Source organism: Carcharodon carcharias, chromosome 8 (assembly GCF_017639515.1).
Source record: "Carcharodon carcharias isolate sCarCar2 chromosome 8, sCarCar2.pri, whole genome shotgun sequence".
NCBI lineage: Eukaryota > Metazoa > Chordata > Chondrichthyes > Lamniformes > Lamnidae > Carcharodon > Carcharodon carcharias.
The window spans coordinates 93,492,768-93,744,483 of record NC_054474.1 but is presented as its reverse complement, the minus strand read 5'-3'; the positions used below and the strand labels follow the sequence as shown (position 1 = coordinate 93,744,483).

Here is a 251,716-nt window from a genome sequence, read left to right as displayed (position 1 = left end):
CAGATGCTGCCTGACCTGTTGGGTATTTCCTTCAGAATCTTGTATGTTTCAACACAATCACCTCTCATTTTTCTCAACTCCAGAGAGTCTCTCAGCATGGGACAATGCGCTCATCCCAGGAAACAATCTAATGCATCAGCAGGCACTGCATGCCACCAGATATGGACAAGATCATGGAAGAGAGGCAGCCAGCTAGAGTGACCACACTCACAGCTCTGCCCAATCTCTAACTGTAAAACTGCCAGGATTGAGTATGTGGAAATGTGCAATATCTTGGGGTTGCTCCCACCTATCGAGCATATCCAAAATTCATCAAGCTTTCCTCAGTTTCATTTTAAAATATGTATTGCTCTTCTTGTTCAGATCAGGCGAGTGCAGAAGGAAGAAGAAATGTATATCTTTAATGTTGTAAGTTGCTTGACAAATGGACACTGATGGTAGTAGGCCATGAAAGGTTTCCAGCACTCCCAGAAGGTCTCAGAGTCTGCTGGAATTGAAAGTTGATCTCCTGCTGTGAGCAACCCAGGAAATAAATCTATGTAAACAACAAAGTTTGTCTGCTGACTCTCGCTTTGTCTCAAACTTTATTTCACAACAGCTTGCATTTATATTACACCTTTAACTTAGTAAAACTTTCCAAGGCACTTCACAGGAATGTAATTAGAGAAAAAAAATTATACTGAACCAGAGAACGAGATCTTCGGACAGGTGACTAATGGTTTGGTTAGAATTAAGTTTTCAAAAACATCTTGAGAGAGAGAGTGAGATGGATAATTTCAGGGAGTAAGGGAATTCAAGATTTTAGGGTGCAGAATCTTGAGGGCATAGCTGCCAATAGTGGATTGAAGGAGCCATGGAATCGTTTCAGAAACAATTGGGGGCCATAATGCACAGTGGGACAGGCCATAGGTTTCTCAAGATGGATGAACCAAGATGGGCCAAGCTGCATTCCCCATCCATGATGATCTTGTGGGTCAGAGACTCTTGTTTCCCATGCCCTCCTGATTTTTAGGCTTTGGAGCCAGAACTCTTTGATGATATGAGCTACCAAATAATTTTGAGATAAAGTTTTTCATATTCTCCAAGGGACCACTGGTTATCTTTTTAGTATAATGGGGAGAATTAGAGACCGGGGAGAGATTAAGTATAAAATGGTAATTCTAAGTGTGTGATGTGCCAGTGAGACACAGTATACACCAACACAGGAAGTGGTGTGTTGTCTCATGATCTTGCTCTCTCTTGTACAACCTCATGGTGAGATGTAGCTCACAGTAAGATGTGTTCCAATAAAGGTAACATTTTCCTTATCTCAGTAGGCTCTGTAAATATTCTGTGTTAGCACAATGAGACCAAAAATGTTATAGGCAGCAAGTGGAAGAACAAGCATGGAAAAGTTTCTGTCATGACTTTAAAGCTTTGAGAAGGTCACATATCCCCGCTAATCAGAAGCTTGGTTGAATTGGCGCCAAAGATTTAACAGATATTGCACCACATCGGGCCTCCAAGCAAAGCCAAGCAACGAGCAGGTCATTATGCTGTTATATGCAATCGGTGGCTGTGCAGACAATATCTGAGTCAGGCAAGGGAGCAACGAAGAAAAAGCTATGTATAATGAAGTAATAAAAGCACTCGATCCTACTTCAATTTGTGGAAGAATACCATTGTTAAGCGGGCTAAATTTAACAAGTTCACCCAATGACAAGGGGAAAGTATTGATACATTTATCAATGATCTGCATAGACTTGCAGAGAAATGTCAATACAGCAGCTTAAAGATGAACTAACCAGGGACAGAATTGTTGTCAGAGTCTTGGATGAACCATGGTCTCACCACTTGTAGTCGAGAGATGATTTAACCTTAACAAAGGCAAGTCAACTGAGCAGACAAGCTGAGGTCAGGAAGCAAAATCGATCAGTGATTCAGGGTGACAGGGAGAACCATATCCTAAAATATTCCCAGTGGAGTATGTTAATTTTAAAAGCAGTGAGGTGGCTGTAAAAAAGCAAGAGAGGTAGGAAGAGAGCCTTTAAACTGCTCCAGTAAATGTAATCAGGGTCGCAGAAAAAACTTGGCACAAAAATTGTTCTGCCAAAGAGGCCGAATGCCATTTTTGCAGTGTCACAGTAAGAAGAAAAGCAAAAAGAGGAGTCTTTGAAAGGTGTTAAGATCCATGAAATAGAAGATATCAATGATCTTGAGATGCCTTTCCTTGGAGAGATCCAGGAACCAAGCGGAAGTTACAGGTATGCTGATATCCTAGTAGAGGGAAACAAGACACGCTTTAAGTTCGACATTGGTATAGCAGTTTCAGTTCTTTCCGATGCTGAACTGTGGTTGGAGAAAAGTTCTCTTCAGCCATCGTGCAAAAATACTGCATGAGTCAGGAGGTATTGAACTCATGGTCATAGGACAACTGAATGCAATCACTCAATATAGAGAGAGAAAAATCGCTGAAACCTTATATGTGATCCTGAACCAGAGCTATTCACTTGTAAGCAGGAAAGCCTCTACCAACTTACATCGGATTTGCAGAGCAGAGGAACTGGAAAGCCAAGAAGATCAGCCTATAAACTTCAGAGCTGAATTTCCACAGCTGTTTAAAGAACCAAGACAGCGTATCACATCATCCTAAGTCCTGAAACTAAGTCTGTGTGTCTGTTTGCACCCAGAAAAGTTCTCATCCACTCTTGCCAAAAGTAAAGAAGGAAATTGACTCCGTGTTGAAGCAATACCTACAGGAAGCAGGACCTACACTTCACATCAAATGTGAATTCGCGCAGCCAGCTGTCAAGTTCATTGGACATATTGTGGATGTGTCCGGTGTCAGTGTTGATCCACAGAAGACAAGAGCAATCCAGGAGTTTTGAGTTCCTCATAACGTGACAGCTTCAGAGATTCATGGGTATGGTAAACCGAGATAGAAAGTTCATGCCCAATCTAGCTGTCGTCAAGGAGCCACCACGTCAGCTGTTCCGACAAGACAAGACTTGGTGCTGGGCAGAAGCAAGACAGAGGCCTTTTGAGAAAATCACAGAGATACTGATATCACTTGATATTGTAGCTCACTATGGCCCAGAGCCCCCCACAATCATTGCTGCAGGTGCACCTTCTACAGGGTTCAGAACTGTTGGATTATTGTCAAAATATAACCTGTTCACTAATGTCCTGAATTAAAAGCTGAAAGATTTCTGAGCATTGAGTTGATGTCATCATTCATGGACTGTACCAAGCAGGGGCTAAAGATAGCAGATTGGTAGGACAAGCCTATAGCTTCATCTGCACAGCTTTACATTATGCCATGGAGTGTGTAGAAACTCCAGGTCTCCCATACCAGAGGGCAATTGGTGCTTCTCCCAAGAATGCTTACAGTCGATGATTGACTTTTGCCCAATTTCATTAAGTATTGTTAACTTTAGTCGGGCACATACAAAGTGAAATCTCACTGAAACTCATGCAGAACAAGATGTCCTAAGGGCAATCCGCACTCTGTGCTGAATTAGCTGATCTCCTTTGGGATGTGAGTTGTAACACTGGAATTCCCATTTGCACTCCTGGAATAAGGAATCGTAAAATCAGCATGAGTTTCCATTCTATTTGCGGTTTTACAACTCCTGCAGAAAAGTATGCGTATATAGAGGGGATCAGGTAGGAACAGAATCAGACGTTGCTGTGATTACAAAGCATATATGGCACAGAAACAGGCCATTCAGCCCAACTGATCCATGCTACTAGACTATAAGAAGTAGGAGCAGAAGTAGGCCATTCAGCCCATTGAGTCTGCTCCACCATTCAATGAGATCATGGCTGATCTGATAAACCTCAATTCCACCTTCCTGCCTTTTCCCCGTAACCCTTGATTCCCATACTGATCAAAAATCTATTGATCTCAGCCTTGAATATATTTAACAACCCAGTCTCTACAGCCCTTTGCAGTAAAGAATTCCACAGACTGACTACCCTCTGAGAGAAGAAATTCCCCCTCATCTCTGTTTTAAATGGGCACCCCCTTACTCTGAGATTATGCCTTCTGGTCCCAGACTCTACCACAAGGGGAAAACTTTCAGCATCTGCCCTGTCAAGCCCCCTAAGAATCTTATATGTTTCAATAAGGTCGCCTCTCATTCTTCTAAATTCCAATGAGTACAGGCCCAACTGGCTCAATCTCGACTCATAAGAAAATCCCTCCATCCCCAGGATCAACCTAGTGAACCTTCTCTGGACTGCCACCAATGCCAGTATATCTTTCCTTAGATAAGGGGACCAAAACTGTTCACAGTATTCTAGGTGTGGTCTAACTCGAGCCTTGTATAGGTTTAGCAAGATTTCCCTTTCTTTTAATTCATTCCATTTGAAATAAAGACCAACATTCCATTTGCCTTTCCTAATACCTACTGAACTTGTATGCTAGCTTTTTGGGATTCAAGCACAAGGACCCCCAAATCCCTCTGTGCTGCAGCTTTCTTCAGTCTTTCTCCATTTAAATAATAGTCAGCTCCTCTATTCTTCCTGCCAAAGTGCATAACCTCACACTTTCCCACATTATATTCCACCTGCCACATTTTTGCTCACTCACTTAACTTGTCTATATCCCTCTGTATACTGTTTGTGTCAGCCTCATTACTTGCCTTCCCACCTATTTTTGTGTCATCTGCAAACTTGGTGATAGTACATTCACTTCCCTCATCCAAGTCATTAATATATATTGTAAATAATTGTGGTCCCAGCACTGATTCCTGTGGTATTCCAATGGTTACAGGTTGCCATCTTGAAAATGCCCCCCCTGTATCCCAACTCTCTGTTGTCTATTAGTTGGCCAGTCCTCTACCCATGCTAATATAAACCCCCAATACCATGGACTCTTATCTTATTAAGTAGCCTTATGTGTGGCACCTTATCAAACGCCTTTTGTAATTCCAAATATATTATGTCTACTGGTTCCCCTTTATCTATCCTGCCTATTACCTCCACAAAGAATTCTAATAAATTTGTCAGGCATAATTTCCCCTTCATGAAGCCATGCTGACTCTGCTTGATTAGATTATACATTTCTAAATGCTCAGCTATTACATCCTTTATAATAAACTCCAACATTTTCCCAATGACAGATGTTAAGCTAACTGGCCTATAGTTACCTGTTTTTTTGTTTCCCTCCCTTTTTGAATAAGGGTGTTACATTGGCAGTTTTCCAATCTCTGGGACTTTTCCAGAATTCAAGGACTCTTGGAAGATTACTACCAGTGCATCCACTATCTCTGCAGTTATTTCCTTTAAAATCCTAGGATGTAGCCCATCAGGTCCAGGTGACTTATCGGCCTTTACCCCATTAGTTTCCCTAGTACTTTTTCCCTAGTGATTGTTATTGTATTTATTTCCTCCTCCACTTCTGTCCCTTGATTATTTAGTATTTTTGGTATGCTATTAGTGTCTCCTTCCGTGGAGACTGATGCAAAGTATTTATTCAACTCCTCTGACATTTCCTAGTTCCATATTATTATTTCCCCAGCCTCATTCTCTAAGGGGCCTTTGTTCACTTTGGCCTCTTTCTTCCTTTTTATATATTTAAAGAAGCTCTTACTGTCCATTTTTATATTACTTGCTAGTTTACCCTCAAAGTCATGAACTATTTTCTTAAATGTCTGCCATTGTTCATCAACCGTCTTTTCTGCTAAACTCCTTTCCCAGTCCACACAAGACAACTCTGCTCTCATTTCTTTGTAATTACCCTTATTTAAGTTTAGCACAGTTTTTTCCAAAGTAAGTTTCTCACTCTCAAACTGAATGCTAAACTCCACCATGTTATGGTCAATGTTTCCTAGGGGATCTTTTACTCTGAGATCATTTATTAAACCTGCCTCATTACACATTACCAGATCCAAAATAGCCTGATCCCTGGTTGGATCCACAACATATTGTTCTAGGAAACTGTCCCGAATACACTCTATAAATTCTTGCTCATGGCTACCTGTGCCAATTGGATTTTCCCAATATACATGGAGATTAAAGTCACCCATGATTAATATACTGCCTTTTTTACATGCCCTCATTATTTCCTGATTTATTCTCTGTCCGACAGCACAGCTAGTGTTAGGGGGGCCTATAGACTACTCCCACCAATGTCTTCTTCTCCTTGGCATTTCTTACTTCCATCCATATGGATTCCACATCTTCCAATCCAAGATCATTTCTTGCTATCGTTCTTATTCCATCTTGGACTAACAAAGTTACCCCACCACCCTTTCCTTCTTGCCTGTCCTTTTGAAAAGTCACATACCCCTGAATATTTAGTTCCCAGCTTTGACCTCCATGTCTCTGTAATGGCTATAAGATCATATCTGTTAATCTCTATTTGTGCCATTAATTCATTTATTTTGTTCCAAGTACTACACGCATTTAAGTAAAGAGCCATTAATTTTACCTTTTTACCAGTTTTTTCCCCTTTGACCCTATTTGCTGCTGTTTTTTTATGTTTGTACACTCTATCCCTTCCTGTTACACTCTGGGTATCATTACCTAAATAGCTGCCCTCCAAGGCTGCCATATCCTTTTGCTTTGTAATCCTATGTATCCCCTTTCCAGAACCCTTCCCCCCTCTATTTAGTTTAAAGCCCTCTCTACAGCCCTAGTTATTTGAGTCACCAGGACACTGGTCCCAGCATGGTTCAAGTGAAGCCTGTGCCACCGGAACAGCTCCCTTCTACCCCAGTACTGGTGCCAATGCCTCATGAACTGAAATCCATTTCTCCCACACCAATTTTTGAGCCACACACTTAACTCCTTGACTTTATTTACCCTATGCCAGATGGCCCGTGGTTTAGGTAGTAATCCCAAGATTATTACGTTGGAATTCTTTCAACAGAACCTTCTTTCTAGTCCTATCAATGCCGTTGGAACCAAAATGGATGACGACAACTGGATCCTCCCCTCCCATTCCAAGTTCCCCTCCAGCCCTGAGGAGATGTCCTTAACCCTGGCACCGGGCAGGCAACACAGCCTTCGGGACTCATGCTCACGGCTGCAGAGAACAGTATCTATACCCCTAATTATACTGTCCCCTACCACTAGCACGTTTCCATTTCCTCCCCCAACTTGAATGGCTCCCTGTACCATGGTGCCATGGTCAGCTCGCTCATCCTCCCTGCAGTCCCCGCTCTCGTCCACACAGCTTGCAAGAACCTCAAAACTGTTGGACAATTTCAGGGGCTGAGGCTCCTCGAATGCTACCTCCTGGGTCCCCATACCTGCCTCACCTGCAGTCACACCCTCCTGTCCCTGATCACAGACCAAATTTGAATTACCTAATCTGAGGGGTGTGACCACCTCCTGGAGCAAAGTGTCCAGGTAACTTTCCCCCTCCCTGATGTGGCGCAATGTCTGCAGCTTGGACTCCAGCTCCTTAACTCAGATCCAAAGTTCTTTGAGCTGCAAACACTTGGTACAGATGTGTTCACTCTGGATCATTTTGGTGTCCGGCAGTTCCCACATGCTGCAGCAGCAACACATCGCCTATCCTGCTATTGCTATCCTATTTTATTTAATGTATTAATTAATTACTCTCATATCCCTGCTCTTTACACTTTATTGAATTTATTTATTTACACCAGTATCTACCTTATACTTAACAGGCTATTTTTAAGAATGAGAAAATAAAAACTAGAGACCTAAACAATAAAAATAGGCCTTAATTTTAACCTAAAGACTAGAAATACTCACCAATCCAACTCACCAATCAGTTGCTCTCTGCGCTTTGCGCTCTTTTTAAATGAATTCTCCCCGCTCTTTGTTTAAATAAAGTCCACGCTCACTTGCTCTTTGTTTCCATGAAGTCACAAACGCTCTCTCTGAAAATGGTCCCACTGCTTTTCACAAGCGCTCTGGCTGTAAATAGTGGTATTTATGGTCCACTCAAGCATTTTCCCTCATCTGAATCTATCATTGGAAGCCATATTCCCTTCTCCCTTATATGCTTATCTAGCTCCCCCTTATATGCATGTAGATTATTTGCTTCAATCACAAACTGAAATGACCTCAAACTTATCCTGATCAGAAAATATGTGGAGTTTTCAAGAGAGGAATATGAGGAGAAAATTAGTCAAAATACAAGGTTAACAATGTTGCCAGAGAACTTTTTGACGCTCACTTTCACAAGACAATTACAGCTGAGGAAAGGCATTTTGTTCATCTTAGTTTAGTTATCCAGAAAAACTCTGCTAACCTTCTCCCATTATACTACAGTTGGTGTGAAGTGAAGTGGACGGAGGTAGTCTCACATTGATTCTCAGAATACCGCACCATCAACAGTAGTTCCAAATTAAACAAGATATTTTACGTTGAAGCCAAAATCACTTTGCTTTTGCATTAAAAAATGCAGTATAACTGGACTATAGAATAGCCCATCTATTGTATAGCTGACCTATTGCTACTGGCTTTATATTTTGTGTGGATTTTGCAAGAGTTCTGTTTTCCCATAAATGTGCCAGCACTGTTATTGTTGCCTTTTTTCAGTTTACACTTGGAATTAATAACCAGAAAACAACTGATTGTGAGATTTATGAAATGCTGGTTAATTTTGTAATGAATGAATAGAATAGCATTGAAACCCCAAAAGCTACAATCCTGAATGACAAATGTCTTTGTGGAATAGGATCATAGAATGATTACAGCACCAACGGAGTCCATGCCAGCTCTCTGCAGAGCAATTTAGCCAGTCCCATTCCCCAGCCCATTCCCCGTCAGCCTGCAATTCTTTTCTCTTCAGGCATTTATCCAACTCCCTATTGAAAGCCACAGTTGAATCTACCTCCACCACATTGTCAGGCATGCATTCTAGATCCTAACCACTCACTAAATAAACAGGCTTTTCCACATGTCACTTTTGATTGTCTTATCAATTATCTTAAATCTGTGTCCTCCAGTTCTCTACCCTTCTGTCAATGGAATCAGTTTCTCTCTATCTACTCTGTCTAGACCCCTCATGATTTTGAACATCTCCAACAAATTTCCTCTCAAGCTTCTCTTCTCCAAGAAGCCCCAGCTTCTCCATTCTATCCACATGGCTGAAGTCCCTCATCCGTGGGACCATTGTCGTGAATATTTTCTGCACCTTCCTAAAATGTGGTGCCCATAGTTGGACACCATACTCTTGTTCAGGCTGAAACAGAGTTTCTAAATGTTCATCTTAAGGTCCTTGCTTTTATATTTATAAATCCCAGGATCCCATATGCGTTTTTAACCAATTTTTCAACCTGGTCTACCATCTTCTGCGACTTGTGTACATGTATCCTCAGGTCCCTCTGTTCGTACACCCCCTTTAGAATTGTATCCTTTAGTTTATAATGTCTCTCCTCATTCTTCCAATCAAAATAGATCATTTCGCACTTCTGTATTAAATTTCATCTGTCACGGGTGCACCCATTCCGCCAGGCTGATTATGTCCTTTTGAAGTCTATCATTTGTTACGATTCCAGCTAATGTTAATACAGGACAAGTCAGATCCCAGAGTGAAATGTGGCTTGATAGATCCTAACTTTTCTTTTTAAAAACCATGGAGGAAAGTTACTGAACAAATTCACAGGAGTCTGCTGATGAACTTTTAACCCAAAGAATAAAATATTTATTAAAACAAGAAAAATTAACTACACCAGACAAAAGGGTTGGAAAGATCTCAATACAAACATATGAAGACGATTGAATTTCTCAACATTTCTTTACCCAGCAATATCTTTACAGGCATATTAACCAATGAGGAGTTACCACAAGCTTGACATATAGGCTCCTTGCTTGAGACTGGCACACATGTAAATGGTTTTCTTTGGTGAATTCTTGAGCATTCACTTGATGGTACTCACCCAACTCGTATCACTCCTGGAGACACTTAAAACTGCACTTCAAACTCGCTATTGCTTCAACTGCACAGCCAACACACGAATTCTCTCAACTTAGTCTCCCAGTAGCCTTGTAGTATTTCTTATCTCAGAGAGCTGAAAATCCCTGTCTTCACTCTATGACACACACGTACTGAACTCTTCCCTGTCTATCCGTATGTCTTTGTGTTACTTGACCACTGTCAGTAGACAACAGCTCAGTTTTTCTGCTTCGGGTTTTTTTCCAAAAGCGCTAAACTTCTAACTCCTTTTTAACCCATCTCTTTAACTTCAAGGGTTGTAAAGCCTCATTAAAAATGTGTTTGTATGTTTATATATATCTATGTATAGGAACAAACCCAAAAGACTGACCTTTCAGCCACAGGTCCACCTAGACCTATAGGCACCAAGGCTTATAAAAACCTAAGTGAAACTGGAATCACGCTATCTTCCTTAAAACAAAAATACCATATATATCAATATTCAACTTTAAAATTATACATTGTTCATCACATAACATTGTGATCTCCTCACAATTCACAATACTTTCAAGCTTTGTGTTATCCGCAAATTTTGACAGGGCAAATTGTGCCCTGTACACCCAAGCATAATATATATATCATTAATATATATCAAAAAAAGCAGCAGTCCAAGTGCCAACCCTGGGGAACCTCACTGGTCTACAGAGACTGGTGGTGAAAGGTTGTTTTTTGGACTGGTGGAAGGTATACTTCTTCCAGTCCAAAAAACAACCTTTCACCACCAGTCTCTGTTTCCTGTCACTCAACTAATTTCAGTTCCATGTTGAAACCCTTGTTCCATGGGTTTCAACTTTGCTAACAAACCTATTTTGTGACGCCTTATCAAAGCCCTTTTGGAAGTCCATGTCGACCACCTCAACAACATCTGGACAGAATATTCTCCTCCAGCCTGCAGCGGGTTTCACGATGGGCAAGATCAGAAAATTTGGTAAGAGGCCAAAAATCAGAAACCCACCAGCAGGAAAAGTGTTTGGAATTTTCCCTTCACCACTTTCATGGCAGACTGATCCATGGTGGTTGATCCATGGTTTCCCGCTGATCCATGGCGGCAACCCCATTTGCACGCATTACCATTTCATGAACGCTCATTAAAAACGTTTCTCACTGGAATCATGTAGCTCCTCCCAATCAAGCACTACATCAGTGAGAAATTGGACTGATCTGAATCACGTTAGGATGGAAATGGCATGCAGCTGGTGGCACTCACTTCTCTCATGACTTCAAGGTGAGCGCAACACTGAAAGCCTACCTGTAGCAGTGCTGCTCTGGGTTTTCACCAAAGCCAGTGAGATGCCACACAGGTGGGGCGTGGGTTTGCGTTCTTCACTGCCTTCCTCCATTATTTGGGAGGGTGTAATTTCGGGTCTCACTGTCACTGGCATGGTCATGCCTGTCTTGGTACTGCACTGCAGGTGGGATAGTCAGGGTTAGGGGAGGCATCTGCAGTCTGTAAAGGAGAAAAACATAATGAAGAGGTGGGTATATCAAACTTTCCTGTGGTGGGGGGGGGGGGGGGGGGGGGTGGGGGTGGGTGCGGTCTCCTCTATACATGACCATGCACACAGTCTTAAGATGGAGATGGTTGAAGTCCACAGTGGGCATTGGGACATCAACTGTTATGGGTTCAGGTGGGAAGATTAGAATATCAAAAACAATAACTATTGGATCCAGGGTTATTGGGGAGACTGGAGGATAAAAGGAGGGATCTCTACCTGCACACCATGGGGTTCCAGGAAGATTGGAGGGGCAGTGACAGTAACAGAGGGAGCATCGAAGAGCTGGTGGAGGGTGCAGGTGAACACAGTGATGGATCTTCCTCTGATGGCTCCTCAGCTTTGTTCTCTGAGGTGGGCTGGGGCTTATGTTTGCCTTCCTCCTCTGCCTGGACCCGCTGATGCCTGTAAGAGAGAGAAGACAAATTTAGCTCATGAGCAGGAAGAATGCTAGATTGCGTGTCATTCACTGTGAATGAAGGAAGTGATCAACTCAGGGCGGTGTCATCTATTCTAGGTTGCTGGGAGAAGCCAATCTCGCCTTCCCCACAGGAGCGATCTCTGTCCTCCCCAGCCAGTTCAGTGGCATCCTCCTCAAATTTGGACAGCTCTGATGTTGGCCGTCCCTCCTCCCGGTCTGGGATTCTCCCTTCTGTTGTGGGCAAGCTTGGACTGCATGAAGACAAAAGGAAGGAATTTGATGGAGCAGAGGTTGGGAAACATGCAAACCTTCTGTGTGTGGTGAGCCCTCTCCAGAAAGGCCTGAGGATGGAGTTTGTGCAGCATGATATCCGTGAGACATTCAGTGGTAACATATGACCCCGTTAAAGTTGTGTGAGATCCCTGAAGAGTGTAATCCTTTGAGTGCATAATGTCATGATGAGAGTGTGAGATTGGAGTGAACTGAAGGTTAACTTACCCTGGTGGAGTGGATGAGAACATTCATCCTCTTCCTGCACTGAATGGCATTGCCAGCTGCATTGACTGGCTTGCCATGGCCTCCCAGGCCAGAGGTGAGGCTGGTGTGCTTCCTGGAAGTATCCCATGGGTACAGCACATTCTGGTGTTCGCATACTCCTCTTATCAATGCCTCAAGGGAGTTGTGGCTAAACCTCAGGGCAACCTTCTTCTGCTGCACAGATATCTGTACAGGTCTCCTGAAAGACAGCTGGGCTGGAGAGAATGAAATGTGTACACTCGGGTGGCATTTAAAGACGGCGCCTGGACCTTTGAACCCATTAGGTTACGGCAGGGCAGACAAATCAGTCCCAACCCACCATGTGGTTCAGGGAGCCACTTGCCTATGCCTAATTAATTAGCTTCTGAGCACAAAATCGGGCATGATTTCCTGCCATTCAGACCTGTGGGAAATGCACTACAGAACCCGCCCACACCATGCATTTAGTTTCAAAAAAGGACAATTTTTACCTCATCAAAAAGGTTAGTTAAACACAAATTGCCTTTTACAAATCCAGGCTGGCTTTCATTAATTAACCTATGGACAGAATTTTACGGCCTTGTTGCAGCGAGGGTGGGGTTGGAAAATGTGGCGGGCCGTTCAAAAGTCCATTGATTTCAGTAGGAATTGAAGATCACAACGGCAGGAGGGGCTGTAAAATTCTGCTCTCCATGTCCAAATAACAGTTAATTTTGTCCCACATTATCATTTCTAAAAGGTTTCTCATCACCGAAGCTAAACAGATTGATAGCATTTAGTCCAACCAGCCTGAATACAATACAGGGCTTTTTACATTACAGGACCACAAAACCATTTTCAAAGCGTTGACCTGAAATTAAATATATTCCTTTGCTGATAAATCGATCCTATTTATATTGCAGGTTGGATTGAACAGCAGGGCAATACAAATTAACAAATGCTTGAGCATGAGGGAAAATGTTATGCTTGTAACTTTTCAAATCTGAATGGCAAACAAAAGAAATTAAGGGTAGTATTAGATCCAAAGAGTTGCTAGAAAAAGTAGCAAGCCTGAGGATTGGGAGCAGTTTAGAATTCAACAAAGGAGGACCAAGAGGGTAAAAATAGAGTATGAGAGTAAACTTGCAAGGAACACTAAAGAACTGTAAAAGCTTCTATAAGTACGTAAGAAGAAAATGATTGGTGAAGACAAGTGTAGGTCCCTTACAGTCTGAAACAGGAGAATTTATAATAAAGAACAAGGAAATGGCAGAACAATTAACCAACTACTTTAGTTCTGTCTTCATGGAGGAAGACACAAATAACTTCCCAGAAATACTAGGGAATTGAGTGTCTAGTGAGATGGAGGAATTGAAGGAAATTAGTATAACTAAAAAAATGGTGCTGGTGAAATTAATGGCACTGAAAGTTGATAAATCCCCAGGGTCTGACAATCTATGTCCCACATCTAAAGGAAGTAGCCATGGAAATAGTGGATGCGTTGGCTGTCATCTTCCAAAATTCTGTAGATTCTGGAACAGTCCCGGCAGATTGGAGGGTAGCAAATGTAATCTCCCCATTTAAAAAAAGAGGGAAGGGAAAAAAAGGGAATTGCAGATTGGTTAGCCTAACATCAATGGTAGGAAAGATGCTAGTATCTATTATAAAGAATGTGATAACAGGACACTTAGAAAATATCAACAGAATTAGACAAAGTCAGCATGGATTTATGAAAGGGAAATCATGTTTGACAAACCTACTGGAATATTTTGAGGATGTAGCCAGCAGGTTAGGTAAGGGAGAACCAGTGGATGTGGTGTATTTGGATTTTCAGAAAGCTTTTGATTAAGTCCCATGTAAGAGATGAGTGTGCAAAATTAAAGCACATGGGATTGGAGGTAATATATTGGCATTGATTGAGAATTGGTGAGCAGACAGGAAGCAAAGAGTAGAAATAAATGGTCTTTTTCAGAATGGCAGGCAGTCACTAGTAGGGTACCGCAGGGATCAGTGCTTGGACCCTAGCTATTCACAATATATATCAATCATTTGGATGAGGGAACCAAATATAATATTTCCAAGCTTGCTGGTGACACAAAGCTAGGTGGGAATGTGAGTGATGAGGAGGATATTAAAGGCTTCAAGGCGATTTAGACAAGTTGACTAAGTGGGCAAATATATGGCAGATGCAGTATAACATGAATAAGTGTGAAGTTATCCACTTCAGTAGGAAAAACAGAATGAGAGAGTATTATTTAAATGGTGGTAGATTGGGAAATTTTGATGTACAAAGGGATCTGGGTGTCCTTTTACACCAATCACTGAAAGCAAGCATGCAGGTGCAGCAAGCAGTTAAGAAGTCAAATGGTATGTTGGCCTTCATTGTGAGAGGACTTGAGTACAGGAGCAAGGATGTCTTACTGCAGCTATGCAGGACCTTGGTGAGACCTCATTTAGAGCATTGTGTGCAGTTTTGGTCTCTTTACCTAAGAAAGGTACATAGAGGAAGTGCAGCGAAAGTTCACCAGTCAGATTCCTGGGATGGCAGGATTGTCATATGAGGAGAGATTGGGCTGACCAGGCCTGTATTTACTGGAGTTTAGAGGGATAAGAGGGGATCTCATTGAAATGTATAAAATTCTGACAGGGATGGACAGACTGGATGCAGGGATGATGCTTCCTCTGGCTGGGGGTTCTAGAACAAGGGGTCACAATCTCAGGATACAGGGTAGGCCATTTAGGACTGAGATGAGGAGAGACTTCTTCACTCAGAGAGTGGTGAACCTGTGGAATTCTCTAGCACAAAAGGCTTTAGAGGCCAGGTCACTGAATATATTTATGAAGGAAATAGATTTTTGGACTCTAAAGGCATCAAAGGGTATGGAGAGGGATTGGGAGCATGGCATTGAGTTAGAGGGCCAGCCATGATCATATTGTATGGTACAGCAAGTTTGAAGGGCCGAATGACCTACTCCTGCTTCTATTTTCTATGTGTCCTTTGGATGTCAAGGGAGGTCGATATGGGGTGGCAACAGCAGAATCACAAATGAACAGTTTGGGAGCTCAGTCAGAAAATGGCCAGAACCAAGTGCTCAAAATCTAACCACCTTCCTCGACAGGCATGACCATCGCTGAATCCTCCAAAATCAACATCCTGGGGATTATCATTAACCAGAAACTTAACTGGACCACGCTTATAAATACTGTGGCTTAGGAGGTCTTGTGGCGCAGTGGGTTGCGTCCCGGCTTCTGAGCCAAAGCTCCAGGTTCAAGTCCCACTCCAGGATTTGATGGCCAAGAAGGTGTGTTCATAATGCGGTCAATATCAACTTGTAGATCCTTCCAACATATGCCTGTGACAGATGGTAAGAGCAGGAGAGATTGCTGGTCAACGATGTGCTGGAAAGAAAATTGGAGTCTCTACCATCAATATCATAACTCTGGACTACATCAAGTATATAAAAGTGCATGTTGCCACAGCAATTTTGACTCCTTAGGGTGTCAGTTGGCTGGCGTGGATCGGATTGGTGCCAACAGCCTGGGTTCGATCCCTGTCCTGGCTGCAGTGGATTTGGGACCTGCTTCCTTGCCCTACCTGTGGAGGGAATTGTGGTGCTATGGATTGGACCTGCTTTCAGGCAGAGAACTAAAGTAAATACTGTGGTGACATGAGCAGGTTGCAGGCTTGGAAATCTGTGGAAATAACTAACATTCAGAGTCCCCGACAGCCTGTCCACCATCCACAAGGCACACCAAGGCACAAGTACGGATGTAGATTGATTACTCCCCACTTGTCTGGATGAGTGCACCTCCATCAACACTCAAGAAGCTTGACACCATCCAGGATGAAGCAGCCTGCTTGATTAGCACCCCGTCCACTTCCTTAAACACTCGCTCGCTCCACTGCTGGCGCAAAATCACAGCAGTGTACTATCTACAAGACACACTGCAGGAATTCACCAAGGCTCCTTAGACAGCGCCTTCCAAATCCATGGTCTCCACTGCCTGGAAGGATAAGAGTATCACCTGCGAGTTCCCCTCCAAGCCACACACCATCCTGACCTGGACCTGGATAGCTGTTTCTTCACTGTTACTGGGTCAAAATCCCAGAACTTCCTCCCTAACAGGACTGTGGGTCCACATGGACTGCAGTGGTTCAAGGTGGCTCGCAACCACCTTCTCAAGGGCAATTTGAGATGGACAATAAATGCTAGCCTAGCCAGTGTCATACAGTCATAGAAGTCTACAGCACAGAAAAAGGCCCTTCGGCCCATCGAGTCTGCGCCAGTCAAATAAGTACCTAACTATTCTAATCCCATTTTCCAGCTCTAGGCCCATAGCCTTGTATGCCATGGCATCGCAAGTGCACATCCAAATACTTCTTAAATGTTATGAGGGTTTCTGCCTCTACCACCCTTTCAGGCAGTGAGTTCCAGATTCCCATCACCCTCTGGGTGAAAAAAATTCTTCCTCACATCCCCTCTAAACCTCCTGCCCCTTAACTTAAATCTATGCCCCCTGGTTATTGATCCCTCCACCAAGGGGAAAAGTTCCTTCCTGACTACTCTATCTATGCTCCTCATAATTTTATACACCTCAATCATGTCCCCCCTCAATCTCCTCTGCTCCAGGGAAAATAACCCCAGTCTATCCAATCTCTCCTCATAACTAAAACTCTCCAGCCCATGCAACATCCTGGTAAATCTTCTCTGCACTCTCTCTAGTGCAATCACATCCTTCCTATAATGCAGATTCCAGAACTGCACGCAATACTCTAGCTGTGGCCTAACCAGCATTTTATACAGTTCCAGCATAACCTCCCTACTCTTATATTCTATGCCTCAGCTAATAAAGGCAAGTATCCCATATGCCTTCTTAACCACCTTATCTACCTGTCCCGCTACCTTAAGGGATTGGTGGACATGCACACCATGGTCCATCTGATCCTCGGTACTTCCCAGGGTCCTACCATTCATCGTGTATTCTTGTGCCTCATTTGTCCTGCCCAAGTGCATCACCTCACACTTATCCGGATTAAATTCCATTTGCCACTGATCAGCTCATCTGACCAGCCCGTCTATATCCTCCTGTAATCTAAGGCTATTCTCCTCACTATTTACCACCCCACCAATTTTCGTGTCATCCGCGAACTTACTGATCAACCCTCCTACATTCAAGTCTAAATTGTTTATATATACCACAAACAGCAAGAGACCCAACACCGATCCCTGTGGAACCCCACTGGACACAGCCATTCAGTCACAAGAACACCTCTCGACCATCACCCTCTGCTTCCTGCCACTCAGCCACTTCTGGATCCAATTTGCCAAATTGCCTTGGATCCCATGGGCTCTTACCTTCGTTATCAGTCTCCCGTGTGGGACCTTATCAAAAGCCATGCTGAAGTCCAAGTAAACTATGTCAAATGCATTGCCCTCATCTACACACCTGGTCGCCTCTTCAAAAAATTCAATCAAATTGGTCAGACATGACCTCCCCTTAACAAAGCCATGCTTACTGTCCTTGATTAATCCCTGCCTGATGTTCACATTCAATAAAAGATTACCAATAAATGGTGTGTTTATCAAACTGTATGAAGAAGGTTGGATGGAAAGGAATGCCTTGTGATAGCTGAATTAGTTATTAATTATTAGCTATTCACAACTGTTTTTTTTCAATGCCCATATCCATGGGTATGTTTCATGTGCATTATACAATTTCCACATCCAGAGATAGCTGGATATTCCTGGCATCCGGAAGTCTAAGAGTAACGTGGCACTGATCCTTGACAACTGCAGAGTCCTTCTGTCTCATTTGCAGGTCACAACAGAGGTTCCTGTTGATTCCCCTGTTGATATTCTGACAACTTTAAGATTTCAAAATGGGGAAGGTTGAGCTCCTGGTTCATGATCCCAGTGGGAAACTCGCCTACCAGCCATCTGTATGGGGCAATTTCAGGAGCACTCTTCTCAATTTTCCATCTATTCAGCTTAATGGACTGGAAATCATGGGCATCCCATCTGCAATTTGCCAATATGCATGGCCACGTGGGTGAGGCTGCCCATTGAGTTCACAGTTTCAGGAAGTCTATCCTAGATCCTAATCCTGCCCCTCAGGAAATGGCAGTATTACATATATGTCAGCCCCTATCCATCAGGCTTGCAAGCGTGATCTGAAGCGTGAAGGCTCACAGCACAGAACACCACAAAAATTAAAGAAAGTCAGAGAGAAGACAAGTCAATTAGAATTTGATGCCAAGCTTGGTTTTGAAGATCTGAAGATTGGGAGGACGTATGGGCACAATGAGGAAGACAAGGAGTTCAACAGTTTCAAAGTCTTGGAGAAGAATGAGTTAGAGTGTATAGAGTTTCCATTTCAACATTGAGAAGATGCAGGAAGGGAGAATGGTACTTAGGATAGAACATTGAGAACTTGGGGATAAAAGAGAAAAAGTGCAGAATAGCACTGACCGCAAAAATATCCATCAAATAGAGAGCGGATAAAGGACGTGATGAGGAGATAGTAGTCAGGCAATAGAGTTTTTCTTGCCACATGGACTCAAATGAACATGAGTGATTTACTGTGAACTCTACAGACTGCCGGGAACTTTAAAATAAGCATATATTTTCCAAAGCTCTATTTTCTACCCCTTCTTCATGCATACGCCATAAACTCCAACTTTCCCACAGCTCGGGTCCTGTCTCTCACTAAATTCTGTTCGCCCATCATCCCACCATCCCTGACCTACACCCTGTCCCTTCAGACTTCTCCCCAGTACACCATCACCCGTTTCTCTTTACCTCCCTTTAATGATTTTCCAAATCCATTTTTGCTGCCAAACCTTGAATCCCACCATCTAAGCTTTCGCTCCCATTTCAAAGTTCTATTCCTCTAGGTATTAATCAGTAAAATACCTCAAGACATATTGTACATTAAGGATGCTCTATGAATACAAATCATTATTCTACATTCCATTTAAGTTGACAGACTTATTGTACTCTTTAACAGACAGTGCTTTCTTTTTCCTCCAAAACCTTCCCACCAAAGTAATCATTTCTCATGCTCAAGCCCAAGCAATGTGACAAAATTTGGTAGAAGGAGATAGGGATGTTGTGGAGGTGACATGACTGAGTTGAATCCTGCCCTCATCTTATGTCCACATAACAGCTCATTGAGACCAGCGCTGCTCCCTAGTATAGATTCATTTCCAGGCACCTCTTACTGCCTTGGCTAACTCCATGGAGAGATACCAGCAGTGCATTTTAAAAAATGTTTAAAAATTCATTCTTGGAATGTGGGCATCACCAGGAAAGCCAGCACTTATCATCCATTCTCAGTTGCCCATTTGATGCAAATAAGGCCATTTCAGTAATTAATATTGGTATGATACTGGAGTCACAAATGGACCAGACTGGGCAAAGATGGTAGATTTTCTCTCCTAAAGGACATTAATGAATCAATGGGGCTTTGCAACAGTCCAACTGCTTCATGTTCACTTTTTATGATACCAGCTTTTACTTGAGGATTTTTTTGAGCTCAATTCAAAATTTCACACTTCTTCTTCTCCAAGTTCCAACAAAATAGTTTTTCCACACAGCAGCTTCACATTGAAATAACATTCTTGTGGTTATCAAATTATCAAAGAATAGAGGAAGCAGGACGGTATGAAAACAGATAGCGTTTGATATCACTCAACACTGGCAATATCTCCCATCAATGGCTGCAACAGTGTCCAAATGAGATCATGTTTGTACTTATCACTGTTCAACGTGATATATGGGATGAATCAGACATGACCTGGCCAATAGCAACTTATTTTAAAATGCATGAAGACAACAAAAGATTTATTTAATGGAGGATGAGTAAAAGATACGTCCCAGCCAAAAACCGGAATTAGCAGTATTGTTAAGGACCTACATTGCTTGATAAATAGGGTGACAAACATAAAGCAAAATATTTGGTATTCACTGATGCTGTGTGAGAGCTTGGCTTAGTTGGTAGTGCTCTCACCTCTGAATCACAAAGGTTATATGTTCAAGCTTTATACTGGGAATTTAAGCTCATAGACTTAAACTGATATTGCATTGTCACAGAGGCTATACTTTAGAATAGATTGAACTGAAGAACTGTCTGCCCATGATGCTATTCACAGAAAAGGAGGGAGTTCTCCCTGTGTCCTGGCCAACAAGCCTCCTTCAACAACAAGCAACAGCAGCTTAATTGATCAGTTGCCTCATAGGGGGTGTCGGCAGGATCTTCCTGTGTGTCACATAGCAATGTTTGTTTACATAACAACTTCACTCCAAAATAATTCAGTGCTCCATCAAGGTGTTATATGAATGTAAATCTTTATTTCTTTCTGCTAGTCAGTGGTTCCACCTAAAATCAAAGCTATTCAAACTAAGTGCAGCACTTTATCTATTTTGTTTGTAGTTACAATGCTATTGACATGGATATAGAAGTTTAGCAATAAAGGAGGATGGCTACTTCTGTCACATAAGATCATCACCTGATATCTGCAGAATTGTACCATGTGTGACAGCACCTTCAGGAGTGGCAGAGAAAAAATGGAAAGCTAATGGAGGCACTCTTACCTTAGTGTACTTTGAAAACAAATCTATATTAGTAAAACAAAATTTTCTTTATATTAATAAGACATCCCAAAGCACTTTACCATATGTACTGTCCAGCTGTTACTGAAAAAGAGAAAGGCTTACATTTATATAGCACTTTTCCAGATGTCTCAAAGCACTTTACAGCCAGGGAAATACTTTTTGCAGTGTGGTCACTGTTGGAATGTAGGAAACACAGCAGCCAATTTTTACACAGCAAGCTCCAAGAAGCAGCAACGTGAGAATGACCAGATAATCTGTTTCTAGTGATGTTGATTGAGGGATAAATTTTGATCAGGAATCAAGTGATAACTTCCGTTATCTTCTTCAAAAGAGCCCCATGAAATCTCTCCGGAGAAAGACAAAGTTAACGTTTCGAGTCCGTATGATTCTTCTTCAGCTCCGAAGAGTCATACAGACTCAAAATGTTAACTCTGTCTTTCTCTCCACAGATGCTGTCATACCTGCTGAATTTTTCCAGCATTTTTTGTTTTTATTTCAGATTTCCAGCATCCGCAGTATTTTGCTTTTACCCATGGAATCTTTTACAGCCACCTAAGATAGCAACTAATATAAAAACAAAAAACTGCGGATGCTGGAAATCCAAAACAAAAACAGAATTACCTGGAAAAACTCAGCAGGTCTGGCAGCATAAGATAGCAAATAACCTTACATCATTGGAATGCCAGCCAAGGTGAAGTTTCTGGGGTGGGGTTTGAATTCCGCATTACCTGCTGAATCAGAGGTGAGAGTGCTATCAACTGAGCTGCAGCTGACACCAGACTTGTGTCAGATGCAATTTAATGCAAATACTTGTGAAGTGATGCACTTTCAGGGAAACAACATCAAGAGGCAGTATAATCTAAGTGATATTGCTTTTGGGGTGGAGTGTGACAAGTACAGAAGGATCTGGGAGTGCATATTCACAAAGCTTTGGAGGTGGGTGAGCAAGCTGCTGAAGTAGTTAAGAAAGCTTATGGAATACTTTGTGTTGTAAATGAGGTATTGACTACAAAAACAAGAAGCAATGCTAAACTTTTAAAAACATTGGTGAGGCCTCAGCCAGAGTATTGTGTCCAAGGTCCTGGAGAGGGTACAGAGAAAGTTAATCAGGGTGTTACAAGGAATGAGGGACATCAATTCAGCAGAGAGATTGGAGAACTGGGATCATACTCATTAAAACAAAGAAGCAACTAGGAAGGCAAATGGTATATTGGCCTTTAATGCAAGAGGATTTAAGTACAGGAGTAAAGAAGTCTTGCTGCAATTGTGTAGAGCTTTGTTGAGACCACATCTGGAGTATTGCGTACAGGTTTGATCTCCTTACCTAAGAAAGGATATGCTTGCCATCGAGGGAGAGCAACGAAGGTTCACCAGACTGATCCCTGGGATTGCAGGATTGTCCCATGAGGAGAAATTAAGACTGGGCCTGTATTCTCCAGAGTGTAGAAGAATGAGAGGTAATCTCACTGAAACATACAAAATTCTTATTCGACATGGTGGATGCAGGAAGGATGTTGCCCCTGGTTGGGTTGGGGCATCTAGAGCCAGGGGGCACAGTCTCAGAAGAGATAGGCCATTTATGACTGAGATAAGGAGGGATTTCTTCACTCAGAGGGTGGTGAATCTTTGGAATTCTCTACACTAGAGGGCTGTGGAGGCTCAGTCATTGAGTATGTTGAAGACAGGGATCGATAGGATTCTAGATGTCAAGGGATATGGGGATAACGCAGAAAAATGTTAAGGTAGAAGATCAGCCATGATCTAGTCGAACGGCAGGGCAGGCTTGAGGAGCCGAATGGCCTACTCCTGCTCCTATTTCCTATGTTCCCCTGTTTGTTGACATCACCTTGTTTCATCCACAATAATTGGCATTAAATTGATAGCTTGGTTAAAAGGGTAGGATGCCTAATCAAGGGAGTGTTTCACAACAACAGCAACAAGAATGTGCATTTATATAGGACCTTTAACACAATAAAAAATCTCAAACTGTTTTGTAGGGGTGTTATCATGCAAAATATGACACCAAGCCACATAATATAACATTAGGTCAGATGATAGGTTTTAAGATGTGTCTTAAAGGGAGAAAGAGAGGTTTAGGGAGGGAATTCTAGAGCTTACAGCCGGGCTTCCAGAACTGCACATCGTGACCCCCAGTGATTTTTCAGCAAGACATGATTTTGGGGTCATGAGCTTTGAGGCAGCAATGGCTGATTTCTCTCAGCTGCAAGGCCCCTTAAAATCCATACATTTCTTTCAGTTGGTAGGCGTGGCCTCATGGCTGTTTTCTAAGGCCCATTTGCGGCTGAAACCTCATCTTATTCATCAGGTCCGCTAACACCTGTTCCTCCGCACCCAAATCAAATCTCCCCGCTCAGCAATTGAAGCTTCCTCCCTGTGCTACCCTCCTGCTCAACAGCTCTCGCATCTCCCAAATTTTCACTCTAAGGTCACATGAAGTCTAAGGCATTAAAGTAGGTCGTACTTTAGGAACATAGGACCTCGGAGCAGGTGTAGGCCATTTGGCTGTTCAAACTTACCCTGCCATTTGATGTGATCATGGCTGATCTGGCTGTGATCTCAACTCCAGTTCCTGTCTGCTCCCCATAATCCTTGACTCCCTTGTCAATCAGAAATCTAACTCGACCTTGAATAAATTCAGTGGCCCAGCTTCCAACGCTTTCCGGGGGAGAGAATTCCACATCTAATGACCCTCTAAGAGAAAATGTTTTTCTTCATCTCGGGGAGACCTCTTATTTTTAAACTGTGTCCGCTAGTTCTAGTCTCCCCCACAACAAGAAACATCCTCCCGGTGTCCACCCTATTAAGTTCCCTCAGGATCTTATATGTTTCAATGAGATCGCTCCTCATTCTTCGAAACTCCATTGGGCAAGGGCCAATGAAAATTTTAAAATTGAGGCATTGCTTAACTGGAATCCAATGTCAATCAATGAGCACAATGATGATGGGTGAATGGGACTTGATGCAAAAATGACATGAGCAACAGAGTTTAGATGATCTCAAACTTATGGTGGATAGAATGTGGGAGGCTGGCTAGGAGTTGGATTGGAATTATCAAGCCAAGAGGCAAGGCTTTTAGCAGCAAATGAGCTGAGGATTGGGCCATGTCAGCGATGTAATGGACATGGAAATAGGCAGTTTTAGTGACGGCACAGATATGTGGTCAGAAGCTGATATGACATCAAGGTTGTGAACAGTCTAGTTCAGACGGTTGCCAGAGAGAGGGGTGAAGTTGGTAGCTAGGGAACAGTGTTTGTACCAGTGATGGGTGTTGGGGGGGTTGGAGGGGTGTTGGGGAGTGCAGGGGAGATGGGGGGTGTTCAGGACTTCGGTGTACCCTGTATTTAACTGGAGAAAATTTCTGTTCATCCAGTTCTGGATGCCAGAGAAGCAATCTGACAATTTAGTGACAGTGCAACAAAGGAGGAATTAAGAGAGGTAGCAGTGAGGAAGAGAAGGGTGGCATTAGTGTACAGGTGGAAATTAATGCTGTGTTCTGATGATGTCACTGAGGGGCAGCATATAGACGACAAATATGAGAGGACCAAGAATAGATTCTTGAGGGACACTGCTAACGGTGCGTGAGCAGGAAGAGAAGTCTTTACAAGTGATACTCTGGCTATGATTAGATAGATAAAAATGGAACGAAGTGAGAGCAGTCCCACCCAGCTGGAAGTGAGTGGACAGTCAATGGAAGAGAATGGTGTGGTCAATTGTGTCACAGGCTGCAGACAGATTGAGAAGGATGAGGAGGGATAGCCTATCTTTGCTACAGTCGCAGAAGAAGATATTTGTGACTTTGATAAGAGTCATTTTGTGGCAGCGGTGGAAACCTGATTGGAAGGATTCAAACATGAAGTTTGGGCAAGGATTTGGGAGGTGAAAATACTTGCAAGGCCTTTGGAGAAGAAAGGGAGCTTGATAGAAAATTGGCATCAAGGACATAATAACCATGGCACATTTTGGGGCACATGAGCACAGTAGTGACTTGATCAATAAATCTGCTGCCCTGTCTATGACCAGGAATGTCCCCTGTTTAATATTCAATCTAGGCTGGGGTAGCTAGTCTCTGCCAGGTCGAGTGGAATAGCATCACGATTGTGTTCAGCATTATTTGCCTAGAGAAGGGAAAAACTTGCCAGGGTTCCCACTCCGTCCAGTGATTCCCATTGGAAAGCAAGCATATGTGGATGTCAATTGAGGACAGGGTCAGAATTATCTGTGATGTTAACCTTGCTCAAATAGTCTGGGAATACACATTAGCTGTATGTGATTGTTCTCCTTATAGCAAAGAGGGTTAATAGGAGAGTTAATCGGAGGTTAATTGAGCAAAGATGTTCAAATGCTGAAGGGTTTTGATAGAATGGTTAGGGAAAAGCTATTTATACTGGCAGGAGGGTTGGTAACCAAGGCGCACAGGTTTAAGATAATTTGAAAAAAAGCACAGGGGGAAAATGAGGAGAAAATCTTTTACTTGGCAGGTTAAATGCATTGTCTAAAAGGGTGGTGAAAGCAGATTCAACGATAACTTTCAAAATTAAGTACTTGAAATGGGAAAATTTGCAGGTCTTTGGGGAGAGAGGGGTTATAGGACTAATTTGTAGCTTCTTCAGAAAGCCAGCTGAATGGTCATTTCCTGTGCTGCATGATTCTATAATTTAGTGCTACATGTGAAGAATGGGCATTTCGGAGTGGCAATGTCAATGAGTCAGCTGCAAGTGAAAGATTTCAGAAAAGTGAAGGACAGCACATTTGAAGAATAGGAATTTTGCCTTGTTACTAACTTATCCCAGCAATGTTTGAGACTGACAAGAAGTGAAAGAACTGAAAAATTGCTGCACCGCCTACGTTGCTGTGCCTCCTCCTGATGAGTACAAAAGTTCAGATCCCATGATGGCTCTGCTGTGTTGAATCAGACATATCAGCATCTCCCAGGTGCAATGGCCAGTCTATGTTGAGGAAGTTGATTAAAGCCAGTGAGACCATGGAATTGTTACAGTTGTCTTGAGCGACCCTGAGCTGGGGGTGTGGGGTAAAAATATCTGCCTAGGTTCTTGCTGTTTCTGGAAATTATGGACATTGAAGGTAGGGTGGGGGTGAATGGCATTATGGGCTTTTGCTGTGATGCCATGTGGAGTGGAATAGCTCTTTGACACTGCTGCCTTGGTTTACACATAGAAACCATAGAAATATTACAGCGCAGCAAGAGGCCATTCAGCCCATCATGTCTGTGCCGGCCAGGAAAGATGAGAAAGAAGCAAGCCGCTCATTTAAATCCCACTTTCCAGCACCTGGTCCATTGCCTTGCAGATTACAGCACTTCAGGTTCAGATCCAAGTACATTTTAAATGAGTTGAGCATTTCAGCCTCAACCCCCAATTTAGGCAGCAAATTCCAGACACCCACCACCCTCTGGGTGAAAAGGATTTTCCTCATGCCCCCTCTAATCCTTCTACCAATCACCTTGAGTCTATGCCCCTTGGTAATCGACCCCTCAGCTAGGGGAAACAAGTCTTTCCTGTCTACCCCATCTAGGCCCCTCATAATTTTGTACACCTCAATTAGGTCACCCCTTCTCTGTTCTAAGGAAAACAACCTCAGCCTAACCAATCTCTCCTCATTATTGCAATTTTCAAGCCCTGGCAGCATTCTTGTAAATTTTTTCTGTACTCTCTCCAGAGCAATTGTGTCCTTCCTGTAATATGGTGACCAGAACTGTACTCAAAATTCCAGCTGTGGCCTAACCAGTGTTTTATACAGTTCCAGCATTACATCCCAGCTTTTGTGTTCTATACCTCATCCAATAAAGTAAAGCATTCCATATGCTTTCTTGACCAACTTATCCACCTGTCCTGCCACATTCAGGGACCTGTGGACATACACTCCAAGGTCTCTCACTTCCTCAACCCTTTTCAATATCCTCCTGTTTATAGTGTATTCCCTAGTTTTGTTTTTGCCGTCCCCAAATACATTACCTCCCACTTTTCCAGATTGAATTCCATTTGCCCCTTTTCTGCCCATTCAGCCAAACCATTGATGTAATTCTGGAGAGAACAGCTATCCTCTTCAATATCAACTATATGGCCAATTTTTGTGTCATCTGCAAAATTCACAATATACCTCCCACATTTATGTCCAAATCATTAATATATACAACAAACAATAAGGTTCCCAACACTGAACCCTGTGGAACAACACTGGAAACCGTTTTCCATTCGCAAAAACGCCCATTGACCATTACCCTTTGTTTCCTGTTGCTGAGCCAATTTTGGATCCAACTTGCCACCTTCCTCGGTATCCCATAGGATCTCACTTTTCTGATCAGTTTGCCATGTGGGACCTTGTCAAATGCCTTTATTGAAATCCATGTAGACAACATCCACTGCACTACCCTCATCAATCCTCATTGTTACTTGCTCAAAAAATTCTATTAAGTTAGCAAGACATGATCTTCCTCTAACAAAATCATGTTGACTGTCCTTGATCAGCCCGTGCCTTTCTAAGTGACAGTTTATCCTGTCTCTCAGAATTGATTCCAATAATTTGCCCACCATTGAAGTTAGACTGACTGGCCCATAATTTTCTGGCCTATCCCTCACACCCTTTTTAAATAATGGTACAACATTTACAGACCTCCAATCCTCTGGTATTTCACCTGTATCTAGTGAGGATTGGAAAATGATACTCAGAGCATCTGCTATTTCCTCCCTGGCTTCTTTCAACAGCCTGGGATACAATACATCCAGCCCTGGTGATTTTTCCACCTTTAAGGATGTCAATCGCTCCAGTACTCCCTCTCTCACTATGCTTATTGTATCAAATGTTTCATGCTCCTCCTCATTAATTAGAATGTCTGCATTATCCTTCTCCTTTGTGTAGACAGAGACAAAGTACTCATTGAGAACACTGCCCACATCTTCAGCATCAACCCACAAGTTACCATGTACATCTCTGATAGGCCTTAACCTTTCCTTAGTTATTCTCTTGCTCTTAATGTACTGGTAAAACATCTTTGGGTTTTCTTTGATTCTACCTGCCAATATTTTTTGTATCCTCTCTTTGCTTTCTTACTTTGCATTTTTACTTCATCCCTGTACTTTCGATACTCTTTTCGGCTTTCTACAGTTGTAAGTCTTTTGTGATTGTCATAAGCTTTCTTTTTCTGCTTTATCTTGGCTTGCATGCTTCTGGTTAACCAGGATTTTGCAGTACCACCCTTTTTCTTTGCAGGGACATGCCCGTAAAATCTCACTTTTGAATGCCTCCCACTGATTTGACACTTTTCCCTTATAATAGCTGCATCTAGTCCACTCTCGCAAGCTCACCTCTGAGCTTCATAAAAATTGTCTTCCCCCAATTTAGAACTTTCACTCATGTTCTATCTTTGTCCTTTTCCATAATAATGATAAATCTAACTGTATTATGGTTACAATCTCTAAAATGGTCTCCCACTGCTATTTCATCCACTTGCCCAGCTTCATTTCCTAAGACTAAATCTAGAATTGCAGACCCTCTTGTTGGGCTTGTTACGTGCTGGCTAAAAAAGTTCTCTTGAATGCAGTTCAACAATTTTGCACCCACTGTGTCCTTCACACTGTTTGTGTCCCAATTGACATTCAGGTCCCTAACTAATTGAAGTCCCTAACTAATACTGCCCTATTGTTTTTGCACTCAGAAATCTGTCTACGTATTTGTTCTTCTAACTCTCTTCCACTATTTGGGAGTCTATAGTACACTCCTAGCAGTGTGGCTGCCCCTTTTTTATTTCTGAGCTCAACCCATATGGTCTCATTTGATGCCTCAGTTAGTAATTGATTACTTAACCAATAAAACTACACCCCCACCTTTTTTATCTCCCTCCTTATCTTGTCTGAAAACTCTATACCCAGGGATGTTGAGCTGCCACTTTTGCCCCTCCTTAAGCCAAGTTTCTGTTATAGCAACGATATCATGTTGCCATATGTGCCCTCAGCTCATCGGCTTTACTTGCAATACTCCTTGCTTTAAATATATACCTTTTAACACTTCCCGTACTGTACACTTTTTAACTTGTGCTTCTTCTGTCTTTTAGAGTCACTCACTAATTCTCCATCTCCCACTCCCTGCTTTGACTTTGCCCTCAGGTGCCCACCTACTGCCAATCTAGTTTAAACCACCCCCAACAGCACTAGCAAATCTCCCTGCGAGGATATTCATCCCAGTCTTGTTCAGGTGTAGACCATCCAGTTTGTATAGGTCCCACCTTCCCCAGAACCAGTCCCAATGCCCCAGAAATCTGATGCCCTCTCTCCTACTTCAGCTTTCCAGCCACACGTTTAGTCACTCAATTCTCCTATTTCTATACATAGGACTGGGAGTAATCCTGAGATTACTGCTTTAGAGGTCCTGTTTTTGAATCTCCTTCCTAGCTCCCAAAAGCCTGCTTTCAGGACCTGATCCCCTTTCCTACCTAAGTCATTGGTAGTCAATGTGGACCACCACCTCTGGCTGATCACCCTCCCCCAGAGGAATGTCCTGAGGCCATTCCGTGACATCCTTGACCCTAGCACCAAGGAGGCAAAATATCATCCTCGAGTCATGATACGGCCACAGAAACGCCTGTCTGTTCCCCTAGCTAACATATCCTCTATCATTATAGCTCTTCCTTCCTTCTTCCTCCCCTCCTGTACTGCTGGACTGCACTTGGTGCCGCAAACCTGGCTCTGACTGCATTCCTCTGAGGAACCAGTGCCCTCACCAGCTTCCAGAATAGAAAACCGATTTGTGAGTGGGACCCCAGGGGACTCCTGCACTACCTGTCTAGTTTTCTTGGATTGCCTGGTGGTCACCCATTCCCTTTCTACTCCTAGGCTGCTAAGTGTGGTATGACCACCTAAACGTGCTGTCCACGTAGCTTTCAGCCTCGCAGATGCGTCACAGTGACTCCAGCCGCCGCTCAAGCTCTGAAACCCGAAGCTCAAGGTTCTGCAGCTGATGACACTTTCTGCATGTGGTCATCTAGGACATCGGGACCATTTGCGACTTCCCACATATTACAGGACACAAATGATCGAGCTGCCCTGCCATGACTTCAATTTACTTCTTCTACATTTATTTAACTTTGGTTTACTTCTATTCACTTAATATTACTTGGCCCTACGTAATAAACCTTACCAAAAGTACAGTTCCTAATTTATTCTAAACCTTAGGAATAAAATAAACCTTAAACACTTACTAGATACCCACCAAACAGCTAGCTTCTTCTTCAACCAATCACAGAGTCACAGAATCACAGTGCAGAAGAGGCCCTTCGGCCCATCGAGTCTGCACCGACACGAGAAACACCTGACCTACCTACCTAATCCCACTTACCAGCATTTGGCCCATAGCCTTGAATGTTATGATGTGCCAAGTGCTCATCCAGGATGTGAAGCAACCTGCCTCTATCACCCTCCCAGGCAGTGCATTCCATACCGTCACCACCCTCTGGGTAAAAAAGTTCTTCCTCACATCCCCCATAAGCCTCCTTGCCCCTCACCTTGAAATTATGTCCCCTCGTGACTGACCCTTCAACTAAGGGGAACAGCTGCTCCTTATCCACCCTGTCCATGCCCCTCATAATCTTGTACACCTCGATCAGGTCGCCTCTCAGTCTTCTCTGCTTCAATGAAAACAACCCAAGTCTATCCAAGCTCTCTTCATAACTTAAATGTTTCATCCCAGGCAACATCCTGCTTCCTTCCTGTGATATCACAATTTGTTTTTTATCACTCTCCTTTCGAACTCAGCGCGGGCTGGTTCTGAGCAGCTGACAGGTCTGCCTCTCCAACTGCTCTTCCCAAAGGTGAGTGATGTCAGCTGCACTCCTCGGGCTGTACTTATTCTCTCCCCTCTCCATGTATCTCCCACAGGTCCGCCTCTCCAGCTGCTCTTCCTGAATGGCCAGTTGGATGAGATAAATGTCGGAATTTCCCAGCCCTGTTGGCGTCAGGTGTCATGGTGGGTGGGGCGGAGACAATATGGCAAGGCAGCCAAAAATCGGTTTCACACCATCGTGAAACCAATTTACGATGGTCCGCTCCACCCATCAATGGCGGGCCGCGTTTCTGTTGCTCCACATCGGGAACTTAATTTCAATATTTTAGCATCTCTTAAAGCCCTGTTTGCCAGAATCATCTTCCCAAGCTGGACCATCTGGGCAATCACGCCGACGTGTTTCATAACTGAACATAAGTTGTGATAGCTGTGCGCGCAGTTAAAGTTCAAATATGGTGCCTGACATGGGGGAGTGACAAGGTAACAGTGTGGTGGGCAAATCGGAGGAAGCCTGTTAGCAAAACGGCATGTTTCCCGTGACTGCATAAATAATGAGGCGGGAAGGGGACAATACGGTGCGAAAACCCGCCATTGTGGCCGGTGGGTAAAATGTTGTTTTAAGCGCCTGCTACTGCATGTCATGCAATTCTGGGACAATTCCACCCAAAGAGTGGGGAAGGTAATGCTGGCTGCAGAATTGCTTCTCAGCAAAAATCACTGCCTTCAGGAGAGAAGAGAAAATTGAAAAAGGAATTTAGCTACATTATAAGGTAATAAGATCAGAGCTAATTACATAGATATGAGGGGAGACCTGGCTAAGGTTGATTGGCTGATTAAAAGATATGGCAGCAAGTAAACAGTGCAAAAAATTTATAGAAGCAATTCCAAATGTTCAACAAAACATACCATTAAAAAGCAAAAACTCGGCAACAAGTATCCATTCATGACTTACCAGGGAAGTTCAAGATGGTCTTAGATTAAAAGAAGAATCCTATGAGGTTGCAAAGAATCGTAATAAACCAGAGGATTTGGGGAAGTTTTAGAAGCCAGCAGAGGGCAACCAAAGACTTGATTAAAAGAGGAAAAATTAGAGTATAAGAGTAAATGAGGCAGAAAAATAAAAACAGATTGCAAGAGCTTTTACAAATGTATAAGAAGGAGGAGAGTAACTAAGTAAACGTTAGCCCATTGGAGGCTGAGACATGAAAAATTATCATGGGGAATAATGAAATGGCAGAGACGTTGCACACACATTGTTTGTGTGTGTGTGTGTATTCGCATTGGAAGACACAAGTTACATACCAGAAATAGGGGGTAACCAAGGGTTCAAGAAGGTGGCTCACCATCACCTTCTCAAGGGCAATTAGGGATTAGCATTAAATGCTAGCCGAGCCAGCAATGCCCAAGTCCCATGAAATAATTTTAAAAAGGGGTTAATAAGAATGAGGAATGTACAGTAATTAATATTAACAGAGAAGTGTATTAGAGAAACTTGGAGTGAAAGCTGGCAAATCTGCAGGACCTGAAGACCTACATACCCTAGGATGTAAAAGAGGTAGCTATAGAGATAATGGATGCATTGGCTATAATTTTCCAAAATTCCCTTGAATCTAGAACAGACCCAGTGGAATGGAAGTTAGTAAATGTAACTCCACCATTCAAGTAAAGAGGGAAACAGAAAGCAAGGAACTGTAGGTCAGTTTGCCTGATAACTGTCATCAGGAAAATGCTGAAATCAATTCTTAAGGAAGTCTTAACAGTGCACTTAGAAAATTATAGTATGATTAGACAGAGTCAACATGGTTTTATGAAAGGGAAACCATGTTTGACAAATTTTTATTGGAGTGTTTTGAGAATGTAACTCATAGGGTAGATAAGAAGGAGCAAGTAGAGGTAGTATATTTGGATTTCCAAAAGGCATTCAATAAAATGTCACACAAAAGATTAAAATCCAAGATAAGGGCGCATGGATTTGGGGGTAATATATTAACATGTTGGAGGATTTGTTACTGGGCAGGAAGAAGAGGGCAGAGATAAATGGGCATTTTCAAGTTGGCAGGCTGTAACTAGTGGAGTGCCGCAAGGATCAGTGATGGGGCCTCAACTATTTATGATCTATACTAATGACTTCAATGAAGAGAATGAGAGTAATGTATCCAAGTTTACTGATGATACAAAGCTAAGTGGGAATATAAGCTGTGAGGGGGACACAAGAGGCTACAAAGAGAATAAGACAGTTCAGATGAGTTGGCAACAAGGTGACAGATGGAGTATAATGTGGGTAAGTGTGAGGTTATTCGCTCTTGGTAGCAAAATTAGAAGAGGGATGTCTTGTGGTGAGGTGGGTAGCACACCTGCCTCTGGACCAGTAGTTCTGGGTTCAAATACCCCCTCTAGGACGTGATAGCCAAGGAAGGTGTGTTAATAATGTGGCCAAACAGGTTGAGTATCAACTTATAAATCCTTTGACATACAATGGTAAGAGTGAGAGAGATTCCAGGTAAACTATGTGATGGCCTCTATCATCACTATCCATAGCTCTGGACTACAACATGCATGTAAAAGTGTAGAAATTCAAGCTGCTTGCAGGGCCTGGATGGCTGGTGTGGATCACATTGGTATCAACAGTATGGTGTTTAATCCCCATTTTGGCTGGGGTGGTTTTGGGACCGGTCTCCTCGTCCTACCTGTGGTGAAGATCAGAGTGCTGTGGGTCGAACCTGCCTTCATTCAGAAAACTGAAAAAGTAAGAAGAGGAAAAAAAACTTGAAACTTTTAAATGTTGATGCTCACTGGCAAAGGTGCAATGTACTAGGAACACAAATGGTTGACCTGAAAGGCAAAAGGCATGTTGGCCTTTAGTGCAAGGGGACTGGAGTACCAAGAATAAGGACGTCTTGCTATAATTCTATAGGAATTCTGTGAGACCACACCCGCAATATTGTTTGGAGCTTTTATCTCCATATTTAAGGAAGGATCTACTTGCATTTGAGACGGTACAGCAAAGATTCACTCAATTGGATGAGAGGGTTGTCCTGTGATGAAAGGCTGAGTAAATTGGGCTAATATTCCCTGAAGTTTAGAAGAATGAGAGGTGGTCTTATTGAAACATACAAGATTGTGAAGGGGTTGAATAGGGTACACACTGAGGCATTGTTTCCACTGGCTGGCTAATTGAGAACATGGGGACAAGTCTCAGGATAAGGGGTCGATAATTTAGGACTAAGAAGAGGAGATATCTCTTCACTCAGAGGATTGTGAATCTGTAGAATTCTCTACCCCTGAGGATTGTGGATACTCCATCACTGAATCTATTTAAGGGCTGAGATCGATAGGTTTCTCATCACTCAGAGAGTCAATGGGTATGGGGAGTTGGTAAAATGGAGTTGAGGTTGAAGATCAGTCTTAATCATATTTAATTGCGGAGTAGACTTGAGGGGCCACGTGGTCTATTCCTACCCAAACTCCTTATGATCTGAGACCATTGATGCTCTTCCACCTGGGAGAGATTTGCTATAATTTGCAGGGCTTTCTCAGATGTGAAATAAACTGTGCAATGGACTGCCACTAGTTGCAATATTCTGGCTGCTAAAAATGTACACATTTAAAATTTCATTCACATCCACAAAAATATTAGGCTAAGATGGTTAAAAAAGGTTATATTTCATTCAAACCAAAGGGTAACTTTGTAGCCTCTTCTCTTGCCGTTCTGAAGTCTTATCCACCAAGAGCATTTATTGGGAAACTGCATACCCTGATTTTCTGTCCAATCATCTTAATGATGCTTCCATATGATTCTTTGATATTCACTCCCTGTGAGTGCGACTTTGCAACGCAAATAAGAAGTAGAAAATTTACCCTCATATTTGAGATAAAAATGTTCTTCTCCTTTCTGGAAGATGGTGAACCATGTTGAGGAGCAGTGGTGTGATTGCCTGCAACCTTATCATGCTTCAACACTGGACGTCGGCATTAACCAGATATTTCGGTAGTTATATTCCTGTATGAGTAAATCAGAAGTCTGGATTAAGTCAGAGAACATGACGCTTGATTTTAATTCTGTGTAAGAGAATGGATTTTGATTGTTAAAATTTTGTTCAACAATTATCCCACTGTGGCAGTTCAAGAATTTGAGTTCAGCCTTTTAAAAAAAATCTGGAGATAAAAAGCTGGTATTAGTAAATGTTGTTCATGAATGTCCTTTATGGAAGGAAACTTGCTGCTCTTACTCAATCTGGCCTATCTGTGACTCCAGTCAAATTGCAACATTGCTAACTTAAGTGTTCTCTAAACTGGCCTAGTATACCTGGTAATTCTATAAAAGCACTAGAAAGAATTGCAACATTTGAAGAAGAAGGCCCATCATATATTCTCTGGGCAACATGGGATGGGCAATAAATGCCAGCCTTGCCAGTGACATACCGAGAATGAACTTAAAGGAGCAAGTGTTCCAACAAGAACTGCTAAGTGATCCCACTGCTGCACTTTAGGGGCCCTGAAACCAACAGTAATGTTCAACCAGTTGGCTTAGGCCAGCTGACGCAACAGAGACTAGGAGATCAAACTGGAAGGTGGAGCCTTCCTGATGTGTGGTTCAATGGCACTTAATCATGTATTTAACCACTGAGCAATCAAGGGAGCCTATAAAATGGAAAGTCAATAGAACTTCCCTCTTTAATTCTGCAATTAGGTTGCTACACAATTGCAGGTTATTATATCCACTCAACCACTGCAAAGGCTACATTAGAGTTGGACAAGATCATCTTTGTTCTTTGAACAATACATTGTGGTCGGGATTTTCTGGTCCCACCCATGGTGGGAATTGTCTCAGGTGAGATGGAAAATTTGATGGACCAGCCAAAAATCCATTGACTTTGGGCTGGAATTTCCGGTCCCATGGCGGCTGGGAAATCCTGGCCTGTGGAACAGTTTTATATAGATTTGTGGGTGGCATTCAGTTTTGACTCCCCTGCACACACCGCAAAATAAAATTACCCTAGAACAGGGATATCACGAACTCCTACATGGAACATTTTCCGGGCCTTTTATAAATTTATTCTTTCATGGGATGTGGGTGTCACTAGCTAGGCCAGTATTTATTGCCCATCCCGAATTGCCTTTGAGAAGGTTGTGGTGAGCCACCTTCTTGAACTGCTGCAGTCCATTTGGTATAGCTATACTTAGTTCTGTTACAAAGGGAAAATCTGTACGGCTCCATGTTACACAAGGCAATGCTTATAGCAATATGAGGCAGTGGGGTAGAATTTTGTGACATCTCTCTCAATTAGATTAGGACCAGCTCCTAAAAAATTATGTTTTTAGAATAACTCAACCTTGGGATTTTAGATGAAGGCATTCTACTGTTACAAACTGCAAATATCTCTTTGCTTGATAATGAAATATTACAATTTTAACCTTTGGTGTACTATAGAAGTAGATCATAATGTCCTGAATTCTGCTGAATATCTTCCTTCAAGAATGCGCAGTCCAATGGACCAACACAACCAAAGTTTCATTTAAATAGTCATTAACCTCATTCATGTCCCTGGGATCCTGATGTGTGTAAATTTACTGTCACATACATCAGTGTAAACGTAGCAATTGATCTTCAAAAGGGGAGATGGTGGTGTAGTGGTAATATAAATAAACTAGTAACCCGCAGGCCCAGGATAATCCTCTGGAGACATGGGATCAAATACCACTGGTGGAATTTATTCAATTAATAAATCTGGAATTAAAAGCTTGTCTTAGAAATTGTAACCATGAAACCATAGTTAAAAACAGAAAATACTGGAAAAACTCAGCAGGTCTGGCAACATCTGTGAGTTTTTGAGTCTTTTTCGGAGTGGCAGGTGGTGATAAATGGAGTACCGCAGGGATCAGTGCTTGGACCCCAGCTATTCACAATATGTATCAATGATTTGGATGAGGGGACCAAACGTAATATTTCCAAGTTTGCTGATGATGCAAAGCTAGGTGGGAATGTGAGCAGTGAGGAGGATGTTAAGAAGAGGCTTCAAGGTGATTTAGACAGGTTGAATAAGTGGGCAAATACATTGCAGATGCAGTATAACATGGATAAGTGTGAAGTTGTCCTCTTCAGTAGGAAAAACAGAATGGGAGAGTATTATTTAAATGGTGATAGATTGGGAAGTGTTGATGTACAAAGGGACCTGACTGTCCTTGCACACCAATCACTGAAAACAAGCATGCGGGTACAGCAAGCAGTTAAGAAGGTAAATGGTATGTTGGCCTTCATTGTGAGAGGACTTGAGTACAGGAGCAAGAATGTCTTACTGCAGCTGTACAGGGCCTTGATGAGACCACACCTAGAATATTATGTGCAGTTTTGGTCTCCTAACCTAAGAAAGGATATACCTGCCATAGAGGGAGTGCAGCAAATATTCACCAGACTGATTCCTGGGATAGCAGGATTGGCGTATGAGGAGAGATTGGGCCGACCAGGCCTACATTCACTGGAGTTTAGAGGGATGAGTGGGGATCTCATTGAAATGTATAAAATTCTGACAGGACTGGATAGACTGGATGCAGGGATGATGTTTCCTCTGGCTGGGGGCTCTAGAACAACGGGTCACAATCTCAGGATAGCGGGTAGGCCATTTAGGACTGAGATGAGGAGAACCTTCTTCACTCAGAGGGTGGTGAACCTGTAGAATTCTCCATCACAGAGGGCTGTGGAGACTAAGTCACTGAACATGTTTAAGAAGGAAATAGATTTCTGGACTCTAAAGGCATCGAGGGGTATGGGGAGAGCGTGGGAGTACAGTGTTGAGATAGAGGATCAGCCATGATCGTATTGATTGGCAGAGCAGGCTTGAAGGGCTGAATGACCTACTCCTGCTCCTATTTTCTATGTTTCTATGTAAAATAATCCATCTGAAGCTTTGGGACATTTCTTAGAAACATTGTAACATTGTGATATAAATGCAAGTTTTTTTTCTTAATTTCTGCAGTGAATATGAATTGTGGTTTAGCCAATTGCTAGCTTATTTGGAGAAAACATGAAAGACGTGGTCTGTTGACTCTACCTCAACATATATGTTTATCTAGTCTTTAGATCCAAACTTTCTACTGCTATTTTCTTTGCCTCGTATTTACTTTTTATCGTGTTTTCTCCTGCAGGCTCTAACTCATATAGGGCTATGGTTCCATGGTTGCCAGCCTGCCTTTGGAACTTGACCCAAATTACCATATCTTCAGCATGAACCTTGTCTGCAAGTGTCACCCCAAGGATGACTGCTTGGAACAAAACACTGACTGAGTTTCTCATTCCTTCTCTCATCTAGAGGTAATAAAGCCAATTGCATGACCCCCAATGCTGTACTGATTGTGATCAACCTACTAAACACAGACTGGGTATAAAACCTAACTCCTCTTTGGCTTAGTTACACACATAGCTTTGCTTTGAGTCACTTGGCCACTATGGGATTTGTCCCAACTTTTCAATACATATTTTTCTTATAATCCTTAAGGCTGCCACGACTCCCCACCCCCTACCCCACCCCCTACTCCACCCCCACCCAATCCCAACCTCCCATCCACTGTATGCACCATTCCAGGTTAGGACTGAAGCTGACAAGCTGTTTCCAGCTCTCTGACTGGTATCCTGGGACCAGAATCTCAGGGAATGGGAGGGAATCACATAACTGTTGGTATTGACCTATCCACCAGTTCCCACTCTTTCCCCATGCAGAAGATCTTTGAATCCTCATTCGTTTGGAATTCTCTCATTTTGAAAATGTAATCTGTTTTGGGATTTCCTACTTTATAAAGCGGCAACATTTGACCTGCTTAACTGAGTTTGTGATCAGTTTCATTTTTTTTTTACAATAAATCTCACATGTTCTCTGATGCTTTGTGAAGTGCCCCATTTTACTTGATGTCTCCTGATGGAGCAGCTGAGTTGAAAGCTATCATAAGGAGAACAGGATATCCAGGTCCTGGTTCACAGTACAGTGGATTACTGCAGCATCATTGCACTGGAATACTAGACATCTGTTTTGGTAGAAATACACTTCAGCATCTACACTCACAGAGTGTTTAATCATCTGAACAAATACCATGTCTGCCATAAATAATGTCACCTGGTGGTTGGAGCACAGTGTCATATCAGGCCTATTTCTGTTGACCCTGTGGGTTACACATCCTAACCACTCTCCAGCTAAAGACATTTGTCCTGATATCCTGTTGAATTTATTAGCGACAATCTTATACTTATAGCCCCGAGTTTGATCTCCGCCACAAGTGGAAACACCTTCTCTACTTCTACTCTATCAAACTATTTAATAACCTTTTGTTTCTTCAGAATCCAGACCTTGTAGATCAGGAATCAAGCCTGAGGCTCTTCCGTGCTTCCAGGAGTTGAACATCTCCATTGTGTCTCGATGACCAGACTGACACCATACTGCACTGTTTGGCCATGATTATTGAAACTTGTGTTTGACTGTTTGGATCCAGCTAGTTCAAAACAATATTGACTTTCTTGAGTAATGGTCTCCGTGTTAAGCATGTTGGGGATTGAATTCATTAAACCACTGGGATTTCTTCCAGCTTCAATGGGTGAACACGGAACATGTGAGCTATACAGAGTGGGAAAATTCTAGTCTGTGTAAAGTTAGCTCAGGCCAGTGGTAAAGAGCACCATAATTGGCCTCAGCTCAATGTTTGAAGATAGGGAGCATCAGGGTAACCACATCTGAATGCCATTTCATAGGCTTAATGGAAGTAGATATTGGCTGAGAAGAGTTTCAAGCTTGGCTATGGTACCCTTTACAGTTGAAAGCGAACAGATGAATAATGGCTACTCAGCTAAGATCTTCTCGAGTCCCCAATATTGATTAAACTATATCCCAACAAGAAGCCAATGTTTTGAAACAGGTGATAAAACTATACTCAGCAGGAGGTGAGGGGTGAAAATTGGTGAGAGAGAACATAAGAATAGCTGCACAAAAATGATCACTGTGACCATGAAAGTGCTTATTAATACCTAAAAGTTCAGGTCAAGTTATGTAACATGGTGCCCATGGAGGCCTGTGCATTTTTCAAAATAATTTTATTTCATTATTTCAAAGATTAAGAACATAGAAACAGGGGAAGGCCATTCAGCCCATTAAGCCTGCTCTGCCATTCAATACGATCATGGTTGATCAAATATTTCAATGCCTTTTACCCAAACTATCCCCATAACCCTTTACATTATTGTTAATCAGAAATCTATCAAATTCTACCTTAAACATACTCAATGATTGAGCTTCCACAACCCTCTGGGGTAGAGAATTCTAAAAATTCACAACTTTCTGAGTAAAGAAATTTCTCCTCATCTTGGTCCTAAGTGGCTTCCCCCTTATTTTGAAATTGTGTCCCCTGGTCCTAGACTCCCCAACCAGGGGAAACATCTTACCTGCATCCATCCTGTCCAATCGTTTAAGTATTTTGTAGGTTTCAATGAGATCACCTCTCATTCACAGAATCACAGTGCAGAAGAGGCCCTTCGGCCCATCGAGTCTGCACCGACACGTTCTTCGAAACTCTAGAGAATACAAGCCCAATTTCCCCAATCTCTCTTCATAAGACAGTCCAACCATCCCTAGAACAAGTCTGGTGAATCTTTGTTGCATTCCCTCTATGGCAGTAATATCCTTTCTGAGGTAAGGGGACCAAAACTGCATGCAGTACTCCAGGTGCAGTCTAACCAAGCTTCTACACAACTGAAGCAAAACTTCTCTATCCCTGGACTCAAACCCTCTTGCAATAACTTTCCATTAGCCTTCCTAATTGCCTGCTGCACCAGCATGTTAGCCTTCAGTGAGTTATGGGCAAGGACACCAGGTCCCTTTGTACATCTACACTTTCTAATAGATTTGTTGTAAAGTTTTGGGCCCAATTTTAACATTGTGTGGATGAATGGGTTTTGAGTGAGTTAAAAACGTCAGAAGGCAGGGCTAAATTTTGTCGTCGGCGAGCAGGTGGCAGGGCCCACTTGCCGACGTACAAAATGATGTGGGGTGACCTTGACGTCATTCCGCCCCATTTAAATTGTCAGGAAGGCAGGGGCACAGCAAAATCAGCTGCAGGCCCACCGACCTCTCAATGGCCAATAGAGGTCGTTGACAGGATCATTAAAACAATTAAAGGACCTGCCTGTCCAAACGTAAGGTTGATGGGCAGGCCAGGAGCCCCAGCGGGGAATAGAAAAAACATGAAACCTCATCCACCGGTGGGATAAGGTTTCATGTAGGGATTTAAAAAGTTCAATAAAGTTTTAGTGAAATTTATGAACATGTCCCATCTCATGTGACATTGCCACATGAGGGGGACATGTTAAGGATGTTTATTTTTCTATTTTTTCTGTTTTTACAACTGTCAGCGAAACAGCGCACTCTCGCATTTGGAGGATCCCCCTCATCTGCACAGGAAGCACATAGCGCTGGGCGGGCCTTCATTGGCCCACCCACTTAAAATGGCAGCAGGGCCCGCTCCTCCGGCGGGGATCGGCTCCCCGCCTGCCGGAGATTGGGTTGGGCCCGCCCACCCAGTAGGCAGAAAATTCTGCCCATAATCTTAACCAGCATCCGGTCCTGTTCACGCATCAACCTTGAGCTTCTTGAGCTACATTGGCTTCTGGACTGGCATAATTTCTCTTAAAATTCTCATCCTTGTTGTCGATTCCCTTCGAAGCCTCACTCTTCCCTCTTCGTGTCACGTTCTCCAGCTCTACAATCCTCTGAAATCTGTGTAGTCCCCCAATTCTAATCTCTTGTGGATCCCAGATTATCTTCCCAGAACTGGTGGTCATGTCTTCAAATGTCTGGGCCCTAAGCTCTGGACTTTCCTCCCTAAATTTCCGTGTCTTTTTCTCATCCTTTGGAAGCTTCCTTAAAACTATCTTTTCGATCAAGCATTTTGTTATACGTCCTAACATATCCTCATGTAGCTTGGTGTCAATTTTTGTCTGGTAACACAACTGTGAAGCGCCTTGGAATATTTATATTATGCTAAAGATACAGTACAAAGCAACTGTTGTTGTGGTACATGCTGCAGTGTTGGATGACATTAATTTGTCACTATGGCATCTTGGAAAGCAGTTTTGCAGGATGACATAGGCCCTTTTTAAGAATAAACTGAGTTTTGTCTTTCTTAATCATGTTTTAGCTCAATTTTCTCTTGTGATTATTCATTCTTCAAAAATTATCCTGAACACGTTAAACTGCTCATTGGAGACTTTTGTAACTTTTTCAAGTACAAACACATTTCCATCTGTTTCTATTCGGATGAAATTACATTGTTTCATAAATTGCCATGGTGAGATTTGAACTCTTGATCTTGGGGTTACAAGCCCAGTACCATAACCACTTGGCTATCATACCAGAACTGAGACTTTTGTAACTCCTTCGAGTACAAACACGTTTCCATCTGTTCCTATTCAGATGAAGTTACATTGTTCCATAGTTTGCCATTGTGAGATCTGAACTCTTGATCTTGGGGTTATAAGCCCAGTACCATAACCACTCGGCTATCATACCAGAACTGAGACTTTTGTATCTTGACTAACTTTTTGGCATTACTTTAATTGCAAGACATTGATTTCACATGTCATGATTTGTTAATCCATCTGAGTTTTGTTTCTGCGTATCCCAAACAAATAATTAACAAAAGAAGCCTGCAAAATCAACTTCATTATTGGTCACCAGGCAACGACTTATGGGGGTTCAGTTGGTAAGCATTGTGGTACTGATGCTTCCGGACTCAGAATGCCCCATGTTCAATCCCCAGTGTGGGCAGAGTTCACTTACCTTAGTTCAGAATGAGAGACACTACAATTAGCCTCAACACCCTTTGGTAACTAGTGCAAACTAGATCACATCATAGGCTTTGGAGAGAATGCAGAGGATTGGTACCAGGGATCAAAGGTGTCAGTTACTTAGAGATTCTTGAAAGCTGGAATTCTTCTGCTCAGGGGAGATTAACCAGAGATGTTCAAGATTATGAGAGGTTTTGGTAGAGCAGATAGGGAGAGACTGTTTCTATTGTTAGGAGGATGAGTAAACAATGGTCACAAATTTAAAACAATTGGCAAAAAAGGGTATCAAGGAGGTGAGGGAAAGCTTTATTTTAACTCAGTGAGTTGTAAAGATCAGTAATGCACTTCCTGAAAAGGCGGCAAAAGAAAATTCAGTTATAAATTTCAAAAGGCAATTGGATCTCTAAGTTTTTTCTTTATTCTTTCATGGGATGTGGGCATCGCTGGCAAGGGCAACATTTATTGTCTATCCCTAATTGCCACACAATTTCAGAGGGCAGTTAAGAGTCAACTACATTGCTGTGGGTCTGGAGTCACACGTAGGCCAGACCAGGTAAGGACGGCAGATTTCCTTCCATTAAAGAACATTAGTGAACCCGATGAGTTTTTAAAACAGTTGATGTTAGTTGCCATGGTCACTGATCGCAGGCTAGCTTTCAATTCCAGATTTTATTAATTGAATGTAAATCCTATCACTGTCAAAGTGGGATTTGAACCCGTGCCCCTAAAACATTAGCATGAGTCGCAGGACTATTAGTTTAATGATGTTACCATTGCACCATTGTCTCTCCCACTTGAAAAAAAGAAAGATTTGCAGGGCTATAAGCAAGTAACAGGAGGGTGAGGATAATTGAACAGTTCTTTCAAAGAGCTGGTACAGGCACAATGGAGCAAATGGCCTCCTTCTGCACTCTCTGATTCCATGATTGTGTGTGGATGATGAATGAGGACAGGAACAGGCTCAGGTAAGATACACCCAATGGGAAATAGCCTGCTGATGCTCGATACCAACCTTACATTTGAAGAATGTGGCTAATGTACTGGAACACCACTGTGGAACTGTACCACAATGTGAGTCAGTACCTGCAGGAGATGAAGTGACAACTGGGTAGGGAGAGAACATAAATTGCAGAACAATCTTTACAAAGTTGGATGAAGAGAGTATTTGCTAAAGCTGTCTAAGTAGTGGTATTGCTTTTTCATTCAATGAAATGCTGAGGAAGTAATTGTGCACCAAACCCTGTCAAAGGATTCTCTGAAGGTGAAAAATCTTGAGCATTAAAATTTTGTGACTTCACAGTATTCTTCAGTGTGTGTGACACTTAAGGCCTAAAGTAAAAAAAGTTTCAACTACTCAAAAACATACTGCAGTTACCTTTCACCAGATTCCATGCAACTCATAGGACAGGATGCAACTAAGCACAGAAACCAGAGACAGGGAATTTTAATTCCCAAAAATGGGTGGGCTTTGGTCGGGTGGGATGCAAAAATATTAATGGTCTCAAAACCGGAACCTGACCCAAAAGCATTTATGGAGTTGGGCAACCAGTCTGCTCGCAAGAGTTAGGTTGGTCATTTAAATATTATAGGAAAGCTGCATGCCTCAAATTTAACCCCTATTTTAAATTTTGCCCAGCAGTGAAAAGGAGGCGCAGATTGCTGGATCCATTAGGTAAGTGACTTTCTAGTATGTTTCCACTTTTATCTGGATTCAGCTGGATTCACAATTCTTGCTTCCCCCACTAACCCTGCAACTAAACACACCTACAAACCATGATGGCCTACCAACCTGACCCTTCATATCTCCCCAAAAATAAGTCCAATCACCACCTTCCATGCCTCCAATTCTCCCTTTGGCCTCCGATCTCCACACCACCACTTTGGCCAGTCCAATTCCTCCCTGTTTCTGGTCTCCCCACTACGCCTCTGATCACTCTTCCGTACGTGTCTCTGTTGTTCTGATATGCATCTGGTCCCTTTCCCCGGTGTATCTCCTCAATGAGGCTCTGCTTTCCCTGATTTGTCTCTATTCTCTCTCCCCAGTGTGTCTCCGGTCTGCAATGATTATAGGCAACTTTACTTTCCATAGAGACTGGACAAAACAAATTGGCAAAGATAGTCTTAAGGATAAGATCATAGAGTGCATTTGGGACAGTTTTTGTCTTTAGAACAACTCATTTTGGAACTAACCAGGGAACAGGCCATTTCAGATGTGGTCATGTGTAATGAGTCAATCAGAATTAATTAATTTAGAAGAAGCAATAGCGTAGTGGTATTATCACTGCACTAGTAACCTAGAGACTCAGGGTAATAGGTGCTAACCCTGCCACCGCAGATAGTGAAATTTGGATTCAATAATAATTTGGAATTAGAAGTCTAATGATGACCGTGAAACTTATGTCGATTGTAAAAATCCATTTGGTTCACTCATGCCCCTTTGGAAATCTGCTGGCCTACATGTGACTCCAGACCCACAGCAATGTGGTTGATTTTTAAACGCCAAGCAAGCCACTCAGTTGTACCAAACTGCGACAAAGCCTCAAAAAAAAAGGAATGAAATCGGATGGACCACGCAGCACTGGAAATGACAGTGGCAAACTTAGCTCTGTCGACCCTGCAAAGTTCTCCTTATTAACATCTGGGGGATTAGTGCCAAAATTGGGAGAGCTGTCTCACAGACTGGTTAAGCAACAGCCTGCCATAGTCATCCTCACGGAATCATGTCTTACAGATAATGTAACACCGCTATCACCATCCCTGGGTATGTACTGTCCCATTAGTAGGACAATGGTATATAGTTGGGAGGGAGTTGCCCTGAGAGTCTCCAACATTGACTCTGGACTCCATGAAGTCTCATGGCATCAGGCCAACCTGGGCAAGAAAACCTACTGCTGATTACCATGTACTGCCTTCCCTCAGCTGACGAATCAGTGTTTCTCCATGTTGAACACCACTTGGAGGTGGCAAGGGCATAGAATGTACTCTGGGTTAGGGACTTCAATGTCCATCCAAGAGTGGCTCAGTAGCACCACGACTGACCGACCTGGCAGAGTCCTAAAGGGACTGCTGCTAGACTGGTCTGTGGCAGGCGGTGAGGGAACCAACAAGAGGGAAAAGCATATTTTACCTCATCCTCACCAATCTGTCTGCTGCAGATGTATCTGTCCATGACAGTGTCAGTAGGAGTGACCACTGCACAGTCATTGTGGAGATGAAGTCCCGGCTTCACATTGAGGATACCCTCCATCATGTTGTAGCACCACCTCTGTGATAAATGGGATAGATTTCAAACACATCTAGTAACTCAAGGCTAGACATCCATGAGGCTATCAGCAGCAGCAGAATTGTATTCGAACATAATCTGTAACCACATGGCCTGACATATCCCCCACTCTAGCATTACCATCAAGCCAGGGGATCAACCCTAGTTCAATGAAGAGCATAGGAGGGCATGCCAGGAGCAGCACCAGGCATACCTAAAAATGAGGTGTCAACCTGGTGAAGCTACAACACAGGACAACTTGCATGCCAAACAGCATAAGCAGCAAGTGATAGACAAGCTAAGTGATCCTACAACCAATGGATCAGATCTAAGCTCTGCAGTCTTGCCACGTCCAGTTGTGAGTGGTGGTGGACAATTGAACAACTCACTGGAGGAGGAGTCTCCACAAATATCTCCATCCTCAATAACAGGGAAGCCCAGCACATCGGTGCAAAAGATAAGGCTGAAGCATTTGCTACAGTCTTCAGCTAGAAGTGCTGAGTGGGCGATCCATCTCGGCCTCCTCCGGAGGTCCCCAGCATCATGGATGCCAGTCTTTAGCCAATTCGATTTACTCCATGTGATATCAAGAAACGGCTGAAGGCACTGGATACTGCAAAGGCTATGGGTGCTGACAATATTCCAGCAATAGCACTGAAGACTTGTGCTCCAGAACTTGTCACGCCCTTAGCCAAGCTGTTGCAATACAGCTACAACCACTGGCATCTACCAGGCTATGTGGAAAATTGTCCTCAAATGTCCTGTACACAAAAAGCAGGGCAAATGCAACCTGGCCAATTACCACCCCATCAGTTTACTCACGATCATCAGTAGAGTAATGGAAGGGGTCATCAGCAGTGCTATCAAGCGGCACTTGCTTAGCAATAAGCTGCTCAATGACACTCAGTTTGGGTTCCACTAGATCCGCTCAGCTCCTGACCTCATTACAGCCTTGGTTCAAACATGGACAAAAGGGCTGAACTCCTAAAGTGAGGTGAGAGTGGCTGCCCTTGACATCAAGGTTGCATTTGACCGAGTGTGGCATTAAGGAACCATAGCAAAATTGGAGTCAATGGGAATCAGGGGGTAAACTTTCTGCTGGTTGGAGTTATACCTAGCACAAAGGAAGATGGTTGTGGTTGTTGGAGGTCAGTCATCTCAGTTCCAGGACATCACTGCAGGAGTTCCTCAGGGTAGTGTCCTCAGCCCAACCATCTTCAGCTGCTTCATCAATGACCTTCCTACCATCATACAGTCAGAAGTGAGGATGTTCACTGATGATTGCACTATGTTCAGCACCATTCGTGACCCCTCAGGTACTGAAGCAGTCCAAGTCCAAATGCAGCAAGACCTGGACAATATTCAGGCTTGGGGTGACAAATAACAGGAAAGAGAGGGGTCAGGGTAAATGGGTAATTTTCAGGTTAGAAAACTCTAACTGGGGATTGGTGCTGGGGCCTCAACTATTTATGATCTACATTAGTCAATTGGATGATAATAGACTTTAATGCAGCCAAATTTGCTGATGATAAGCAAGAAAGTAAGTTGTGAGGAGGACACAAAAAGAGTCTGCAAAGGGATCTACATAGGTTAAGTGAGTGAGCAAAAATCTGGCAGATCAAGTATAATATTGGAAAAATGTAGGATAGGAATATTTGATAGGAAGAATAAAGAAGCAAAATATTAGTTAAATGGAGTGTCATGAAGCTATTAATGTATATAATATTTCAGAGGTTTGGTCTGCGGGTATATCTTAATTGGATTAAAGCCAGCTTGTCTGGGTGCTTTGATGTACTAGTTTGAGATTGTATTTTTTGAATAGAGCATTCAAGAAGTGGGGTTGAAAATTGACGCTTTTCTAACAGCTACCAAGCAATATGTTTATATTACTAATAAAATTGGTACTATGAAAGCGGTTTCATTGTTAATAGGTGAAGTTCAAAGAGGTAATTGATACAATGAGAACTAACATTCAATGGGGCTTGTAGGTATAACGTCAGTAGTTTTCAGGTGTGCAGGCAGAGGCAATGTAAGATCGAAAGGCAGCTGTAAGCTTCCAATTGGCTCCAGAGTGAAAAGAACCTCATTTTGAATTTGTAAGGTGAAAATGCTTTGCCTGATGTTTGGTTTAAGTCTATGGGCTGCTGTTGACTTACTGGAGATTAGTTTGGGAATTTGTTAAAAGTTATGATAGTAGTAATTTTTAGCCATGTGTACATATATTTTAACCTGTGTAAATTAATAAAATGTTTAATTTAGTTTAATGTAAAACCTCGAGAACTAGTGGTCTGATTCCTGAGTTTAGAGTCGCATCTCAAACATGACACTTAAAATTATTGATTATGACAGTTGTTTAAAGATTCCCTCTGGGATTTTAAAATAACTTCGCTTTACCAACTGCATTGGTCATAACATGGAGAGAGACTAAAGAATGCTGCAGTACAGAGAATCTGGATGCCCTCGTACATGAAACACAAAAAGTAAGCATGCAGCCACAACAAGCAATTAGAAGGGCAAATAGAATGTTAGCCTATATTGCAAGGAGAATGGAGTATAAAAGTAGGGAAAACTTGTTATAACGCACATGACGCGGTGAGACCGCAACAGGAGTACTGCGTATTGTTTTGGACTCCTTACTTAGGAGGGATTTACTTGAATTGGAGACAGTTCAAAGGAGGTTCACTAGGTTGTTTCCTCGGATGATCGGGTTGTCTGGCGAGGAAAGGTGGAGAGGGCAAGGGGAGGACCCCAGGACAGGCAGCCAGCAGCACCTAGAGGAAAGTGTGAAAGGAGGACCCCAGGATAGGTAGTCAGCAACACCTGGAGGAAAGTGCGAGAGGAGGACCCTGGAACAGGTGGTCAGCAGCACCTAGAGGATCTAGTCTATCGAGAAGATCTAGCATCTAGTCTATACTCAAGTAGGAGTAAGGATAAAATAAAAACATATCCTATTTAGTTAAGATATGTCTGGGGAGCTCAGTTCCATGATTTGCACATCCTGCGCTTTGTGGGAAATCCTAGACGCTTCTGGCGGTCTGGATGACCATGTGTGCAGGAGGTGCCTATGACTGGAGCAACTCGAGCTCCAGGTTTTGGAGCTTGAGCAGCACCTGGGGGCACTACAGTGCATTCAAGAGGTTGGGAGGTTCATGGATAACACCTTTCAGGATATGGTCGCCCCGCAGCTTAAGGAAGTGCAAGCAGAGAGGGAATGGGTGACTGCCAGACGGAAGAAGAGGACCAGGCAGGTAGTGAAGGAATCCCCCGAGTGCATCCTGCTTTCAAACCATTTCTCAGCCTTGGAAAATATTGAGAGTGACGGTTCCCCTGTGGAGGCCAACCAGAGCAAAGGCACTGTGAGTGGTCCAGCTGCTCAGGGCGGGAGGAAGAAGTGTAGAAGGGCAATAGTGGTAGGGGATTCATTAGTGAGGTGAGTAGACAAGCATTTCTGCTCCCAGGTGCCAAGGTCAAGGATGTCACGGAAAGGCTGCAAGACATTCTGAAGGGGGAGGGTGACCAGCCAGAGGTCATGGTCCATGTTTGGGACTAATGATATAGGAAGAGACTTTAGGGAGTTAGGTAAGAAATTGAAAAGCAGGACTTCAAAAGGTAGTAATCTCTGGATTACTCCTGGTGCCATGCAGTACTGAGTAAAGGAACAGAAGGATAGAGCAGATGAATACATGGCTGGAGAGATGGTGCAGGAGGGAGGGCTTTAGGTTCCTGGGGCATTGGGACAGTTTCCAGGGGAGGTGGGAGCTGTACAAGCTGGATGGGTTACATTTGTACAGGAACGGGACCAAAATCCTCGCGGTGAGACTTGCTAATGCTGTTGGGGCAGATTTAAACTAAATTGGCAGGGGGGTGGGATCCTGAAAAGTAGTTTAGTGGGGAGAGAAGCTGAGACAGAATTAGAAGTTAAAACGCTGGTGAGAGAGTCTGGAAGGCAGAGGAAACATAGGCTAGATAAGAGAGAAGTGAGTTTAGCAAGGCTAAATATAATATATTTTATTGCATGGAGCCTGAGGAATCAGACAGATGAGCTGAGGGCACAGATAGGCATGTGGGAGCATGATATCATAGCTATGACCGAGACTGGTCTAAAAGAAAGGCAGGATTGGCAGGTCAACACTCTTGGTTATAGGGTTTTCAGACGAGATAGAGAGGGGGATAGAAGAGGAGCTGGGTTCGCAATATTGATCAAGGAATAGCAGTGAGGAGGGATGATATCTTGGAAGGATCATCAAATGAGGCCATATGGATACAAGTCAAAAACACAAAAGGGGCAAACGTGCTGTTGGGTGTGTACTATAGGCCCCCAAACAGTCAGGGAGAGATACAGGATCAAATATGCAATCAAAATTCAGAGAAGTGTAAGAATAATAAGGTAGTAATAGTGGGGGATTTTAACTACCCAAATATTAACTGGGATAGTTTTAGTGTGTGAGGTAGGGAAGGAGCAAATTTCTAAAGTTGCATCCAGGAGAACTTTTTTCGCCAGTACATAGAAAGCCCAACAAGGGAGGGGGCAGCTCTGGACCTAATATTCAGAAATGAGCCCACTCAGACGAAAGACTTATCGGTAGAGGAGCATTTTGGAGATAGTGACTATAACTCAATTAGATTTATGTTTGTTATGGAAAAGGATAAGGTTGAGCCAGTAATAAAAACTAAACTGGGGAAAGGTTAATTTTACTAAGATGAGATACGATTAGGCTCAAGTAGACTGGGGGCAGCTACTTGCAGGTAAAACTGTGTCAGTGCAGTGGGAGGCATCCAAGGAAGAAATAGCAAGAGTACGGGGCAAATATGTTCCCATAAAGACCAAGTCCGAAGAACCTGGATGTCAAGGGACATAAAGATTAGGATTAAGGAAAAGAAAGAAGCTTATGGCAGATACTGAGGGCTCAATACAGCAGAGTCCCTAAAAGAGTATAAAAAGTGCAGGGGGAACTTAAAAAGGAAATTAGGAAAGCTAAGAGAGTGCATGAGAAAGCATTAGTGGGTAGAATAAAGGGAAATCCAAAGGGTTTTTAAAAATATATAAAGAACAAGAGAATAACTAAGGAAAGACTAGGGCCAATTAGGGACCATAGAGGTAATGCATGTGTGGACCCGGAAGATATGGGTACAGTCCTCAGTGAATACTTTGCATCGGTCTTCACAATGGAAAAGGATGACGCAGGTATAGATATCATGGTGAGGACCATGAAAATTTACAACAAATTAACATAGAGAGAGAGAGGAGCTACCAGTGGGTTCAGCAGACCTAAAAAGTAAATAAATCCACAAGCCCAGATGAGATGTATCCCAGGCTGTTGCGGGAGGCAAGGGAAGAGAAATCAGGGGCCCTCTCAGTAATTTTCAAATCCTCTCTGGCCACGGGTGAGGTGCCAGAGGACTGGAGGACTGCTAACATTATCCCGTTACTAAAAAAGGGAGAAAGGGATAGACCAGGAAATTACAGGCCAGTCTGTCTAAGCTTGGTAGTGGTGAAGTTACTAGAAAGAATTCTGAGGTACAGAATATATCTGCACTGGAGAGACATGGATTATTCAGGGAAAGTCAGCATGGATTTGTTAAGGAAAGGTCACGTTTGACAAATTTGATCGAATTTTTTGAGGGAGTAATCAGGAGTGTTGATGAGGGTAATGCGTTTGATGTGGTCCATTTGGACTTTACCAAGGCTTTTGATAAGGTCCCTCAGGGCAGAACGATAAAGAAAGTAAGAGTCCATGGGATCCAAGGCAAAGTGGCACGTTGGACCCAAAATTGGCTGAGAAGCAGAAAGCAGAGGGTGATGAGAGAGGGATGTTTCTGTGATTGGAATTCTGTTTCCAGTGGGGTTCTGCAGGAATTGGTGATGGGGCCCTTGCTGTTTGTGATGTACATAAATGATTTGGACTTAAATGTAGGGGGTATGATCAAGAAGTTCGCAGATGACATGAAAATTGGTAGGGTGGTAAATAGTGAGGAGGATAGCCATAAACTGGAGGACATCAATGGACTGGTCAGGTGGGCAGAGCAGTGGCAAATGGAATTCAATCCAGAAAAGTGTGAGGTAATGCTCTTGGGGAGGGCTAACAAGGCAAGGGATTACACTATGAATGGTAGAACTGAAGATCAGAGGGACCTTGGTATGCATATCCACAGATCCCCGAAGGTAGCAGGGCAGGTAGATAAGGTGGTTAAGACGACATATTGGGATAGTTGTATTCTATGCCTCAGCTAATAAAGGCAAGAGCAGGGAGGTTATGCTGGAACTATATAAAATGCTGGTTAGGCCACAACTGGAGTACTGCATGCAGTTCTGGTCACTACATTATAGGATGTGACTGCACTGGAGAGGGTGCAGAGATTTACAAGGATGCTGCCTGGGCTGGAGAGTCTGAGCTATGAGGAAAGATTGGATAAGCTGGGGTTACTTTCCTTGGAGCAGCGAAGTTTGAGAGGGGACCTGATAGAGGTGTATAAGATTATGAGGGGCATAGATAGGGTGGATAGGAAGGCACTTTCTCCATTTGTAGAAGGGTCATTAACAAGTGGTTACAGATTGAAGCTGAGAAGTAGAAGGCTAAGAGGGGAGTGAGGAGAAATTTTTTCACCCAGGGGTGGTGGGAGTCTGGAACCCACTGCCTGAAAGGGTGGTTGAGTCAGAAACTCTTAAAATATTTAAGAAGTATTTAGGTATTCACTTGCATTGATATAGCCATCAGGGCTGTGGGCCAAGAGCTGGAAATGGGATTTGTGTAGTCAAATCTTTGTAGACCGGCGCGGACACAACAGGCCAAATGGCCTCCTTCTTTACTTGTAAACGTCTATGAGTCTAAGTTGGACCTGTACTCATTTGAGTTTAGAAGGATGAAAGGTGATCTTATTGAAATATTTAAGATCCTTAAGGTGCTGGACAGAGTGGATGGTGAGGGGATGTTTTGCCTCATGGGGGAAAATCGAGCACTTGGGGGACATGGTTTCAAAATAAAAGGTCGCCCATTTAAGATGGAGATGAGGAGGAATTTCTTCTCTCAAAAGGTCATGAATCTTTGGAATTCTCTACCCTAGGGAAGTCTGAAGGATAGGTCATTGAATATATTCAAAGTTGAGGTAGATGTATTTTTGAACTATAGGGGAGTCAAGGGTTATGGGGAGAATGGAGTTGAGGTCAAGATCAGAACAGCCAGGATCTTGCTGAATGTCCGAGCAGGCTTGAGGAGCTGAATGGCCTACGCTTGCTCCTATTAGGTTCTTATGTTCCCTCTCCCTGATATGTCTTCAGCATTTTTTTTATTTATTCATGCAACGTGAGCATCACTGGCAAGGCCAGTGTTTGTTGCCCATCCTTAATTTCCCTTGAGAGCATTTAAGAGTCAACCACATTGCTATGGGTCTGGAATCACTTGTAGACCAGACCAGGTACAGACAACAGACTTCCTTCCCTAAAGGACATTAGTAAACATAGGAGCAAGAGTAGGCCATTCAGCCCGTTGAGCCTTCTCCATCATTCAATTAGATCATGGTTGATCATCTACCTCAACGCCATCCCCTTGGTGTCATTCGTATCCAGAAATCTGTCAATTTCTGTCTTGAATATGCTCAGTGATTGAGCTTCCACAGCCCTCTGCGGTAGAGAATTCCAAAGATTCACTAGCCTTTGAGTGAAGAGATTCATCCTCTTCTCAGTCCTAAATGGCCTGCCCCTCACTCTGAGACTGTGCCCTCTGGTTCTAGATTCACCAGCCAGGAGAAACGTATCTACATCTACCCTATCATGCTCCATAAGGATTTTGTAACTTTCAGAGCTAGATGGGTTTGTATGACAAATCAGTCATGGTTCCATTACTGAGATTACGTTTCAATTCCACATTTTTTTTTTAAAGTTGAATTTAAATTTCATCAGTTTCCATGGTGGGATTTGAACTCATGTCCTCAAGGCATTAACATGCACCTTTGGATTATCACAATGCCACCACCTCCCCTAGTATCTATCCAATGCGTCCCCGGTCTCTCTGACGTGTCACTTATGTTACCTACAATAAGTACATGTCATGGAAGAATGAGTCCAAAGCTGGTACTTTACCTCAAGCTGGTTTATTCTCAAGACAGCTCTTCAGTACGGCAGATTTTTCCAGTCCCGTCCGTACTTTTCCAGTCCCTTCCGCACCAGAGTTTTACAGCTGTACCCATTTATTATATTTTGATGGGTAAACCAATGTCCATCACCTGTTTTAACAAGCAGTTGTCTTTAACAATCTAATTGCCAATCAACAAGAAGATCGTCAAGGTCCAAAATGGTTTGCTGGTTCCGTTACCATGGCGGCCAGGCTTGTGAGTCTGGTTCAGGCCAGATTCCAGAGAATTTTCTGGAACCTGGTTCCTGGCTGTCATGTCTTAGCATCACACTAGATTTGAGGGATCTGTTTCTGAGGCTTGACGTAGTGTCCGACCAAGGAATGAACTACAGCACAACCAGCTCCCTGCATTTGGTGAATATGTTGCTGAAATTCTTCTCAGATACATCCAACTGGTGCAGGTGACATGTTTCAATGAATTGGAGATTTTTATCCATCCTGAGGACATAATACCAGTGTTGATATTCCTGTGGGATCACACCAATGCCCAGTTCAAATCTCTTGCAGATGAGACTGCAGAGGATATCCCTTCTCATCCATTTAGATTTGAGATTGTATATAACCTTCTTTCACTGCAGTTTAATTCGCATATCCGTGTGAAGACTTACACTGACGCCACTGGATTCAAGTCTGCAAACTGGTACAAGAGAAAGATTTAGGATATGTTTGGTGTATTTTTTTACTGACCATCCAGGTCTAACACTAATCCTCACAGGCTATGGATTTGAAGGCCATCCTTTTCGCAAAGACTTCCCACCAATGAGGAAAACCGTATTATAGCTGAGCCTGTTGAACTTGCCCAGGAATTCTGCAAATTTGACTTCAACAGTCCATGGGGAGCATCATGAGCCAATTGAACTACCCAAACTTGAGGCAGGAGAGAAAATATCTGAGACTAAATGAAGAGACAGCTGAATCTTTTGGGAAAATCTTGACTTAACGTCAATTTTAATGTGGACCTAAGATAGCTGTTTTCTGTACAACCTAATGGCTTGTGTGAAATTTATGAAAATAAATTACTGTTATAAGGTTTAAAAAAATGTAATTACTGATACATTGACAACTAATCCCTTCCCCCAATGTGTCTCCAACCTTCCGATATCGCCCAGCTGAACCATGACCTCAACCCACGAACACTTGCTTCCTCTTCTCCACTCTTGAGCTGCAGGCTTGTGGTGCAGGCTTTCTGCCTGACAGCTAATTTCTCTATCTTGCTGGTTGTAGCCAAGAAATGCAGAAAAAAAATGTTAAGCAGCTCTGCTGTTAAATTCAGCAGACCCTGAGGGAAATGCATTCCTCCAGATTTCCTGATCATGGAGCAGCGTTCCCCAACCTACACCCCTGCTCCTTCATGCCTCCAATTTAATAGTGAGTGAGAGGAGCTGAACTCCATTGAACTGTGCAGCATCTCTCTGTGGCTCTGCATATGACTGATTACAAGCAAATAAAGAAAAACAAGGTTTAATCAAGCCTTTCATGATGTTCTGATTATTAAATCTTCTGTAGGCAGGATTCTCGGCAAAAAAGAGGGTTCAAGTGACCGGTAGCGATAAGCAAATAATTAACTTGCGAAATTTAACACACAAACATACCAGACACTGGAGGTGAGCACACGCGTTGTGTAAAAAAAGCCTTTGGGAGTAAAATCCCAATGGATGACAGTGAGACAAAATATAACGCAAGGAATTTTATCTCTCCCACGACAGGTAGGTAAGGGTCAGGGAGTAAACATCGTCTCATGTTCAACAAAAACAGAAAATGCTGGAGAAACTCAGCTTCAACTTCTCTGAAGGGTCATCTGAGCTCGAAACGTTAACTCTTTCTCTCTCCACAGATGCTGCTAGACCTGCTGAGCTTTTCCAGCATTTTCTGCTTTTGTTTCAGATTTCCAGCATCCAGCTTATATGTTATATTGTCTCATGTTCTATATTCTGCTGTGAAAAAGTAGAACAGTTCATAATCGTATTTAAATAAGGATCCCACTGTACTGGGAACCTGGTTCATAACGCTGGCTGCAATTCAGGAAGCCCGGCAGCTGAATGAAGATGGGTCCAGCTGGATCCAGCATGTAAGTGCGTCTCCAATGCTGTTTGTGAACCAGGTGGACCCGCATGGTCCTTCAATCTGCTGACAATCCACTGACCTTTCCCCCATCAAATCAGTGATCATAAGGCTTATGCTCCATTCTCTCCCTCCTGATTGCCTCTCCAACAAGCCCTTACAACCTGGGATCATGGCTGTCCTCTCCCATTATGACCCAGGATCTCTGCTAATTGGAGGGACCAGGCCTAATGGTTTCTGTCTGCAGCTTTCTATCCTAGGCTTTCCCACATGTCAGCCGGCTGCTGCGCAGGAAATAGAATTTTAAAAATGTTAACAAGGTCCTGCTGAATCTACCTACCTGGAATTCCTAACATCCCATAAGACCATAAGAAATAGGAGCAGAAATTAGGCCATTTGGCCCATCGAGTCTGCTCCACCATTCAATCATGGCTGATAAGTTTCTCAACCCCATTCTCCCGCCTTCTTCCCGTAACCTTTGATCCCCTTACCAATCAAGAACCTATCTATCTCGGTCTTAAATACACTCAATGACCTGGCCTCCAGCCTTCTGTGGCAATGAATTCCATAGATTCACCACTCTCTGGCTAAAGAAGTTTCTCCTCATCTCTATTCTAAAAGGTCTTCCTTTCACTCTGAGGTTGTGCCCTCGGTTCCTAGTCTCTCCTACTAATGGAAACATCTATCCAGGCCTTTCAGTATTCTGTAAGTTTCAATCCGATCTCCCCTCATCCTTCTAAACTCCACTGAGTATAGACCCAGAGCCCTCAAACGTTCCTCATATGTTAAACCTTTCATTCCTGGGATCGTTCTCCTGAACCTCCTCTGGACCCTCTCCAGGGCCAGCACATCCTTCCTGAGATATGGGGCCCAAAATTGCTCACAATATTCTAAATGTGGTCTGACCAGAGCCTTATAAAGCCTCAGCAGCACATCCCTGCTTTTATGTTCGAGTCCTCTCAAAATAAATGCCAATACTGCATTTGCCATCCTAACTACCAACTCAACCTGCAAGTTAACCTTAAGAGAATCCTGGATTAGGACTCCCAAGTCCCTTTGCACTCCAGATTTCTGAATTCTCTCCCCATTTAGAAAATAGTCCATGCCTCTATTCTTCCTACCAAAGTGCATGACCTCACATTTCCCCACGTTGTATTCCATCTGCCACTTCTTTGCCCATTCTCCTAACCTGTCCAAATCCTTCTGCAGCCTCCCTGCCTCCTCAATACTACCTGTCCCTCCACCTATCTTTGTATTATCTGCAAACCTAGCCAGGATGCCCTAAGTTCCTTCATCTAGATCATTAATGTATAAAGTGAAAAGTTGTGGTCCCAACACTGACCACTGCGGAACTCCACTAGTCACCAGCTGCCATCCTGAGAAAGACCCCCTTATCCCCACTCTCTGTTTCCTGCCAGACAGCCAATCTTTTTTCCATGCTAGTACCTTGCCTCTAATACCATGGGCTCTTATCTTACTGAACAGCCACCTGTGCCGCTCCTTGTCAAAGGCCTTCTGGAAGTCCGAGTAGATAACATCCATTGTCTCTCCTTTGTCGAAACTACTCATTACCTCCTCAAAGAATTCTAACAGATTTGTCAGGCATGACCTCCCCTTGATGAAACCATGCTGACTTTGCCCTATTTTATCATGCACTTCAAAGTATTCTGAAATCTCATCCTTAATAATGGACTCTAAAAACTTACCAATGACCGAGGTCAGGCTAATCGGCCTGTAATTTCCTGTCTTTTGCCTCACTCCCTTCTTAAACAGAGGGGTGACATTAGTGATTTTCCAGTCCTCTGGGGCCCCTCCCTGACTCCAGTGATAGTGCCTCCACTATCTCTTCAGCTATCTCCTTCAGAACTCTGGGGTGTAATCCATCTGGCCCAGGTGATTTATCCACCTTCAGACCTTTCAGTTTTCCTAGCACATTCTCCTTGGTAATGGCTGCCATACTCACCTCTGCCCTCCGACTCTCTTGAAGTTTGGGGATGTTACTCGTGTCTTCCACTGTGAAGACTGACGCAAAGTACCTATTCAGTTCCTCTGCCATTTCTTTGTTCCCCACTACTACTTCTCTAGTGTCATTTTCCAGCAGCCCAATGTCCACTTTTGCCTCTCTCTTACCCTTTATATATCTAAAAAAACTCTTGCAATCTTCTTTTATATTACTGGCTAGTTTACCCTCATATTTAATCTTCTCCCTCTTTATTTCTTTTTTAGTTGTCCTCTGTTGGTCTTTGTAGGCTTCCCAATCCCCTGGTTTCCCACTGCTCTTCGCCGTATTGTATGCTTTCTTTTTAGCTTTTATGCTGTCCCTGACTTCCCTTGTCAGCCATGGTTGCCTCGTCCTCCCTTTAGTATGCTTCTTCTTCCTAGGGATGAATTTTTGCTGTGTCTCCCAAATTACTCCCAGAAACTCCTGCTATTGCTGTTCCACTGTTTTTCCTGCTAGGCTCATCTCCCAGTCAATTCTGGCCAGTTCCTCCCTCATGCCTCTGTAGTTGCCTTTATTCAACTGTAATACCGTTACATCTGATTCCAGCTCTTTCTTCTCAAATTGCAGGGTAAATTCTATCACATTATGGTCACTTCCTCCTAAGGGTTCTTTCACTTTAAGCTCCCTCATCAAATCTGCCTCATTACACATCACTAAATCTAGAATTGCCTGTTCCCTAGTGGGCTCCACCACAAGCTGCTCCAAAAAGCCATCTCGTAGACATTCTACAAATTCCTTTTCTTGGGATCCACTACCAACCTGATTTTCCCAGTCTACCTGCATATTGAAATCCCCCATGATCACTGTAACCTTGCCTTTCTTACACGCCTTTTCTATCTCCTGGTGTATCTTGTGCCCCACATCCTGACTACTGTTCGGAGGCCTGTACATAAATTCCATTATGGTTTTTTTTTACCTTTGCGGTTCCTCAACTCTACCCACACAGATTCTACATCATCTGACTCTACGTCATTTCTTGCTATCGATTTAATTTCATTTCTTAATAACAAAGCAACGCCACCCCCTCTGCCAACCTGCCTATCTTTTCGATAGGATGTACATCCTTGGATATTTAGCTCCCAGTCCTGATCCCTTTGCATCCATGTCTTGGTGATGCTCACCACATCATACCTGCCAATTTCAATCTGCGCCACAAGCTCATTTACCTTATTTCGTATACTGTGTGCATTCAGTTCTGTATTTCCCGTCCGCTTTCTCATTGTCATCCCTTTATCTGATGTGCTTGAAGTTAGATTCCTAGCCCTTTCCAAACACTCTGTCCTATTTTTTGTTCTGGGGACTTTAACAGCCTCTCCTGGGCTCTCCTTTCTTTTCAGTTTTTCATAATTTTCCATGAAGTTGAATCCATCCCCCCACACGCTAACCTGCTGCTTCATTTCCCATTAGTCATACTTCTTGGAGTTTTACCCCACCCCCCCCACCACCACCACTTTCTAGTTTAAAGTCCTGTTGACCACCCTATTTACCCTTTTCACTGGAACATTGGTCCCAGATCGGTTCAGGTGGAGACCATCCCAATGGTACAGATCCCTCCTGTTCCAATACTGATGTCAGTGCCCCATGAAATCTAACCCCTCTTTCCCGCACCACTCCTTTAGCCACGTGTTTACTTCCCTTATTCTCACGTCCCTATGCCAATTTGCACGTGGCTCGGGTAGTAATCCGGAGATTATAACCCTTGAGGACCTGTTCTTTAATTTAGTTCCTAGTTCCTGATAATCCCCAAACAGGTCCTCTTTCATAGTCTTACCTATGCTTTTTGTCCCAACGTGGATCACAACAACTGGATCCTCCCCCTCCCTCTGCAATATCTTTTCAAGCCGGTCAGAGATGTCCCTCACCCTGGCACTGGGCAGGCAACATACCATGCGGGACTCTCGACCCTGCTTACAAAGGATGCTATCAATTCCCCTAATTATAGAATCCCCTACAACTACCACTTGTCTTTTTGCTCCCCCCTCTTGAATGGCCTCCTGTGCCACGGTGCCGTGGTCAGCTGGCTCATCCTCCCTACAGCCCTGTTCCTCATCCACACAGGGAGCAAGTACGTTGTACCTGTTGGACAAGGTCAAGAGCTGAGGCTCCTCTGTTCCTGAACACAGGATCCCTCTACCTGCCTCATTTACAATCACACCCTGCTGACCCTGACCACTGACCGAACTTAATCTACCGGGTGTGACCACCTCCTGAAACAAAGCGCCCAGGTTACTCTCCCCCTCTCGGATGTGCCACAGCGTCCGGAGCTCAGACTCCAGCTCATCAATTCTGAGCCGGAGTTCCTCCAGCAACCAACACTTGCTGCAGATGTGGTCACTACAGCTCGCAATGGGATCTGCCAGCTCCCATGTCATACAGTTACAGCACATCACCTGTCCAGCCATCCTGAATTAGATAATTAATTTATTAATTAGCTTTGCAGTGTTTTTTTTTCAAATTTGGTGCAGATTTCCTACCAACCAATCAGGTCATAGCTTTCCTGTGATGTCACTTTTTCAGTTTTGGCTTCAGTTACTCTGTGCCCCGAGGTCACCGCTCCAGTGCTCTTCCCTCCGAGTCTGCTCCCTGGAGACAAGGCCGCGAATCTCCAAGGTAAGCTAGATTTATACTCACCGCTCCTGTGCTCCTCCCTCTGAGTCTGTGCCCAGGATTTACTCACCAATCAGCTGCTTTTTCTTTAAAATCCACTTTCAGAGGAGTGTCCCTCGTAGGTCTGGTGCACTCCTGAAGGCACTGCTCTCTCTCTCTTTTTCTTAGGTTTGAGGAGGAGGGAGGGATGGAAACACTACAGCAATGTAACATTTGGGGCTATTCCGTTCTTTGTCAGTGGGTCCGCCTCAATTCCCTCCTGAGTCGCGGTGCCTGCAGTGGCTCAGGATCCCCACCACCTTTCAAAACATGCTCCCCAGCTTCCCTCCACATCTCCCCATAAATATCGGAGTCAATATCTTCCCTTCCTCCTCTAAATTTTTGCACCTTCTCTCCTGGAAGTGTGACCCACCTTTGGTCATTATTTCAGTTCCCCTTTCAAATGACTATTCATCATACGTGAGCCCTGATATAAGTATCTGAGGGTTAATCAACTATGGATAGGCAGACGATATCACAGTGAAGCTTAATCTTATGCCACCTGATATCCACACAAAGATTCACTGCATTGGTCTATATTTTACAAGGGGGTGGGGGAGAACACGTATGGGTGGACTGCTCAGCTCCCCTGGAAGGAAAGTTGGCCAGCAGCCGACGCGCCACAAAGAAGCCCACCCCGCACCTATAACATGCTTGGGTGGGCTAAACAAGCTAAGAGTCAGGCTTCAGATCGGCAGTGGTGCTGGCATAGTGGTATTGTCACTGGACTGGTAATCCAGAGACCCAGAGTAATGCTCTGGAGACCCAGGTTCAAATCCTGGGAGTGGGATGGTGGAATTTGAATTCAACAAATATCTGGAATAAAAGTCTGATGATGACTATGAATCAGATGTTGGAAACGCATCTGGTTCACTAATGTAATGCCCTCAGGAAATCTGCTGTCCTGCATGTGACTCCAGATCCCCAGTAATGTGGTTGACTCTTAAATTGTCCCATCTCATCTCCATTCAGTTAGATCAAACTGCAAAAATGAATGAAACCGTGTAGACCACTCAGCATTGACCTAGGCACTGGAGATGACAATGGCAAACTCAGCCCTGCAACTTCCTCCTGATGAACAGCTTGGGGCTGGTGCCAAAATTGGGCGAGGTGTCCGACAGACTAGTCAAACAACACCCTTACATGATCGTGCTTATGGAATCATACCTTAAAGATCATGTCCTAGACACCAACGTCACCATTTCTGAGGTGGAAGCACAGCGGTACATATCTGAAGGAAGTTGTCTTGTGAGTCCCCAACATTGACTCCAGACCCCATGAAGTGTCATGGCATCAGGCCAAACATGGGGCAAGGACACCTCCTGCTGATTACCACCTTCACCTCCCTTCTCAGCTGATGAATCATTACTCCTCCATGTTGAACACTACCTGAAGGAAGAACTGAGGGTTGCAAGGGCGCAGAATGTACTCTGAGTGGGGACTTTAATGTCCATCATCAAGAGTAGCTCAATAGCAACAGTGCAGGCCGAGTACTAAGGACATAGCTGCTAGACTGGGTCTGCAGCAGTGGTAAGGGAACCAATAAGAGGGAAAAACATACTTGACCTCATCCTCACCAACCTGCCTGCCGCAGATGCATCTGTCCATGGCAGTACTGGCAGGAGTGACAACCGCATAGACCTTGTGGAGATGAAGTCCCATCTTCACATTGAGGATACCATCCTTCGTGTAGTGTGGCACTGCCACTGTGCTAAGTGGGACTCTTTTCAAACAGATCTAGCAACTCAAGACTGGACATCCATGAGATGCTGTGGGCAATAGCAGAATTGTACTTGAACACAATCTGTAACCTCAAGGCCCGGCATATCCCCCACTCTACCATGACCACCAAGCCAGGGGATCAAGCCTGGTTCATTGAAGAGTGCAGGAGGGCATGCCAGGAGCAGCACCAGGCATACCTAAAAATGAGGTGTCAACTTGGTGAAGCTATAACACAGGACTACTTGCATGCCAAACAGCATAAGCAAAAAGTGATAGAGAGAGCTAAGCAATTCCACAACCAACAGATCAGATCTAAGCTCTGCAGTCCTGCCACATCCAGTCACGAAAGGTGATGGACAATTAAACAACTCACAAAGATTCCCATCCTCAATTATGGAGGAGCCCAGCACATCAGTACAAAAGATAAGGCTGAAGCATTTGCTACAATCTTCAGCCAGAAGTGCCAGGTGGATGATCCATCTTGGCCTCCTCAGGAGGTCTCCAGCATCACAGATGCCAGTCTTCTGCCAATTCGAGTCACTCCATGTGATATCAACGAATGACTGAAGGCACTGGATACTGCAAAAGCTACGGGCCCTGACAATATTCCAGCAATAGCACTGAAGACTTGTGGTCCAGAACTTGCGCACCCCTAGCCAAGCTGTTCCAGTACAGCTACAACACTCGCATTTACCCGCCAAGTGGAAAATTTCCCAGGTATGCTCTGCACACAAAAAGCAGGGCAACTGCAACCTGGCCAATTGCTGCCCCTTCAGTCTACTCTCGATCATCAGTAAAGTGATGGAAGAGATCATCAATTGTGCTATCAAGCAGCACTTGCTTACCAATAACCTGTCACTGACGCAGTTTGAGTTCCGCCAAGGCCACTCAGCTTCTGACCTCATGACAGCCTTGGTTCAAACTCAGACATAAGTGTTGAACTCCAAGGTGAGAGGAGAATGAGCAAGGCAGCATTTGACCGAGTATGACATCAAGGAGCCCTTGCAAAACTGGAGTCAATGGGAATCAGGGGGAAAATCCTAGTTGGAATCATGCCCAGCACAAAGGAAGATGGCTGTGGTTGTTGGGGGCCAATCATCTCAGTTCCAGGGTATCACTGCAGGAGTTCCTCAGGGTAGTGTCCTTGGCCCAACCATCTTCAGCTGCTTCATCAATGGCCTTCCTTCCATCATAAGGTCAGAAGTGGGGAGGTTCACTGATGTTCAGCACCATTTGCGACTCCTCAGGTATTGAAGCAGTCCATGTCCAATTGCAACAAGACCTGGACAATATCCAGGATTGGGCTGACAAGTGGTAACATTCGCACCACACAAGTGCCAGGCAATGACCACCTCCAACAAGAGAGAATCTAACTATCGCCTCTTGATATTCAGTGGCATTACCGTTATGAATTCCCCAATATCAACATCCTGGGGGTTACCATTGACTAGAAACTGAATTGGACTAGCCATATAAACAGTGTGGCTACAAGAGCGGGTTATGCAACTTCTGACTACCAAAGCCTGACCACCATCTACAAGGCACAAGTCAGAAATGTGATGGAATATGCTCCACTTGCCTGGATGAGTGCAGTTCCAACAGCACTCAAGAAGTTTGACACTGTCCAGGACAAAGCAGCACGCTTGATTGTTGCCACATTCACAAACATTCACTCCCTCCACCACTGACGAACAATGGAAGCAGTGTACACCAACTACAAGATGCATTACAGGAACTCACCAAGGCTCCTTCGGCAGCACCTTCCAAACCCACGACCACTACTGTCTAGTAGGACAAGGGCAGCAGATAGATGGTAATGCCACCACCTGGAAGTTCACCTCCATGTCACTCACCATCCTGACTTGGAAATATATCGCCGTTCCTTCACTGTTGCTGGATCAAAATCCTGGAACTCCCTCCCTAACAGCATTGTGCGTGTACCTACACCACAGGGACTACAGTAATTCAAGACGGCAGCTGGAGATGGATGATAAATGTTGGCTTAGCCTGCAATGCTCACATCCCATAAATTAATTAAAAAAGCTGACTGGCCAAGTATGGACCAGCCAGCGTGAAACATGCCCCCACATTGGGGACAGGCTGCTGGCCGGGGCGGGAGAAAGCCAATAGAAACTTGGGCTCACAATTCAGATTGTGATGAAGAAAATAGACTTACTACAAGCTCTACAGCCATCCAGAATAAGAACACACACTGACAGAAAGGATAGTACGGAATATCCCTGAATTCAAAAGGAGACAAGAACCAGGCTAGGTAGATTAGTCAAGGTACCTCAGAGACTAACCCGGTGAAGTCTGAGACTTTGTGGAGAGATGTAGGAGGATGTAATTATGGTAGGGATAAAGACTTGGGGTGAGAGGTAAAGGGTTAACACCAGTAGCATACATGACAATGTAATAATGGTGTCAGGTCACATGACTGAGAAATAAGTGAGATCTGGAAGGAGGAAAAGCTCGAACCTCATCTCGAGGTCCAAATGTGTAAATACTTGCTGTAAATAAAGAGTAATAGTTTTAAGAAACTACAGACTCAAACAGCATACTTTGGGAGAATAGACAATCCCCAAATCCCCTGTCTCGACCCCGATCATACAATTAAACAGTTATTAGGCATGTTTCGCATGGAGCCTGGAGGGAGTGCCTGATAGGAAATTGCATACACATGGTTTTAAATGAGATAACTCATGGGACAGTGAGCATGGAAATTCCCCTTATACACTGCTGGTGGGTGAGATACCACACTGGGAGCAGGGTCCAAACATGTTTCACTTAAGCATGAATAAAAAAAAAAGCACTGCTTGCTGTGGTCGGATTTGCTTTATTATCAATACGGTATGTAAATATGTTGAAGGCCTATTTGTCTACACACTTCTTTTGTTCTTTCATGGGACTTTACCAGAATTTTTATTGCCCATCCCTAATTGCCTGTATGGTGGTGGTGAGCCACCTTCTTGAACTGCTACAGTCCATGTGGTGTAGATACACCCACAATGCTGTTAGGGAGGGAGTTCCAGGATTTTGACCCAGTGACAGCGAAGGAACAGTGATATATTTCCAAGTCAGGATGGTGTGTGGCTTGGAGGAGAACTTCCAAATGGTGGTGTTCCCATCTATCTGCTGCCCTTGTCCTTCTAGGTTGTAGAGGTTGCAGGTTTGGAACATTTAACTTCATGTGAGTGTTTTAATGGATTGGTGTGGGACCCCAAATGTTCATGGTCCTCAGGGATTCTTTTTTTTTCCTATATTCTTTCATGGGATTTGGGAGTCGCTGGCAAGGCCAGCATTAGCAGCCCATCCCTAATTGCCATGGAACTGAGTGGCTTGTTAGGCCATTTCAGAAAGCCACTCAGTCAACCACATTGCTGTGGACCTGGAGTCACATGTAGGTCAGGCCAGAGAAGGATGGCAAAATTACGTCCGTAAAGGACCTTCGTTAAGCAGGTGGCTTTTTACGACGATCGATCATTTCATTGTTTATCATTACTGAGATTAGCTTTCAATTCAATTCCACCAGCTGCTATGGGAGGGTTTGAACCCATGTTCCCAGTGCATCAGACTGGACTTCTGCCTTACTAGTCCAGTGACTTTACCACTATGCTACCATCTCCCCCTAAATCTGACTCTGCCTGGGTGAGTTCATTCCTAAAATTTATTCTTATATCTCAGCTTAGGGATTTTTTTTTTGCTAATTTCATTTTCATATTCACCTCTTAACTCCTGAATTAAAAATTAATTTTTATTAATATTGTCTCTCTTCATTGCCCAGATATTAATACCCACCATTTTGCCCAGGACTCTTTGAGTCTCCTGGCTCTAACCCAATTCAACTGATTTTGTATTTATTTTGCACAGCATTATGTCCAATGCCTGACACTGTAGTAGTCAGCATTGAACTTCCCCTGCACCCTTTTGCAAGAAATATTCAAATACTTCTGCAACTGTTCAGCTGCAACTTTGGTTTCACTGCTCTTCCTGTTTCAGTTTATTTATAATTTGCTTTGGTCAGGTCAGGTCTTACTGCAGCAGATTGATCATCCAGCTTAATGCTGTAAAAATTATGCAAGACAAAAACCAGAAAAGGACACTGCTGAAGTGATCTAGAAAATTCTAGCGCAATCTATTTGCTTGGTGGCTGTTGCTGGGTAATTGGTGATGGCATTATAACATGAAACAATAAAAAAATAGGGCTAGGACCATATGACCACTTGAGCCTGCTTGGCCATTCAATAAGATCATGTCCGATCTTCAATTAACCCCACAGTCCTGCCTGATTTCCTCGATTCCCCGAGAGTCCAAAAGTGTATCGATCTCAGCTTTGCATAAACTCAACAACTGAGCACTCAAAGGTCCCTGGGATTGAGAATTCCAGATTTACAACCCTCAGCTGAATTGAAGAAAATTCCCCTTTTTTCAGTCCTAAACATCTGACTCCCTAATCCTGAGACCATGGAGGAAATTTTGACGGGCAAAGGGAGGTGGGTTTGGGTGCATGCAAGGAGTTAAATCCCCTAAAGGTGACATCGGGTCAGATCACATTACCGAGCCCACTTCTGTATTTCACCTGTGAATGTTTGAGGGCCAGTGTTGAAAACCCCCCAGTGCAGTCACTGGGTAAGTCATTTAAACATTCTAATAGGGAATTAAGTATTGTTTTAACCAAGGATTCTAGCTTTCATATCCAGTGGACCTATTTCCTGAGTTGTCAGCAACTCACCAGTGTCACTGAGATGAATGCACAGTGGGGAGTGCTGTCAGTATGGGAGCAACTTTTGCGCTCTAGCTTGGACCTCTGATGAAAATCAAGAGGAACAGTAACACCAGCATCAGCACCAGCTGCCTTCTCCTCACCCATATGCCACTCCACAAGGCAGAGGGGATGGACACCAAGATCCAGCACCAAGAAGGCAGGACCCGCAGCACAGGTTCTATATGCAGAGGATCAGCTCCCTCTAGAACTAGGGGTCACTGTTTAAAAATAAGGGTCGCCCATTTAAAACAGAGTTGAGGTGAACTTTTTTCACTCAGAGGATCGTGAAGCTTTGGAGCTCTCTTCCTGAAAAGATGGTGGAAGCAGAGTCTTGGAATATTTTTAAGGCAGAGGTGAATAGATTCTTGGTAAGTAAGGGGGTAATAGGCTATTGGCGGTAGGTGGAATGCAGATTTCAGGTTACTTCAGCTCTGAAGTGTCATGCAGACTCGAAACATTAACTATGTTTCTCTCTACACAGATGCTGCCAGACCTGCTGAGTTTTATCAGCATTTTTTATTTTTATTTCAGATTGCCAGCATCTGTAGTGTTTTGCTTTTATCTCAGTGGGAGATAGGTTACCTGGGAGGTTTAAAACATGAAAAGGATAGAAGCGTTAGGTTTGAGGTACAAGTAAATAGGTTAGATCTAACATTTGCATTTTTAGAGAAGTTGAGAGCTTGTTTGAATATCAAAGGAAAGTCAGAGGTGACAAAAAACAATTTTGCATCTTGCAGGAGTTCCATAGGTAAATAGAAACGGGGATATTATATTAATTGACCAGAAAGCAAAGACAGAATAGAGACATGAAATATTTTATAGTTAGAAGGATTTGAATTTGAAAGAGGTGTGAGAATAATGGAATCTGAGATGAAAGGGGGAAAGGGTATCTTAGAGTTACTGTAGCTGGGAGCTATAGCTGTTGTTGAGCTGGAGCTGAGTTGGGAGCTGTGGTTCTGGGCTGGGAAAAGATGCAGGTTTGAATCAGCCATAGAGTCAAGCCAGAAAGGTCTTGGGCTGTAAAAAGAAACTTTATTCTGAAGCTTGGATTTTCACAACAGAGTTGGGGAGAGGTAAGACGTCATGTGATATGCCTTGATGAAAACAGTTTGCCTTGGGTTATATTACTGGATTTTTACAGTTAAATATCTATAAGGGAGTGTTGCCTGGAAGATGTTTACTTCCCAAGTCTCCTCTCTATTCTGTGGTTGTTGTAGCCTCAGGAATCAATGTCCTGGTGAGCCATTGCAGATCTTTTTAATTAAAAATACTTCCATCCGCCCTCCTTGGTTGATCAAGGAACTTGGAAGCAGGATGCTAATACTCAGTTAACAAGCCACAGTATTAGCATCCTGCTTCCAAGCCTGCTGAAGCTGTTAAAGGGTTGCCAACACTCTCCAGGTCCCACCATTTCACCAGGGACTCAAGGTTCAATTTTTAACCTCTGATGGGGCCAGGCATGGAATTTTGCACCACTGACCAATGTGTCAGCTCCATGGCTCTGTCCCTCGCACACACCACACACCCCCCCACCGCCGCACTATTTTCCAGAGGTGGGATGGGGTGTGTGTGTGTGTGTGTGTGTCTGTGTGTGTGTTACGGGGGGGGGGGGGGGGGGGGGGGGGGTGCTGGGCGGTGGCAGGGCCACCCACCCACAAGCGGCAGGGAGTTAATTAGGTGAGTTTATTAAACTAATTAGAGCCCAATTAAGGCCTATTGTTGGATGTCAACCAGGACAAGTAACATTCGCGCCACACGAGTGTCAGGCAATGACCATTTCCAAAAGGAGAGAATCTAACCATCGCCCCTGAACATTCAATGACTTTACCATCACTGAATCCCCCACTATCAACACCCTGGGGATTACTATTGACCAGAAACTGAACTGGACTAGCCATATAAATACTGTGGCTACAAGAGCAGATCAGAGGCTAGGAATCCTGTGTCGAATAACTCACCTAACTCCCCAAAGCCTCTCCAACATCTACAATTCAAGTCAGGAGTGTGATAGAATACTCCCCACTTGCCTGCAACAACACTCAAAGATGTTTGACATCCAAGAAAAAGCTGTCCAGGTGACTGACACTGCTTTACAAACATTCACTCCCTCCACCATCAACACACAGTGGCAGCAGTGTGTACCATCAACAAGATGCACTGCAGGAACTCACCAAGGCTCCTTAGGCAGCATCTTCCAAACACATGACCACTACCATCTAGAAGGACAAGGGCCGCAGACACATGGGAACACCATCACTTTGAAGTTCCCCTCCAAGCTACTCACCATCCTGACTTGGAAATATATTGCCGTTCCTTCATTGTCACTGGGTCAAGATCCTGGAACTCCCTTCCAAACATCACTGTGGGTGTACCGACACCATATGGACCGCAGCAGTTCAAGAAGGCAGCTCACCACCACCTTCTTAAGGGCATTTAGGGATGGCAATAAACACTGGCCCAGCCAGTGATGCCTACATCCCATAATTGAATAATTAAAAAAATTTCCAGTGAGCCTTTTGGTTTTTGCATGTGACAAGGGACATTGCCTGGAAGTGGTTACCTGGCTGCAGATTGGGGGAGGGGTACCAGCACTCCAGCTAAATTTAAATTTAGAGGCCCTTCCTCTCTACTTGGCTGTAGCTGAAGTTCACCCCTGGCACAAGGATGCCAGGCCTTGAAGACCTTTTCTTTATGTTAAATTTAAAAAAGTTGGAAAGAGAGCACTTCCATCTTGGTGTGACCTCTCCCCCATTTACCTGCCATGGCATCAAGCGACTTCCAAGCTGCAGGACCTCCTACTGGCCCTCTAGCTTTGAGAGCCCACACACAATCCTTAATTGGATGCCGAGCCTGCCCTTGTGGCCAATAATTAACCAATTTGTGGAAAATCACAGTCAGGTGACTTTTCCCCACATCGTGCGGGCTTCTGACCCCCATTTGGCCATCCTGAAACCTGCAAGGAAATCCTGCACTAAGTTTTGAAAATTCTGTCCTCAGCTTCTAGTTCTGGACTCTCCAGCCAGGAAACAATCTCTTCATAGCTGCCTGGTCAAGCCCTCTCAGAACCTTATATGTTTCAATGAGATTACTTTTCATTCTTTTGAACTCCAGAGAATGTAGGCCCATTCTCAATGTCTTCGGCACAACCATCTTCAGCTGCTTTATCAATGACCTTCCTTCCAACATATGGTCAGAAGTGGGGGTGTTTGCTGATGATTGCACTATGTTCAGCACCATTCGTGACTCCTCAGATACTGAAGCAGTCCGTGACCAAATGCGGCAAGACCTGGACAATACCTAGGCTTGGGCTGACAAGTGGCAAGTAACATTCATGCCACACAAGTGTCAGGCAATGACCATCTCCAACAAGAGAGAATCCAATCATCGCCCTTGATGTTCAATGGCATTACCATCACTGAATCCCTCACTATCAACATCCTGGGGGTTACCATTGGCCAGAAACTGAACTGGAGTAACCATATAAATACTGTGGCTACAAGAGCAGGTCAGATGCTAGGAACTGTGCAACGAGTAACTCACCTCCTGACTCCCCACAGCCTGTCCACCATCTACAAGACACAAGTCAGGAGTATGATGGAATACTCTTGACTTGCCTGGATGAGTGCAGCTTCCACAACACTGAAGAAGCTGGACACTGTCTCGGACAAAGCAGACCGCCTGATTGGCACCACATCCACAAACATTCACTCACTCCACCACCGATGCACAGTGGCAACAGTGTGTACCATTTACAAGATGCGTTGCAGGAATTCACCAAGGCCCCTTTGACAAAGCCTTCTAAACCCACAGCCACTACCATCTAGAAGGACAAGAGCAGCAGATGGATGGAAACACCACCACTTGGAAGTTCATAAGAACATAAGAAATAGGAGCAGGGGCAGGCCATTTGGTCCCTCAAGCCTGCCCTGCCATTCAATAAGATCATGGCTGATCTGCCCCAGGCCTCAACTCTTCTTTCCTCCTCATAACCCTCAACTCCCTGATATTTCAAAAATCTATCTACCTCCTCTTTAGGCACTGTCAGTAATCTAGACTCCACAACTCTTTGGGGTAGAGAATTCCAGACATTCACTACTCTCAGAGAGAAGAAATTCCTTTGCATCTCAGTTTTAAATGAGTGTCCCCCTTATTCTGTAACTATTTCCCCTAGTTTGAGATTCCCCCACTCGAGATTCCCCCATAGATGTTGAGAAACATCTCCTCAACATCTACCCTGTCAAGCCCCCTCAGAATCTTGTATGCTTCAATCAGATCACACCTCATTCTCCTAAACTCTAATGAATAAAGACCTAACCTTTTGAGCCATTCTTGATAAGTGAACCCCTTCATCCCAGGAATCAGCCTACTGAATCTATTTTCAACTGCCTCCAATGCCAGAATACCATCTCTTAAATACGGGGACCAAAACTATACACAGTACTCCAGATGCAGCCACACCAACATGCTGTACAGTTGTAACAAGACTTCCTTATTTTTAAACTCCAAACCCATAGCAATACAGGCCAAAGTACCATTTGCTTTCTTAATTACTTGCTGCACCTGAATGCTAATTTTTTTGTGTTTCATGCACAAGAACACCCAGATCCCTCTGTGCTGCACTTTTTTGGAGTCTCTCTCCATTTAAATAATAATCTGCCTTTTGATTTTTACTACCAAATTGCATGGCTTCACACTTTCTTATATTAAACTCCATCTGCCAAGTTTTTGCCCACTCAATCAACCTGTCTATATCCCCTTGCAGATTCTTTATGTCCTCATCACAACATACCCTCCCACCTACTTTTGTATGGTCAGTAAATTTGGATACATTACACTCTGCCCCCTCTTCCAAGTCATTTGAGGCCCTAGGACTGATCCTTGTGGCACTCCATTAGTTACGTCTTTTCAACCTGAAAAAACTCAATCCCGACATCTGTCTTCTGTGTGTTAACCAATCCTCAATCCATACTAATACATTACCCCCAATACAGTGAGTTCCTATCTTGTGCAATAACCTTTTATGTGGCACCTTATCAAATGCCTTCTGGAAATCCAAATACCGGTTCCCATTTATCAACTCTGCTTGTTATATCCTCAAAGAACTCTAGCAAATTTGTCACACATGATTTCCCTTTCACAAAACCATGCTATTTGATTGCATTAAACTTTTCTAAATGTCCTGCTATTTCTTCCTTAATAACAGACTCCAGCATTTTCCCAACAACAGATGTAAGGCTAACTGGCATCTAGTTTCCTGCTTTTTGTCTCCCTCCCTTCTGGAACAGGGGTGTCACTTTAGCGGTTTTCCAATCTGCTGGGACCTTCCCGGAATCCAGTGAGTTCTGGAATATTTTGACCAATGCCTCCGCTGTCTACAGCCATTTCCTTTAAAACCTTTGGATGCAGGCCATCAGGTCCTGGCGACTTGTCTGCCTTTAGTCCCATTAGTTTGCCAAATACTTTGTCCCACGTGATAGAGACTGTTATAAAATCTTTCTTCCCATTAGCTCCTTGCTTATCTGATATCTTTACATTGTTTATAGTGTCCTCCACCATGAAGGCTGATGCAAAATATTGGTTGAAATTATCTGTCATTTCCCTGTTTCCCATTATCAATTCTCCAGTCGCATCATCCAAGGGTCCCATGCTCACTTTAGCTACGTTCTTTCTTTTTATATACCCCTCGAAGCTCTTGCTGTTTGTTTTTATATTTCTTGCTAATTTACTTCCATAATCAATTTTCTCCCTCTTTATTTGCTTTTTAGTCATCCGCTGCTGGTTCCTAAAAAAATCCCAATCCTCTGGCCTACCACTAGTTTTCATTTCACCACTTTTTATGCCTTAGTTTTTGATTGGATACTCTACTTGACCACCTTTGTTAACCACGGGTGGTTCATCCTTCTCATTGAGTCCTTCTTTTTGACTGGGATATCTTTTTGCTGAGAGTTATGAAATATCTGCTTAAATGTCTGCCACTGCTCAACCACTGGCTTTCTGCTTAGTCTATTTTCCCAGCCCGCTTTAGACAACTCTTTCTTCATACCTCTGTAATTGCCCTTAAGTTGACGAAACTGGTTTGAGACCCGAGTTTCATGCCCTCCAACTGAATTTGAAATTCTATCATGTTGTGATCGTTACCCCCTAGAAGATCCTTAACTACGAGATCTCGTATTAATCCCACCTCATTACACATTACTAGATCTAAAATAGCCTGTTTCCAGGTAGGTTCTGCTCTAAGAAACAATCCCTGATGCACTCTACAAATTCGTCTTCCATGTTATCCCTGACAATCTGATTTGTCCAGTCAATATGCAGATTTAAATCACTCCTGACGGTTGTAGCACCCTTCCTACACGCCTCCATTATTTCCCGATTTATACTTTGTCCAGCGAGGCAACTCTTTGGGGGCTTATGGACGACTCACACTTCTTCCCCTTGATATTTCTTATTCCCACCCCAACTGGTTCCACATCATGATCTAGTGTACCTTTATCACTACTCACCACCGTGCTGATACCTTCTTTTATCAATTAAGCTATGCCACCTCCTTTTCCTTTTTGCCTATTTTTCCAGATCGTCGAATACCCTTGAATATTGAGTTCCCAGTCTAGGTCACCCTGCAACCATGTGTCTGTAATAGCTATTAAGTCATATCCATTTATTTCTATTTGTGCCGTGAACTCATCTATCGTTACAAATGCTGCGTGCATTCAGATAAAGAGCCTTAAGCTTTGACTTTTTATCATTCTTACTCATTCAGGTTCTAATTTCTGCTGCACTCTTCTGCCCCTTCCTTTGATTATCTTTGATTGTCATTTGCCTCTTCATTACCCTGCACCTCTGCTGTCTCATTTCTTTTTGATTTTTTAAACTTCCCTTCAACTGAATCCTCCACACCCCCGCACTAATTAGTTTAAAGTCCTACCTACAACCCGTGTTATACGATTTGTCAGGACACTGGGTCCCATCATGGTTCAAATGAAGCCCGTCCCAACAGAACAGCTCTTTCCTTCCCCAGTACTGGTGCCAGTGTCCCATGAATCGGAACCCATTTTTCCCACACCAATCTTCGAGCCATGCATTTACCTCTCTAATCTTATCCTACGCCAATTTACATATGGCTCAGGTAGTAATCGGAGATTATTACCTTAGTGTTTCTGCTTTTTAATTTAGCCCCGAGCTGCTCATAGTCCCTCAACAAAACCTCTTTCCTAGTCCTAGCTATGTCATTGGTGCCTATGTGGACCACAACAACTGGATCTTTCCCCTCCCACTCCAAGTTCCTCTCTAGCCCAGAAGAATTGTCCTTAACCTTGGCACCAGGTAGGCAACACAACCTTTACTCTGTCTTTGCTGCAGAGAACAGTATCCATTCCCCGAACTATGCTATCTCCTAGTACTACTACATTTCTCTTCTCCTAACTATGCTATCCCCTATTACTACAACATTTCTCTTCCCCCCCCTCCAATTTGAATGGTACTCTGTACCACGGTGCTGTGGTCAGTTCACTCATCCTCCCTGCAGTCTGTGCCCTTGACCACACCAGGAGAAAGAACCTCGTACCTATTGGACAAGGGCACCTGCTGAGGCTCCTCCAAAGCCAAATTCTGGATTCCCATACCTACCTCACTCACAGTCACACCCTCCTGCCCCTGACCATGGACCAAATTTGGTGTAACTAATCCAAGTGTGACTGCCTCCTGAAACACAGTTCCAGGTAACTCTCTTCCTTCCTGATGTGTCGCAGTGTCCCCAGCTCAGACTCCAGCTCATCAATTCTGAGCCAAAGTTCCTCGAGCAACCAGCACTTGCTGCAGATGTGGTCACCATGGATCGCACCGGCGTCCACCAGCTCCCACATGCTACAGCTGCAACACAATGCCTGCAGTCGTCTCTATTCTATGTAATTAATTAATTTGGATGTTAAATATTTTAAAAGTGAATTTCTTAACTGTACTCTTCAGCTGTAATAATGTCTCCTGATTTAAATCACTTGGCCAATCAAAAGAGACACGGAAAAGATACCCACCAATCACCTCCCTGTTTTCCTGTGACGTTACACTTCAACTCTGACAGTTGGAAACAGGTTGAAGGGGCTCTCTGCCGCTGGTTTTTATCTCCTGCCGCCACTGCCCTTCTCACGCAGGTCCGCTTCCCCTCCAAGTCACTCACCATCCAGACTTGGAAATATATTGCCGTTCCTTCACCGTCGCTGGGTCAAAATCCTGGAACTGCCTTCCTAACAGCACTGTGGGTGTACCTACACCACATGGACTGCAGCTGTTCAAGTAGGCAGCTCACCACCACCTTCTCAAGGGATGGGCAGTAAATGCTAGTCCAGTCAGTGAAGCCCACATCCTGTGAATAAAAAAAAAACTCTCCTCAGTGGAAAACCCTCTCAGCACAGGGAATTAAATCTAATTAACCTTTGTTGCACCACCCACCCCCCCTCCGCCGCTGAGGTAAGTATACCCTTTCTTAGGTACAGACACCTAAGCTGTATTCAGAACTCCAGATGTGGGCTCATCAAAGGCCTGTAGCACGACTCTTGCACTCCAACCCTCTTGCAATAAAGGCCATCATACTACTTGTCTTCCTAATTGCTTGCTGTACATGCATGCTAATTTCCTGTGTTTCACATACGACACTCAAATTCCTCTGAGCATTAACAGTTAATAGCTTTTCAGCATTTAAATACATTCAGTTTTTGTATCATTCCTACCAAAGTGAATAACTTTCCTCATTTTACTCCATCTATAACTTTCTTGCCCACTCACTTACGCCATCCATATCACTTTTCAAACTCTTTGGGCTGGATTTTTCTGCCCCCAACTAGGTCCAAATGGAAGCTGACCAGTAAAGAAAAGGCTGTGACATCACATGGCCTCAAGTCCCCCCCTTCCATTTCTGTCTTCCTCGATTTTCCCCAAGGGTGGGACAGATTGAGACATCCTGAACCTGCCCACTCCAATTATGAGGCCAATTAAAAACACTGTGGGCTTATTAAAAGCCTGTCTCCAACAACTTTGGCAATTTTCCTGGAGGGGGCCGGAGTTCAGCAGCTGTATGAATCAGACCAGCTGAGTGGAGGTGAGAGCCATGTCTGAGGCAAGTCATGAAGGCACTCAGGTAAGTAAAACAGTTCTTTAAAGTTTCAAGGGCTTAAGGGTTTGTAGTTAAAGTTGCTGGAGCCCATCACTGGTCAAGGAAGAAGCCAATATTAAGAACCTTGCTAGGTCGGGGTTCATCACCCTGCTGGCACCCTGTGGGCATCAGAACAGCGCGCACAGCTGTTTGGACTCCATCTGTGCATCAGGAAGGGTGCAGATAGAAATGAGAACTGCACTTCAGAAACTAAGGCTACTGGAGATAAGGAGCAGCAGCCTGCACAGGAAAGGCAGAGTGCCGGGCATCAGGGGGCCAGCGGAGAGGCACAAGGGGCACAAAGGAGAAGGATCCCTGAGCACAGGATCTACAGGCAGAGATGAAGGGCCTGTAAATTACTGAGAACCAATGGTGAAGGAAACTATAAATCTCTAGGAAGATGGTCACAGACAACTGTCTGTTCCTCACATTTGACCCTTTAGCAATTAGTATCCATGCAGATTCTCATAAGAGATTGCACACGGGTGCATCACACAGCTGACAGATTCACCCTTCACTGATATTGGACAACGCATCAGGATCACAACTGATTGGGCATCATTGGCTCAGAGGGTACTGGGTCTGGCACCTGAACCGATCGGTTGGTGCCCTGCAATACCCTTCTGCAAGGGTATTATTGTGGTGGTCTGCTATGGTCTCCATAAAATAGCCCTCCTGAGACTGAGGAGCTTAAGGATGTTGAGACCCTGAAAGGGGACAGCTCATCAGGGAAGAAGCAGGATGCGAGAGTGGAGGAGGAATAGGGGGCAGACGGAGAAAATTCTGAACTGAAAGGTGCTCCTGCTGCATGATGTGGTGGCTTCTTCCGGCCACCCTCCGGGAAGAGGACCTCCCTTCTCTCTCACAGCTCCGCAATGATGTCTCCCTGTGGTGCTGTAGCTGGCTTGGGCACAAACTCAAGACAACTAGCAGCCTCAGTGACAGCTGCCTTGGGTGTCTGAAACCTGTCTCCATTCATGCCCCCACCAGTTTCCATTGGACAGAACACTCCTCTCCATATCAATTAAGAGCTCACCCCTGGGATAACACGACACAGTCAGTTTGTCACCGGACTTCCAACACAATAACAGATCCAGCTCTTGCTTCTCATCTCCAAAGGAGAAATCAGGCTATTTGTATCCTCTTATGGCTTACTTTCCTGCCTAACTTAGTATCGTCAGCAAACTCAGATACATTATATTCTTCCTTTCACCCAAGTCACTAACATAGATTCTAAGTAGCTGAGGCTCGAGCACTGATTCTTGCATAATCCTGCTAGTTCCAACCCACCATCCTGAAAATTACCCTTTTATTCCTATTCTTTGTTTTCTTTCTGTTAACTGATCCTCTATCCATGTTAATATATTACACTCAAACACATGAGCCCTAATCTTATGTAACATTTTCTGCGGCACCTTATCGAATGCCTTTTAAAAATCCAATTATACTTTATCTAAACGTTCCCTTTATCTATCCTGATAGTTACATTCTCAAAAAGCTATTAGATTTGGCAAACATGATTTCCTTCTAATAAAACAATATTGACTTTTGTGCAGTAGCCATTTGATGATTCTATAATCATATCATGATTTCCTAAGTGCCATGTTACCACATCCTTAATACTGGATTGAAGAATTTTCCTGCCGACTGCTGCCAGGCTAACTGGCCTGTAATTTCCTGTTTTCTTTCTCCCTCCTTTCTTGAATAGCAGTGCTGCATTTGCTGCCTTCAGATCCACTGGGATCTTTCCAGAAACTAAGGAATTTTGGCAGATCAAAACCATTGTAAGCCATCAGGTCAAAGGAATGTGTTGGCTTTTAGCCCCATTAATTTCTCCAGTACTTTTTTCTTTACTATTATTAATTACTTTAATTACATTTGACCCTTGGTTCCCCACTATTTCTGGAATGCTTTTTGTGTGACGACAAGAGCAAAATATTTACTTAATGTCTCTGTCACTTCCTTATCCTCTGTTATCCTTTCTCCTCTCTCAGCCATTAAGAGACACATGTTTACTTTTGCTAATCTTTCTTTTTACATATTTATGGAAGCTCTTGCAATCTGTTTTTCTATTTCTTTCTGGTTTACTCTCATTCTCTTTTCACCCTCTTTAGCAATTTTTGGTGGTATCTAAAACTCTCCTAATCCTTAAGTTTACTATTCTCCTTGGAAATATTGAAAGCCTTTTCTTTTAATCTAATCTATCCTTCACCTCTTTGATTAGCTACCAATGGATCACTTTTTTTCCTGTGGAAAATTGATTTCTCAATGGAATGTATATTTATTGAGAATTATGAAATATTTCCTTAAATGCTCAACATTGCTTATCGACCATCATATCTTTAATCTAATTTCCCCATCTACCTTAACCAACTCACCCCTTACACCTCTATAATTGTCTTCATTTAAGTTTAATGCTCAGTTTCAGACTTAACTACATCACTCTTGAACTTGATATGAAATTCTAACAATTATGGTCACTCTTGCGCAGAAGATCCCATATTGAGATGACTAACTAAACTTCTCATGACGCAAGACAAGATCTAAAATAGCCTCTTCCCTTGTTGGTTCCACAATGCATTCTTTTAGAAAACTGGCTCAAATGCTTTCCTTGAACTTGTCCCCTAAACTATTTTTGGTGATTTGGTTTGTCAAGGCTATATAAAGATTTAAGTTCTCCAAGATTATTGCATTAGTTACAAACTCCTCTTGCCAGAGGTTCTGTCTTTTTGAAACATGAAATACCCTGGGATATTTAGTTCCCAACCTTGGTCCCAAAGCAACCATATTGCTGCAATGACCATGAGATCAAACCTATTTAACTGTATTTATGCTGTTGGTTTGTCTAATTTGTTTTAAATGTTTGTGCGTTCAGATAAAACACCTCCAATTATTACTTTTTAAAACCATTTTTCTCTGGTGACTTTATTCACTAATGCGCAATTAGCATTAAATTCTCTGTTCCTTCCTGACACACACTGCTTCATTTTTCCCAAATCACTATACTGCTCAATGGCCTTAACTTTCCCTTTCAAGTTTAAAGATTTTCCCTTACCTGAATACTTACCCCCAGCTCCCCCGCACTTTTCAGTTTAAAGCTCTATCTGCAGCCCTAGTTATTCGATTCACCAGGATACAGGTTCCAGTTTGACTTAAGTAGAGCTCATCACAATGAAACACCGTCCTCTTCTCCCAGTCCAGGTGCCAGTGTCCCATGAATTGAAACCCATGACTCCCATAACACTTTTTAACCAACACATTTAATTGATCTGTTTGACCCTTTGCCTATTTGCATGTGGCTCAGGTAGTAATCCAGAGATTATTACTCTTAAGGGTTCTGTTTGTTAACTTGGACCCTAGCTCCTCAAGCTCCTTCAGGTTTTTCTCAGCTGCAAGAAAATGGCCTTAATCCTGGCACTGGGCAGGCAATTTCTGGTTGCTGCTGTAAAGAATAGTAACTATCCCTCTGACAATACTGTCCCCTTCCACTATCGTATGCCCTTTCACTACCCCCAGTTGAATGGCTTCCTTTACTACAGTGTCACAGTCAGTTTGCTCATCCAACCTGCAGACTTTGCTCTCATCTACAGGCAGCAAGAGCCTCGTAACTGTTGAGTAAGGGCAAAGGTTGAGACTCCTCCAGCACTGCACAGGAGGGTCTCCTTACATGCCTGACTCAGTCATACCCTCCTGTCATTGACCACTGGTCAGACCTGTAATCACCACCTTACCTAAGGGGTCACTAGCTCCTGGATCAAAGTATCCAGGCAACTCTCCCCCTCATCGAAGACCTGCACTGTCTGCACCTTAGACTCCAGTTCAACATCACTGAACCATAGTTCCTCGAGATGCAGACACTTACTGCTTATGTGTAATCATGATGCTCTTCACAAATCCCACATGCTGAGGTGCAGTACACAGCTTTCATGACCAACTATATATCCTTGTTCTGTTTACTGACTTAATTAAAGTTTGTGTATTTAATCAACTTAGCAATTTAATTTTTTTTCACTAATTCCTTGATCTAATTTAGTAAAAGGCTAATTGAATTTAAATTTATGCCTACAAATTAACATTGGGAGAGACTGTGATGTAGTGGTAATGTCACTGGGCTGGTAATCCACAGGACTATCCTAATGCTCTGGGTCATGGATTCAAATCCCAGCCCACGACAGTTAATAAATCTGGAATACAAAGCTAGTCTCAATAATGCTGACCGTGAAACTAGTGTTGATTGTCAAAAATACCCATCTGGTTAACTAATGTCCTTTAGAATAGGAAATCTGTTGTCCTTACTGGTCTACCTTACATGTGACTCCAGAACCACTGCAATGTGGTTGACTCTTAACTGCCCTCTGAAATGGTCCAGCAAGCCACTGAGTTCAAAGGCAATTAGGGATGGACAACAAATGCTGGCCTTGCCAGTGATGCCCACATCCCAGGAAAGAATAAAAAAAATCACCATCCCATCTTGTGTTACAACATCACTTTGCTGTCCTCAGCCTTGTCTTCTTCTATTTGTTAATCTGAAGGACTCTATGCTCTTAATAAAGATAAATGATAAATTGAACACTTGGTTCAGATTTCTCAACTCCTGACACTCCGCGCTCTAATCTGGCTATGACATCACTTTTTGAGTTTTTTCCTCTGATTGTCAAGTATTCGGCTTTTATTAAATCCATTCAGAGGATGGGGATATCAATGGTGAGGCCAGTACTTATTGCCTCTCCCTAATTGTCCTTGAGGGTGGTGAGCTGCCTTCTTGAATAGAGGGCAGTTAAGAGACACTGGCATTGCTGCGGATTTGTAGTCATGTATAGGCCAGAGTGGGTAAGAATGGCAGATTTCCTTCCCTGAAGGACATCAGTGAACCAGGTGGAGTTTTACAACAAACTAGTAGCTTCATTGTCACCATTACTGAGACTACTTTTTTATTCTAGCTTTATTTAATTGAATTTAAATTCTACATCTACCTTGGTGGAATTTGAATCCACGTCTCTTGTTGGCCCAGGCTCTAGATTACTCGTCCAGTAACATAATCACTATGCTGCCTTACCTGTTGGATTGCTATTACTTTGTGTTCAGGACTCCTGCTCTCTTTAATCAGCTGCAGGTTACTGCCTTTTTTTTAAAGATTAGATAATTAGCATTTCAATTCTTCTTCCATCTGGCTTCAAGTGTGAGTCAGCCTAAAGTTTGTGGCCAATAAGGGTCTTGCATGAAATGGATTTGGGCAGACTCAACCCAGTTCCTGCACAAAAATCTAATTAACAGACTCCCTTAGGAAGTCTGGGTGGGAAATGGCTAAGTTTAGAAGCATGAAAGGTGATTTAAACAGAAAGAATTCTGGAAGGGCTTGACAATGTAGATACTGAAAGTTTGTTTCCCCTGGCTGGGGAATCCAGAACACAGGGAAACAGTTTCAGGATAAGGGACAAATCATTTAGGACTGAGGTAAGGAACAATTTCTTCGCTCAAAGGATTGTGAATCTTTGGAATTCTCTACCCCAGAGATTCATGGATGCTCCATCATTGAATATGTTTAAGGTTGAGATAGACAGATTTTTGGTCTCTCAGGCAATTAAGGGATATGGGAAGCAGGCAGGAAGGTGAAGTTAAGGCCAATGATCAGCATTGAAAGGTGGGGCAAGTTGTTGGGCTGTCTGGTCTACACCTACTCTATTTCTTGTTTTTAAAATGCCATTTTGAGGCAGTAGTAGGTGCTCTTCTGTGTTTGGAGCTGAAGCATGTTTCTGGGGAAGAGTTGAAAGAGATTTTATATGGTTCCTTAAAACAAATAAAAATATAAACAGGAATACTGGAAATAATCAGCAGGTCTGGCAATATTTGTGGAGAGAAAAACAAAGTTAAACTTTTGAGTCAATGACCTTTCATCAGAGTTCTACTGAAAGGTCATCAACCTGAAACATTAATCCTTTCTCTCTCCACAAATGCTGATGCATTGCTGAGATTGTACAGTATGCAGTTTTGGTCTTCTTATTTAAGGAGGGATATATTTGCATTGGAGATGGTTCAGAGTAGGTTCACTAGGCTGATTCCTAGGATGAAGGGGTTGGCTTATGAGAAAAGGTTGAACATTGGAATTCAGAAGAATGAGAAGTGATCTTATTGAAACATATAATATTCTGAGGGGGCTTGACAGAGTGGATGCTGAAAGGATGTTGGCTGAGGCCGAGAGGGAGGAATCTAGAGCTGGGGGCACAATTTCAAAAGACAGAATCTAACACTTAAGACAGAGATGAGGAGAAATTTCTTTTCTCAGAGGGTTGTTAATCTTTGGAATTCTCTACACCATAGAGCAGTGGAGGCTGGGTCACTGAACATATTCAAGGCTGAGTTTGACATATTTTGAACTACAAGGGAGTCATAGGTTATTGGGGGGGGTGTTAAATGTGGAATTAAGGCTACAATTAGATCAGCCATGATCTTATTAAGCAGGCTTGAGGGGCTGAATGGCCTATTCCTGTTTCTATGTTCTTATGTTAAGAGTGCATGCACTCGAACCCCACGTGGTGCCTGGTACTTTCCAGATAACATATATTTTGGCCTTGATCTTTCCAGTGATGCTTTTCAGGTATTTATAGTATATGAGGTTGTGGTCCAGGGTGATTCCAAGGTACCTGGGGTATGGCTTGTTCTTGATCGGTTCGCAGCAAAAGGAGACCTGGAGTTCACAGTTAGTCAGTTGATTGCTGAGGTGGAAAGCAGTGACTATTGGGTTTGGGAGGATGTATCATTAGTTGAAATATTGGTCCATCACTTCTAGGTCCTGGGACAAGGTGCTGTTGAGATTCTCAAGGTTGGTCGTCTAGGTAGCAAGGGCCAGATTATCAGCATAGGCGAGCTTCATAGAAATGGTGGGTATCATGTCGATCTTGAAGGGGACTGGAGCTAAAACAGAACTGAGGGGAAGTCCATCATTCAGAGCCATTGTGCAGCTTGTTTAGTCTCCCAGTGAAACCATGTTATCTTTGATTGTTGAGCATTTAAGAAAGGACACGCATTGTAGCCTGACACTGGAAAAGTCTGGCAGCTTTCAACAGAAGACAATAGCATCACACAATGTTATATGCTGGTGAAAGTCGCAACAAGCTGTCTTGAGCATGCATTGGTAGCCAGTCTTGATATGGGTGGTGTGTGTGAGTACTTGGCCAAGATGCCTCCTCCCAGATCTGAAACCGGCTTGTTCTTTAGGGAGGTTGGGCTTTACCAGTGGAGAAAGTCTAGCGAGGGGGAGATGCTCAGTTTTTAAGAGCTATATAGTAGAGATATGGGCTGATGACTAGCTGAATCAGGAGCAGGTTTCCCCATCTTGAGAATGGTAATGACTTTAGCCGCTCTCCAGATTGATGCAATTACACCATTCACATGGATGTTCGTAAAGAAAGAAGCCAACAAGCCATGTTGATTAGGTCTCAAATTCTTCAGAATTTCAGGCGCTGTGGGCCATCAGCTACAGCAGAATTGTACTCAACCACAGTCTGTAACCTTATGTAACCGCATAACCCCCACTCTACCATTACCACCAAGCCAGGGGATCAACCCTGGTCCAATGAAGAGTGCAGGAGGGCATGCCAGGAGCAGCACCAGGCATACCTAAAAATGAGGTGTCAACCTTGTGAAGCTACAACGCAGGAATACTTGCATGTCAAGCAGCATAAGCAGCAAGTGATAGACAGGGCTAAGTAATCCCACGACCAATGGATCAGATCTAAGCTCTGCAATCCTGCCACATTCAGTTGTGAGTGATGGTGGACAATTAAACAACTCACTGGAGGAGGAGACTCCATAAATATCCTCATCCTCAAAGGTCGGGGAGCCCAGCACATCAGTGCAAAAGACAAGGCTGAAGCATTTGCAACAATCTTCAACCAGAAGTGCTGGGTGGATGTTCTATCAACGACAATTGCTTAGCAATAACCTCTCACTGATGCTCAGTTTGGGTTCTGCCAGGGTCACTTAGCTCCTGACCTCATCACAACCTTGGTTTAAACATGAACAAAAGAGCTGAGCTCCAGGAGTGAGGTGAGAGTAACTGGCCTTGACATCAAGGCAGCATTTGACCAAGTGTGGCATCAGGGAGCCCTAGCAAAACTGGAGTCAATGGGAATCAGGAGGAAAACTTTCCACTGGTTGGAATCATTCCCAGCACAAAGGAAGGTGGTTGTGGCTGTTGGAGATCAATCATCTCAGTTCAAGGATATCACTGCAGGAGTTCCTCAGGGTAGTATCCTAGGCCCAATCATCTCCAGCTGCTTCATCAATGACCTTCCTTCTATCAGAAAGTCAGAAGTGGGGATGTTCGCTGAAGATTGCACAATGTTTAGCACCATTTGCGACTCCTCAGATACTGAAGCAGTCCATGTCCAAATGCAGCAAGACCTGGACAATATCCAGGCTTGGGCTGACAAATGGCAAGTAACATTCATGCCACACTAGTGCCAGGCAATGACCATCTCCAACAAGAGAGAATCTAACCCCTTGACGTTCAATGGCATTACCATCACTGAATCCCCCACTATCAACATCCTGGGGATTACCATTGACCAGAAACTGAACTGGAGTAGCCATAGGAATACTTTGGCTACAAGAACAGGTCAGAAGCTAGGAATTCTGTGGCGAGTAACTCACCTCCTGACTTCCCAAAGGATGTCCACCGTACACCAAGGCACAAGCCAGGAGTGTGGTGGAAAACTCTCCACTTGCTTGACTAAGTACAGTTCCAACAACTCAAGAAGCTTGACACCATCCAAGACAAAGCAGCCTACATGATTTGCACCCCATCCACAAACATTCACTCCCTCCATCACTGATGCACAGTGGCAGCAGTGCGTACCATCTACAAGATGTGCTGCAGAAATTCACCAAGGCTCCTTCGACAGCACCTTCCAAACCCATGACCACTACCACTGCCATCTAGAAGGGGATGGGCAGCAGATAGATGGGACCACCACCACCTGGAAATTCCCCTCCAATCCACTCACCATCCTGACTAGGAAATATATCGCTATTCCTTAACTGTCACTGGGTCAAAATCCTGAAACTCCCTCCCTAACAGCACTGCGGGTGTACCTCATGGACCTGAGCAGTTCAAGAAGGCAGCTCACCACCACCTTCTAAAGGGCATTTAGGGATGGACAATAAATACTGGCCAAGCCATCCCATGAATGAAAAAAAAAACTCAGCTCTGGTGTAGAGAGAAGAAAGCAGCGATGTGGGAGGAGATAATGAAATGGTCTTGGATAGTTCCACTAAAACTTCATGTTAAGCTTCCTTAGTTGGGGTGACCTTAGAGTTAAGGAGCAACTGCCACCTTTGTTGTCCTTTGGGGTGGGAGATGGCCACCTTTACATGACCCACCCTGTTTTAACTGATCTCATCACTTCGACATATGGAGCCCTCATCTTGTAGTATTGGGAGAACGCTTCGCATTTATCAGTTAAATGTGGAAGATATGTTGTGAGCAAAGTTTGGCTGCTTTCAGGAACTGCCAAAGACCATGATGTTGATGTTCTTATTCTCCAAGAGGCACACATTGATGATGAATTAGTGCCTCCAAGCACTGCACCTATGATTTTTAAATTAATTGCAGCAGGCACCATGCGAAGTATGGCAATGCAACCTATTAACAATACAAGCTGAATTATTTTTTCCATCATTAGGGAATCAAGCTCCAATAAGGGCTTCATAGCCACTATGAAGGTAGGGATACAGCAATCACTAACATGAACCAATCACCTAAGAATAGGTGGTCCCTTTTAGGATGACCCATTATCACTTATTCTGAATCCAAGCTAGTATTTGAGCCAACAGTACTATAAAATATATTATCTGATCATCCTCACATTGTTGTTTGGGGGAAGCTATTTGTGAGCAAATTCTTCCAACTGTGGCTAAACTTTAAAAGCAATCAATTGCTTATAAAGTACTTTGGGACATACTAAGGTTATAAACGGCACTATAGAAATGCAAGTTCTTTCTGTATTTCAAATACATTAACAAAATATTTCATCTTTGCAGCTTAATATGGATGCCCTGCAGCCTTACTGTTTTGCCCAGCTGCAGTCTTTTCTTTGTCATCAATGTTTTCTATTATTTTTTTCTCCTCTCCCACTTTCCTAAAGGCATTGACTCCATGCTTGGTTAGAAATAGTCACAGGTAACAGTGACAGAATATATCAAACTCTGTTTTATTATATTAAATTGCAAGATTTTCCAGCATATTTTCACTTGTTTATGGGGTTTTTGAGATTCCGACTACCCTTGCATGAAAGCTGGAAATTAATGGTCTTGGTTACTGACCATATGTTCTGTCCAACTTCCATTATTGCATCCAAGTGACCATTGTTCATGGATAGAGCCCTGACACCGAGTGGCAGCTATTTGAGTGTGGAGGGTTCAAATCCAAGCTCAATCTTCTGTTCACATGAAGTGCACACACATGCATTGCCAGCAGGATGTGATGACTGATTTATCCCTTGCCTAAACACATGGTGCTGAGACATTGATACTCTGCTTGAGATTAGATGACTCAGCAGAGGGTTAAATTTGGAATTTTCATGTTCTCACTGAATAAACTCACCAAATCACTGGTGGAGCAACAGTACAGCCTTATCTATCAGGCCCAATTGCATGTTATCCTGCAATACACTCATCATCAAATTAAGCAGTGGATAAGAGAATCTTCTCTCATCAATGGAGCACATGGTGTTTCCTGTTGGAACACAATGAACCTAGATATTTTAAGGGAAAATAACATGTTCTACTGCTTTGCTCCATAATCCTGCATGTCATTAACAGAGATGCGATATTTTGCTACATTAACATAACCATCTACATGCACGTTATTGTTGTTGTATCTGATTTACTACCCTGGTTGACAGTCTAACTCAGCACGAATTTGGAACAAATTGGAACCAGTTAATTCCTATGGGTTAATGCTTTTAACCACTGGGGAGCTGTTTAAATGTTATTACTCTGTTCCCATATCATGTATATTTCATTGTCAGAAATCTATTGTACCCAATTTTTAACTTAATCAGATAAACACTTTTAAAATATTTACACATTACAAATTACTCACAAATTAATGATTATATTAGTTGCACCCATCCACTAATCTGACCAATGAAAAAAATGTGGTTTCTTTAAAAAATAATTTCTCCTCATCCTGACTAAATCAGATTGAAAAGCATACTAGCCTTATTTGTTTCTTGTGTCACTATGATGAATGCAGTACATGAATATTCTCTGTCCAAATAAATACATGTTTGTTCAATACTTTCCCATGTAGATTGTCTCTAAGTAGCAAAACCAGCCATTTGTTTGAAACACCATAATTTGATAATATAGCATTAAACACCATGCTAAATACTGACTGAAGCTTCTGTCTTTCTTTGCAGTTTGCAAAGCTGCCTCCATCAAGGAAATATTCTAGGGTGATATTTATGTCAAACAGGAGTCAGAAAGGTTAACAGCAGAATACTGTGGATGCTGGAAATTCCCTCCTGGGTTAAAGAGTCAATGCACTGTATGATCTGGTGCTGAGCCACACAAAAGTAGGTTTAAAAACGTTGCAGCTGTTTTATGGTGCCAAAAGAACAAAAGACTTGTATAGGTCTTTTCAGAAGCACGGGACGTCCTAAAGTCCTTTACAACAAAGTACTTGTGAATTGTGGTCCCTGTTGTAATGTCAGCAACATGATAGCCAATTTGTGCACATCAAGCCCCCCTCAAACAGACATGTAATAGTGACCAGACCACCTGTTTTTGTGATGTTAGTTGAGGGATATATGTTGGTCAAGATACCGGAGTGATTTCCCCTGCTGTTCTTTGAAAGAGCGCAATGAGCTTTCATGCCCACCTGGAATGGCCGATGGGGGGGCCCCAGTTTAGATCTCATGCGAAAGACGGTAATCCTACCGTGCAGCACTCCCTCGGTCCTGCGCTGGAGCGACAACCCGGAATTTTGTGCTCAAGCCTCTGGTGCGGGACCTCACGTTGTAGTTCCAGAGGCAAAAATTGCTACCTGCCGAGGCCCAGCTTATAGATGAAATAAAAAGAAACACCCATTTGCAAGAGCAACAACCTGGAAAGGAATATAAAAGAACGATCCTCCCCCTCCAAAGCTGACTGGCGAATAATTGCTGCCTGTTCCCTGTTCGTGGATGCTCCCTGGCTCTATGCAGCCGCCTCTCCCTCAAGGCTGGCCGACGCCAATGTGGAGGGGATGCGCCCCAAACGCGCGCCACCCGCTCCCTCCTCCCTCCGTACGGGGGCGCTCCGGCAGTTCGCAACCGCCCCCCCCACCTTCCCCTTCCCCTCAATGCGCCTGCGCACTGCACCGGACTTAGAGCTGGAATAATGGCGGCGGTTTGATGGTTTTTTTGTGCGTTGTTTCCTTTCACCTCAGGAGAAGCCGAACGAGAGAGAGACAAAAACCGAGGGGTAGAGACGCTTCCGACTCGGCGGATTGAAGAAAAGAGCGGGGGTTTGCGGAGTATGGTGTTTTTGTGAACAACTGGCTTGGTTCTTATCTTAGAATAACAGAACAATAATCAATAGTAATAGATAGGAAATATCGGAGCCCGCCCGCATCGCTTTTTAAAAAAATTAAATTTTCTCTGCCGCCCGCCCGCTACTCACCTCAATGGCCGGCCTGAGGGTGATCATGAGTGGAGTGAGGGAGAAGCTGGAGGCGGTGCTGAACGTGGCCCTGCGGGTGCCCAGCATCATGGTGCTGGAGATGCTGTACCGGTGGGACGTGAGCTCCTTCTTCCAGCAGATCCAGGCCCGGAATAACAACAACCTGCTCTTCCAGTACAAATACCTGGCTCTCAATCTGCATTATGTCGGTGAGTGAGGGCACAGACAATCCCGGGAGGACTGAGGAATTTATTTGACGTGTGTGTATTTATTATGCGTGTATGGGTGTGTATACAAGCTTTTATAATCTCATCCCCCCCCCCCCCCCCCCCCCCCCCTTCGCTAGTGAACACCTCTCCACTGATATTCCGGTGACCCTACTCTTTCAGCAGGAGACGAGGCTTTTAGTTTTTATTTTACTCTTGAAAGAGGGACAGGTGATTGCTTTGCATCAAATGTCTTTCCTCAGGCTATCTCCCATGCACAATTAACTCTTCACTTCTGGCGACAAAGAAAGCAAGCGTCAGAGTGTCTATTTTTTGCCCCCCCGCCCCTCGTCAAAGTCTCCAAGAAGTACAAGTTCGGTGTTGTCAAAAATGTTCATGTTTTGTTTCGGCAGGGTGATTTATTTTTGTGGCACCCCTCTTAACATGTGGTGTGCAATTCTGGGCATCACACTTCAGGAATGATGTGAAGGCTTTGGGTAGGGTGAAGAAAAGATTTATGGGAATTGTTCCAGGGATGAGGGACTTCAGTTACGTGGATAGATTGGAGAAGCTGAGTTCTCCTTGGAGGAGAGATGGTAGAGTGGAGACTTGACAGAAGTGCTCAAAATCATGAAGGGTCTCGATGGAGTAGATGGGGGAAATGGTTCTCAATGGCGAAAGGTCGAGAATCAGAGGACATCAATTTGGGGTGATTGACAAAAGAGGTAATGGTGACGTGAGAAATGTTTTTACACAGCCGGTGGTTAGGAATGCATCACCTGAAAGCATGGTAGAGGCAGGTTCAGTATTGGCTTTTAAAGGAAAATTGGATTCAGCACCTGAAGAGAGAAAAGTTACAGGGTTATGGAGCAAAGGTGGGGGAGTGGGATTATCAGAGTTGCTCTTACAGAGAGCAGCATGGTCATGGCAGCTCAAATGGCCTCTTCCTGTGTTGTGATTAGTTTTTGTTTCTTTGGTGTAATTCTGGATTCATCCATGAAATATGATATCAGGAGTGAAAATTTTGAAATATTTCCTGAGAGGATGAAATACTGGTGATTACCTCAGGCTAGAAATAGGAGCAATGTGAGGTGACAAATTCAGGGTAACATCCTTGCTGAATGCCTAAGCAAATTTCTCTAGTAATTAATTGAGTTATGCAGATTAGGAAAGTCCCAGGATCAGTTTTTGAGCTGTGCTTAGCTGAACTGAACAGGAACTTGCCTTTATATACCTTTATCATGGAGAAAGTATCCCATGATAATTCACAAAAGCATAATCAAAGAAAAAGCAACACAGAACCAAAGGAGGAGTTGCTGAAGAGGGTGAATAAAGGAGATAAGCTGAAAAGGGGTTTTAAAGAAGGAGAAGGAGGTGATAAGTAGAAGGCTTAGGAAGAGAATTCTAGAGCACAGTGCTGAAGTAGGTGAAAGTCTGGTGAATCAGTGTTTTTAGGATGCACCATAGGCCAAAGTTGGAGGAATGTAGGATTTCCAGTGGATTGTTGTAGAAAGTTGCAGTGATAGGGAAGGTGAGATCATGGAGGGATTTGAACATGGTAATGATGTGAACTGTAAATTTCAACTGTTGATAAACTTTGAGCTACTGTATGTCAGTCAGTACAGTTAGTAGCTTTTGGGTTTCTTTAGACTTGTGTTTCACATCACAGAGCCTTGTTGGGAGGTATGAGGGGACGTTGGGAGTGAGGGGGTTAGCAGCCAGTGGTTTCCATTCTTGATCATTGTCCAGGAGGGCATCAGGTTATAATGGCCTGCAAGGCTAGATATCCAGCCAAGACTTTCCCATCAGAACAGCCATTTGGGCAAGTTGCCAGAAGGTGCCTGACATCTCTGGAACTGTACCCTCAGAAGTAGTCAAGGCTTTTAAGTGAGATGGGGAGTTAATGGTGAAAAGGAGGTGGGTTTTTTTTTATTCACCCTGTGTTCGCCATTACATTTTTACTATTTTTGCTCTTTCCCTTATGTACTTTGCTTTGTTGTCACTTATTGGCACCAACATGTTATAGGACAGAATGCAAAATGCTGCAAGTCTGAAATAGTAAAACAGAAAATGCTGGAAACATTGAATTGGACAGGGAGCATCTGTAGAGAGAGAAATAGTTCATGTTTCAGGTCAATGATACTGAAAAGGCCACAGACCTGGAACAGGAACTGTTTCTCTCTCCCACACATGCTGCCTGACCCCTGAGTATTGCCTGCATTTTCTGTTTATGTTACAGAATGGATTTCACTTAAACCATGAGACTTTTTGTACAATACTTTTAATTCCTCCTCTTTGATACTTTTAATGCTTCCTCAGTTCATCCCACCACAACTGCTACCAGTGACAGACCTGTATCCATCATTACCTAAGTGATGTACAATTCCAAGCTTTCTATTTGGACAAAATCCATAGGGAAGGACAGAATGGTATTTTCTGAATATTTCTCGCAGTTCAAGTGACTTGTATATAAATATTGGATACACTTAACATTATATACCCATGTAATTCCAGTGATGGTACTGATTTGTCAGGGGCTGTATTAATTAGCTGCTTGTAATTCCTTTTTTGGTATATATAAACCAACTTAACTGCATGAATGTTGTTATGCCTTGTAGTAATTTACTACTGTTCCTTTCCAGAACCTTGGCATTAAATATGCAATTTAAAATTGCTGTGTAATTAGGGTTTTAAATTTATCATAAATGTTTGAAATGTTGGTGTGTAGACAGGCCATGGTTAAATGTAACTCCAGCTGATTACTGTATCTGTCATGTACACCACTTATCAGCACTTGAAAGAATCTGAGATGTTCACAATTTGTAAATGTCACATGTCTCGTGTTCTCTAATTACAAGATCAGGCAGTTGGACAAACCAGCACAATATTTAATTTCTTGATCTTGACATGAAATTTACACCAATTATTTCGTTTGATCGGATAATTTACAATCCATTACAATTTGAGGACTTTCCAAACCTTTGGACAAAGTTATTTTCCTCCAATACAATTTCAGGGTTCTGTTAATGTTGTTTAGGTTTGCAGTGATGCCATTGAAAATTCTGTATTGAGTTCAAATCTTGAAACCTGCTGCCAACTATCTGGGTTATATGCTGTCATTGTTAATAATATTGCTCTGTAAACTAGTACAGTGATGGGATACTTTATGTAACGTTCATATGAAGTGTATAAATATTGTTCAGGTGTGTGTCTGAATGACATTTTAGTTGCTAATATACTTTTCATTGCACTTTGCCTCAGAAGCAGGGTACAGTTTGAAGTGCTCTGTTTTGACTGTGTTGATGCTTGCATTAATGGTGTGATACTGCCCTATTTACAAGTGCGGTTTGTACATAAAGTAGTGGACTTGCATGCTTTTGATACAGTCTCTGATTTTTGCTTGTATTTGTACATTTTTCATCCATTTGTAACTTATTATTTACCTTAGGTAAAAGCAAAATACTGCGGATGCTGGAAATCTGAAACAAAAACAGAAAATGCTGGAAAAGCTAAGCAGGTCTAGCAGCATCTGTGGAGAGACAAACAGAGTTAACGTTTCAAGTCCGAATGACCTTTCTTCACTCTGAAGTTTCTCTCTCCGCAGTTGCTGCTAGACCTGAGTTTTTCCAGCATTTTCTGTTATTATTTGCCTTGTTGTTTGCATAAAGAAATTTAACTTCTTAAGCAAAGCTCTTACTTTAAAGAGTATAGTAATTGTTTTGGCTGAGTATACTGCTGTCATATTTTCTTGTTTCCATACCATGGCAGAAATCATCTAAGAAAAAATGGTTACGCTCAGAATTGGCTGTCTAAAAACCAGAGCTGTTGAAAACCAGACATTTTAGAATGTGCCATGCATCTTTTTTTTTATTTTACTCGATTAAAAGTAACTTACCTGGACAAGTGAGCTAGGAACTGCTTGGTGCCAGACTTGTTATCCCCTTTGCAGCTTGTGCGCCGGTCTTTTCCTTCTCTCCTAGCCACCTTTGACCCCACTCAACGTGGATTGGCTCGAACTGCCCACTGCCTAAAGTGCTGGACCCTAAATCTGACATAATCCAAAAACTGGCACAGCCGCAGTCCCAAGATTGCCAGTTTTGTGAGAGTGTAACTGCAGAAAGCAAAGAACAAGTTGCTGTTTGAATTCTGGTTTCTAATTTAGTTTTTAATTTTATGTATCATTGTTCAGGAACTACACACACGATGAACTCATTCTAAAAAAAAAATGGAGATGAAACTTCATGCTCATCATAAATCTGCTTCCAGCCTTAAAAAAAAATTTTGAAAAAGTGCAAAACCAGGCCTGTCATCTCATTTGATTGTTTAACATGTTGATATCAGCATGCTTTAGGGAATATTGGACTTGAATTAGAATGCTTTAAGATGCAATAACTCTCAACTCATCATTTCAAATTGCCTCAATGACAAGCCTGAAATCAGCACCCTGACCTTGTGTTGCCTTCTTCAGTCACCACCCAATGCAATAACTACTGTTGAGATCTTGCAGTTCTTCTGGCCTTAGTATGCATCCACTGTGTTGCTTTAAGAAGGCCCTAGTGACAGTGTTGCACTCCATATCTAAAATCAGTAAGATTGTGATTTGCATGTTGTAATGAGTTTTGTAGTCATTCCTAGCTTGGGACATGGCTTCTGAAGTTACTGGTCAGATTTCAATAAAACCCTATGCATAATTCTTATTTCTACATGGTACACAATCTCTTTGCTCATCTGACCAATTCTGTTCCAATGAATTATTTTAGGCAACTCAAATTGGAATTTATTTAATATTGTGGAAAATGTTTCTGAGGGTTGATTTATTCTGGATGTTAACCTTTTCACTATTCAGATCAGATTTTCTCTCTCCCCTGTTAATTGATAGTAATTAAACAATTATAGTCAGAGGCACATCTCTATGTGGACAAAAGCTTTTATTTGTATACTTAAATACTGTGGATTTAGCTTTTTGCTGTTGAACCCTTCAAACACGCTATAATGTTTTTTGGCCATTGTGAGGAAACCAGGCCAAAATATGAATATAAATCACACTGGAGTAACTTCCTTTTTAGGTTTACATGGTCAGGGGATTCATGCATAAACTTGAGGGAAAGAAAGCCATGATTTTTCCATTCGCAAAATATTCCTTGGACTTGGATTTTCATTCTTTCTGGATACATGAATTAGATATAACAAAGAGTCGGATGATAATGTGCTTAGTTTAAATAATCAAATCTGTATTTACGGAGTAATATTTGTACATGTGACTGTGTGTGTGCATCTACAGTAGGCATCTGTCGATGCATTTCTGACATGGAAATCTACAGTTTGATGATATCCAAAACTTATTGAACTCAGGGATCATAAACTATTTCTGGATTGCTGGTCCAGGACATAATGGTAACTAAATGTACCTGCTATTAACTTCAGTAATTGGTTCCCATGTAATTATTAACCCTTATTGCTTGACGCATTAAAGCTATGAACTTTGTGATGCATTTAAAATCAAGAGTACATTTGGGCTAATTGAATATTATAAGGCACCATATCATTTTGAGGCAATGGTAAGTGGAGGTATGAAAGACAGGGCCTTAGAGTTTAAGGGAAAGTGAACTGGAATATGATCCTGCTGCATCTGATGAAGCCTTGCTTACCACTGTTGTGGTGCTGAAGGAGAAAAAACTGGGGGCTACATCAGCTTTCTAAGAACAAAATTATGCCTGCAGGGCATGGAAAGTACAGAAGGATACAAAAGAGCTGAAGAAATTGAGCATTGATATTGAAATTGGAGCAGTGGACAAGTTCCTGTACTTGAGATACCCTAACTTTCCAAATGATGTGAGAAAGAGGGGAAGATATCCCTAACTCGGGCTGGACATGTGTCAGACAGTGGAGCAAGACGAGACTTACTATGGGATGTGAGAGTGAGTCTTTAAGGTTAGTATCCAATAAACACTTCTGGATGGTGCTGAGAGCTGAACGTTCAGGAAGGCGCTGAAGCAAAATCTGAATGCTTTTGGAATGCAGTATGTATTAATTGGGAGGATTTAATGATCAACATTCAAGTAATGAGTGAGTGTGTACTGTAACAAGATGATTATTTAAGTTTGAAGGTTGATTTTGATAATTGATGTTGGATTGGACTACATTTGGGGAAGGACTGCTTAGAAGATGGGAAAGTTAAGATTGCAGGATGAATAAGATTGAATGGGAATTGTTGATGGGCAGAGAACTGTTGTAACATGCAGAAAGTGGAGCACAATTTGGTGGTTATAACTACAGACAAACAATTTTCAACTATTATAATGTTAGTGCACGGACAGGGTAAGCTAAAACCTGACCTCTAAGTAAGATCACTGTAGAAGCATTTTTGCTTTGGAAAAGCATTCTACATAGCAGGTGGGCAGTTAACTGCATGATCTGCTTCACTACTAACTTCTATGTGCTAGGTTATCTATTTTCACCTGGGGCAGCAATTAGGGTGCTGCAATTTTTAAAATTCCTTGATGTGACCTGAGCATTGCTGGCAAGGCCTGCATTTATTCCCCATCCCTAATTGCCTTTGAGAAAGTCGTGGTGAGTCGCTGCCTTGAACTGCTACAGTCTATGTGGTGCAGATGCACCCACAGTGCTGTCAGGAAGAGGGGTTCCAGGATTTTAACCCAGGTTTGACATACCAGGGTGAGGAAAGCAAAATTGACTCCAGTTGTGCTCCAGGATGCTGTGAAGTAACTTAGGCTGAAAAGGCTGAAAAGTGCACATAGGTAGACTTCTGAGTACAAGATTGTGCTGAGCTGTTACAAACTGCAATCTAATATGTCACAGTGCTTTGTCTAGATTCATGCAGGTAGAAACACTACTTGAATGAGGTGACTGGGGTCTGTTAGCGCCAGTTGAACTGTTCTCTAAGTGCCAGCAACCTTGGGAGAGGGAAGAAAATAAAACAACTTGGGTTCGTATTGTGCCTTGAACATCGTAAAACTTTCCAAGGTGCTTCATAAGAGCATTATGAAACAAAGTTTGACGTTGAGACACGCAATGAGATATTAGGACAGATGACCTAAAGCTTGTTGAATAGTTAAATTTTAAGGAGAAGAGAGGGAGACTGTTCCAGAGCTCTTGGCAGCTGAAGGCACAGCTGCCATTAGTGGAGCAGTTAAAAGTGGGGATGCGCAGGAGATCAGAATTTAAGGAGTGGAGATATCTCGAATGGTTGTAGGGTCTGGAGGAGGTTCCAGAGATAGGGAGGGGAGAATACATGGAGGAACTTGAAGACTGAGAAAGATGGGGCTTTTCTATGCCAGGAGCCAGTCTAGGTCAGCAAGCTCAGGGTAATGGGTGAATGGTACTTAGTGCAAGAGAGAATAAGGGCAGCAGAGTTTAGAAAGAACTCAAGTTTATGTAGGATGGAAGATGGGAGACTGGCTTGGAATAACCAAATTTAAAAGTGACCATAGCCTAGCTGAGGGTTTCAGCAGGTGATGAGTGAGGTGGGGCAGAGCCCAGCCATGTTATGGAAGTAGGTGGTTTTGGTTAAGACAAAAATATATGGTCAGCAGCTCATCTTGGTGTTAAATAAGATGGTGACTTCAGTCTTGAGAATGCTGGAGCAATTTCTGCTCATTCATTGCTGGATGTTGGACAGACAGTGGGCTCACTGAAGATCTGAGTGCCGTCATTGTACTTGTGGAAGCTGGTATTGTTTTTTTGCATTATGGAGGGGCAGCATGAAGTTGAGAATTAGGAGAGGGTCAAGGATATACCCTTAGAGTATATCCAGAGTGAAAGTGTGGGATTGAGAAGAGAAGCCATTGCAAGTGGCTGTGACTGTTGAGTATGGAATCAGGTTAAGGGCAGTCCCTTGACAGGTTTGGAAAGGAAGAACATAATTGAGAACAGAAGATAGTGATGTGGAGACGAATGGCATATATGAGACAAGTGAGACACAGTATGGACATAAATTTAAAAAAAGATTTTATTGCTGACCCATTGAGCTCTCAATTAATTACATTAAGAAACCTGCCCTCGAAAAGTGTTTGTCTTAGAGAAGCAGAATTTCTGCTGACCTGTGACCTTGACCAATCTATATCCAATTATATGGTTGGATGGTGGTTGCAAAAGCATTCGAATAAGCAGCAGTGGAATATTGTATTACAAGATCAGTTCAATTCAAAAATTAGAACTTCACATTTTAAGTATGAATGATGATGCTTTATAAAATTCAGTAATTTATCGGGCAAGTGTGCAAGCTGCAGCTAATGGCATTGTATGTATGATTGTTAAGCAGCATGTCTGTCAGTCTTTACATTAGATGTAATCTTCATTCTGCTGAATAGAGAAAATGCACCTCTTCTTCTGATGGGCTCGAGGGTAAAGGTGAAGCCTGGAGTACCAGGACCATTCAGTCCAGAAGCTTGAGGCTGTTTCAAGTTGGTGCTGAGCTAGCTGTTAAGATTGTTTTTGGAGTGCTCCCTTTGACTTGAGATCCTTGGCTAGAAAAGGAAAGCAAGCCTTTTCTTTGCTGTATTGGAAGACAAGTTTCTGGTTAGGTTTAGACTGGCTATGGAAAAGGCCAAGGAGCAATCCAGAATAATAATACTTAATTGGAGGAGGGTCAATTTCAGAGGGTTGAGAATCGATTAAATTGGAATGAAAGATTGGCAGGCAAATTGTAATGGAATAATGGGCTGCCTTCAAAGAGATGGTGGTTCAGGTACGGTCGAGGTGCATTTCCAGAAGGAGGAGCTATGGGGCAAACAAAGCCAGAGCTCCCTGAGTGATGAAAGAGATATAGAAGAAGAAGGGTGAGATATAGAGATACCGGGTTGATGATATAACTTGAGATCCAGGCTCAATGCAGAAAGTTCAGTGGGGCATTGACAAATGAAATGAGACAAGCAAAGGGAAATTATGAGAAGAGAATGGCAACTAACATAACAAAACCCATAAGTCTTCTCTGACACTTAAGTAGTAAAAAAAAAGAGGTAGGGCTGATGAATGACCAAAAAGGAGGCTGAGGTGCTGAATGAGGGCTTTGCATTTGTATTTACGGAGAGGTGCTGCCAGAGTCATTGTGAATGAAGAGGTGGTTAGATACTGGGTGGGCTAAATTGATCCAGTGGAGGTTACTGGCTGTCGTTAAAGCTGATATGTCACCAAGACCATGCATCTGAGAATGATGAGAGAATTGAGGAATTGTGGAGGTACAAACCCTATTATTCCAATTCTTGAGTATTGCTGAAAAGAGAGACATGTCTAAGCTTTTCATCTTGCGCTCATCAAGTCACTCACAAGATTACCAATACAAGGGGGAAAACAACAATTTATACTGTTTGTGAAGAGAGTGCTGATGGGTTGGCAAGTGGCGTTGCCATGGAAAATGCACCATTGACAGTGACTGACAGTTAACTGCCAATCATTGTTTGAAATTTAAACCAGGTAGCTTGACCCTGATTGGTCAAGATATTACTCTGAGGAATGAGTTAGCGACAGACACAGTACATGAACTTTCTGCCTGCAGTGTGACACATTTGTGTAAACTGGAAGCTACATATATTAATACACAGGGCCCTGTTCTTTGCAAACAGAACATGTACATACATTGTGTCTGTTTCAGCTAAACAAAATAAGTGTCAGCCATTCGCTGACTCATTTCTCAGGGCAATGCCTTGACCAATCAGGTTCAAGTTGCCAGGTTTAAATTTCAAACAATGCTTGGCAGTTAACCATCCGTCACCATCAATGGTGCATTTTCCATGACAATGGCACTTGCCAACCAATCAGCACACGAATCACATACAGCATAAATTGTTCTTTTCCCCCATATATTGGTATTATTGCGAGTGTCCTGATGAGTGCAAGACAAAAAGCTTAGATGTGTCTCTTAGTTCAGGAATATTCAAGTTCTGTGCTACCAAATGACTATTCCAATTCTTGTTGGATACTGGGGGTGCTGCCAGAGGACTGGAGATTTGCAAATGTTGCGCTCATGTTTAAAAAAAAAACGTAAGGATAAACCCAGCAACTACAAGCCAGTTAGTTTAACCTTGCTGGTGAGAAAACTTGTCGAGTTGATAATTTGAGACAAATTTCAATCACTTGGACACGTGTAGACTGATTAAGGCAAGCAAGTACAGGTTTCTTGAAGGCATATTGTGTTTCACCAACTTGATTTGAGTTTCTGGATGAGGTGCAGAGAGGGTTGAAGTGGGTGATGTAGTAGATGTGGTCTATATGGACTTGCGGAAGGTGTTTGATGAAGTGCCATATAATTAGCTTGCCAGCAAGGTTGAAGCCGTGGAAAAAAAGGGGCAGCGAGAGCATGGACAGGAAGTTAGCTGAGTGACCAGAAATATAGAGTCGTGGTGAATGGTTGTTTTTGGACTGGGTGAAGGTATATAGCGGGATTCCACAGAGCTCAGTATCAAGACCATGCTTCTTTTGATGTATGTTAATGACTTAAATGTGGGTGAACAGAGCACAGTTTCAAACTTCGCATATGACTTGAAATTTGGAAGTATTTTGAGCTGTGAGGAGGGTAATGATAGGCTTCAAAAGGACCATAGACAAGTTTGTTGAATAGGCGGACAAACAGGAAATGAGTTTAGTGTAGAGAAGTGTGAAGTGATATTTTGGTAGGAAGAATGAGGAAAGGCAATGTAAAGGGTACAATTCTAAAGCAGATGCAGCAACAGAGAGACTTGAGGGTATATGTGCACAAATAGTTCAAGGTGGCAGGGCAGGTTGAGAGAGTGCGGTTAAGAAGACAAACGGTATCCTGGACTTTCTAAGCAGGGGCATAGTGTACGAAACCAAGGAGGCTATGACGAACCTTTAAAAAATATTGGTTTGGTCTCACATGGAGTTATGTGTCCAAGAGAGGTTGCAGAAATGACTCACGAGAATGTTTCCAGGCATGAGAGACTTTGATTGTGTGAATAGATGGAAGATGATGAGGTTGTTCTCCTTGTCGAGGAAATGGTTGGGAGGATATTTGATAAAGGTCTTCAGAACCATGAGGGTTCTAGACAGGGTAGATGGAGAGAAATAGTTCCCGTTGGCAAAAGGATTGAGTACCAAAGGACACAGATTTTAAGTGAATGGGAAAAGAACCAAAAGTGACATGAGAATCTTTTTTGCTCAGCAAGTGGTTAAAATCTAGAATGTGCTGTCATTGAAGGTGCTGGAGGCAGATTCAATCCTGGCTTTAAATAAGGAGTTGGATAAGCACCTGAAGAGAGAAGGTTTGCCAGGCTATGGGGAAAGGACAGGGCTCTGGGCTTGGCTAAACTGCTCCTATAATCAGCATGGACTTGATGGTCTGAATAACCTCATTTTGTGCTGAAACCATTCCATGATCCTATATTTAAACCACTGAAGTTGAGGTGCAGTTTTAAGCTACACCTTTGAGCAACTACATGCGGTTTGGAGCTCAAACTGTTTATTGATGAACTCGTCGGCCCTGATCTGATTTTGCAGCTCATTAACCTGCGATTTTGTCATAAGTGGTGCTTTCATTTTGGTAAATGGTGAAGCTGGGACATTGAGATTTTTTTGAGATCCTGTGAACAGAATTTTCTCGGCAATGTTAGTGCTTTCATTATAAATCACTGTGGTTGGTTGCCAGGCTGTAAGAAGTAAAAAGCAATTTCACAAACATCCATCAACCTGTGAAGTGAATATTAGGTTCATGCAGCAAGATTACCTTTTCTTTTCCTTCAAACGTGTCTTGTTTGTAAGTAGAGATATGTCATTTTCTGTTGCATAACTGTGGCAAATGGATTTCAATATTGACACGTGAGGTCATCCACTTGGCTCCGAAAAAGGTACTTTTGTTCTGATCCCATCAGGACCGATCATTTTAAGAAGAGATTTGAATTTGAGTGACTGACTTAAAGGAATTGCATGACAAGATTTCAAGTTCTAAGACTTATACTGCAACAGGTCTGGCAGCATCGGCGGAGAAGAAAAGAGTTGACGTTTCGAGTCCTCATGACCGTTCAACAGAACTAGGTGAATCCAAGGAGAGGGGTGAAATATAAGGTGGGGGGGGGGAAGTGGAGGAGGGGTGTGGTTGTAGGGACAAGCAAGCAGTGATAGGAGCAGATAATCAAAAGATGTCACAGACAAAAGAACACAGGTGTTGAAGTTGGTGATATTATCTAAATGAATGTGCTAATTAAGAATGGATGGTAGGGCACTCAAGGTATAGCTCTAGTGGGGGTGGGGGGGCATAAAAGATTTAAAAATAATGGAAATAGGTGGGAAAAGAAAAATCTATATAAATTATTGGAAAAAACAAAAGGAAGGGGGGAAGAAGCAGAAAGGGGGTGGGGATGGAGGAGGGAGTTCAAGATCTAAAGTTGTTGAATTCAATATTCAGTCCGGAAGGCTGTAAAGTGCCTAGTCAGAAGATGAGGTGCTGTTCCTCCAGTTTGCGTTGGGCTTCACTGGAACAATGCAGCAAGCCAAGGACAGACATGTGGGCAAGAGAGCAGAGTGGAGTGTTAAAATGGCAAGCGACAGGGAGGTCTGAGTCATTCTTGTGGACCGACCAAAGGTGTTCTGCAAAGCGGTTACCCAGTTTACGTTTGGTCTCTCCAATGTAGAGGAGACCGCATTGGGAGCAAATGAATGCAGTAGACTAAGTTGGGGGAAATGCAAGTGAAATGCGTCTTCACTTGAAAGGAGTGTTTGGGCCCTTGGACGGTGAGGAGAGAGGAAGTGAAGGGACAGGTGTTGCATCTTTTGCGTGGGCATGGGGAGGTGCCGTAGGTGGGGGTTGATGAGTAGGGGGTGATGGAGGAGTGGACCAGGGTGTCCCGGAGGGAACGATCCCTACGGAATGCCGCTGGGGGGGGGTGAAGGGAGGATGCGTTTGGTGGTGGCATCATGCTGGAGTTGGCGGAAATGGCGGAGGATGAGGCTTTGAATGCGGAGGCTGGTGGGGTGATAAGTGAGGACAAGGGGGACCCTATCATGTTTCTGGGAGGGAGGAGAAGGCGTGAGGGCAGATGCGCGGGAGATGGGCCGGACAATGTTAGTTGCATTGATTGATCTAAGGAAAATGTGTCTCTAATAGTCTAGTACTAAAAGACACCGTTCATTATGGCATTCAAGAAAATGGACAGGGAGCACATGAGTTCAGTGCAGTCTATGCTCAGTGCAGTCTATGCTTAGCAATTTGGGCATTAAGGTTAACTTGAGCATTCTGGGATAGGGAAGATTAAAACCATTCGGAATTCTGATTGCCGTTCAGTGATGTTTGTTGAAAGTGAGCTTGTGAGGGCAGACTTAGCTGTGGTATACTACCACTTGTGGTTTCATTTACATGTGCCTGACATGATACCAGCAGGATTCAATGCCTTCAGGAGAGGAACAGATTGGTAACGAAAATATGACCACAATTTTTACTCTCTCTTTGTTTTTCTACCTTTATCCCTTCCTTTAATATGACCCACTGAAAAGGTTTTTCAACAATTCGACCAAATGAAGTACAGTAGTTTCAGAATTTGGTCAGAGCACACACTGTCTTTTATCGGTTAAATTTAAAATGTGGAAGAAAGAGAAATAGTCAATTAAGAACAATGTTTGCAGCCACTAATATCCACTTTTATTAGTATTTGAGATAAATCTAAAGAAAGGTTGTGGGCACAGAAGGTCAGCTGCTTTTATGTTCATTTTAGAGGGTTGTTTTGTGCTGGTGATTTCCGTTATGTGATTCTTGTGCACCTTGTGGGAACTCTGATGTAAGCTTCTCAGACCCATCACTAAAAGAATCTTGGGAGGTTACTTTGAAGCATAAATTAATTTTAAGCAAATGTATTGGTGGTAAAAACAATAGACCCATCAAGGCATTTTTTTAGGTAAAATGATGAATTATGCATGTATAGAACCACACACTATTTTACACAATGCAGAAACAAAATACTACAAATGTTAGAAATCTGAAATTAAAACAGAAAATGCTGGAAATAATCAGCGGGCCTGTGGAGAGAGAAACAGGGTGAGTGTTTCAGGTTGATGACCTGATGAAAGGAGTCAACATTAATTTACATTTCAAAGAGTTGTATAATTGTGCAGACAGGGTACTGTGTCATGGCCTGGGATAATTTTGAGCTACGTTACTTAATCAGGGTCACAGAATTGTTACAGCAGAGAAGAAGGCCATTCAGCCTGTTGTGTGTACAGCAGCTCTCTGAATAATTAATCTAGTGCCATTCCCTTCTCCCCATAGCCCTGCACATTCTTCCTTTACAGAAAACAGTCTAGTTCCTTTTTGAATGCTTTGATTGTACCTGCCTCCACCCCACACACAGGCAGTGATTTCCAGATCTATCCTACTAGCCGCATGAAAAGATACTTTCCTCATGTTGCAATTGCTTCTTTTGCTAATTTCTTCAAATCTGCTCTACTCTAAAGAATATGTTGTGGAAGCTGTGGTTGCAACTAATTAGCAGAGCTAGAAGGTAGTATTTGATAGAATTCAGGTTAATTAGGATGAAATAATTACAGCTTATTTTTTATTTTTTTCCATTTTGCAATTATTGGGACAAGTCCATCATTACCAAAAGGCCATTTTGGTAAGGTAATAAATAACATTGCATTTGTGATAAAATAATAACTTTCTTCTGTTTGTAGAATATATTAATGTAGCTTAAATATTCCATTTTGTGCTGGGCCATCTTTTACATAGTGGACTTTGACAGTAAAATTTTTCGTAGTGTGGAAGAGGTTACCACAATCACAGTTAAAAATTTATGCTTGGCTACTTTTTTGTATATTGTATTGCTACTATTAGCTCCTGCACAGTGTGTGAGGTTAAGATAGCATGATATATTTAATTGTGCAAAGCACCTGCTGTTTATATCTATATATAATCATTTATGTATTTACATTTACAAGTAAAGTCAAAATTAAGTAGTTTCACCTTCAGGTTTCTATCCATTGACATGTTAATATTTACTTCATAATTCCTCAATCAGAAAGTGCATCCTCCATAGATTGGGTAAAGAATGGGGCAAATTGCAAGAATGCAGGGATTAAAATCTTAAGGCTTATAAAGCCAGTGTTTGGTAGAACCAAATGCATGTTCGTTAGAGTTAAACTCTAAAATGCAGGATATAGACAGTGGTTCCATCAGCATTTTGGGGGGAAAAAAAGGCAAATGAAAACACTGTAAACATGATTTATCGTTTCAAGGACAGTTTTTAAGAAGACTTCAGGAAATGTCATACCCACTCGAGCAGTGTGGATGAAAATTTTTTTAGCCCATTGGATCAAGTTACATTTTATAGTCAGTTAACTGTTGCAAACTTTTTTCTAATGCCTTATCCAGCAGGTAAATACTAACTTCAAGCCCATAGCTGACCCAAAACACATTATGAAAGATGCTGCAATATCAGCAGTTGCATTGAACATCAGTGAACGGAGCTAGTTGCACCCTGGGATTTGAAATTTGCAATGTGTGAACTGTACAATATGAAAAGGTCGTCACTTCAGCCTGAAAAACAGTAACCAGTTCTCTAAATAAATTATCGTGCGCTTAAGCAAATGAAACGCTTAAGAATTTTGCACAATGAAAGGTGTTTAAAGTTGAAATAAAAACATAATAATAGCCAGGTATCTGAAATAAGAGGGAAATCATGTTTAACCAATATATTGGAGTTCCTTGAAGGAATCATGTGCTGTAGATAAAGGGGAACTGGTACTGTACTTAGATTTCCAGAAGGCATTTGATAAGTTGCCACATCAAAGGTTATTGTGGAAAATAAAAGCTCATTGTGTAGGGGGTAACATTGTGGTATGGATAGAAGATTGGCCAGCTAACAGGAAGCAGAAAGTTGACATAAATGGGTCATTTTCTGGTTGGGAGGATGTGACGACTGGTGTACCACAGGGATCAGTACTGGGGCCTCAACTTTTTACAATTTATATCAATGACTTGAATGAAGGGACCCGAAGGTATGGTTGCTAAATTTGCTGACGACAAAAAGATATGTAGGAAAGTAAATTGTGAAGAGAACATGAGGCTACTAAGGGACATGGATAGATTGGACAAAGCTCTGGCAAATGGAGTATAATTTGGGCAAATGTGAAATTGTCCATTTTGAAAGGAAGAATAGAAAAGAAGCTTATTATCTAAATAGTGAGAGACTGCAGAGCTCTGAGATTCAGAGGGATCTAGATGCCCTGGTACATGAATCACAAAAGGCTAGCATGTAGTTACATCAAAAAATTAGGAAAGCTAATATAATGTTAGGGGAATTGATTACAAAAAGAGGGAGGTTATGCTTCAGATAAAAGCAAAAAACTGTGGATGCTGGAAATCCAAATCAAAAACAAAAATACCTGGAAAAACTCAGCAGGTCTAGCAGCATCTGTGGAGAGGAGCACAGTTAACGTTTCGAGTACGAATGACCCTTCATCAGAACTAAGTAAAAATAGAATAGGGGTGAAATATAAGCTAGTTTAAAGGGGGGGGGGGGTGGGACAAGTAGAACTGGATAGACGGCCAGTGATAGGTGGAGATAACCAAAAACCAAAAGATGTCAGACAAAAGTACAAAGAGGTGTTGAAGGTGATGATATTATCTGAGGAATGTGCTAATTAAGGGTAGAAAGCAAGACAAGCAAGGTACAGATAGCCCTATTTGGGGTGGGGTGAAGGAATCAAAAAAGGCTAAAAGGTAGAGATAAAACAATGGATGGAGATACATTTTAAAATAATGGAAGTAGGTGGGTAAAGAAAAATCTATATAAATTATTAGAAAAAAAGGGGGGGAAATCAGAAAGGGGCTGGGGATGGAGGAGAGAGTTCATGATCTAAAATTGTTGAACTCAATGTTAAGTCCGGAAGGCTGTAAAGTGCCTAGTCGGAAGGTGAGGTGTTATTCCTCCAATTTGCGTTGAGCTTCACTGGAACAATGCAGCAAGCCAAGGACGGACATGTGGGCATGAGAGCGGGGTGGAGTATTGAAAGGACAAACGACAGGAAGGTCTAGGTAATGCTTGCGGACAGACCGAAGGTGTTCTGCAAAGCGGTCACCCAGTCTGCGTTTGGTCTCTCCAATGTAGAGGCAACTGCATAGCGAGCAACGAATGCAGTAGACTAAATTGAGGGAAGTGCAAGTGAAATGCTGCTTCACTTGAAAGGAGTGTTTGGGCCCTTGGGCGGTGAGGAGAGGGGAAGTAAAGGGGCAGATGTTGCACCTTCTGCGGTTGCATGGGAAGGTGCCGTGAGAGAGGATTGAGGTGTAGGGGGTGATGGAGGAGTGGACCAGGGTGTCCCAGAGGGAACGATCCCTGCGGAATGCCGCCAGGGGGTGAAGGGAAAATGTGTTTGGTGGTGGCATCATGCTGGAGTTGGCGGAAACGGCGGAGGATGATCCTTTGAATGCGGAGGCTGGTGGAGTGATAAGTGAGGACAAGGGGGACCCTATCATGTTTCTGGGAGGGAGGAGAAGGTGTAAGGGCAGATGGGCCAGACACGGTTAAGGGCCCTGTCAATGACCGTGGGTGGAAAACCTCGGTTAAGGAAGAAGGAGACATTTCAGAGGAACTGTTTTTGAAAGTGGCATCATCAGAACAGATGTGACGGAGACGAAGGAACTCAGAGAATTGGATGGAGTCCTTACAGGAAGCGGGCTGTGAGGAACTGTAGTGGAGGTAGCTGTGGGAGTCGGTAGGCCTGTAATGGATATTGGTGGACAGTCTATCACCAGAAATTGAGATAGAGAGGTCAAGGAAGGGAAGGGAAGTGTCAGAAATGGACCATGTGAAAATGAGGGAGGGGTGTAAATTGGAAACAAAATTAATAAATTTTTCCAGGTCCAGATGGGAGCATGAAGCAGCACCAAAGTAATCATCGCTGTACCGGAGAAAGATTTGTGGGAGGGCGCCGGAGTAGGACTGAAACAAGGAATGTTCCACATACCCCATGAAGAGACAGGCATAGTTGGGGCCCATGCGGGTACCCATAGCCACACCTTTTATTTGGAGTAAGTGAGAGGAGTTAAAGGAGAAATTATTCAGTGTGAGAACAAGTTCAGCCAGACAGAGGAGAGTAGTGGTGGATGGGGATTGTTCGGGCCTCTGTTCGAGGAAGAAGCGGAGAGCCATCAGACCATCACAATGGGGGATGGAGGTGTAGAGGGAATGGACGTCCATGGTGAAGTGGAGGCGGTTGGGGCCAGGGAACTGGAAATTGTTGAAATGATGTAGGATGTCAGAGGAATCATGGCTGTAGGTGGGAAGGGACTGGACAAGGGGAGAGAGAATGGAGTCAAGATAACAAGAAATGAGTTCCGTGAGGCAGTTACAGGCTGACACGATCGGTCTGCTGGGACAGTCCTGTTTGTGGATTTTGGTTAGGAGGTAGAAGCGGGCCGTCCGATGTTGGGAGAGTATGAGGTTGGAAGCTGTGGAAGGAAGATCTGCAGAGGAGATGAGGTCATTAACAGTCCTGGAAACAATGGCTTGATATTCAGTGGTGGAGTCATGGTCCAGGGGGATGTAGGAGGAAGTGTCTGCGAGTTGACGCTCAGCCTCTGCGAGGAAGAGGTCAGTGTGCCAGACAACAACAGCGGGTTTGATGACAATGTCGGGGTTGGACCTGAGGGAACGGAGTGCAGCAAGTTCAGGGAGAGACAGGTTAGAGCAGGTGAGAGGAGCAGAGAAATTGAGACGACTGATGTCATGCTGACAGTTCTCAATGAAAAGATCAAGAGAAGGTAAGAATTCATAGGGAAGGGTCCAGGTGGAGGGAGAATATGGAGGTGGGTAAAAGGATCCGTTGAACGTGGAGCGGACTCCTGCCCAAAGAAGTGAGCACGGAGACGAAGGCGGCGGAAGAAGAGTTCAGCATCATGTCAAGCCCGAAATTCATTGAGATGAGGGCATAAGGGTATGAAACTAAGTCCTTTGCTGAGCACTGAACGTTCAGCATCAGAGAGGGGAAGGTCAGGGGGTATGGTGAATACACGGCTGGGGCTGTGATTGGAAGATGGGATGGGGACAGAGGGACAGGCAGGGGTGGAGGGTCATGGATGGGTGTTGGTGTCGATGAGTTGTTGGGAGCTTGCGTTTCTTAGCACTTGAGAGAAAGAGAAAAAGTTTCTTGTTGAGGCGTCGGATGAGACGAAGAATAAAATGAAATTGGGGGCACGCGCAGCTTTGAAAAAGGGTGCGGCGGTGTTGCTGGAGGGAGAGGTCGAGTGTGTTCATATGGCAGCGAATGGCACTGAGTACGGATCTCAGAATGTGACGGGGACAGTAGTCCGAGGAGCGTTGTATGTCCTGGAGATACCTGTAACCCTGGCTGGGTTTGAAACATGAGGGATGGAACTTCAGATTATGCTTCAGTTGTGGATGGCCCTGGATGAGGGCACATCGCAAATACTGTGTACAGTACTGGTAGTCTTATTTATGGAAAGATGTAAATACATTTGAAGCAGTTCAGAGAAGGTTTACTTAGACTAATACCGGGAATGGCCGGGTTGTCTTTTGAGGAAAGGTTGGACAAGTTGGGCTCATGTCCACTGGAATTTAGAAGAGTAAGAGGCGACTTCATTGAAACCTTTAAGATCCTGAAGGGTCTTGACAGGGTGGATTTGGAGAGGATGTTTCCTCCTGTTGGAGAATCTAGAACGAGGAGTCACTGTTTAAAAATAAGGGGTCGCTCATTTAAGACAGAGATGAGACATTTTTTCTCAGAGGGTCGTGAGTTTTTGGAAGTCTGCTTCCACTGCTTTTTGAGGAAGACAGTCTGAGTATTTTTAAGGCACAGCTAGTTAGATTCTTGATTAACAAGGGGGTGAAAGGTTATCGGGTGTAGAGATACTGCGGGGTTGAGGTTACAATCATATCAGCCGTGATCTTATTGAATGGCGGAGCAGGCTGGAGGGGCCAAGTGCCCGACTGCTCCTAATTTGTATATTCGTATGTAAAAATGGACAGCAATGTCAGCATATAGGGAAAGACAAGTTAATATTTCACTTGGGAGCCTGAATTCAAAATGTTTTGAGGAAGGATTTCCACACACAAAAAAAACTTTATTTTTGCAAATAAGTAATCTATTGTGGATGTTAAATATTTTCTGTTTTTTGTTCAGCTGGAGAATGAGAGGTACATAGCACTGAAACATAGCCTTGACAGTTAAAGGAACTTTGAAGATTATCACAAGTGGCAGAATACAAAATGATAATCCTGAGTTCATGCTTTATCTGGTGAAATAGCTTGCCAGCACCATTGGTTAGTTAAGATATTGAAGATTTGCAGTCTGAGGAACCTTTGCCCAGCATGCGTCAGCACCTTCTGAAATGAAGGACAATTAGTTTCAGTGCAGATGAAACTGGATTCTTATCCTCCCCCCTGGCCCCCACCAGCCCCGTCTCTCTCTCTCACATGCACGCATGCGCACACACACACAAACCCCCACCCCCACCCTTCCCTCTGAAAAAGGCTTAAAATGCAAAGTATCAATGAGTGGTAACTTCAATTGATTTTTCTCCCAGTTAACTTTTTATACATGCCTCTACATTATATACTCTTTCCTGTATGAGACACAAAGAAATTATGAGGTGCCTCTCAATGCCAGTCTGACTGCTGGAACTTCTCAGAGCAATTGTGGATTCACTCACATTTCTTGCTTCCTCTGCTGGTGGAATGCATGAAATTGGGAGCTGCTATATGAAGAAATCCTGATATGGAATGTGGTTTGAGCTTGGACTGCTTTGTTAACATCAATTTTCTCAATTCGCACCATTGCATTTATTTTAATACATAGATTATCCTTGGCTGCAGATAGCTGTAGAACTATTGTGCTTCAGAACATTGTCATATCATCAGCTATTTTCAGAAAAATGAATATATTCTTAAATGTAAATACTTGGAGAAATACTGGATGAGTCATGGGTAAAACATGCTGGGTTAACACAATTCCTATCTATGGAGGAAGGGAATCAGCTTCTTGCTGTCCATTATTGTGTTAGTGATTAAAGAGTTCTTATTTTCTAGCAGCATATAATTGTGATAGGAAATCTCATAGCCTTTAAGACTGTAACAAAAATTAGGCAATTTTTGGATTTCATGGAATATGATTTGTCATTGGCTTAATTCCTTGATCTGTTGAGTGTTAACCTACTCGGTGAAATTCTTGTTTCTTTCAGCACTTTTTTTTGTAAAATAATCCAGTGTTTGAACAAATCTTATGACAACTCCAGACTCAAGATCAGAATGCATTAGAAGGCTAAAAATAATAGATGTGAATTATTTTCTTCTCCCCTTGTACCTTTGTCAATCCCCACCCCCACTGTTTCATTGACTACAAAAGCAATTTAGAAATAGTATAGAAATATTGTGAGCCTTGCACAACATGCAAACAAATTCATTGGTAGGTTTAAATTCAGCTTTAATTTAATTCAGCATACTCTCAATTTAGTTTTAATCTAACAAAATTGGTCTTAATTTGCTGATTTTAAAGGTACATTTATTGAAGATATGAATTTTGGGAAACTTGTTCGTGTTTGGCTCCTATTATCAGCAATATTTAGCAATCTGAGGTCAGGTTAGTTTAATTTGTCCAAAGATTGCAGTTTAGCCTCGCGAGGAGTGGTGTTTCGTTGGAGGGTTAGAGTCTCTGTTCAATCTTTACTCCAAGGCCCATGCCTTCAAAAGAGAAGAGGAAAATTTAAGTCTGTAGCTTATCAAACAAGATTCTGAGAGGACTTAACAGGGTAGATGCTGGGAGAATGTGTCCTCTCTTGGGGGAGTCTAGAACTGAGCGGCACAGTTTCCAAATAAGGGTTCTCCCATTCTCTGAAGTTCGTTAATGACATAAGCAGGTATGGGGATAGTGCGGGAAAGTGACATTGAAGTAAACGATCAACCATGATCTAATTGAATGGCAGAGCAGACTTAATGGGCTGAATAGTCTACTCCTGTTCCTATGTTCCTAAACTTTGGAATTCTCTTCCACAGAGAGCTGTGGAGACTGGGTCATTGAATATAATGAAGGTTGAGTTAGACAGATTTTTTGATATACAAGGGAGCTGAGGGTTATGGGAGCAGGTAGGAAAGGAGAGCTGAGGCCACAGTCAGATCAACCGTGATCTTATTGAATGGTGGAGTAAGTTCAAGGTGCCGAATGACCCATTCCTGTTGCTATTTCTTATGCTCTTGTGTTAAGTTTGGAACTGTAATTACAAAGACTTTAATGAGCGTCTTTGCCTTCATTAAAGGAGGAAAACCAGCATTTTTAATATACTGAAAGCATGCCAGTTTAATACTTAAACATGCTTCAGGTTTCTGCTTGTTTAATGATGAAATGGTACATTTCCACAATTGTTTAAACCTCCAATAACTACATATTCAAACTTTTGAGGTGGAAAAGAGAAGAGCAGAAGTTAGGTTATCAAACAAACACAAAATGAATGGCACTTGATTCCATATGGAAGTGTGACAGTGCCATGTTCCATAATGCGTAATGAAAAGCTTGCTTGTGTGCTCAGAAGTCCAACTTGTACCATTTGCTGTACCAGTGCTTTGAGTCTAGATGATTGAACTTTGTGAAAATGATGATGAAGAGATTCTTTTGTTCCTGACTTATCGTGAAAGCAGCCGCTTTTTTTAAGTTGCTGACAGCTATTCATTGCTGAGTAACGTCACTGTATCTGTGTCTGTGTGTGCATAGTGAATAATCCATTCATTTTCATTAGGTCTGGCAAGGCTTGGTTTAATTACAGTTTTAGTCAGCAGTGTACTTGAAATTTCACATTGCTTCTTATTTTTTTTGTCAAACCGTCAAAACTTTTCCAAAACTTCCTAGTTAACCTGACAGCAATGTTTTTATGAATTTGGCCATTAGTTTAGAAGCTGTCAGGTGCGAATCAGGTACATTGTAATGATTGATGGTAGAAATTTAGGAATTGAAGACAAATATTTATGCAGTGTTGAGCAGCATTATTAGTCTGGAAAAGTGGTTTAGCTACTAAAATTTTATCTGTGTTGTGGAACCAATATTTAGAGCTTATTCTTATGCAAAGTGAAGCTTTTAAGCTCTGCAAGAATATTTTCTAGGTCTAAAGTGTTGTTAGCCTCTCAAATATTGGCACAGTTTGCTTAATTGCAATTCCACAGCCTGTAATTTAACATATTATGTGTGTCTTATTTCCTAATTGCATAATGACCAATTTATTGGTGGATTACGGTTCCCATGAATGATGAACTGCCACTTTACAATTAACCATCTACGTCTTGATAGTGGAGATCACCGAGAGTGCTGCACTGCAATTAACAAAACATGGTTAACAAGGGTTTTCGGTTTAGAGGCCCAGAATAACTTGGAATGGCTTCACTTGTGGATTTGTTCCAAGAATAATTAAAACTAGAAAGTAAAACTGTCAGCTTAGATCCCTTTTGGTGCTTATTCTTGGTAACTACGGTGTTTTTCCTTTATAACTGTGCTTCACCCACAGCTGGGTAAAACTCCAAATTAGAAACCACATCACAGCTTCCTGACATGCACACATTTCAAACATAAATGAGTGAACCAACAGGATGTTTATTCAGATTGATTGCCATGTGGCTGTCAGGAATAAGTGTCATCTGCATGGTACTGAAAAGCCACATTGCAGCATTTGCATTTTAGTCAAAACCCTGACATCTTCATGTTGGCTGCAAATATGTCCAAGCATGACTTGTGTCAACTTGTAAATACCTCATGCTCCTTCTATGCATTGTGTTGTTGATACTCTCTGATTACGACAGGGCAGCTCAACAGCATTAACAAAAGATGGGTGGAGGGTTGGGGGTGGGGTGGGTGGTGGTGGGGTATGGTGACCAATGGGAGGAAAATGGTGGGAGACTCTGATCGGCATTCTGTCCAGGAGCCTTTTAAAAATAGTTGGAAGTGTGTTATGACACAGCAGTTAGTAAAGGCTGTTATTTAAAGTCCCAGAGGGAAACTTTAAACAACTGTCATAACCTATATTTTCAATTGGTATGTTTTGAGTTGCAGCTCTAAATTCAGGAAGAAGACCACCAGTTCTTGAGGTTTTTATATCAAACTACATGAGACATTTATTAATTTACACAGATTAAACATATACACATGGCTATAAATTACTACTGTCATAACTCTTTTAACAAATTCCCAAATTAATCTCCGCTAAGGCAACGACAACCCATAGACTTTAAGCAGACATCAAGCAAAGCATTTTCACCTTACAAATTCAACATGAGGCTTCTTTCACTTTGGTTCCTTTGCAGATAGCTGTAGGCTTACAGCTGCTTTGATGTTACATTGCTCTGCTCTGCACACAAAACTGATTTCTGTTATACCCAGCACTTCTCTTTGAATATAAATTTTCCTTGTATCACTGGGCCCTTTGAACTCCACCTCTTCTAACAGTAAAACCCCTTTCATAGTACCAATTTTATTAGTAATATAAATATCTTGTTGGTATCTCCTAGCTAGGTGCAAGATTTCACTCCCCTCCTTGAATGCTCTATTTGACAAAATGCAAATGTATCTCTACCCCTGTTTCCATCTCAAAACTGCTATGCATCAAAGCACTTAGACTAGCTGGCTCTAATCCAATTAACACACACACAGACACACCCACAGATGAAATCTCTATTTTTTAAAAAAATTCCAATAACATATACATGAATAGCTTCACGTCAAAGAGGCCGGAGTCTGATTGCAGTGGACAATACTACCACTATGGAGGTTGATGATATAATTCCAACTGATAGTCAAAACACAAGCCCAGTTTGTTACCATTATGATGGCAACATTTCTCTCTGCTGGCTTCTACTGTACAGCCAATTGAGTGAGAAAAGGTGTTTTCCTTTGGGTTTTACTTTTGATAATTTTTAAATGGAAATCTTATTTCCTTTTCTCATTTTACTCCTTCTTCCACTCCTCCCTCATGTGCACGCGCCCCTAGCACCCTGATGCTCATGCGCCCCCATCCTACTTGGCCGTTGTGAACTCTATCTATCTGTCTGTCAGTCTTTTCTCTCTCTCCCTTCCCCAAGCATCTTCTAGGAAATATGATTTTGCACAGCGGAAGTGTGTGCACAGATGTAAAACTTTTTCTGTGTTATAAATGACTATCCTTTTGGCTTTTTTTGTCTACTTTAGTTCTGGTCGCACTTCTGTGGCTTTATTGGTTAGACAAGATCAGTGAACAAAACTTCCTCCCACTCCTGCACACCCCCAAATGTGCTGTGTGCAAATTTTATCCCTCCTTCCCATATTTCTCACGTCAGGATATTATTATAGTTGCCTTTTCGTCTCCCACTTCCCTGCTCCCAAACTGTTGCTCCAATGCTAATGTTATGAACTTAGTTGAAACCAACCACAGAACAATGGCCATTTTTCACTTGAGGCAGGACATTGAATGTTAGTAGGGTACTAAATTATAGACACCAGAGGTAAGGCAGGTTAAGGCAGTCTCAGTCAACTGGACCGCAGAAGACATGTTGGAGGAGGCTGGTGTGGTCAACTGTGAGAAAGGCTGCGGACAGGTTGACAAGTATGAGGAAGGACAGTGTGCTAGAGTTTCATAGGATGTCATTTGTGCCCTTAATTGTGACTTTCATTGTGGTAGGAGTGGAAACCTTATTAGAGAACCATAGAAAAGTTACAGCACAGAAAGGCCATTCAGCCCATCGTGTCTGTGCTGGCCGAAAAAGAAAAAAAATTGTAAAACGAGCTGCCCATTTTAATCCCATCTTCCAGCACCTGGTCTATACCCTTGCAGGTTATAGCACTTTAGGTGCAGATCCAGGTACCTTTTAAATGATTTGAGGATTGGGGAGGTTCAAACCTGCAGGAAAGATGGATTTGGGAGATGTCAGTATGGTCAAGGACTTCAGATTGCAAAGAGAGGTAGGGAGGTAGCTGGTATGGACAGTACTTTGAAGAGGTGGTTATGACGATAGAGTTGAAAGGGAGGGGAGCTGTACCTGTGAAGAGGGAACTGTTGGCAATATCAGCTTGCATAGGGACCTGGTAGGTAAGTTGATTGGCCAGCAGTTAACTTTGATAGGATTGAGGGAGCATGAAGTGGATGTTATGGATAAGTTGCTCTGAAAGGGTATGAGAGATGGTGAGAGTGTAATGAGAAACTTATGGTATAATGCTTGAACAGGGGAGAATCGACGGAAAAGTTTGGCTTAGCAGGCCAGTGAAAGGGCGTATGCGGCAGTTGGATAGGTGGTCCTCATCTTTCTGACAAAGAAACCCACCATTAAATGATTGAGATGTCCTAAAGCTTAGTTGAGGACTCAAACTCAGTGTTCAGTTGTTAAATATGCATATTTGCAGACACTGCCAAACTGGGCGAGAGCAGCACCAGGCATGCCTAAAAGTGAGGAGTTAACTTGGTGCAGCTACGATACAGAACTACATGCATGCTAAATAGTGGAAAAAGCAAGCTATAGACTAAGCTCAATGATCGGACAACTAACTGACCAGATCAAAGCTCTGCAGTTGCCACATCAAGTTGTGAATGCTGGTTGGCAGTTAAACAACTAACCGGAAGAGGAGGTTCCACAAACATCCCTATCCTCAATATTAGGGGAGCCCAGCAAGTTAGTGCGAAAGGCAAGGCTGAAACATTTGCAACCATCTTCATCCAGAAGTGACGAATAGATGAACTATCTTGGCCTCCTCCTGAGGCCCTGGCATCACAGGTGCCAGTCTTCAGCCTATACGATTTGTTCCACGTGATATCAAGAGATGACTAAAGGCACCGTGCCCTCCCGGTGCACAGTAGAACTCGAGGCTTGTGCTCTGGAACTAGGCTCACCTTAGCCAAGCTGTTTAAGTGCAGCTGCAAAACTGATCAGCCAGACCATATGGAAAATTGCTCAGGTATGTCCTGTCCACAAAAATCAGGACAAACCCAATCCAGCCAATTACCGCTCCCTCTTTCTACTCTCAATCATCAGTGAAATGATGGAAGATGTTGTTGACAGTGGTATCTGATGGCGCAGGGCGCACAGTCTCTGAATAAGGGCAGGTCATTTAGGACTGAGATGAGGAGGAATTTCTGCACTGGGGGTGGTAAATTTTGGAATTCTCTGTCCCAGGGCTATGGAGGCTTAGTTGTTGAGTATGCTCAAGACTGAGATTGTTAAATAAACTGAATAGATTGGGGGAGGGTTCTTGAGAGGGGATACGTAGGCTTACAAAGCAAAAGGATATGGCAGCATTGCAGGGCAGCTATTTAGGTAACAATACCCAGAGTGTGACAGGAAGGGTCAGAGTGTACAAACATAAAAAACAACAGTAAATAGGACAAAAGGGGGAAAAAATGGTAAAAAAGCAAAATTAATGGCTCTTTACTGCTCTTTACTTAAATGCATGTAGCATTCAGAACAAAATAAGTGAATTAACGGCACAAATATATATTAATGGGTATGATCTTAAAGCTATCACGGAGACATGGTTACAAGGAGTTCAAAGCTGGGAACTAAATATTCAAGGGTATGTGACTTTTCGAAAGGACAGGCAGGAAAAAGGGTGGTGGGGTAGCTGTGTTAGTATGAGATGGAATAAGAATGACAGCAAGAAATGATCTTGGATGGCAAGATGTGGAATCCATATGGGTGGAGGTAAGAAATAACAAGAGAAAGAAGACACTGGTGGGAGCAGTTTATAGGCCCCCTTACAGCTATACTGTAGGACAGAGAATAAGTCAGGAGATAATGAGGGCATATAAAAAAGCAATGCATTAATCATGGGTGACTTTAATCTTCATGTAGATTGGGAAAATCAAATTGACAGAGGTAGCCGTGAGCAAGAGAATTGAGAGTGCATTTGGGACAGTTTCCTAGAACAATATGTTGTGGATCCAACCCGGGACCAGGCTGTTTTGGATCTGGTAATGTGTAATGAGGCAGGTTTAATAAATGATCTCAGAGTAAAGGACCCCCTAGGAAACAGTAACCATAACATGGTGGAATTTAGCATTCAGTTTGAGAGTGAGAAACTTGGGTCGGAAACGACTGTGCTAAACTTAAATAAGGGTAATTACCAAGGAATGAGGGCAGAGTTGGCTGGAGTGGACTGGGAAAGGAGTTTAGCAGAAAAGGTGGTTGATGGCAGACATTTAAGAAAACAGTTCATGACTCAAAAGCAGGTTATATCCCGGTAAGGAAGAAGGATTGTAGGAAAGGGCTAACCCAACCATGTTTAACCAAGGAAGTTAAGGATAATATCAAATTGAAAGAAAAAGCATAGAATTTGGTGAAGATTAGTGGTAAGCCAGAGGATTTGGAAAGTTTTAAAAACTAACAAAAGATGACCAAAAAAATAATAAAGAGGGAGAAAATAAACTTTGAGGGTAAACTAGCAAGTAATATAAAAACAGACAGCAAGAGCTTACTTTTTATACATTTAAAGGACAGAGGCCAAAGTGAACTTGGGTCCCTTAGAGAATGAGGCTGGAGAAATAATAATGGGGAACCAGGAAATGGCAGAAGAGTTGAATAAATACTTTGCATCAGTCTTCACGGTAGAAGGGGGAAGAAATAAATACAATAGCTATCACTAGGGAAAATGTACTAGGGAAACTAATGGGGCTAAAGGCCGATAAGTCCCCTGGTCCTGATGGGTTTCATCCTAGGATACTGAAGGAAGTAGCTACAGAGACAGTGGATGCACTGGTGGCAATCTTCAAAGAAGCCTTAGATTCTGGAAAAGCCCCAGAGGATTGGAAAACTGCCAATGTAACATCCTTATTCAAAAAGGGAGGGAGACAAAAAACAAGTAACTATAGGCCAATGAGCTTAACACCTGTCATTGGGAAAATGTTGGCGTCTATTATAAAGGATGTAATAGCAGAGCATTTAGAAATGCATAATCTAATCAAGCAGAGTCAGCATGGCTTCATGAAGCGGAAATCAAGCCTGACAAATTTGTTAGAATTCTTTCAGGAAGTAACAAGCAGGATAGATAAAGAGGAACCAGTAGATGTAATACATTTGGATTTCCAAAAGGCGATCAATAAGGTACCACACACAAGGCTACGTAATATGATAAGAGCCCATGGTGTTGGGGGTGGTATACTAGCATGGATGGAGGATTGGTTAACTAAGAAAAGACAGAGTAGGGATAAAGGGGCCATTTTCAGGCTGGCAACCTGTAGCTAGTGGAGTGCCACGGGGATCAGTGTTGGGGCCACAATTATTTGCAATATATATTAATGACTTGGATGAGGGGAGTGAATGTACTATCGCCAAGTTTGCGGATGACACCAAAATAGTTGGGAAGGCAAGTGGTGAGGAAGACACAGTCTACAGTGGGATATAGACAGGTTAAATGAGTGGGCAAAAACTTGGCAGATGGAATGTGAGAAAATGTGAGGTTATGCACTTTGGCAGGAAGAATAGAGGAGCTGAATATTATTCATTCATAAAGCTGCAGCGCACAGGGGTTTGGGGGCCCTCGTGCATGAATCCCAAAAAGCTAGCATACAAGTTCAGCAGGTAATAGGGAGGGCAAATGGGATGTTGACCTTTAATTCAAAGGGAATGAGTATAAAAATAGGGAAGCCTTGCTAAAACTATACAAGGGCACTCGTTAGACCACACCGAGAATACTGTGGACAGTTTTGATTCCCCTTATCCGAGGAAAGATATAGTGGTATAGGAGGCAGTCCAGAGAAGGTTCACTAGGTTGATCATGGGTATGGAGGGATTTTCTTGTGAGGAGAGGTTGAGTAGGTTGTGCCTGTACTCATTGGAGTTTAGAAGAATGGGAGGTGACCTTATTGAAACATATAAGATTCGTAGGGGGCTTGACAGGGTAGATGCTGAGAGGCAGTTTCCCGTTGTGGGAAAGTCTAGGGCCAGAGGGCATAATCTTAGATTAAGGGGTCACCCATTTAAGACCAAGATGAGGAGGAATTTTGTCTCTGAGTGTAGTGAATCTGTGGAATTCTTTACCTCAGAGGGCTGTAGAGGCTGGGTTGTTAAGGATGTTCAAGGCCGAGATAGATTTTTAACCAGCAAGGGAATCGAGGGTTATGGGGTTGAGGATTATTGGATCAGTCATGATCTCATTGAATGGTGGAGCAGGTTTGAGGGTGGAATAGCCTAATCCTCCTGTTTCTTAGGTTGTCCCAGTGGCTTGTGTTTGTGTGATACCATGTAATATTCTGGCTAGAATTGAACCTGAGGTCTTCCACACAATAGTTCCCACCCTACCCCATATTATGGAGCTATCTAAAAATTCTTTAAATTCTTTCCTGACCTTATGATGCACCTTTAATAAATGAACTGAGTATGTACCCATGTTGTGGAAGGGCGGTTTGCTTTGCTGCATTCCACTCCTCTTTCATTGGTTACTGCACACCAATGATTTTTCAAAGAAAAGACAAGTTTTTGTCACTTGCACGATATTCTTTGTAGCAAGCTTGTGCTGCAAATGATTGGCTTTCGATGATTTTCCACTGTGTGCTGCTCATGTAACATTAATTTTTTTTTACAGAGGAACTGGTCATAAGCCCCATCAAGTCCTTGCTTTTTCACAAATCACCCAGAACTTCTCAATCACTCATCATATCTTCAGTAATGCAGCCCTTTTGTGGTCTTTGGTTACTTAAGATAGAATATCATTACCCCGGTATGGAAATATTTTCTGTTTTTAACTTTGGTTGACTAACAGTTTGCCTGGATCAATATTGTTGATTTTCTTCATAAAGTTCCAATTAATGCCAGCGAGCAATTCAAATGACCATTTTCACCATTGTCACAAGCTATAAGTTGGACAAAGTCAGTGAAAGGGGGCACAGATGAGGAACACCTTAACATGGGTTGAGCATGATACCCTTGTTGTGAAGGTGACTGAACTCCAATTTTGGAACACTCCTGTAATAGATTGGAGTAGTGTCAGGAAGATATAATAATTTTCATAATGTTATCTAGAATTTATTGCAAATGGAGTAATAGTGGGGTCTATGTCTTTTTATGTGTATGTGCCTGACTTAATTGAATTAAAGTCAACTGGTCTGAAGGCTTTGATGTAAGAAGAGAAGCTAGGTTTGAAATGCCAAATAGGTAAACATTGGTGCATTTGTAGAATGTGAGGTGTATAGGGAACATTTGCATTTTTAAATAAACCAGAGTAGCTTGAATTCAAAAGAGGGGGTGAAATGTTTCACCTAGCCAGGAGAAGTTAAGAAAGTGTGCGTATTTTTCGCAAAGATTACTGGTAAAATTGGTACTGAGATAGAATTTTATTATTAGAGAGGTAAAGCCCAAAGTCATAATGAAACAATGGTACTTGCATTCAAAGAGGAAAATATGTATAAAGGAGAGAAGGCTGTTCCAGGGGAAGGCATTCTAAGATCTAACAAGTGTGAAAAGCTTCCAGCCTCTAAGCTTTAAGTTGCTGTCTACACGAACTGAAGTGAAGAAACCTCAAATTGAATTCGACTGTTCAGGCTATTGTGTTACTTTCCCTGGGTCTTTTAGAATCTATGTGTTTTACTGTTGCCTTAATGAAGGTGTAACTGAGAGTTAAATTAACTAGGGGAGCTAGGAGTTACCGTAGCAATTTGTAAACCTATATATGTGCTTAAAATCTTTTTTATTTATTAATAAAGGTTTAATTTAGTTTTGTAAGAAACCTCAGCCTCAGTGGCCTATTTCCTGAATTCCAAGCCTGCATCTTGAAATAAGTACAAATTGCAAATAGTTGTGGCAGCTGCTTCAAGTTTCCCTCTGGGATTTGAGCAGCTTGGCATTTACCATCTGCTTGCCGTACCAAAATTGGGGGCTTGTCTGAGAATATTTGAGATTCCTTGATTGGTTTGGAGTTGGTGAATCTTATGAGTACGAGAAGCACTTTGAATTCAGGAGTTGGTGTGATGGATTTTTAAAGTGGTGCGACTGCAAAAATGGCTGTACCCATGGCTAAAACTTCTTTGGAAGTAGAAGATAACTTACCTGTAGGTGCTTTTTGTAACCCAATTGGAGTTATCAGATTTGGGGATAAGTTGCAGTTGAGGTTATCTGTAGGGACAATGAAAGCAGACAGAGTTGAGGTGATAACACAGCACTTAAAGTTGGAAGTGATACCTGACACTAGTGAGTCACAGCTGGAGGTAATGAGATTTCAGTTACAAATGAAGAAGCTTGAACTTGAACAAGCAAAGGAACTGAAAAACTTGAATTAGAGGCAAAGGAGAAAGAAATGGAAAGAGAAAGGGCATTTCAAATGGAGCAAGTGGAAAGGCAGGAGGAAGAAAGGAAGCTGTAACTGGAATTCCAGGCAAGAGAGGAGGATAAAGAAAGAGAGGCAAGGGAAAAAGAGAAGGAACGAGAAAGGGAGTACCAGCTTAAAAGGCTGCAAGTTAAAAAAGAGATCGCGGATTCTGAGGAAAGTTCTGATGATGAAAAAATCTTTAACCTACAAACCAGTGGGGAAATGTTTAAATTTGTACAAGCTCTTCCAAAGTTTGAGAAAAGTGATGTTGAAGCAATCTTTATTCATTTGAGAAGATAGTTAAATGGATGAAATGGCCACAGGAAAACTGGACATTGTTGTTACAATCCAGGTTGGTGGATAGAGCAAATGAGGTTTTTACTTCACTGTCAGAAGAAATGTCGGTGAACTGTGATGTGGTTAAGAAAGGCTATTTTGAGTGCATATGAGTTGGTTCCTGAGGCATGCAGGCAGAAATTTAGGAATATGAGGAAATAGCCTGGGCAAACTTGTATTGAGTTTGAGGTAGTAAAACAAAGTAATTTTGACCGGTGGATATGAGCATTAAAGATAGAAACAACATATGCAGCTCTTAGAGAAGTAATTCCATTGGAAGAATTTAAAGATTCAATTCCTTCGGTAGTGAGAACTCATATGGAGGAACAGAGGGTAAGTAAGAAAGCTCTTTACGGTAAGACAGCTAGCAGAGATAGCTGATGACTATGAGTTAGTTCATAGAGCTAAACCCTTTTTTCATCACCCTTCTAAATCAGAAAAGGATAGAAAGTGGGAAGGTGACAGGAAGGTGCGTAGTCACGGAAGAGGAGTAGGTGGAAATTTGCAGCAAGTTTTTTCTCTGAATAAAAAGGCAGGTGCTGAGGGTAGAAGTGACACTTGGAAATTGAGGTATTTTCATTGTAATGAAGTTGGACATTGAAATCTGTGTTGGAAGCTGCAGGGAAAATCTATTGAGAAGTTCTGGAAGTAAAAGTACTGTGGGTTCTGAGGTTCAGGCACAGGAAAAAAAACATTGGTTTATGTACAGGTTAAACAGCAAGAATCCGTGATGGGCAAACAAATGGGAATCTGTTCATAATTTACCCGAGAATTCTTCGGAGCAGGTTGCAGAAATGCTTAAAGATTTTCTATGCGAAAGGGAAGTCTTTCTATTTGTACAGGGTGGAGTAGGTAAAGATCTTAAAATTTTAAGAGACATAGAAGCTAGTCAATCCTTAATGTTGTGGGATAGTGACATTTGTTGTTCAGAGGGAGTATTGCAGGAACAGGTAATAATAAGTGGAGTTCATGACGATGCTAAACCTATTCCATTGTGGAAGGTAAATTTAAAGAGTAAGTGGAAAACAGGTGAGATGATTGTTGGAATAGTGGAAAAATTGCCCATTGTAGGGGTTCATTTTATGCTGTGTAATGATATAGCTGGGTCCCAGATGTGGGTGATGCCATTGGTAGTTGAGCAGCCTAAAGAAGTGTTTTCAACAGAAGTGTTGCAAAGAGAGCATCCTGGATTGATTCCAGATTGTGTGATAACAAGATCACAGTCTCATAGGTTCAAACAAGAAGAACAGGATGTTCAGAGGCAGAGGGAAGGTGTGGAAGTCCAGTTAGCTGGCACTGTGTTTGATAACTTTGTTCAGGAAGAAAGCCTGGAAGACAATGCAGATGAGGTGTTTAACTCAAGGCAGTTGGTAAAGTTACAGAAAAAGGATTTGCAAATAAAACAATTATATCAAACAACTTACTCAGAAGTAGAGGCAGAATGTATTCCAGAGTGTTTTACCTTAAGGGTAATGTTTTAATGAGAAAATGGCAGCCATATCATGTTCCAGCAAATGAGAGCTGGAAGGAGGTGCATCAGATTGTTATACCATTTGGGTATAGAAATGAAATTTTGAGAATTGCTCATGAAATTCCAATGGGGGGACATATAGGAATTAACAAGACACGGGTGAAAATACAGAAAAATTTTAATTGGCTTGGATTGCATAGGGATGTAGTCAAATTCTGTAGAACATGTCACATATCAGATGATGGGGAAACCACAAGCAGTGATTAAGCCAGCACCTTTAGTTCCAATTCCAGCACTTGAAGAACCTTTTACTGGGGTCATGATTCATTATGTAAGACCCCTCCCTAAGACTAAAAGTGGAAATCAGTATTTATTGACAATAATGGATGTGCCTACAACACATCCTGAAACGATATCTTTCAGAAATATACTACAACAGAAAATTATGGAAGAGTTAACTAAATTTTTAATAAGATATGTTTTACCTAAAGAAATACAGTCAGATCAGGTTTCAAATTTCATGTCATGGCTGTTTAAGGAAATAATGAACAGTTTGGGGATAAAACAATTTAAGTCAACAGCTTACCATCCTGAGTCACAAGGGGCTTTGGAAAGATGGCATTAAACTTTAAAAACTATGATGAGGGTGTTTAGTCAGGATTATCCACAGGATTGGAATGGTGGAATTCCATTCTTGTTATTTGCTATTATTTGACCCTAATGCATCGACTGGTTTTAATCTTTTTGAACTAGTTTATGGTCATGAGGTAAGGGGACCACTGAAATTGATTCATGAGGAATTGACGGGTCAAAATTCAGAAACTACTCTCCTGGATTATGTATCAAATTTCAGAGAGATTAGACAGTGCATTGAGTTAGCTAGGGAATGTTTAAAGATATCACAGCAAGTGATGAAAGTGAAGGCAGATAGGAAAGCTACAGCTCGTTGTTTTGTTGCTGGGGAGAAAATGTTGGTTCTGTTACCAACTGGGTTACTGGGTGACTCGTTAAAAGCAAAGTTTAGTGGGCCTTACAGGATTGAAAAGAAACTGAGTGAGGTAAATTATTTAATAAATGCTCCAGATCTAAGAAAAAAGCAGTGGGTGTGTCATGTAAATATGCTTAAAAAGTACTTTGACAGGAGGAGGACTAAAAGGAGGTATTAGTGGTGGTAGATAATGAGAAAGAGGTAGAAATGCAGCATTTTGAAATTGATCTTCCTCTAATCAAATTGGATAATAAGGGGGCACTTGAAAATTTTGATGTAATATTGAATTACCTTCGAGGCGAGTATCAGTGATTTGGATAAGCTATTTGTGGGAATAAGCTGGGGAGGATGAATTTAGCTATACGTGATGTATGTGTCGAAGTTTCATCTTTGATAATACAACATCCTTATAGATTAAATCTGGCAAAGTTATCACAAATACAGAAATAAATTGAATTTATGCTTCAAAATGGCATCATTAAGTCTAGTTGCAGTAGCTGGAGTTTGCCAGTACCAAAACCAGATGGAACACACAGACTGCGCGTGGACTATCGAAAGGTGAATGCGGTGATAAAAGCGGATTCATATCTTATATCACGGTTGGAAGATTGCATTGAGAAAATGGGAGAATTAAAATTTCTCACAAAGATTGACTTGTTAAAAGGATATTGGCAAGTACCTTTATCAGAGAGAGCAAAGGAGATATCGGCTTTTGTGACGCCAGATGGACTGTATCAGTTTAAAGTCATGCCTTTTGGTATTAACAATGCACCTCCAACATTTGAAAGACTGACAAACAAAGTAATTGCAGGTCTGAGCAATTGTGCTGTTTATATTGACGACTTGATAGCTTTTAGTCAGACGTGGGAGAAGCATTTATAGCGTCTGGAAGAATTGTTTTTTCAATCACAAGAAGCTAATTTGATGATGAACTTGGCTAAAAGTGAATTTGCAAAAGCACAAGTTACATATCTAGGCTATACCATTAGACATGGTAAGGTGGCTGCGAGAGATGTGAAAGTCAAGGCTATCATGGATTTCCCCGTGCCTACAACAAAGCAAGAAGTTTTGGGATTTCTGGGCACGAGTGGATTTTACTGGAAATTTGTACCAAATTTTAGCAGTGTGGCTGCTCCATTGACTGAACTGTTAAAAAAAGAACAAGACGTTTCAATGAACACAGTGTCAGAAGGCATTTGGCAGTTTGTAAACAGTATTAACTACAATACAAAAACAGAAATACCTGGAAAAATCAGCAGGTCTGGCAGCATCGGCGGAGAAGAACAAAGTTGACGTTTCAAGTCCTCATGACTCTTCCACAGAACTAAGTAAAATAGGAGAGGGGTGAAATATAAGTTGGTTTAAGGTTGGGGGGGTGGGGGAGAGAAGTGGGGGTTGGTTATAGGGACAAGCAAGCAGTGAAAGGAGCAGATAATCAAAAGATGTCACAGACAAAAGAACAAAGAGGTATTGAAGGTGGTGATATTATCTAAAAGAATGTGCTAATTAAGAATGGGTGGCAGGACACGCAAGATACAGATAGCTCTAGTGGGGGTGGGGTGAAATAAGACTAAAAGGGCATAAAAGGTATAGATTTTAAAATAATGGAAATAGGTGGGAAAAGAAAAATCTATATAAATTATTGGAAAAAACAAAAGGGAGGAGGAAGAAATGGAAATGGGGTGGGGATGGAGGAGGGAGTTCAAGATCTAAAGTTGTTGAACTCAATATTCAGTCCGGAAGGCTGTAAAGTGCCTAGTCGGAAGATGAGGTGCTGTTCCTCCAGTTTGCGTTGAGCTTCACTGGAACAATGCAGCAAGCCAAGGACAGACATGTGGGCAAGAGAGCAGGGTGGAGAATTAAAATGGCAAGTGACAGGGAGGTCTGAGTCATTCTTGTGGACAGACTGCAGGTGTTCTGCAAAGCGGTCACCCCGTCTGCGTTTGGTCTCTCCAATGTAGAGAAGATCGCATTGGGAGCAACGAATGCAGTAGACTAAGTTGGGAGAAATGCAAGTGAAATGCTGCTTCACTTGAAAGGAGTGTTTGGGCCCTTGGATGATGAGGAGAGAGGAAGTGAAGGGGCAGGTGTTGCATATTTTGCGTATGCATGGGGAGGTGCCGTAGGTGGGGGTTGATGAGTAGGGGGTGATGGAGGAGTGGACCAGGTTGTCACGGAGGGAACGATCCCTACAGAATGCCGCCGGGGGGTGGTGAAGGGAAGATGTGTTTGGTGCTGGCATCATGCTGGAGTTGGAAGAAATGGCGGAGGATGATCCTTCGAATGCGGAGGCTGGTGGGGTGATAAGGGGGACCCTATCATGTTTCTGGGAGGGAGGAGAAGGCGTGAGGGCGGATGCGCAGGAAATGGGCCAGACACGGTTGAGGGCCCTGTCAACGACCCTGGGTGCAAACCTCGGTTAAGGAAGAAGGAGGACATATCAGAGGAACTGTTTTTGAAGGTAGCATCATCAGAACAGATGCGACAGAGGCGAAGGAACTGAGAGAATGGGATGGAGTCCTTACAGGAAGTGGAGTGTGAGGAGCTGTAGTCGAGGTAGCTGTGGGAGTCAGTAGGCTTGTAATGGATATTGGTGGATAGTCTATCACCAGAAATTGAGACAGAGAGGTCAAGGAAGGGAAGGGAAGTGTCATAGATGGACCATGTGAAAATGGAGGGGTGGAGATTGGAAGCAAAATTAATAAATTTTTCCAGGTCCCGACGAGAGCATGAAGCAGCACCAAAGTAATCATCGCCGTACCAGAGAAAGAGTTGTGGGAGGAGGCCGGATTAGGACTGGAACAAGGAATGTTCCACATGTCCCATAATGAGACAGGCATAGCTGGGGCTCAGGCGGCTACCCATAGCCACACCTTTTATTTGGAGGAAGTGAGAGGAGTTGAAGGAGAAATTGTTCAGTGTGAGAACAAGTTCAGCCAGACGGAGGAGATTGTTCCGGCCTCCGGTCAAGGAAGAAGCTGAGAGCCCTCAGACCATCCTGGTGGGGGATGGAGGTGTAGAGGGATTGGATGTCCATGGTGAAGAGGAGATGGTTGGGGCCAGGGAACTGGAAATTGTTGATGTGACGTAAGTTTTCAGAAGAATCACAGATGTGAGTGGGAAGGGACTGGACAAGGGGAGAGAGAAGGGAGTCAAGATAACAAGAAATGAGTTCCGCGGGGCAGGAACAGGCTGACATGATCGGTCTGCCGGGACAGTCCTGTTTGTGGATTTTGGGTAGGAGGTAGAAGTGGGCCGTCCGAGGTTGGGCGACTATCAGGTTGGAAGCTGTGGGAGGAAGATCTCCAGAGGAGATGAGGTCGGTGACAGTCCTGGAAACAATGGCTTGATGTTCAGTGGTGGGGTCATGGTCCAGGGAGAGGTAGGACGAAGTGTCTGCGAGTTGACGCTGATCCTCTGTGAGGTAGAGGTCAGTGCGCCAGACAACAACAGCACCACCCTTGTCAGCGGGTTTGATGACAATGTTGGGGTTGGACCTGAGAGAATGGAGTGCAGTAAGTTCAGAGAGAGACAAGTTAGAATGGGTGAGAGGAGCAGAGAAATTGAGATGACTAATGTCACGCCGACAGTTCTCAATGATAAGATCAAGAGAAGGTAAGAATCCAAAGGGAGGGGTCCAGGTGGAGGGAGAATATTGGAGGTGGGTAAAAGGATTCGTTGAATGGGGAGAGGACTCCTGCCCTAAGGAGTGACCCCGGAGACGAAGGCGGCAGAAGAAGAGTTCAACATCATGCCGAGCCTGAAATTCATTGAGATGATGGCGTAAGGGTATGAAACTAAGTCCTTTGCTGAGCACTGAACGTTCAGCGTTGGAGAGGGGAAGGTCAGGGGGTATGGTGAATATACGGCCGGGGTTGGGATTGGAAGATGGGGTGGGGTCGGAGGGACAGGCAGGGGTGGAGGGTCCTAGATGGAGTTGTTGGAGCTTGCGTTCCTTAACACTTGAGAAAAAGAGAAAAAGTTTCTTGTTTATATAACTACAACATCAGTTTTGGCAGTACCCAAGTACACCAAGCAATTTAAGTTGGCCGTTGATGCAAGTGGTATAGGCATTGGAGCCGTATTGTTTCAAGAAGATGGCATGGAATTGAGAAACCGATAGGGTATTTTTCACGAAAGTTGAATGTACAACAGAGAAGATATTCAATGATCGGAAAGGAAACTTTGGGTTTGGTGTTTGTGTTGCAGCATCTTGAGATTTAGGTTGTAAACAATTGGTCAGAAACAATTGTTCGAGACAGAAATGCAAGGTTTTTCAGATGGAGTTTATTACTGCAACCATTTAATTTACAGATTATTTTTTGTGGCTGGACAAGAAAATCTGATTGCAGATGCATTGTCAAGAGTTTGAAGCTTAAAGGGAAAATTGGACATTTGAAACATTTGAATTAGACTGATTTCTGTTGGTACAAAGGGTTTAAAAATATATTATGTTAATATGCATCTGGAAATGTATAAGTATTTGGATAAGTATAGGAGGTAGTGTAAGATAGGTTAATAAAATTAAGCTGCCTTTTAAAATTATGATGGTTCATTTTTCAACAAGGAGGGGGATGTCAGGAGCCGTATTGTTTCATAATGTTGTTTGGAATTTATTGTGAAGTAGAGTAATAGTGGGGCCTGTGTCTATGTATATATGTGTCTGTGTGTGTGGAACTTAATTGAATTAAAGACAACTGGTCTGAAAGCTTGATGTAAGAAGAGAAGCTAGGTTTGAAATGTGAAATTTGTAAACATGGTTGAAATTTTAGAATATGAGGTATAAAGGGAACATTTTCATTTTTAAATAAACCAGAGTAGCTTGACTTCAAAAGAGGGGGTGATATGTTTCACCTATCCAGGAGAAGTTAAGAAACAAGTGTGTTTACTTTTCCCAAAGATTACTGGTAAACTTGGAGGTAGTATAAGTTGGGATAGATTTTTATTATTAGAGAGATAAAGTCCAAAGACATAATGAAACAATGGTATTCGCATTCAAAGGGGAAATTTTGTACAAGGCCGAGAAGGCTGTGTACAAGGGAAGGGATTCTAAGATCTAACAAGTGTGAAAAGCCTCCAGCCTCTAAGCCTCAAGTTGCTGTCTACACGAACTGAAGTGAAGAAACCTCTTTATGAATTTGACTGTTCAGGCTATTGTTACTTTGCCTGTGTCTTTTAAATTCTGTGTTTTACTGTTGTCTTCACGAAGGTGTAACCGGGAGTTAGATTAGCTAGGGGAGCTAGGAGGTACCATAGTAGTAATTTGTAAACCTAAGTATGCGCTTAAAATCATTTTATAAAATTCATAAATGTTTAGTTTTGTGAAAAAATCCTCTGAGCTTTGGTGCCCTTTTTACTGAATCCCAAGCCCGCATCTTGAAATAAATACGAATTGCAAATAGTTGTGGCAGCTGCTTCAAGTTTCCCTCTGGGATTTGAGTAGCTTGGCATTTACCATCTGCCTGCCATAACATGAAGCATCAAACATAAAGCTGTGTTTGTACGCCTGTGATCTCCTTTTCAGTTCTGGTTGCCTGATGCCAAAGCCAAGGAGAATACCCTAAGAATTGCAGTGCTTTGCTGATCCATCACACGCTCACAATGAGGTTTGACTTGATATCTGTATCTATTTACAGTGCATTCTCTGAAGATTTCCATATGAGCAGCAGTCTGAATTCCAGGTGTCCGTTCTGTTTCCAAACCCTTTTTTGCATTCTTCTTACCACCTGAGTGATCTATTCCGAAATTTTGACATGGCCTTGAGTTCAGCACCAACAGCAGTCATACCACCCACAGCGTCACAAGCCTCTGTTTGAAAAAACAAGTCTATATTGCCATATCTCTAAATCTTACATACATATGCCTTTTTATGCATCCCTCAACCATGGAGACCAGTTTGTTTTTGTCTGCTCTGCTGCATTTCTTCATAGTGCAAAACAATTGTTAAATCATGTCAAATTTTTCATATTTGTATTTCCTCCTGCGAAGATTTTGTAAGATACATTCACTAACATCTTGACTTTTAAATTCTAGCCACTTTGGACAAAATCCTGTATTTGCTTAGTTATGGCCTTATCTACTTGCATTACTTTTGTAATGTTGTGAACCTGATCTCTCCCCACCACCACCCCCACCAAATTGCACTGCTCTTCTACATCATTTCAAATATAATTACTTTATGATAAAAAATATACAGCACTATATATTTACTGTGGTTGAATTTCCTCAACCACTGTTTAGTTAATTCCACCATTTTGCCATTATCCCTTTGCATCTTCCATTTGCCTTTAGAATTATTTCTTTTGCTTCCTTGTTTAGTATTGTTTGCAAACAACCTGGATATCACTCTCACTAGCATTATATCCAGATCATTCCAGTGTATGAAAAAGAGAAGTTGCTCCAGACCAGAACCCTCTGAGACAGTGCTGCCTACTTATAACATCATGTCTAACTTAAGAGCAGGTTGTCAAACTGGATCTGAGTTTTGCATGGAAAGACTTGTTGAGTATGGTCAGTACTCCATGTACTGTTGTCTAAAGTTAGATGTGATTCCTTGTTTGGACAGCACTTACGGAACAATCCAGAGTGTGCTAAGAATTACACTAACTGTTCTAAGATTATCAGTCGGGCTTGCAAATGTGGCTTCCTATGCTTGCAAGAAGCGACATATTGATCCACAGAGACCTGTCCTTTGCAGGCAAAAGGAACAGGCAATGTGTATTTTTTTTAATTAAACAAAAGATATGGAGGACAGTGGCTCTCTGGTGGATTCTCCATGGCAATGTCTTGACTGATCAGTTGACCTGCCAACCAATTAGCACCTTTTCTCATGCAGTCCACAAGATAGTGATGGTTTGGGATCGCATTTTCTGCAGGAGTTTCAGCTCCGCATGGTAGCTGTTGGCCGCGGCCAGTGGCGAGGAACACCAAGGGGCATGTATGTGGAAGATCCTGAGCATTGTCGGCCAGTTGAGCATTGTCGTTGCTATTCCTGGCGTAACTGTCTGTATGTTGAACTGCTACTTTAAGACGCAGCAGCACAGCCATGAGAGGTCAGAGTTTGTTCCTTTTGAGCACCTCCGTATCAGGAACAAACCATTCCCTTGGGGTGATGGAAAGCGCACACTCCTCCACAATTCCCATACTAATCTTCTGCCCACTGGGTGGGAAGATACAGAGGAACACTGACATTTTGGAGCAGGGAAGACTGGCCCTGAGTTGATGGGCCATTCCTTCAAGCCTAAGAATTATGTAAATGTGTGCATTATTTTAAAAAATAAAGACAGAAGAATTATGAAACAAGTGTTCATCTTTGATAAGGTAACAGCCTAATAAATATACTGTGGGGAAAAAATTGTCGCTTCCTTTGAAATTTGCTATTCTTGCAACTGTCCTGATGAGTGCAAGATGAAAAGCTTCAACAGCATGTCTCTTTTTTCTTCAGCAATACCTAAGTTCTGTCCTACCAAGCAACAAAATTAAGTTTTTTTTCAGAATTTGACATTTAAGTACAAACCATTATAATAATTTGAATGTGGACTTCCAATGTAAGTAGACACTCACATTGTCACTGTGCAAACTGCTGTGTTTATTGTAACATTTAAATTAAAAGTAAAGGCTTTTAAAGTTGGATCATAAAACGCATATGGCACTATTCTTTGGGCAGTTGAATCTTGATTGAAAACCACTGATTGCAGACATGCTGTTCTCCCAGCATGATGGCCCTGACTTTATTACCTCAATCTCCAGAAAACCAGTGGCACCGTTGACTCAGTTTTTCATTGACCTTCTGATCTGTCTTCTATTTGATGACCATTCCTGAATGTGCTGTGGGAATTCCTGTACACTTGTTGTGATATAATGTTATTAGGGTTGTCCCACTCCTGTGTGTAAACTATGTCTAGTCAAAGTAGCACCAAAACATTGCTTTAGACAACAGCATGTGAAGGTAGCATTACCTCCCAGAGCTTAGTTAATGAGGTAGAAGAACCTGTTGTTACATGGAATGGTTTAGGATAACTGTCACCATCCTTTCCACTTCCTAAGCTGCTTAAGAATTTGATTGAGAATTTTACTACGCATAGAATTATAGACACAAGTTTATATTTTACTATGGTTTAGCACTTGCATATACCAACTGCCTATAACAGTATCCAACAGGATTGTTGAACATTACTTTTGGCATATTGATATTGCTCTTGCTTTGATCAGTAACACCCAAATGTTGTGTTAGGTAATTAGTTGCTTCGGTTTTGAACGTTAGGAAGAGGAGGAACAAGAAAGAGTTAAAAAAAAATTAAAAATTGGTATCTGGTAGAGCATTACAGTAAATATTTTTCTTAAATGAAAAAACTGAAGCCCTCCTTTTAGAGTGCTTTTTAGATTGTGATGAGTTAAAGATACCGTGCAGAATTTAATTTTATGTTTATTTGAAGTTAGATACAGACAAGAATTACTCAATTCAGATTTCTTGGCTTATGTTCTCTATGTCGGCCAGTTTTCAGAACTTGATTTGAGTGTTTAGTGACCTCAGTAATTTGTAGATTCACAGTGGCATAGTCGTGCGTATTAAAGCTGCATTATTCCATTTGAAAGGATTCCTTGTCAAATTCATGGTGCCTGAGTAAATCAATCACTGATGTCTATGTACTGAGGGGGTGTTAGAAATGGAATGTCCTTAGTACTGATAAATAAGATATTCCCAGAGCAAAATGGAGCTGAATCTTTTAAGAAAACTGATTCTTTTTTAAGAAAAACTAATTCACATAAATATAAAAAGGTGAACTCTGTCTTGGGTATCTAAATAACTCAATTTATGGAAGTCCTGAAACTTGCCACCAAAGGCTATCATGATTTCCCATTCTAGGTCTGTTGGTACACTACAAATGGAACAATGTTTCTATGTTGTAGATATCTAGTTCAGAGTTTTTGTTGCTACACCAGGCATTGAAAGTGCCCTTATGTCAACCTGTGCTGTATGGCGTCAGAGTAAAAGAACCCTTTTCTAAATGACTACTTAGCTGAAACCTCTTTCGAGTACAACCACGTTTCCATCTGTTTGAGATGAAGTTACATTGTTTCATAGTTTGCCATTGTGAGATTTGAACTCTTGATACTCTTTTTTGAGTAAACCTGTTTCCATCTGTTTCAGATGAAGTTACATTGTTTCATAGTTTGCCATTGTGAGATTTGAACTCTTGATCTTGGGGTTACAAACCCAGTACCATAACCACTTGGCTATTTAGGCCAAGCACTACTTAGCTGAACTTGCACATCATTGATACCCCCTAAACCAGCAATTCTCAAGCTTGTTCAACTGTAGACCACTCAGTGGAGCACAAGACCCTGTTGATCAGCTCCCTGTCTAACACCACCTGCTTTCACTTGCCACCGAAAAAAAAAACTCATTAGGATTACTGGGAATTTATGAGAATTATGGATATAAGATTTAATAAATTTATGTGCATTAACTTTTTAAATTAAATATCATTAGTAAATTAATTCATGCAAATGTATTGACATTTTGCTATAAACATTAATACTACAAGAGATCACATTTATTTGAAACATTCTAGCATGTTATAAAATCATCTCAATCTTCTGAGAAATTAATAATACTTATATCTCCATTAATCAAAATCAACAGGAATGTAAACCTTGCTGATAAAACAAAATTGTTATTAATTGCACTTATGACAACTCATGCTGTGCATGTGGGAGCCTGTCTGCTTGTGTAACATGGGTAGCTAGCACAGATGAGAGTTCTAGCCTGTTCTCTCATATGGTTTCAACTGTAGGGTTACGCGTCAGTGACTTGTATTTTGGACCAGCACGTTGATCAAACCTAAGCAAGACTCGGAAATATCAGGACCCAATGAAGACATATCTACAAAAGAGGATCGTAATTGCTTTGGGATTTACAAAGCCTGGTCTGACGTCACTTGGTGCTCAGGTGCTGTAAACAATAGATCCTACTTAGTTGATCATTCAAAATTTGAAATTAATTGTTACCATTTCTTGTCTTTTTTCAAGAAGGAGTTAGATTTCGCTCTTGGGGCGAAAGGGATAAAAGGATATGAGGAGAAAGCGGGAGCAGACAATTGAGTTGGATGATCAGCCATGATAATGAATGGCAGAGCAGGCTTGAAGGGCCGAATGGCCTATTCCTGCTCCTAATTTCTATGTTTGTCATGAATTTGAGGCCCACGAGCAAGATTTTTTTTTGTTTCACATTTGGAGACTTTGTTCCATTTGTCGTGGAGAATTTCCAAAAAGTCAGCTATTTTGTGTGTTTATAACTTAATTTTGACTTGCCAAAATTAATGACTTGTAGAATGCACATTGGCCAAAGTCCACTTGGATAGGTTCACCCTGGGCCTTGAGAGAGATTTGTGTTAGCTTTGGCAAGGTTATAAATTTCACTTTCAGTTCCAATACAATTTTATTAAATCCATAAACTTTCATTAGTGAGTAAATTTACCTACAAATTTCAGAACCGAACCATCTAGACCTAATGGCTCCAGGCTCAATCCCTGACTTAAACTAAATTGGTTGCTTATTCCAGGAGCAGGACTTGGGAAGGAAAGTCAGCCAGGATGATGAATATTCCTCCTCTAAATTGCTAGCTGTTTTGGAAAGTGTTCCTGTTCAATTGGGCAAGGAAAGATTCAGATTCTCCAATGATGCCCTTTGTGATTGAATACTCGACGGTCTGTCGAGGCTTGTACCCAATGGGCACTTGGGCAAGGTGCTGGGGGGATAGATAGGCTTTAATGGACCAATGATTTAGTAGGAATCAGAGGTTTGGGAGGGAGACATTGTAGGAGGAACCATTGAATGGGGATGACTATATCAAATCAGATTATGAAGAAGACAGAGCTGTACTGTGTTTTGAAATATAATCTTTCTGTATTTTTATCAATTTTAGGCCATTCACTATGAATGTTTTTGTTTGCACGATACTGAAAAGAATATTGAGGGAAAAAAGCATGCTCTTGAAGCTTTGTCTTGCAGTCATCAGGACAGATGCAAGAATGCCAAATTTCAAAGTCTAATGTTAAATGTGATTCTATGATTAGACCACACCTATTAAACTATCCTGAGTGTGCTACACGAACAGCAAATTTAAGATTATCATTCCGGCTCGTAATGTGGCTCACTTACACTTGCTAGAAGCTATGTACATTCACGTGCCAGGGGCCTGTCCTCTGCAGGCAAAAGGAATATGTCCAGGCTTTGCAATTTTTTTTGAATAAACAAAACCATGGGGAACAATAGCACCCTGGTGCATATGCCATGGCAACATCTTGACCAATCAGAGCCAACTTGCCATTCAGTTAGCACCCCTTTTCTCAAGCGGTATAAATTGTTATTTCTTTTGAAATTTGGCATTCTGCGCCTGCACTGATGAGTACAAGATGAAAAGCTTCAGCAGCATATATCTTATTTTTTCAGCAATACCCAAGCTCTGTACCACCAAGTGACTATAAAAAAGACAGTATAAAAGAATTGTACCCTTTGTGTGGGGAGAAGTGAGACAGCTATTTTCTAGAACTTAATTTCACTGGGAGTTTACCTGCCCCCACTTGCCTTGCTTGGAAAATTGTCAGCTTGTTACTGAGCAAACAGTTCAGCTTGTTTAATTGATAATGTAGGGAAGCTTGTCACTCTGAGGGTAAGATCAAAACTAATTGTCTATAATTGTCACAGACATTAAAGATAGTGTTACACCAAGCCTTCATTCCAGTAGATTTTATTTCAGACCTGGCCTAGTAAACACCCGGACTGACAGGAACAATGACACACCCTAACCATTGTAGTGATAGAAATTGAGAGAACGTATTGGGTGCTTTGGAAAAGACTCTGGTCTCCTTTAATCTGGAATTATTGCTTGAATCTTGAGTGTTGCTAACTCTTGATGTTCTGCAGTCCATTTTTGGGTGTTTGAGAACATTTGGACACAATGCAAAAGGCTAACTATTCACTTGATTCTTATATCAACATGATCCAGGAAATCATTCAATTTATTGAACTACTTGTGTTTCATGATTTCTGTTTACATGGTGATAGAAGAAGCCTTATCATATAATCGTAGAATGAATGCAGCACAGAAGGAGCTCATTGAGCCCGTCATGCCATGCTCGCTCTCTGCAAGAGCAATTCACCTTGTGCTATGTCAGGAAGAGCAGGGTTCTAACACTGACCCCTTGGAAGCTCCACTATAAACCTTCCTCCAGTCTGGAAAAACAACCAAACACCACTGCTCTGTTTCCTGTCACTCAGCCAATGTCATATCTGTGTTGCTACTGCCCCTTTTATTTCGTGAGCTCTACCGTTGCTTACAAATCTGTTATACTGCATTACATTAATTCACAAAACTACAGGTCTTGTTGATTTTTATTTGGTTTCAGGTGGGACAGAAGAACCAGAATACTGGAGACCATGTAACATAACTTGACATTCACATTAATTGTTGTTGCAACACTTGACTCATTTGAACTCCTCAGGATCCGTTGTCAGTTTAGACCGGTGGATTCTGCTCTGGCTTCATAGTGAAGGGGTGGGGGATCAGTTTTAACTAAAAGTTGACATTGGAGTCTATTTTTTAAACCAAGACTTTAGGAGAATGAAATAGGTTGCAATGGCATCTGTGAGACCCTTTGTTGAGATGAAAGGGTTAGAAGTACTGGACGTTAGGGGATCCCTTTGCTTCGTCAAGTAAGACATGGGGCAGCATAATGTAATAAGTTATGTTAATAAGTTATGTTAATTGAACTAGTACATTTAATCACTATTTTGTACGTTGACCTTTGAGTAAAACCTTGCAATTAAGCTGCTTAACTGTTCGAACCAAGACTCACCTTGTTTGGTGTTAACCTAATCTATCTTTGGAGAGATTGAAGAAATAAACCTGCGAAAGACATAGAATCCTCTTGTGTCAAGGGTAGTCTTGATACATCCCTGGGTTGTGATATCATAAGTAGATTGAGAGCTCCCAAAAAAGTAAGACGCTTAGGTCTCTTGAAGGAAGCTTACTGTTGTGTTGCTGTGATTGAATGTGTTTCTTTTTTTTATTGTCTTTCAGGTTATATAATAAGCCTCGTTCTCCTCACATTGCCTCGTCAACACTTGGTCCAGCTATATCTGTATGTTTTGACTGCGCTACTTTTGTATGCTGGGCACCAAATTTCTAGGTAAGAATCATTGGAGTGTTCAGTTCTGACATTGATTTAAAAATTGCTTGTTTTGTGTAGAATTAAAATAGGAAGAATTAGATGTTAGACAATGACCTGTCGTCTCTGGAACCCAGTTTAAATCCTGGTTGGATAGATGGGATCATGATTGTCTTTGCTTGCCGCTATTCTTAAATGACACGAGTTGGATAATCTGAGCTACAGCACAAAATTGCCCCTTTTTGAGTATGAAATGACAAAAAATTAGCAGTCTCTCTCAGACCAGGATTGAGAGTGGTAAATGAAAAATCTATCATTCAGCGTATTGGTACAGGGGGAACTATTTTTTTCTGTGATTGGAGCTGAGGCATATTGGGTCATGTGGAGGCAGCTTTGCTCCGTAACTAACCACACTTCAGCTGATCTGAGTATGTAATGTTGTCACTGGGTTCTTAAAATAAAAGCTGCTCCCCAGTATTCTGTCATCTTAAGTATGGACAAAATGATGAAAAAAAAATGTTAAAATACCAACTCTTAAGCTCTTGAAAATTAACAATGTTACCATTATCTATTAAAGGGGCCGCAGCTTCCTAATGTGGCTTAACCCTGAATTTCAGGTACATTGAATGCACAAAACACTCAAAGAATGATGTAAGATCAGGGGTATTACTTTTGTTCCATTTTTTGTGTGCACCATCACTGATTTTTATATGGGATTCCTGTTGTGCTTTATTGTCAATTGTTTCTGTTTGAGTTTCTGCCTTTTGTCGTATTTCTGTTTCCATGTTCCTGCTCTCCTCCTCCCATCACCGTTTCTGTTTTCATGGTAGATACAGTTGAATGAAAACTGGAAGATAAGCTGAATATGTTTTCAGAGTTGCCTCACTGTACTACAGATGCCCAAAGACGGACTCTAAATCTATGCAGCTTGTTTGTCGGGGAAATAGAAAGATTTAATAGAAGCTGCTCCTTTCTCTTAAATTTTTAACTATTTCTTATCGGACGTTGGTGCATAACATATGCTTACTGCAATTTTCTCATTAAACATCATTGTGAACAGGGTAAAAATTGGAACATTCTTGAGGCTGTGTTTGCATGAAGATCCAAAGTGTAATGTGAAACTCTGGCAGTTTTGCCAGTTCAGCAAAAGTGGCTCACATCAGGTTGCAGAAATAGTCATCCAAGTCTCCGGCTTCCAGTTTAATGGAAGAAGTTGTGTAACTTAAGGGAATGTTTAATGCACATGTTGCATCACTGCTGTACTAATGTCTTAACATTTTTTCCAGCTCTTGTGGCAATATTTGACCAATATTGCTCTACTATTATTTGTGGAATTTGCATGTTATGACTTGTACATTTGCAACACTGCTCTATGTATATTGATACAAAGGCATGCTGTGATCTTTATTGATGAATTATTATTCTGTTTGAGCATTTCTCAATCTTTAGAAGCTACTGACAAATAATGTAATTTGTGTTTCAGGTTGCTTTGTCATTATACTTGATTGCATCTGCAGGATGCATTGATCCTATTGTTAGTGTATCTTCAGCTCTTGAATCATTAATCCAATGACAAATGCAGCAGTGTTTTAACATCAAAATGTGTCCCAAGTTACAGTTAGGATTGAGGAATATTGCAAGCTTAAAACAGATACTAGGAGGAGACATAAACTTGTAGATTAATCATGGACAAATTATTGTAGACGATAGTGGAGACACAAAACATTTAAGGTAGCTCAGAATGAGAGTGAGTGGAGTAGTGGCAGAGAAAGAAAGCCAGACCCAGGAGTGAACCTAATACAAACATAGGAACATGTGCATTAGAAGCAGGAGTAGGCCATTCAGTCCCTCGTGCCTCTTCTGCTATTCAATAAGACCGTGGCTGACTGGTTACTGCTTCTACTCCACATTCCCACCTAACCTCAATAGCCTTTGACCCCCTTGTTAGTCAAAGAATCTCATTCTGTAGAAGAGTGAGAGGAGCATCAGGTGATAAAAGCTACGCCCAGGAGTGGAGTTGTTGGTGAGTAAGAGGAGAAGTGGGGGAGAAAAGCTAGGCTCAGGAATGGAGCTGGTGAGAGTTAAGCCCAGCCAGGAGCAGAGCTGCAGAGATTGAGAGGGACAGTGTGAGGTAAAGTCAGGCCCAGGAACAGAGATGGGAGATGAAGCCAGACCTAGGAGCAGAGCTGAGACAGAGTTCGGAGCTGGAGCTACAAAATAAAGAAAAACCGAAAATCAAGGAGTGGCATCTCAGGACAGTAGTGAGTGGGTGATGAGCATTGAAGTTTTGTTTTTGCTCTTAAAACTAGGTAGGTGCATCAAACTGAGCTAAAGAATCTGTAACTTACTGTGACTTACCAGTGAACTAGATCAACTTCTTTATGGAGGAATCTAATTTTCAGATTTCTAACCTGCCTGTTTTCTAACCTGCCTTACTATCATACTCAAAAGGGTCAACTACTTGAGCTGTATAAATGTTTTGGACTGCAGAAGTCAATGTAGTGGATGTTCTATATGAGATTTTTGCAGGGATTTTACAAATAGCTATTGAAAGGTGTTATAAAAATTTAGGAAATGCGGCAGTCTGATTCAAGGAACACAAAGTGGAGGAAAAACTTTTTTTATTGATTAGATATGGGTAATAAATGGGCCTCATGGGTGCTGCTTGATTGGCATCCCATTCATCAGTTTAAACATTCACTCCCTCCACCACTGATGCACAGTGGCAGAAAACTGTATCATTTACAAGATGCACTACAGCAATGCAGTAAGGCTCTTTTGACAGCACCCTCCACACACGACCACTGCCACCTAGAAGGACAGGGCAGCAGATGCATGGTAGCATCACCACCTGCAAGTTCCCATCAAAGCAATGCACCATCCCGACTTGGAATTACATCTCTGTTCCTTCACTGTTGCTGGGTCAAAATCTTGAAACTTCCTCCCTAACAACACTGTGAGTGTACCTACATTACATGGACTGCAGTGGTTCAAGAAGATGGCGCACCAGCACTTTGTCAAGGGAATTAGGATGGGCTATAAATGCTGGCCTAGCCAGCAACACCCAAATCCCATGAACAAATAAATAACTTCTTAAAAGCATCCATATTGGAAACTCATATTTATTCACTTTGGAGATGGGCAAAAGAGGAATGGTATTGAATTTTCCTCCTGATGCCAAGTTCTGGCACGTGGCAAATTGTGCTAAGATTCTGGGAAGCCCTGGAAAGGTTATGGGTTGGTGATATATGCAGTTTAATCTAAAAAATTTTGACATCTCTTTTCAGTCTGGTATGCAAATATTCATTTCAAAGATTTTGTTATAAAAGTGTTGTTTGCTCTGGTTGCTCTTCATCTTGCAGTTCACATAAGGAGTTTGAAATAAGCTAATCTGTTCTCACTTCTCAGGGGAGGTGATGGTGCAGTGGTCATGCTCTGGGGACACAGGTTCGAATCCCACTACAGCAGATGGTGGAACTTGAATTCAGTTAAAAAAAACCTGGAATTAAAAGTCCAATGATGACCATGAAACCATTGCTGACTGTTGTAAGAACCCATCTGGTTCACTAATGCCCTTATGGGAAAGAAATCTGCTGTCCTTACCTGGTCTGGCTCTGTGGTTGACTCTTAAATGCCCTGGCAATAAATGCTGGCCTAGCCAGCGACACACACATCCCATGAGTGAATTTTTTAAAAAAGGGTAAAGTGCCAGCCATTTGGTACAAACAACTTTTGGTTCTTAGGTTCAAATTTGATATGTAAATATATTTGAATTTTGGAAATAATTGTGTTTTTATTTCCCATTTGAACGGATTTAGATTGCGCATGTCTAACATGTCCAAATTTAATGGTCCCTCAGAGAGACAGGCAACTCTTTGGAAGGTTAACATAAACTTTTTATTTAATTATATACCCATATTATATCATAAAACAGGGCTCTCAACCTCTTTGCTTCTGAGGCCCTCCTCCCATGTTATGAAAAGTCTCTGAACCCCCAGTAACACAATGTATAAAAAACAAGTAAATATTTATTGTTTTTTGTTTTACTTCATTAATGTGAAATCTGTTGCTGGTGCTGAGCAACACTTCTGTCAAGTCATGGCAGTGTCTTTTACAAAGATGAGTAAAAAAGAAATGATAACCATAAGTCAAAAAACCTGGAAGAGAAGATGAAAAACACAGAGGAATGGTGAACCAAAATGTTCAGAAATTAAAACTGAAATGGGAAATGGGTAACTGAAAAGCAGGCAAGTGATGAATCAAAACGTGCGAGTATTAATAAATGGTGGAAAATCATTTATCTGTAAATGGAAAAATACCTGCAAAGACAGGTCAGAAATGGGTAACCAAAAAGAGGGAAAATGATATACCAAGAAGTGCAAAAATGAATGAAAGGGAGGAAATGTTAACCAGAAGCCAAAAATAATTTTCAGAGAACACTTTCGAAGTGGAAAATGGTTAACCTGGTATCTGCCTGAAAGAGTGCTGTCCTCTGGAAAAGTGGGCCTGGAATCCCCTTGGTTAATTATTCCCCATTGTGCATTTTTCCTGATTTGTCTGGACATGGTTGGATGTGTTTTTCTCAGGGATTCCAAACCTAGTTTCTCTGGGACTGACTGGTTTGTAAATGTTGGTGCTACCACATGCTATTTGGCTGCACTTGGTCCAGTAGAGGATGGCAAGATGATGAAACAGCGGCTTCGATGTTAGGCTTGGCGTGCCAACTCAATTTACCAGTAATTTCAGACTGGAAAATGGATCTCCTTCTGGTCATGGCTGGTGAAAGGCCATGTTGAGCTGGGGAGGGAAGTCCCAAGCATGTGTGGCTGTGCCTATGCCAGGTGAAATGGCAGCAGGAAAGTATAATTCCAATTTCCTGCTGATAAATCTGTGGGCCCACGTCTTTTAGGCTAGCCAGGGTCAAGGAAAATCTCATGATACTGGAGCAAACCCAGTCAGGAATTGGGAAGCCAGGTGATAGCTATCTATTGAGGTGGCTGTGTTAAAATAGCCATGATCAAGGTTGCCATCTCTGGGTGCACTTGTTGTCTTGTTGATGATTGATTTTCAGCTCACTAGTCAGCAATTCTGGAGTTCTCTAATCTGATGCATTTCACTCCAGAGTTCAGAGTCCGATTTGGCAGACACCTTAAAGTGCCTGCTTAAGAATCCTTGTATGAAAGCTTGTAACTTCTCCAAATCTATTTTTGCTGTGTGTAACTGTTTTATTCTTTGTCGTTGCTGCTATTGAATTGTCCAGCTGAAAATCTTCTGTGGTCTTTTACTTTTGGTCTATTTATTGTTCATAGGCTCAAGTGGAGCACTTAGACCAGCATGTTGGCCTGTTCCTGTACTGTGTATTAATGTAATTTTAAATAATTAACATTTGTTCATTCGTGGCCTGAATCACAGTCTGATCATGTTTATTCTACCGCTTTGAAAGTCAAATGTGTCACATAGAGACAAATGATACATCCAATAAGCTCAAGCATAAGGGCAAGAGTTTATTTTTGACAGTGGCTTGCTATAGTTATGAAAACATTAAGCAGGTAAAGGGGTAATCGTGCTTTCAGGGAATAAAGGCTGATTTACTGGTGACCTTGTTGTACTAAATCCAAGAAAAAATATTTTTTATGTTCTTTATTTGCCCAGAAACTTAACTGAACCATCCACATAAATATTGTATCTAAGTAAGCAGGTCAGAAGCCGTGTGTTCTGCATGGGTGACTCAGTGCCTGACTGCAAAAAGTCTTTGTACCATCCAAAAGGCAGAAATTGGGAGTGTGGTAGAATATCGTCCACTTGCCTGGACGAGTGCAGCTCTGACCACATTCAAGAAGCTTGACACCATCCAGTCAACTTGATTGGTACCCCATCCAGCATCTTAAACATGCACTTTGACTGCCTTATTCATCATCTGTGAGATGCACTGCAGTAACTTGCCAAGCCTTCTTTGACAGCACTTCCCAAACCTTGAACTCTACCAACTAGAAGGGCAAGGGCGCAGACACATGGCAACACTAGCACCTCCAAGTCTCTTCCCCCGACCCATCTGCCCTTTCAAGTAACACACCATCCTGACTTGGAAGTATATCATCATCCCTTCACTACTACCAGGCCAATACCTTAGAACTTGGTAGTGCAGAACTTGTGCATTGCTGAAAGAGGAGACATGCTGTCGAACCACTTGCCAACCAATCAGCACCCTCTTCTCATGTAGTATAAATTCTCGTTCCCTTTGAGATTTGGTATTGTTGGGATATGTCCTGATGAGTGCAGATGAAAAGCTTCAGCTGCATGTCTCTGTTCAGCAAAATCCTTGGAACTTCCTATCTAATAACACTGTGGGGAAACCTAAATCACATAAGCTGCAGTGTTTCAAGAGGGTAGCTCACCACCTCTTTCTCAAGCAATTAGGCATGGGCAGTGAATGCTAGCTTTGCCAGCGAGGCTCACATAGAATCGTAGAATGGCTACAGCACAGAAGGAGGCCATTCGGCTCATTGTGCCCATGTCGGCTGTCTGTAAGAGCTACTCAGGACTACTCCTCTGCCTTTTCCTTGTATCCCTGCAAATTCTTTCCTTCTAGAAAATTGGGCAATTCCTGTTTGAAGGCCACAATTGAATCCGCACCACAATCCGAGCATTCCAGACGCTAACCGCTCAATGAGTAAATACATTTTTCCTCATGCCTCTATTGCTTCTTTGGCCAATTACCTTAAATCTGTGCCCTCTGATTCTCAACCCTTCTGCCAATGGGAACAGTTTCTCCCTATATGTCCTGTTGAGACCACTCATGATTTTGAACAGTTCTGTCAAATCTCCTGTCAATCATCTCTTTCCTCAAGAAAATAACTCATAACTGCAGTCATTTATCCCTGGTACCATTTTGATCAAGCTTCACTGCATCTTCTCCAATGCCTTCACATCCTTCCAAAAGTGTGTTGCCCACAATTGGGCACACTTAGCTAGTTGTGGCCGAACCAGATTTATATAAGGGTTTACGATAACTTCCTTGCTTTTATACTCTCTGCCCCTGTTTATAAAGCCCAGGATCCTTTAGGTGCTGTTATGGCATAGTGGTATTGTCACTGGACTAGCATTCCAGAAGACCCAGGGTTATTACTCTGGGGACCTGGGTTTGAATCCCATCTTGGCAGATGGTGAAATTTAAATTCAATAGAAACCTGGAATTAAAAGTCTGATGATCACGAAACCATTGATGATTGTAGTAAAACCCATCTGGTTCACTAATGTTCTTTAGGGAAGGAAATTTGCCGTCCTTACTTGGTGTGGCCTACATGTGACTCCAGACGCACAGCAATGTGGTTGACTCTTAAATGTCCTCTAAACAAGGGCAAATAGGGATGGGCAATAAATGCTGGCTGAGCCAGTGAGGCCCACATCCCATGAACGAGTAAAAAAAATCTTTGCTAGCCTGTCCTGTCCTTCAATAATTTGTTGACAATATGTCCCCAGGTGCCTCACTCCTGCATCCACTTTAGAGCTGTATCCCTTTATGTTATGTTTCCTTTCCATGTTCTTCATACCAGAGCATATCACTTGGGACTTACTAACATTCAATTTTATCTGCCATGTTTCTGCCCATTCCACCAACGTGTATGTTTTCTTGAAGTCTATCAGTATCCTCCTCGTAGTTGGGAAGGAGTTGCCCTGGGAGTCCTCAACATCGACCCCGGACCCCATGAAGTCTCATGGCATCAGGTCAAACATGGGCAAGGAAACCTTCTGCTGATTACCACAAACCACGCTCCCTCAGCTGGAGAATCAGTGCTCCTCCATGTTGAACGCCACTGGGAGGAAGCACTGAGGGTGGCAAAGGAGCAGAATGTACTCTCGGTGGGGAACGTCCATGTCCATCATCAAGAGTGGCTCAGTAGCATCACCACTGACCGGGTTGGCCAAGTCCTAAATGACATTGTTGCTACACTGGGTCTGAGGCAGGTGGTGAGGGAACCAACAAGAGGGAAAAACATACTTGACTTCATTCTCACCAAGCTGCCTGCCGAAGTGCATCTGTCCATAATAGTGCAGTAGGAGTGACCACTGCACTGTCCTTGTGGAGACGAAGACCTGCCTTCACATTGAGGATACCTTCCATCGTATTGTATGGCCCTACCACCATGCTCACTGGGGTAGATTTCGAACATACCTGGCAACTCAAGACTGGGCGTCCATGAGACGCTGTGGGCCATCAGCAGCAGCAGTATTGTACTCGAACACAATCTGTAACCTCATGTCTTGGCATACCCCCCAGTCTACCATAACCATTAAGCCATGGGATCAACCCTGGTTCAATGAAGAGTGCAGGAGAGCATGCCAGGAGCAGCACCAGGCATACATAAAAATGAAGTGTCAACCTGATAAAGCTATGACACAGGACTACTTGCGTGCCAAACAGCATAAGCAGCAAGTGATAGAGCTGTGACCCCACAACCAATGGATCAGATCTAAGCTCTACAGCCTTGCCACATTCAGTCGTGAATGGTGGTGGACAATTAAATAACTCACTGGAGGAGGAGTCTCCACAAATATCCCTCCTCGATGATGGAGGAGCCCAGCACATCAGTGCAAAAGATAAGGCTGAAGCATTCGCAACAATCTTCAGCCAGAAGTGCTGAGTGGATGATCCGTCTCTGCCTCCTCCGGAGGTCCCCAGCATCACAAATGCCAGTTTTCAGCCAATTCAATTCACTCCACGTGATATCAGTAAACAGCTGAAGGCACTGGATAGTGCAAAGGCTATGGGCCCTGACAATTTTCCAACAATAGTGCTGAAGACTTGTGCTCCAGAACTTGCCACATCCCTCGCCAAGCTGTTCCAGTACAGCTACAACAGTGGCATCTGCCTGGCTATGTGGAAAATTGCCCAGGTATGTCCTGTACACAAAAAGCAGGACAAATCTAACCTGGCCAATTATTGCCCCATCAAACTACTCTTGGTCATCAGTAAAGTAATGGAAGGGATCATCAACAGTGCTATCAAATGGCACTTGCTTAGCAATAACCTGCTCACTGATGCCCAGTTTGGGTTCCGCCAGGGCCACTCAGCTTCTGACCTCATTATAGCCCTTGTTCAAGCATGGACAAAAGATCTGAACTCCAGAGGTCAAGTGAGCGTGACTGCCCTTGACATCAAGGCAGCATTTGACAGAGTGTGGCATCAAGGAGCTCTAGCAAAACTGGAGTCAATGGGAATCAGGGGGAAAACTCTCCGCTGGTTGGAGTCATACCTAGCACAAAGGAAGATGGTTTTGGTTGTTGGAGGTCAGTCATCTCAGCTCCAGGACAATCACAGCAGGAGTTCCTTAGGGTAGTGTCATCTGCCCAACCATCTTCAGCTGCTTAATCAATGATCTTCCTTCCATCATAAGGTCAGAAGTGGAGATGTTCGCTGATGATTGCACAATGTGCAGCACCATTTGTGACTCCTCAGATACTGAAGCAGTCCATGCCCTGGCCATGACGTGGACAATCTACAGGCTTGGGCTGACAAGTGACAAGTAACATTCATGCCACACAAGTGTCAGGCAATGACCATCTCCAACAAGAGAGAATACAGTTGATTCTCCCTTGATGTTCAATGGCATTACCACCACTGAATCCCCCACTGTCAACATCCTAGGGGTTACCATTGACCTGAAGCTGAACTGGAGTAGCCATATAAATACTATGGCTACAAGAGATGGTCAGAGGCTAGGAATCGTGTGACGAGTAACTCCCCTCGTGACTCCCCAAAGCCTGTCCATCATCTACAAGGCACAAGTCAGTAGTTGTGATGGAATACTCCCTGCTTGCCTGGGTTGTGCAGCTCCCATAACACTCAAGCTTGACACTGTCCAGGACAAAGCAGCCTGCTTGATTGGCACTACATTCACAAAAATTCACTCCCCCCACCATCGATGCAAAGTAGCAGTAGTGTGTACCATCTACAAGCTGCACTGCAGGAACTCACCATGGTTCCTTAGATAGCACCTTTCAAACCCATGACCACTACCACCCAGAAGGACAAGGACAGCAAACACATGGGACTACCGCCACCTGGAAGTTCCCCTCCATGTCACTCACCATCCTGACTTGGAAATATGTCACCATTCCTTCACTGTCACTGGGTCAAAGCCCTGGAACTCCCTTCCTACACCACATGGACTGCAGCGGTTCAAGAAGGCAGCTCACCACCAGCTTCTCAAGAGTAACTAAGGATGGGCAATAAATGCTGCCCCAACCAGCGAAGCCCACGTCCTGTGAATGAACATAAAAAACACCCCAAAGTATAGTGGGTACGTGGCTTGAAACTAACTAGATTTGCAAGGTGAAAATCAGCCAGAATGACTGTTACTGACCAAAAGACTGCAACATGCAGGAGTCTTTCAGCATTGAGAAAGAAAAAGATTATGTTCAGCTGTGACACCCTTCACTAATCTATAGCCTACTGACAAGTTTCGCATTCTAACCACCAGGTCAATATATTTCTCCTGAATTCCATTTCTTTGGATTTTTTTGTGCCTGCCTTACTTTTCTGGCCCCTAGTTTTGGCCACCCTACAAGGCGAAATATCTTTCTACCTTATCAAGCCTCTTTATGATCTAGAAGACATCTGTTGAGTGACCCCGCAGCCTCCATTTAAATAGCAAAACTTATTGGTATTAAATATAATATTTATATGCTAAGGAATTAAATGTGTTGATTTTCCTCCTATGTGTAAAAAGGGGCAGGAATGCATAACATACTAAAAATTTAATTGCTCTATTTTGCACGGCAAATTATGGAGGTACCAAATGAAGAGACAGTTTGATCGAAATATCAATATCCTGTTTGTTTCCTTTACTTTTCAGGGACTTTGTGAGGAGTGAGATAGAATTCGGCCACGATGGACCTGTGTATGAGGAACCTTTATCTTTGAACCGCTTCACTACAGCTTTGATCGGTATGGTGGGAACTTTGAAATTCACCCAATAATTAATAGTTGCTAGTAAAGTTCATGTGAGATTGGTGAAATTTAGTGCTATACATTGACACACAAAATTACATCTTCAAGTTAGTGTAAGTAACTGAGTTAACTGGAAAATTTGTTGGAAGTTCTCTTATTATAACAGAATGGAAATGGTTTCCAAATTTCAGCTTTTTATAAATCACTATTTTCTTTGCTGCACCTCAGAAGGTAATTCATGCCAGGGATTGTATGGACTCGTGCTTTCTTTTTTGGTCAGTTAATGCTGGTTGGTTTTGAGCATGGAGGTTTATTGAAGTTGATCCACCAGCCACTGCATTTGCATTCCAGCAGGGATCACTGTATATGTCTCACAAATGGCAGCTTTTCTTGACGCATTTTTCCTTTCTCTCCCTTTCCCCTATTCTGGAGGCACAGAAGCCAGTTGCAGAGTCTCAGTTTCTGGCCTTGCTTAGATCAGTTCATAAATCATGAAGAGACTACTACAGGAGCTGAGTGTTATGATCAAACTTAAAACGGTATATAATATATTAAAAATAAATCACAAGTCTGTTGGTTCTAGTTCTGTGTGAAAATTGCTTAAATGCGATATCAAATAGGAGTCTAGAGGCTAGTCTCTTGTTATGGATGACTATTTTTAGTTCATCTTGTTTATTGAAATGAAGAAAAAAATTGCAGCGTGTCTCATAATCTGATCTTGGATCCATGCCTGTCTTTCCTATGCTTGCCTGTTTGAACCTGATTTGTTTCCAGTCCTACAACATCACTGCAATGGCCCTAACCACAGAGTTGCAATTAATGTGGTCTGTGATAATGATCATAGAACACTATCCTTGTCCTCACTGCAAATCTTCGGCTTGTTTGACCAAACCATTCTCTCCAGCAACACCTTTTCTCCATTGTCCAGCTCAATGGGATTACCTTTGTTTAATTTCTACTTTTTTTTTATTTATTTGTAGCCAGAACATCTGAACAATGCCTCTTGTCTGGAATCGAGTTTCTGAGCTGTAATTTCCTCTTAAAATTCAGGAAAGCCAAAACTATTGTTTCCAACTGCCGTGCCACTAACACAACCTCCTTGGCGATTTTTTCAGGCTGAACTAAATTTTTGCAGCCTTGGCTTCAGCACCCATATCTTCTCCACCACAAAGACTGCCGACTGCATGCCTGTAGAAGTTTTTTTTAATCCATTCATAGGAAGTGGGCTTTGCTGGCTGGGCCAGCATTTATTGCCCATCCCTTGTTGCTCTTGAGAAGGTTGTGGTGAGCTGCCTTGAACCGCTGAAGTCCAGGGCTGTTGGGAAGGGAGTTCCAGGATTTTGACCCAGTGACAGTGAAGGAACGTTGATATATTTCCAAGTCAGGATGGTGAGTGACTTGGAGGGGAACTTCCAGGTGGTGGTGTTCCCATCTATTTGCTGCCCTTGTCCTTCTAGATGGTAGTGGTCATAGGTTTGGAAGGCGCTGTCGAAGGAGCCATGATGAGTCCCTACAGTGCATCTTGTAGGTGGTACACACTGCTGCCACTGTGTGTCAGTGGTGGAGAGAGTGGATTTTTGTGGATGTGGTGCCAATCAAGCAGGCTGCTTTAGTCCTGGATAGTGTCAAGCTTCTTGAGTGTTGTTGGAGCTGCATTCATCAAGGCAAGTGGAGAATGTTCCATCACACTTCTGACTTGTGCCTTGTAGATAGTAGATACCCTTTGGGGAGTCAGGAGGTGAGTTACTCGCCACAGGATTCCTAGCTTCTGACCTGTTCTTATAGCCAAAGTATTTCTTTGTCTAGTCCAGTTCAGTTTCTGGTCAATGGTAACCCCCATGATGTTGGTGGTGGGTGATTCAGTGATGGTACTGCCATTGAATGTTATGGGGCGATGGTTAGATTCTCTCTTGTTGGAGATGGTCATTGCCTGGCACTTGTGCAGCATGAATGTTACTTGCCTCTTGTCAACCCAAGCCTGGATATTGTCCAGGTCTTGCTACATTTGGACATGGACTGATTCAGCATCTGAGGAATTGCAAATGGTACTGAACATTGCCTTTATCGTAGCCTGTCTGCTGCTGAAACCCTCATCTATTTGTTTGTTATATCCAGACTTGATTACTCGAGTCTCTCCTGGCCAACCAACCATGCTACTGCTTTTTAAATTTTAGGCAAAGGAGCTTGGATCTGTTTAACATATTGAGCATTGCTTTCCCCTTGTGCCAGAGTTCAATAAACTACATTGACTTGTGATTTCCCATTGCCTTGCATTTAAAAGTTGTTGTATGTAAATCCTCTATGCCTGCAGCCCTGTGTTTGTCTGTAACCCCTCTGCCCTTTACACTACCATTGGCAGATGTGCCTTCAGTTGCCAAGGCCCCACATGCTAGATTTCCATTCACTTTCTTTCTTCCCTTAAAACTTTGAACACAGTTTTGGTCATTTTTCTAATGTCACTCCCTTTGCCTCAATGATTTATTTTTCCTTATGCCTTTGTTAACTGTCTTGGGATGTTTTTAACTTTTAAAGATGTTACATGTTAAGTCAAGTTGTTCTGATGTCTGCCATTGTGCAGGGTTGCTCTAGTTGTGTGTAATGCTTCGGTTGTTTTGTTGACTGTGACTTCTGTTACAAGGGCTTGGAAAAGCTGAGGAGGAGCAGCCTTTTGTTTGGTCGTGGCATTGTGATATCCTGTGGCATGACATTTTTTAATGATTAATCGCTTTTTTTTTCTGAAGCCCGCTGACACACACTGTGCCCCTAAGCTTCATCCATTGTATAGTAAAAAGAAACTTTTTGTTCAAGGACAAGGATACATAACGAAAAATGCTTGGAGTGCAGACCTTTTCTTATTCCATCTACAGCTCTGTCATATCATTTATGCACATAATCCCCTATCTGTTAGAATCATTTCCGCCCTGAACTGCAACACACATTTGAATAGGTGGCTCAGTGTTAGTGTTCAACTGTCTTTCAACTTAAGTATGTTAAAAGTATATATGTGTTTTGCAAATGCAAGTCTCTATCCTGGTGTTATGACGTGGCAGATGATCTGTGCCAGGTGAATCAAGTTCATGAGGGAAACTTGATGACGCAGTCACGACAGTTTTGCAATTTGTATTTTATTTCGGGATGCATGCCCTGAATTCAGAGGTAATATGTCTACCAAGACTTCGAGATTTTTAGAAAACTAAATTAAACATTTATTAACAAAAGAAAAGATTTCAGGCACATAAGTAGGTCTACAAATTACTACCATAATAACTCCTAAAGTCTCCTTTTATACATGTTTCTCCCTTTTAGTGTAAATCCCATTGTTCCCATATGTCCTTGGAATTTTACCTTTCTCATAACATAAATCATTTCATGGTGCTAATATTATCAGTAACCCTTTGGAAAAATAAACACACTGCTTGGCGTAGCATCCCTGGCTAGGTGTAATATCCTACCATCTCTTTGAAATTCAAACTACCCTGATTTATCTAAAAATGCAAATTTCGTCACCTCACATTCTGAGACTTCAGCCATGTTTACGTATTTAGCATTTCAAACCTAGCTTCTTTTGATGAGTCAAAGCCTCCGGACCAGCTGCCTCCAATTCGATTAAATCCCACGCACGCACACACACACAAACTATCCAAACCCCATTATTAACCTACTTTTACGATAAATCACAATAATATTATGAGAATTATTACACTTTTGTGCTACTAATGAGGTCTGTGATTAAATTATTTTATTTTTAATACACAGCTCCTTCAATAGCTCTAGGTACCAGCTGTTGTAACACTTTGTATATAGGTTTTAAGATCCCAAGTTCAATGCTCAGTCTTTGGTTAATTTGACCTGTGCTGGAGTGCCAGCAGAACTACAGTTAACATTAGGCACCTTGTGCTGAGGAAAGAAAGAATTTTACAATATCTGCTGTCCGATGTCCACGGATGTGAAGTATGCATGTGTAGACATTGGTTGAGAGCAGGATTCAACTTGACTTGGAAACGGATGGAAATAACCACGTTTTTTCTCATTCATTTGAGCTGGTCGTTATTTCTTTGAATCAAAATGCAGAACATGAAGCTACACTTGCATCAGAATGTATGATTGTGTGATAAAAATTGCAACAGATCGAGTTTTCTCTCTTCCGTGAACATCTTCATAAATAACCCTGTTTAGGAAAAAAAGCTGGAAATTCAATTCAGATCAATACTTCTAAGATGTGATGTAGAAGTGAGAGAAAATTGCCAACACATAACTGGAAAGTAGGACAGGTTAAGATGAAAGAGTGAGGTGTGGATAGTATTTAATGTAAGAAAATCACAGTTAAAAGACTACCAACCCAAGAATCCATCGAATGGTTCAGTGTCAACTTTATGCACATTCTTAGATTACCTTTGATGTTAGTTTGCTGACTAACTAATCAAGTAAAAATGGTATGTTTAAAAAAAGCTGAAATGCATTGAAATTAGTTGGAGATAATTTGAAAAATGTTGCTATGTTATGCATTGATGCTCAAACTTAATGCCTTTTCTTTTTCCTGGAGGCTGTATGATTCCAAGTTTCCTGCTTTTTTTAATGGAGACCAGCATAGCTGAACTGAGCTGAATCTTGTCCAGTTTTCAAATGAGTCTGCTTCATAGCAGATGCCAAGATTGTCAACCCCAGACACAGTCAAGTACCTTGCTCAGGTGGCTGTTGTTTTTCTGAGCCCTGCCAGTCGATGCCAGAAAGCTATTTGAGTTTGCTCCAATCTCCACCAGTCATCTAGACATAAATGTTTTACAGTCGAGGTCAGTGGCATGATCAGGAACAGGATTCCCGTTGGATTTGTTTTTCTTTGTTCCCTAACCTGGTGCTGTTATCTTACCTACGGCTCTAAAACCAACTGATATCAATCAATTTAACTATTCAGTGGTAGAACATTTGACCAAACTTTGTGTAAAATGTTGCTATCTATCCTTAAAATGGTAGGGTTTATGATAAAACCTTGGAATTGAGGAACTCACTAACGCGACGCAATGGGCACATTTTAGAGAAGTCATGCCAAGATGGTGAGAAGTACTGAGTGAAGTACCCAGGAGATCAGCACAGGGACTTCTGTGTTTCTACTTTAGACTAATTACAGATTCAGAAGCTCAAGGTGAACAGCTTAAGTTCATGGATATTCCAAACTTCTTGGGAGAGTGGGGCAGTTCAGCTGATCTACAAAATGAATTAGTTAAATAATGCAAGCAGGCAGAATGGGAGCAGATGATATTTAATGTAGGCAAATACAAAATGTTGCATATAGGAAAAAAAATGGCCAACATTAATAGCCCACTCATGGTGTTGAAATAGCTGAAGTTGGAAAAAAAATATGATAGAGTTTTGTGGACAGTGCATAACAACCCACCATGTAGTGATAATCACTAAGGCACATTTAATTGCTGAGCCAAAACACTAAAGCACAAGTTCTCGTCATAATATTGCAATGGCGATATTCGAACATTGAAGTAACATTAGGAGGCACAATAATAGTCCTTCGGACCAGAGGACTAATTTTTGATGAAGGACTGGAGATATTCAGGCAAGAGAGCAGATCATTCTGACTTCAGGAAGTTCTTGACAAAGAAAGGACTTTGAGATCGTGTACTGGAGGCAAAAATTGTGGATTCATTGAAATATGCTGTGATACTGAGACAGCAGTTTTCTTGATGTGTGAACTAAGTATGGCTGAAAGGCCTTCTACATCCTATCTGGTGATCAGCGATCAAAAATGAAACAGTTCTGATTTACGTGGTTCAGATGCATTGATTGAGTAATAAAGAATCAAGCCAAATGTTTTCTTAAGTTGTGTCACATGGTGCTGTGATCTTGCACTTATGACCAAACTAACTTATTTAACTTTGAGAGCTACCATTAGTTGGGGTTGTATTTAACCCCGGGCTTCAGATTTGAATATGTACTTAACCAACAGTACCACTCAGTTCCCCTGTTTCTTCCAATTTTCTACCATTCAATATGTTTACTTTAAACACAGTTTCAGAAAAATAGAACATTCACTGCCCACCACATGAACTCAATGTTCCCATTGTAATATTCTTGGCACTCCACGCTATGCTGCTCTGAACTTAAAACTGCTGAATTAAGCTCCGCTGTCCAAAGTCTTTCTGTGATCATGTGGTTGACTGTGATGTGGACGGAAACTAGGAGAACTTTCTGGCTAGCTGGAAACCCTTGGGTCATTTCTCAGCATAGTGCAAAGAAGATACAAGGTGGAAACAGTCCACTTTATCACACAATCATACACTGCAGTACACTGCAACAAGTCAGCTAAAATAATCTTGTACCGCTTGGAAAAGCAAAGCATGAAAACTAAGTTATGCAAATGAGCTAATTAGGCAATCTATGAATGACAAACTGGAAGCCGACTACAGTTGCAAGAAGCAATTGGTTCTGCCAAAGAAAAGCAGGACTTCAAAGGTAGTAATCTCCTGATTACTCCTGGTGCCACACAGTAGTGAGTATAGGAACAGAAGGATAGAGCAGGACGAATGCGTGGCTGGAGATGGTGCAGGAGGGGAGGGCTTTAGATTCCTGGGGCATTGGGACCATTCCTGGGGGAGGTGGGACCTGTACTAAGTGGATAGATTACATCTGAACAGGAACAGGACCAACATCCTCGCAGGGAGGTTTGCTAATGTGGATTTAAACTAAATTGGCAGGGGGATGGAACCCTGAAAAGTAGCTCAGAGGGGAGACAAGCTGAGATGGAATTAGAAGTTAAAACACGAGTGAGTGAGTCTGGAAAACAGAGGAAACAGGCTAGATAAGAAAGAAGTGTGTTTAGCAAGGCTAAATGGAATATATTTTAATGCAAGTAGCCTCAGGAATAAGACAGACGAGTTGAGGGCACAGATAGGCACGTGGAAGTATCATATCATAGCTGTGACCGAGACTTGGCTAAAAGAGCAGAATTGGCAGCTCAACATTCCTGATTATAGGGTATTCAGATGAGATAGAGAGGGAGATAGAAGAGGAAGGAGGTTCTCATTATTGATCAAGGAATCAATTATAGCAGTGAGGAGGGATGATATCTTGGAAGGATCATCAAATGAGGCCATATGGGTAGAATTAAAAAACTCAAAAGGAGCAAACATGCTGATGATGTGTACAATAGGCCCCCAAACAGTCAGGGAGAGATAAAGGATCAAATATATAATAATAATAATACAGCAATAGGGGATTTTAATTACCCAAATATTAACTGGGCTAATTTTACTGTGCAAGGTAGGGAGGGAGCAAAATTCTTAAGTTGCTTCCAGGAGAACTTTTTTTAGCCAGTACATAGCCCGATAAGGGAGGGGGCAGTTCTGGACCTGATATTCGGAAATAAGCCCGGCAGGTGGAAGGCGTATCAGTAGGGGAACATTTTGGAGACAGTGACCCTAATTCAGTTAGATTTAGCATCGTTATGGAAAGGAAAAGGTTGAGCCGGGAATAAAAGTTCAAAACTGGGGAAAGACTAATTTTATTAAGACGAGATACGATTTGGCCCAAGTGGACTGGGAGCAGTTCCTTGCAGATAAAACTGTGTCAACGCAATGGGAGGCATTCCAGGAGGAAATAGTGAGAGTAAAGGAAAATATATTCCCATAAAGACAAAGTGGGGAGAACCAAGTCTGGAGAACCCTGGATGTTGAGGGACATAAAGGTTAGGATTAAGAAATAAAGTATAACCTTATGGGAGATACCAAGGGCTCAATACTACACTGTCCTTAGAGGAGTATAAAAGATGCAGGACTTAAAAAGGAAATTAAGAAGGCTAAGAGAGTGCATGAGAAAGCATTGGTGTGTAGAATATATGAAACCCAAAGGGGCTTTTTAAATATATAAAGAGCAAGAGAATAACTAGGGAAATAGTAGGACCAATTAAGACCATAGAAGTAATCTGTGTGTGGACCTGGAAGACGTGGGTACAGCCCTCAATGAATACTTTGCGTCGGTCTTCACAATGGAAAAGAACAATGCAGGTATCGACATCAGGGTGGAGGACTGTGAAATATTAGAGCAAATTAACATAGAGAGAGAGAGGGGAGGTACTAGCGGGTTTAGCGGCCTTAAAAGTGGATAAACCCGCAGGCCCGTATGAGAGAATCCCAGGTTATTAAGGAAGGCAAGGGAAGAGACATCAGGGGCCCTGGCAGTAACTTTCAAATCATCTCTGGCCATAGATGAGGTGCCAGAGGACTGGAGGACTGCTAAGGTTGTCCCATTATTAAAAAAGAGAGGAAGGGATGGACCAAATTACTGGTCCAAAATTAGCTGAGAGGCAGGAAGCAGAGAGTGATGGGAGAGGGATGTTTCTGTGACTGGAAGCCTGTTTCCAGTGAGGTTCCGCAAGGCTCAGTGCTGGGACCCTTGCTGATTGTGTACATAAATGATTTGGATTTAAATGTAAGGATATGATCAAGAAGTTCATGGATGAGATGAAAATTAGAAGGGTGGTAAATATTCAGGAGGATAGCCGTAAACTGCAGGAGGATATCAGTGGACTGGTCAGGTGGGCAGAGCAGTGACAATTGAATTCAACCTGGAAAAGTGTGAGGTAATGCACTTGGGGAGGGCTAACAAGGCAAGGGATTACCCTATGAATGGTAGGGCCCTGGAAAGTACTGAAGAGCAGAGGGCCCTTGGTGTACATAACCACAGATCCCTCAAGGTATCAGGGCAGGTAGATAAAGTGGTTACGGTATCAGGGCAGGTAGATAAAGTGGTTAAGAAGACATATGGGATACTTGCCTTGATTAGCCAAGGCATAGAAACAAGAGCAGGGAGGTTATGCTGGAACTGTATAAAATGCTGGTTGGGCCACAGCTGGAGTACTGCATGCAGTTCTGGTCACTACAATATAGGAAGGATGTGATTGCACTGGAGAGGGTGCAGAGGAGATTTACCAGGATGCCATTTGGGCTGGAGGGTCTGAGCTATGAGGAAAGATTGGATAGGCTGGGGTTGTTTTGCTTGGAGCAGTGAAGGTTGAGAGGGGACCTGATAGAGGTGTATAAGATTATAAGGGGAGTAGGTAGGGTGGACCGGAGGGGTCAATAACCAGGGGACATAGATTTAAGGTAAGAGGGGAGTTGAGGAGAAATTTCTTTACCCAGATGGTAGTGGGAGTCTGGAACTCTCTGCCTGAAAAGGTGGTTGAGTCATAAACTCTCGTAATATTTAAAAAGCATTTAGATATTCACTTGTGTTGCCAGAACCTCCAGAGCTGTGGGTCAAATGCTGGGAAATGTGATTAGTGTAGTCAAATCTTTGTTGACCAGCATGGACAAGATGGGCCGAATGGCCTCCTTCTGTGCTGTAAACGTCTGAGTCTATCTAATTGAAATAATCTATTGATGAACTAAGTATCGTTGCTTCATTACTTTAAGCACTTCAATCAGATGGTTCTGGAATTTACATTTCTCCAAAGTTAATAGTTCCAGCTTTTTAAGTTCAGAGTAACTGAGGTATTTTAAATTGGGTATAATTCTTTTCACCCTCCCCTAAATCTTCAATATCATCCAACACAGGGTATCAAAACTGGATGCACTATTCTTTGTGAGGCCCAACCAAACTCTTAAGCAATTTTGTCCTTGTATAAGATTTGAATCGTCTTAGCAATTCATTATTATTTGCTTTGGCTGTTGATTCAGTACACCAGCCTTGCAACTTAGAAAATTTCGCACTATAAAACAGATCTTTTATCTTTTCCACAGATTTTAATTCTCTATCCTGTAGAGTAGTATTCTTGAGCTTGGGCAACGCCTAATACTATTATTCACATTCTGAGATCCACACTCAGTGCCGTGCGCCGCCATATGAACACACTCGACCTCTCCCTCCAGCAGCACCGCCGCACCCTTTTTCAAAGCTGCGCGTGCCCCCAGTTTCATTTTATTCTCCGTCTCATCCGACACCTCAATAAGAAACTTTTTCTCTTTCTCTCAAATGCTAAGGAATGTAAGCTCCAACAACTTATCGACACCAAAACCCATCTAGGACCCTCCACCCCTGCATGTCCCTCTGTCCCCACCCTATCTTCCAATCCCAGCCCCGGCCGTGTATTCACTATACCCCCTGACCTTCCCCTCTCCGACGCTGAACGTTCAGTGCTCAGCAAAGGACTTAGTTTCATACCCTTATGCCCTCATCTCGATGAATTTTGGGCTTGGTATGATGCTGAACTCTTCTTCTGTCGTCTTCGTCTCCGTGCTCACTTCTTTGGGCAGGAGTTCTCTCCCCATTCAACGGATCCTTTTACCCACTTCCAATATTCTCCCTCCACCTGGACCCTTCCCTCTGGATTCTTACCTTCTCTTGATCTTTTCATTGAGAACTGTCGGCATGACATTAGTCGTCTCAATTTCTCTGCTCCTCTCATCCATTCTAATCTGTCTCTCTCTGAACTTACTGCACTCCGTCTCTCAGGTCCAACCCCAACTTTGTCATCAAACCCACTGACAAGGGTGGTGCTGTTGTTGTCTGGCGCACTGACCTCTACCTCGCGGAGGCTGAGCTCAACTCGCAGACACTTCCTCCTACCTCTCCCTGGACCATGACCCCACCACTGAACATCAAAAGCCATTGTTTCCAGGACTATCACTGACCTCATCTCCTCTGGAGATCTTCCTCCCACAGCTTCCAACCTGATAGTCGCCCAACCTCGGACGGCCCACTTCTACCTCCTACCCAAAATCCACAAACAGGACTGTCCCGGCAGACCGATCATGTCAGCCTGTTCCTGCCCCGCGGAACTCATTTCTCGTTATCTTGACTCCCTTCTCTCTCCTCTAGTCCGGCCCCTTCCCACCTACATCCGTGATTTCTCTGACACTTTACGTCATATCAACAATTTCCAGTTCCCTGGCCCCACCCGTTTCCTCTTCACCATGGACGTCCAATCCCTCTACACCTCCATCCCCCACCAGGATGGTCTGAGGGCCCTTAGCTTCTTCTTTGAACAGAGGCCCGAACAATCCCCATCCACCACTACTCTCCTCCGTCTGGCTGAACTTGTTCTCACACTGAACAATTTCTCCTTCAACTCCTCTCACTTCCTCCAAATAAAAGGTGTGGCTATGGGTACCTGCATGGGCCCCAGTTATGCCTGCCTCTTTATGGGGTATGTGGAACATTCCTTGTTCCAGCCCTAATCCGGTCCCCTCCCGTAACTCTTTCTCCGGTACATCGATGATTACTCCGGTGCTGTTTCATGCTCTCGTCGGGACCTAGAAAAATTTATTAATTTTGTTTCCAATCTCCACCCCTCCATCATTTTCACATGGTCCATCTCTGACACTTCCCTTCACTTCCTTGACTTCTCTGTCTCAATTTCTGGTGATTGACTGTCCACCAATATCCATTACAAGCCTACCGACTCCCACAGCTACCTCGACTACAGCTCCTCACACCCCGCTTCCTGTAAGGACTCCATCCCATTCTCTCAGTTCCTTCGCCTCCGTCGCATCTGTTGTGATGATGCCACCTTCAAAAACAGTTCCTCTGACATGTCCTCCTTCTTCCTTAACCGAGGTTTTCCTCAACCGTGTCTGGCTCATTTCCCGCGCATCCGCCCTCACGCCTTCTCCTCCCTCCCAGAAACATGATAGGGTCCCCCTTGTCCTCACTTATCACCCCACCAGCCTCTGCATTCAAAGGATCATCCTCCGCCACTTCCGCCAACTCCAGCATGATGCCACCACCAAATATATCTTCCCTTCACCCCCCGGCGGCATTCCTTAGGGATCGTTCCCTCCGGGACACCCTGGTCCACTCCTCCATCACCCCCTACTCCTCAACCCCCACCTATGGCACCTCCCCGTGCCCACGTAAAAGATGCAACACCTATCCCTTCACTTCCTCTCTCCTCACTGTACAAGGGCCCAAACACTCCTTTCAAGTGAAGCATTTCACTTGCATTTCCCCCAACTTAGTCTACTGCATTCATTGCTCCCAATGCGGTCTCCTCTACATTGGAGAGACCAAACGTAAACTGGGCGACCGCTTTGCAGAACAACTGCGGTCTGTCTGCAAGAATGACTCAAATCTCCCTGTCGCTTGCCATTTTAACACTCCACCCTGCTGTCTTGCCCACATGTCTGTCCTTGGTTTGCTGCATTATTCCAGTGAAGCCCAGCGCAAACTGGAGGAACTGCACCTCATCTTCCGACTAGGCATTTTATAGCCTTCCAGACTGAATATTGAATTCAACAACTTTAGATCTTGAACTCCCTCCTCCATCCCCACTCCCTTTCTGTTTCTTCCCCCTTCCTTTTGTTTTTTTCCAATAATTTATATAGATTTTTCTTTTCCCACCTATTTCCATTATTTTTACATCTTTTATGCCCTGCTAGTCTTTCCACTGCTCCCCCACTAGAGCTGTACCTTGAGTGCCCTACCATCCATTCTTAATTAGCACATTCGTTTAGATAATATCACCACCTTCAACACCTCTGTTTTCTTTTGTCTGTGACACCTTTTGATTATCTGCTCCTATCACTGCTTGCTTGTCCCTACAACCACCCCCACCCCCAGCCAAATCACTTTAAACCAGCTTATATTTCATCCCTCTCCTTATATTCACTCAGTTCTGTTGAAGGGTCATGAGGACTCGAAACGTCAACTCTTTTCTTCTCTGCCGATGCTGCCAGACCTGCTGAGTTTTTCCAGGTAATTCTGTTTTTGTTTTGGATTTCCAGCACCCGCAGTTTTTTGTTTTTAGCCTAATACAATTTGCTGTATGTGGACCCATTGCCCAAGAGCATCGTGGCTGTCTTGGAGTATTTTATTTCAGTCCACAATCTTAACGCTTGTGCAGATCTTTATCTTCGCTAACATGCAAATCATTCTGCCATCGTCCATATCTTAACGATTGTGAAAGGCAATGACCCTAACAGCAATCCCTATGGACCACCACTCATAAACGGTCTCTAAACAGATCCACAGTCATGAGAAAACATTTCTGCCTATGGGAGTGCAGCCAATTCTTAATTGACTTCTGACACGTTACCACCAATTTCACAGAATTTTAATACATAGGGTAACCTATTCTGAATTACTTCATCAAAAGCTTTTTGAAAATCTCAAATATGGTATGTTTACTGGAACACCTTCATCCATCAACCTAGTATCTTAATAAGAATGAAAAATGAAATTATAAGACACAGCCTTGTTTGTCAGCAGCCATGTTCAAGTGAATAACTCCTGGCTATTTGTCCAGTCTTCTTGATAGCTGATCAAAGCTGGCTGCCAGCAGAAAAATTTGTGGAGATATAATTAATGTTACAAGGTTTTTATTAGTGGAGAGGTGAACTTGCTTTTTTGACAAGCAGTGCTTTAATATTCATGATTGATGGGCAATTAAGTAGCATCACTTTATTTTTCACAGTTAACGAGTTATTAGTACTTTGCTGAGTCCAACCCTGGGGAGTCCAACTCACACTGTTTAGTGGATGGTTAAAAGCTTGTTACATTAATTGAATAACTTTAATTTTCAGCCATTAATTCAAATTAATGGTATAAAATTGGGAAAATGTTATTTTTAGTGTTTGATCAATTTAATGATGCTTTCTGATTCATTTTTGGTGAGAAGTTAGCTGCAGGAGTGGGTGACAAACCAATTTCTGACCCATTCATTAGCTCTGTTTCCATAAGCTGAAAAGTGGGATGGCATTTAATTTGGTCACGGCAGTGGAATGCCCGCTGGCTAGAGAGCCAGTGGCAACCCCGCCACAGCCAGTTCCGGGGGCTCCGTTGGAGTTAAGTTCCAATTAGGCAGTCTGCTGTCTGGTTCCTGGCTCCACGGGGGGCAATTTTCCATCAGACTTCTGAGAGTGGTGGCCACTGCTGGTGCTGCAGGAGACTTTGGGTGAAAATTGTCATTGAAGTCCTCAGGCCAAGGTGAGTGGGGTGAAATTGGTCGGTGTAGTCAGGGAGCCCTGGGGAGGGGTGTTGTTGTCAAGAGCAGGTGGCTGTTTCCCTCTTATTCTGTTGGCAGGCCCCTCTGTTGTACATGGATGCCTTAGAAAAGAGACCCCACCAACTAGTACTCAGGCCCACTAGGGTTTACCTGGCATTTTGCCCACATGCTGTGACCCTTGCCTGCTGCTGGTTGAATATCAATAGCATCAGTAAGAGGTCCTTAAGTGGCTACTTTAGGAGTCTCAATTGGCCTCCAGGTAAGAAGGTTCTCCTGAACCCTTCCCACTCTTGACTTAATTGGGGAGAATTGAGAAAGCAACAGGCCGGAACCTTGCTGCCCCATTTTGCACTCCCTCCAACCTCTTGCTTGTCTCCAAGGATGCATTAAACTTTGCCTGTAGTCACGCAAGTGCAGTGAGACAAGAAATTGTACTCCTGGGCAAAGTCTTTGAACATCTCTAGAAAGTTCAGAGATCAACTATCAATTTGTGAAGACCACAAGGCAAAGTTGCGAATTAATTCCTTGATTGCCTTTTTAGTACTGTTTCTGAGGTTGTGTGATTTCAGATCTTCAATTAAGTTGGCTAAATATACTAACAAGACAATTCAGTGAGGATTTTTAAAATGTTTGAGTGGTTTAAAATTTCAACTCTTCCCCAGTAAGCCAATAGATGGCAACTGCTGCAACTGACAAACAACCATCCTGAACACAGCAAAAATATGTGAATTAATTGTCTTGCAGCTCCATTTCCACTGTTGAGAACACTGAGGAGCTCTTCGCATTTGAAAATGAGTATTTCTTGTATCAATGGGTCACTGACAAATGCTTGGTTCCTAGCCGACACTTTGTGGTCACATACTGTTTTTATACTGTCACCTCAACCCAATGACTACGTTGAGGTTTCTGCATCCAAAGCAAAATGAATCTATTTTCAAGTAGCTTATGTCACCAGTCCTGTTCATAGCCGTTACCTGATGGCCCACAAGACAATTTTTTGGTACGCATAAAATAACAATGCTGTATGAATTCACGCCTTTGGTAATTTGCTAAGTCACCTTGGCAAGTTTCCCTTCAGCTGGAAGGTCTTGCAGACCTAGCTAAATACTTGGAGATTTCAGTCACAGCTGAGGAAAATGAGTTAAAAATAGGGAAATAAAATTAGGAGAACTGAAGAATTCTACACCATCAGCAGCAAAACAGGCAAAGGGTCTCTACAAGAAATATTAAGCTCACTAGTGGGAGATCAGTTGTGTTTTTGCAGAATTTCTGTTTGTTTCAGGTAGTTGTGCTTAATTATCTTGCTAGTTAAAATTTTTGCACTCTGAGCTTTTTGTAGAAGATTCGGAGAGATTCAACAAGCTCTCTCAAAAAACGCTTGATTAAAGTTTAAATGGTTTGCTGTCTTTCCTGTAACAATTGAATTTTAATTTCCTTTCATTTGTTTTGTATTCCATTTCCTTCATTGTTTTCTCCTTTGCTTTGTTCCTTTCCTTTCTCTTCCTTACTTTTACTCTTCCTTTGCTGAAGATGTTGATTCATCCTTTACAGTTTGAACCTTTTGATTGCTTTTCATTATGCTTAAATTTTCTTTTTAGATACCCTGTGCTTTTGTAGTTCTTTGTTTCTATCTAGCCCCATCCACTGGCAAGTCACTGATAAAACAACATGACAAAACGGTAACAGACTTTCTGCCTTCAGAGGAGGATTTAACAGTAAATTCAGCCCACAGTCACAAAAATGTAGTTTTTGATCTGAGCTCAACATGTCCTGGAAGTGTCAGAAAGGTTAGTTTTCAAAGGCATCTTTCCCTTGAATATGCAGTTCACCAAAAATTTCAAGTAACAGTATTGGTACTTAGTTGAAGGACTACTTGATAAACTGATATGCTTCAACTAATGCCTGGCAGGGCACACAACATCAATAAAAACAAAAAAGTGCGGATGCTGGAAATCCAAAACAAAAACAGAATTACCTGGAAAAACTCAGCAGGTCTGGCAGCATCGTGTCAGATGGCTGTGCAGCTGTAATGGCAGCTGCATAGAAATCTATATTCTGGGCCACTTCTGTCTTTTTGACCAAAAGACTCAGGGTAGCCACGAGGGATGGGGATGGGGGTTGGGGGTTGGAATAGGGAATGAACTGAAGGAAATATTAACGAAGGGGCAATTACACAACCCAGGGAAAAAGACAACAAAAATGTTAAACTTCTTCTAGGGGGCCAGCACTGTTGTTAAGTGGTCACCACAGATTACATTCTTCCTCCCTTTAAAATTGCATGGTCACAAACTGTTATCTTTTGCTCTCGGGGAAGCTGTTACACAAACGTTTTAATGATTAATAGTAATTTTTTTCTCTTGCCGAATGAGATCTACCTTTTCGCCACTGAGATATGTTAGCTTTCACGCATAGGTTCCCAAACTTTTATTGGCTGAACTCTGATTCCCCAGGAAATTCAAGTCCTGTTTCATCCCTTTTCTATTAAGAAACAGTATTTTTGCAACCTTCACTGATTATTTTTGCAGGCTGTAATTAATTAGAGATTTTAAATGTATGTTAAGTTAATATGCAAATTATTAACCGATTAAATTTAACATAAAAAAGTTGTTTTCTTTTGTTTGTTGATGGCCAACATTTATCTTGACAGCAACACACAACATCTTACTGTGCACATATACAATACATGCAACAATCTGGCCTCTATATCTGACATCAGACAAACAGATGAAAAAGCAGAATGTACAGGCACATATAAGTTTTTGTTTCTGTGTTTGTGTTAGTCTGTATCCTAAAACAGCAGCACACAAAAAAGAAGGGTAAACTGCAAGTGTTTTAAGGCTTGGCTTAAACTTCTATCTGGAAGAAATGAGCAAATCTGAAGCATAAGCTGAACGTAGTGAAGGGCACCAGCTTCCTTTGGTGACCTAACGTAGCTTTGAGACATTAACGTCAGGGAAGCCAGTGATAAAAGTAACTTAAGTGTTGCAATTAAAATTTAGAAATTGTATTTGGGCAGGGGACATGGAGCTTTAATTCATCCTGTATCTGTTCAGTAAACTGCACAATGCATGCCACCAGTTGTTTAGAAGCATTACTTTTGGTTGTGTATTCTGCTGTTGCTCTGCATCTTTGACACTAATGCTACATATTCCTAAGGTACCAAAGCATTAGTCATAGTGGTCCCAATGCTGCTTAGCTTGTCATTTTACTGACCCATTTATATTGTGTTTGGTTACTCAGCATGACGTGAATACCCATATTCTGATTTCACTGCATTTATATTTTTGGGCAGATTTGGAATTCATCCAGTTTGTACTGTGGGGCCTGTAAACTAAGCAGTATCAGAACAGACGCACATGATTTCAGGTGACATATTAAAGGAGTGATGTCAATGACAGATGTGTAGTTCCTATGCTGTTGGCAAACAGTTGGTTCTCACACAGTTGGTGGTATTTGCATGTCAAGTTACTGACCTCCAGAGACCCAAACATTTATAAGTACTGGAAACCACTGAAGGTGCTCCAACAAATATAAATGGGAGAAGTGCCTATGGGAGGTCATAAGTCTACATTGGTCTCCCAGGACCATGTGTTTAATATAAAACTCCTTCTGTTGACACACCTTTCAATTTATACTGCCCTTGAAGCTTGATTTAAAATGACTTCACTTTTCTCTTTTGCTGATTTAGAGACAGGGACCATATGTAGGAGATTTGAACAGTGGCTTTATCATTGATATTCCCAGCAAATAAAACTACTGAAAATGCATGCAGATCTTGTCAAAGTTAGCTGGCATCTATGCTGCAGAGTTGCAAGACTTAATTGTGGATCACAGGTCCATGTCCAAATGTAGCAAGACCTGGAAAATATCCAGGCTTGGGCCAATGTGTGGCATGAATGTTACTTGCCACTTAAGTGCCAGGCAATGACATCTCCAACAAGAGAGAATCTGGCATTACCATCGCTGAATTTCCCACTATCAACATCCTGGGGTTACCACTGACCAGAAACTGAATTGGGCTAGCCATATCAATGCTGTGGCTATAAGAGCAGGTCAGAGGCTGGGAATCCTGCGGCGAATAGCTTACCCCTGACTCCCCAAAGCCTGTCCAACATCTACAAGGCACGTCAGGAGCCTTGGTGATGGAATATTCTCCACTTGCCTGGATGAGTGCAGCTCCCACAACAGTCGTGAAGCTTGACACCATCCAGGACAAAGCAGCCAGTTTGATTGGCACCCCATCCACAAACATTCACTCCCTCCACCTCCGATGCACAGTGGCAGCAGTGTATACCACCTACAAGATGCACTGCAGGAAATCACCAAGGCTCCTTGTACAGCACCTTCCAAATCCACGACTGCCAAAATCTCGAGGGTCAAGGGCAGCAGACAAATGGGAACACCACCACCTGGAAGTACCCTCCATGCCACACATGATCCTGTCTTGGAAATATATTGCCACCCCTTCACTGTTGCTGGGTCAAAATCCTGGAACTCCCTCCCTAACGGCACTGTGGGTGTACCTACACCATATGGACTGCAGCAGTTCAAGAAGGCAGCTCACCACCTTCTCAAGGACAATGAATGCTGGTCTAACCAACAATGCCCACCTCCCATGAATGAATTTTTTAAAAGTTACCCAAAAGAGTTGAGGAATCAGTGGCATTTTAAAACATTTTATTGAGGAGCAAAAGTTTCAAATGTAAAACTCAATCAAAATAGACACAGTAGCCATATGACCCATAAGAGTTGAGGAGATTTACTGATCTGGGATCAAGTGGATGAATGACGAGGCAGTACAGTTTGATCTTTGTAGTCGGTGGTGATAATTTATTTCTCTTCTGTCATCTTTCAAGCTGATTGAGTTAAGCTGAAGCTAGCATGGATCTACCTCAAAGATCTCCCCTGTGCTTGCCTGCATTTCCCCTTCTCAACTACCTATTTGTATACATTATTTTAGGGACTAGTGCTTTTACCTATTCAATTGACCAAATATCATGGAATAGATATCCAAGGCAGGTCCCTCCTATCCTCGTCGCCAGAGTATTTCTTTGCATATCTTTTATATGAACATCTTGTTACCTCCACTCTCACAGTTGGTTTAGATACGCTGATCATGAGGCTCCTTTTTATGAGGCTTGTGTAAGCAGGGGAAAATCAATAGGATTTATAATTCTAGTGACCCATTCTAGAAAGGTAGCATGTGTGGGATTGAGGTGGAAACGAGATTGGACTTGTGATGCTTACTCAAAGGCCTGTTTCTGTGTTATTCCCTGGCAAATGACAGACCCTTGTGAAAAATGTTATTCATCATCATTAATGCTATTTTTTGTCGGCTCAGGAAAGACTGCGAAAGCATCTCCCTTAGCTGGAGAAACCTACTTCTATAGGAGCATTATTTCTTACACGCCTCTCAAAGCCTTCAAGTCCTTGCTGGATTACAGTTCTACAGATGCTGGTTGCTTCTGGTACCTTATGTAAATGGTCATGATTCAGCTTTGCGCTGAGACAGTGGTGCACATAGACTGTTTGACTGGCTGGGCATCACAAGTCCAATCCCGTTTCCACCTCAATCCCACACAAGCTGCCTTTCTAGAATGGGCCACTACAATTATAAATCCTATTGATTTTCCCCTGCTTACTCAAGCTGCTGATGCCTCTATTGCTCAGATCAGCGCAGAACAGGGCATCAAAACTAAGGTATTTCTCATTTCTGTGACTCAGTTATTCAATCAGGGGCTCTCATATCCAGTTGAAACATATATTTATAACTTTGATTTGAGAATATGATTTATTAGGGCTCCAGAAGCCTGCATTCTCGGACTGAGGTTTTTACCATCCACGTGGATGCTTCAAGCATTTGGCTTCAACATGCAAAAAAAAAGTGGTTTTCAGAGTAAGCAGACTGATCACTAAATAGTTGTTTTGTGTAGTGTAAAGAACATATCTTTTAATTTCTGTTGGACTGTGGACTAAAATTACAATGGTTGCACTTCGAAGGACGTGTCCATTGGAACAGTGTGAGGGATACATACAGTGTTGCTGTCTTGGAACAGTGCATGCCATGAAAGACAGGTTGGTGCCGAGGAGTCTGGTCAAATGGGGAACTGCCTAGCAACAATGTTTTAACTGGTTCCTGACCAGGTGACCAGTGTTTGTTTGAGAGCAGTACAGCAGAATAGCTCCTAGCGTGAAAGGATAATGACCTAAAACCCCTCTCTCCTGTGTGTGTAAGATTCCAGTAATTCTACAATAATAGCTAGCTGGCTTTTTCTCCTCATACCTCTATAACCTGCTGTCTCTCTGAAAACCCCTGTTAATAGGCAAAGGGGAAAATCTTTGTAGAGACATTGAAAGGCAAGTGCTCAACCAGTGAACTAAAGACTGAAAGTGCTGGAAGACCACCTCACGTCATCAACAAAGAACTGAAAGAAATTTGGAAGACATCGATCAAAATCAACCCATCGAACCCTGTGCTCTGGAATTGGTGCTATTGAACTATTTTATCCCACCCTTAAAAATCCATGTTTCTGTGTATCCTTTGCGTCTTGTATGTGTGTGTTTATGCGTTTAAGAAGGGGTAGAGTTTAGTTTTTAGAGTGAGAAATTAGCAGGTTGTATTTCTTTTTTTTGCCATTGGTTAAAGAGAATATGTTCAAAACACTTATTTACTTAATAAGTTTACAAACCTGGCGCTCATATTCTGTTAACCTAAACTAAGCAATTAGGTGGGTTGATCAAACTTTTTCACATTTGTCGTGGTTTGGGGCACAGTGGGAATTGATATTGCAGCGCACTATCCCCAGTGAGTCATGAGTGTCACATCTTCAAGAGCAAAGATGGAATTGCAAGAATTCTTGTTACAATTTTGTTTAAGATGTGACTATGCACAAATTATTGGAGATAGCAGGATAGGTTCAGAGTGTGGTTAATAAAGCCTACAGCATCCTGGGTTTTGTAAATAGGGAGTAGAATACAAAAGTGAGGAAGTTACATTAAACCTATATAAAACACTGGTTTGGCTGCAAGTAGCGTATTGTGTCCAGTTCTGGGCATCACTCTTTAGGAAGGATGTGAAGGCATTAGAGTGCAGAAAAGATTCACGAGAATGGTTCCAAGGATGAGGAACTTCAGTCACATGGATAGATTGAAGAAGCTGGGGCTGGTTTCCTTGAAGTAGCAAAGATTATGGGGAGATTTGATAGAGGTGCTCAAATTTGTGAGGGAGCTGGACAGAATAGAAAGAGAGAAGCTGTTCACATTGGTGGAAGGATCAAGAACCAGAGGGCACAGATTTAAGATAATTGATAAAAAAAAAGCAATGGTGACATGAGGAAAGCCTTTGTTACACATTGAGTCTTTGGGATCTGGAGTGTACTGCCTGCGTGTGTGGGAGGGGTAGGTTCAGTCTTAGAATTCGATAGGGAATTGGATCATGACCTGAAGAGGAAAAAATTGCGACCTATGGGATAGTGGCACTAAGTGAATTGCTCTAGCGGAGAACCAGCATAGACATGATGGGCCAAGTGGCCTCCTTCTGTGCTATAATCACTCTGATTCTATGACGGATGTAGGAGGGAAAGGTTCAGGGTCTTTGGGCATTGAGAGCAGTTCTGATAAAGACATGAACTGAATAAAAATGTAACCTGTATCCTCACAGGCAGATGAACTAGTGTGAAGAGGGTTTAAAATAATACCCCAGAGGAGAGGTGAAGCTAGATAGTAGAACAGACAGAATTTTAGATATTGGTCAAGTCAAGATTGAGAGTGACTTATTTAGAAAGAAGAAATCAAGTAGTGGAAAGGTAAAAAGGTGCCAAACCAAGGGAATCCATATTAATATATAGGAAATACGTACGTACAAGAAACTAAATAAATTGTGGTACTAGAGTCATTGGCTACATTGAATATCATGTCACAACAGATTAAACTTAACAGTGGCTGGATTAAGGTTGGCATTTGCATATTTTTGAGTACAGAACTTTATAGAGCTAGAGCACGAACTAGGTTAGGAGGGATAATGATACTTGTTAGAGAAATCACTAGCATTAGTGAATAATGATTTGAATGGATAAATGGTTCAACGGAATTCCTTTGAATTGAACTAAGATAAAGCAAGATTAGTCATGTTGGTAAGAATATGTGGCTGAACAGCAGTAAGGTTTTTTCTTATCTTTTTATGGGAATGTGAGCATCACTGACAAGGCCAGCACTTATTGCCCATCCCTAATTGTCCTTGAGAATGTGGTAGTGAGCTGCCTTCTTGAACTGCTGTAGTCTATCCGGTATAGCCACAGTGCTGTCAGGAAGGGAGCTCCAGGAGTTTGACCCAGCAACAGTGAAGGAAGGATGATATAGTTCCAAGTCAGGATGTTGTGTGGTTTGGAGGGGAACTTGCTGGTTGGTGGTGCTGTTTACGTGCATCTGCTGCTCTTGTCTTTCTAGGTGGTGGAGGTCATGGATTTAGGTGATGTCAAAGGAGTCTTGGCAAGTTGTTGCAGTTATTTTTAATCCCCTATTCCTTCATGAGATGTGGGCGTCACTGTCAAAGCCAGCATTTTTTGCCCATCCCTAATTGCCCTTGAACTGAACATTTCGGAGCTTAGTTAAGAGTCAGCCACATTGCTGTGGACCTGGAGCCATGTGTAGAACAGACTAGGTAAGCATAGCAGATTTCCTTCCCTAAAGGACATTAGTGCACCAGATGGGTCTTTACAACAATGAATGATGTAAAGTTTCATGGTCACCATTGCTGAGATTAGCTTTATATTACAGACTTAATAATTGAATTTAAATCCCACCAGCTACTGTAATGGGATTTGAACCCATGTTCCCAGAGCATTTGCCTGGGCCACTGGATTACTTATTAGTTAAGTGACATAACCATTATACCACCATCTCCCCTCACGTGCATCTTGTATATGGTACGCACTGCTGCCACTGTGTGCCTGTGGTAGAGGGAGCGAATATTTAAGGTGGTTGATGAGGTGCCGATTAAGCATACTACTTTGTCCTGGGTGGTGTCAAGCTTCATGAATACTGTTGGAGCTGCAGCCAAGCAAGTACGAAGTATTCCTGGCTTGTGCCTTCTCAATGCCTGACAGGCTTTGGGGTCAGGAGGTGAGTTACTTGCTGGAGAATTCCCAACGTCTGGCCTGCTCTTATAAGCATAGTATTTATATGGTTGGTCCAGTTAAGTATTTGGTCAGTGGTAACCCCCCACCCCCCCAGGATGTTGATGATGAAGAATTCAGTGATGGTAATGCCATTGAATGGCAAGGGAAGATGGTTGGAGATGGTCATTGCCTAACACTTTTGTGGCACGAATGTTGGTTGCCAGCTGTCAGCCCGAGCCTAAATGTTGTCCAAGTCTTGCTGCTTATGGACGTGGACTGCTTCATTCTCTGAGGAGTTGCATGTGGTGCTGAACACTGTGTAACCATCATCATATGCTCCCTATTCTGACCTTATGATGAAGGGATGGTCATTGATGAAGCAGCTGAAGATTGTTGGGTGTAGGACACTACACTGAGAACTCCTCCAGCGATGACCTGTGGTTAGAGATGGTTGGACTCCAACAGTCAGAACCACCTTTGTGCTTGTTATGACTCCAACCGATGGAAAGTTGTCTTGCTGATTCCCATTGATTTCGGTTTTGCTAGAGCTGCTCAATGCCACACATGCTACCCTAATACTAAGAGCAATCACTCTCACTTCATCTCTTGAGTTCAGCTCTTTGGTCCCTGGGTGTAATGAGGTCTGGAGACAGATGGCCCTGGCAGAACCCAAACTGAGCATCAGTGAGCAGGTCTTTTCTGTCCAAGTGCTGCTTGATAACAATGTCGATAGCACCTTCTATTGCTTTGCCAATGATTTGAGAGTAGACTGATTGGACAGTAATTGGCCAGATTGGATTTGTTATGCCTGTTGTGGGCAAGACATAACCTCAGTAATTTTCAACATGATTGGATAGATGCCAGTGTTGTACCTGGACTGAAACAACTTGTTTAGGGGTGCAGCTAGTTCTGGAGCACTTCTTTAGTATTACTGCTTACAGTATTCTGCCAGGGCCATCCGTCACCAGACCTCATTACAGCCATGGACCAAAGAGCTGAACTCAAGAGATGAAGTGAGAGTTGCCATGATCCTGAGCCTTTGATGCGTTCATTACGTTTAACTGTTTCTCTTGTCACATGAAGTGAACCAAAACGGCTAATGTCGGGCTTCTGTGATTGTGGAAACCTCAGAAGGAGGCCGAGCTGGATCACCCATTTGGTACTCTTGCCTGAAGGTGGGTTGCAATTCTTTAACCTTGTCCTTTCTACTGACTTGCTGGGCTCTCCCATCATTCAGGATATGAATATTAGTCGCTAATTGTTTAGTTATCTACCAGCATCCAGGACTGCAGAGCTTTGACCTGATAATTTGGTTGTGGGATCACTTAGCCCTGTCTTTCGCATGCTGTTTTCATTGTTTAGCATGCATGCAGTACTTTATTGTAGCTTTACCAGATTGGCATCTCAGTTTTAGGCACACCTGGTGCAGCTCCTGGCATACTCTCCTACATTCTTCATTGAACCAGGGTTAATCCCCAGCTTTATGGCAATAGTAGAGTTAAGACTTTGGAGCCATGAGGTGACAGATTATGCTTGAATATAATTGTGCTGCTGCTGATGGCCCACAGTGCCTCATGAATGTCCAATTCTGAGCTGTTCTAAACCTATCCTATTTAGCACCATGGTAGTGCTATTTAAGATGATAGACGGTCTCCTTGATGTGGAGACTGAACTGTTTTTCCATGAGGACTGTGTGGTGGTCACTCCTGCTGGTACTGTCATAGACTAATGCATCTGCGATAGGCTGATGGGTGAGGTCGAGTAGGTTTTTGCCTCTTGTTTGTTCCCTTGTCACCTGCTGCAGGCCCAGTCTGGCAAATATGTCCTTCAAGACTCAACCAGCTCAACCAGTAGTAGTGCTACCAGGCAACTCTTGGTTGTGGATATTAAAGCCCTCCACCCAGTGTACATTCTGTGCCTTTGCTGCCCTCAGTTCTCTTTTCAAGTGGTGTTCAGCATGGAGGAGTACTGATTCATCAGCTGAGAGGAAGTGGTAAATGGTAATCAGTATTTCATAGTCAATGTTGAGGGCTCCTAGGGCAACTCCCTCCTGACTGTATACCACTGTGCCACCACCTCTGGTGGGTCTGAGATGCTGGTGGTGTGGAATATAACTAGGTGGTGTGATGGAGGAGCCAGGGACATTGGCTGTGAGGTATGATTCGGTGGGTATGGCTATTCAGACTGTTGCTTAACTCGTCTGTGGGACTTTGCAGGGTGTGCTTTGTTGTCATTTCTGATGTCTAGGTTAGTGTAGGTCCCTCCAGTTTTATTCTTTTTCGACATTTCTGTAATATTTTGGTACAACTGAGTAGCTTGCTAGGCCATTTTAGAGGGCAGCTAAGAGTCAGTCATATTGCTGAGAGTCTGTAGTGGGCCAGACCAGATGAGGATGGCAGAGTTCCTTCCCAAAAGGCCATGAGTGAACTAGATAGGCTTTTAGGACAATCTGGTAGTTTCATGGTCATCATTACTGAGACTAGTTTTTAATTCCGGTTTGATTGATTTAATTGCATTTAAATTACACCAGCTGCCATGGAATGTGAACTTGACTCCCCAGTGCATTCATCAGGACCCCTGAATTACCAGTTCAGTGACATTACCACTATGTCACCATCCCAGAGATTGAAAATAAAAGCATTTTTAACACCCACTTTTATAAAATGCCTTTACTTGCATTTTTCTACCTTTAACTGCATCTGCCTCCTATTGCGACTCAATCTCTTCAAATTTGAAGTAATCTGTTCTCATCTGTCATGCCCAACCTGCAGCTCTTACCTGCCCAACTTCAGGGCTGGGCTTCACTGGTTGTAACGATGGCTTCTTTGGTTCATGTTGCTCTTGTTTTGGGTTCTGGATGGAAATCTGCTTCTGCTCAGGACAAATTCCATTCCTTTGTTTCTGGTTTTCACTTGAGACATTACAGTCATTAACAACAGCTTGCATTTATATAACACCTTTAACATAGAAACACATCACAAGACGGTGCAAAGGTGTGATCAGAAGAAAAATGGATGCTGAGCCAGGAGAGGACATATTAGGAGGGGAAACAAAATCCTTAAAGGAGCAGAGGGAAGTGAAGAGGTTTTAGGAAAAGAATTCCACAGAGTGTGGCCTAGGCTGCTGAATGTATAACTGCAAATGGTCGTGTGTAGACAGTGGGCGATGCCCATGGCCAGAGTCAGAGGAATGGTTAATTTGTAAGGGGTGGGGTGAGGGTGGAGTGTGTTTAGAGAGCTAAGGGACAAGGTCCAAGTATTTAAAGACAGGGGTGCAGATTTTATATTTAAATAAGTGGTGGTTGCTGGGGACCCATGAAGGCCAGCATGGATGAGAAAGAAAATAATTGGAATCATTGAGTCTGAAGATGACAAAGGCTTGGCTGAAGATTTCAGCAGCAGCTGGATTGAAGTAGGATTGTTGAGTGGCAAACAGCATTTTCAGAGTGTCAGGAAAAAATTCCACCAGAGGAGCAGAAACTGAGCCATCGATATTGGAATGTACATAGTCTAGCAGGAAATATTCTGTACAAAGTGGTAGCTAAAATGAGGTGAAACCTGGAAACACCAAAGGAAAAATTTGGTCTGAAGACAAATGAATTTCTATTCAAAACCCAACAGAGCAGCAACGTGAGCCCAAGAAGCCAATGTTACACACAGTAAAGTGCAACCCTGAAGTTGAACAGGTAACAGCAGCAGATGAGGTTGGGCATAATAGACTGGAACAGATTACTTCAAACTTTGAAGAGGGGTCAGGTCGGAAGTAGATACACTTCCATGTAGGAAAATGTGAACAAATGCATTTTTTAAAAATTCATTCATGGGATGTGGGCTTTGCTGGCTGGGCCAGCATTTATTGCCCATCCCTAGTTACCCTTGAGAAGTTGGCGATGAGCTGCATTCTTGAACTGCTGCAGTAAATGTGGTATAGGTACACCCACAGTGCTGTTAGGAAGGAAGTTCCAGGATTTTGACCCAGCGACAGTGAAGAAATGGTGATATATTTCCAAGTCAGGATAGTGAGTGACTTGGAGGGGAACTTCCAGGTGGTGGTATTCCCATCTATCTGCTACCCTTGTCCTTCTAGATGGTAGCGGGCATGGGTTTGGAAGGAAAAACTCAGCAGGTCTGGCAGCATCGGCGGAGAAGAAAAGAGTTGACGTTTCGAGTCCTCATGACCCTTCGACAGAACTTGCGTTCGAGTCCAAGAAAGAGTTGAAATATATATTTCAACTCTTTCTTGGACTCGAACGCAAGTTCTGTCGAAGGGTCATGAGGACTCGAAACGTCAACTCTTTTCTTCTCCGCCGATGCTGCCAGACCTGCTGAGTTTTTCCAGGTAATTCTGTTTTTGTTTTGGATTTCCAGCATCCGCAGTTTTTTTGTTTTTATCTATGGGTTTGGAAGGTGCTGACGAAGGAGCTTTGGTGAATTCCTGCGTGCAACTTGTAGATGGTACACACTGCTGCTACTGTGCATTGGTGGTGGAGGGAGTGAATGTTTGTGCATGTGGTGCCAATCAAGAGGACTGCTTTGTCCTGGATGATGACAAGCTCCTTGAGTGTTGTGGGAACTGCACTAATCCAGGCAAATGGGGAGTATTTCATCACATTCCTGACTTGTGCTTTGTAGATGGTGGACAGGCTTTGGGGAATCAGGAGGTGAGTTACTCGTCACACAATTCCTAGCCTTTGACTTGCTCTTGTAGCCACAGTATTTATATGGTTAGTCCGTTTCAGTTTCTGGTCAACGGTAATCCCCAGGGTGTTGATAGTGGGGGATTCAGAGATGGTAACGCCATTTAACAATAAGGGACGACGGTTGGATTCTCTCTTGTTGGAAATGGTCATTGCCTGACACTTGTGTGGTGCGAATGTTACTTGCTACTTGTCAGCCCAAGCCTGGATATTGTTCAGATCTTGCCGCATTTGGACATGGACTGCTTCATTATCTGAGGAGTTGCAAATGGTGCTGAACATTGTGCAAAAATCAGCGAAGGTCCCCACTCCTGACCTTCTGAAGGAAGGAAGGGCATTAATGAAGCAGCTGAAGATGGTTGGGCCGAGGACACTGCCCTGAGGAACTCCTGCAGTGATATCCTGGAGCTGAGATGACTGACCTCCAACAACTACAACTATCTTGCTTTGTGGCTAGGTTCCATATAGCCGAGTAGATACCAGTGTTGTAGCTGTACTGGAACAGCTTGGCCAGGTTAAATATTTAGTTTGCAACTATAACAGTAGATGCACTTCTTGGCATGATTTTTGAAGAGCACGAGTCAATCGGCATGTTGCTATGCAAGCTATTAAAGGCAGTGACACTATTAGATAAGACTATAAGAAAGCAACTAGGATCCTTTGTTTTATATCAATAGACAAAGGATACACAAGGAAGGGGGTAAAGTTGAACTGTACAGGATTCTGAATAGTGGAGCAGGCTCCTGGGGCCGAATGGCCAGCTCCCCCTATTTCTGATGTTCCAGTGTTCTGGGTTACTATTGAAGTATTGTGTATAGTTGTTAATTGAAGCATAATGGGAAATGTTTAAAAACACTGGAAAAGATGCATAATAGATTCACATGTACATTGCTAGGCATGAAGGATTATAGTTGTCAAAAGAAGCCTGAGAAATTATGACTTTATTTGCTTGAATTGTGAAGGTTTGAGGGGACATGACAGGTCCCTAGGATTGTGAAAGGTTATGATTGGATAAGTGGAGATTGTTTCCTCTGAGTTGTGAGATAACAATGAAAAAGCAGATCTCCAAGATTTAAAAAAGCTTAGGTGGCTGGAAAACATTATTTCCACAGGGGGTAGTTAGAGCATGGAATTCTCTGCCACAAACTCTTGTTTAAGCAGAGTCCATAAAGTCTTTTGAAGAGAATTTAGTAGTTGCTTGAAAAAGCAATAACACAGGAAGTGAATAGTAGAGTAGGATCAAACTAGGGGGAAATGCTAGCATAGTGTTGATGGGGTCAAACAGTCTGTAGCTGTGTTTTTACCTTCTGTGATTTAGTAGAAATATTTTGGTGTGCTTGTCAGAAGAATTGGGAACCAAATTTTCCTGTATAAACTTGAGATGTATTGCTGTCCACCTTTTGTCCAACAAAGATCTGTCTTAGAAAAAGCTTGCAATATTTGACAGGTTAGCCGTTTCAAATGAACAGTCAAGGCCACTGTTCACCAGTATGGTCATTTGATTGTTCCAAATCTTTTAAAAATATCCAACTAATGGTAGTTCTGCCATACTACAAAATAAATGTATACTTTTGTCTGTGTGTGTGAGAATATGTAATTTTCAGTGATAACCAACATGTTTTAAAAATGGTGCATTATTGCAGGTTGTTTTTACTCTTGTCATGTCCTCTTCATGACCAAGAGTGTGATCAGAGACTTTCTCAGGAACTCTGAATTTAATTTGAAGAAAAGCACTAACAAAATTCCTCGAAACCATGTTGTTTATTGACCTGGAACAAAATGCTTTTACTCATCACCAGAAGATGGGCTGCCTAAAATTAGGAACTTCAAGGATTCAAATTTCTAAACTATTTTTCTCTGGTAGAGCACATTAAAACAGGATTCTGCAGTTCCTTATGTCTGGTGGTATTTTGGAGTTTCTACTTAAGTTGCCAAATCTTGGCTCTTTCACTGTTGCACAGTAAGCTTATCCAGTGAATATCTGAGGCATCAAATAGTAATGGGGAGTGGATGTTACAGATGCCTCCATGTCCCTGAACTCGGAGGGGGAAATCATGAAGGGCTCTTGATAACTATTTAGAGCCAACTGTTGGAATTGCTTTGGTGTAGGTGCCTGGTGAGAAAAGGACAGGGCTCAGCCCTCATGTCTCCACAGTTGGAAGCTTGCTGAGTTTCACTGGCAAAATTCACACTTGAATCTTGACCACATGGATGAAGATAGGTCTTCACAATGCCAGGAAATTGAACTATTTTACTTGGGTGACATAATTACAGCTGTCTTTCTCAAAGAAGGGGAATTACTTTGGGCAGGAAATGCTTTGAATCACTGTTAAAATTTAAGGAGGATGGTTTTGAAAGTGTTGTCACAAAACTGCATTTGAGTTATTGGTTGGATTTCATAAATCTAATAATGTTTGTATTTCGGTTGAAACTTTCTGATCTGTAAGTTTTGTCTGCTCCTATGTAATTACTAACACTCAAATAAAAATGGAAAAATATCTATGTCTGAACAACTTGTTCCTACCTACCTCATTGCATTAAATGAGAAGTATGAACTGTTATTCTTCATTCTGCTGTATTACTGCAATGCTAAGATCATTAAGGAATATTACAAAGCTGGAAACAGGTAAGATTAATGGAGCAAAAAGGTCACCAACCTGAAACTTTAACTCTGTTTCTCTCTACACAGATGTTGCCTAACCTGTTGAGTTTTTCCCCAGCATTTTCTGTTTTATTTAAGATTAAACTCATGGTTGTAGTGAATTTCCATCGGTTGCATGTCCCTTGCAGTTTTCTCTCTGCCAAGAGTTTTTCATAGCTTAGCAGAAATATTCATTCTGTCCTTGACAGGATAGTTATTGCCATTTTAGATGGCCTCTTCTGGAGGCCAATTTGTTAAAGATGTTGTGCAGCAATAATTGAATGGTCTCATTCAGTTTTCAGGCTCTTTAGTTTGTTGACTTTGATTTTGATAGCAATAGGAATATGATGATTGGTTTCGGCAACCATTGGAAACTTTACGATCGCCCCCACTTCAGCTTACTATCCATTGTCCTCTGCTTGAAAATCCACATGCATGGACTTCAGGTGAAGACTGTCCTCTGCAAAACCCCTTCACAGCATGCAATGCAATAGCTATGATATGAACTTTGATGTTGGACCTTTTGACCAACTAATCTTGGATACATAAACCATAATCTGCATTATAATTATAGCATTATATGTCTTTTATCATCTTTAGTATGGCTGCGCTGACAAAAACATAAAGAGAGAACTTGTGTCAAAACGTTGTAATTTTTATGTATCTGCATTAAACCATGTCTTCACATATGCTGTAACAACATTCAAAATATTTTGCAACATATTGTAGAAAAGCTCACCCTTGGTTTAATGGTAACTGCATCACTTCTATGGTACACAGAAGGCCATGGGTTGGAACCATGGTTTGGGTTGTATCAGTTGTTCTAAGTTGGGATACAACAATCGGACTTTTTTTCTGTACTAGGGAAAGGAAGATTAGTCCTCATGTGATCATATGCAGTTACTCGTGCTGAAAACTGCCTACCTGTGGACATCAGGCAAGAACAGGATAGCTTGTCCACAGCACTAAACTCTTACATGGAGAATTCCCCTTGGGCAAGATATTGAGGGGTGTCCATGAATAAGTTGTGGCCTTCAGGAGAGGAGGCAACGTAATGTTAACTTCAGCTTGCTATTCTGCCAGCTAACCTAAGTTGTAGTGTGATGTAACCTTGTTTTGAGTGGATCTGTCCATTTGCATTGATTCTTTGTTGTGTTTATTATAGGGCAGTTGGTGGTGTGCACACTTTGCTCCTTTGTCATGAAGACTAAACAGATCTGGCTATTTTCTGCCCATCTGCTCCCTTTACTGGCACGGTTCTGCATGGTTCCTGTGGAAATGCTCGTAATTATCAACAGGTTTGCCATGATTTTCACGGCACTGGAAGTGCTTTATTTCCTGGCCTCTAACCTGTTAGTACCATACAAGCTGGCCAAATCAGCATACAGGGAACTGGTGCAGGTAAGAGAAAGCAACCAGACAAATTGAGTGTTAAACATGTTGCACCCTCCCTCTCTTTCCTACTTCACCACCGCCTGCCGCCTCCCCCCACCACCCGCCCCCCCCCAAACTCCACCCCTTCTCCCCACCATCCCTTCCAATCCCAAATTCTTCCTCTCTGTCTCTGTTTCTTCACTGTTAACAGGGGCCCTGCTCTGAGTATTCCAGTTACACCTGTTCCTCTCCAGTGTTAGTGTGGAGCATTTTCCCTCTGATGTCATCCAGTCAGTGTCCATTTGTCTGCCTAAAATATTTGTTTCTTTACTGAGTGTGGATTGCTTTTAGCCATTCTTGTTGTAAGCTAAATGATTGTTGTCCTGGTCCCAACTGTACCTCCCTGTATTGGTCTGAGTTGGGTTGTGCATGACTTCCCTTGCCAAAACTCAGCACAAGTTCTCATCTTAAATTACAACAGATTTTGAAGTTTCTGAAGCATCTTACAAGCACCTTAATTGCTACGGTCTAAAATTTGACTTGTTAACTGTTGCATAGTGTGATGTTGACCCCCACCTTGTTTATTTTTCTTTTGCCTTTCTGTTTGGGGGTTGCCCTCTCATGTGATGTATTGCAATTTAATGCAAAAATTCCTGAAGTAAACTTTTTTAAAGACGAATTTGACCAATGGTTGTTAACACTTTGGGCAGTGATTTTTTTTTTTAAATGCTCTGAAAATTTATTTTGCCATGGCCTTAAGGCTGCTCCAGTACTTGGTATGGAAGTGGCAAGTGCTGATAAAAGGTTTAAGGAAAAGTTGGCCCAGAATTTGTTGTGAAAATAACAATGAGTTAAATATGCATACTGTTACTAGTGTGTAAACTGCCAAGCAATTTGTAGTGGTGTAGAGATGTGCCTTGAGCTCCAAATTGGCACAGGTTGCTGGATGATTTCCATGGCTCTGATGTTGGCCTCATTGACTTACCCTGTTTGTAGAATAAATGTGAATTAAACTCACAACAGAAATTACTTAACAGGTGCGGAACTTTTTTAATGGCAACATTTAGGTTCATGCAATGTCACTCAACTTCTCTGGCCTAGAAAAGGAACAGTTGAAACTGAGGAGTGTTACTGTAGAGATTTAAAGATTTTTAAAATTTAAATTAATGTTTTTTATTACTTTTCATTTCTGTCTCATTCTTTTCCGTGTCTTAATTCAATCTTGCTTTATCTCTCTCTTTCTCCCCCTACATCTGATCTGACTTTAATTCACCGTATTTCCTTCTCTGTCATTCCTATTCTTTTTCTATCCTTAGTTAAGGCGTAGAACTATTGGTCTCATCATTCAGCTGTTATCAGTTGAACTCCTAGAAGTTGGCAGCACAAAATTCTTTTGAGCTGAATGGTGAGAAAAAGCCATCTCAGTGGAGTATATGAGAAATGTCTGGCGCCAGCAAATTCTTGGTCACTGAGTATTTGGGCATTCAATGAAATCTAGTGTATGGATAGTGGCTTCTCATGTGATTAATGAACAATTAACTCCATACTTGCCCAAATACAGACGCGGCATTTTTTTCTTAATACATTCTTTAAGAATTTGTTAAGATCTTTTGGCAGGTGACTCCGCCTCATGCCATTTTTTCTCCATTAAATTTATAAATTCTGTGCTTTTCATGGAAGTGGGTGTCTGTTGGATGATGAAGCACTTTTGTATGTGCTGCTCTGTCAGCATCTATTATATTAGAAGCTGTAAACGCACCTTCCTCTCCTCTGCCATAACAAGATGTTCTAATCACAATCTCAGAGAAGCATCCCCTGTTGCATGACTATCAAAAAAATAGAATGGTTACATCACGGAGGGAGGTCATTCGGCCTCATGTCTGTGCTGGCTCTCTGCAAGAGCAGTTCACCTGGTGCCACTCCCTGCCTTCTCCCTATAGCCCTGCAATTTTTTTTTCTCTTCAGATAATGGTCCAATTGTATAAATGCTTCCATTTCCTGTTCTATTTAAAAACAAAAAAACTGCGGATGCTGGAAATCCAAAACAAAAACAGAATTACCTGGAAAAACTCAGCAGGTCTGGCAGCATTGGCGGAGAAGAATAGAGTTGACGTTTCGAGTCCTGATGACCCTTCAACAGAGTTGAGTGAATCTTAGGAAAGGGGTGAAGTATGAGCTGGTTTAAAGGCGGGGGGTGGGAGAGAAGTTGGGGGGGGGAGAAGTGGGGGGGCGGTGGTGTGGTTGTAGGGACAAGCAAGCAGTGATAGGAGCAGATAATCAAAAGATGTCACAGGCAAAAGAACACAGAGGTGTTGAAGTTGGTGATATTATCTAAACGAATGTGCTAATTAAGAATGGATGGCAGGACAGTCAAGGTACAGCTCTAGTGGGGCTTGGCCTAAATAGCCAAGTGGTTATGGTACTGGGTTTGTAACCCCAAGATCAAGAGTTCAAATCTCACAATGGCAAACAATGAAACAATGTAACTTCATCTGAAACAGACGGAAACGGGTTTGTACTCGAAAGAGTTACAGCTCTAGTGGGGGTGGGGTGGAAAGGCTAGCAGGGCATAAAAGATTTAGAAATAATGGAAATAGGTGGGAAAAGAAAAATTTATTGGAAAAAACAAAAGGAAGGGGGAAGAAACAGAAAGGGGGTAGGGATGGGGGAGGGAGCTCAAGATCTAAAGTTGTTGAATTCAATATTCAGTCCAGAAGGCTGTAAAGTGCCTAGTCGGAAGTTGAGGTGCTGTTCCTCTAGTTTGCGTTGGGCTTCACTGGAACAATGCAACAAACCAAGGACAGACATGTGGGCAAGAGAGCAGGTTGGAGTGTTAAAATGGCAAGCGACAGGGAGGTTTGGGTCATTCTTGCGGACAGACTGCAGGTGTTCTGCAAAGCAGTCGCCCAGTTTACGTTTGGTCTCTCCAATGTAGAGGAGACCGCATTGGGAGCAACGAATGCAGTATACTAAGTTGGGGGAAATGCAAGTGAAATGCGTCTTCACTTGAAAGGAGTGTTTGGGCCCTTGGACGGTGAGGAGAGAGGAAGTGAAGGGACAGGTGTTTCATCTTTTGCGTGAGCATGGGGAGATACCATAGCTGGGGGTTGAGGAGTAGGGGGTGATGGAGGAGTGGACCAGGGTGTCCCGAAGGGAACAATCCCTACGGAATGCCACCGGGGGGGTGAAGGGAAGATGTGTTTGGTGGTGGCATCATGCTGGAGTTGGCGGAAATGGCGGAGGATGATCCTTTGAATGCGGAGGCTGGTGGGGTGATAAGTGAGGACAAGGGGACCCATAGCCACACCTTTTATTTGGAGGAAGTGAGAGGAGTTGAAAGAGAAATTGTTCAGTGTGAGAACAATTTCAGCCAGACAGAGGAGAGTAGTGGTGGATGGGGATTGTTCGGGCCTCTGTTCGAGGAAGAAGCTAAGGGCCCTCAGACTATCCTGGTGGGGGATGGAGGTGTAAAGGGATTGGACATCCATGGTGAAGAGGAAGCGGTTGGGGCCAGGGAACTGGAAATTGTTGATGTGCCGTAAGGTGTCAGAGGAATCACGGATGTAGGTGGGAAGGGACTGGACAAGGGGAGAGAGAAAGGAGTCAAGATAACGAGAAATGAGTTCCGTGGGGCAGGAGCAAGCTGACACGATCGGCCTACCGGGACATTTCTGTTTGTGGATTTTGGGTAAGAGGTAGAAGCGGGCCATCCGAGGTTGGGGACTATCAGGTTGGAAGCTGTGGGAGGAAGATCTTCAGAGGAGATGAGGTCAGAGACAGTCCTGGAAACAATGGCTTGATGTTCAGTGGTGGGGTCATGATCCAGGGAGAGGTAGGAGGAAGTGTCTGCGAGTTGACGCTCAGCCTCTGCATGGGCCGCAGCTATGCCTGTCTCTTTATGGGGTATGTGGAACATTCCTTGTTCCAGTCCTACTCCGGCCCCCATCCACAATTCTTTCTCTGGTACATCGATGATTAATTCGGTTCTGCTTCATGCTCTTGTCGGGACTTGGAAAAATTTATTAATTTTGCTTCCAATCTCCACCCCTCCATCATTTTCACATGGTCTATCTCTGACACTTCCCTTCCCTTCCTTGACCTCTCTGTCTCAATCTCTGGTGATAGACTGTCCACCAATATCCATTACAAGCCTACCGACTTCCACAGCTACCTCGACTACAGCTCCTCACACCCCGCTTCCTGTAAGGACTCCATTCCATTCTCTCAGTTCCTTCGCCTCCGTCGCATCTGTTCTGATGATGCCACCTTCAAAAACAGTTCCTCTGACATGTCCTCCTCCTTCTTTAACAGAGGTTTTCCACCCATGGTAGTTGACAGGGCCCTCAACCGTGTCTGGCCCATCTCCGGCGCATCCGCCCTCACGCCTTCTCCTCCCTCCCAGAAACATGATAGGGTCCCCCTTGTCCTCACTTATCACCCCACCAGCCTCCGCATTCAAAGGATCATCCTCTGCCATTTCCTCCAACTGCAGCATGATGCCACCACCAAACACATCTTCCCTTCACCCCACCTGGTGGCATTCCGTAGGGATCGTTCCCTCCGGGACACCTTGGTCCACTCCTCCATCACCCCCTAGTCCTCAACCCCCAGCTATGGCACCTCCCCATGCTCACGCTTGCTGCATTGTTCCAGTGAAGCCCAACGCAAACTGGAGGAACAGCACCTCATCTTCCGACTAGGCACTTTATAGCTTTCCGGACTGAATATTGAATTCAACAACTTTAGATCTTCAACTCCCTCCTCCATCCCCACCCCCTTTCTGTTTCTTCCCCCTTCCTTTTGTTTTTTCCAATAATTTATATAGATATTTCTTTTCTCACCTATTTCCATTATTTTTAAATCTTCTATGCCGTGCTAGCCTTTCCACTGCTCCCCCACTAGAGCTGTACCTTGACTGTCCTGCCATCCATTCTTAATTAGCACATTCGCTTAGATAATATCACCAACTTCAACACCTCTGTGTTCTTTTGTCTGTGACATCTTTTGATTATCTGCTCCTATCACTGCTTGCTTGTCCCTACAACCACACCACCCCCCACAAACCAGCTTATATTTCATCCCTTTCCTACGATTCACTCAGTTCTGTTGAAGGGTCATGAGGACTCGAAACGTCAACTCTTTTCTTCTCCACCGATGCTGCCAGACCTGCTGAGTTTTTCCAGGTAATTCTGTTTTTGTCCTGTTCTGTTTATCCTTGTACTTGACCATTGAGTTATTACACATTATGTGCCCCTTAATGTGCTGGACCTACATTCATTATGGATTGTGTTGCCAAATGGATTTGCATATTTAACTGTTGTGCCAAAAGAGAGAAGAATACCGTAGTGTGTTGCCTTTGAAAACTTATTTTTATCAAGAGGTAACATGAGTGCTTCAATCCAACTGTGCTAACAATGTATCTTGAAAGCTAATTCATTTAAGTATGCATGTTTGCATATCTGACTCATGGCGTAAAACAGTTTGCATTCAGTTGTTATGTGTAGCAGTACCATGTCATTGGATTTGGATTACATGGAAAATGTATTTATACCTCCTTTCTCATCCCTTCCTTGGACAGGTAGTGGAAGTTTATGGGCTGTTGGCATTGGGAATGTCTCTCTGGAATCAGTTGGTTGTTCCTGTGCTGTTCATGGTTTTCTGGCTGGTCCTGTTTGCTCTACAGATATACTCTTACTTCAGTACACGTGATCACCCCACATCTCGTGAGAGACTGCTCTTCCTCTTTCTTACAAGGTATGATTTACTATTGCACTTAAGCTAGTAGTATTTCACCATTCAGCTTGGTCAGCAGAATTTCCATTAAGGGTAATGGTTGATTTAAGTTCTTCAACCATTTGGCAGTATTATTCAGTCTTGGGCTGTGTCTGCTGAGATCATTTCAGTGTTCTACTTTTAGGATTTTATCCATCATTGAGAGATAAGTATTGAGAATAGAAACTTAGTCGGGCTGCTGAGTTCTGACTGACCAATTTAGCAGTGTAAGAATGATGTTAACTATTGCTAATAATTGGGAGATGTTATCCCCTGCTTCCTGTTAGAAATACTACTTGGCAGTTGCCTGTAAACCAACATTGGAGCACATGGGAAGCTACCATATGATAGATGTTGGACCAGGCTTATGAATTCGGATACCGTCACCTATGTGCAGCCATTGGGAATAATAAGTTTAATTGGGAAGGAAGAGAGGCGATAAAACTGGTGCTTAGAAAAACATCTTTGCAGTCAGATTGTTGTATTACCAACAGGATTAATAAAGGTATATCTGACTTTCCTCTGAGTTACATCACTCAACTAACATTTCTATTGCAGTATTGCTGAATGTTGCAGCACTCCTTATTCTTTGCTCGGTCTCATGTTCACAATCTCCTTCATTACCCTGGGTGTTCTGACACTTTGCAAGTTCTACCTTCAAGGTTATGGAGCTTTCATGAACGACAATCTCATGCATAGGTAAGAAGCAATCCCTTACGTAGGCATGAAAAACAATGCAATGCACCTAAATTTAGACATAATATACTTAAATAAGCCTATATGTTTCTGAACAGTTCAAGTAAAGTTTAAACAGAGTAACAAATCTTTTCTAAATGGTGATAACTGCTCTGATTACAAGCCATCCATAATTGTCAGCATCGCTGTAAGCTATGAAATCTGATTTTAAAATATATAATTTTAGAAATAGCTTAGGTTCATTGGCCCTTTTGCATTTAGACCACCTGAAACAGTGTCTGACAACTCAAGAGCGCCTTTACAGCATGGTTCATTGTTTATTCCAAAACATCTAGGCGTCAAAATTAATCCCATTCTCTCAGCACATTAGTGGTAAAATTTCCTTGAGTTAGACTGATTGATGTTTTTAAAACAAGTACCAGTTGGAAGTCTTGGTGAAAGTTTGATATCTAGTGTGCCCATATAGAACATGTGTTATTGCTGACAGTAATGTAACTGCTGCATAATGTTTCAAAATGTTTCTTAAAAATTCAGCCTAATAGCAATTTTTTCAAAATTCCAATTAGTTTGTTTTGTGACATTATTTTAAGTGGTAAAGTCATGACGTTTTGATTTGCTCTAGTTAAAATCATCTTTCTTGTCTTAAGAATTTAGCAACTGTTTATAGAATGGGAAGCACAGCAGAGATCTATTACATTAATTGAGATTTTATTTTTTAATCATTTTTCCACAGAGGTATGACTGAAGGTATCACATTGCTGATTCTGGCAGTACAGACCGGCCTGATTGAATTACAGGTTGTGCATCGAGCTTTTCTGCTGAGCATCATTCTCTTTATCGTGGTAGCTTCCATCCTTCAGTCAATGTTAGAAATTGCTGACCCTATTGTTCTTGCACTTGGAGCGTCAAGAAACAAGTAAGATGATCTTAGGATCCTAATATTTTGTAGCCTAAGAGGAGGCACATTTGGTCCAGTGTACCTGTTCCTAATGCCTGAAGGAGCTATCTCCTTTGTTGTTTATCTAGTTGTTTAAACGCTGTTGTGGATTCTGTTTCCACTGCTCTGACGTGTTAACTGCAAGTTGTTCTGTTTTTGTTGTACCCTCCCTTTCCACCAATGGTTCAGTTATTTCCTAATACTACGATAGTATTTACAGCTAGAAACAGGCTATTCTCCCCACCAAGTCCCCATGCCTGTGTTTATGCTCCACACAAGCCTTCTTCCACCTCCTTTTAACCTCAACAGCGAATCTCTCGATTCCTTTCTCCCTCATTTGTTCATCCAGTTTTCCCCTTCTGTGTGTCTATGCTAGTCAGCTGGACTATTCCTTGCAGAAGGAAGTTCCATATTCTAACTCAAGTTGGATAAAGAAGTTACTTCTGAATTTGTTGTTGTCTTTATAATTAGCTATCTTATGGTCACTCGTTCTGGTCTGGTCTGGTTGACCGTACAATTTGAATTGCAGACTTGCCACTGCTTTTAAACTCAAGGAACAAGAAAGCTGCAGACTGCATTCTTGTCCTCTGGAGAGTCAATTACCCTTGCAACATATCTGTCCCACTTCTGAACCATCATGTTTGTTTGACTACTGATCAACATAAACTGTAGTTCCATGCTTAGCACTTCAAAAGAATGTGAGGTCTTGTTGAAACTATCTCAGATGCTAGTTGTTATCCTGCAGCTGGTTTGTGTGTTAGCTTTGGTGTCTCCAATGTGCTGACTAATCTGAAGTTAACACGTCACATGGAATGTCTTCCGCACAATCTGGGATGTTGCCAGCTCATCTGCTTTTTCCTGATTCTCTATTTTCCTGATTTACCTCCAACATTAGCATATCCTAATCAGGATAAGGGCCCCGTGATGTGATCAGCTTTTGACCTCATGTCTGCTGTCTGTGGATTTAAAGTGGTACATTTGAGATGATTTGCATGTTGGTTAATATTGCCAAACAAAAGATGTTAATTTTGCTCCTGTGTCCAATATCCTTAGACCATGCGCCACACCACCACCACCACCACCCCCATTCTCATCCCCACCACCACCTCTCAAAAGATTTGGTATCATGTGCATACTTCGAAATTATACTTCCAAGTCCAGAGCCCATATTGTTTAACTAAATGATGAACAGATGTAAATCAAGCATTGGTTTTTGTGGAACACCAGTTTCCTCCTATCGCCAGTCTGAGTGACCCTTTAACTCAACTCAGCCACCCATTTTTTTTTTTGTTATTTTAGCTGGTTTGGTATCCCTTCTGCAACATGTCCCCAACTCCATATGCCTGACCTTAGTCATAGGTTTACTGTACAGTACCCAAGAAGAAGGCCTTTTGAAATCCAAATATATTACACCTACGTACTGCTGTACTCTTGTTTATCCTTTCTGTTAACTTTTGCAAAGAATTGAATAAGGTGGGTCAAGCATGTCTGAAATCCATGCTGACTATTGTGTTTTAGTTTCTAAATGTCATTCGTTAATTTTCCTGCTACAGATGTTTAACTTTTTGACCTTTTGTTCCCTGGACTGTTCTATCTACCCTTTTACATATTGGGATCACATTTGCTAACTGTCAGTCCTCTGACATTATTCCCTTTCCTAATTTTTTTGGTATCTGTGTTATTGTGTTTCCCCTGCTCTGTAATTTATTGTTTAATATACAAGTATGCAATCTGAGCCTTGGGTTTTATACTCATTAAGTTTGATTAGATATCCCCTCCTTTTCTATTTTTAATGCCTTTATATCTTCTGTGATCTCTTCTAATGCTGTGCCCACCACAATAGTCTCCCTACTAAATACTGAGATGATGTAATTATTATTTCTGCCATTTTGCTGTCATCACCTATCAGTTTATCATGTGTATTCCTTAGTGGCCCTATCTTCTCTGGTCCCAAGGAATGCCCGTGGTTCCAGAATAGAGAAGGTGCTTGCTTTTGTGTTGATAATTACACTAACAATTTGTTTGTCATGGCTATGGGAACCTGCAGTTTGTTTGACATCTACTTCATTACTTTACAACATGATGGGTTGCACTAAATTGATTTGGGTTTCATATTGTAATCAGAACTTAGTTTTATTCTGAGTAATATGTTTTGTGTTGGTGGCTGTATCTGAAAGCTAGCATGTCTCCATACTTCTTGAGTGCTCTCCACCTAAAACTTTCATACCATCCCCTCCACCCTCCTGCCAACCCCAGATAACCAAGACCATCAGGAGGAACAGGGAGTTGCCAACTCCACATTCCCCTCCAAAGCACCCAGCCTTATAACTATTGGCATAAAACTTTTAATGTGCAGAATCATATTTCTCTGTGCAGATATTTTATTTAAAACTAAACCGAAAATAACATAGAGCTGAAACTAATCTCATTATGAACCTTCATTATATTTAAATTTCGCACCAACAAGAAATGTGTTTTGAAGTCCCAACTAAGGGAATTGCTTAAGTATGAAGTATGCAACAGGTTGTATTTGTGACACATTTCTGCATGTGTATATTTTTTTATTAGCTACCATATTTGCCATAATATCTGACATATAACACACACACTTAAAATTACAGTGCTGCCTTTTGACATTCAATTTTTAGATCAACACCAGTGGTAATCTTTCCTGATCAGTGTAGTTCAGCACCACATCACGTAGTACACTTACTACCATACGCTTACCCATTGAACCACTTGAATAACTTCAGATGTCCCTTTTATCAGGCTGACAAAAATGAATGGAATTGTGACTTGTGCATGAGAATTTACTTCAGTTATTGAATTTAATAAAGGCCATGCTGATTAACTAAAAAAAATTTATATAATTACAACTTAACCAATAACAATCCACAAGAACGTGAACACAAGCCATTCAATGTAAGATCAGAGCTGTTGGCCCTCTGGCGTTAGTCCTTGATGAACTATTTCTGATTTTTACTGGTGCAATATTTGGAGGGGGAGTGGGGAGGGTAGAATTGGTGTTTTGATGGTGACTGCCTTTATATTTTGAGAAGTCTCAAGGAGCTCTGCAATATCAGAGGGAGGGTGAATTGTTGGGCTTGAACAGGCGCTGTTCAATAGAATGCCTATGTTTTCAAAATTTATGATCAAATGCAAAGGATGTTCCAGTTGTAGTTTGGAGGAAGTTTCATCATCAATGATTGTTGAAAACCAAATAGCCATTAAAATAATAATGATTACTGTTATCAATTGAAAGGCATAATTGGGGAAACTGATAGTTAGTTGTTGAACACAGTGGTGAAAGTTTAAATAATATATGGAACAAATGACATGATTTGTGAAATTCATCACCCAGAGAAATTAATTCAGCATACTGATTGAAGTTGGGTTCTCTTCCTGTTTATTAACCATTGCTGTTGAAAAAAAATGCTTTGGAAACTTAGAGAAATGGATAAGGTGAAACATTGCTAATTCTTTGGGATTGTTTCATATTTTTTGAAAGGGATATTGATAATGAGTCATTCTTTTCGAAACATTCAATTCTTTAAAATCCATTGGTTACACCATAATCAAGAATAGAAGTACAGAAGCAGTATGTTTCAAAGGTGCAGTGGAATCATTTGATATTAGGTATCTTGGCGGTAAATTCTCCCCTAGTACTTTTGCTGATGGTTGTTATGAACCTCGGCTTGCTCTATTGCTCTCACCTTCTAGGGAGAAGTAGGTGACTAACTAAAAGGTGAACATGATATTAAATCAGATCATAATGACCTGAGCCAAGGGTGTTTTGACTATTTTTCTTTATAACCCTTGTAGCTCCGTATGGAACCTTGGAGGGGGTGGGGGCACATGAAGTTTAAATTAATGTTCCTGTTCTTAAACATATGTAGCAGAATGGAATAATTAAGGACTGTAACAATCTTCCACAAACCTTAATCTTCATGCCCCCCAAGGATTCATTGTGCACCTCCCGTGAAAATTCCCCAGTGGAAGGCGCTGGAGGGAGACCTTACCATATACCAAGATATTGGGCTTGATTTTGTGGTCAGCGGTGGAGCAGCAGTGCTCACCATTGACATTGAAGAAAGCTGCTCAAGCCAACCTAACAAACTATGTGACGTGGATTTTCCCTTTCCTCAACATTGGCTTGAATCTAGGACCAAGAAAGGGGATCTCCAAGTGTTCGGCATCAGAGGTGTTATCAAACAGGATAAGCAGCCAATCACTGAAGAATTCTAACCAACAGCAAACTAGGAAATAAAAATTGCTTAATTACTTCACTTTTAATTTTAAATTTTAAGGAAAGCAATAGATATTTGGAACATATACGTAGGTTTAGGCTGCGTTTGCTGCTTGTGCTATATAATCACAGTTGTATGTCTGGCCACCATCTTTATAGGGGACAGTGTGCAACAGGGCACAGGCACAGTCATCACTGGCCCTGGAATTGCAAATATTACAGCATTGGCAGCATCAAGTTAACACTTTTAACAATGCCCTCCATCCACAGCTCACCCAAACGCCTCAGACAGGGTTGGAAAGAGCAAGTGGCAAATGGGATCCACTCCATCCACCAATTTTCACCTCCAACTCCCAATTAAAATGACACATCACATTGGTGTGTTTTTAGAAATTTATTAAAAGATGAAATATCAAAATTAATCATTTTGGGGATACATGGGCAATAAAATAAGATTCATTTAAAGTTTGAAGACTGCTGAAAAGAAGCTATCACCATTTATGAGTGTGGATTTGTGTCTCTACAAATGCCATCATTGGACTCTGGACTTTGTGCATCCGCTGACAAGTGCACATGTGCAGAGGGGCTGTCAGAGGCCATATTGCTTTGGCAGGAGTTAGTGGTAGGATTCAGGCGGAAGTTCTTCCTCTTGCAGGTACCACGCCCTAAGAGGGTGTTGGTGAACAAGGACTTCCTTTGGATTGGCCCATGATTATGCTTGGCAAAGTATTGCAGTGGTTTGCTGTTGACTTCTGCAGTATGGCTGACCAGGAATCTCTCCTGCTCTTACCACCTGCCATCAGGCAAATTTGGCCATGTTATGAATGCATCTTCTGTGGCCATCAAGTCCTGAAGTGGAACTTGAACCTGGAGCTCCTGGCGCAGACATAGGGTTGCTACCCAACGCGCCACAAGACCCCAAGACAGAAGCTAAAATATCGTAAACTTTAAAAAAAAATGAAAACGTGGAGTTTCTTATATTGGAGAAACTTGACATTCATCAAATATAACATTCCTTTTACAGATCCAGCCAGTAACACTTTCGTAATTGTGAAATTAATGCACTGTTAAAAAAGCAGTTACATTGCATTTAACAAGTTGTAACTTTTTCAAGATTTTTACCACGACACTAACAGTTTGAGAGTTTTCATCAGTTCATTGACTTCTAATTACAGGGGACCTCAATAGCGCAGTCTCTGGAGAAGCGTAGAGTCACTGACAGCATTTTCACATTTAACTGCACACATGAACACCTCTGAAACTGATAGCAATTTCTGAAAAGTATTGATGGTGTATGCTGACTGTTTTACCATCATTACTACCTCAAAATCATTAACATCTCTTGGTGTTCTGATTTCATCACCTGTGAGGCAATTTACGTAAGATCCTTTTGAAAGCTCCTGACAGGGAAAAAACTAACAAGTAAAGAATTAAAACAGAGCCATATGGACTCAAAACATTAACTCTGTTTCTCTCTCCACACATCCTGCCAGACCTACTGAGTTTTTCCAGCATTTTCTGTTTCTATTCCAGATTTCTAGCAACTGCAATATTTTGCTTTTAAAAAGAGAAAGAATATAGATGCGAGTCAGTCTCTGTTACCTGGGTTTTGCATACAGGATTACCAGAGCTCAGGGCAAATTGGATACCCCAACTTCGTCTGCAAAATCCTGATTGATGTCTTCTGCAATGTATTACCAGTGAAGTTGTATTAATTTTTTAAAGGCGAAACTTGTAAAAGATTTTTGGCTTCTCAGTGCAGTGGAATTTGATGTGCCTCTCATTTACTACATCTTATGTGCTTGTTTACAGGAGTTTGTGGAAGCACTTTCGAGCAGTCAGTCTGTGTTTGTTCTTGTTGGTGTTTCCAGCCTACATGGCCTACATGATTTCTCAGTTTTTCCAGATGGACTTTTGGCTACTCATCATTATCTCCAGCAGTGTTCTGACATCCTTGCAGGTAATGAATAAACCTCTATTTCTACAATCCCATGAGGTTTCTTTGGCATTACTGCACAACATCAACCTTATAAAATATAACCTTCTATCTCATGATAAAGTAGCCTTTAACAGTGATAGAGGTTAAAATTCTGAACAACGTTTTGAAATGAATGAGCATTGATTTGAAATTTTGAGCTGAATTTTTATAATATGGCACATTGGCATGTGTCTGCCATTGCTTTTCCCTCTCTTATTTGTCTGCTTTTCTTCTTAAGGTATCTCTGAACTCAACACAAATTTGAACTATACAGCCCAGTACCATGCTGGTCATCAGTTGAGCGAACTGCTGAATGCCTTTACTACAATTTATTAAATGTCGAAGGTCAATCTCTCTTGATATAGAAATAATTTGTGCTTATATCATGCTGTATCCCATAAAGAATTTCCATTTCTGTGGCATCTTTCACTAAGATAGGACATCCCAAAGTGCTTTCCATCCAATGAACTACTTGTGAAATGTATCACAACCGTAATGTAGGAAACGCAGCAGCTGATTTGTGTGCAGCTCACATCCTTTGAGTGGTGTCCTAAAACACTTCATAACCAGTGAACCGCTTTTGAAATATAGACGGTGTTATTATGGAATCATGGGATAGCATAGCACAGAGGAGATCATTCGTTCCATCAAATCTGCACCAAAGAGCAATTCAGTTAATTCCACACCTCCATTCAATCCCCGTTTCCCTATTTTTTTTTCTCCTTCGAGTATTTTTCAAGTTTCCTTTTGAAGGCTGCTTTTGGACCTTTATCAGCCATCCAATCAGTTATTCCAAATCCTAACTGCCGTTTTTCCTCAGGTCCCTAGTTCCTTTGCCAATCACCCTTGTCTCTTATGCCCTTTGGTTATCGACCCTTCAATCCTTCATGCTTTTAAACGCCTCTTTGCCTTCTCTGACCTAAGGAGAAAACCCCAGCTTCCATAGATTTTCCACTTTACTATAATTTCTCATCCCTGGAACTATTCTAGAAAAGCTCTTCTTTACCCTCTTCCCAAGCCTTTGTGTCTTTCCTAAAGCATGGTGCCTAGAATTGAAAACAGTTCTCCAACTGTTGCCATTATATTGTTCTTTATAGGTTTAGCATAACTTCAGAACTGGTGCTCTCTATATCTCTATTTACAAAGCCCAGTACTGTATATTCTTTGTTAGCTGCTTTATTAACCTGTCCTGCCACCTTCAAAGATCTGTGCACAAACACCCCATGGCTCTAGCAGCCCATTCAGAATTGTACCATTTTGCATGCATTGTCTCACTCCATTCTTCCTATCCAAATGCATCACCTCACATTTGGCTGCATTGAATTTCATCTACAATGTGTCCACCCACTCCACCAGCCTGTCTGTGTCCCCTTGATGTCTATTGCTATCTTCCTCAGTGTTTATTACATTTACAAGTTTGGTATCATCAGCAAATTTCAAATTTATGTCCTGTACCCCAAGTCAAAGTCATTAATGTATATTGGAAACTGCAGTGGCCCTATTACTGAACCCTGGAGAAAACCACTCCATACTTCCCTCCAGCCTGAGAAACAGCTATTCATCACATAAGAACATATGGATTAGGAGCAGGAGTAGGCCATTCAGCCCCTCGAGCCTGCTCCACCATTTGATACGATCATGGCTGATCGGATTGTGGCCTCATCTCTACTTTCTTGTCAATTCCCTATAACCTTTGACTCCCTTGTCAATCTAAAATCTGTATAACTCAGCCTTAAGATATTCAGTGACCCTGCCTTCACTGCTTTCTGGGAAGGAGAATTCTACAGACTACCAAACATCTTGAGAGAAAAAATTTGTCCTCTTTTCTCTGCCTTAAATGGGAGACCCCTTATTTTTAAACTGTGTTATAGTCCTAGTTTCTCCCATAAAGGGAAGCATCCTATCAGCATCCATCCTGTCAAACCCCCTATTTACCAAAAAGATAACTTCTCATTCTTGTAGACTCCAATAGATACGGGCCCAACCTTTCCTTATAAGATACCACCCCACCCCACCCCCAAAGCCCCGACCCCAATCCCAGGTATCAGCCAAGTGAACCTCTTCTGAATTGCCTCTAATGCAGTCATATCCTTTCTTAAATAAGGAGACCAAAATTGTACACGGTATACTTGAGATGTGGTCACACCAACCTGTACAACTGTAGCAGAACTTCCTTACTTTTATACTCCATTCCCTTTGCTGTTAACAACAACATCTCATTTGCCTTCCTAATGCTGTACCGGCATTCCAACTTTTGATCCCCTGCCTTGTTGATAATGGTAGAGTGGGGAATATGCCGGGCCATGAGGTTACGGACTAGTTGAGTACAGTTCTGCTGCTGTTGGTCCACAGTGCCTCATGGTCGTCCGATCTTGAGTTGCTAGATCTGCTCGAAATCTATCCTATTTAGCACGGTGGTAGTGCTACACATGATGGAGGCTATCCTCAGTGTGAAGACATGACTTGGTCTCCACAAGGACTATGGAATGGCCACTCCTACCAATACTGTCATGGACAGATGCATCTATGCCAGGCAGGTTGTTGATGGTGACCTCAAGCATGTTTTTCCCTCTTGTTGGTTTCCTCACCACCAGCTGCAGACCCAGTCTAGCAGCTATGTCCTTTAGGACTCAACCTGCCCGGTCTGTGATGGGGCTGCCACGCCACTCTTGAAGTGCCCCACCCAGAGTACAGCCTGAGCCCTTGCCACCCTCCGTGCTTCATCCAGGTGATGATCAGCGCAGAGGAGTACTGGTACATGAGCTGGGGGCAGGGGGGACAGTATGTGGTAATCAGGTTTCCTTGCCCATGTTTGACCTGGTGTCATGAAACTTCTTGGGGTCCAGAGTTGATTTTGAGGGTTCCCAGGGCAGCTCCCTCCTGACTGTATACCACTGAACTGCTGGAGAGACAGGACATATCCAGGGGTGGTGATCATGATGTCTAGGACATTATCGGTAAGGAATGATTCAGAGAGTGTGACTGTCAGGCTGTTGCTTGACTAGTTTGTGAGACAGCACTCCCAACTTTGGCACAGGCCCCCAGATGTTAGTGAGGAGGACTTTGCAGGGTCAACAGGCTGAGTTTGCCACTGTCATTTCTGGTGCCTACGTCAATGCCAGGTGGTCAGTCCAGTTTTGTTCCTTATTGACTTGTTTTTAGCAGTTTGATACAACTGAGTGGCTTGGTAAGCCATTTCAGAGGGTTCTAACAGCAGTCAACCTGGTTTCATGATCATCATTAGACTTATTGAATTCAAATTCCACCTGGGTCCCCAGAGAATTACCCTGGATCTCTGGATTGCTCATCCAATGACACTACCCCTATGCTGCCACCTCCCCTCCTATACCTGCATGGTAACTTTTTATAATTCATGTACAAGGACACCCAGATCTCCTCCTACTGCAACATTCTGCAATCTCTTCATTTAAATAATAATCTGATTTTCTATTCTTCCTGACAGAGCGGGCAGTTCACATTTTCCCCACATTATACTTCATCTGCCAAATGTTTGTGCACTCACTTAATCTATATTCCTTTACAAACTCTTTGTATTCTCACAATGTGCTTTCCTTACCTATCATTGTATCACCAGAAAATTTGACTACAAAACAGTTGGTCCTTTAATCCAAGTAATTAATATAGATCGTAAATAAGTGAAACCCCAGCACTGATCCCTGTGGCACTCCACTAGTTACAGTTGGCCAACTGTTAAATGATCCATTTATCCTGACTCTGTTTCCTGTTAGTTAGACAATACTCTAATCATGCTAATATCGTCACCCCAATCAGTAACCTTATTGAATGCCTTTTGGAAATCCAAATACGTAAAATCTGCTGACACCCCTTTAGCTACCCTGCTTGTTAAACCTCGAAGAACTATATAAATTTGTCAAATATGATTTCTATTTTACGAAATCACGTTGACTCCACCTGATTATATTGAATTTCTAAATGTCCTGATACCACTTCCTCAATAATGGATTCTAGCATTTTTTCAATGAAAGATGTTAGGCTAACTGGCTTACAGTCTCCTACTTTCTATCTCCTTCCTTTCTTGAATAGTGGTGTTATGTTTGCTTTTCCCAGTTTGCTGGGATCTTTCCAGAATATAGGAAATTTTGGAACATTACGACCAATGCAAGCACTATCTCTGCAGCCACTTCCTTTAAGACCCAATGATGCAGGCCATCAGCTCCAGGGGTCTTGTCAGCCTTTAGATCCACTAGTTTTCCTAGTTATTTTTCTCTAGTGATCATGATTTCTTTAAATTCCTTTTCCATTTTGCCCTCTGCTTTGCTACTATCTTCGGGTTACTTTTTGTGTCTTCTACTGTGAAAACAGTTACGAAATACTTGTTCAAAGCCTCTGCCATTTCCTTGTTTTTCATTCTTAATTTCCCAGTCTTATTCTCTAAGGGACCAACGCTCACTTGAGCTACACTTTTCCTTTTTGTCTCCTAGTAGAAGCTTTTACTATCTTTTTGTATTTCTTGCTAGCTTTCTCTCATGCTCCAATTTCTGCCTCTTCAATATTTCTTTTTAGTCATCCTTTGATAATTTCTGAATTGTTTCCAATCTTGTCTCTCACTAATCCATGCAGCATAATAGGCCTCATATTTTCAATTTCATGCCATCCTTAACTTCCTTAGTTAGCCATAGATTTTGCATACTTTTCAGTCTTTGTTAATGGCATATATCATTGTTGAGAGTTATGAAATATCTCCTTAAATGTCTGCCACTGCTTTTCTACTTTCTTACCTTTTACCCTACTTTCCCAGTCCACATTAGCCAACTCTGTCTTCGTACCCTTATATTTGCCTTTTATTTAAGTTTAAGGCTTTCCTTTCAGACACACGTTTCTCACCCACAGACTGAGAAACTCTATCATTTTATGACCAGTCTTCCCAAGGGAATCATTTACTATGACGTCCTTAATTCATCTTGCCTCATTACATATTACCAGGTCTGAAATAACCTGTTGCAGTTGGTTCCAAAATGTATTGTTCTAGGAAACTGTCCCAAATCCACTCTGTGAACTCATCCTCCTGCCTATCTTTGTCGATTTGATTTATCCAATCTATATTAAGATTAAAATCTCCCATGATTATTCCAGTTTTTTTCCTACAAGCTCCCGTTATTTCTTGATTTATACTCTGTCCAACAGTGTAGCTATTGTCAGGACACTTATAAACTACCCCCATCAGTGACTTCTTCCTTTTACACTTTCTTATCTTCGATTCTACATCTTGATCCTCTGAACCAAGATTATTTCTCACTACTGTACTGATCACATCTTTTATTAACAGAGCTACCCCACCTCTTTTTCCTTTATTCCCATCCTTCCGAAATGTCAAATACCCTTGAACGTTCAGGTACCAGCCATGGAGCTAGAATATTGAAATCTGGGCTAAGGGCAGGATTTTCCGCATCTGCCCACTGGCGGATCCCACCCGCGATGGGCCGGAAAATCCCGGCCTAAGAGATTTAAGTTTGAATTCCAGAATTAAATATTTGCCCAGGCATTGGGTGTGGCAGCTTGGTGTGATCCTGAGGGAAGTAGTCAAAAAGTGTTGTCTGGGACAACATTGGTGGAGGAAGTGAAAGTGTCCCTTCTCACAACTCTTATGCAGACTCCTGATATGATCAGCCATCTTGGGAGAGGTAGTGACTGGTGTCCAATGATGAACAAGCCAAATTACTTTGTTGACTGAATTCCCTATTCCCACCCCATTGAGTTTGAGAGACCAATAACTATCAAATGGCATTCTCATTAACTTTTAAATTAACCTTAATAGTATAGATTGTGACCCTCTAAAACAAAGAGTTGCACCTTTTTATCAAAACATTTTAACTGATGAGTTTTTAGAGGGATTTTTGTTTTGGGTTTCAGTGGGTTTAAAAAATTTCTTACTGCTAAAGTAATATACCTTAAGGTAATGACATTATGACCTGTAAGTGGAATTTCTTATTTCAAGAGAAGTTCCATGTTGTGATTTTTATCTGTTAGAAGCTTGTCAGCATTTGTCGTGAGGATGGAAATGCTTTCTCTACTTGAGCACATTCCATATTCAACTTTGAGTGCAATTATTTAAACCTGAATGTTTACAGTATTGTAAGTCAAACAGGCAAATAGTAAAATGTATTGTAAAAGTACTTCTTTTTGTTCAAGTTCAACTAATAACTTAAATGCACCAATTGGAGTTGCCATGTTTTATTACATAAAGACAATTGATGCAATGTTAAAACCATGCTCTCATACAATTTTGCATTGCTGATAGGTGCTTGGAACACTCTTCATTTATATCCTTTTTATGGTGGAGGAATTCAGTAAAGAACCAATGGAAAATCTTGACGACGTGATCTACTATGTGAATGGCACATATCGCTTGCTTGAATTCCTGGTGGCTTTGTGTGTTGTTGGATATGGTGTAGCAGAGACAATATTAGGAGAGTGGACTTGGATGGGTTCATCCATCATCTTTGTCCATTCCTACTTCAATGTCTGGCTTCGAGCACAGTTGGGATGGAAGAGCTTTCTTCTCCGCAGGGATGCGGCAAATAAGATCAACTCGCTGCCAACTGCCACTAAAGAGCAGCTTGAAGAGCACAATGACATTTGTTCCATCTGTTACCAGGTATGTAGCGTGGCACCAGTGCAACACTTAAACCCTGGCTTTAGTACCCAAACTCTCATTCAGGACGATCGCAGTTGGTTGTCCTTATGTTCAGTTCACGTTCTGTATGTGTATTAGCTTCTGCTAATTCCTAACTGCTATAAAATTCCTTTTGTCACCTTCCAGTGTCACTTATGCTATGAAAGAGGTTTAAAGGCAACCCAAACTTTTTTTTAAAAGTAATCGATGGTTTTATAAACTGTTTGAGTGACTTGCATGATTTATATAATAATTGGGGACCTTCAATCAGGTTGAAAGTTAGTAAGGGTCAACTGTTGGATTTCAAGGACAAATCTAAGTATTGGGGCAACATGCACACTTCACTGGTAAAGATTGTCTCCATATATTCATGCAAATACTGACGTAACCACCCTAAATGAAAGAGAATTAGTAAACAAAAGCTTCTACCGTTTTATTATGAGCAAAAATTGGTCTTTCACCCATAGAGGATAGAAAATTTATTTGTTGAATATCATTTCCACCTAAAAAGACATATGTTAGTTTGCTAACAGGTATTATGTATGCAGCATTTTAAAATATTTTAAGTTCCTCCCTTAGCTGCGTAATTATAATCGGATAACCTGTGAACTGCATCAAACTGCCGCCTTTCTGAAATTTGAAAGGTAACCATAACAAAATAGCTTTAAACACTAAGCAGAAGTATGTTTGAGAGGAATTCTTAATCCAGGTGCAGGTTCCATTTGCAATACTCCTCACACCACAGTTACTTCTTTTTTTTAACTAGCGTCTGTTTCCAGGTTAGCAGATGGCTGCTTAATTGAGTTGCAGGTTCTATTGAATTACATGTAAATTAGAAACCTATTGGTTTTGAGAATCACTGGCTTTATTGCACAGGTGGCTGTTTATTGAAGGTGACCAGAAGGACAGTTTTTACTATTTGTGAAAGTATTGCCTGTAGGTTGGCTCTTTGAGGTTCATTTAGGACAGTGCTGGATCATCAGTTTCTTATTCATGTTGAATTCCCCACCACACCTCTCTCTCTCTTCCTCTATCCGGATGATTCTGGTATGCTATTCCACAGCTATTTCCAGCACTCCAATATCTCACTCAACTAGCAATTTTCATCTGTATAAATAGTTGACAGTCTATTCAACTGTGGAGGACATCACATTCAGTTCTCATCTTGCTTGTGTGTTTTGTCTCCTGTTTTTTCAATAAGTAAAATGCTGGAGATCTGATTTGAAATAAAAACAAAGTGCTGGAAAAACTCAGTTGGTCTGGCAGCATCTGTGGAGAGAGAAAGCAGAGTTAACATTTCGAGTTGAATATGATACCAAGGAAGAGTCATATTGGACTCAAAATGTTAACTGTTTCTCTCTCCACAGATGCTCCCAGACCTCCTGTGTTTTTCCAGCACTTTCTGATTTTACTCCCGTATTTTTGCTACCTTTACTTTCACTTCCATGTGTGTGCACACATACACATGCTTTTCAGCAGGAGTCACTGGATAGAAATCAAGAGAAGAAGCTGACCTTTTAAGTTTCTACTCCTCCCTGACTCTGGACCGGGTGACTGCAGGCGGCAGCAGGATTGAACCTAAGACCCTCTTGCCTGCATGGCTTACCCACTAAGATATCAGGAGATCTATCTTCATTGAGTTTTATGCATTTTTGTTTTGGCTGGGCCTCTGTAAAGTATCTTTTTTTTGCTTTTAGCTGGATACCAGGCAATTCTCAAGCTGTCAGGGTGACTTTATCTGACCTTTCCCCTCCCTTTACTGTTGGAGTAATGTATTTTACTTCTGCTTTGCCCTGTCAATCTAAGAAATCAGCTTTGCAATCTTTGTATTAATGCAGTGTACTTTGTGATGCATGTTTAGTGGATGTGAATGCACTTAGTTTTAGCTTGTGGGCAATACAGGTCTTTTGTTCCCTAACATAATGGTATTGTCACCATTCTTAATCTAGGGAACATAACTCATTTGGTTTTTGGATAGAAACTGTTTCGACTCTGTTTTAAGACACATAGCTGTAGCTTAAGTTGAAGGCAAATTTAATGTTTCATTGACTGATGAAAATAAATATAATTTACTACACGTCTGCACAAATTACCACTAAAATAGTTGTGGTGCACTAGTAACAATGTGTTGTCACGTGCACTTAGGTACTAAATTCCTATTTATTTCCCTTTTATCTTGAGTGAAGTCATAAAAATTTAATGCGCTTTTAAAATTCATAATCGACTATACAAAGGGTAATGTGCATCCATTTAATGGAGCAGTTCGGTCTTGATCTTTTGACCCTAATAGATAGTTTGCACTTCACTAGATTTTATGTCGGCAGAACTGTTGAATTGAGTTGCTGCTTTACAGCTAATCACCTATAACATGATGTTGCACGTGTTGGCATGACCAGATTGTGGCAAATAAATTTAAGAGCTTCCCCAGTGACCTAGTAGATTATGGCACAGCTTCATACAGTACTAAATGGTGTGGACCTTATGAATGTGGGTTTGATTCCAAGTGCTTTTTCATTAATTGTTCAGTGCTGGGCTCAGCACCTGAGGCAAGAAAGGATTTAAAAAAAAAGCCATGACCTTGCTCAATTGTATATGGATATGAACTCTGGATGGTTAAAGGTTTAGTGCACCTATTTTGACCCAGGCACCAATAGCCTGTTGACATTCATAGTTTAGGGACATTTGTAATCTTGGCTCATGCATGAAGAGTAGCCAGTTGAGCTACAGGTGCAGGTTGAACAAGCAGGTGTCAGCACCTGCAACAAAGTAGGGAAAAAGCAGCAACAAAATATTTTTGCACTATTTTAATAAGTTGTTTCTTACCAATTTGAATTTTCTTTGCTTTAGGACATGCATTCAGCAGTGATTACACCATGCAGCCATTTCTTTCACTCGGCCTGTCTCAAGAAGTGGCTATATGTGCAGGAAACATGTCCATTATGCCACCAGCAGCTGAAATCTCAAGGACAGCAGGTTGGGGCAACACCAGTGCAAGGACCAGGAGAGCAATTGCCCCAAAATGAGAGAAGACCAATGCAAGAATTGGCAGGACAAAAGGATGGGCCTCCTGGTAATGATTCAGATCTAGCTCTCGGTTCTGAAGATGGCCCTGCAGGGCAAAATGAAGAGGGCCAGAAAGCTCTCAACACTGATTGCAGTTCTCATGGAGACCCAGGCACAGGTGAACATCCATGTGCACAAAATGGCTCTAATATTGGCAAAATTGAGTTTCCACATCCAGCTGAACTTTGTGAGGATGAATATCAACAATTGTCTGCTCCACAGGAGAGTTTCGATAAACAATGCATGGCGGTGTTAAGTGCCCATGGAAGGGAATTGATTGAAGCAGATTGTCACCTTAACCTGCCATGATACTGCAGCGATGTTAAAGCCTTAAAATAATGTAGGCAATGGCTTCATATTTGAACTTGACAGCTTAAACAGGAAGTGAATTGAAATGTATTTACAGAGAAACAGAATGTAATGTTCTCACAAGCAGGTCTGGAGACATTTTGTAAGAAGGGATTGAGTGAATTTGTTGCCACATCATCTCTACAGTATTAGACACAGCCATGGCAAGACAGGGAGGATGTTTTTGCTAGATGTTTTGTAGGCATGAAATAATTAGATTGACTGATGTATTATATTTATATATAATTAGAAGCTTTAAGCATGGTTAGAGTCACATGCTACAAGCAGACTTTTTAAAAAAAACAAATTAAAAATTTTTGTAGCTCTATATTCAGCAACTGTGATTGCACTGTCATAGTTTATAGTGCATTTCCAAAGTATTTAATGAGTACCTGATGAATGGTGCGTGAATAACTTTGGCTTGTACTTGCCTGCTCGATGAAGTAGACTGGAGCTTTTATGAACACTTTGTGATTCCTTTCAAATTTTTGAAGGGTCATAAGTGGGATGAACTACAGGATACAGATAAGAGCAGAGTTGCACGATGAATATGGCACGTTTGACTTCTGAAACCTGAGGGGTACAGTGTTATTTTTAAGTTGACAGTTATGATTTGTGGAAATGATTACATTAACTTGTATGATGAAACAAAGCAAAAGAAAAAAGCCATTTTGTAGCTCTGATAGATTTTGCACAATTTTCTTTTTGGGAGGAGGGAAGATATTGGTGACATATTTTCTTAATTCATCATGGCTTATGTAGGTAGGCTCTCATTTAATATTACTTTACTATGTGCATTTGAACAGAAAAGGGAAACTCGCTTTTTTGCATCGAGTGAACCAGAGAATTGAGAGTCTTACTCTGTAGCTTTCAAAAATTGTGAACAATTTCCAAACAACCAGGCTGGCATTGAATAATAAATATGAGATCATGGATAGAATCATTCTGACACAATTTCTCTGGGGTTTTATTTTGAGAATGTGTATGTCTGAATAAATATGTCAAGGTCATCAAGTGCATTATGACTGTTTTCTCTCCTCTTATAAACACTGACTACTCCTGGGGTAACATTGTATATGTCTGAGCTTTGACACTGAGTTATGGTGAGTATTCATCCATGGAATGCAATACATCTGAGCCTGATCTCACCTCATCGGATATCCACATACGTACACTTTTCATCAGGGATGACTGGATAGTCATCAGGAGTGGGAACACTGACTAATTTTCATTTCTCCCCCATCCTGCACCACCTAACTTCCTAGCCTTAAATCCTACGGCCAATTTGTAGCACTGTAATTGATGTCCCAGTTGAGCCCAACTAACTTAGCAGAAACCGGAAATTGAATCCAGAATGATTCTGGTGAGAAAATAACTTTGAATTTCAGTGGAATAAACAGCACTGTTTTTGTCCTTTGAATTTGTCTTACTTTACTGCATTGACCATAAAAGCATCTCATCTGATACTTTAACTGATCATTGTAGAATTTTTCTTGGATTGGGCCATTTTACAGAATGAAACATTTGAGCACAGCTAACAGAAACTTGCTTGTTTCAAAACCAGTAGAGCTTTGCTAACATGTACTGAGTGCACTAATGAATATGGCTTCAAATATTTCACCTTCATCAGTAAAATCTCACCATGGAAAATCAATGTTGATTGTATATATGCTTGTTTTATTTCAGTTCATTCAATCCTGTGTATTGACTGCATTTAAACATATTTAACAACTGTGTCAGGTGCATACGATGGGAGTCACGACACTCATTTAAACTAAGTTGAAAACTTCTGTCAAGTCATGAAATCATCTTAAGGAAGGATTGTCCTTGTAGATAATTTCTGATAGCTTGCTGTAATTTGGCAGTCAGATGAGAAGATCGTCAATGTTATATAATGGAATACCACTTTTGCAGCCAGTGTCCACACCAGGCACATCTTAGTTGCTAGCACTGATTAGATGCAGGTTGAAACTGTCTTGATCAGACCCGCTAAAGGGCATGCCATTATGTTATATTTTCAGTACCAACTGTCGCCTTAGTTTTTTTGTGTGGGTTTGCAGATCCAGTATAGAATTAGGAACCATTTTGTACTGGAGAGTTCTCACTAGGAGCCACTTTTCAGTTGTACAAATAGATTTTATTTATGAGTGTCACAGCTAGCAGAGATGGGGAGAATTTTGATCCTTACCCTAGAGTAGATTCGGACCCAGGTAAGTATGTGCCTCTTAAGTTCCCTTTGAATGTAGAAGTTAATGGGATACCTGTATCAGGTGCACTATACTTTTTCTTCTGTTAACCACCAATGAGAACCTTTTTTGTGTGCTGAACTTCAGCTTTTTGTATTCTTTTAACTGTATTCTAGAAGAAAATCCATTGAAGTTGGTAGAGATCTGGGAGACATTGTGCCCTCTATAATTTATAGGAGTTTGTTTACATATCTCTTACTTATCCTTTCTTGAGGGTTAGGCTCCAGAAGTTCTGATGGGTATATATCCAAGTGGTTTTCTCCATGAGTTGATTACAGCATAAACAGGCAAAAGTTATAAGAAGATACAAGGGAGCGAGATTGGATGGCTATGATCTAGAACTAGCACTTGGACAGGTTTGAATTGTCAAACAGCTACCTTCTGTGCCCGAGATTTTGAAGCTAATTAGCTGCACCATGAGCCTTAGTTAAGATGAGTTCCTTATATTTTTGACTTTCTGTTGAGTTCTCAAAGATTCCTTCAACTATCAATTAGTCTATAAGTTGGATCAAATTCACAAAAACTCACCTGAGTCACCACACTTCAACACTACAGTAGTTACTTTCTCCTTTAATTTCAACCAACCCAAGATACATCTATCTAATATAGGTTTTGCTGTAGAATTTGAGCTACTACCATGGCAAGATCTTGATGTGGTAAAGTATTGATTTGTCTTTAATGCTCCTGTAATTGTCGGAACTAATGATCCTACCTCTATGTGATTGTATGTAATTCTTTGATGGGAGATTGTTTACACTGGCTGGAGAATCCAGAATACAGTGTCAGGTATGGGGGTGCACAGGGGGTGATCATCTTGGATTGAGATGAGGAGAAATTTCTTCATTCAAAAGGTTGTGAACCTTTGGCATTCTGTACCCCAGAGGATTGTGAATGTTCCATCATTAAATATATTTAAGGCTGAGATAGACGGACTTTCAGTGTCTCAGGGAATCGAGGGATATGGGGAGTGGTAAAATGGAGTTGCAGCCCAAGATCAGCCGAGCTTATTTCGAATGACAGAGCTAGATTGATGTGGTGTATGGTGCCTTCCTGCTCCTATTTCTTGAGGAATTCTTCTAGTGGAGAAATCTTGTTTCAGTTGCTTGTAGTCCTGGTTTTGGACTGTTGGTCATTCTCCATGACTTGCCTTTGTTGACATTTAGCTGAAGAACAATATTGAAGACTGTGAGCATAATGTGATTGCTAAGTGCTGCTTTCACAATTCCAGGATCCCAACACTCATAAGATTCCACTCATTCTAGAGATATCTGCATGATAGTATCACTGGATGCTCATGTGTGAACTTAACTTATCTTAGAAGTTTGGAATATTGTCAAGGGGGGATTAGAGGTTTTCTGAAAATGCTTGAAATGTATCAATAAATACCTCAAGCTGCTACTGAGTACTGGGACAGTGCACACTTGACAAACTTCTTGTGTAGTCAACTGCAGAATAACTTTTACAGTTTGGAGTTAGGAATTTTCCAATAAATGTTTTTCCATCATAATCAGTTTGGACAGGAAAATTAAGTAAAACCAGGGTGTGAATGAGGGACGATTTGAAAGTCAGAGATGTGGTCTATATGTAGATTATCATTTAAATGTAGTTAAATCCCAAATGTAGATTTGGCAATGTTTGGATGGCCTCATCAACCTATTTTACATTTTAACAGGATCCATCTAGAACAGCAAGAGAAATTCAGACATTTTAAATGTAATAGAGCATAATCTTCCCACGACTTATTTACTGTTTTATTTTTGGCAGCTATTGTGGAAGTCCTTCACTTGGACAAAATCTGTTTTGTGTCAACAGCCATGAATGAACATATGTGGGCAAGTACTGGGCTGTTCCGATAAGTGCTTAGCTTGATATGTGTTATCATTCAAGATCATTCATGTGAAATTAAAATGATATAGGCAAGGTGTTCTGACAATTTTGGGACAGGAATCGTCAACCATCTTTGAAAATGCATGATTAGAAATCCTGCTGACGTTGCTTCTCTGCTTATTTTTGGCTAATGGACAGTGAGGTCAATTTTAGGAGTCTGTTTGTTCCTCTAGGGTGTGCTCTTACACTATGATATATTGATTAAATAGAAATATGCACTCTAGAACAGGCCAGGAACTTTTCTGATTTGTATGCCTTAGGACTAAACCACAACACATTTACCCAACGCATCAGGAAAGCTTTCTAACACTCTTATCCCATGCATAGTCTCCATAATCCAATTTTTGAGTATGAAATCACACTTTTGCCTAAAAGTTCACATCAAACAATTCTGGTCCTAAATCACTTTTTTTGCTAGGTTTCTTCTATGATTTGATGAATTGCAATGAGCCATTCAAATATGGGAGACCTAATGAGGCCTCTGGATACTGGTCAGGAATGGGGAACATTCGACCTTCTTCACTTAACTCTGGTTCAAAAGCCAATTATAGTACTGCTATCATCATCCTAGTTAAAACCACTGACTTGCTATGGACTGGGGATCAAACTTGGGAATGTCTTGGTCTGTATCCCATTTAATCATTGGATTATCTCACTATGCCATTGATTGGGCAAAGGGGAATTTTACACACACTTGTCAGATTAGAAAGTTCCATTCAAACGTGTCCTTACCCCGAATTACTCAAATGCTGCCCTGGTATATATCAGGTAGGTAATCTGGTTGATCAATACCCATATACCAGAAAACACCACTTTTTTCACTCTTTAGTTATTCAATATTATTCCTTTTTATTTGCTATATTTGCACAACTGCAAAATGGACCTCTAGGAATTATTCAAACATGTAACCGATTCATTATTCTTTCTTGTAATTGATGTATACCTGGTTATGACAGCAATTTGATAAAATTAATATTTTTAGAATTAATTTGTTCAGTTTAACATATTGTACATTTCAATTAAACCCATCATTCTGGCAAGTCTTATTTGTTGATGCACCTTTTGGAACATAGCCACAGTAAATTGAAAATAAGATATGTTGGTTCCACAGAACATACGTGAAAGCCATTGTGCATGAGAGGGAGTCAGGCACTATTTATCTTGTCAAAGAAGGCCCTTAAGAATCTGATGTACACGGTGCATATCATGGGAATACACTTTAAAATGTGAATGGGTCATAGTTGGGAAAGCCTTGGCTTTGAGCATGCAACAAATTTTATTATAGCCATGCAGAAAGAAAACATATTAACTCTGTGCAGTGTAGATGACGGGCAAGAACAGCATTGGGCTCAGCTGTACTACCCTGTGTGTTTACATCACTCTGCTATTGCTGCATCAGCTCACACTTGACACACGTGAGTTACAGAAGGATTTCCTTTGCCTTTGGATCTATACCCCAATATGAACCTCCTGTTCCAAGGAAAGAGAGGAGAAGTATTGAGTGAAGGAGAGAAAGAAATTATAAAATATGGACAGCTATCTCAAAACAGTAAACCAGTGTGCCTTGTCAGCATGTCTCTAATTGCTCACTGGCAGTGATCAAATGGCTTATCAATTATCTGGGAGGCCTACAGAAGGTATTGTACGTATCATCGGTGTGAAATTGGTTACCATTTCATTTTACATTGGCCTGAATTATTTTTGCTGCAGTCTTCACGCCTAACTTGCTGAATTTCATTTCACATCTCTTTTTAAAGGTGTTTACTAGTGGAAAGTAAAACGTGATTATAGCTAATTAATGAACTTGGAAGACAAGCGTTTGAATTGCTTCTTTTCATTGAAGGTAAATTAACCGTATGAGCTGGAAATTAGCTATGATGAATGATCAGAGAATTAATTTTTAAATTGGCTATAAAAATTATAGGAATTATAACTTTGCTTTTGGAAATTGGTTCAACTTGTGTCCATTGTCAACTTTATCACACATGGTCTTCATTACAAGTAATTACAGTGATGTATTTAAATTTAAACTTGTTCCCCAACGTTCATCATCTGGCGTCCAATTGACTTTAAAATTAAGCAATTAAAATGGATGAATTAATCATTCAAGCTAAATGCATTTCATTTAATGTTAGCTGTTAAGCACAATGTTGTTAATGTAAACTCCATAGTATAATGGTAATTTTATGAAAACAATCTTGGTTTCAAGCTGGAAGTATCCTCATGAAGTACCATATTTTATGAAATAATCTGCATCTTGTAGGAAGATATGTAAATATGGGATGGTAGGTAACTAAGTGAAATACAAGGCACTAATCCAACTTAAAGGGTCAGGTGAAGCTCAGGTGGTTTATATTTGTCGAATTCTGAAGTTTCATTATTTTTCCTAGGTTTTTCCCCTTTGGATACTGGCTCCTTCTTGGATGCAGCTCCACGGGTAGGCTCAGCCTTCCCATGGAGCTTGGACCTTACCCAATATTAATTCTTTATTTACAACTATTAGCAAACTACTGTCTCATGAAAGGTGGCATTCACAAACCCTTATCCTCATCCAACATCCAGGCGTGTACTTTGCAGCAGTAATTGCTGAAGGGGAAACCGTACCTGATGTTGCTCTCTCACTTCCTTCATAATTCAACTGTGCTGATACCGATGGTGGTACCCAAAGATTTGCTCTAGCTATCGTAAGCTAACTTGGCACAGGCCAAACATTGAAGCTTTATGACTATGCACCATACCACGGGATGTGTTTGTCACAAAGATCTCAAAGTAATATTACTATAATATCAATTTGCAAGAATCTAATGTACTTGCTAAACAGTGACTTCAATGTTATGATGATCCATTTATTTGATCTGGAAAACTTCTGACACTGTTTGAAGTTAGAAATGATGCATGATGATGGGGGCTAAGAGCATCACTGATTTTTGAATGTGAAACCTGAAGGCATGGTGAAATGAACCAGGTGTGTTTTTAACTGGTAGATTATTGGAAATAATCTTTAATAAATTATAACACCCAAATCAACAATGAAATTCATCTTGTGTTGCACTGCAGCTGTCTATAAAGAATATATAAATACATGAAATAAAAACACCAAAGACCAGAAGACCTGTGTTTTATCCAGATGTCCTGAGTTAGCTGTTCCTGACTGGGTTGAGAAAGGATGCAACAATTTATGGCATCACCTTGGTTAGAAAGGGAGTGCGGGAGTCTGAGAGAGGGGAAGGGATTGTGTCCCCTTCTCATTTCCAAATGTTCCCAAATGGAATGTGTCTGTGGATGTTGGATGAAACAAGATTGAGTTTGCATATTTGAAAAGCCTGTTTTTAAAAAATTATCCAGACTCGCACATCAAACAAGGCCACTTGGATGAGTTAGTTGAGAAGCATGGGAGGAAATTGCCAGTGAGGAAAGATCAAATCACTGTCATTTTTTTCAAACCATAGATGAAAATTAGCCCTTTGGCATTAGTCTCTGATAGATCTAATTTTGCAAACATAGAATTACACTGTACTGTTAACACATGTTAATAAAAGTAGGAGCATTTTATTTTAATACCCAGCTCACTTATCACCTTGTCATTCCTCTCCCCATTTAAAAATTAAGTAAGCATTATAGTGCCACCTCTCTTTTATATATAAAAAGTATCACAAGTTTAATGTCTGTTACTGTTTACTTTGGAAAAGAAAGACTTGTATTTATATAGCACCTTATCAAGTCTTTGCAGTTTCACATATAGTAAGTCCCTATCTTAAATCATTCCACTTTAACGTCGGTCAGTTAATAGGACCTGTATTCGCTTTTAGTGGCAGAAGTTTTGTTTCAAACTTTTTTCACGCTGGATCTGACATAGGTTGTGTGACCTGATTGCCACCATTTTGGAGCAGCCTCTGTTACTTTTTGATCCCCCCTCTTGCTGCCGACCCTGTGGCTCCTCTGTTGCTCCCTGATCCTCCCCCTTGCTGCTGATCCAAAGCTGTTCTTCCTGCCTGTGGTCATTCAACTCCAGAGCCCTTGCTCACATTGCGGGTTCGGGAGAGGTGAGGAGCAGGAGGTTTGGTGGTTGGAAGGGTCTACAGTGACTGGGAGGGTCAGGGAGCGTGAGGTTCAGCGAACAGGATTGGCAGCGAGCGGGAGGTAAATAGCATATTTATTTTATATTTTTCATTTTTTTATTTTACAAATTATTTTGTTTAATATAGGAATTTATCAATGAAAAGTATTTCAAATTATTGATTATATATAATGTTTGAATTGTTTTTTTTTTCCTACTGAGAGGCCCTATCGTACCTAACTACAGCTTTTACATTAGTTTTAATGGGAAAATCTGATTCACTTAAAGTAGTTTCACTTAGTTGCACCTTTCAGGAATGCAACTACAACTTTAAGTGAGAACTTACGATATTTGGAAGGCCAGTCACTTTTAAGTTTAGAAAGCTATGGTATTCAGTTTTTCACAGAGCAAGATCCCAATGTAACAGTGATGAATGACGAGTTTATCTTTTTAGCAATATTAGCTGAGAGAAAAATGTGGGCTGAGGGGAATATTCTCAAGGATACTAGGAGAACCCCATGTCCTTTTTGGAATAATGTAGGATTTTCAACATCATCTTGAATGGGCAAATGGGCCTCAATTTAACATTTCACCTGAAGGAGGGATTCTTCAATGAAGCAGCACTCAATGTAATTCACTCAAGAATTAACGATAAGGACTGAAGTATGAAGCGATGGGAGAAATGCTTCTTGGTTCAATAGTGGGCATGAACAGCAATACTAGCTGTGAAACACAATTAGCATTGGTAAAGATGGTTCTTAATTTGGGATGGGTCAGCTTCAACTATGCCTAATGATTAATCATTTCTTGTTGGGATTGAGAACTCATCCAGGCTAATGCAGTCATCAGCATTCATCTTTTAAAATAGGTATTCCTAAACAGTCAACATGAGGACAAGAAAACTAAAGCTATTGACTGTCTTTCTTCTTTGACTTTTTAAAAATGGTATCAATGGTGGTATTCTTAACTACAAGCTGGTCAGAATCTAAATGTACTGTCAATGTGATACTCAGTTGCCATGATTTGATCCCTGGTCTGGGAAGTTGATTGGAGTAGTAGTACACAAACTGCAGCTGGTCTCTTTATCCCTAGTCTTGGAATCATTTTACCTGCATTTTACCTCCTATTCCCATTTACTATCTCATGGTGTACACGTTCGGAAGAGTGTGTTTGTGGATGTCGAGTGAGGGTAGGATCAGTCTGTACCATTATGTTTGTTAAGTTTAGCATTTGCTGTCGTCTTATACACAGGAAGGGGCATATTGGAGAGGTAAAGGGAAGCCATTTCTGTTCTTGAACCATGCCCTAGCATGAGTCACAATCTTCAAGAAAAGGATGGGAAGAGGAGAAAATTGAAGGTGGACAAACAATTTGGCACCCTTCAGCTTCAAATTCACCTGAATACTTGAAAATTAAGAATTCCCCAAGTACCTATTCCCATTTGCCTTTTAATGACCTCTGCTTTAAAGTGAACATTTGGATGAAGATAGGGTAGAGTTCAATGACAATCACAGAATAGTTCTGGATAAGCAATACCATTCAGTCCATAGTAGTTAATCTACCCAGAAAGATTATTGTGCCCTTTTATTTCAGCATCTATTGTTTCTTCAGTCATTTAAGGTTTTGGCCTCCAGTATCTTAATACTTCTCGAGCATTCTCGAGTTTGGTTCCAAAATTGAACACTGTGTGCAGAAGAATTTCTTGATGTAAGTGCCAATTTAAAAAAAATAGTTCTTACTAGTTTGGATCTATGCCCTGAGCAGTCCATGTTTATTTAGTCTTTGCTCATTAGATAGTCCTTAAGACACCAGGATCAGCCTTGTGGCATTTCTCTGTGCTGTTTCCAGTCCTTGAGTGTTTCCCTTGTGCCTTTGTGACCAAAGCCAGACATAGTACTTAAGATGTGGTTTCACCACAGTGTTAAACTGTTTAGTCACTGCTTCCTCAGACTTGTATTCTACTGTTTTGACCATGTAGTTCAACGCTTTGTTGATTGCTCATCTGCATTGATTGGATTTGTTGAGTCAGATAAGACTTCTACGTCTCTTTCAGCTTCCCTAAACAACTGCCCTGTTTGCCAATAGTCATTTTCAGCACTCACATGAGAAATAACCTCTGGGGTGAGATCCTAGAAGGCTGCTGTTCCCTGTGGGACACTACTCCTCTGGACTAGAGAGGAGGAAATTAGAAAAAAAATTATAATGACATGATAAATGTGGAGATGTCAAAAGTATTTGTAATTGTCTTAAAACTTGTGGTATAAATGTCAAGACTCAGGACCTTATTAACTTACCATATTTACGCCCCAGAAATCATGACCACAGTGTCAGCTGTGGCTCAGTTGATAGGACACTCACCTCTGGGTTAGAAGGTTGTGAGTTTAAGTCTTGCTCCAGGATTTGAATGCAACAGTCTAGACTGACACTCCACTGTAGTACTGAGGGAGTGCTACACTGCCTAAATGCTGTCTTTCAGATGAGACATTAAACCAAGACCCTCTCTGCCCTGTCAGGTAAATGTTGTAAAAGATCCTATGGCACTGTTTTGAAGAAGAGCAGGGAGTTATCCATGATGTCCTGGCTAATATTTATCATTCAATCAACATCACAAAAAAAATTAGTCATTATGCATTGCTGTTTGTGGGAGCTTGCTGTGTGCAAATTGGTTGCTGTGCTTCCTACATTACATAGTGACTATGCTTCAAAAAGTGCTATATTGGCCGTAAAGTGCTTTGAATCATCCAATGGTGGTGAAAGATGCTGTATAAATGCAAGTCTTTTTATGATGCTCTATGATGCAGCAAGCCAAGGACAGACATGTGGGCAAGAGAGCAGAGTGGAGTGTTAAAATGGCAAGCGACAGGGAGGTTTGGGTCATTCTTGCGAACAGACCACAGGTGTTCTGTAATTGTAGAGACCAAACGTAAACTGGGTGACCGCTTTGCAGAACACCTGCGGTCTGTCCGCAAGAATGACCCAAACCTCCCTGTCACTTGCCATTTTATCACTCCACTCTGCTCTCTTGCCCACATGTCTGTCCTTGGCTTGCTGCATTGTTCCAGTGAAACCCAACGTAAACTGGAGCAACAGCACCTCATCTTCCAACTAGGCACTTTACAGCCTTCCGGACTGAATATTGAATTCAACAACTTTAGGTCTTGACCTCCCTCCTCCATCCCCACCCCCTTTCTGTTTCTTCCCCCTTCCTTTTGTTTTTTCCAATAATTTATATAGATTTTTCTTTTCCCACCTATTTCCATTATTTTTAAATCTTTTATGCCCCCCCACCCCCACTAGAGCTATACCTTGAGTGCCTTACCATCCATTCTTAATTAGCACATTCGTTTAGATAATATCACCAACTTCAACACCTCTGTGTTCTTTTGTCTGACATTTTTAGATTATCTGCTCCTATCACTACTTGCTTGTCCCTACAACAAGACCCCTCTCTCCACTTCTCTCCCCCCACCCCACCCTCCGCCCCCCCCCCCCCCCCCCCCCCCACCTTAAACCAGCTTATATTTCACCCCTCTCCTTGGATTCACCTAGTTCTGTTGAAGGGTCATGAGGACTCAAAATGTCAACTCTTCTCCACCGATGCTGCCAGACCTGCTGAGTTTTTCCAGGTAATTCTGTTTTTGTTTTGGATTTCCAGCATCCGCAGTTTTTTGTTTTTATCAGTTGCATAGTCACTTAACTGAACTCTGCCACCTCACCAGCAGTCAGTCACTCATGTGTAAGTCTGGACTGTGAATGTCAGCAAGTCATTCAGCTATAAAGGACATTTACAAGCTGGTCCATACCTCCTCTTCCAATATCTATTAACATTTGCTAATTATTTGTGAGGAATGAGGGATTTTCCCAATCTTTGCTGAAGCCTGTGTGCCTATAATGCTTTTTGGTTGAGGTTTCCCTCTGTTACACTATCATAGCCTTCAGTCATTAGACCCCCCTCTGTCAAAACCTCTTCACTGTTATCTCTCTTTGAACCTTCTTCAAAACTTACCTCTTCAACCTTGGCTTTCAACCATGTCCCTGGGTTGCCTCCTGCTTGATGCTGTTCAGAGAGTTTTATTCCATGAAAAATACTCCTTCAGTTACTGTGCCCTAAATGGGCACCGATGACCATGGACTTCCATTGGATTGGTCCATGATTATGCCTGGCAAAGTACTGCAGTGGTTTGCCATTGCCTTCTGCAGTATGGCTGACCAGGAAACTCTCCTCCTCTTACTGCTTGCCGTCGGGCATATTCAAAGGATTTACAAGCTGGTAACCAATCTGTTTGGCCACATTGGGCTTCCATGGCCATCAAGTTTTGAAGAGGAACCTGAGCCAAGAGCTCCTGGCCCAGAGATAGGGATGCTACCCACTGCGCCACAAGACCTCCTATGAAAAATACTATTGGTGAGAAGAGCAATACTTCTTCAAAAATACTACTTTGATTTAAATTGTTCATATGGATAAAGCCTTGGGACATTTTGCTTTGGATGATTTAGTTACACATATTTAACCAATAGATGAAAAAGTAAACATCTTTGAATAAATGAAAATAAAAATTAGATTCCTTTAAATGCATTGCGAAGTGACTGTGACTGGATTAATTGCGTACGTTACAAGATCTTCTCTCCATTCCTCACATTGACCACTTAGTTTTATGCTATCATGCTTATTCATAATTGCATCATGTCTTATGTCTTGTAGCTGGGAAATTTGTAATGGGAATTGCTATTTTTAGGCATATGGTTATGGGAGCAACAAGAAAACAGTACTATTTCTGGTAGGCAAACAAATGGTAGATGTGATCTTAGTCAGAGAGCAGTTAGCTAACCTCAACCAATTTAAGATAAAACTTAAAATAGAAATAGAATGCAATAGAGATTTTAACATCAGTAAGGCAGTGGTTGAGGGGATGAGGAATGAACCCAGCATAAGTTAGCATTTACTGGTGTGGTGGGTGAGCACAGAGCAAATGGGATATATTCAGTTGAAAATTAGCTAGAGACCTGAGCTTTTAGCATACTAGAATGGCTACACTGGGAAAAATAGTTGTCTTAAGAGGTCTTTTTATAAGTATGTAAAAATCTGCCAAGGAATGGATAAATTGGATACTCTGTATTAGCTCTGAGAGAGAGAGACATGGATTTACGCTTAGATGAGTAAAAGTGAATAAAAGTTTACAGCTTGAGGCAGAGGGTGGCGTCCCCAAAGGAGACAGTTATATAATATTCACTCTTCATGTGCGTCATAGAAAGGCAAAAAGTGATCCTTGCCTCATAGATTATGGGTGACCCAGATACTAGTTTTGTCGAGTGTTGGAATTGGCTGTAGGTTTCCATTATGTAACAATTAAAAAAAATGTTGGGTTTCTAAATACTGTTTCCTGGTACAGCATGCACTGAAGTGAAGATATTTGATCTGTCCTGCATTCACAAATAGATGGGAGTGGTTGTCCGCATTCAGTTAGAATGTTGCACGGTAGTGTGTTTTTAATCAATGAAAGCAAACTGGTTAGGAACATTGGAAATTCTATTGGAAGGAATGGAACACTTTTGCTGTATTAGTATTGTATATAATGGGATTGATTAGGTCATGGTTTGCTTTTGGAGCTCTTAGTGCCACAATGGAAAGTACAGCAAAGAAAAAAATCATTTTGGACTACCAGGCCTTCCCTACACTTGCGAAACAGAAGTACACCGTTCAGTACCAGTATCTCTCAACAAATCGTTCTTTAAAATTACCGCGATGATTAACCTCAATAACTTCCCGCGCCTATATATTCCAAGCATTTACTGACTTATCCATTCATATTCCCCCTTCTGAGCTTCAACGTTCCATTGCCATTTTACTGTCATTCTCAATGCGATGGGAAACAATTTCTAGGAATTTATCTTGGGATCACCTTGAAGATCCCCACTCAGTCTTAGCTTCTCTCGTCTCTCGTCGTGGCTCGTGTGCTTGATACCGGGCTTCAGTTTGTTGTCCTTTGTTGTATCCTGTCCAATACCTGTGATATGACAAGCAAAACACCATAATTTGTATAAACCTGGTAGCACACACTGTTCTTTGCACGCTCTTGCAATACGGTATGTTATTTGTCTCATTTACCATTGAAAGTAAATTTTAAACATTGAGTTTCCTTTGCTAATTTCGGAATTAACCGAGACTTTAATGGGACCATGGTTTAGGATCAGTAGTCTGTACAGAGGGAGGTGACTGACGCGCACTGGAAGCTAATGCAGTAGGAGTACATGACATCATATGTCCCATGAAAATTCGGAGAGCCGGTGTCCGGGACTGAATTAGGTAAAGATCATCGCACCAAGTTGCCATGGTTATAACTGTGACAGGGTAACCCTGAATGGTGCAGGCAGCAAACCGCGTTAATAAAAATAATTGTGGTTCACGGAGACATTTAATGATTGCCCCCTTAATGATTAGCCCCTGCGAACCTTTGTGTGTCTCAGAAAAATATCTGGGTTTTTTTATTTAAAAAAGGCTTACCTTCCGACTTTGTTTCGTGAGCTTAAATTGTAGTTGTGCCAACTTTTTCACCCTAATTGCAGGTTAGTAAAGGAGACTATGCGTTAAACTGGTAACTCGCCCAATAAGATATTTAGTTTCCTCGGTTATTTCAACGAACCCAGTTGCAATTTGCAAAGCTAAACCGCCAAGCCGGTGAAATCTTAGTTTTTTCCTAATTTCAGATTGTGCCCAACGGCAGAGTGTGGGAAGGAGGGAAAAGTTGCTCAGAATTGGGTTTCTGAAATTAATACTAAAATCGTTACGCAAGTATGATTGCAGCCTGCGCGCCTTCTCAGTTCTTAGTTAGAAATAGTGCTAGGATTCATTCTGGACCGTCCCTCCTTGTTCACTCGCGACGCAGTTGAAAATGGGTTAAACTGTATGGGTCCAATTTACCACCTGTGAGAGAGATTTTAAAATGGAGATAACTCGGTTCACGGTCTGAGGGCTGTGACTCCGGTCTGCCTCATGGACTTGGCCCCAAACCGGACGGATCCCTCAACAGCAGAGGGGAAGGAATGGGGAGGAGCAGCAGCAAGCTAACCCAAGTTCATCAACAAACCAGTGAAACATTTTTCCATTGTGTTTGTTTACCAACAATTTTGAAGAGAGAGAGAAAACAAATCACCGAAATCTAGAGTCTTCCTCGCCGAGTTTAAAATTCAAAGTGTTCCGCAGGATATTTTAATCGAACTGGGGGGTTGGGGTGGGGAGCAAGGGAGCTGAGCAGATACACTGTGAGCCCATTTACCCTTCATCAAGTTGCTGCTTCGTGTTTTAGAGGTTTGCTTTTACAGCAGCGCATGAGGAAATGCAGAGTGTTGGTCAGACTGTGTTTACTCTGAGGAGTTGTAGAGAGGTTCATGCCGGTGTTCAGGAGCAAACTGGCGACAGCGGTCAGGAAAGATTTGGTTTGTGTATTATTTTATCAATGAGAAGCCGGGAGTGGGGAAACATGCATTGCAGCCTTGGACGTTGAGCGGTGTATGGGGGCGGCTCTAAATAGTGAAACAGGCTGGCAATATCATTTCACCCCCCCGCCCTCAGCCACTCTTCGTGGCCAAACAGCTTTGTTTACTATGTAGATGTGTTCAGAACTGAAAATGTGCTTGTTTGACTTCATTTTTCTCTTTTTAAAAAAAAGGTGAAACCAGTTGTCTAATTCGCGGGAATGCAAACTGAAAGAAAATCAAGGAGCAACTGAAATAAAAACAAGGCGTTCGGGGGGGGGGGGGGGGTGGGGGTGGGGCAGGGAATCAGCCGGTCTGGCAGCATCTGTGGAGAGTGAAACAAAGTTAATGTTTCGAGTCCAATGTGACTCTTCTTGAGGAACAAGTGAAACTGATAGTTCACACGCTTGGTTCGTACTGAGACAGACCAATGCCAGTCAGCCCAGGGGTACACAAATCTGTTGACAGCCTCAAGTGAAATCTGACCACTCTCAGATCCAGTTTGAAATCCTAGCGCACACATAACGCACCCGGCGATAAACCGGGGGCATTGCTTGAAAAACGGCAAATGCTTAGCACCGCCCGCATTCTGTTTAACATAAGGCAAACTTCTGTTTTATAGGTTTGGGAGCGGTTTAGTTTTGGCAAAGGGGCGAAGTTCTAAGTACCGCGTGTGATCCAGCTGAGGAGAGACAATATCAGGAGCTTGTCCTTGTTTTTAATTTGTTAAACACAATCTATTTAAAACTGGCTCGAAGTTTCAACCAGTTTGGAAACCGTTCGCCAAATTTTCGCTATGATTTGCGCCGACGATTTTGTCCCCACGAAGCGGCGGACGAATCGAAAATCGAAATACGATATTTTGAAATATTTAAACCAGCAGTGCTGAGAGATAATGTTATCCATTAAAATGTAGCTCAGAAACATTTGTATTAGTGCCTGTCCGCTGGAATAAGCTGTACCAATGCATGGGAACGGAGGGCAAGGGAAGATAAGCTCTTTGCTATATCTTAATGGTCTAAAAGCAGGGTTAACGCGAAGCTTCTAATGTGTACTGCAGTGAAAATGTCGAGTATTCATATAGAATGATAGTTGACAGTTGAAAAGTGTGAAAAAAAGTGAACGCTTTCGGGGCTGTTAATGCCGCTGTGAACTTTGAAGTGTTCGGATTGCAACCTCTTGAATTGAAATCCTGTCTGATCGGAAATACGTGCAGAAATTTACTCCCAGCTTTTCCTAAAGCAGTTTAAAAACCGCAAAGAATCTTCCGAACGAAAAGGGGTTGAAGCGAAGGTGTTCTTCAGTGAGGGTGAGGTGAGGTTGGGGGTGGCGGTGGCGGCTACTCATGTACAGTCGGAGACTGGAAACAGTAGATGGGTGAAATTCTGTTTTCGGCCTGAGGGCGCCTGGTTAGAGCAAGAGAATGTGGCGGGTTGCTTAACATGGGTCATTACTCCTTATCACCGAGGCACTGTTTGTGGCGTCTTAGCAAAATTAACACCAGACTACACAAAGGTTGAAATATCGTCGGTGGACAATGCTGTGTGCAAGTTAAGATTTTTTTGTTGTTACTGGGCAGCGATTTGATGCTGAAATAAATAAAGTTTAATAAAGAAACTTCGACATCTTTCGTGCTAAACTGTTCCCCTTTAAAACCGCATTATCGGGAATATAAGTCTCCACGTTGACTCGGGGACATCTATCTGCTGTGATTTCTTTGGCTGGATTTAGGATCAAGGCAGAATGATTTTCCTCATTTGGTACCGAGCTGCCTCGGCATAAATGATTCAAGACACAGTCAGGACTTTGACAGACTGAATGAAGTGGTTGATCGGGACAAATCTTGGGTTTATACGAAGTAAATTAGCATTTCTGTTCTCGCTGCATTTAGTGGTCTGAGACAGACCATGTACAGAAGGGGGAATTGGGAGAATCTATATTTGATTTGGGTGAATTTCTTGCTTTAACTGAAGTTGGTTCCTGATAGTCCTAAAAAACGTTTGACTCTTACTCCTCCCCTCCAAATGGCAAATAGATTGAGAGGCACACTCTTTAAAAATTGAGTTTGCTTTCTTAATGTCCAGCTGGCCAACCGCCACCACACGGCATGTGAATAAAAATCCGACACCGATCCAAAACCTAAAACGGATCTGTAAAAGTTCTGATGAAGGATCACCTCGGCCTGAAACGTTAACTTGTTAAGTTGTGTTTTCCACTCAGATGCTGCCTGACCTGCTGAGTATTTTCTAGCATCTTCTGTTTTGATTTCTTTAAAAGTTGACCTTATTTCCCAGTCTGCTATTCACAATAAAAACGGGTTTGAGCACTTCCAGTGGCTCAGACGTGGACACTGCCCAGTTTTGCACTGAGCCCTACCCATCGTGCTGTGTGCCTGTTCAACCAATGTTCAATAGATGTGATCCAATTGGCCTCGACACCCCTTGGCAGGAAAGACGAAGAATGCCATCTGTATGTGATATGGCGTGGCGGTGCTGAGTTTGGGCTGTCTTGAGAATCCAGGCCACCTCTAACTATTCAAGTGTAAAAGATATCACAGCATCATTGGAAGAGGAGGGGGTGGGGGGGGGGGGGGGGGGGGGGGGCGGGGTGCTCTTTTCATGCCTTGGTCAATGTTGGTCGCCCAACCAGTCTCTTTTTAAACTTATCAGGTTGTTGGTCATTGCAGGTTGTTGTGCCTGACAGTGCACACCTTCTCCCACATCACGGCAGTGAGTGCCAGTCAGTCCATTCAGTGGTCAAGCAGCTCTGAGCACCCCCTGAAAGGGCGCTATAGAAATGCAAGCCCTTTCCTGAACCGAGGATGGTGCTGAATGACCAGTGGAGAGTTGCCAGGGCCCCAGCAAGACTCCGGCCACTTTAGGAGACGGGAGAAGTGGCAAGGAAGAAAAATAGTTTTGCCGGGGAGTTCTTCCCGGTGAGCATCCTGCAAACAACATCACTGAGACATGATCTGGCCATTATCTCATTGCTGTTGTGGGAGCTTGCTATGCACACATTAGCTGCTGCCTGGCGTATATTTACATTTCTGCGAGCGCCTGAAGTCGTGAATGTCTTTGTCTCCCCCCTCCCTCTCTCCATCTGTCCACCCATGCAAGTTCCTTTGTTGTGCATTTAGATTTGAGGCGGGGGCGGAGGACGCCTTAAGTCCTGGCATAAAATGTTATAAAAACAAAAAAACTGCGGATGCTGGAAATCCAAAACAAAAACAGAAATACCTGGAAAAACTCAACAGGTCTGGCAGCATCAGGGTCATGAGGACTCGAAACGTCAACACTTCTTCTCCACCGATGCTGCCAGACCTGCGGAGTTTTTCCAGGTATTTCTGTTTTTGTTCTGGCATAAAATATGATGGGCCCTAACATTCTGAAAACTAGCTCAGCTCTGTTACATGGGCCTAGTTTAAATGAGCCCTTAAAGAAAGCCCTTTTCTGGGAGCTTCGTCACTCCCCCATCCCCGGTTTACACGAGAGCGTTTTGAAACACTTCCATTTATTTGATTTATTGACAGCCATTTAACAGAAGCGGCATTTCTGAAGGAACTGGGTTGGATGATACTGACTAACTGATGCTCAGCAAGGGTTGGGGCTGAGACATGGGTGGAGTAGAGTCGAGAGAGTTTTTTGGCTTAGTTTGATGCTGACACAGGGTACCTGTAATTGCGTCTCTTGTATTTGCTGGCACTAACTTTGTTCGCCTCCACGAGGAGGCTTTCCACCTACAAGGTCTCTGAGTAAGAAGTTTGAACTGTTGTGTTTCACTGCCACTCGCATCCTCGTTTTTGGCAAAACAATCTCAAGTGCAGAGGAAGGGGACAGTGGGAGCGAACCGTGTCTCGTTACGGGGTGGGGGGGTGGGGGAGGTGTGTTGGGCGCTGGTGGCGGGGAATCTGTTTTATTTTTAGGCGAACAGGAAATGTAGGACTTGCTGAAACAGCCTGGGGTAAGAGCTCGTTTTCCAGAAGAGTTCACTTCAGGAGGCCAGTGACATTTAGTGAATTGAGGAGGAGGTGCGTTCGCGGATGAAGCATTCAAATGGATGCGGGAGGGGCTGAGGCAGTTTTGAAATGATCAGGAGGTAGCTGGTTAAATGCTATTCCAGGCGCAGGTATCAAATTCCATTCTGTTCACTTGCCTCACCAGCCACTTCAATCCTTTCCCTCCTGATTCAGTCCCCGTCCTGCAATATCCAGACACAGCCGCTTGATGTCACTCTTGATACGGGAATGGTCGAGATCCAGTTCCCGGCTTGTCGATCGGAAATACAACTGCAGGGTGGTACCAGATCAGCACTTAATACTGCAAACTTTGCCCCTTCCCCCTCCCCAAAATACCATTTGCCTGAACCCATTCTATACTTCATTCTCCAATAGCAAGCCAAGCCAGTGTTTATCTGAGTATTTGTGACTGATGTGGTGTAATTAACCCCACCTTCAACCGAAAACATTTAGACGATTGGGTGAGAAAATTATTGAATGGGAAAGGGGGGGGGGGGGGGGGGGGCGGTTAAGATATAAGTGGGACTGAACGAATATTTAGTAAGCAAGGTATAGGTGAACACACGATTGGGTGTGACTTTGTTCCTTTGTGCTGTGCATCTTTTCCACATCTAGGGCCACAGGAGCCCTGGTAATCCGAAGGGGACCCAAGCAAATACGTGCCGGTATTCTTCCTCACTAGGTTGTCATGTTTCTGTTTGGAAGGAACTCCTAGTGTGCTGCGGAGCACTTTGGGGCCTCTTTAAAGGTGTTATATAAATACACCTTCTGTTTCCTTACTTTAGGGGCACCAAAGGCAGTTTGGATGACCGGTTTACTGAACATCGACATGATCTCCACTTTGTGACCCTAGCCTCCTTTTGTTCCACCAATTAACATTCCTCCTCTCAACCCCCAACCTACCTTCCTGCCTTTGACCTCCTATACCTCTCCAAACAAACACATCATTAGCTTAAGGAAGTGTTGATTATCTGTGTCCTTTTCTCAGTTCTCAAATATTGACCAGAGCAACTTAAGGCCTCAACTATCTCCCTGTTTTCTTGGCCATTTCTCTAGTTGATTTCCCACTTCACTGTCTTCTGCCTGGACCTGTTTTCAATCTTTAAACTTGTTAATTCCATTTCATTACCTGACTTGAGATGACGCTATTATATCATCCGCCGCTTTTCAATCTCTTCACAGCCGTTTATAAATAAGACGCTACTTATAATTCATTAAACCCAATAACTGCTTCTGGTGATAGGATCCAGTATACTTGCCCCTTGACTCTTCCTTGTTCTGCTCCCCATTCCTTTTTGTTCAGTTCTACAAAAGTAGTTCATTTATCTGCCACTTATCAGCCCCAACCAGGGACTTGCATTGAAATGTTTTTTTTCTCCTCCTTGATGGGTTGTTCTATATTTCCAGTTTCTATTTAGGTATTACTGTACATGCTTGTTTCCTATATCTTTATATATACTAGTATAAACATATATACATATATATATATATACATACGTGCGTGTTTATGTATATATATTTAAATATGTATGTATATCATATATACATGCAAAATAACTTGCACTTCTGTAACTTTGAATGATAATTTTAATGCAGTAGCTCTCTAGAAGTTTAAACCATTTTATTTTGTTGTTCCAAAAGCAAAAGCCTATACCTTGCTCACATTGGTTTATGAGCTTTAGTGGTATTTTCTCTGTATATCTTTTTAAAAGAGAATTCAGAATGGGCTTGTAAATTTTAAACTGACATAGACCAGGTAGGCTAAATAGCCAGTTTTTGTGCTATAGAACCTGTGTTTGTACTTCACACAAACCCCCTCATATTACATAGGAAGATACAGTGCAAAAACAGGCCATTTGACCCAACTATTCCAAGCTGGTGTTTATACTTCCTCCCATTCTTCCTTATTGAAATCCAGCAGAATAACCCTCTATTCCCTTATATGCTCATCTAGCTTCCCCTTAAATGCATCTGTACTATTCACCTCGGCCATTCCCTGTGGTGGTGAGTTCCACATTCTCACCATTCTCTGGTTAAAGAAGTTTCCTCTGAATTCCCAATTTAATTTCTTAGTGACTATCCTATTGTTGGAGTCTAGTTTTGCTCTTCCCCACAAGTGCAAACACACTCAAAGTCTAATCTATCAAAAACCTTACACATTTTAAAGACCTCGATAGGTCATCTCTTGGCTTTCTCTTTTCAAGAGAAAGTTGACTTAGCCTGTTTGTCCTTCCCTGATAGCACTTCTTGTATCGTCCTTGTAAATATTTTTGCACCCTCCCAATCCCTCCATATTCCTTTTATGTTATGGTAATTAGAACTGGACACAGCACTCCAAGTATGATCTAACCAAGGTTTGATAGAAGTTTAGCATAACTTGTCCACTTTCCAATTATATCCCTCTAGAAATAAACCCTAGCGTTTGGTTTGCTCTTTTATGGCCTTATTGACTTGCAGTGATTTGTACTTCCCTTTGCTTCTCCATCTCATTTAGATCCTTATTTTTCTCACCAAAACCTAATAGCCCACATTCGTCTATGTTGAAATTTATCTGCCACCTATATATCCATCCTGAAAGTTTATTTATGTCTTGTAATTTATTGCAGGCTTTCTGAGTGTTATGCAAATTTAGAAATTGTGCTTTTTTTTATTCCAAATTGTTAATATAAATAGTGAACAACAATGGCCTCAGCACTGATCCTTGCAGGATCCCTCTTCCTAGCTTATGCCACTCTGAATAGCTACTCTGCTTTCTGTCCCTGATCCAGCTAACTATTCATTCTGCTACTTAACTTCTGAGTCCGCATGCTCCGACCTTATTCATTAGTCTATTTTGATTATTGAAATTCTTTCGGAAATCTAGATACATTCTGTATCACTCTCGTCTATTTTTTCTGTTAATTCGTCAAAAAGTAACTCGATGAGGTTGGTTAAGCACGATTTTCTCCTTTGAAATCCATGTTGTCCATTCCATGTCATATATATTTTTGATTTCGAGACTACCTCACACCCCCCTGCCTCAATAAACCTCTTTTCTGCTTTCTCTCATTTCTGTTTTCCTGCTGAACGTTTAAAAAAAACTCATAGAGTACACGCGAAATTAATTTGCGATGCATCCTAATAGATTTTGTGAACGTTTGTTGGTTTGTGGTTTCACGATATTTGGCATTCAACGTTTCAAAAGGTGCCTTTACACAATATAGGAATCATCAGCCGTCTTCACAGCGACGTTATTTACTGGATATTTGATCCTTATCAAACAAACTGCGTGATCGCGAAGGTGAAAGCTTGAAATTTTGGAATTATACTCCTGCTTGGGTCAGCGAGCAAAGTTGTGGTCACACGCCGCGCCACTAGATGGTGCGCTTGTGCACAGAATGGTCTCTGATCTGACACAACTTGCTCATCCGCCTCCCCCCCCCACCCCCCCTCTCAATTCCTAACTCCCCAGTTCAGCTCTTGGCTGGTTTATTTCGTGTCTCTCTCTCTCTGTGCTTTCAATCCCCTCATTCCCGGTTCTTTTCCCGCTTCTTTCTCCCTCCCCGCTTCCTCTAAATCACCCTTAATCCCACATATTTTAATCCATCCCTCACTCACCAAAATTGACACCTTCCTGTTTCCAATAATTTCCAACATTCGCCGAAAACAAATATAGAACGTTACATTTCAAGTGCAAATAAACTTCGATCTGAACTGGACTGATAGCTGGGCAATAATATTCCCGGCTTCGTGCTCTTAAAGCGGCTTTGTGTTTAGAAACACATCTCCTCAGATGGGAGTGTGTGATCGATAAAGGCAGTCCGCCAAAAGTTAACCTTTTACATCGCAGGAAAAGCCGCATGTTCTCGTGTGCTTTTTAAAATGGTAAAGTAAGACTCGTGGTCATGACCTGGGCCCACGTACGCTTTAATTTGAATCAAATCAAAGAAAACCCGAACTGGGAGGACACACTGAACAGCCCAAACGCCAGGTCTCTCTCTGTCTCTCTCAGACACCCGGACACTGCGGAAGCAGCGCGGCTGGAGAAATAAATGCTCGAAATATTGTGAGGAACGGGACTCAGTCCCAAATGACACGGCATACCTGACGCCCGGAATTTAACTCAGGAAAGTAAGAAGAGAAATAAAGGCTGGGAACAAGTGGGGTGTGTCGCTAGGGGGATTCCTCTGCCCCCACAATTTGAAGCAGACCTGCTGGTCCAGACATTTCAGTTCCCCCTTTAAAATTGTCGTGGGGATGGAGGGAGGTTTGTTGGGACAAACTTCTGCCACTTGGATTTTTCCCCCCTTCCTTCGACCTGTAGAATCGAATCGAATCGAATGGAGTTCAAACATTTATCATTCACACAAGCCCAAACAAGGAAGTGATTTCTAGCTGGAAATCTTTAATCAACCCACCAAAGGGCTTCATAAAGATCCCACCGCACAGTTTTATCCATCCACTGAGCGGACGCCAACGCACTTTGCGAAATGTCATGGTAATGCTTTAAAGTCACCCTGCTAGAATTCGACAGTCCAGAGGAATTTCCAGAGGAATTTCCAGTGAATTTTCAGTGAATGTGTGTGTGAGATTGTAAAGTTCATTCTGTGCCCACCCCCCACCTACCTTGGGGTTACAATTCATTCAAACGTTTATACTGCTTCCTAGAAGGCATGTAATACCCAGCAAAACACACTTTTGCCTAATCGATAGGCTGAAATCATTAACTTTTTTTCCAATATTATTCATCAGCAGCTGTCGTTTAAAGAATTGGCATAATTGGGACAATTTGTTACTTTTAGAAGACAGACACAGAAGGCAAAATATTCAATTTATTGCATTCCTTCACGCGTGTACTCGGGGAAAATCCTCGTTTATATTTGAAACATTTCAGTCGTCAGAGAGCAGAGTGAAGCTGTCCGGGGAGAGGCGATCCCTTTCTCTCTCCTTCGCCCTAACAAGAAATATCGGTAACACTCGCACTGTTTGCAATCGATTGTAACAAGAAATCTTTAATAATAATAAAACAAATAACACCTCGGTGTACATATGCCGCGCTCTCAACCTCCCGCTGTCTGGTCGGCCGTTTTAAGGGGACTTTAACAACATTTTGCTCGCCATTCTGAGAGTTACTAATACTTGCCCACCCGTTATTAAACCCCAAGGTGTGAATTCATTTGGACTCAATTCATGTGAGAACACTTTGCCCCGCTAGTTAATGCGGCATTCCGGGCTTGGCTGGAGGTGCGATAGATAAGCTGCTGTCCTGGTTCCCACTCCAAAGTGCCATCGATTACTGGGGAAGAGTGTGCCGGTGCCCTGCACTCCTATCTGAAGCGCCAAGACCTTTCTTCAAACCACACCACCCCCCCCTTCTAAATCGATAAAGCGTTGAAATCTCTTCACCTTCTTCGCTAACACTGTGGCAGACAATGTACGGAATATGCCCCCTCCGAGATAGAGCTGGATGTTCAAAGGGTTACCTTCTATCCATCCCCAAACCTCTCCATCTACCGGGTCACACCCAGTCTTTGCAAAGGGAGCTGTGAAGTTTATGGTGTGTCTATGCAGTTGGTGTCTGTGTTCCGCATCTCCAGGATCACAGCCCCCAAGTCAAAAGCACAAAAAACTGCTCAAATTCGATACATCAGGGTTGATGAGAGTTCTGACCTGCTGTTCTCCCGTAGGTACAAGGAGCAAAGGTAGATCACTCATATCGCGAGTTTTCACTTCTTAAAATAAGTAAAATATCTTATTTCCCCTGAAATCAGGTAAGTGATGAACAGGATTTGCACCCACGCGCACAAATCTGAAATAGGAGTTTCTGCACCTTAAATCATTCGTGATGTTATTTTAACATCTGTTATTAAGCAGTGAGGATGGATGTTAAACACAGGCTGCAAACACTCGACACCTGGCCTTAAAACAGCGGAGAGTTCTGAACACTGGGAGACCCAGGAACAGTATCGGGGTGGGGGGAAAAGAGAGAAGGGTCCGTTTCAGGCGCAGGGCTGTTGGTATCAAGCTTTGAATCGCGCTGTATTGAATCCAAATAAAATGGAGAAGATGGGACAATGTTAAGTGTTGCTACCTGTTGTATTTAAAGTGGGGCTTAACCGAAATGTAAAGAAGGGGGTATTAATCTTAAATCATTATCCAGGTATAAAAGGATATTTTATAAGCCAAATCTGCATTCACTGACAGAGGAGTGCTGTGTTTTAGATTTTAAAAAACCACGCCCTTGAGGCTGTTTTTTTTTCATTATATGTCACATTAGTTGTTGTGAAAAAAATACCCTACTTAAACGACAGTTAAGCTGCGGTAGGATTTTGAGCATCGTTCTGCATTGTAGTCGCAACTATGTGTGCTTGCATGTGTGTGTGGGGGTGGGGGTTTGAGCGTATGTTTGTTTGTGTGTCTCTCTGTGTGCATATATCTGTGTTCCTGGGCATGTATGTGTGTATGTGTGTGTGTGTCTCGCTCTCTCTGTGCATATATCTGTGTTTCTGGGTATGTATGTGTGTGTGTGTGTGTGTTATCTGGACTGACTCGCCCCCACCCCCCAAGTCCCCGAACACACTCCAGCTGTTAAAGGCCTTGAAATAAATGCTCCCTAGGTCCCCAGCGGGCCTCACTACATTATAATCATCTTCATCTGATTTTAGATAACTATCTTTCTGGTTTATCTCTCCCTGCAAGAACTTTCTAAATGTAAAAAGTTAGTCTTAAAGAAAAAGGGAGAAAGCGGCTCAGTTTTTGTTGATGCTTGCCCCGAAATGGAGGCTCAGTGAATTTCCTGAAATTACAATATCAGGGGCGTTTGCAGATCCGGAGATACAACTCCAGATTAAGTTGTGGAACTGTTTGGAGAGAGATCTAGCGTTCTCTGATATCAGGAACAGTCAAATGGACCCACATAACCTCGTGGGATTCTGTTTCTCAGAAATTATCCACACAAGAGGACCGTTATAGGATGTGTGCTTCTCAGAGCAAAGATATATATATATAAATATTTCATTGTTATTTTTTTCAATTAAAAATCCAGTAGGGCAGAATGTATTTTTTGAAATATCGCATTCCTTGTACCTTTACCGCTTTGTTATGTCAGATATGAAAACAAGGACAAAACATGTTTCACTCCATTGTCAGGAATCCTTGTCAATCACACACAGGCAGCGCCACCATTGGCTTAGGGGGAGGCGGGCCTAACCATATGTGGTAGTCATCGTTCAACCTCTTCCACCTCCTCCCTTCCCCCTCCCCCCTCCCCTTCTCCAGCTACGACCCATTCGTGGGGGTGGTGGGCGGAGGGTGCCTGGTTCTGTTGCCCCCAGGGTGAGCTCGGGGTTGGTGGGGGTAAACTCCGAGAGCCCGGCTGCTGCAGCACAAGAGAGGGAGGGAGGTGGATGTGAATTCCTACAGGGGCAATCAGCTCCCGTCATTGACCCCCCCCCCACCACACACACACTCACCCACACCCCCCTCCTCATCTCCCCACCCCGAGAGATCAGCGAACAAGCATCATTCCCACCCACAATCCCACCCCACCCCCCCCTTCAAAAAAACCCCGGCATCATTCACAAGGGAAAAGCTCGCTGGCCAGCGTTTCTCATTCATTCTCCGGGACTGGCAGGCACGGCCGCTTGTGAACACACACACACACACACACACACACAGAGGGAGAGCGAAAATAAACTTAGTGCTTCTAATTGGACGATGACACTTGGTGTTGGAAAGCCCAGTAGCTCGACTTGATCTTGTGTGTGTCTCAGACCTCACCTGCTCCCGCCCCCACCCCCCTCAACCCCCTCCCCCAACCCCCCCCTTTTTTGGGATATTTCACTTATACGGATCACCAACCTCCAGTGCGCGTGTGTGTGTGTACACCTCCCTCTCTCTCCCTTTTCTCCCCTTTATTTTTTTCTCTCGCTCTCTTACCCCCCACCACCCCCAAAACACCTCCTCCTCCCCTCCCACGAACTGTGTGATCCCGTGTGTGACAGGCGGACCCGCAGTTAAAGATATTATCACTCGCGTCTCTCTTGCACCTTCTCTTGGAGGGTACTTGAGCGAAAACTGCGTTTCAACATCTTCAAGCGGTTTCTGGTGGTTTTTATTCACGGCAGAAAGGAGGAGAGAGAGAGGGGGGTAAAAGCTTGTTTCCATGTTTGGGATTCAGGAGAATATACAACGTAGCGGGGGCAGCATGAAGGAAGAGCCGATCGGAAGCGGGATCAACGCTGTCCGGTCCTGGATGCAGGGAGCTGGGATAATGGATGCAAACACGGCCGCTCAAAGGTAGGCGCTGAATTCAGCTTTAATTATTTTGAACACAGACACGCATTATGTGTGTGTACACATTAACAATATATCGTGGGTCTGGTGAAAGTCGATTTGAAACTCAAACCAAGGCAAGATATCGTCTGTATATTTTTCAAATTCTGACATCTTTTAAACATTCCGTTTCATGTCTCCCCTTCTAATCATTTCCCGTCTCGGCTATTTTTTTAAAATATATATCTCGCTGCACTTGGGGGTGAAATGATACAATTGAGATACTCAATATAAACGTTGATTTGCTTCTGACATTCTCCTGTTCCATGAGTTAACGTGCACAATGTGGCGTTAACTTTATTTTAAACCGCTAAACTTAAAATGATGCATTTTTACAATGAAAGACCCCAGGCTTCAAACACCCCAGAAGTTCCCTGGGTCGCTAAATCGGGGCATTAAACATCTCGTCACTCTGGACACTACAAATACAACTCAATTAGAGAATGTTCTAAAGTATTTAATTAATTCGGATCTCCCGTTTATCCGATGTAACCGGGGAGCTTTTTTTTCAAAAAATAAATGCAAGTTTTGTACATAGTATTGGAAGAGGCGAAAACACTGACGCGGGTTTTTGCCAGTCGCCGGCTGTTTTCTGTTCAGCGACTCACCCTGCTCTCGTCTGCCCGCAGCGGAGTCGGCCTGGCCCGGGCTCATTTCGAGAAACAACCGCCCTCCAACCTGCGCAAATCCAACTTCTTTCACTTTGTGCTGGCTCTCTACGACCGCCAGGGTCAGCCTGTGGAGATAGAGCGGACAGCCTTCGTGGGTTTCGTGGAGAAAGAGAAAGTAAGTTTTTTCCTGGTCTCAGATGGAAAAGTTTGAAGGAACAACGGGGCCAAGTTTATGATGGGAAGCTACAAGCGGAGTACCGCAAGGAGCTGCCTGAACCGTGCCTGTTCGGCTGCCTATCAGTTGTTACTTAGATTAATACTTGGATTCATAGAAAACAGGGACCTTTTAATATATTGGGAATACTTTCTATATTGAAAGCAGTAACCAGAACGTGTATATGTGTAGTTATATACGCAAACATGTTAAATAAATGGACGTGCTTAAATTTGACAATCTATTCAGTTTAAAATGGAGAGGGAGGCGCCGTTATCAATTTCTTTTTCCAAAAAGTTCAGATTTAAATAGAGTAAAATCTACCAGGTTCTGGGCGAGTGGGTTACCGGCCAGCACAGATCCTTAACATGATCTAGCGACCGGAATCTCGCGTGTTTAAAACTTGACAACTTTTTTAAAAAAAAACGGTTCTTAATTGGTATTTCGCTTGATTTGGCAAGTTTTGTTTTTTTTTAAATCCGTACCCTTTTTTTAAATTGTCTCAGGAAATAGGCGGCGAAAAGACCAATAACGGGATTCATTACAGATTACAGCTGCTCTACAGTAATGGTAAGTGGCCTGTTCTCGCCATTGACAGTTATTGGAGCTCTTCGGGATAGTTGTGGGGAACCAGCGATCGTTCAACTCAGCTGTCGACTAACTCGCACATTTCCGTTCTGTTTCTTTTCAATATTTTGCCCCGTGCGTGGAAAATATAATTTCTTTGCAAACTCCACGCTGTTGAGCCCTACACTTTGGCCTCACCAGGCTCTCTCTCTCTCTCATACACATTTCACTCCTTGTACATCACCAAACACTGGCTCTGCCTAACCGCTGTCCGGCACATCTGTCGCTGGACTAGGTTCCAAAGCAGCCGGAGTTGTAATCGTTTCATTCGCCTGTCCCAAATCCAGTCTTCATCAGTAAAGTGCGTGCACGTAACCCGTCTTTAAATAGCACCTAACCCCTTTATCTATCGCCGGCAACCCCTCTATCCAAATCCAATACCATTCATTTCTTTGCGTTATTCCTGCTGATTCCCAAGTGTTCGCATTCCGAAATCGGGAAGAAGTAGAGGGGTGGGTGGGAATATAAACTAAAATCAGACTGTGCTCACAAGACTTCTACAATAGCAGTGATGATGCCTTTTGACTGAATCTGACACTGCAATATGTTGTAATATTCAGGGATAAGGACGGAGCAGGATCTGTATGTTCGGCTGATCGACTCAATGACGAAACAGGTAAGGTGATCTTTAATACAAGAACTGTAAGGATATTTTTTAAAATCTGGAACCGTGCAGAAGAATTGACACAGGTTTCAATCATACCCGGAGGGTTGAGATTAAGCTACAGGTCGTACAGATGTCGTCATCCCGGTATAAAAAAAATCTGCCGGGAGTTTTAATATTAAGAGAATTGCACTGAAACGGCCAAAGTCAAGGAAATTGCTCAGTGGTAACCGCAGAACTCGGTGCGCTTTGGGGAAGTGAGTGAGAGGTTTTGGGGAAGTTAGATATTGAAAGCTGTTCGATGTGTCCGACGCGAAAACAAAGCATGAAAAAAAAAAGTTTTAGAACCCCAACAGGTGTACTGGGGTGAGAGGGGATATGGTGAGTGGGGGAGTGGGTGCGTAGGGAGGTGGAATCTTCCAATGAATTAAGATCGAGAGAGAAATCGATAGAAAATGAACAGAGGTGCCCTGATAATTTCCAATTTGTTTGTGGCGGGAGTGCCTGCAATTTCTACATCCCCAAATCGAGAAGGTTTAAATGTATTAATATTCCAGAGTGTGAGTGGCTGAAGGATTTTGTTTTCGTGCCTAATCAGAGTGATCCCCCTAAGTCCACTTTTATTCATTTCACTTTTATTAATGTGCGAAGTATTTTAAAGGGGAATGCGTGCAGCGGCCGACTCTGCCAACACACTGTAAACGTTATTCATTCGAACACAAGGCTCTGGTCATATTTATTTTCGTGACTGTTGTGAGTTTTGCCAGGCTAGCTGGCTCTCCCACCGTAAACAACTCGCCTGCAGGACTAAATACTCCAGTTTGTTATAAATCGCCATTCAACCCAGCTTTACACGAGCAGCAACTCTAAATATATATTCACTCAAGTTTAAATTCAAATTAGTCAACAAACAGTATTTCCTCCGTTACCTGAGCAACAGCTATCCCTTTAGAGTTAATTTAAACTTATTTTCAGTGCTTATATACTTATTGATGATAAAAGAATTATACTCTTGTATGTCTTCATGGTTTAAGACTCGGAGCTGTCATGTGTATCCCCCATACTCTCACTACTCCAAAAAACTCACCTCCCGCGCTGGAATCTACTATTTTATTTCCACATTATCATTTCAGTGTTTCCCCCTCCCCCTCCACGCCCCCCACGCCCCCCCCCCCCCCCCCCCCCCCCCCCCCGCCGCTCTTCAATCTCACGGAATCTTTGGTCAATTTCAAGGCGGCTGCAAACGGACATCATTTTACAGCGAAAAAAGATTTACTTTGGAATGCACAAACATTACATTTGTGCGTGTGTCTAAAATATTCATCCTCGCTTCCCTGTTACGTTTGGTTCTTAATGTACCTAGCTTCCTGCTCAAGACAAACCATAATATCAACAGGCAACTCTTGTTTTGAAAATATCTCCGCAGTTCTTTTGATATTCTTTCTAAACGCGATTTACTGCTATTGAGGTCTGCCACACCAGGTCAGAGAGAGAGAGGGACGTATCTGGAGTCAGAGAGAGAGAGAGAATTTCCCAATTTCGGCTTAGAAATATTGATCCACATTCAAACAAACCCGCATTTTTAACAACTTTAAAAATATACATCAGACCTTTGTTAACATAATCGATACACTATCAATCACAATGCCTACAGCAACTCCTTGGCGTGCGTTTTTCTGCACAATATATATCTTCGGATATAGTACAACTTTGCGAGAATGCCAAATTAACTCGAGTTAACTTTTTTAATGATGTGGCCACGCCGCTCTCAAAATAGCCTGTTGTCCTTGCAATTATTTTCCGTCTGGACTACACGCAGTCCATTGACTTTAAAACCAAGCACCACCCACCCCCCCCCCCCACCCCCCCCCCCCCAACATACACATAAAAACAAGGTGCCCTAAGGTTGATTATATATATATATTATATTATATTTTGTTTGGGGGACAACCCTTGGTGCGGCAGATTGGGATTTCTCCAGAATGAAAGGAACGGGAAATGTTCCCCATTAAATCATTGTGATTTCAGTGAGTCCGTTTTATTTCAAAGGTTGAAGACAACGTTCAGTCCTGCGGCTGTGTTTGACCTCTGAGACTCTGATTATCTGAATCCATCAAACTTCTGATGCGACCATATATAATGTTTATTTTTTTAATTTTAGCTCTGTTTCAAACACACACACACACACACACACACAGAGACAGCATCAATTCTGAAACATCACAGGGGTTTGTACATTACAACCTACATAAATCTAGTCAGACGCTGTATTATTCTAAATGCCTGATCGCATGCTCTGACGGTATGTGTAATAGAAGAATAATTATCTGAATGCATTAAAAATGAATGAAGTTTAAAAAATCCCAGATAGCACTCCGATCAAATACATTGCTTTCAAGGGTTCTTATTCCCACTGCTAAATTTAATACGTTTTTTGTTAAATCATTTATTAATATATTGCTTTTGCAATTTATTCATTTTATATATGTTAAAAAACACACGGAATTCTGATGAGTTCTCTATTTTCCTGATTTTTCTCTCGCCTCTGTTGTTGGCTTCTCTTGTGTGTCTACCAGGGAACGAGGTTAAGCTTTCACACAGAAAACAGAGCTAGCGGAAACAACAATAAACACATGCGAGCAGTTGGGGTGGCATCTGAACAGAGCTCACCATCTGTCGGCGAATATCTCTCCAAATCTGCTGCCCCATTCCCCCTCAGTTCAGCTTTGTCTCCTGTCCACTGTCTGCAGAATATGTTACCCCCAGCACCACCCCACAACCCCAGCCTCAACCCTCTGCGACGACTAGATATCCCAGAGGTATCCCTTGTCCCTTCCCGATTGTGCATTTTTACATGACATTAAATTGTATTCGGAAAATAATAAAATTAAACACGCCACGCACCGTATTCTTTATATGGGCGACACACAGTGAGACATACCTTGCGGAGGAACATTTTATTGTAAATGTGGAAATTAACATGAAATTAGCGAACCGTGTAATGAGCATTCTGTATTGGATTTCCATTCTGGTCAATTATTTATAGTGGTGTAAGTAATATCGAAAATATACGAGGTTGCATAGAGTGCGTCAAAGGATAATTGTGAGTGTAAAGACTAGGAACTATACAGTAATTATCCAGAGTTACAGTGAGTTCACCTATTATGTCCAAATTCAGAATTTGATAACTATAGTAGTTAACATGACATTACAATTTGTATGGATGGTATTCACACTTTGTTTCCTCTAAGTCCGAGAATTCTCTTTATGTGGCACATTTGTAACTGTCCCTTCTCCCTGCATTCAGCAATATAGACCTGCGCCCTATACTATGCCATCATTCGCCTTTTGCAACACTTTGACTCGTTCGTGGTGTAACCACCCGATTTAAAGTGGCAGTGAGGTTTCTTTTTTCAACATGCAATTGTTGCACGTCCTTCTGTAGTGGTCAGTGGGTGGAGTGCTGTGGACTGTTTTGATTGACACCCAAGGCAGATGAGTAAATGCCAACTTAAAGGTGCAGTATTATTGGCCAAGCTTTTGGAACAATCGATAATCATAGCTGCACCAAAGAGATTACTGCCAACTTTTACAAAATAGATAGCGCCTACCTTTGTTAAGTAAGCACCTCCTTGCTCTGTAAAATCGCCATATCAGAAATACAGAAATGTCAGTGGAAAGGGCTGACACAGATGTAAATGTATACTGTGCAGCACCATCTCCAGGGCCGCAACTGGGCTCGATTCCCCTATATTTCTCCAAGAAATGTTGGCGAGTGTTTCTCAGTTTGAAGTAACAAAACACACCTTCTCTAGCCAGCTGCAAATCTGGATTCATATGCAAAAAAATGAACTGTTATCCAAACTTTTAAGAAAAAATTTTTTGCACTATTAGCACTGATGGAGTGAATATGTGAGGAGAGAATGTTGAGGTCCAGGAAAGTTCCAGAGTTAAATGTTTCATGATGTTTTCATTTTCAAAATTACCAGCACACTTTAATAATTTTGACTGAAATTCAGCAAATGCAGACATGTAGGTATGAACTGAGATTATTGGTAAACATTGAGTCAACTACCAGGACATACATTAATACAGACCTTAAACATGTAAAAACATCCTACAGGGAATGGAAAATGCAGTCGAACAAAATTATTCATTTTGTTCTGTTTTTGGGGGTTGACATTTAGATATTTAAACTTGTAAATTGCAAACTTCCCTGCAATCCTATTACTATACTTCAATACATGTATACCAGTCAAGCAAAATACTATAACATTTTCTCTGGCGGCCATTGATTTGTTTTAGAAAAGCTGTACTTCGGTATCGATGACTGTGGAACTCGAACATCTTGGTGATTTACAAGTTCAACCTATACACGTGGTTATGTTACTGAACATGGCGCTGGATAATCCACAATTTGAGTTCAAATCCTGCCATGGCAGCCTAAGAATTTGAATTCAGTTGTTAAAAATCTTTTGGTATTTCCACAAAACCCCAAATGGTTCACTAATGTCTTTTAGGGAAGGAAACACGCTGTCCTTATGCAGTGTGGCCGACATGGGACTCCAGTCCCTCAGCAATGTGATTGATTCTTAACTGCTCTCTCAAGCAGCCTAGCAAGCCACTCAAGTTGGCTGGGCAATTAGCGACAGATAGATACATGCCAACTTTGACAGTGATGTTCACTTCCTGACATTGAAGAACAACAACAACAACAAAAAACAAGATCTGAAGGAAAATAAGAGGGGTGAATCAGCACTTTCGGGCTAAAATATTTTTTCTGTTCCAGGCTATCGTATATGAGGGACAGGACAAGAATCCTGAAATGTGTCGAGTCCTTCTGACGCATGAGATCATGTGCAGGTAAGGAAGCTCTGAGCTGCCCTAAAGGTTATTTGACCCTTCTGATACGTTTTCTTAAAGTATTGATTCACTTCTATTTGACCAGTTAAACCATGTCTGCTTGTGTAAAAACAAAATAGTGAGCAGCACTCTTTACCCCCCACGCCCACCCCCCACAAACAACGTTCAGTTATGATCTTAGCCGTATGTTTTTCTATTAAGCTTGGAGTGTTATCAACTCTGGACAAACCATGATCCAGCCAGAGTAGTTTCTTATAGCTATGACTTCTAGGCGTAAAATTGCAGTATTTGAAGGAGCTTTGAAACTATTTTGGGTCTTTTCAAAAAAATCCCTAATTTTTGATATGCATTAATTTCATCGGCAGCTTGTGTCTAGAATGTCGCACTGATATATGTTTTAGCGTGCAATTTCATTCTCACAGCACGTGCAAAATCATAGTCACAAACATTACTGTTTGATTTTAAAAATCTCCACACAACAGAAATAATTTTTTCTCCCTTCCACCCTATACCCTCGCTTTCCCCGTGTGCAGTTTCGTGGCTCCTCCGGGCTCTCCTGTCCCTGAACCATGTGTGAGCCAGGACAGTGATTGTCAGCAGGCTATTTGATTGTGGGGGCGGGGGGGGAATACTTAAATAAATATATTGTACACACGAGCTGAGCTGAGTATGATTGTAAACTCCACTCATGTCCTTGCGCATACACTTTCGAACAGGAGTCACTGAACATTGATCAGGGTCAGGAAACCTGGCTGCTATTTTCCCTCCTTAACCCTAGGGGCACTGAGGCCAATTTCTACTGCTGCCCCAGCTAACTCGGAACAGACCAGGATTTGGATTCGGGACCTTCTGGTCTTCATTTCACTGTTTGGCTTGGAAGATTTGCGAGATTTGACAAATTATTCCAACTGCCTAATGACATTTATCTCATTATAACAAATTCAGGGATTAAAAAACCTCCCATTATAATAAATGTTTCCCAAGCTCCCAGCTGGACTGCATTAAAGCCTGCGGTGTCCAAGCCCTGTTAAGACAAACTTTGCTGCAAGAGAAAGTGATTTATTTCAGGCTCCTTCCATAGCATCGTCCGCCCTGAGTTTTCAGCTGCGTAATAACAACTGCACAGCTGTAATTATTTTAGCAGTCACAGGAAGTGGACAATACCGTCAAAAAAAATTCCCATATGTGGTTCCAACACAGACGTAAGTGTCGGAAAACCGCAGCAGTCTGTTTTGAGGGAATATCATCGAGAAAGCAACTCAGAATCTCAGTAACATGACCTTCCCCTGCCTCTCTCACCCCCCTCCCCTTCCACCCCTGTTCCTTTCGGAGGAGGAGCCATTAAGAGCCTGTAATGGCAGGATTTGGGTATACAGGCTGAAAGCAGCTGGCGGCACGAACTAAAAATGATCTTGATATAGTCACAACACAGCAAGGAGCTTGTCCTAGAAATTGTCCTTGTTCCAAGTTCTAAAGTATGTCATTTAAAGGAGAAGAAACATGCTTGCACTTGATGTGCTGCGTGAAAATGTCTTGGAGTTATTCCCACAGTGAATTTATTTTTGAAGTGCAGCAACTATTGTTATGTAACTTCATTTAATTTGGAAAAGGCCCGCCCCTTTATCTCAGTGGGTGACGGTACTCGCAGGTACATTTCAGAAAGATCTCCATTTCAATCCCTCGTCCAAGCAGAGTTAGCTGTGCCCCCCTCCGGGCTGCAGCAGCTGGCCTCTGGGTTAGAGAGCAGGGAAACTGGACAAGGATCCTCACCCCTAATTGCAGTCAAATCACGCTCTTTGCTGCAAAGTGTGTGAACATAGGTGTCGGCTGAAGACTGATTCAGCCTTGATTGCAGCCCATAAGGTAAATAGTCGGCAGATATTCAGTGCCCAGTGGTGGAAGACTGCCAGCAATTGTGGAGTTGAACTCAGTCCTGTAACTTCAGGAGAGGAGGAGTAAAAATCACAAGCCTCTTAACATCCGGTGAATTCATTTCATTTGGACACTAGTTTTAAGTGCTTTAGTGTGTACGTGCAAGTGGACTTTATGCCTAACAATTGTTTTATAGTTACCTGCTCCCATAACACAAGTAGTAAAATAGTAATTTAAATCATTCTATTTGACAGGCACAGAGTAACCCTACTGACCCATTTGTTAAAGTCACTAATGGGTCCTTATGAATAATAAATGCTTGAATGGACCCATAATATTGCTTTCTGATAACCAAATAGGGAATGTCTCTTAACTTGTAACATTTTAGTTGCATATTGCTGCATTATAGACTCAGCCTTAGATTAACAAGTGAGTAAACGGGGTGACAGCACATTTACTGCTTCTGGGAACCATTTTATTCCCTTTCACTGGTGTGCTTTGTAAGTCTCTAAGTTGCTTTTAGTGAGGTCTGAAAGACCCATTACTGCAATGGTCCTTTATGTTCATTTGTCTGAGTTCCACCCTGTCTACAATCAGATAGGAAATAGAAGAAAGTCAGGGAAATAAAAATAAGGCCAATTTGAATATCAGATAGTTCTGATTTCAGAAGTCATTAATAAATGTTAAGAAAAATCAATTCTGTAGCTTTTAAAAGTAGGAGCTTAGTGACAATCATTTGCAACACTAGGGAAAAGAACCAGCACCATCATCAGTGAATAGCATCAGATGCAATTACCCAACCAAGCATCTGAGCCTCACTATAGTGCAATACTATCCCAACTTCTTGTGGTGCCTAATTCTGGCTCCAGAAATTAAGCTATTGTCTGGTCATTTTGAAAAGTTGTTTTCTTCCCCTAACTTTTGTTAATATGCAATAATCTAATACCACATAGTTTTTCTTTATATCGTGCAATAATAACCAACAGTACTAACCTGGTAAATAGGTAAATTGTTCCATTCAGTGAGTTTAAACACTACTAAATTAACTTAATGGAAATTACCTATAATAATGGAAACATTGCTAATTGTGAGACCAAAAGCAAAGTACATTTGTATAGAATGAAAGAACTTGCCTTTATATAATGTGTTGTCATATTCTCAGGACTGTGCTTTATGATCAACAAATTAATTCTGAAGTGAAGTAACTTGTTATGTAGGCAGACAGGGAAACAATTTGTGCACAAGAAAGCCCTACAAACATTGATGAGATGGATGACCAGTTAGTATGAACATGGTAATGTTGGTTGCAGGAGCATTGTTAGCCTGGACACTAGAGAAGTCACTGCTCTTCAAGCAGTGCAGTGGGATCTTTTACATCCACCTGAACAGAGAGATAGACTTGATCCAATAGTCCACCCAAAAAATGGCATCTCTGACAGTCCCTCAGTATTGCGCTGAAGTTTCAGGCTGGATCAGCTGTAATGCGAAAAATAACCCAAAGTTCTTTATCGAGTTGAAATGGATGACAAGAATAGTAGGGGGGGAAGAAGACCGAAAGGTGTTTTTTTTTTAAAGATATAGGTTTGAGGAAGGTTTTAAGGACAGGAAGAGAAGTGGTGGGGTGGGGTGGAGAAACTTCAGAAATTAGGGCTGTTATGATGGAAGCTTTAGCACCTACAGTGAAATGGGAAGGAAGCTGGGGACTCGGGCATTGGAGGATCAAGGCGCACAGACTGAAACACATTGGTGGAGGAGGTCATTACAGCAATGGAGTGGAATAATGCTGTGGAGGGATTTCACATGATTTTCTCTGTCCAGTATTTTAGCAGTGGAGTTAACCCATTTAAAATAAATAGGTCAATGCCTCCATTAAAATAACAAGCAGTGGAATATCATATTGCAACTGTAATATCTAGGCTTCAAAGCATTTATTACGGTAATGGGGTATCTCTTTTTTTGTACAAAACTTCTTTTTCTAATGAATACTAGATGTAAAAGAAAAAATAAGAATTGGGAAAATAGCCCATAAAGTGGTGGATAAATGCACTGTCTGTCGTGGTGCTGAGCACACCGATCAAACAGCCTTCCTAGTGCATGCTGCATTGGCTGGCCCTAGGCAGGGTAGAAGCTGAGTATGCTTCTGTTGGCCTCAATATCCTTGAGCTAACAGGGCACAAAATATTTTGACCTGAGTGCCCACTGGACCTTATGGAGAACACATGCACACATGGATGACTATGGGGTGCGTGTGTGTGTTTGTGCATGTGTGCACATTGAGAATCTACACGGGTGTGTGCGTGTGTAGTTGGCATTTATTGAGTGCATGGATGTTGGCTGTCTCTGAAAGTGATGCAGGGTGTGTGTACGCATCTGTGTACAATGGCTGAGGACAGATTGAACTTAACTGTGATGGTCCCAATGTTCCTGTAGCTTGCCTGATGCTCATTAGCTACTGGAATGCATGGTCTGAGAGGGTAATGGAAACAGAGTCAGTAATAACTTTCAAAAGGGAATTGGATATATACTTGGTTATAGGGACAAAGCATAGGCACAATTGGCCAAATGGTCTTCTGTGTTGTGTGATTCTATGAACATTGGAGTCCACAAATTCACATTAAAATGAATATGTGAGTCTGCCACTACAAGAAGTTGAGCAGATTTAGCAGCATAAACACTGGGAGTTGGCACACGGATGCCGAATTTCTGGAATCTAATCTAAAAATGGCTCATGCATGGACTCTTGCATGAAAAATTGGTGCCTATGGAACCAAATTTCAATCACAGTTTACAGGAGAGGAGGGGAATAAACCGGGGAACATAATGAACAAAGAAACAAAAAACAAAAACAAGACCTTTGTGTTGCTGCTGCTAAATTTAGATTTGCAATTGTTTAACAAACAAGTGCCCTTCTACTTCTCAAAAGCTAGGTTCTCTGACAGCTAGAGCATCCTTCTCAACTCAAGGAGGTCAGCTCAATATTACTGGAAGGAATTCATTTACAGGGAAGAGATGGAATTAAAAATAATAGATCCTAACAACTAAACATTGATTTCAAGCCAGAAGTGATTTTATCTTAAAATGGCAACTATGTGCTTAATATTTTTCAAAGTGGGACCAAAATTATTCAAAGCTTTGTTACCATTTGGTGCAGAGTGAAGCTCATTTTAGGGACTAGCTCTGCTGATAGGATAATGTGCTGCAAACAGCATGTCTAGGACAGGGTGGTAACTGTGTGCTCGCTGTGAACCTTTTTATATTCATTACAAAGCATCCCCCTTAATCTGGACCAAACGCTTGTGGTGTTTGTCACAAGGTGCTGGCTAAATTTAAAGCTTATTTATCTGATCCAAGGCGTTAAACTTCAGATTAACTTTATTAAAAATAAACTTCAAATTTATTTATAATAATCTGATGTTTTGCATTAAACATAATAAGCTATATCTTATACACATGCCTTAGAGTTTTAATTTGTGAAAATGGTTGTGCAAGGGCTGGGTCGTGCAGCATATGTGGTGTTTTGATACCTGTCCGTCAGCCGGCGTCTGCTAACAGGGGCTAGCTACCCTTTGTGGATGTTATGTCCTTGAGTTTGAAATATAAACTCTGTGAGAACCGAGTGTGCATTTTCAGAAACTGAATTCTTGTGGAACATTGCCCCAGTCTGGTTCTTTTGTGCAGTTCGTTGTTAAGTGACAAATGATGCAGCGTTGCTGAAAATGGTGGTTTTGTTAAGGTGCTACGATTGAACAGAAATAGTGCTTACTTCAGTTTTTTAGAAGTCGGTGGAAAACCAGACTGTGCTGACATTTCTTGTTGATAATTTTCTCCTGTTTATCTGAAGGTTTTGACTCCTGGTTCTATGAATGTTAACAGTCCTCTGGTATTTCTCTCAAGTGGGTATTCTTCAGGCTAGGTATTGAGTGTAGAAAAGCTATTTGAATCCGAGGGTGGGGGGAACCATCAAGGCAGAACCCGACTCTACCTTCTCCCATTGTCTACTCACCTATGAATTTCCAGTACAAGTTGCTAGTGAGTGGTCAGGGCAAGTTTCCTGACGTAAGTCTCCTTTTCTAATGCAGGGGCAATAAGGTCAAACATAATGATCCGACTGGCATTAACTAACGTGGACCCTTCCTGGTCTGTAGGGCTCAGCGCCTCATTGAGTTAATCAGCTGAGCCGTTTGCCAAGCGCGCTAACATTTCCACTCGCATCTCTTCAGCTTTCTTGTTTGTGGGAACCTTGCTCCCTAACGATAGTTTGGCTTCCACAATGAATAGCTGAGCTCATATTGACAATTGCCTCCCTTGTTTATATGTTGGTGTGTTGTGTATTGTGGATTTGCAGTGCTCTGTAGGTGAGGGTCAGGTCAGATTAGGGTAGCTGCCCAAAATTCCCACCACCGTATGGTCCAGATTATCGGAAACAGAAAACCACGAAGATAATATATTTCAGTGTGTGGAGGGTGACAGAGAGGGGGGTGAAAAAAAAGGCATGTTGTGAAAGGTCAGCCAGCTGATGAGGGAGATTACAGGTTTCATTGTTGGCTATTCAAGCAGGGTTTTATTGGGGCGCTGTTTGTTTATTACTTGACGTGACCTGGCTGATATGGGAGCTGTCATCCATTGTGCTACTAATGCTGTTTTAAATTGCAAATCTGATGCCGTTCGGAGCATGGGCTGCAGACATGCTCCCTTCTTCTTGGTCGCCACATTGCAAACCCATTTTCTTACTCTGCATTATTGTCGGCGGAAGTTTGGATCTGCTGAATTTGCACCGGGGTGCAAATGTGCCCTCAGTTAGAAGCATAAAATGAGAGTCTGTTCGCCATTAATCAGCTCAGCTAATTGCTATGCGCTACCATTACCCAGATGGTGTGAAACCAGCTTGTCTTTTGGTAGCAAAAACATCCACAGTTTCAGCCAAGGTCTGTTTTTAACTCCCCCCTCCCCTTAAAATGTGACTTCATGGCACTAATATGTGTTATATTAAAGAATGAATATTATTTGTAATAAATCATTTGGAGTATGGCGAGTACTCAAAGTAAGGTTAGCAGGACAACACCAACCCTAGCCCAGTGCTCATTTGGTGATTATAACGAATGCACAATTCCCCACCTCATTGTACTGAGAAATGATATTGTTTCCAAGCTGAAGGCCTATCTTGTTACTCATCCATTTCAGGTCGGTTCCTTCCGCTCGCGTTCGATTGACTTGGTTTAATTATTCTTCAGCTGGTTTTTAAATGGGTTCAATGACTGAATCAGACATATTAGCTCTAAGACAATCAGAGTAAAATGATTGTCAGATTTACAAGCTGGATAAAACACTTGTAAATTTTTGCAAAGCAGCCCAAGAGTGGGATTCGGGCATAGAGTTCCGTCTCTAAGTAAAAATAGAAACTAAACAACAACAAAAAATCACAGATGTCCCACGTTGGCTACCAGCCTGAGCTGGATGAGTTGATCTCAGCTGGGGATGCTGTTGAAGTGCTACAACTCTCCTCAGTGTGCCCCTCCGGCCTATGGAGGGGAATAAATCAGTTCGGGCCCCTGCTGCTGATCCTTATCCATTCACCCTTGGTGAATATAAATGGACGGTACGTAGAACATTGCACAGAAACGGCCCTTACGACCCCCCATGTTTATGCTCCATGGAGCCTTCTCCCGTCATACTTCATCTGCTGGGCAAGGGCGATATCTGTGCGGGTTGTGAAGGCCCCGGTACATGCTGACAAACGAAGAATGGTCACTGGAGTGAAGTATTGGTGCTTCTGAAATCAGACCCCAATATGGGACATTGCCTTCAGAGGGCGCTGGGCGGGAGAGAGGGTGCCCGGCAACAACAACTTACAGTTAAACAGCACCTTTTAACATAGTGAAACTTCCCAGGATGGATCAGATCAACTTTGACACCAGGCCGCATAAGAAGGTATTAAGAGGGTTGAGTAGATATTTAGGCTTGCCTTACAAGAGGAGAGAGAGAGAGATTTAATAGTGCAAAGAGGGATTAGATGAGAACTCTAGAGCTTTAGGGCCCAGGAACTTGGAGACACAACTGCTCATGTTGCGGTGAAGGAAATCAGAAAGTGGCTGTATTTTACCAATTCACCCTCTCCTGTAAGTACAGAAAGGGTTAATGGCATTGCCCATTGAATTGCACTGATAGAGTGACACTCAATCGTGGCTCTCGCATTAGTACCACTAGTATAGAGGGATGCGGTGAACCAGAGTTTTTGTGCATGGCATTGTCAGCAATGCCAAAAATATAACTATTTACTAATGTGATCTCAAACTTCACTTCCTGCTCATTCTATACATGATCCTGCAGCAAAAAAAAAACTACAGCAGTCACGTAGGACATAATGCAGAATGTAACTATGTATAACCTGGGCCAGAAACAAAGTTAAATGCTATGCTTTAGGGCACTGACACTTCCTTTTAACCAAATGAGCCTGAGTGAAGGTGCAAGACATTATTTTCAAAGGCTGTTTTACTCTAATTTTCACCCGTCCTCTCTGGTTGGAGTGCGGCGTCTCACACATTCAAGTGACCGCCCTTCATGTGGTCATCTTCCTTTGAGTGGCGGCAGGTTTTCTACCTTCCACAGGTGAGGTGTTGCAAATGAACTTGTGATCTGCAGCAGGATTTTATCCCCCCGCTTCTAGGGACTGAGGAAAATTGCAACCCCTGAAATGTTGAGCCAGATAACTTAGCAGGAATTGGGAATCTAACTAGGCAGCTCATGGCTTGCACACTGGGCATTGGCTGCCTGTACTTACTAGGCCATGACATTATATTTTAATAACGTATCGCTTCCAGTGTAGTGTGAACACTATCTGACTAATCACATCAGGTTAGTGGGAGCCATCACTGACTAACACTAATAAATATTCATTGTGCTGAATATAAACATTATATGTGCTATCATAGCTCCCTCCTGATGATGTTTATACCTTGTGAAGTGCAAGTCTCACAGACTTCCCAAACATTTGAAGAGCATCACTAAATGGTCTTCTGGCTAAAATGAAATGTACATTGAATGAAAAGGGTCAAGGCCCACAGTCGGCTGTCCCCATGGTTTGAAGGAAAGGAGAAGAGATTGTTCAGAAGTGAATGATTTTGTGATGCCCAAGTTTTGGGTTTAAGAACTCAATGATTGTGAGAGGAAGGAAAGACAGGAATACAAAGTGAACATCATGTTCGAGATCTTGGAAATGAATTAGGAGACAGTGTGAGGAGTTAGTGAAGAGGAGGGAGGAGCTTTGATTTTGGATAAAGCTTCCAAATCTACAAATACTTTTTGCCAAGAAATGTTTTTCCCCAACACAATATAACTTTCAGAAACTGTTAACTGGAGTTGTGGCAGGAACAAAAATGTCAATAGACTTAATTTACACAAGTGTGATTATCCAATCCAAAGGGGAACTAATTTTTTTTATTCGTTCACGGGTTTGGGTGTCACTGGCTAGACCAGCATTTATTGCCCATCCCTAATTGTCCTTGAGAAAATGGTGGTGACATTAGGGAGAAAGGAAGGAGAGAAACCCAGGAACAGATGAAGAAAATGAATGAGAAATAGAATGATTCACTTGTGGCCCTGCCACTTACAGTGACAAAAATAAGAAAGAATAGGCAGGCAATTTACAAAAGCACCTACTCTAAGATTGTATAGGCCTATGATGAGTATCTCGATCTTCACACTCAGTCTCCTAACTCATGATCTATTGCGATAGAAAATAACTGAATGCAAAGTGTATATGTGCATTAGATCCTTTTGTAATGCTACAGCTGGGGCTTTTATATGCATGCTAACTATCTGGAGAGCAGAGAACTCTGAACTTTGGGAGTACCCCACCCCAGCTTTAATTTCTCCTGTTGGAAGGAGTGGCACCTTTCTCACTGCCTTTGACCAATGCCAAGGTCCTGGATATCAAGGGAAACCATCTCCTTTGTTCTGTTGAATGCCATCAGGTGGCAGAAGTACAACGCTCCTGTGTCCACTGCCACATTATTATTATGCTTAGCTCAAAGAAAGATAGTTGGGCTCCAACAATCACAATCATCTCAGTTCCAGGACATCACTGCAGGAGTTCCTCAGGATAGTGCCCTAGGCCCCAACCATCTTCAGCTGCTTCATCAATGACCTTCCCTCCATCATAAGGTTGGAAGTGGGGATGTTCATTGGCGATTGCTTGGTGTTCAGTACTATTTGCAATTCTTCAGCTACTGAAGCAGTCGTGCCTGTGATCAACAAAACCTGGACAACATACAGGCATAGGCTGGTAAGTGACAAGTAACATTTGTGTCACACAAACGCTAGTCAATGACCATCTCCAACATGAGAGAATCTAACTGCCTCCTCTTGACATTCAGTGGCGTTACCATCATTGAATCTTGCACCATCAACTCAGAATGATGAGGATTACCATTGATGTGAAACTAAACTGGACCGGTCATCTAAATGTTGTGGCTACAAGAGCAGGTGAGAGGCTGGGGATTCTGTGGCAAGTAACTCACCTCCTGACTCTCCAAAGCCTGTCCACCATCTACAAGGCACAAGTCAGGCGTGTGATGGAATATGCTCTATTTGCCTGCAGGGTAGACCCACACCACATGGGCTGCAACTGTTCAAGGAGGTGGGTAATCACCAGCTTCTCAAGGGCAATTAGGAATGGGCAATAAATGCTGGCCTAGCCAGCGATGCCCATAACTTCCATAAGAAAAAAGTAAAAACATCTTTTGAGAGTCATTGGGAAAGTGGGCTATAGCAGGTGGAATATTAAAAAGAAATTGCTATATACTCTGTTAATGACAAATGGCAACAGCAATGCGCTTTACATGAAGATAGTGGAGAGTGTGTTCCTTTGTTGTTTGCTCATTTGGGGAAGTAGCAAAGTTGTACAAGAGCAATGGAACATAAATGACCTCAGTTCTATTTTAAAAATGGTTTTAACTCTTTAGATTCCACTACTCCCCCACATCCTGCTTAAACTCAGTGCACTTTTACTTGCAGCCTTTGACATCCTGTTGTGTGGGGGCCTGATTTCAGCCAGTGACTGTTTTCCTTCACTGAAATGTATTCACCATCTGTGATGGTTGTAAGATGAGAACCAATGAGATTGACACCCTAATGCTGAGGAGGTTTGTCCCATCTATTGTTTTGAGAGGGGCTGCTTACTTGCCTCAGGTGAGTCCTGCTTCACTGCTCACCTTTACAAAGGCACCTTTTGCCTCCCTAATTATCACCAGCTGTCTAGGGGAAGTGGAAAGTAGTAATTTACCTATATACAAGTACAGTCTCCTAATAATTTCTACCTGTTGTCTTGTACTGCAAAAGGTTTGGCAGTAGTTACTTAACCATTATGTGGTTGTTAAATTGTACCTGACCTGCTTGTTTAGCACAGGGAGAGAAGGCATCAGTAATTTAAGCCATATGCAGCAATTGTTCCATACTGATTTCTAATTCTCTCCCTCTTCTCCCCCTCCTGCAGTCGCTGCTGTGACAAGAAAAGTTGCGGCAACAGGAATGAGACGCCATCAGACCCAGTGATAATTGACAGGTATGAACAATTGTTTGCACTTGATTATTGTGTAACACCTGCCTCTCCACAAGTAGTGCTGGTACATTGGCCTGTTGTTGCATGTGTACATGTGGGTATGTTTTATCTTGAACATGTATAAACGCACGGTCTCTCTTGTCCTGTTTCAGGTTCTATAATTGTGTGATTTACTTGTGAAAGGCTTGGAAATTTGCTGGTGTTTTGTGTCTCAGAGGCCCAAGCTCTTGTTGAATCATCATAATGAGGAAATCCTTTTTGCTTGCTTCTTACTGATTCTCCCTCTTTGTGGTTTTACATCAGTATTGCGTCAGGCAGCTGGGCACATTAATATATGTATCCATTTATATAATATATATTAAACCCACTCAGTTCTGAGTGCCTGGAATCAGCAGATTGTTAGACAGGCAATAAGTGAAGAACTTTGACTTTCCAGATGAGCTTTTGTTTTTAGTTTTGTGCTGTGCCTTGTTACTGGAAGCATTATAGAGTGGGAACCTTCTTCCCAAATGGCTCAAATAGTGAAAGCGCTGCAAGTGTTGGACTCAGACATTCAGTCCCCAGCCTGTGCCAGGTTAGCATGACCTCAGCCAGAATTGCAGCACAGGAGATTGCTGCAGTTGGCTTCTCTGTCCTGGGCTGTGTGCAGGAGTGAAGATCAGCCAGGATCCTTGCTCCTGATCGCCAATCCGGTTTATACCGGAGGGTATACTCGAATGATATTGGCTGAGAGCCTGTCCAGGCTGGTGCTGTGATGGCTTCTATGTTGAATTGCCCCTCAGTACTTGCACTTGAGAAGCACTCGGGAAAGGTACCATAGACTAAACTCCTCCTGGGACACTCTGCCTCAACGTGGGTCAGCACCTGGAGAGAAGGAGAAAACAAATGGATGGATAGCAAAAAAAAAGGAATGTAACCTTTTGAAGGATTAAACAGCACTTTCAGATTGTGTCATTACTGTAAGATTGAAGGGCAGAATGGCCTGTTTTTTTGCAGCGGGCAGAGATGGATCCCATGTGTTTGCTGTGTTGTTTTCTCGTATGCACTGAGCTGTGGAACAGGGAGAGCCAGAATTGAAGATTTCACTTCAGTGGAGTATCATTGAAAGTGTCTGTACGCACTCTGGGTGCATGTGCAGGCTGATACGTTAGTAGCTGTTGGACTGCATCGGTGCCAAGCAAGGACAGGCCCCCTTCACTTCTTTCAACCAGTGTTTGTTTTAAAAATAACAGGGCATAAAATGATGGGATGGTGACTCCCGACATTGACAAGGCTGTGCGGACCAGCCAGCAATCAGGAAACTGCACTACTGGTTTCCCATCGTTCAGCTCAGTATTCAGCGGGCGCCTGAGGCGGGGACTGTATCTGCCTAGCTAGGTGCTGCTGCTTTCAGTGCAACTCTCTCTTAGAGTGGGCCTTCGTACCTCCAGAGGCAGCACCAGCATCACATTCGTGTTACAGCCGATATTTTCCCTTTGGGGAAAGTCTAAGGTAGAACAACACACGAGGGAATGTATTCTCACCCTCCCTTTCTGAGGTGACTGCCGACTTTCAGAGGTACTTGTTGTGCAACTGTGAACCACTTAGCAGTTGAATAATGGAGCTGGTTG

General features: G+C 42.2%; 2 protein-coding genes and 1 pseudogene across 5 annotated transcripts in view; all 3 read left to right on the top strand.

Moving 5' to 3' along the window:
• The first annotated feature begins 54,131 nt into the window (after nucleotides 1-54,131).
• Nucleotides 54,132-54,853, top strand: LOC121281467 (annotated as a pseudogene).
• A 33,806-nt stretch (nucleotides 54,854-88,659) lies between these two features.
• Nucleotides 88,660-204,778, top strand: rnf145a (ring finger protein 145a). Its single transcript, XM_041193622.1, has 10 exons — nucleotides 88,660-89,166; nucleotides 137,260-137,368; nucleotides 148,204-148,295; nucleotides 179,865-180,100; nucleotides 185,652-185,827; nucleotides 186,404-186,544; nucleotides 187,275-187,457; nucleotides 193,537-193,684; nucleotides 199,983-200,339; nucleotides 203,205-204,778. Exons 1-10 carry the CDS (start codon nucleotides 88,962-88,964, stop codon nucleotides 203,727-203,729), a joined length of 2,172 nt encoding a protein of 723 aa, XP_041049556.1. The 5' UTR covers nucleotides 88,660-88,961; the 3' UTR covers nucleotides 203,730-204,778.
• A 26,466-nt stretch (nucleotides 204,779-231,244) lies between these two features.
• ebf1a (EBF transcription factor 1a) overlaps nucleotides 231,245-251,716 on the top strand; it is a 492,107-nt gene continuing 471,635 nt past the window's right edge. For all 4 annotated transcript variants that reach the window (XM_041193628.1, XM_041193630.1, XM_041193629.1 and 1 more), the window contains exons 1-6: nucleotides 231,245-231,723; nucleotides 232,389-232,545; nucleotides 233,091-233,154; nucleotides 233,772-233,827; nucleotides 238,605-238,678; nucleotides 250,041-250,109. In XM_041193628.1, coding sequence (XP_041049562.1) covers nucleotides 231,590-231,723; nucleotides 232,389-232,545; nucleotides 233,091-233,154; nucleotides 233,772-233,827; nucleotides 238,605-238,678; nucleotides 250,041-250,109 — 554 coding nt within the window. In that variant the 5' untranslated portion in view covers nucleotides 231,245-231,589. The remainder of the gene's footprint in view (nucleotides 231,724-232,388; nucleotides 232,546-233,090; nucleotides 233,155-233,771; nucleotides 233,828-238,604; nucleotides 238,679-250,040; nucleotides 250,110-251,716) is intronic.

Bases quoted from the DNA above. Each gene is read 5' to 3' on its own strand.
- rnf145a (XM_041193622.1), top strand. From the start codon at position 88,962: ATGGCCGGCCTGAGGGTGATCATGAGTGGAGTGAGGGAGAAGCTGGAG. The intron at 187,458-193,536 runs GTAAGATGATCT...GCTTGTTTACAG, and splicing joins CTTGGAGCGTCAAGAAACAA to GAGTTTGTGGAAGCACTTTC. The intron at 200,340-203,204 runs GTATGTAGCGTG...TCTTTGCTTTAG, and splicing joins TTTGTTCCATCTGTTACCAG to GACATGCATTCAGCAGTGAT.